Raw genomic sequence first — 236,727 nt, forward strand, 5'->3', positions numbered from 1 at the left:
CCAAAATCGTGGGCTTCTGTGAAACTGAACTGCTGCCATTTGTTTATGGAACCTCTGGTAACTCTGTGTGTCCTTAGATAAAATAGTTTTCTGTTGATGAAAGATGCTGCACACACCCTGCAGTATGTTTAAAATTATCATAATTTGAAAAAAAAAAAAAAGTTGACCAAAGCAGTGCATAGCTTCAGTCTCACCGAGCTTAGGCTAAGAGGGGCCATGGGGCTGTGAGGAGCCATGGGGCTGTGAGGGGCCATAGGGCTGTGAGGGGCCATGGGGCTGTGAGGGGCCATGGGGCTGTGAGAGGCCATGGGGCTGTGAGAGGCCATGGGGCTGTGAGGGGCCATGGGGCTGTGAGGGGCCATGGGGCTGTGAGGGGCCATGGGGGCCATGGGGCTGTGAGGGGCCATGGGGCTGTGAGAGGCCATGGGGCTGTGAGAGGCCATGGGGCTGTGAGAGGCCATGGGGCTGTGAGGGGCCATGGGGCTGTGAGGGGCCATGGGGGCCATGGGGCTGTGAGGGGCCATGGGGCTGTGAGGGGCCATGGGGGCCATGGGGCTGTGAGGGGCCATGGGGCTGTGAGAGGCCATGGGGCTGTGAGGGGCCATGGGGCTGTGAGAGGCCATGGGGCTGTGAGGGGCCATGGGGCTGTGAGGGGCCATGGGGCTGTGAGAGGCCATGGGGCTGTGAGAGGCCATGGGGCTGTGAGGGGCCATGGGGCTGTGAGGGGCCATGGGGGCCATGGGGCTGTGAGGGGCCATGGGGCTGTGAGGGGCCATGGGGCTGTGAGAGGCCATGGGGCTGTGAGAGGCCATGGGGCTGTGAGGGGTGATGGGGCTGTGAGGGGCCATGGGGCTGTGAGGGGCCATGGGGCTGTGAGGAGCCATGGGGCTGTGAGGAGCCATGGGGCTGTGAGAGGCCATGGGGCTGTGAGGGCTGGGCGAGGGAGGACCTGCCCTGGCAGCTGCCAGGCCCACCCAGGCCAGGGAAAGGCTTGTCCTCCATGAAGGTGGATGTGCAGGTTCCCGGGTCAGCCTGTCTGTACCCTGCAGGTCCATGTGCCGCTGACACCCTCCCCTGCTTCCTGCAGCACTATCCACCTTCAGGACCGGTCAGAGTATCCCAATCCTTATTTTTGGTTACTGTTTAAGAGCAGGAATTGCCATCTGATTCCTGAGGTGTTTTCTGTGGTATATGTGGGACTTCACCTGGAATACCAAGTAAATAGAACTAAGCACTTGAGGAAGTAAAAAATCTCACCTCAACACCAAGTTAGGAAGAATTTGAGTTAAGATTTGATATTAACATTGTTAAGTTGAAGATGAGTCATTAGAGACTTCTTCAGTGCAGCCTGCTCTGCCTGATGCACTGCAGGACAGTGGCAGAGTGAACGCTACAACAGGACCTTTTGATTTTTTGGCCTCTCTTTCTATGGGATGCAGTTTTAAGGGAGCGTTAGTTCTCAGAGTCAGTTTCTAGAAAGGCAGAACAAGGCAAACATTGGGTTTCATGTGCAGCCAAGTTCCAACAGGCTGACAGTTCCCTGTCCTGATGATTTAGGCATAACTTTGCTGTAAATGTGAGGTAATTTGAGAGATAAAAGATATTTTTGTTTGCAAAGTGTCAGTCTGTTCAAAATGTCTTGCAATATAGAACTTTCTGTTAAACATCCAGGAACAACTCCTGTCAAGCAACTCTTCTTCCTGTCTTGGCATCCTGTGGTGTCTTGTTGATATGCTAAGACTAGGCAATCATAATTTCCCTATCCAAAAGCAAAATATAAACAAGGGAATTCTCAAATGTCTGGTCATTCTCTGTTAATATATGATAAAAATACTGATTGAAATAAAAATACTTACCTTCTGCTCTTTCCAAGCAGGAAACAATCAGTCCTAAATGTTAACTCTTAATAGGGCCAAGTTGTATTTATTTAGTGAATTTCAATAATTTAATGTGAAGTTGCAGAATGATGACTGTAAGCTGTCCATCTTGAGTTAGTTCCCATCGTAGAATCATGGAATGGTTTGGGATGGAAGGAACCTTAAAGCCCATCCAATTCCACCCCTCTACCATGGGCAGGGACACCTTCCACTAGACTGCGTTGCTCCAAGCCCCGTCCAACCTGGCCTGTTGAGGACAGAAAGAGGTAAATGTGAGCCTGTTTTAAAAAATTCCTTTAGAGTGAGAATTGGGAACTCCAGGGTGAGAAAGCCTAGCTGCTGGATGAACCATTTTGGTGTAAAATATCCTGAAATTTGTACTTGGCACATGACATCTCTGTGGAAAAGGCACAAATGCAGGTGTGTTTGTAGGAATTCAGCAAGCACAGGGAATCCTGAGTGTTGCTGTCAGTGTCGGAACAAATTCACTACAGCATCTAATAGGAATCAAACTGTCACAGCTTATGAGCTAATTTAATTAAATTATCAGCAAGAGAGGAAGCTAAGAGAAAAATAAAGAGAATGTCTATGAAATTACAAAAATGCAAAGTTGGGTATTTTTGTCTAAACTGAACTAGTTGAGCTGACTGGAAAAAAAAGTGGAGTTTGAATTTTTATTCTTGACAAAATGCCTTGTCATAAAGTGCAGTCAGGGTCACCTGGAAGATTTGGACATTGCTCTTCCCCAAGCTGTCCAGGAGCTGCTAGCACTGGAGTTCTGGTGAAGCCTGGCTTTGTGATTTCCGTTGGTTTTTACCACATTGTCAGGTTTAACACACAGCACTTTCTGAATTACTGTTTTGGTTTAGTGGCTCCTACACAGTGGGATTTGCAGCACGTTTCTTAACACTGCTGACTTGTTCCTGAGGTTGGAAGAGACTGAGCACTGCACAGAGGTGGGCTGGCACTTGTTTTTTTTAATCACTTTTTTTCCATGCTTTTATATAACAACCTCATCCCAGAGACAGGAAGATTCCCAAACTTTTCCAGATCAAGAAGTTTCCACTCTGGCTGCTTCAGCAATGGGCTCATCCCTCCTCCACTTCCATTCTCCAGCCCTGTACATCCTCAGGGCAGGACTCGGGTTCACCAGGTATGAAAAGAATTTCTGCACTTGCTTGTCAAAAAGAGAGTTAGAAGTGATACTTTTACATATATTTCTGCAATGCTCTGTTACGTGTATATCTCAAGTGAGAATTGGATAGCAAATGGAAAGTCTAAATGAAAGAGAAACCTTTAAAGCCAAAAGATTCTCTGGTGTTCCTATCTTTCCTCCAGATTTTGTGCATTCCCTGGTGATTTCCAGAAAGTCCCTGCTGAGGTTTAAGAGCAAGGAGAGAAACATTTGTCCACAACTAGTCACTGTTAGGCTAACATTAATATTTTTTTAATTAAGCAAAATTAGGACAATAAAGAACTGATGATGTATTAAAAAGGTCTCGGTCTCATGTTTTCCCAGGTTATGTTTTTAAAGGCAAAGATTAGTCAAAAATATTGTGTAGAACAGTTCATGCTGCTCATATTTCTTTTTCTTGTCTAACTTCTTTATGCTATATTTCTGTATGCACTGAAGAGCAGAAAGTACAAAAATCATAACTTCTTCCTTTCATCCAAAATGATTGTGCTAAAATTTTATGTCTCACTGAAATATTTTTATTCTTCAAAAGAGAATCTGAAGCAAGTTACTAAAAAAAAAACTCTTCCCTGTGAGGGTGGGGGGGGGGCCTGGCACAGGGTGCCCAGAGCAGCTGTGGCTGCCCCTGGATCCCTGGCAGTGCCCAAGGCTGGGTTGAACCAGAATTGGGGCACCCTGGGACAGTGGAAGGTGTCCCTGCCATGGCAGGGGGTGACACTGGATGGGCTTTAAAGTCCCTTCTGACCCAAACCATTCTTTAATTCTGTGATTTTGTGTATCCCTTAATCTCTCCACTCTCCTTCCTTCTCTAGAGTGTTACATTCAGAATGCTGAAAGCTTATTAATTCTTGTGTTCACATAAAAACATTCTCTTCATCTTAAGGGCACAGCACCAAGATTAGCTTATTTGCAAAGTGATACTTCAAATATGTATTTCCTAAGTGAGGGGACCAAAGAATATATTTTCAATCTTATTATTGACTCTTGTCATGTCACTGTTGAAGTCTCAGTAAATTAATTCAAAGTAGAACTTTGTCAAAAGGTTTCTTTTTATGTGTATTCAAACTTCTTTGTGGACTTCAGCAACAAAATTTCTCTGGGTTTTTGGTTTTTTTTTTACTGTGAGAGCAGTAAAAGAAAAGATGCCCACCTGGGTCTTTTAGACCATAATTATTTGAAGGGTTTAATTCTGTTTGCTTTCTCCTATTGGCAAAACCTTTGCTTGAGGTAGGGCTGGATCAGAGAAATGCGGTGAAGCTTTATTATCAGAGAATAACGAAAAATCAGTCAAGGAGGCTGTGTGAGAAGTGGGAGTTATTGGTGCCACCTGACCTTGCAAGTCCAGTCATGCCTTCAAAATGCATCAGTGGCCGAGGGTTCTTTTGCCCATGATCACCTTTATGGCAAGTGGTAACCTCAGAGCAGTCGTGGCTCTCTGAGTGATACACCCCCGTTCAAATAAATAATTGTCTTTGTATGAAGGGCTTAAAATTCCATGGCCAAAAGGGGATTCTTAAAATAAAGAGCAGCTGAAAACATCTGTTTTAACACAGCGTGAAAAGCACCACATTTTCCCTTGAGAAAAGCAGAATAGTTGCATTAGTAATGCACTTGCAAAACTCGTTGTAGGATTCATCTTGCCTAAGATTTATCTGAATGTGTAATAGTCAGTTGGATGTGCCTGGGCTTGCACAGAGATTGCACAGAGAGTCAGTGGAGAGAAACAGGCACCTCCCAGAGCTTGAATCACTCCAACTTTCTTAGATGGATGCCTTTAGAAGACAATTAATTTCTTTCTGATGAGCCTGTTAATTCATCAAGTGTGCAGGGAGTTGACAGCTGCCAGACTTCTGGAACTGTGGCAGGAAGGCATTAATCCCACCTGGCTGTTGAAGAGCAGACAACACTGTCTCTCCCATTTTCCCTTCTTGAAGACACTTTCTTCATTTCAGTGAAGACATCATTTTCATTTTCATCAATCCTTTGGTTGGTATAGGACCATAGCTTGCAGATTTTGTATCCAGACCCATTCCAAGTGTTCATTGATCAGGCAGGAACAGGCACAGCTGCATTCCCTAATTTCCTGCACAGCTTTGAGTTCTGTTGACCTCAGATGAGTAACTACCTCCCCTTAAGCATAACTTTTGGGCCTGACTTTATAAGTTCCCAGTGAAAGGATTGTCTTAAGTTGCTTCCTTGGTATTTCCCGTGTAGTGTGTGCTGAAGTGGGATGGGAGATGCTGGAGACTGTCAGTCTTGTGTCATTTGGCCCAGCTGAGCTGGTGATAATCCCTTTTGATGCCTATTCCTACCCACAATGCCTGGAAATGGTCAGGACATTCCTTCAGTTTCCAACAGATCTTTAGAGAAATTATGTAACATGTGCTATTTCGAGCTTGGAACACATCTGATGCTGGTCATATTGGATTTGCATTTATTTCATAGAACCATAACAACATGGAATGAGTTGATTTGGGAGGGACCTTAAAGCTAATCCCATTCCACCCCTGTCATGGGCAGTGACACCTTCAAATACCCCAGGGTGCTCCAAGTCCTGTCCAGCCTGGCCTTGGACACCTCCAGGGCTGGGGCACCCATAGCTTCTCTGAGCAACCTGTGCCAGGGCCTCCCCGCCCCCACATCCAAGAATTTCTTCCCAAAATCTCATCTATCTCTGCCCTGCTCAAACGGTCCAAGTCCTTGCTGTGCTGGAACCCCAAGGCTGGATTTCTGGGCTTTCCCATTTCCTGAGCCTGCAGGTAGCCCTGGGACCTGTGAAAAGCCCTCAGTACAATGTGGGCCCCTCCTGAGTGCAGACCCCACCAGGAAAAGTGCCTGGGGGTCTTGCTCAGCCACATCACTGAACCATTGGACTGGTGAGAGCTTTCCCCAAAAGTGCTTAGTTTGGTGCTTGGCATGGGCCATTCCCATCAGGCTGTTTGGATGTGGCAGTTCTGAAATGGAAGAGTAAGAGATTTTCCCAGTATAAACAGCCTCTGTGCCAAAGAGTAGAACTGGATACAGTCGCTGGTAAAGCTGCAGCCTTTGTGCCCTCAGCTAAAGTGATGATTGGTTTGTTCTTTACTGTAACACTGAGAGACACAAAATAATATGGTCTCAAGAGGAAGGTGTCTGAAAGAATGTGGTGTTAGTGTTATCACTCCTCCAGCTAGATTTCACATGCTTATTTCTACCCAACTAATCCACTTTTTTCCAGTTTTGAGAAAGCAAGATTTAGTGAATGTCTGAATAATTCTCTAATGAACAAACACTGGCCTTGGTCAACCAAACTCCTATCCCAAAGCTCTGTCTCTTTGGACAGAAATGCCCGAGGAAGAGGCAGGAGGACAGCAAGCAGGACCTGATGCATTCCCAAAATATTTCCAACAGAGTCTATTTCCTCACTGACAGGGGGGTCAGGCACTGGAAGAGGCTGCCTAGGGAGGTTTGGAGTTCCCGTCCTGGAGGTGCCTAAGGAAGACCTGGACATGGCATTCAGCCCTCTAGGCTGGGGACAAGGTGGGGATTGGTTACAGCTTTGACTCCATGGACTGGGAGGGCTTTCCCACTCCAAATGATCCTGTGATTCCTTGTGAGATGAGGGAATTAATAAACCATAAGTTGTATTTAATAGCCCTAGGTGTATTAAGTTTCCATGAATTTGTTTGTCCCAGTTGATGCAGACAGTGGCACATTCATAACTGTGCCAAGGGCTTCACCATGGGGCTGCTGTGCCCAGAACCACCTTGCCCTGTCTCTTTTGAGCCTCCTGCATTCAATCTCCACTTGGCTTTGGTGTCATCGGGTCTCCATCCATGTCTCTCTCATGGCCCATGATTTTAAACGCTCTGTCTCAGTTCCCTCAGTTGCAATTTCTCTGGAGTGGAGAGTCCTGCCCTACTTTGCTGTTCTTCAGGACAGTGTTGTGTCCACCATCCATGTGCCTTCCCTGGTATGTTCTTGCCGAAATGCAGGGTCCATCCAGAGCTTTTGTGGGCCCAAGTACATCTCCTTTCTCACCCAAACCAAATTTGTTTTAAGGATGATCTGTCTTGTTTGGAAGAAGGAAGGGACTGAAGTTTTTTTGTAATTTATCAGTAATTATTGATTTATTCCATAAAATGCCATTCATCCCTGTTTCCATAGTACTCAAAGGAGATTGTTATTCCCTGTCAGCTATTTCATAACAGCTGGTGAGAGAATGGGCTGTAGCTGGTAATTTCTCCTGGGTAAGACTTGATCAGCCATAAACTCTTGGACAAAAGAGCTTAGAAATGTCTCTCAAATTATCAGGGCAGGATGAGAGCGTGTGAGTGAAGTCTCCTGGGTCTGTCTGTTGACTCTTGCTTCAATCTTGAAGTCTTAGAAATGAATCGCCACCTTCCCCTTTGATATCTCTGCCCTCAGCAAACACCTCCTTCAGTGGTTTGACTTTTTACTTATAGGTTTTAATAGCATATGATCTGGATTTGATGTCTAACACTCATCTCCTACTCCACAAACACTTTTTACCTTCAGGTCTTTCCTTTTCTTTTCTTAGAAGATTGGGTTTTTCTATAGTATCTCTTTGTTTTCCCTTGGAATCATTCCAACGAGCTACAAAAAATTTCTCCTTTGCTATTGCTGGCTCATTTTTGTCTTCACTTGAGCCCTTCAAAGGCTGCTTTTGTTGGTTTCCCAGGTTTGCAAACACACTTTGGAGCTTGCAGTGAGAGATTCAGATATCATTTGGGGACTTTGGCAGTATCCAGAATTGTGTTCTGTTCACAGGTCACAGAATGTTCTCAAAGATGCCCAGATTTCATCATAAAGCTGCTCAGAATTAGCTTCTGGGTAATGTGAGTCATTCCCACATCTGCTGCTTTGGAATGATGGCCACCAGCTCTTTCTGTGTTGTTCAGCTCTCCGTTTTGTTCTGCAAACACAAAAATACAGCAGCATCCTATTAAAAAGGGCAATAGGCAGAGATATTAAAAACTTTCTTGGTTATCGTAGCAATGATCTCATGCAAAATCCCATGTAAGTGCCTGGCATTGCAAGTTTATTATCTGAGCTGTTTGCCATCTCAAGTTATACCTGTTACATTTACTGATTATCTACATTGGACTAAATTTGATTTCATCAAGGATTTCTCTCTTGCTCAGAACAATTGCAGATTATAAAGACTGTCTGTCCTGCAAATAATGCCTTTGCTTTTAAATTATCTCTGACTATCACCAAGTAACACCTGCAGAAAACTGTCTCATCTACGAAGTTGATTTTTAGAACAAAATCAGTGTTTAATTTTACTGTGAAATACACATTCCTATTTAAATCCACTTTCTGTGGCTTGCTGTGATGATAAAGTCAAGCATCTAAATCAAAAGGCTGATAGTAAAACACTAATATTGTAGTTATGGAGTTTCTACGTGTGTGTAGATCAATTTTCCAATGTATGCTTTTAATATTTATTAGAATATATATAAAATAAATAATATATATATTTATATACAAGAAATAGAATATATAACATATATTACAATAAATGTTTTTGAAGACAAAGAAATTAGTCTTCAAATCATTTGGGTAAGAATAGATTTCTGGAATTTATTTACTTTTGAAATGTTAAATCAAAGCAAGCCATAACACTCTGCAAACTGAGCACAGATGCTAGGAGTCTGGTGGCTGTGTTCAGATCCTCGAGCCCCACCATGGGCTTGTTCTGCAGCTCCCCTGCCACGGCAGCAGCACTTCCAGGGGAGCCCAGGGAGCAGGGGAGCCTGCAGCAGAGAGCTGGAGGCTTCTGGACTTCTGGAGTGAGGGCTATAAATTTGAAAATGGATCCACTTGAGAAAAAGGAAAGCATTGTGGGTTACAAATATCTATTTCAAAGAAGCCCTGAACATGAAACAGCAGTTCTGTAATTCAAATGAAGTTCCAGAGCAGCAGCATAGTGGGTGTCCTCATCAGTGCAGTGGTTTGTTCTTCAAGTTTTTTGCTTGACTTCACCAGAATTTATCTTAGTTAACGAGTCTGTGGGTCTCAGATTCAGTCAAAGAAAGAAACAGAGTTTCTATCCAGGCAAAAGCCTGGGAAAGAGCTGGAAAAGAATGTAAATAATTCTTTATCTCTCTTGTTTTTCACATTGTTTATAGTTAAGTTCTATCACTGTGCGTCAAGCACTTTGCACCAATGCTATGCGTTGTTTTCACTTCAGAATCAATCGATTTGGTCCTTAAGCTCTGTATAAAAGAGCAGTGTATTTTGAATAAATCAGAGTTTTACTCTCAGCAGCCTTCTGAGTCACAGTCTTCTCATTCCCATCCTGCCTCGACAGCGACACGAGTCCATGTTTATCTTTGAAGAATGTCCTTGCCCGGACAAAAAGAGATTTTTTATTATTATGAAAAGACTGGGAAATAGCTCCACTTTTTTTCCCAGACAGCTTTTTGCAGCCCTGAGTTTCACTTGATGAATGAGAAAGGCTATAGTGACTTTTGGAATCAGCCCCACCTCCAAGGTGCCTTATTAAAGAGAACTACAGGACTTACTCTAAATGCTTTATATCATTCCAGTGTAAAGTGCTCCTTATTTGAAGGACCTGGCTTATCAGATATCAAAAGATCTGAAGTAAAAATGCAAGGGCTTCCTTTTCTACTACAGCATAATGCTTATCCTTTTATTTTTAACCCTCACAAAAGACAAGCAAAGCTAGTTATGCTTATGTGTGTTGAAAAAGGCTTGACCTACCCAAGCTTGATCATCCAGTTTCCTGTCTTGCAAATATCGACTTTTGTCTTTTATTCATGATTTCTTTTTAAAATATAAGCTTATCCAACCATATCCAACTTGGCCAGGCTATGGCTAGGATAATGTGTTGGTGTAAGGATGGGAATAGCCAGAAGCCAGTCAAGACATTGATATTCCAATATTTATTTTTCACCCAGTCCACCTTTGTCCTCTCACTTTCATAATGAGCTTCTTTTTCATCCAGGACTTAAGGATCAGAGTGGTGGGAGTCACAATCACAAAACTTATCTCAGAATTGATGTTTGGGATAGAAAATTATTCCAAAGCTTTTGGTTAGTCATGGCAGTCCCTGAAAAGGGTTGGTTGTCAATGAAACTCCCATCTTCCCTTTCACCACTTTGGCTAAATTTGACCATTTTTACTCTTGAGCTCAAGTGACTAGCAAACCATCAGTCTTTTGAGTCCTGACTTTTGAGTCTTGACTTCTCCATCTTTTGTCCCTTTTCACTGTTTTACTGCTGCCCCTGTCCCATCCTTGTCTGTCCTAGCTAGAGAAACTGAAAGAATTTAAATTGCACTTTGAGCATTTTGTCCAGTTTGAACTGCAGGTGATAAAATATCCTGTATTTTATCCTAGAAGATGACCTGTGTTACCACAGGTGCAAGCTGAGCTCCCTGAGAAGAGGCAGAAGTTGCAGTGTGGAGGGGTTTGGTTTCGGCAGGATGAGCTCATCCATCCCTGGACAGTTGAATTGGAAACCAGGATCTTACCTCAAATCCTGTCTGCTTCAGACAATAATCAACCAATGGAGCAAAAAAGAAACACCTTGTTCATGGTTTAAAAAATACAGCTGAATAAAAATTAAATGAAAGGAACCACATTTAAACCCAGACCACAAAAATATAAAAGTGGCTTGCCTTTAATGGAAGGACTTTGCTTAACTTCACCTCTAAACTTCTCCAATTCCAGCTTTTCTCTTCCCCTCCCTTCCACCCTGCTCCACAGGTGATGGCTGTCTGCAGGCTGGTGCATCTGCATGAGTCACAGCAGGACTTGACTCCCCTTGTAGATGATCCTGTGGCTTCCTGTTTTCATTAATTAATCCATGGAATTAGCTTTTTATTAACCATTACTTCAGCTAGAAAGTTTGAGGATAATCAGACAGTAAAGACTAATCCTTCATACCTAAATCTCTTCCAAAATAAACCTGCATTTTAATGATACCTGATTTTCTCTTCATCATATTTATATGACTCATCTTTGTCAAAGGAAATTATCTTTCCAATGTCCTTTAACTCTGATTTATCCCTAGAAGAAGCAGGAGGATGGTTTTGAAATTTCTCCTTGTCTTCTTTCTGCTTTGAAGGTTGTTGATCTATATGAATTCTACTAAAGAAAAGGCCATTGGAGGTGGCTGTGCCCTGTCAGCTTGTGATCACAGCAGAACATTCAAGCAGCTTTCAGACCTACTCTGTAATGGCAAAAGCATCCTTGGGAGTCATCCCCCTGTAGGCCTGGACAAACTCTTGAAGAGGAAGAAAATGTTGTTAGCAGATAACTGAGTGCAGGTGAATTCATGGTGATGAAGTGGAAGCTTTTAAAACTTGTATTAATCTTACACAGATGCGTATTTTGAGATTTGCCACTGAAGGCAAAAATTTTCATTGACAATTTATATAAATGGTCAGTTTGTTTCTGATAAACAGATATTAAGTTTCTGTTTCCTGTGAAAATTATAATTTAATAACATTTGATTGCTATAAAGCATCCTCACAGGCTTATATTTGGTGATGCCTGACAAGTGCAATTGCACTGTGTGTACCTGTGCCTGTTGTTCCTGTACACGAGGTTTGGAGTGCCCTGTGCAGTGAGGCAGTGCTGGATGTCCCTGAACGGCACCAAACACAAGCTCCAGGAGAGTGCTCATCCCTGTGCTGTGCTGGAGCTGGGGGGTCTCCCCCAGCACCCCTTCCCTGCGTGTAGTGCTGGCCAGCCCCAAACACTGCCAGCTCTGACAGCTCCTGAGCTGCAGCTGCAGAACCACATCACAGAATCATGGAATGGTTTGAGCTGGAGGGACCCCTAAAGCTCATCTCATCCCACCCCTGCCATGGCAGGGACACCTCCCACTGTCCCAGGCTGCTCCCAGCCCTGTCCAGCCTGGCCTTGGGCACTGCCAGGGATCCAGGGGCAGCCACAGCTGCTCTGGGCACCTGTGCCAGGGCCTGCCCACCCTCCCAGGGAACAATTCCTAATTCCCAATACCCCATCCATCCCTGCCCTCTGGCAGTGGGAGCCATTCCCCCTAATCCTGGCCATCCATCCCTCATCAATACTCTCACTCCATCTTTCCTGTTGGCTTCTTTAGATACTGGGCATTTTTTCCATTGCTGAAGGTGTTTGGAGTTTGGGGCTCAAATTTCCTTGCTGGGAACTGAAGGATCAGGTGTGTGAGCCCCCTGTTTCAGGGAGAGATTGTTTGACGCCCCATGTCTTGGTAACTGGTGAGAAGGCTGATAGTGGTCCTGGACATGAGCTGGCTCAATGTCTGGGGCTTATTCTCTGTTGAAGAGCAATTCAGGGACTATCAACCCTTTTGTTTGACAGATTCTCTCTTCTTTTTTTTCAGAAATACCCTTTCTCTAACTCTTCTTTTCCCAAACTGGAATATTCAGTTACTATATTTGCACAGGTTTTTAGGAATATTGTTATATAACACTCTCAAATAATGCAAATGTAATTCTATTAATATGATACACATATTATATATATATATATATATATATATATATACATATATATATATATACATATATATATATATATATATATATATATATATATATATATATATATATATATATATATATATTTAACACTGAGCATACTCACAGAATTACCAAATTAGTAAAGTTGGTAGGAACTTGGAACACTGGTTTCATCGGGTGGGACTTACGACTGGGACATATCTGGTGCCACCTCCTGCTGAGGCAGGGCCACCCCAGAGCACAGGGCAGAGCATTGTGCTGCGGTGGCCCTGCCTGGGCAGGGAGGTGGCACCAGTGATCCTCTGTTGTTCCTTTCAGCCTTACACATTCTGGGATTCTGGCTTATTTCTTCTGGCCAGTTTGATGGCTGAGGACAGAGTTCAGACTGTGAGGACATGTACTCTAACTTTTTGAATTCTACTTTCTTTACTTTGTGTTTTGCTTGATTTTGTAAATTCAGTCTGGGACCCTCAATCCTGAGTTACTAATGTATTATGTAGCATATCCAGGTAGTGTTCACCTCAGCTTAGACGCCCTTTTGGGGTGGAGAAGAATAGTCATTATTTTATACTGAAGTGATTACAGGAAAATATGGAGTGATGTTTGGCCTGCCTTCCTTCCTTCCTTCCTTCCTTCCTTCCTTCCTTCCTTCCTTCCTTCCTTCCTTCCTTCCTTCCCTCCCTCCCTCCCTCCCTCTCCTCTCTCTCCTCTCTCTCCTTTCCCTCCTTCCTTTTTTTTTTTTTTTTTTCCTTTGGAGACTAATCAGATATTCAGGAACTTGGCACCTGACTGAATCTCTAGAAGCAACAGATTCAGCTGGAAAACCTAGTGGAAACAATTTCCTCTCCATTGGTAAAAAAGAGATTCGACTTTTTTAAGAGATTGCCAAGAAAACCACTTTGAAACTTTTAAAGAAAGGGGAGATAGGAACAGTTTAGTTATTGGTGGCAGCATGAATCCTCAAATATAACAGTTAAAAAATTACGCTTGTATAGCCTCTTAGTGATCTTACCAACACACTTCTGCAGAGATGCTTACACTAATTCCTCTTCCATGAAAAAGGTATTAATTAAATTAGTAATTAAAACCTGAAGTTCTGGGAGTTGCAGAAACCTGGATGTCACAATTTGGAGCTGATGTCCACAGACGTGTTTGCTGAAGGCAACAGTGCTCTAAAGGAAACGCTGAGTAATGAGATGACTGGAAGTAACTGGGAAAAAACCCACCAAACTGATGAAGATGATGTAGAAGTCCAAATATTTCATCTCAAATCACAAAATAAATGTTGTAACAACCTCCTGATATCTATGCTGAAGTACATGAGAAAAAACAGGAGCAGAACATCTGAGGGCAACACAATCCTCTAATCTAGCAATGAAAAGAGAAACCTAAATGTCCAAAGATTAGTGAGACATAAGAGGACACCAGGAGCCCTCTGGATACGTTTTAGAGCCAAAGTTGGTGCCACCTTCAGCCTTGTAGGAAGCTCTTTGCCTCCCAGCTGTGCATCCAGGAGCTGGTGGTGGAGTTGGAAGAGCTGTTGCTCACTTCAAAGGGGAGTTTGTAGATTCCAGATAATGGTGTTAGTTAAAAATTCAGCTCATAATACCCATCCATTTGAAACATTTAAGGAAGAATGAAGTATCTTTGTCAGTACAGAGAAAGAACAAGGGCTGCAGTTCTTTGCCTCAGATGTGAATGTCTCTGCTGAGAGATTAAAGCTCTCCTGAGTGTCATTCCCAGGGCTGCTCTGGGGACTTAAGGACGTGTGTTCACTTTCTTAACCAGACATTGGAAATATCTTTATATTGCCTCAAATTAGGATAATTTACCAAAAAAAAAAATAAAAAAAAGAGCCTCTTGTTTGTGCCATCTGCCGCACCTCGAATTTTTTGCATGATCTTGGCACCAGCCTTGGCAACACTGAAGCAGTCAAACCCTTCATGATGGGGGAAGGTGTGTGTATCACACATGGGACATTCCTGCAGGTCCTGCCAGCCTTTGGATTATTTAATAGTAGGCAGCTAGTATACATGGAAGGGAAGGCAAAGATCTTGGAGCATGGGAAGACTTTGCTGATAATTTGTTTTGTTGTTGTTTTATATTTAAAGCTTGAAGAACTAGAAGGATTCCTTTACTTTGAATTGCAGGCCTCAAATTCCCAAGTTGGAGCTGTATTTTTTAGTCCCTGATAGGAGCATACCCGCCATGTGTGTGCCAGAGGACACACACAAGGCCCCAGATTTAGTCAGCATTCCCGTTTCTTCCTAGATCTCCATCTGCTGGCAGATGTGCCTTTCAAGTGGGGTGCTTTGGAAAGGAAGGAACAAGAGAGAGCAGTGAAAATGTGCAGCAGCTGCCAGCTGGGCTCCCTATGTATATAGTTATATTTATATGTATGCACAGCTATATTTATATACATGTATGTAGCTATAGTTATATATATGCCTATAGTTATAGGATAGTTATATTTTTATATATAACATATACATATATGGGTTATGTCTAATATATATGTATATAATACATATATGTTGTGTACATATATGTTATGGTTATGTATAGCTATATGTATACAGTTAGATTTACATATATAGTTATATGTACATAGTTGTAGGTATATTGACATTTCATAGGTGTGTTGATATTTAGATGAGTAGATAGCTATTTAAATAGATAACTTGACATACTGAATCTGAGGTTTTTAATAGAAATGGGTGTTGATTTACACTTTTCCTGTGTTTTAAATTGCAGATGATTGAGTGCTGTAGTTGAAAACATGCTTCGTGTTTCAGGAGTTGTGGCTGTCACGACAAATAACCCTCAGCACAGCGACAAGTTTACAAAAGAGGGGACCGACTCCTCGTTGGCATCACTTGCTCATTTCCGTGAGTGACTCAAGGGGTGTCATAACCCCGCTTGCTGACCAGTTCGCTTTCCTGGGGCCCCTTTTCCCGGAGCAGGGGGCGCGACCCCCGGCGCGGTTCGGGTCCCGGGTGGGTTCCCCGGTGCCCTCCCGCATCCCCGCTCCGGCCCGAGCCCGCGGCTCCGGCCCGCAGCATCCTCCACCTCCCCGCGGAGCCCGCGCGGCGGAAATCCAGACCTCTGACATCAGCCCGACCTGGAACCTCCCCGAGCCCGAGCCGAGCGCGGGGGCGATGGGCAGCGCCCCGCGGGGCAGCGCGGCCGGCCCGGAGCCGCGGCGGGCCGGGCCCGGCCGGGTGTCCCCCGCCCCCGCGGGCCGGGCGCTGCAGGCGGGCGGCGGGGCAGGAGGGGGAGCCCGCGGCCCGGCCGGGGGCGGCGGCTCGGCTGCTCCACCCGCCCGTGTCCGCAGGTACGAGCGCCCGGCCGGCCCGGGGCTCCGCCGCCCGCCCGCCCGCCCGCCGGGACCTTCCGCCGCCGCCGGAGCCGCGCTGCGCCGCCCGCCGCCGGCAGCGGCTCCGCCGCCGGGGCGCTGCCCATGTCCCAGCTCTGCCCGCCGTCCGCGCTCGCTGCCGGTGCCCGCCTCCGCTGCGGGGACGCCGCGCCTTGGAAGCCTTCCCGGGGGTGCTGGCGCAGGTCGGGCGATTACATGCGGACACTTCACTTTCAGCCATGCCTGCCTCGGGAGCTCTCTGTCTGCTGTAATTTTCTTCCTTTGATCTCCCTGGATCCTTCTCGGGCTGCGGAGCTCCGCTTGCACCTACCTGCCTGCTGCGTGTGTGCGACAGTTTTTCTCTTTTTTTAAATACTTGTTTTGGTTAGAAATTCCAATTCTATTTTTTTTAAGACCGAACCCAAACATCACCAGAGCCACATGGTTTTGTTAAGCTACTGGAAATAACCTTTGCCTGGGATTTACAGGAGGATTCACTCTCGGCCCGGCCCTTGCGGACTCCAGCAGGCTCACTCCCTAACAGGTTTGCAAAGTTTTTTTTTTTTTCTTGTATATCCCCTTTTCTCTACAGAGCCATGCGATCACTGTAATTTCAGTTTAATCGAAAGCACTTTCTGTCTCAATTCTCCCAGTTATGAAGACTCGTCGATGCGTTTCATGTGACCTTTGGGTAGACCGTGGAGCTTTCTATTTTATTTTGTGGGGCCTGGAGTCGGGGTCTTCTTAACGTGTGCTTGGAAGTGCTTATACCGGAACTCGGGCGCGCACAGAAATAGTGCGAGAGAAACCAGATACACCGTAACTTTTTGCCCGATACCTGTTGGGCTTCATGTCTAAACTTTGGCAGTGTGTGTGGGCTTTTTTGTTTCTTGGGAGCTTCCAGCCATGAAGAGGAGCTCTGTGTTCTATTAATTATCTTTGAGAACTCTATCCGGAGTCAGACTGTGAGCATGGATTTCTAAGGGGAAAATAAAGCTGATCTCCAGACTTGAATGAAGCACTTCTGGCATGAGGAAGATGGAAGGGATCATTTCCATTTGGAAGGGAACAGTACTAGAGCAAGCCTTCTTGTCACCATAAATTCAAGGAATACCGCCTGCCTAATTTCTGGGAAAGATACCAATCGGTGCAGATAACATTCAAGGTTGTGCTTCTGCTGTGGGAAATGCTAGCAAGAAGGTGAGGTGTCTCTCGAGGGTATTTGGGATGGATGTTTTGAACCTGTGGGTCTTCATAACCCTCGGCCAGGAGACAGGAGGCCTCCACATCCGCGGGGAGACCTCGCCGTGCCTCACCTCCATGGGACCGGGGAGTTGCTAACGCTCCCTGTGCACCCAGACTGACTTCTCGCTTGCAACCTGTTCCACCCCGATCCTTCTGGATTTATCTGCCGGAGGAGAGACTCGCGACTTAGGATTTTTATTTTTCAGTTTGTTTGTTTAAAATATGCCTCTGAGCTCCCGGCGGCCTCTGAGCACGTGGCACGGGGCGAGAGGAGCGGCGATGGCGAGAGCCGGCGTCGCCGGGGAGCCGCGCTGGCGGTGACCGAGCCCCGCTCTGCGGCCCCTGGTGTGTCCGCAGCCGGCTCGGAGCCCCGGAGCGGTGCCGCCGGCCGGGCCCGCCGCGGTGAGGACGCGTTCCCGAGCGGTATGAGCGGCCGGAGCCCGCTGCTGGTAGCATGAGTGCTGGCCCCCAGGTGCAGCTGGCTGTCCTCTGGCCTTGGCTGCTCATGGCGACCCTGCAGGCAGGACTGGGCCACACCGGGCTGGCGCTGGCGGCGGCCGTGGAGTCGGAGCGGGCGGCGGCGCAGAAAGCCATCATCAGGGTGATCCCGCTCAAAGTGGAGCCCATCATCCTGGAAGGGGAGTTCGCCAGCGTCGCCGAGGTGACTCCGGCCGAAGGGAAACTGCTCCAGGTAAGAGCAGCGGTGCCTCGCCGCGGCCCGCCCCAGCCCGTTCCCTTTCCCTCCCGGGTGCCTCGGCTCCCGTGTCCCGGCGTGGTGTCGGGCTCCGTGCGCTGTCCCGCGGGCTCGGTCACGGCTCCCGTGTCCCGGCGTGGTGTCGGGCTCCGTGCGCTGTCCCGCGGGCTCGGTCACGGCTCCCGTGTCCCGGCGTGGTGTCGGGCTCCGTGCGCTGTCCCGCGGGCTCGGTCACCGGGGCCGCGGGGACGGCATCGCGCTAAGGGCTGAGCCTTCCTTCGGGGCCGAGCTGTGGCTGCGCCTGATTGCTGCTGAGTTGTGGATGTGGTCGGCTGATTCCGTAGAGATTATTTCGTATCTTAATTGAAGTTATAAAGCTGAGTGTGTCAAGTCACATGTCGGGATGTGGAACATCTGACAGAAGACAGGATTAGTATTTTTTTCCTCTGAAATTCATGAGGTTTTCCACACACTGCCGAAGTCGGGATTGTGTTTCGGTCCTGAAACCCATCCTCGCTGTGCCCACCACAATCCCTGGCCCTGTTTGTTGTTGCCTGTACCTAAAGGGTGAATGTTACCTACACAGGAGCTCCGGTGGTGTCACCACCAGGTATTTTTATAGATAAATTAATGTTCTGTTAATGTTCTGCTGGTCTCTGACCTTTACTAAGGGTAATCTATTCAGGGCACAGATATCTCCACACCTGGGCAGGAGGTGCACATGCTGCACAGCCAGAACTGAGCCATTCACTGATCAGACCCATGTCCTGCACACTCCGAGTTTGGAGCTCAGTTTCCTGAGACCTGGTGTGCATTCTCTCCATTCTGTGGCTCATCTGCTTGGCAGTTGTGTGCTTTATTCTTGAGAACAACAACAACAACAAAAAATTTACAAAATAACCTGCATATTAAGTCTTCAATATTAAGTCTTAATTTTCTCCTGGACTTTTCCAGGACTTTCCAAATGGGCTATGTTGAAATCTTAATTACATTCGTAGTCTGGAAATTTAAATGAAAGTAATACATTTTGTGTACTTTAAGAAGAGAAAGACAGTTGAGCCAGCTTTAGAACATGGTCACCTGTCTGTAAGTGAACATGGACAATTTGTGACATGAATAAAGCCTGCTTTTCCATGCCTTTTGAATTCCTCAGAATGAAATCTCTGCTATAAAATTATATTACCAGGCTAAAAAAAATATCTGAGACAAATGCACTCAAGGTCCTCTTCTGTTGTGAGGCAATGTCCAGGAAAGTCAATATTTATTCCTTACTAAAGCTACACCGGTGTTGCAACCAAGCACAAAGTATAGAGTAGGACCTTTTGGAAATGGGAAGATGATAACCTCTCCTGAGAGATGTTTGAAGGCTTCTAACCAAATGCAGCAATACCAAGTAGGAATTTTGTGCCATCACAGCAGCACCAACCAGGTGTTTGGGATAAAAAGCTGTGAATAGTGTGCAATTTCATCCTTTAAAAGTCACCCTCCAAATGGAGAGGGCTGGGGAAACTCTAATCCAGCCTGTTGAGTTTGGGCACAGCAGACACTGACTTGCCCTGGGTGTGTTTTCAGGCCTTGACTCTGCCACTCTGTGTGCTCAGGTGAGCTCCCACTCCACATCCCACTGGATCCAGTGCAGGAAGTCGTGGTTTTAGCTGGCAGCACTGAGACAGGGGGTCAGGCTGTGCCTCCTGCAGCAGGATGTTTGCCCGGTGCCAGGCACTGTGCTCTGGCAGGGCTTAGCCAAGTGTGCATGTGACCTCTCCTGCAGATCTCCTGCTGTGGTTTCTAATTCTGCTGCTAAATATTGAAACTTGGTCTATAAAAACACGTTTAGAATTGGTTGGGTCCTGATCCTGCAGTGGGTTCTTACCTCTGGAAAGAGAAAACGGGAAATGGGGATGTAACTCTCCAGGTACAAAAGAAGTAAGAAATTAGTGGGATGTATACTTTTTTTAGTGGGATACTAAACAGACCAGAATCGGGCTTTACTGGGACATCTCATTTTGCACATGGTTGTCAACATCCCAGTCTCACCAAAACTTTAGGTCACGTGCTTAACTTCGATGTCACTGGAACTCCTACTTAATAAATAAACTTATGGCTGTGCATGCATACCTGCACAATTGCTTCTTCAAATGTAGTTTAGGGACATAACATGGTACATTTACAGTTATTGAGTCAAGAAGTGGGGTTTTCACAGCATTTTTGGATAGGTCATAGTTACGTCAGACTTCGTAAGGTGCAGTCAACCTGTCCAGGAGAACACAAACTGCAAAACTTAGCTTGGAAGAGAGGCATGGGTGGCCCAGTCCTGTTTCCAAAGCAATGCTCTGTTCTTTCTGAGGTAGAATAGGATTGCCCAGGGATCAGTGGTACAGAGTTGGCCCTGTAGGCAAGTCAGGTTGTCTTTATTATGACTTATAATTATCTTCATAGTGCTCTGGTCAATATATTTTTAGAAATGCATTCTTAATTTAATACAGAAAATCCTGCACACAAGTGATGGAGCCTCACCAAAGGTACGTCTACCAGAATGTTTTCCGGGTTTTGTTTCTCCTTGCCCTATTTTCCAGGATCCTCTACAGAAATGGACTTTGATTGTAGTCTGTTACATCTTAGAAGCCAACTTTAGCAATATCCTCTTTAACTACAATAAAAGAGCCCCGGCGTTCAGTTCCCCCTCACGGCCTTTGCCCTTGTGAGTGGTTTTGTGGGAAATCTCTGTATTTCTCTTGTTGCCCAGTGGGCAAGCAGGAAGATGCCAGGGAGCCGCAAGCCCTGCCAGTGTAACCCCAGCAGTGTTCCTCTGGCACTCCAGTGCTGCTGCTGCAGTGTGATGCAAAGGGAGAGGAATTTCTCAAGCAGGCAGAGCCATTTAAGCCTTTATAGGTCAAAAAACCAACACCTCAGACTTCTTGCAGAAATCATCTCCAGGATTGTGCAGTGCTCCAGCTTGTTCAGGGAGCTCTGAGCATTAACTCTTGCTGGACCTGGAAAGCACCTGGGGAACTCACTGGCAGTTTCCAAACTGGAAATTTGGGGTTGGAAGTTTAAATTGGGAAGGAATTCCTGTGAGGGTGGTGAGGCCCTGACACAAGTTGCCCAGAGCAGCTGTGGTTGCCCCTGGATTCCTGGAAGTACTCAAGGTCAAGGTTGGACAGGGCTTGGAGCACCCTGGGACAGTGGAAGGTGTCCCTGCCCATGGCAGGGGGTGAACTAGATGAGTTTTAAGATCCCTTCCAACCCAAACCATTCTGGGATTCTGTGATCTCTGCTGGGCCACTCTGGGAGCCTGAACTGCTGTTAAAAGTTCCATGGAAGTCAAAACCTGACCTTTATTACAGATGGAGGAACCAAAGCTTTTAGACAAGTAGGTTGGAAGGAACATACTTGGAACTTACTAACAATGGACAATCCATGAGCAGCCTCAGGATTTGATACACCCTTGGAATTGCAATTCCTGTGGCTGCCGATTAACTCCCTTTCACAGGATTGCTATAGAGATTATTCAACTTCTGGTTTTGGTACTTCTGCTGCTCTATTGGCTGACTTTTGAGGAATAAGTCTCAGTTTCCTTCTTGCCCTTGACTCAAGTCTCAATGTGGTACTGGAGCGAGTTGATTTTGGTTTGAAGGTAGATAGGAAAGTAAGAAATGTTTTAGAAAGAAAAGGAGAGAGTCACTGGAGAGAGTTGCAAGAAGATTTTTCTGATTTGAATTACAACATGTGCAAATCTAATTGTGGAAGAGAAAGAATCCTTTTTATTAGAGATATAGTTCATCACTTACACTCTTGTTTAGGACAATTCAAGTATGATCAAGATTCAAGGCTGCATTATTAAAACGAAGTATTAATATCTCTTTGAGTGTGTCTAACCCTCATCTTCTACACAGAGGAAAAGATGATTCCTTTAGTCTGTGCAGAGTGGCAGGGATTGGTACAGCCTCTAGTTCCAGGGTATTTGAGAAAAAGTATTAAAAGTTTGGGAAGAGCCCCTTTTAATGATATTTAAAAAGAGATGGATAACCTCACATTACTACAGGGAGGGCAAAGGGATCAGCATTCCCAGTCTCTTCACATGCTGACACAGAAAATTCCAGTGCATGTGTGCGACAGTGGCACAGTCTCACTGAGCAGGCAGTGTGTAGAACTAGTTTTCCCAACATCCATTATTTCATTGCAAGTCTCACAATACTTTATTAATTTTCTGTACAAACACAGCAGTTTCATAATGAGGGGATTGTAGGAGAAAGTCAGCTTTCACTTACCCATTGTTTTAACTTACCACTGCAGGAAAACACCTGAAGAAAACAAAAACAAAGTTGAAGAAACCTGCAGAAAAAGCTCTCTAAAGGCTCTAAACCCCCAAACCATGGATTATCCTCCTACTTCCTCTCCTCCCTGAAAAATAAATTGTTTAAAAACATTCAAATTGATCTATTTAGGATGTATTGAGTGTAAATTGGAGGAGGAGCCTGAATCACCTTTTTTTTTTAGGTGGCATGTACCATTCAGAAGGAGAAAATCAATCATAAATCCAGTTAGAGGAGGAGTGTGGTGTTCAGAACAGCAGTGATAATCATCCCATGGAGGTGCTGCAGTGAACCCTCTGGGATCACCCTGGACAATGGAGAGTGTTCCCGTGTTGCAAGGTGCATGCAGTTGGAGTTGGAATCACCTCCTTCTGTGCTCACAGAGGTTTACACTCCCAGCCCATCCCAAAGTAAATAACTTAGTATCTTCTCTACTCCCAGCTCCTGCATCAACAAAAGCATGTTGAGTGCATAATGTTGACAGAGAAGTGGGAAAGTTGAACCCAACGATTATAGGGACTTAAATTATGTGAGAATAAAGTGGTCAGATAGCACAATACGAGGCAGTTCAAAGGAGCAGTTTTTGCCACTTGGAACAGCTCGTACTCGTGTACACAGGCTTGACTTAGTGTTAAGTAATGTGCAAGAACTGCCTCAGAAGCAGCAATAATGGAGCCACTTGGCCTGACTGCAGCACAATAAAAATGGGTGCCTAAGTACCAAAAGGTGTTACTCTGACACAAACCGTTAACAGGAAATTTTACATGGCACATAGACACTGCTCAGGAAAGGCTAAGACATTTGGAATTGTTTAGCCTGGAAAAAAGAAGTTCCAGGGTTATCTGATTGTGGCCTTCCAGTACCTGAAGGAGCTGACTAGGAAGATGGAGAGAGACTATTTTACAAGGGCCTGGAGGGACAGGACAAGGGGGAATGAATTCAATCCAAAAGACAGTAGATTTAGATTAGATATTAGGAGAAAATTCTTCCCTGTGAGAGTGGGGACGCCCTGGCACAGGTTGCCCAGGGAAGCTGTGGCTGCTCTGAATCCCTGGAAGTGTCCAAGGCCAGGTTGGACAGGGCTTGGAGCAACCTGGGACAGTGGAAGGTGTCCCTGCAGATGGCAGGGGGTGGAATGAGCTGAGCATCAAAGTCCCTCCCAACCCAAACTATCCTGTGACTCTGTGAAAGTAGAATCTGTCTTGGGGAGCACACAAAGCAGTGACTCAAAAAAGATGTAGTCACCCAACACAGAGGCAGTGGTAGTGTTGAAGAAACCATTTAGCCCAAAGAGATCTCTTAGAAATTGGAAACAGAGTCAGAGTGCAGTGTTGGTAGTGTCCAGCATAACCCACAGTGTGGATTAGTTCAGTGTTGGTGCAGGATTTAAGTGTAACTGGAAGGTGAGCCATTAAAATCCATATGCAGAGTGGGAATCTCAGAGTTGGCTGCTAGAAGAGGTTGATCTCAGAGGCTGTTTCTGAAGCTCCATCCCTCTCTTGAATGCATAAAGAGTCTGAGCTGGAGCTTTCCATGGTGTGTCTTCTCCTTTCCTCACCCAGAAAACATGTGACAGGAAACTGTTCCCTGCTTAAGGAGTTTGTAGGACTTTAAACCTAAACCTCCCAGCTTCCCAGTCCACCATCTGATGCTGGTTGCAGTTACAGTTGAATTATTTGTGATGGTGGGCACAGATCCATCTTGAACTGAAGATTTGCAGTACTAAAAAGGTGACAGTTCTGGAGACTCAGGACTGGAGCAGAGCAGTGATCTCTGGTCAGGAGACCGGACCCGCAGGGCTGGAGTGAGTGACAGTCAATGGAGGACATCTGGCCATGCACAGGCCCTGGAATGCATCCAGGGAACAAGTGGACATTTCCCAAAGATAAGCTGGCAGAGGGGTGAGATTAAAGGAGAAGGAAAGCAGGCCCTGTGATGCTTGCAGGCTGCAGCCTGGCTGAATTTGTGATAGAATGGTTCTGAAACATTAGAGAATTTTTTTTCTGTGCCTCCATCAAGTGGAAACTTTGAAGGGCATTTCTTATTGAGGAAGGCTATTCTGAACCACATGTGAATTTATTATTTTTAAACAAAAACTTTCCGAATTGTCAAAGTAATACAACACCAACTCAGTGTGATCAAAGAGGGCTCTGTTGTATCAGACTGGATTTTGAACAAAAATTGACATGCATTTTTATTTAATATATCTCAGTGGCTTTCCATGCAGTGAAACATGCCAAAAACATACCTAAAAGCCTAAAATGTTCACAACCTTGCCTAAAAGCTTTCTGTGGACTTTGCCCAGAAGTCATAGTGTGAAAAAAAGCAAGTTTTAACCTAAACTGAAAGAAGTAATAAGCAAGTACAATGGGAAATGTGCAGTGTAGGTTTGACCTTCAGGTCTTTGATCTTCAGTATCATCGACAGTCTATGTTGCAGGGATTGCCAAGGGTCAAATAAGTTATTTTGGTTATAAACAAAACAGAAATATAAAATGAATCTCAGTACAGGAGAATATATCACACTTCAGTAATGCACATTCATATCAGTAATGCACATTCATATTTTTTGGTCTTCCCTCCATTCGAGGTCTCGCACTTGGCTGCAGCAGGACAGGTATAAAGATGGTAATGGTGGTCTCTTCTGTCTTTGAGTTCTGTGCTTTATGACTTACTTTTAATATCTGTTTATTTTTCCCCTTATTTCCCTGGCTGTAAAGAACAGGAAGCACTGCACAGCCTTTCATTTGCCCACAACAGTTTGAGGCTGCATTAAGGAATTGTAATCACATCTCATGCTCCGGAGCTTTGGGCCTGCTGCCAGCGCGGCTCAGGCGGGAGCTGGCCAAGAGTTGTCTTGGGACCTTTTCATCTTCGTTTCTAGGAGCATGGAGGATTGGCCTTGCTTCAGAACAAGGCACTTAAACATGTAGGTCAGTGTTCAAAGCTAGTAGAGAGAAGATTGGCTTGAATGTGCTTAGGTTATATGGGTTACTCCTGTGTTGCCAGATTTCTGTGGAAGAGTCTCTTCCCCCCTGCAGCCACCCCATTCAGATTATCTATGGGTGTGTATCCTCTTCCCTGCGTGTTGAGATCTGAATCATCTGCCTAAATCAACGGATGTATTCTCACCTCCTCACTTGCCCATCCCTGAAGGGTCTTGTTAAGGGCGTTAGTGGCCCTTTGATCTCTCTTTTGTTCTCCATCTCAGTAATTTGGTCTCCAGTGATCAAATGGGTTAATCTAATGCTTATTACTGTGCTCAGCATCAGGGTAGTGGCAGAGATGTACTGGATTGTCAAACACAGCAGTTCTGACTGGGGAGTTGAATAAATTCCTCTGGCCATAAACTCTGTGAAACAAATCAAAAGCTTTTGACTGAGTTTGGTTATGACATGTTCTGAATGTAAGTAAAGCGGTTTGGGGATTAAATTTGCTTTGTTTTGGTAAAAGCTATGTGAATTCTAGTTCAAAATTAACTGAAAGGATAGATTTCAGCTTCCTACTTCCAAAGCTCCTCAGCACCTGTGTTTCCATGAGGCGTATGTTGGGCAGGGGCAGCACTGTTGGTGCAGAAGTGTAGGAGGGACATGTCCATTGCAGAAACTCAGGGAGAATGACCCTGGGATCAAGTTGATCCAGATGTAAAAAATGAACAGCACTCCAGTCTTGTTAGAGATGTGAAACAGTTCTCCTTACAAAGGCCAACAAGCCAAAAAACAGAGCAGGGCAGGCACAGTATCTAGAAAGGGTGATGACCACATGGCAGAGCAGAAAAAACAAGTTCTAGGGAGTGAGTGGAGAGCACTGGTTCTTTCAGTAGTTGAATTTTGTGCAGGATCCTGCACCAAAATTTTGCTTTCAGATTGTTTAAATATAGGGAACATCTCTAAGGATATGAAAGTCAAATAAGAGAGTGAATTGTGATAATTCCTGTAGATTCCTGTGTGTCAGTTTGAATCAGACATTGAATCTTGGCAAGTCGGGAGGGCACAACCATCCACTGGAGAGATACATCTCCAGAAACCCAGACTATTTTTTAGAGTAGTAAAAGAGATAGTGTTTGTGTTACTGCTCTAGTCCTGAGTCCTGTTCCTTGCAAAATTATCTGAATAACTTTTTATTTACTAAGATAGTTCTATTCTAAAATAAGTGGAACTTCCCCAGGATCCTGAAGAGGTAAGAGTTCCCCTTCTTCTGCTTGTGACACTGTACCTCTGCTGTTCCTTATTCCCTAAGTGTCCTGTTGGATGTTACTCCTGCAGCTATGCTGTGGGTGCACATTGTTCCTGAGTGTCAGTGCTGGAGACTTCTCTCCAAACATTTCCGTGGGGCCACCAAAATGCCACTGTCCTCCCCATTACCCTGTTTCACCTGGCCTCATTCACATAACATGCCTCAGGCCATATAGTCCCACTCAGGTATTTTTTTTTTCCTCATCTTCTCTCTCAGATGTCTTTTTGTTATCGTCTGTAGTTTTAATCTTGCTTAGAATAATGGCTACTCTCATTGCTTTTCTGGATGTGTTGTTCTTGTTCAGAAGGGTTTAGGCTGTTGTCTGTCAGCATTTGCTGCCAACACTTTGCTCTCCTCAGAGGGATCATCTGGTCTTTCCACTGCTTCCTTAAAAGGACCTCTGACCTCTCTTTTGTCACTCCAGGGGACCAAAAGCTGCTGTTTGTAAACTTTGCCCAACTTCTCCATGAGCGAAGCACGTCAGATTTGAGTGATGGATGAACCCCATGTGCTTGTACAACATGCAGCCCTTATGTTAGAAAAGATCATCAAACAACTTGTGTTGGTTTTTGGTTGAGAAACCACCATTTCATCATTTCTGGCAGTTGCACCTGGTTGTGGCCTGAGTTGGTGGCAGCTCTTTTCTTTGTGCTCCTTCTCTGGCTGCCTCTTTTGTGGTTGCTTTCTCCACAGAGCAAACTGGGGAATGCCATGCTGACCTCCTTGGCCTTTTCCATGCCCTCATTCAAAATCCTACTTCTGAAAAATCATTCTGGGACAGTGACAATCAGGTACTTCATTCCTGCTGAGATGTTAAGAAGACAAAAATCATCCACAGTTGTGTTTTTATTTAGAAAGGAGTGACATGAAAGCAAATAAAGTAATTCGAAAGAATCTGAGAGGGCAACCAGGAGTTACATCCTTTGCACCAAAGACAACAGTAAGAATTAAGATAAAAAGTACCTCTCAAAAAATACTTGAAAAAAGCATATCAGGATACCTAAACGTAAGAGTAAGAAAGTATATAAAAGCATCCTGGAAAAGCAAGAAATTTGGTAAAATTAGAAAAAAGAGGAACAGCCTAAAAATACATGAAGACAGTGAAGAGAGGAGAAATAACTTGAAAATGGTAATGCTAGATTCTCTTCAGTCATGAGCAGAATGCTCACCTGACAATTGGTAGAATCCATAAAAAATTAAAGTCTAAAAGCTGTGTTTAGGGCAGCTAAACTCCCAGCAGAAAAATGAATGCAATTCTCCTTGTGCTTTCATCTGTCTCAGGCTGAAATGTCTGGAGATGAGATGGTGATGGAGATAGACATAATTACCACTATCAGTCACTGGGATCAGGTGGTATTCACCCAAGCACTGGGGAGGATAAAATCATTCAACTATTAACTTGTCTGTGAACTCTTGTTTAAAATCCCTGGAAGGTGGCTGATGGGATTCCAGTTTTTCTCTGAGCTCAAATTCATCCATAAAAGCCTGGAGCAGTGTATTGTAAAATGATAAGCTGATAGAAATTATAACACAGAGTGCTATGAGTGGATGTGAAGGAGTCAACAGTGGCATCAGTCGGGCAGGTCTGGCTGAATTTTCCAAATGCAAAGACTTCCAGGGAAACTAAGATGTGGATTAAAAAGGATACTTCTGGATAAATAATTATTGGAAAGTAAGAAGTAGGTGGAAAGAATAACTGGCAGACTTTCCCTTTGGAAGGAGCCCATGGCCACAGCTGTGTGTGCTGTAGCTGTGCTCTCCCAAGTGTTGATGAGCACGTGGAAACAGGAATGCTTGGTAATGTTCTAGAGCTCTCCAACACATGATCTAATTAGAAGAAATGAAGACAAGGTTAATCTGTGAATCATTACATGACCTTATGAGACCAAATACTTAGGAGAACAGGGAGAATCAGTAATTTCTTCACATTCAGGTGATAGACTCTAATTTGCCCATTGCTACAACTATGTCTTGTGATTTTAACAGACTGGTCTGTGCAAGTGCCAGCTCGGTATGTGGTGGTTGTCATGAAAGACAAAGGGAACATTAGCAATGAGAGTGAGAGAATAAGCCAGACCTCTGATCTCCTGTGGAAATCCAAGGTACATCCAGATGTTGAATCCTGTGTGAAGTTTTATACCCCACAGCTCTAAAAAAGCAGTAGCTGTATAGGAGGATGTTTGGAGAAAAACATAAGGATAAAAGAAAGCATAAGATGTGTTTTATCTAAAGAAAAACAAACTGGACTAACTCTCTTCTGGCTGGAAAAGAGGCAGCCAAAGGGTGATACAGAGAAGATCCACATAGTCATGAATAGGGATTGACTGTTAGTTTCTCTTCATATGGAAATAATGGGGCATCACATGAGGCTACAAAGAGTCAGGTTCAAAGGGAAGTGCTCTTCACTCACTGTGCAATTAACATGTACAATCCCTTGCTGCAGGAACTTCTGTGGATGCTGAAAGTTTACATAGGTTCAAAAACCACTGGAACTAATGAATGGGAGAAGGCTCCATCAATGGCTATGAAATAGCAGGTCCCAGCTTTGCCTCTAGGAGTCTGTAAAATGGTGGAGGCTTGGAGAATGCCTGGGAGAGAAGCCCTACAAGCTTGTCCTGTTCTTACTTCTCCTTCGCCATGTTGGCAACTATGAAGGCAAAGATGCTGGGCTGCATGGACCTTTGATCCAAATCCACCCTTGCATTCTCCTCTCCTGCAGGAACCTTCCAGCCCAAGCCCCACCGCCCTCAGCATCAGCCATTCCAGCCCCCCTCTGCTCTTCTGGGCAAGTCTGGGAGGAAAAATTGCCTAAGTACCTCCTTCATTCTCCATCACTGAGATGAAGTTCAGCTCTTTGTTCACATAGAAAGCACTACAAGGTTCCTTAGGTTCAACTATTGAAAATCACACAGCATGGCTTTCAGTGTCATGGTGCTGTTAATCAGCATTTGTAGCCCTTGGCACTTTGGCCTTCATATCATGGAATCTTGGAACACTCTGGGTCAGAAGAGATCTTAAATATCTTGTTCCACCCCCTGCCATGGACAGAGACAGCTTCCACTAGATCAGGTTGCTCCAAGTCCTATCCAGCTTTACTGAACGTAGAATTTTTATTCTTTGTCACCCTCATCATTCATTATTCCCTCAATGTGTTTCGCTGATGGGATAATTACTCTGTGTATCTCAAGCAGCAAAACCTGGATCTTTAATATCTTCCAGAGAGTTTGGGTACAGCACATGTTCTCAGCAGTTATCTTCTCTTTCTAAGAACTGTATGTCAATAACAGTCAGATATTCCTGCATTTGAAATAAGAGTTTCTCTACTTATTATAGAATATATATTTTTGGAGGTCTGTTGGCATACTCCTCTTTCCTCTTTCTTTGCCTAGGGAAGGAATCGAGGTAACCTGCAAACATCCGGTACTTCATCACCAAGGAAACCAGTTGATGTGGAATCATAGAATCATTTAAGTTGGAAAATATCTTTAAAATCATCAGTTGCAACCATAAACATTTGTCTTGAAACAAATAGGACTGAGACATCATACTACTGGGAAAAAATCCCAGCCATAATCCTACGACTGAATTACTCTACACTGCTAATTTAATGAAGCCCCTAAATTTGCCCTGAATGGCCATAAATACTTCGGGCATTTTAGAAAGGTATATTTTATTCAGAGGTATCAGATAAATCAGATGACTACTTCTGGGACATAAATTCTTACCTCGACTGGGAGGTCAAAAATAAGCTTCAAGCCCTTGCCAACCATACCATTTTAAATTGGATTTTGGGACAAATTTATTCACTGAAACGTGAGTCAGGCACTGGCAGCGGCTGCTCAGGGCAGTGGCAGAGTCCCCACCCCTGGAGGGGTTTAACAGCCCTGCAGGTGTGACACCTGATGAGGACATGGGGCAGTGGTGGCCTTGGCAGTGCTGGGGGATGGTTGGATGTGATGCTCTCAGAGGGCTTTCCCAACCAAAACACTTCTGTGTTTCTATGATTTACGTTTTTATGTCTTCTTGTTCAGCTAATGTCAAAGGAGGTATTTCGAGGTCCTGTAGTTTCTATCTCAAGCCATGGAGCCAGGGAATGCAGCATTCTTGATAGTGCCCAGCACTGGAAATTTTGGCTGTTCCAGGGGCAGAAAGATGCTTCAACTGACAGGCCACAAGTGGGAAATGTGGGATAATGTCCCAAAGGGCAACTTGCAGAAACAAGGGGCTTTGCAAAATCCATTTCTTCAGGTGCCAACAAGTCCTGGCCCTGTTTCCTGCAGGTCAGCCTGTTGCTTGGAATCCTGGTATCACATTCTTGATTTTGCAGCCTGAAGGATTAATTGACATTTGTCTAATCCTTTTCCCCAAAAGCTGAGTTCAAGATAAGGCAAGATGGTGATTCTGCAGGCTTTGGTCTGGCTGGGACAGGCTAAGGGAAATTTAAAGCCAGAGGGACTGGAGCATCTTGCCTGTTCTCCCAGCCTGACTCGAACAGAAGACAAGACATTTGCTCCAGTCCCTCCTCTGAACTCTCCCCTCCAGATTTTGGTGGTTATTAGAAGCATCTTCTCTTTCCTTGACTTCTCATCCCTACTGTGTTTCAGTGGTCCTGGTGGTCCTGTGTTCACTGGGCCTGGTGAGCTGTGATGTACAGACCGCACCAATGCAGACACCTGGGCAACTATTTCTGTCTGTCTGAGGGATTTTCAATTTTAACTCCATGGTCCTAAATTCTGTAGGAAGCTTTGGTAAAAGAGTGTCGACTTCTACCCCAGCATAAGATCTTAAGCATAATCTCACCATCCAGACACCACAGGGCCATGGCAGCTTGTTTGTTATGTTCCTAAATGTGACTTCTCTGGCAGCACAAAGGGTGAGAAGGACCCTCTTCTAAATTTTTGACATCCAGGATCTTTGGTTCCCCTTCTCAGATAAGGTTTCTTACATGTTTTCCTGAGGTCATACTTAAGTTTTGCTGGAGCCAGAAAATAGCTCTTCTTTTCCCCCCAGTGACCCCCAGATGTTCACAGACAGAGATCTTTGTTTCCTCAGACCCTGATGTCAAGCAGAACATCTCCTTCTGTCTGCCCAGGACCAAACCCCTCGGGAGGTCTCTGTCCATTTGTATCATGAGCTGGCAGATAAAGAGGTGCAGTGATGCTGATAATTGCATAACATACTGTATCAGGAGATGTTGTGATACTGCCCAAGTGTTGTGCCTCCAGCCATCAGTAAATTCCATCAAAGGTCAAGTTGTTCAGTGGCCTCTCCAGAGGATGGCTCTGTTCCTAATGTCTGCATGGCTGTGGAGTTCCATGAAGCTCTGTACCATTGCTGATCCTTTCAGGAATGCTACCCATTTAGGCAGACAGTGGCTTGCAGACTGCTCTAGAAGTGCTTGAGATGCCACATCTGTGGAAAGAGAATTAGTGCATGGAGTTGCCTCCTGAATACGTATGTGGGTTGTCATTTAGAAGAGAAAAGGAGATAGTAATTGGGTTGTTTGGAGATGTACAAATCCACATGAACTACTCTTCTTGCTTCCACTGGAGTCTTGTCCTTGGGGTGAATTGTCAGCCCAGAATGGGGAGTCTGTCCCTGCTTCCCATTCTGAACACATACACATGGAAATCTGCATCCCAAAGAACACTGCTTAATGCTGGGAACATTTTCCTTCTTCCATGGCAGGGCTGGGACTTCTGAAGTGAGGGGAAAAAAACGTAGAATGAAACTGGTGGTGTTTGTTTAGGTGGCCATAGTGCTTTAAGCAAACAAGATGAATGCAGGGAGTAAGGCTGATGTTTCCATGAAGACAAAATTCCTTGCGTTTGTTTAATTCTGCTGAGAACTTCAAGAGATTTTTAATACCTTCTAAACTCCAGCTAAGCATCTGTGTGTGGGCTTAAGGAGGTAGGCTGGAGAACTGTGGGTGTTTTGGGAGCATTCCTTTGCTTCCCTGAAAAGTCCTGTGCGACCCAGGTGAAAGCTGCTGAATTTTCTTTTGGATGTGTGTATGTTAGCACAGATTTGAAGGACAATTTTGTATTGAATTGTAGCTTGTCTCTGTCCTGGTGGAGAGGTCGCATTGCCTGGAGAGGTCAGTGATGGTTTGGCTGCCTCGTGGCCACGCTAACCAGTCCACCTTTTGGGTGTTTGTTATGGATTTCCTTTAATCCAGTCTGGCAATTCCTGTGATCTTCGATCTCCTCCATCTGAATTGTACCCAGAGGTTCACATCTGACCTTTTGACCATGATATCAGTCTGGCAGCCTATGTTAATTTGTTATTTCATCATGATATTGTCCTTTCATTGACCTTTGGTTGTTTTCAGAGGTGGTGCTTTCACGAGTGCAAGTCCCTCATCCTCTGTATTTTGGGCTCTTTGTTCCTGGATTATGTTGGTGTCTGAGACTGTGTCTGATCACACTAAAACGTGCATTTCTCATGTGGAAGATGTCAGAGTTGGTGGCAAGCCTTGTTTTTGACATTATTTATGATGGTCCAGGACTTGGTGTTTGTTATCTGCAGTGAGATTGCGATAAAGAAATAATCTAAGTTCCTTCATTTGATTGACTTTTCCAGTTAAATAGGTAGTTATTAAATGATTAAACTTAATTGATTAGAGTAGGGTAAAGAGGACAGAACAATGTATGACCGTCTCAAGTGCATTTCTGATTTATTCTTCACCTGTGGAAATTTCAGTGTGTAGAGTCTTGCCCACAGAAATATTTGAAGCCTGTTACATGTATCTGAATTATTCATTAAGCAAATCTCTGCCAAACTTCCTTCTCTCTCTCCAGTTGAGAAATGAAACATCTTGGGGTAAAAAAATGAGCTGAAACATCCTGTTTATCAAATGTTTCTGTAGAATTTTTTCTCTTACAAAAAGCCCAGTTCAGTGATCACCCAGTGAAGCACTGGTGGAGGGGGAGAGGTCTGAGTTTCAAAGTAATTTCTATTTCGTCCTTGAATTTGGATATTCAGTTGTGTTTTGTAGGAGTTCAGAGTAACGTCAAGAATTGAACTGTCTTTCGGATATGTTTACAGGGATAATGTATCTGCATTTCCACTCAGACTGCACCTGTAAGCTGATATCTTTGGGGTGTCTCTGAGCGTCGCTGGTTTGTTTTGCTTTGTTTCCAGCCATGTTTTAACAAGATAAGCATTTCTCGGTATTTTCCCTTCATTTCAGTAATTGCCTTCTCTAGTGACCCATTTCCTGTGCTCTTCTGTTCAGGTATCAAGACCTCTGTGCACACCCCACGTACCCCAGTGCGTAGAGCCTTCACTTAATCATATTATCATCTCAGGTAATTCATTAAAAGCTTCTCAGAGCAGCAAATGGAACAAAAAAAAAAGCACTTATTTCTCTCAACTCCCTCCCCAAAGACACAACCCTTGTAAACAGAGCTGCTGAGCAGATGCCTGGAAAGTTGAAATCATCAGCCACCAAGGTGGGAATTGAGCTTCTTTCAGGTTTTCAAAGTTCTTTCACTGAAATAATTTAGCCCACCAAAAATTCCATCCAGTTGTTATCAGCTCTGTGTTTGCCACTGTTTGGATGTGCTGCAAAGCAATAAAGAAAAAGACATGAGTTTGAGTATATGTAAGATTCAAACCATAAAGCAATTTGTAACAAAAACATAATAGTTGAGGTTCTACATCAAAGAAATAAGGAAACAACTCTGTCTCTTGAAGCCGGATGTGATGTGTTCTTTTAAAGAAGCTGACCAAGTGTTCAGGTTTATTCTGCATCATCAGAGCTTACATTTGTGATCTTGCTTCATAAAAATCCTGGATAACTGATGCAATCTCCTCAGGAAGCAGGGGGATGGCTGCCTGGCAGAAACATGGGAATGCAATGTACTTTTACCTGTGCTTGACTGGAAGTTCAGGCTCAGATGAGAAATCAAGGTTGTAAATATAGATAACTGAACAAAAGTCAAGTTGATAATGCTTTTTCTTCTTCTTGCCTGGCAATATTGTTTTGGTCTTACTGGGACAGTGCTTGGGTCACTGCTTTCATCGGTGTGATCTCTGCTGCCTTTTTTTTTCCAGCAATAGTAAACCAACAGTAATCAATTGGGATATTTCAGCCAAGAGAAGAGAAGGCTCCAGTGTGATGTAATTGTGGCCTTCCAGCACCTGAAGGGAGCTGACAAGAAAGATGGAGAGGGACTATTTACAAAAACCTGGAGTGACAGGACAAGGGGGAATGGCTGCCCAGTGCCAGAGGGTGGGGCTGGATGAGGTATGGGGAAGGAATTGTCAGGGTGGGCAGGCCCTGGCACAGGTGCCCAGAGCAGCTGTGGTGCCCCTGGAGCCCTGGCAGTGCCCAAGGCCAGGCTGGACACTGGGAGCAGCCTGGGACAGTGGGAGGGGTCCCTGCCCATGGCAGGGGGTTGGAGCTGGATGAGCTTTAAGGTCCCTCCAATCCAAACCATTCTGGGATTCTGTGATTCCATGATAGTAGATAGTGTTGAACCTCTCCCAGCAGTGCTCTGTTGTCCCTGCCTTCCATAAGTTGTTCTGTCCTCATCTCCTTAGGGTCAGGATTTCTGTACAGACAAGAGACTTGCTATTCTGGTTTTAAAATTATAATACTTTTCTTACTTTTAGTGGAGAACATGAAGCCAAAGGTGCCTTTACCTAGAAGTAAGAAAAAGATTTACGTAGAAGTGAAAAATAATATCTGAGGTGGTGCTTCTTTCTTCAGGGAATTCAATCCCTGTTGTTAGACTTAACCTCTCCAAAAGGTTGTTTTCTGTGCAGAGGAGTTTTACCTCTTTGGTGGAAAGTCATTGGAAAAGACTGGGACTTCTTAGGTCAACTGCTTGAACAGTGTGGGTGTCTGTCACAGGGCAGATGAACCATTCAAGGGCCCAGGGAGACTGGGTTTGTCCCTAAAGGGAGATGGGGCAAAGCAGCTCAGCAGGTGTGGGCTGCACATGGGCACAGTGAACACGGCAGGTGCTTGGAGTCAGGAGATAAAGCCCAGTCGGAGAAAAAGATCAAGGTGGGTCCATCATCCCAAAATCCCAGCATCAGGAGCTGTGGGGTCATCCAGGCTGGAAATGACAAGACAGGATACTTGGGTTGTTATCTGGAATGGATCTTGCCCCATGGTTATGTGGATCGTTTATATCTCCACATCATCTGCCAGCAGGGAGTGTCACTCTGAGCCTGTGAAAAGAATTCTTCTTGTTTATTTTACACTTTTTCCTTGGTTTGAGGTGACACCTTCTTCTTTGCATTGTGAAGAATAGTGAATAATTAATCTGTATTTGCATCATTTCCAATGTTCACAACTTTCCATCCTCTTCTGGATGGAGCATTCTGGGCTCCTCTTACCCACAAATTTCCCACCTTTTTGCTACCTGTGCCATTTTTCAGATTTTCCCGTGTTGAGATAGAGTCATCATTACCAAATGGTCTGTTGGGCTGTAAGTGTGCCATGGACAGCAGTTCCCAGTCTTTTTTCCCCATAAATTCCTAACTTTATCTGCTTTATTGGGTAGGGCAGGAATATATGTATATAAAATAGATACAGTGCCCACCAATAATATGATGCTTTCAGAAAGTGTTCCAGCATAATTCCAGTCTCTCTCCTGAGTTTAATGAGCTATTTTAAAGTCTGTATTCCTGTCTTTACAGCTCAAATGATTGTTCCCAGGCACATCCCTTTGTCCTCACTGGTACTAAATTGGCACAGAGCCATTTTTTGCAGCAGTTACACACAGGGCTGATCCCATCTCCTTGCTGAAGAGAACTTGCTCTTCTTTTTCCCTAACTACTGCTTTCCCCTCTCCTACTTCCTGTGCCATAACTCATCCCTCACTTGCTGTGACTCCAGGCCTTGTGAGACCCTTTCCCAAACCTGTCCAACTCATTACAGCTGCAGCAAATGCTCAATTTTACTTACTGGGTTCATTTTCTGATGCTTTCATGAGCGGAATGAGCTCATGGAGGAGTCAAGGATGTGGTGAGAAGTGGGGAATGTGTGGCCAGGAGCATGGGAGGAGGTGGGAGCTGTTGGTCTCGTGTTGCTCAATAAACTGTCCACTGTGTAGTCTGAGATCCCTCACACAAGTCTTCCCAGTCAGTCGGAGATAGGATAATTTGGATTTTGAGATGTGGATAACTTAAAAAGAAACTATTCCATCTGCAAATTTTGTCACCTCATTAATTTATCCTTTCCCAAGAAATTTATGGCCATGCTGAAATGCTCTGCATGGGAACTTCCTGACTTCCTCTGTGGTGCCCTATGATGCAAACAATTCATGTAGGTTTTTTTGCAAATATTTTTTGAGTGCATCTTTCATTCCCTGAGTTACTTGTTGGCCACAGAAACTCATTAATAGACATCCTCCTTCTAATGTGTTGAAAAATACTTTATTGTTTGTATCGGAGCCCCTGTCATGTTTTTCTCTTTTGACCAGTCTCTTTAACTTGCCAGAATTACAGTGTCTGCTGTTCTCATCCTTTGGAGTCAAATTCCACTTGTCAAAGGTTTGCTTTTCTTTCTGGTCTTCTCCTTTCCTTTATTATTTACTGTTGGGGTTTTGGGCTCAATGGTGTAAATTTGCTCCAAGCATCCAGCAGGAAATCTTTCAGTATTTTCTGTGTAACCCAAAAGCATTTTACCTTTTAATTTGCTTTCTAAAATTTTTTTCCAACTACTTTTCTTATTCTTAGACTTCTAGTGTTTGAGATGTTTTATTTCTTTCTTTATTTTTTTTTCTTTTCTAAGAACAAGGAGATTTGAATGTATAATGGGCACTATTAGGGAAATAATCTGTCTTCAGACAACCTCCCTGTGCACTATCCAGGATTGCACCTACTTTGGAGGTTGCTCCAAACTTTTCCATAAAGAATTTGATAAAGATACCAAAATCTGTCTTTTGATCTGACTTCAAGACAACATTTGCCCTGCTGGTATGGAGATGATTGAAGTCGCCCATTAATTATGAGCTGCCCAGGGAGGTTTGGAGTCCCCATCCCTGGAGGTGTCCAAGGAAGGGCTGGATGTGGCATTCAGTGCTCTGGGCTGGGGACAAGGCGGGGGTCAGGCACAGCTTGGACTCAGTGGTCTTGAAGATCTTTTCCAACCCCAGTGATTCTGGGATCCTGTGGTTAATACTGTGCTTTTCTACTTTTGTTACCTCCCTCTCTTGCTTTTGCCTTTCTTGGTTTCTGGGATCACCACAGAGAGATCATCAGTTGGTAGCTTTGGTATTTTTTTTCCATACTGGCATGGAATCTCAACCTATAGATTTTTGAAACTCTTTCATGTAATTAAATATATTTTAGCACAGCCCACTGTTTTATTCCTGTATCTCTGTTATCACAATAACATCTGATTTAACTTCTTTACCTTGAATTTCCCAGGTGTTTATGAAATTAATTTTGTAATTTGAAAGTAGTCAATTTGGTTTACCCATCTTAACTTCAGGCTTGGGGTTTGTGTTTGCAGTACAGGTAAATATTTATATATATTTATACATAGAGATGTATATCTGTATATATGTACACATATAGATATATATACACATGCATATGTACATATACATTTACACATATGTGATACACATTTATTCATCAAACCAGAAAGGTTTGTTTTGGGAGGACCTTGAAGATTACCCAGTTCCAACCCCTGCCATGGGCAGGGACATCTTCCACTAACCAGGTTGCTCCAAGCCCTGGAACTGGAACATTTGCAGGGATTGTTGATACACAGATCATTCTTGCATGTGGTATTAGTGCAATATTCATTTTTTTTTTAGGTGCAGGGATTAAGAGACAAATTTTATCCCCAGATACCAGCTACGAATACATAAAACCTGAGTTGCAAAATGACTTTAGAGACCCAAGGGATCAGCATGGTGTGGAGCAGGGCACTGCGGGAGCTGCGGTGCCTCAGGAAGTGCAGTGGATTGGGAAAGGCTCCCTGGAGTGCTGGTCTGGAGCTGGAACTGGGCACAGAGAGAGGCAGCGATGGAAATTCTGCAGTGCTTGATCTCTGCAAGCGTTCATCAAAGTCTGAGCAGGCAACAAGTTTCCTCTTGTTGTGTCCTGGTTGGATCTCGCTCGCAGACAGCACACCACGATCCTCATCTTCCCTCACCATCCCTCACTCCAGCAGCAGCTTTCCCAAGCCTCAGGCACCACAAGCTCTGACTCATTTACTTAATATTCCTCTGATGAAACTGCCCAGAGCTCTGCACCTATTCTCCTCCAAAACAATCCTTCTCCTCCCTATTTTTCCACACCCTTCACTTTCTTCTCACTCTTGTCACAGTCCTAATAAGACTTTAGCTGAGTTCCCCTGAGCAGATTTTCCTTTCCATTTCCTGTTGGACCACTCACATCCTGACAGCCCAAGGAGGCTGTGAGTGGCAGTGGAGAAGCCAGGTAACGTTTAGAGCAAAGCCAGGAGGTCTGGAATCAAGCAGGAGTTTCTTCAGCTGCAGTGCAGTGAGGAGAGAGAGATAGACATCCTGGTGTCCTCCCCACCCTGGGTTTGGAGCAGGACTCTGGGTAGCTGGAAGCTGCACTGGTTCCAGGACATCCATCACTGTGAAAAGGGAGCTGGGAGAAGCACAGGTGCTTCTTCCAGAAAGGATGGGAATGAAAAATCTCTGCCAGAGCTGTCTGTATTGGTTGGGTGGGCTGGAGAGCATTGGGATGAGCAGAGCCCCAAGCCAGGGGCTGCCACCCAAATCAGCCAGGCAGCAGCTGTGGAAATTCTTGCCCAATCTTGCTGAGACCATATTACCACCGTAATTCAAAGATGACAAGGTGGTAGCATTCCTGGAGTCCTGATCTCTTGATTTCAGGACCTGAAATCCCAGGTGGCAACCCCAGATTGCTCAAGGGAAGCTGGCCAAAATGGTTTTTCTCTTTTTGTGGAATCTGCATCTTCCAGGATCTACCTGAGACATCTCCCAGGCATCTCCTGGAGTCTTTTCATATCTCATGTCTTTTCATAACTCCTCCAGGCAGCTGATATCCCAGGTACCATCTCCTAGTCTTTCCATCTCTGATTTAGGACCTGGATATCCTTAGCAGCAGTCCCAGACTCCTCCAAGGAAGTAATCTGAAATTATTTTTCTCTTTTCATGGAAACCTCATCTTCCAGGATGCACCAGGCATCTCCAGGAGGCTTTTCACAGCTCTTAGGGGCTGAGATCCCAGGCAGCAGCCCCATGCTCCTCCAAGGAAGTACCCAAGGGGCTCTTTCTCTTTTGATGGAGAGTATATGTTCAGGGATCTACCTCAGCTGAGCTCCTTCTCCAGCATTTCCTGAAGTCTTGATATCTGATTTCAGGGACTGAGATCCCAGGTAGCAGCCCCACACCACTCCAGGGAAGCTTCCCAAAAAATTTTTGTTCTTTTGGTAGTAGCTCCAGTTGAAACTCCTCAGATATGTGCAGGGAGGGCAGAGCAGGGCCCAGGCTCTGCTCCGGGGCCCAGCAGTGGCACCAGAGCCACGGGCAGGGCTGAGCCCAGGAGCTGCCCCTGCACAGGAGGCACAACTTCTGCCCTGGGCAGTGCCAGCCCTGCCCAGGCTGCCCAGGGAGGGGCTGGAGTCTCCCTCAGCGGGGATCCTGCCGAGCCTCTGCACACAATGCTGTGCCCTGGGCTCTGGGATGGCCCTGCCTTGTTGGAATCTGTGGTATTGATGATTTTGAGATTGTAAAAAGTCTTTGTCTTTTTGCTTCGTTGCTAAAGAAGAAGTTATAATTTGTCTGTGCTGGTTTTTAAGGTTGTTTATTTTTGCTTATCTATAACATTTTTTGCTGCCCTGCCACAGGTTTGTTTTGCAGGGCAGCGTGTGGGTCTCTGCCTCTTAGTGGGATGTTATAAATATTATATACTAGAAACTACATGTGCTATACTTACTTAATTTATTTTATTTTGTCCCTCTTTAACCTTTAATTTATAATTTTACAATTTTACTTTTGCACCCATGCCACACTTAATTATTACTGATATCAAACCCTCAGAGCTGGTAATTGATCCTGTAAGATTGAAAACTCTTTTCCATGGCCAGAGATCACAGACAGTGTCTCTGGGGGCTCTGTCCAGGGGGGTTCCTGACCCCTGCCAGGGTCCCAGGGCAGCCAGAGGGAAGCTCTGGATTCCCACACTGCCTGAGCAGGGAGGTGGCACCAGGGACCTCTGTGCTCCCTCCCAGCTTGGCCCGCTCCAGGATTTTGTGGGATAAAGGGAACTGCAGCACACATTTGTTGGCAATACTGAGGTCCAGGAATAGGGAGTCTTTGGTCCTCTTGGGAAGCAGATGGGGCTGATCCAGAGCAGGACTGGCTGCCCAAGGCAAGATGTTTCTTCCTAGGGATGGAAAATCTGTGGACATGGCTTCTCAGTCTCAGTGTTGCTAAGCAGAGTCCTTGCTCCTAAGGAACATGTTGTGTCCATCCTCAGGATGTCTTTAAAAAAGTATTGCTATGGCATCTGCAGAATGGCTGCATCCAGGGCAGAGGATTTGCTGGGGTATTGGTAAGTATAAAACAACAGATGGGTGGATGTTCCTGTCAAGTTCTGACATTGTTGCGTGGAAGATTTCTTCCTTCTGAGCAGCTCTGGAGGATGCACGGGGTGGTTCTGAGCAGCAGGAGAGAAGGATTTGGGTTTGGGTGGACGATGGGGGTGCCGAAGGGCACGTGGGGCAGGTGGGTGATGGAGAAGAGGTTTGGCTCTGGAGGAGGGGATTAGTGGAGTGAGGAGGACAGGGTCTGTCCAGGGGTGCTGATGGGAGGAGCGGAGCCATTTCCCGTGCATGAGCTGGAGGCTGGTCCTGAGCAAGGCAAGGCAGGGGCTGGTGAATGTTTTTGGAGCTGCACACACAGAACTCTCCTGCTCCCACAGCCTGTACAGACAGGCCCGTGCTCCTCAAAGGACGGATCAGATTCTTGCCCTCCGGGGGTTTCCAGCCAGCTGCAGTTCAGAGGAGTCCTTTCTTTCTCCTGCTGTTCACGCCCTGCAAAGAATTTTCTATCAACAAAAGAAATTGTTTTGTAATCAACTCGATGTTCATCCCCAATTCTGGCTATGAGAAGAGGGGTTTTGAAGGACTAGGGAAATGGAGCTTGGAGGTTGTGGAAGAAGAGGACAGCAGACAGTGTCACAACCCAGCTGGGATGGGGTAGAGGAATTTTGGGGACACTCCAGAGCCAGTGAAACTCTTGGATGCATCTCTGGGAGTGGGAGCAATTGGACAAAATGCAAAGCAAATGAAAGGAATAATCCTTGGAAAGAAAGTGCTGGGGGATCCCCTGTGTGTGCCATGGTAGGCTGAGAAGACTTCTACTCCTGCAACTTTTCTGGCTGGATTTAAAGTCTGTTGCGTACTCCATGGCATGAAGGACCTTGAAATGTTGGTTGTAGCTCAGGCTGTACCTCAGCCAATACGACCGTGTCAAACTCAGAAGGATTTTCTTTGAGCGTGGTTTGTTACCATTCTAGGGATAAACCAGTCCTGTTAAACCCTACTTGATATTAGCCCTGTTGTGAACCTTCTTAGGTCAGGCTGGGCAGAAGAACTGTTTTGAATTATCTGACCATGCCTCAGGCTTTTGGAAAGCAGCTGTTGTGTCCCTTTGCAGTACAAGTGTCCTTGCCTGGGTCTGCAGTTGTGGAGTCAATATTTTTTGAGAAAGATGGAAACATGGGCTGCCTCAGGATCTGGATTCAGTTACCTGACTGGTTTTCTTGGCTTTCATGAGTGTGTCCAGAAGCCAGTGGGTTTGGAAAGAAATTTTTTTGTGCTTACAAGCGGCAGTTTTTAAATGTCGAAGTTGAAAGTACTTTTTCTTAGTAAAAAAAAAAAATCGCCACCGAACCATCCCAAGCTGGCTTAGCATGAAACTGCCTGTGCAGCTGAGCTGAATCTGTGGCACCTTCTCGAACATTTTTTAGGGCTTTAAAAGGAGCTTCATGTTAGTGTTGTATCTCGCAGGCAGGAGCTCACACTGACCAACACACCACAGCCTTTAAGCTGTTTGTACCCAAATTGTTTGGTTACTTAGTTCTAAACTGACCACATCCCCATCTTCCGAGGAATTGCCACATCATGGTGCTCTGAAAGTGTCCTGTGGCACTTGATTTATAGCGGCTACATAGCAATGGGGTCAGTGGCCAGCTGACCACTGAGCAGGAAGCTGGGTGGCAGCAAGAAAGAAAGCATGGAAGCTGGAGCATCTGATGGCACTGGGAGGTGAGAGGATGGATCAGCCTCCAGCATATTAACCATGGAGATGGCTCTCAGTTTGCTGCCAGTGCTGATAGCCCAGGGAGGAGATGGCACATGGATTCATCTGCCCCAGTGCCCACTGAGCCGATGAGTTTGGCTGGGGATGAGGGAATTTGATACAGTTGTACAGAAGCAGCATCTCTGCAGGTTTCCAAAGCATGAGAAACAGCCGTCCCTGGATAGATCTCTGGGAGAAACAGCAGTGTTTGGGAATTCCTCACTCCCAGTAGCAGAAGTGATTGATGGGAGCTGGGAGATCCTGGGGCTGGTACATGAGCAGTAGTGTTTGGGCTGCCAGGCTGCCCACGCTGTGATGAGCAGTGTTGTCAGAGAGAGGTGAGGGATTGATCATGGAGCTGGGAGAGGGCTCAGGCCGGGAAGAGTGGGAAGGAGAGGCTCTCTATCTGGATTAAATTCAGCAAGGAAGGTCATTTCCAGCCTATTTTTTGGTATTAGAGGAGGATTTGAATGCTCCTGCAGGACAAGTGCCACCCCCACTACCCCACAGCAGTTTGTCCAAGTTGACCTCAGTGGTTTCCTGCCAAAAATACCTGTGAACAATAATGACTTGTTAATGATTTATCCCTGTGTTCTCAAGTGCTGCATTGATTCCGAATACCACAGAAACCATCGGGACTCTTAAGGCTTTGGCTACAATGGCTTTTTGTCCTTCCCCTGTGACAGGGATGCCAGTTGCATGAGGGAACCAAGGGCTCAGTGTACTGGGCAGTGTAAATGCACATTGTGACTTTAGAGAATATTGGTGGGAAAAGCAACTGCATTGGACCAGGGGAGAAGTCAACTGAGCTGTAACACAGGATTGTCCCGTGCAGAGTTGGCAGAGTTGTGAGCAGACACCGGCAGGTTCACCGTGGTGCCAGCAAGGCACAGCTGTACAGAGAGTGTGCTCTCTGCAAAGAGCTGCAAGTCCACGTTGTGTGGACCTGGTGTGGCTCTGGACATGGGATCCAGCACAACAAACTCTCCTCCCCTAAGAGATGGCCACCTGCCATTTTCCCAGGCCATGAGGGCAAGAGGTTTTATGGCATAGAGGGGTGAGGTACCACACCAAAAAGCTCTTCTCTGTGCTTCCAGCACGGCTGTGCAGTAAACCCACTTTGGCCATCTGCCTTGGGAGTGGGAGCACCACAAGATGAAAAGCAGCAGATAAAGAGGGAGAAGCTGTGATTGCAACAACTACCTCCACCCTCCAGAACCAGGAGAAAAGGAGCCCAGGAAGAGAGTCTGCATGAGTGGACTGGGATGTTCGTGGCTCATTTTATACAACAAAGAAGAGTTTCAGTGCTGGGCAGCCAAAGCAAAAGCTTCAGGCAGTGCTTGACTCTCCCAGTGGTCTTTGTCTGGCAGGGCCAGTGCCATTGTTAAGAAAAAAAGCAGAAAACAGTAGAATTGGCAGGTGCCAATGGAGGCTGTTCATCATGTCTCCTCTGCAGGAACCGGGGATGAGAGCAGGAGACCTCCCTCCAGTAACCAGGAGGACTTTCTCCTTTCTGAAATTCTTTAGTCTGATGTACTGTGGCTCCAGATGTCCTCATTATCCCAGCACTCATCCTCCTCTGTCCCCTCTCGCAAAGATCCAGGATGGCAAGGGCTGGATGCTCCAGTGGAGGTAATGTCACAGCTCGCCTCCTTTCACTGCCCCAGACAAATGGGCTGTGAGTGGCTCCCTTCCCATTCTTTGGAGTAAAACAGATGTTATAGCTCATTTCAGAGGAATGTTTGGTCAAATTATTGGAGCCCTTGGATGAAGGCAGTGGGTAGAGCATCTACTGGATGTCACTCTGTTGAGCAGGGAAATTTCACTTCCTGCCCCGTTTGTCCTTCATCCTGTGTTCACTGCTCTGTGCTGCTCTGCACACAGCAACAGAGATGCCTGAAGATGGAAATTTCTCCACATTTTTGGCCTCAGTCTCTTGAGTCCTGGGGCAAGACTTCTGACCCTGAGAACCTCCACATGGAGATTTGCCCTTTCGTGATGAATGCTGGAGGCTCCAAACGGGCTGAAACTAAGGGAGGAGTTTCATTCTTACCTGCTTCAAGCTCATTCCAGTGTGCCAGTTCAGCTCTTTGAATATCTGTGACACCATGGAGCCACCTGGTCTAGTGGAATGTGTCCCTGCCCATGGCAGGGGGTGGAAGGAGATGGTCACCAAGGTCCCTTCCAACCCAAACCATTCTGGGATTCTGTGATCTTCAGTAGCTGGAGTCCCCTGGGATGCAGCCAGGATGGTAACAGAGTTCACTCTTGGAAGTCTCCTATGAAATTATCTTCAGTCCAAGAAAGAGTATTTTATTGACTTCTCTGAAATCCTTTGTTGAGATCAATTGCAGGGAATGTTGTGGAACAAGTATAAACGGGCTAAAAGGAAATAAGGTGTGTTTTTGAAATCCTTAATGCTGTTCACCAGCTGGCTCTGGGTGCAACTCCCAGATTGGTAACTCCAGTAATGCTGGGAAGGTATCCCAAGTGGAACACCAAGTGGAAAACCACTTTTTGAGTGGTCTCTGCTGGTCTGTGATAGTCAGGTCACAGAATCCCAGAATGGTCAGACTGGAAGGGGCCATTGTGGGTTGCCTGCTTCCAGCCCCCTGCTCAGCAGGGTCATCCCAGAGCACAGGGCACAGGATTGTGTCCAGATGGGTCTGGAATATCTCCACCCCCTCCCTGGACAGCCTATTCAGGGCTTGAGCACTGCCCAGGGAAGAAGTTCTGCGTCATATTCAGGTGGAACTTCCTGGGCATCGGTTTCTGCCCAGGTCACAGGCTTATGTCAGTTCTGGGTCTGATCCCTTGGGCCTGTGCTGAAATTCTTGTCTCTGCTCAGCATCTGAAGATGCCACTGAAAGAAATTTTCAAGCAATTTCACTTCTGCCGTTTAAACTGCTGCAGCCCAGTTGTTGTGTGGCCTCGGAAAGAGCAGTGAGTGTAGGCTGGAAGTGAGGCAGGAGTGCAGCCCCAACCTGGGCACCCCACCTTTGGTGCCTCCTGCAGCAGCAGATGAGCTCAGCATCCCCAGGAGCCCGGAGCTGCATTCTCGGCATTCCTGCAGCTCCTTAGATGTCAGTGATGTCACCGATAGCAGCCAGGGAATTGCAGATCCCAGAGGGCCTGAACTCATGTCTTAGCAAGTAAGCGTAGGAGGAACCAATTTCTGTCATGTACTGCACTGTGCCAGTAAGTTTCATTGAATTAAATCACAGCAAATATATTTGCATCTACATTTCTGTCTTCTTGGAATAGGGCAATGTCCAACAAGAGACACTTGTGTCCTCTACCAGCCATTTGCTTATCCATACTATAGAAAACCAGGAGCAATGAACTTGTATACAGAAAACTATATGAGCAATAAAACAGCAGGAAGGCAGTATAGAGTGAGATTGAAAAGCAAATAACTTATTCCTTTAGCTGTTCAATCTTTGTTCTTGTGCCCAGGATCTGCTGATATAAAACATATTTTAAAACACAGAACTGGCATGGAGTGAAGGCATCAGTCCTTCTCTGGAAGGCATTCCTTGGAAACTCTATCTCTTGTCAGACTGTGAAAGAGATAAGTTTGCCTCTTTTTTTTTTTTTTTGGTTTTTTTTTTTTTCAGGACAAAACAGCTTCATTTGGGAACACAGAGGCAAAATTTTAATTGAAGTTTCATAGTTTTATCACCTGGCATTCTGTACCATGAGCTTTGGGATGATGGCAAACCAGTACTGTACAGGCTCTTGGTAGGCACAGGATGCATCAGTTCCTGCTGCTGGTGTAGCTGGGAGTTCAAAACTCTGGGGTAGACTTAAACAGCACTTTTTTTAACAATGGTTTGATGGTATCTTGAAGCCACAATAGCACAGTCTGTGCATGAACGGCATTAAATAGCATTTCACAGGCTAAAGTGTGGTGGTTAGGGAGTCTGATGGGCCATGAGACATGTTTCTGTCTGAAATGGAAATCTTAATTTTTTTTTTCTAGTTGTATTTAGGAAGTTACCTCTGACAGGGCCTTCCAGGGCAGAGCATGGTGCAGAGATTAACTTCTACACTCACTGAGCTTCCCCAGGTGGCTATGGGTGCAGGACATAGGTAGGAGAGTCTCCTCTGTAGCTCCTCTGCAGCTGCAGAATTTCCTGCTCGGAAGTAGAGTTTGCTCTGCGGCCTCAGTGCTGCTTGAATGTGGCTCTGTGTTACTCAGCTGTAATTAGAGCAGCTTGCCAGTTCTTTATTTCATCCCTTCATTTCAATGGGATTTCCAGATCTGGTGCAATTTGCCCCAGAGACCTGGGGTTTGTTTTTGAGCCCAAATCTTGCCAGACCTTATACCTACGCCTGCATTTCTCCATCTACAAATAACAATGGAAGTGATTTTATCTAATCTCCCACCACCTGGCTTGTTCTTGTGCTCACTCTTAGGCATGAGGGTATTGAAAATGCTTTTGGCAGGAGGCGCTTTAAGCTGTGTAACCACCAGCATTAACCCAGCCACCCAGGCTGTGTAAAGAACCAGCTATGGATGGCAGTGACCTCATGCAGGGAGGGGAACCTGGATAGCCGGAGCTTACGGATTGTGTGGTGTCCTCTCTGAAGGGCTGGAAGGCAGCACGGCGAAGCCATGGCTGATGTCTGCAGGAAATGGCCCACCCACGTGTGGCCCTGGGCACAGGGGGCTTCAGGGAGCCCTCAGGCCTTCCCATGCCTCTACGTGACTTGGCACCCAGATCCCAGGACACCTCTCCGGAGCAGATCTGTGACTTTCTAGCTTGAGTTTCATGACGGAGCGCCCAAGGCCCCTCCTCTACGCCGGCATTTCAGCGCTGCGCTTTGGAAGGACTCCAGACCAGCAGTGAAGGGCTCTTTGATAATATCTGACGGGTGGGTAAGAATTTTGGGCAGCAGCCAAGGTACACATTGCCTGTAATCGTTAACTCGGTCTGTAAACAGTTCAAACGGCACTGAAGAGGCCGTCAGTTATTACATTAGAGAGAAGCCTTTCATGTGCCCGCGCAGGAGCCGCGGCCGCGCAGCGCCGGCCCTGCGGAGCGGCTCTGGCTGCAGCGCTGCAGCACGGCCTGGCCGTGCAGCATGGCCGTGCGCCTGACCTTCAAACCCTCGGCGCTGCAGCAATAACCGAATTACTGCTTTCCTTTTGTTCTGCACCTGGCTCGGCGGTGGAGCCCAGCGAGGTGGTGGGGGAAGGGAGCAGGCAACGCTCTCCCCGGCGCCAGCTGGGAAGGTTCAGCAGGGCTGGCTCCTCCACCCAAACCCATCTCCTGCTGGCAGCTTTTCTCTGGGGTGTCTCCTCCACCCCAAACCCATCTCCTGGCTGTGGCTTTTCCCTGGTGAGAACAGCTCCACGTGCAATCCTAACAAATGTTTCACTTGTGAACTGGTAAAGCTTCCCTGGACCATTCCTGGTTTCTCCAGAGATGGCTGCAGTGCTGGTTCAGGGCCATGACGGGTCCTGACATTTCCAGGCAACAATGCTGCTGAGCTTCATCTTCAGGAGAGTTTTAGAGAATTTCCCAGTCCACATCAACCTCTGGAGAGCTCTTTGGTCTCTTTCCAGGAGCACTTCAGCCCTTCTGGAGATGTGTGATGCTTTAGAAGAAGTTGTTGATTAATTTGCCCCAAAACAAATTTTCTTGTCAGTCTTTGCTCTTCTAGATCCACTTTCTCCTTTCTAGAGGATCAAGAATGCTCCTTCTGGCATCAGTTGTCAAGGTTTTAACTTTGAAACCCATTGTAAAACACAAGTGGTTGAGGAAAAGTACCCAGTGGCTGCAGTAAAGTGATCTGGGCTTAGGTGAGTCTCTGCAGTCTCTGTGGGCAATCACTGCAGAGCTGCTTTCAGGGTTAGAGCTGTCTCAGGCGTTTCAGTTATGGGAGTCCTCGTGTGTTTGTGCTACCCCCGAGCTGTTCCCAAGAGACCTCTGTGCTTGGAGAGGTGAGAGAGCTGCCAGCACAGCTTGGGCTTTGCCAGAGCTTTGAGGGCTGCAGAGGGACAAGAGTTGTGTGAGTTCTGTGGGACAGCTTTAACCTCCCAGACACTGCCGGCACAGTACAGAGGGTCGTGTCAAAGAGGGTCTTCAGGGTTGGAGATGGCTCCAGAGTGGGGACAGGTTGGGGTCTCCAAGGTATTTGAGGTGAGCAGGTCAGTGTGGGTTGGATGCTCTCCGTGGGGTTTGGGATCCAGACTGCCTGCAGAGTGCTTGAGGCAGAGGATCATGAGCTGTTCTCCCATGACTTGGACCAGCTTGCCTTTACTTCCATTCAGTGCTGTGAGTCAGGGCTGACCAGACTCCCTTTGCCTTTGATACTCCAACGTGGATGTTGTTTGATACTTCATCATTGTTGCTGTTTGATACTTCAACATGGAGCAGACAGAGACACTTGAACTAGACATTGTTATGGAACTTTGCCAGAGGTTTCCTTGCCTGTACATACAATCCTCACGGTGGCTGGGCCAACAAAAGTGACATTTGCTTCCCTCATCTGGGATTTCTCTGTCCACAGGAGAGCAAAATCCAGCAGAGCTGTCAGTTAGGAACATTTGAGAGTTTTCTCCAGCCCCATGGGAATCATTTGGGTTGGAAAAGCCCTCCAGGACCATCAAGTCAAGCCTGTGCCTGGTCCCCACCTTGTCACCAGCCCAGAGCACTCAGTGCCATATCCAGGCATTCCTTGGGCACCTCCCAAGGATGAGGGATGAGAATCCATCATCTCGCTGGGCAGCCCCTTCTGAGGTCTGACCACCCTTTCCAAGGAGAAATTCTTCCTGGTGTCCATCCTGACCTTCCCCTGGCACAGTTTAAGGCCTTTTCCTCTTGTCCTGTCCCTTGTTTCCTGGGAGCAGAGCCTGACCCTGACCTGGCTCTGAAGTTCTTTCAGGGATTTGCAGAGAGCGACAAAGATCCAGACCTCACCTAAACTGTCTAATCCTGCACGTGTGGTAATCAAACAAACATCCCTCTTGGGCTGAGTCCTGCTTTTCATTGCTCACCAGCTCGGTAATGAAAAGGAGAGGGAAAACCAGTAATTTCTTGATTAGGGACTGATTTGTTGTATCAAACCCTTAGGCCCTGCTGACCCTTGATTCGGGCCAAAGGTTGTGAAGTTCATGAGCATGAGAAAGGGCACAAGCACAGGAATATTGCACTGGCACCTTGTAGGTCGTTTGTCTCCTCTCCCACCTCTGGCCATTCCTTCAGGGGACTCGGATGGTTGTCTGAGCTGTTGGCACATTGAGGTAGGACCTGAGTCTCTCTAAGAATAATGCATCTGTTATCAGTGAATGTGTTTGTCTGTGACTCACATGTGGGTAAGGTGTGTTTGCTGTTATAACAGCTCTTGAAACTTTATGCAGGTAAATTAAAAAAGCCCCATATCCTGATGGCTGAGCTTCATGCCCAGGAGTCATGGAAGTGGCAAGTTTCCCTTGGGCCTCTTGAAATACTCTGCTGTTCTTTTCCAGCCAGCTGTTTCCATCTTCTTCATGGCTAAAATTCACTTCATCTCCCTGCCCCGTCCCTCCTCATCCTCCCATGTCCTTCTAGCAGTGTCCCACAGAACTTTACAGCTCTGCTGTTGCTGTTTCAGTCTCCTGTGCCTGTGGTAGTTTCCTGTCATTCCTGCTGCTGTCTCTGTGAGTAGAGTGGAATAGTCGTGGGGTAAGAGTGGCTTCTGTTCAGCTGGTAAAGCTGAAGATCCTTTCTTACAGCAATAAAGACATTCACACAGTATTAATTCACAGAGTCACAGAATCACGGAGGTTGAAAAAGACCTCAGAGAGCACCAAGTCCAACCTGTGACCAATCCTCACCTTGTCACCCAGCCCAGAGCACTGAGTGCCGTTCTTTGGACATCTCCAAGGATGGGAGCTCCACCACTTCCCTGGGCAGCCCCTTCCACTACCTGACATGAAGAAATTCTTACTAATGTCCAACCTGAACCTCCCTGGACACAACCTGTAGCTGTTTCCTCTTGTCCTGTCACTTGTCTGGGAGAAGAGTCTGATCCCCACCTGGGTGCAGCCTCTTACCGGGTTGAGCTTTGGGGCAGGCTGGGAGAGGGGGATCTGGTGACTGGGTGGTACCAGCAGGGCAGTGTTGCTGTCAGGAGCATTCTGCAGTGACTGAGAAGTGCACATGGCCTGTTCCATCCCAGCTGTGCACAGTCCCTGGAGGTGTCCCTGGTGCCCACAGCTGGGACACTGCTTATGCTGTGATACCTCTGGGAGATGCACTGTGCAGGTGCGGGTCTGGCTTTTAGAGCTGAGACATCTGCCCTGCTCCTTCCCACAGGAATCCTGTCTCAGGTACCCTGTTTCCATCTCCTCATAGACACAGCAGAGGATCTTGCCCAGTAATTCTTACATCCAGGCTAGTGCTGGCAGCAGAGATGGAGAGGGTAGTAGGAGACTGCTTCCACTTGCTTTTTGAAGCCTACAGAGGAATACAAACCTTAGTTAGCTCAGAGGCTCACTGACAGAATTCCAGCAGGGAAGAGGTGTCTTGAGCCAGACATAACCACAGATCCAGGAATATCCATATCCTGCCTCAGAAGCTCATGCTGGGTGATGGTGACATGACAGCTGAATGAAGCCAGCAATGGGCAGTGGGTGTCTCCCATGGATGCATGGACGTGGCGTGACAATGTCCGAGATGCTTTGTGTCACCAAAGGTGCCATTGGGGTGCCCTGGGCCCCTGGCTCATCCCCTCATGCTGCTTGGCTGTGAAGGAGCTTTTCCACAAGGCATTACATCCACTCAAGGCTGTGGCACCAGTGACATGTGGAAAATGGTCTTGGCATGAGATGTAGAATGGTCCTGGCATGAGCTGTGGTAGGGGATGCCTTGCTGTCCTGGACAAAATCCTTGCACCCTTCTCCTGGTCCTGCATGTGTGAGCATTCCCTCAAGGTTGTGCATGGGATTCTACCTGCTGGAATACTGGTGAGAGGAGGGGAAGGAGAACTGGTGCTGGGACACAGCCAGAAGTCACAGTACTGTCCCACAGATAAGGCAGCAGCTAGCTCTGCTGGTGTTCTGGGCACAGATGCTATCCTGGCTCTCTGGCACCACTGACCACAGATCCCAGCTGTATTCTGGAGTTTGGTTCCTAGATGAAATATCTGTGGCAAAAGTCTTCTAGTGGGGAGGTGTGGCCAGCCCATGGTGCTGCCTGGTGAGTGCAGAAACCCATGTGTGCCCCAAAAAATCTCAATGGATACTCCTCTGCAGCCCCCTGACTGCAGCAGGCTGTGCCCACAATCAGTCTGGTGTCCCCACCGTTGTATTTAACAGCTCTTCCTGGTGTTTTGATCTGGGAATTCTTCATATTTTTAATGAGTTTATGTAGCTTTAATATATCCCACCTTTAGTAAGCTGAAGAATTCTTGTTCACTTAATCACTTGTACAGAAATCTCTCTTTGAGATGGAGTGAGCAAGTCTCCTTTTAACAGTCAAAATGTTGACACACTGCAGCTTTATCTAGTGGATTTTCATTTTTCATTTGTTTTTTTACAATAATGCCTGTTTGCTTTTTGACTGCTTTGGGTGATTCAACAATGGTTTCCATAAAACTCCCCGCAGTGACTCCAAGCTCTTTCCTGTTCAGTAACGGTTCACCTAGGGCTCATTCCTGTGTAAAATACCTGGATATATTTTTTCATATTTGTATTTTTTAATATCTTGTATCACTCAGTAGCATGAGATCCTTTGCTGGTCAGTTTTAATGTTTACCAACTTGGATTTTTATGAGTTACTGAAGAGTTTGGTCGTCTCACCATCCTTCCCATTTTTCACGTGGCTTGTGAATATCTGGACAACAGAGCTTGCCTTGGGATTGACCTGGTGAGATCATTGTAAGGCCTGTCCTGCTTTCTTCTCTTTTTAGTCCTGAAGATCATAGAACCATGGAATGCTTTGGATTGGAAAGGATCTTATAGCCCATTTCATCCCACCCCCTGCCATGGGCAGGGACATCCCAGGCTGCTCCCAGTCCTGTCCAGCCTGGCCTTGGGCACTGCCAGGGATCCAGGGGCAGCCACAGCTGCTCTGGGCACCTGTGCCAGGGGCTGCCCACCCTCCCAGGGAACAATTCCTAATTCCCAATATCCCATCCATCCCTGCCCTCTGGCAGTGGGGACCTATTCCCCCTTGTTCTGTTGCTTCAGGCTCATGTCCAAAGTCCTTTTGCCTAGGCAGTACTGCACAATATTCACAATATTCATCTTCCATACCCTTGACCTTGCAGAAGAACAGGAGAGGAGACACTAGAGTCTGGCATTCATGGAACACTTCTAGTCCCACACTCACTAACTGCTTTGAGGAATCCTGTGGCTGTGTGAACCATCCCATTACTTTTCCAAAGCTCTGTTAGTTCTTCCCTTCTTTTCATTAGCCTGTTTTTTTAACCTGGCTTTTTTTTTTTTTTTTTGGCAGGGAAGTCAGCATTATCAATCTGCCATTCCCTACATTGCTCTTGACTCCTTCAAATGCATTTTGGTATTTGCTGCCTGCAGTTTTTCTGGGATTATGATCAATGTAGTGAAGAGTTCAGCCCAGGATTTTTCTCAAGCCCTTTGGTGAACACTCTCCTGTCCTGTTCTCTTTTCCATGTCTTTTCCATGTCAATCCTATGAGTTGGTTATACCATTTCTTCTGCCACTTCATATCAGATCAAATTTTGATTCCTCCTCCATGAAGAAAGCGTGAGAAGTGCTATGAGTTCCCTTACAAAGAAAACTGAGGATTTTCTCTGAGTCCTTTTTCAGCCCTTGTCCCTCAGGACTCCTTGGTGAACAGAAAGGGAAACAGAAATGTTTAAAGGCTCCCTGGGGAAGGGAAAAAAAAAAGCACAAATAATCTCTTTTCCATGGGCATGGTTGATTCAGTGAGAATTAATAGGCTCAGGCTGGTGCAAAACTGGCTCCAGTGAGGCACTGCAATGCACTTTCTGATGTGGACAGAAGGGAGTCCTGGCCTGAGTGAGGAGTCTCCCTTTTTGGAGATCTTGAAAACAGGTTGAGCAAGTGTCTCAGAGGAATGTTTTAGGTCTGGCTAATCCTGCCTTCAGGCAGCAAAGTGGACTAGATGACCTCTCAGAGTCACCTGTTTTCCTCCTGTTTTCTACATGAAGCTTCCAAGTGGGAATTGTGCACCTCTCCATACCTGATTCCCCAGGACCTTTCCACGTATTTCTGCTGCTCATTGCAACCTGTGATGCATGCTAGTGTGAACTTCGGTATTTTAGGAGTGGCACTGTGGACAGAAAAGGTAGAAAATAAAGAGAAGCCATAAGGTAAGGAAACAAGAAACCAAAAAGGTGATATCAAGAAGATAGGGATGAGGAGGAGCTCTGTGTCTGCTCCAAAAGTGTGACAGGAGGGATGTGGTGACAGAGACAGATGGAGGGACAAAGCCAGGTGTCACAGGTTGACAGTGTCTTACCAGGGCCAGAGTGTGGACAGAGCTGCAGGGCTGAATCACCCAAAAGTGGGTCCAGACCCTGTCAGCTGATCCCAGCCCGCTGCTGGGATCCCGGGAGCACAGAGCCAGGCAGGGATTGTCCTGGGAGAAGGATCTGGCAGAACAACAATGTTCTTCCACCAGGGAGCCCTAGCTGGAACAGCATAATAACCCCTGAGGTCCCTCTGCTGATGAGGAGCCCCTGGGAGCGGGCAGTGCTGGCACAGGAGTGTGATGGGATTTAGGCAGCTTGTATGAAACCTCTCTGATTTTGGGTATGAACATGCCCCCTCTCTCAAGCAATGGGATTTTGTTGTCTCCTAGATCATATATGGGGGTAAGGGTCCATAAGGAGCTGTGGCCCCTTGGTGCTGCAGAGGTGCCCAGCGCAGCAGAGAGGGGGATACCCTGCCTGGGAGCCCATCTGCAGCCACAGATCCAGGAAGGGAGCAAAGGATCTTGACTCTGCAGCCACAGCCATGCATGGGGCACGAGTCCTCTGCACTGAGAAGTCTCACAATATTTGTTTTTCCACATCATCCTTAGATTATTTCTCAGGTCTGTACTTGTCCTGTGAGCGCAGTGTGCAGCCAGGATCCCTCACTCGTAATACCAGGGATGGGGCAGTGGGAATGCCAAGAAATGTTGTTGAAGGATGTAGAAAATAAGAGCCATGTCTTGCTGCTGTGCTGCTGCTGGAGGAGTTGCCTGTACAGCAACAAACAGGAGAAGGAGCTGAGAGGAGGAGAGGGAAGAGGTCTCTGGAGCAGAGACAAGTGGAACGTGTGGTTGTGGTGGATGGTGCTTGTGTCCCTGTCCCAGGAATGTCCCGGAGCTGTCCCTGGGCATTGCAGGATGCTGAGAAGGCTTCTGGGCTCAGCCTCCAGCCTGATGCATATCTGTGAGGGACCCAGCAGAGAATAACAAGGGTCCACTACTCTGCCTCAGCTCCATGGACAGCTGCCCACGTGGGAAGGGTCTCAGGTGCAGGTACCAGCAGGCCTTCCCTGGATTTATCATCTGGGTCTTGCTCCAGAGCAGCTGCCATCATTTTCCATTTTCGGAGGTGCAGCAGCTTGGCCCATTGCTCATATTCCTGGTGTTCATCATTAAGCATGGAATGGCCTGGGTTGGAGTAGACCTTAAACCTCATCTTGTTCCACCCCCCTGCCATGGGCAGGGACAACATCCACTGTCCCAGGTTGCTCCAAGCCGCATCCAGCCTGGCCTTGGACACTTCCTGGGATCCAGGGGCAGCCACAGCTTCTCTGAGCACCCTGTGCCATGCCCCCTCACCCTAATGCCGAGATCAGCCCCAGCAATCCTGGTCACAGAGAGGCTGCTCCCAGCTCAGGACTGTCACTGTCCCATGAGTGTCACAGCCAGGCTCGGACACAGCTCCAAGGAGCTCCAGGATCAGTCCGGGGAAGGCTCGGATGGAGTCCCTCTGAGCTGTTGGAGCTATCCTGAGACACACTCTGCATTTCCTGCATTGGTGTTTTTTTGTGGCTGTGACAAGCTCATATTAACCCAAAGCCATGATCACATCTTCACCCCAGCTCCCAGCCAGGCAAGCAGAGCACAAAGCAATGCCATTCCGGGTGAATCCAGCGGGATCACGGGTACTTGGAAGCCATGTTGGTGTTGGTCAAGGCAGCACCTCAGTGCTCCGAGGGAGCAGGGGCTTTTTGGGAGATTCCCTGACTGCTCCAAGCCATAACAGATCCGATTGCTTCCCTGAAAACCTGGATTTCTAGAGTTTGTGGTGCTTGGCTTGGTACAATTGCGCTCTATCTGATGTCCTGTACTCTGAAGTCTAAGTTGTGGCATCCCAGCCAGAATGGTTTGAGTTGGAAGGGGTTGGAAGGGACCTTAAAGGTGATCCAGTTGTCCCCACTGCAATGGGCAGGGACACCTTCCACTATACCAGTGTTTTGACAAAAGGACACAAAATTTACTTTAAAATATTTCAAAATTCAGTGAAATCCTTTGCTTTTGCTTTGGTTTTAAGCAGTTCCAGACATGATTAGGAGTTGGACACAAACTCACAGCCACAGACTTCTGCACTCAGCATGAGAACTCATTGCTATCATCCTAGGATTTGATAATTTTAATTTACTTTCGTGGTTTTGTTAGATCTGTTCTTGTTTTGATACCCAAGACTTGATGCTACCAAAAGCAGCTCTGTGGCTTTGTGGTGCTTCCCAACTCTGCAGTGCTGGGTGCTTGTGGATGTGGGATTGGTGCTGGGTTGTATTACTGCACAGGCAGCAAAAAGCCTCCCTGTGACTGCCAGCAGCTTTCCTGGCACTTTTCTAATGGGTATAACCTGGGATTGAGGGAATTGTCTGCCAGCCAACTTCTTTGGAAGCCCAGTGCCAGAGGGGTCAGTGGGGCGCAGCTGGACCAGAGAACTGTGGTCTCCAGCTCCCGAGTCCAGCCAGGCTCTGGGTGGTGGTTGCAGTGGCAAGGGTGACACTCAGCTTGGGCAGTGGTTGTTCTTTTGTGTCATTCAAAGCCTCACTGGCTCAGGCAGGGCCATGGGATGGAGCAGTGTGATGGTGACACCCAGCAACAGGGGGTCCTACACCTCTGGGCAGGTCCAGAGAGTTTGCAGGGTGGGGTTGAGTCCCTTTTGCAGCGCTGAGCCCCAGGATCTGAGTTTCCCCTTGCTTTTGTCCTGCAGTCCCACCCACTATCCCTGTGCAACACCAGTGAGGATGAACACACGGAATCGGGATTCATCACCATCGTCAAGCTGGAACAGCCGGATCGGGATCCCAACCCCTGCCTGTCCCTGGCCAACAAAGTAAGTGCAGAAATGCCTGCAATGGCATCAGCCTGGGAAGTGAAACCTGTGGTGCAGTAAAGAAAAGGGGAGGAGGAGGCAGCAGGGTAGGAAAAAGCTGTTGGGAAGTAGAGAAAAGGACAAGGACAGAGCAGGATCCTTGGCAGAAGGGGTCCTTTGCAAGAGATGCCATGCCAGCCATCCCAAACACCCATCCCTTGACCTTTTGGACTGCCTGACCTTGTAAAGTGGAGTTCCCCCTTACCTGGCAGCTCTGGGATGTCAGATCTTATCCAACATCCCACACTTTGCTGCCCAGTAGCCTTGTGCCCTCCTGTTTTACAGCCTCACGTTGCTTCCTGGTCTGTGTGATTTGTGTTTCTCTGTGTTCTCTGGCCTGTGGGAAAACATGGACACAGAAAACATCTTCTGTGGCTCTGTTTCCAAAAATAATGCCACAGTACTTCACTGGATGAGGCACGGGAAGAGTCAGTGCTGAGCAGTGAGATAAATGCAGAGCAGCTGAAGTAGTGGGTCATGACTTGTTAACAGTTTGTGCCCTGGGAGATCTCAGAGGTCTTTGAATCAGACACCTCAATGAAACAGCACTTCCTGTGCCAAAAGCTGAGGTCAGTGGTCCAATTCTCTGGTAATAAGGAAGCCAGGTAGGAACAAGGGTCATTTTAAGCCTTAAAATCTTTGTGATTCTGATTAAGTTGCATGGATAAGGATGACATTGACTTTTGCTTTTGATTGTCTCTCTACCAAATGTGGGGCTATTTTCATGCTTGTGCAAGTGTTGTACAAGCATGAAAACCCCCTTGTTCAGCTCTTCTTGGCTTTACCTGGATTGCCTTCAGGTGATTTCACCCTGTTGCCTTCTTCCTGCTGGTGGTGACGTGGTGGGGATGGAGACAGGGTCCTTTTCCGTGTTTCCTGCAGCTCAGATGAAGAAGGCAGGCAAAACTCGCACCCAGTTTTTGCTCCTTCCCAGCAGGATTTTTTCATGGAGGCTGTGGTATCAAAAGTAAGGAAAGGGATGTGATGCCATTGTGGATTTGGCAGCCCAGGGCTGGTTCCCCCTGGCTGCACAGGCATACAGGCAGCCGTACCTATCCCTTCCTGGGTTGCCCAGCCCAAATTTGAGATGCTGCTGCTCTGGAGCTGGTGCCAGATGTTGCCATGAGCCAGTGTGATGGAGTTGTCAATCTGTTGTCAGTTCCCCCACACCTGGAAAATGGCCTGGGCCCACCTGGGCAGCTTGTGACAGACACAAGAAAAAGGGCTGGGCAGGTGCCTCCAGCTCTCCCATGTCCATCCAGACGTGCCCATCACATGACAGTGGTGCCAGGATGCCCCAGGATGTTTGGTTAGTGCAGCTGCTGTGGAGGATCATGAACAGGAGGACAAAGCAGCTGCAAAGGCCCATCTTCCATTTCAGAACGTTAAAAGGTTTCAAAGCTTAGGCCATGTTGGATGGAGCTTGGAGCAGTCTGGTCTAGTGGAAGGTGTCCCTGGCCATAACAGGGGGTGGAATTAAATGAGCTTTAAGGTCCCTTGCAGCCCAAACCATTCTGGGATTCTGTTTCACTAGTTTTGTCCTTCATCTTTGAGACTCTGATCACAGCACTGGCAGTGCCAGTGTGTTACTAAGTCCAAGGATCAGCTGAGGAAGGTTGGCATGGTGGGGACACGACATGGTGAATTGCTGCACTCTGCTCATCCACCTGGATCCTTTCTCCAGGACTCCTAAACCCCCCCAAAGCAAACAAACCCTCAGTTCATCTGGTAGACTGAGTTTGCTGGCCATCAGTCATCACTGCTCTGTTCTTAGAGCCAGATGCAGCACTGGATTTTGACATCCAGCTGTACATGACAGCAGTTGCAATCCTGCAGGTGTTCCTACTCTAAAATCTCACCAATGGAGGCTCACAATCCTTCTCCCATAAACAGGAATAGTTTAGCCATGAAATAGAGCAGATGCTCCTTAAGCTGGTGACATCCCTGGGCCCTGTCTTGTATCATGGATCCTCTGCCCCCTGCAATTCCTCCCTGTCTGCTTCTCCATCCTCCTGAAGCCTCTACCAAGCTCCCTCCCTCTAACATGGTACAGATGAGAGAATCACAAAAGAGGGTTGGGACTGGAAGGGACCTTAAAAGATCATTGCATCCTAAGCCACTGCCATGGGCAGGGATACTGAGGTCTCTTCCTCAAAATCCCATACACTCCTCCTCTGGAGCAGGGGTGTAGCTGTGGGATGTGGCTGGTGCTGACTGGAGCTGGAACCTTGTTTTCCTGGCAAGTGTGTCTTGGTGCAGAGCTTTGCATGTGGAATTGCAGGGCTGTATCAATGATGATAAAAATAGCCATGTGCAGTGTTATCACAACCTCTGCTTCAGCTGTCACCCAGCCAAGCCCTGAACACGGACAGCCCTGGCCAGCCCAGCACGAGAATTCCACCAGCCACCTGAAGCACTACCCTGCTTCCTAAATTCTGTCACCGCTTCAGCTTCCAAAGCTAAAACCAACAGGGAAAGTATTAGAGGAGAGGAAGGCATGGGAAGGACCTCTGGAATCAGTTCAAAGTGATTTATTGTTCTTTCTGATCATAATTTGTAAATTTTTTGAAGCCTTTTTTTTTTTTTTTAAATTTCTGAATGAACCAGTGATTGCAAGTCTGGTTGTCAGATTGCTGAGACCTCCAAAATCATTCTGTAAATACCTATTTGCACCAGAAGTGTTTCAGTCCTAAAACAGGGAGCTCAGCTGTGCCATGTGGCTGAAGAGATATAGTGCAAAGACAGCTAATACTGAGAAAATTACTGTATCAAGCAAATTGTGAAAGGCTTGAACTGGATTACAGAATATCTTGAGTTGGAAAGGAACCCCAAAGATCATCCAGTCCAGCCCCTGCCCTGCACAGACACCCAGCAATCCCACCCTGGGCAACCCTGGCAGTGGTGTCCAAAGGCTCCTGGAGCTGTGGCAGCCTCAGGGCCGTGCCCACTCCCTGGGCAGCCTGGGCAGTGCCAGCACCTCTGGGGGAAGAACCTTTCCCTAAAATCCAACCTAGACCTGCCCTGGCACAGCCATTCCCTGGGCCCTGGCCCTGGTCACCAGAAGTTGTATCCTGTGCAACAGGAGTCAGAAGGATAAAATCATTGTGGAGCTGTTTGTTGTTCATCAAAGCCTATCAAATGGAATTCACTCCCTGAAAGTCATCTTCCCCTGAAAGTGCTGGCAAACACTGGGGTTCCTTCAATCCCAGGCAGAACCCATCTCTCTGATCCTTGCCCTGAGCCTTGATCCAACTTTTCCACCTTCTCTATGAGTGTTAAATCCCATCAGCAGCTCAGAGCCTCCACCTCTGCCCGTTCCTGACCATCTGCAGCTCCATCCCCATCGCTGTACCCAGACCCAGGCCCCCGCTGCTCCTGGCCGAGGTGACCGGAGCAGGGATGGAGCTGGTGCCCCTTGGCCGTGCCAAGGGCAGTGCCCCATGGCCCCTGGCTCTGGCAGTGCTGCTGCTGTTTGCTGGCACTCTGCACGGGCCGATCAAAGGGCCAGCCCAGCCCAGCTCACCTTCCATCTCCCGGGGCTGCCTCTGCCCACCAGGCTCCTTGGAGGAGGTGGGTGACCTGCAGGTCCTGGCTGGTTGCCTCATCAGGGTGGCATGTGTGCTCAGCTGGGTGGGTCTCTGAGCTGTCCCTTCCATTGAACTGCTAATCCTAGAGCAGACCTGCAGCCCTGGCTCCACATGAGCTTCTCCCTAATGAGCAGGGAAAACCAGGGAGAGCAGCGTGAGTGGGAGTCAGGCCCTCTGACAGCCCTGGTGACAGGGGACCTGTGGGGGTTGCTGTTGTCCGTGGAGGTCAGCAGGGCTGATGGGGCTGCACATCCCTCCCCAGCAAATCCAGCTCTGAAACAAGGGAGCAGCTGGCACACGGACAGGTGGGGAATGGTTAGGTTTATGTGTTGCTGTGACTGCAATGCCACCAAGTAGTTCACCTCCACAACTTTAGGAAGAAACCACTTGTGAGCCACAGGGCTCTGGCAAGTGCAGGCTCTGCAGCCCAACACAAGTCAGGAACCGAGGTAGGAACAGTTTCCTCAGTTCAAATGAGTGCTTCTTTCTCCTGGGAAGAGCTCAGAAGGCAGACATGGATCCAATGGCAGGTGTGGACACAGGGTGCAGTACAAAATGTCCACTGAAGCTTCTGTTGTTTTGGACAGGCAAAACTGGCAGGGGAGCGTGGAGCCCGTGCGATCCTTTTTGACATCACCGATGACGAAAGTGCTGCTGATCAGGTACAGACCCCAGTGATACCCTCAGCTAAAACACAGTGATCCTGTCCCATCCAGAAATGTGCTCAGGGCAGGACCCCTCAGCCACCAGTGGGAGGTCCCAGGAGGATGCTGCTGGTGTTGGGTGTTGGCTCTTACCCTGCACAGACACTTTCCATGGCACATCCATGCTCTTAAAAGACATTTTCTGGTCAATCAAACTTTTCTGCGAGGAGCTGGATGCTTCCTCTTGCGAAGTCATAAATTTCCCCGTCCTACATAGTCCAGACAGCCCAGTGTACCTCAGGAAAGGTGATTGCTCAAGTTTCCAAGGCACCCTGCTTCGCTGTTGATGCAGGTTTAACCTTGGTTAGGACACCTCCAAAGGTCCCTTTCCCCAGCACTGTTGTCATCTCTGGAAGGGAATCAATTCCCCATCCAGATAATCAGGGATATGAAAAACATTCAGTTTTAGGTAGAGAGCAGACAGGGGAGCTGGTGCCTGACCTCATCTAAACTCTGGGCTGATTCCTTCCCGGATCCATCCCTCGTGGCTCCCTCATGCACTTGTATCTTAATCTCTGGTGCCAGAGAAACACAGTAGCAAATGCAGGTCCATGAGGTGATGCTGATGTTGCTCAGATCCCCGTGTCTGATCCCTACCCTGAGCCTTGGCTCCCACTTTTCCAGTTTTCCCATTTGGTACACAAAAGCCAAGAACATCAAATCCTATCAATCACTCAGAGCCTTTGGCCTTGCCTCCATGGTCTTCTTGATCATCTGCACCTCCATTCACATCTCCATCCCTGTCCACCGACCTTTGGATTCCCCCAGGGTACGAGAAGGGGTTACTGGGTCTGGTGGCCACCCTGATCCAAGTTAGTCTGGAGGAGAGCAGGCTCGGACACTTGCCGAGCCAGCCTGTGCCATGCTGCCTGGACCACAGTGGAAGACTGCCAGTGTGACAAGCAGAACAAGCAGAATGTCCTTAGGGAGGAGGGGAACTGGATGGGTCCAGAGCAGAGGAAGCATTTCTGTGGTGAAGACAGCACTTGGCAGTGCTGTTGGCACTTTCACAGGGAAGAGGAGGGACCAAGAGCTTTTGCACAGGGGCTTGAAAGGAGCTCAAGAAACACCAAGCAATGCCTGGTTGTGCATGAGGAGTCACCAGCAGGGAAAATTAAGAAATCCATGCTGGAAAAGTGATAAAAGAGAAGCTTCCATCTGATTCATCATAGAGGGATAGTGTAAACTTGAGGGAGCAGTCAGTCTCTGAAGTGTTGCAAGAAGCATCACGAGGAATGGACGTGCCTGGAGGGCTGGGATCATCCTTGTTTCTGACTGTTCTGGATCAGCCATCATTGTGTTTGTTTCTTTGCAGCTGAGGAAGCCCAGAGGCCTGAGCCAGCCTGTGGTCCTAATCAGGGGCCATGATGCTGAGCTCCTCATGGGCGTCGTGAACAAGAACAGAGAGGCCCATGTGAAGATAGAGGTCAAGGAGCCACCAGCTTGGGTGAGAGACACAGGTTTCCCACTGCCTCCTGTATCCTCCCTCCCAGCCTGCTAGGCCTTCCCAGAGAGGCTGAGATTTCCGCCTCAGAGATGGAGATCATGGCCTGTTGCATGAGAGATCATAGCCTGTTGCATGAGTCGTCTTTAGCATTCAGACTTGCTGCAAGTAAAGGCTCAAAAGCACTTTCAGCTTACTTGGGTTTTTTTGCCTTAACATCATGAGTGAGGCAAGGGGATTCTCTGTCTTCAGGTAAGACCAAGCCTTGATTTTCTCATCTTGTGCTGCCTTAGACCATGGTCTCAAGGGAGCTGAGATGCTGCAAGACAGAGATACTCTGTTCTTGTATGGATGTGCAGAAAAGAGCAAACAGTTTTTTCTTTTACCTGTAAAGAACAAAGAGGTGGAGCTTGGCCAAGGATGATGTTTCCCAAGACTGATGGTCCACAAGAGATGGAGATTCCCCTAGCCTCTAACTCCCACCAAGAGTAATTTCCACACAAGAGTAATTTCTGTCCTGTTTTATCCAACAGCCAGACTATGACGTGTGGATTCTTCTCACAGTGGTCAGCACTGTGGTTGTCATCATTTTGATTTTTGTTGTCCGCACAAAGTGCCAGCTGAACAGGACTCAGGTAGGAATCTCATGGAGCAGACATGTCTGAGCAAACAGGAATACAGGAAAAGCACAAACAGACTCATTTTGGGAGGGGAAATGGCAAATAGTGATAAGACAGGGAGAACAGTTTTAAACTAAGAAGAGAGATTTAGATTCGGTGTGGGAAGAAATTCTTCGCTGTGAGGATGGGGAGGCCCTGACACAGGGTGCTTAGAGAAGCTCTGGTTGCCCCTGGATTCCTGGAAGTGTCCAAGGCCCTGCTGGATGGGGCTTGGAGCAACATGGGCTAGTGGAAGATGTCCCTGCCCATGGCAGGGAGTGGAATAAGATGAGCTTTAAGGTCCCTTCTAATCAAAGCCATACCTTAATTCTATGACTGTATGATTTAATATTCATAATAGAAATTAACAAATTAAATAATCATCTTCCCAGCATCAGATTTCCATATTTGAGACTATCTCATTTGTCCTATAGAGAGACAATCCTTTGGGGATCAAAAATTCAGCACTGCTGAGTGATTTGACTGTCTAGGGTCAGATTTCTCCTGCTGTAGACAAAGCCTACTCTGACTGAGTCAGCTTAGACAGAAAGTCACTTCTGCAGATGGGTTATTGTCCCTAGATTTCTGATAATCCCATTTTGAATATGGGAGGGCAGAGTAAGGCTGAGCCTCTCCTCAAGCCCCATCTGTCTCTGCAGGACTCGGTGCAGCAGCAGACCCTGCAGGCCATTGGGCAACTGGCCACACGGCGCTACCAGCCCCGGGCACGGCTGGCCCCGCGCTGGGACTCAGCCAGCAGCTGCAGCTCCACCCCGGTCTGTGCCATCTGCCTCGAGGAGTTCAGCGAGGGCCAGGTAGGCTTTGGGCAGAACTGCTGCACTCACAGCTCTGGCTTCCCAGGTGGGGTGTCAGCAGTGGGAGCTGAACATGGCAAGAGCCTGTGAGAGCTTCCTTCTGAGCTCCCGAGTGCTGGAAAGGGACTGCATCCATGGAGGTGTGCCTGCCCCGGGGCTATAAAGCCTCTGCTGAAGTCATGTCTCCAGGCAGGTCTCCAGCTGTGGCTGTGGGGTAAAATGCCCATGTTGAAATAGGGTAAAATTTAGTTTGCTGCTCCAGAGCACCCAGCCTAAAATCTCCCCATTCCCAAAGGCTTGTGCCACTCTGGATGCTCACAGAGCAGGACTGGAGGCGCTCCACAGCCTCCTCCATGCACAGCTGGGCTGCAGATCCCTGACTGTTAGACATCTGTCTGTCCTTCAAGGCTCACTTCCATCAAGAAGGACCCATCCAGGTCTTGAAACATGGTTCTCCTTGCTCATCCTCCTCCTCTCCACTTCTTTCTAGGAGCTGCGGATCATCTCGTGCGCCCACGAGTTCCATCGGGAATGTGTTGACCCTTGGCTGCAGCAACACCACACATGTCCACTTTGCATGTTCAATATTCTTGGTAGGGCTCAGACACAGCATTTCCTGGTTGAGGACAGGGTTGGGTGCAGGATTGTGCCCAGGAGCTCCAGTTACTCTTGGGAGATGGATCAGCAGGTCCTCGTGTCCCTGTGCACAGAGTGGACAGGGGACTGTGTGCACAGAGCGGAGTCCCTGTGAGCCCACCAGGGTACAGTGAGGTGCTGGGCTGTGGACCTGCACCAAGAGGAGGGATTCCAGTCCTGGCACCTGTGAGGAAGGGAAGGTGGGGGTCGTGGCAGCAGGAAGAGTGTGCAGGACCATCAGGTTGGTTTGGTGGTGGCAGGGAGGAGTTGCAGAGTATGGGTGGGACATGGGGCCATGGTGGGAGGGCAGTGGAGCATCAGTGTTGGGGTTGCTGCAGCTGGGCTGTGGGACATGTGCTGGATACTCCCTTCTTTCTCCACAGCCAGAGACTCGGGGGACCAGGCCATAGCTGCCAGCTCCAGGCTGGTCCCTCAGGAAATGGAGCCTGGGCGCCGACTCCACCTTTTCCGCCAGCATCCAGGACATGCCCTTTACCACCTCCCACAAGCATATCCTCAGAGGAACCTCAGGAGCTTTCCCCCAGAGCCAGCCCACAGCAACCCCTTCTTCCACTCTCCAGAGCTCTCCCAGCTGGATTTTGGCACCATCCACTACATGCCCTACAGACCAGCCACCTCCCTGCTGGCCTGTGGCCACGTGGCACCGCTGGCCCCAGGCCTGCTGGGGCAGCAGCACCCCAACCCCTCTGCATGCGGGCAGGCGCTGGCACCTCACAGGACATGTCCCCTTCAGCCTCAGCCCCCCTCTCTGGCACCCAAGGCAGCCGTTGCACAGAAGCAGCACCGCGTGCCCACCCTGCGCCGAGGGCTTGGCCACGGGCACCAGCACAACAGCAGCGGCTCTGGGGAGAGCTATCTCACGGAGCACAGTGGGTACCTGGCTGACGGGCCAGGCAGTGACTCCAGCTCGGGGCCCTGCCACGGCTCCTCCAGCGACTCCATGTTGAACTGCACGGATGTCAGCCTGCAGGGCATCCATGGCAGCTGCTCCACGTTCCGCAGCTCCCTCAGCAGCGATTACGATCCCTTCGTGTACTGCAGCTCCGAGGGCCCCACCACAGACCATGGCCAGGAGCAGCTGCGGCCGCCCAGGGAGAGGCGGCCCCGGTCCTTGGACCTGATAGTGCCCGGGGGGGCTGCTCCGGCCAAGCCCCAGGTGCTCAGCCACATCCACTACCACCACCACCAGCACCACCACTACAGGCAGGACGCAGAGTGTCCCCCTGGGCAGGGGCCCAGGCAGCACAAATCCCGGTATTCTGGGGCCAAGGTTGCCTTCCACAGTGTCCGGACGCAAAAGAGGACTGAGAAAAGCCATCACTCTCAGCAGCCTCTGGGAAGCAGTGCTGTGCTGCAGGAGGCAGCTCCAGTGGGCCAGCCAGCCTGTCCCCAGGAAGGCCAGGAACCCTCTCATGCCCCTTCCACTTCCCCAAACAGGCTGGACTTTGGTGTAGATGCCAACAGACAATTGGGAGCAGCTGGCACACCACCTGTCCCACTGCCCTCCAGACACAGCTTACAGAGCAGGCACCACCGAAGGAAAAGAAAGTGTCACCTGGAGCCCAACCCTGCTCTCCTGCCCAAGGACTCGGCTGAGTCCGGAGCCTGCGACACTCACCTGCCTCCCGGCCATCCCGCTGGCTACCGCTGCTCTCCCGAAGCCCAGCCCCTGATCCCAAGTGCTCCCCTGGCCAGTGGCTCCCGGCCACTCTGGAAATGTTTAGTGCCACAGTCCAGCTTCGAGCTGAGGAAGCAGGAGGAGGGGTTGTCAGGACAGGAGAGAAACCACTTGGTTCCTGCAGATTTCTCAGGGACGTGCACCCCCAGACACAGTCTGAGTGTCCGTCTTCACTGCCCATCTCAGCAGGGTGGTCAGGGTAAGTCTGGCCTTCACCTCTCCTGGCAGCAAGCAGGTGAATGAGAAGGGAGTTTGCTGAAAGAACTGCAGCTGCCAGGACACCTGGTACCTTCCTGATGGGTTTTCCTGCAGGAGCACTGACTGCAGGAGCAGTCCAGAGCTCACCTGCGAGGGTGGTGGCCTGAATGATGAGCAAGTGTGTTAAAGAGTGCACCAAACCCTGAAATACTACAACTGAGAAATAAGGTGGCTAATTTTAATTAAACATCTCTAGCAGCTGGAATGTCTCCCAAAGGAAGGAGTGGGGCCACGTTTTTCAGTGTCCTTGCACCAGGCTTGGGTGTCTTACTGGCAGAGTTGTTACTTTTGGGCTTTTTGGGCTCCAGTTGTTTTAGCCAAGCCCAGCTAACTGGAAGCAGTGAGAAAGGAAGTGTGTGTGGCCTGGGGTAGTAGAACAGACTAATTGAGTTGCTTGATTTGCACATCCCTCATTTCTCACCTGCCTCTGTTGCGTGGGAGTTGCTTTTTAGAGTCTTTTGGAAATCAGATGTAATTGAAGTTTGGCCCTCTGCCTAACTGCTATGCTCTCTCACAAAGAGAGGGAAAATGCCTTTGAGACGAGTCTTTAAAAGAACCTGAGTTTAGCTCCTAGGTCTTGCTCTCAGGTCCTCTGAAGGCAGCGACCTGCGAGTCAGCAGGGACAGGTGCTGGCTGGGAGCAGAGCCTGGCTCTCTTCCTTGCCCTGCCACTGACTCATTGCAGGTCCTCGGGCAAATCCTTTTGATTTAGGTACCAAACACAGATCTGGCTGTCTGATTTCTGTTAAAACACTGGCCTTAAACTTGTGACTCACTGTGCCTATTGTGCCACAGAGATAATAACTTCCTCCCAGTGCTTGTCTATCCAGTCCCTCCCCACACCCAGGCTCCCGGTGCTGTGGAGGCAGTGGGGCAGGGGAGGCTGGATGGGCATGGTCCTGGCTCCCTGCAGCATTCTGGCCTCCCAGACTCCCAGGAACAGATATTTTTCCCAGGTGCAGAAGTGCCTGACACTGCAGATAGGTGATAGGGAGGTTCTCCCAAGGCCTGGAGGGATGCTGGTGTTTGGAGAGATAAGGAGGCATCAGGGTAGAGGTGTCTTTGGTTGCAGGGAGCTCTGAGTGCTGATGCCCTCCCAGGGCACCCCACATGGAGAGAGCCCTCCTGGATCAGGGCAGGCTGCTCAGGGCTTGCTTTGAGCTGCCAAATGAACCTGTAAGGGCTCCTAGAGCAGGAGTCTGTGCACCTAACACAGGGTGCTAGGCATTGCAGGGTCCATGCTGGGATGCTTCTGCGTCTATAGAAATGGTGCCAGTGGCCCCAGTGTGTGCTCACCTCCCTCACCCCCACCAGAGCCAGTGCCAGCTGCTTTGCCAAGCACACCAAGCTTCGTTCCCCCTTCCCTCCCCATTCCAGCAGGTATAAGGACCAATGTATCTAAAAGTGCTGTGAATCTGTGTCTGTTTACTGCAGTAGCTTCTGTGGATGCTTTTAGGGCCACCCAGAGAGTCAGAATTCCCTTGCAAGATTGACAGACTACACAGATTGAGGATTTAACTTTATTAAGAGTAGAGGACAGAGCACAGAGCTTGTGCAGGGCTTATGCAGAAAAGCCACCAAGTTGAAAACATTGGTTGACATAACACAACCTGTGAATTATAATCACATTGGTTCTTTATCTTGGGGATGGTATAAATCAATAGAGAAGTAAAAAAGAGCAAAGAACAATCTCAGTAGACAGTCCCATGCAAGCAGGACAGAAAACACAGACAAGGAGACCAAGGAAAAATGCATCTGCCTCCAGATAAATGGCATAAGGCTAAAATTATAAGTGGATGAATTAGAAAGCCCAGCTTTATATTAAAGTTTTGACATAAACTTTTCAGAAACCCAGTTTAAAAGAATAGCAAAGAGTGGGACCCTGTAATTCCTAGGTGAAATTACAGAGAGGGAAGCTATGTCTCTTCTGGTGGCAGGGGAGAGACACTGCACTAGGAAGAGTGTGAAGTCCAGTGACGAGTGACATAAAAATCCCCAATGGCCCCCGAGTAGAAGGAGGGTGGCATTAGGTTTATAACACTGTGTCAGGACAGGCTGCAAGGAGGAGCCTACATAGACAGGAGAGTCTTAGGAGAATATTGCTAAAGTAAGCAGTCAGAAGATTTTGTGCTTTTGGGCACAGGGATCATTTACAGCCCCAGAAAAGGGCTGGTCAAGCAGCAGGGCAGAGAGGGCACTTGGAAATTGCTGTTCCAAAGCCAAGGTGTAGCTGGAGAAGGAAATCAGAACAGAGCTGGATGCTGGATGCCAAGTGAAGTACAGAGCCATGGAGAGACAAGCCAGGGAATATTGCTGTGAACAGCTTGTGTAAAGCAGACTATTAATGCAAATGTTTCCAGCTGCATTGGAAGGGACGAGACTGCCTGGGGTTCTTCAGATCTAGGGAGTAACACAAGTCTGAGGGATGCTGAGGGGCTGTAAGTGCAGAGCAGAAGAGCAAACTGCCTTTATTGCATTAGTGATCACCACGGGGGTGCTTAGGGAGGTTCCTACCTGGCACTGCTCCATTCAGGGCAGGGGAGAGCAGAATCCCTCAGGAATCAAATCACCAGTTTGAGCACTTCTGAAATATAGTGGAGAGTAACAAATTGCCAGGGGTACAGATTACCCAGTGGGCATCCTGCAGGGCTCAAGCACACAGCTGATAAATCCTGAATGTGGACTGCAGTCTCTTATCCGTGCCCAGACCGAGGAGGAAGAGCTGAGGGCAATATCAGCTGGAAATAGCTGAAGCCAGAGAACGATGAGCCTGACTTTCCAGCCAAGCAAATTGTTAAAAATTCAAATATAGGGTCCGACTTGTAGGCACATGGCTGAATGTGAAAACCAGGGGAGGAGGCAACTCAGTTTTTGTAGGGAGAGATAACGCCTGGCAGATCTAGATCTGTTAGGGGAAGGAAGCTCTGAAAGGATAAAAGGGAAGCTGCTCCCATAGGTAAATAACTCAGTGAAAAAGGAGACAAGAGTGCAGATCAGACTGATGGAGGAGAATTACTCAGAGAAGGAGAAAAGTGGATTTCTGCAACTGTATGAACCTTCCAGCAAGCTCATAAATATCCTGGACAAGGAGAGGAGATAGCAAAGTGTATAACATATAAAATCCATGAGGATTTCAAGCATTAAAACTGGATACAGAGTGTTACAGGAGGATCTCCTGCTGCTGAGCTGTTGAGCTGTTCAGGGGTGAAATCCCCTGTAAGTAGTACAAAATGCCACACTTGAGCAGAGCCACTTTTAAGTAAAAATCACAATGCTATTGTTATCATTATTGTCGTTATTTATTATCATTATCATTAGCTGGCTTGTTCCACAAGCAGAAAGTGCCTTTATGCAGCTGTGTAAGCCTGTGGTGATCTCACAGCTCCTGATCACCAGAAAGGGTGGAAAAAGAAAGTAAAATAATTTCTGCCCCTCGAAAGAAGGGCAGAAATGTATCTGGTGCAATCCCAGCAATGTTTTTTTCTGAGAAAATAGAAAGAATAGTGAGACTTTCATGTGGGGAAAAATAGTGGTTGGCAGAGGATATGGAAGAGAGGATATGAAATAAAGAGAGCAGAGAAGGCAGACAAGAGAGTACTTAGAACAAAGTAATTGATGGCATCAAATGGGAACCAGAAGCTTTAAAACATCCAAAAGGCAACACGTGGTGTGTAGTGAAACTGGTGCTGGTTGCCCCTGGGATGTAGATGCCAGAAGTAAAATGGTTTTTGAGAGCCCAGATCAAGAGGCAAATGCAGAGATGCAAATCCACCCTCTGGCTCAGGAAGTTCCTAAACCAGGGCTTCCAGAAGCTGCTGGTGCTCCCGTAGGATGCAGCACTTTCCAGGTGTGGTGCTAACCTCACCCAGCTGCCGGTGAAGCTGAATTCTTGGTCCACAGCCCCTGGAGAAATTCCACTTGTGCAGGCAGTGCCATGCACTGGCATTGCAGGGAATAACCTTGTGGATTATCTGAAGGAGTCTTGCATGATCTTGGAGTTTATGCCTCTTCCTTGAGCACCTCTATCAGCTGTTCTTGGCGGCTTTGCATAAAGGTGCATCCCTGACTCTTCCGTTGCCTGGGAGAGACCACACCTGGGAGTTGTGTCCCTGGAGAATCAATCCTGGAGCAATGCTGATGGATCCTCTTAAGGGAAGACAGACAGCTGGCAGTGAATTCCAGCTGGATGTCTTCCTGAACCACCCTGGCACAGCTGGGAAGCGTCCCAGAACAGCCACATTACTCCAGCACAGGCTGATGAAATCTCTTGATTTCTCTCCCTGGGAAAGCTCACCTCTTGCAGTGCTCTCGACATCCTCCCCCTCTCCTTCCTGCTCATCCTGAGTCTCTTTTTCTGACACATCTTTCTTTTAACCTTGCTAGGGAGGGGGAAAGGGATTAGAGGGCAAAAAAAGACCACCCTTAAAACCTAACACCCAAAAGAACATGATTTCTGTGGTGTCATAAAGATGTGCTCCTTTATGCAGGTCATTGCCCTGCCATGGCCAGTCCACCAGCCAAGGTTCTCCCACCTGTCCCAGTTCATTATATTTTCTTAGCACAAGCAGGGGACACTTATGCAGGCACAGCTTTCAGAAAATATTTCAGTAATATATTTGAGACTGAAGGCATGTGAGCACAGAGGGCTTGAAGCTGGACAGTCTCTTTTTGGGTTGCACATAAGCTGGTGACAAAGGAAGCAGTTGGAATCAGCTTATTCCACATACTTGTGACTCAAGTCACAAATGCAAGAGAGCTTAAACTCCATCTTCAGGTACTATGGCCATGCTTGCACACATGTGTACCTGTATAACACCATGTGTGTTCATTTTCCCACATTGATTAGCTATGCTTTTCCAAGCAGAATCTCATTTGTTTGTTTTCTTCCCACATATTTAATTTTCAAGGTTCTGCTCCTACAGCTGGTGATATATAACCAAGAAGAATTTGTTATGACTGTTTTGAAAAGCTGTTTTAAATTGTCCTCGATGAATCTCTTAAGAGGGCATTTCTTCCCTTTCATCTCAGAAACATTCAGGAAAAGGGAGATAGGAAGAATAATGCCTGTATGCCTTTGCTGGGCTATGCTGACCTTGTGTAAGAGTTCTGAGTAGGCTTGAGAGACATCTGGGAAGGGACTGTGATGTGTGTGACAACAGGCAGTGACTTAGAGAGGAGGGGGCTGTCTGGAGCAATGACTTAGGTGCACCTTCCTAGGCAGCCCTTTTGTTAGATGGTTCCAAGTGAACTGCTCAGCACCTGCCTATCAATAATTCTCCAGGCAGAAGGGGCTGGCAAGAGCCTGGGCCTGAGCTGGGCTCAGAAGCAATTTGTGCAACCTCTTGAACACTGTGGAACATGTGTCGCTCCTGTCTTGCATCACTGCTCTCTGCTCTTACTGCCTGGAGTTTCTGTTGTCCCCGGGCTCTGTGAGATATGAATTGGTGTTATTTTCTGTTCCTAATAATTTTTGAATCAGCTGTACAGATTTTCACAAAGAGCAAACATTAAAGAGCCTCAAAAGCAAACACCTAGCAGTGATGTGAAGCCTAGGGTGCCCATAGCCTCTGAAATATATAAGGAGTAGCTTGATGTCTTAAGATTTTATTGTACTTCACCTTAGAGGAATAAGCTGGCTAGGAGGTGGCCAGAAAATTCCCTCTGAAAAACTGAAACTTTCTAGAATCATGCAATATTCTGAATTGGAAGGGACCCAAAAGGATCATCCAGTCCAGTCCCTGGCCCTGCCCAGGACACTACAGCAATCCCAGCCTGTGCATCCCTGAGAGCATTGTTCAAACGCTTCTGGAACTCTGGCAGCCCCGGGGCTGGGACCATTCCCTGGGGAGCCTGTTTCAGTGGCTTAGTGGCTTTTTTAGTAGCTTTCACTTAGTGGTTTTTCCTGCAGTATCTATTCTCTGGATTGCCGGGTCAAGGCCCCAGCCGCTGCAGAGCCTGGGAATGTTCAGCCAGGTGTAGCTGACACTTTTCTTTCTCCTTTTCTTTGAATGCAGGATCTGAAGAGGAGGTCCAGGATGTCCGTGAACACTCAGTTTAATAAAACACTGGCCTGTTTTCTCACTGGGAATTGGAGTGGACACAGATGTTGATGGAGCTTCTCACATCTGGCTCTGCCCAGGCCTGTCCTGCTGAGACACAGACTGGCAAGAGCAACGGGCCATTCGTGGTCTCCTGACACGTCCCCACGCCCTGACAATCACACAGACAGATCCGTGCTCTCCAGGCCTGTCTCCTCTGGAGGCACAGGCAGCCCCTCCTCATCCCATGGCACCGCTCCAAGCTGGGCAGGGCTCCCAGGGAGAGCTCACCGAGTGAGTGCAAGCTGCTATTTTGGCATGTTCATGCCACAGAAGGTTTTTCTAAACACTGCAAAAATAAACAAGCCTTCGAGACCAAAAGCTGCAGAAATTACTTTCTGTGGCCTGGTAGCTCCTGACTTCATTTCCTCACTTAGGTCAAAAGCCAGATTTCTTCAATTAACTTTTCCATGCTTATTTCAGACGCCAGGATCAAGCTGTTCTCCATCTCACCGCTCACAGGGCTGCCCTGCAAGGTGCTGCTTCTGACTTCAGTGGAAACCAAGTGCTCTGATCACTTGGTCACCTCAGTGTCCCTCAGCTGACACCATCTCAGCCACTGACTGACTGTTTGCCAGCAGCAGGAGAGGGGAAGACACAGGGATGTCAGCATTTCTGGGAAGGAGCTGGATCAGACTCTTTCCATTGCAAAGAATCCACCCTCTCATCTGGCAATGCGAACAAAGTTTCTCACTCACCCGCTAACTCCTCCTCCTACCTTTAAATAGCTGTCATGGCCAGCCCTGTTAAGAGCATATTTCAAACATATCTTAGATGTCCCCATCACAGGAGTAATACAAAATCCTGGAGGTCATGTGGTTCCTGCTTCTCTCCTTCCTCTCATTGCCCCAAGACACAGCAAAAATTCCCAGCAAAAGCCTCCATAATAAATGCAGAGCAGAGCCCTATCCATCACCAACCTTAACTTCATATTCTGAGACTCCTGAAATCCTTCAAAAGGATTTTTCTGTCTTTTCCAACATCTTGATGATTCAGGGAGAAAACTTGAGAAGTCATCAGGCTCTATTTTATTACGTTCCCACTCCCCCATTTATGAATATTTTGGGTTTTTCTGAATGCCACTGGTTCTTATTTCCTACATCTCATAATATGCAGACATTCAAGCAAAATAAAACCTGCCAAATTAAAAAAATACAGAACCCATGCAGCTTTCAAACAACAGAGAATTCCCGTCAGGTACACTGCCCTAAATGATCAGTCAGGCCAAAGGATCAGCTAGATTCCCATGTGAAGTGCACGTTTCTGTGGCACCAAGTGCTTCCAAACACAAGCATTGGTGAGGATACAGCACTGGAGCTAAAGACAACTCTTAACAATTTGAAACTTGACGTAGGGACAGACTTTCCCATCTGCTCAGTAAAGCTTCCCGTGTCTTCCTTTGAAGCAGCAGCTTCTCAAGAGAGCACTCTGGTGATGCAATCCCAGTTCAGGATAATCCTCTGCCTTCCTTTGTTGGTGGGAAAGCTTTTTACGGGGTTTGCTGCCCTTAATCCTTGAAAAAGGCATCTTTGTCCCAGCTGCTAATCAGTCCCTGACAGTCAAGTGATCAGCCAATAGCGCTGTTTTAAACCCAACATTATTCCCTTGTAGTGCTCATTCCTTGTCTCCTTGTGACCAGGCCCCTGTGGGACCTTTCAGTCTAGGGAAGAGCTGAATATCTTCCATCAAAGAACCCAGCAGAATTAAATTCAGACCTTTCCAGGCTCTTGTTTGTCCTACAGTGCAAGCAGAAGACACGAGCTCAGAAAGTTTGCTCCTGTGCAGGGAAGTCAGTCTTAAACTAGAGGAAAAATCCAGGAGCGGGTCTGGATTCATCCCATTCAGTTTCTCATGCTCCTGGTCTGTGGCTTGTCTGAACCAGCTCCCTGTGTCCTTGACCATCCTGGAGGGCTCAGAGGCTTAACAGAGGGGGAGGGTCATGAAGTCAGGGTACTTCCACTGCTTTTTTTAGGAGTCGGGAAGGCAGAGAGCCTCCAGGGATGCATTTCACTGCTCAAAGGAACAAGTGCAGCTCTAAAGCCCTCTCTTTGCCTCCTTATCCCTAACAGGAGATTCCTGAATTGGTGAGCCACAAGCTTCTTTGGGAAAGCTGCACCCTCTCCACTCCCCACTGCAGTATTACCAGGCTGCCAGGACAGCACCTGCTTACAGGTGTCTCCCTTCCCCGACCTTATGCTGCTGCTCCTGTTCACGTAGGAAATGCTGGAGTGCAGGTCTGCCTCGGTGGGGGCTCGGTGAGGAGAGGGAGGAACTGTCTGGGAACTTGGGTTTGAAAGATCCTCTTCACTAGATGGATGACTATCCTTGGCTGTCTGGAAGGGAAGAAGCAGTATCTGAGAAAACAGGGAATGGTTCCTCACAGTTCTTTGCCTCTTGCTTCTGGGTGATGCTTTTGAGTGCTTGGTGCCTGTGGGCTCCACAGTGGAATTTCTCCAGCATTCCTGCAGTGATGCAGAGCTCATTTTCCTTCTTTGCATCCCAAGTCACAGCAAAAAACTGATGGAAGCCAGGGCATCCCAAGCTCCCTCTATCCAGACTGAAGGTCCAGTCCTGCTGGGACCCTGCATGTAGTCGGGCTGGCTGCACATCTCCCCTCCTGCACAAATCCTTCAGATCCTTTGGAAATGTGAATATCGGTTCGTTTTGTTGTTGCTTTTTGTTTCGTTTGTTTGGGTTTTTGGTTTTTTGTTTGGTTTTTTTGTGGTTTTGTTTTGTTTGTTTGTTTGTTGGGTTTTTTTGTTGTTTGTTTGGTTGGTTTTTTGGGGTTTTTTTTTTTGCTGAGTCTATCCTGGCACTCGGGATTTGGGAATAAATTATGACCCAGGGGAAAAAAAACACACACACACACACACACACACACACAGAAAAAAAAAAAAAAGAATACGTTTTATATGTATGCAAAACTGTGTATTTATGTCAGATAAACACAAAGATATGTGAATATGCTGATGTGCTCAGAAATATATTTATTTACTAATATATTTATCCATGTACCCGTTTGCTGTCTGCGTTTGTTCTTTGTGCGTGGGGCTGCGCTGGCGGAGGAGCCCCCGGGGACGGAGCCCCCGCCCGCCGCTCCCGCTCGGACCCGGGGAGGATCCAGGGCCGGGGCGGGACCGTGCCCGGGACCGTGCCCGTGCCCGTGCCCGCGGTGGATCCAGGGGCGGGGCCGCTCCCGTTCTCGTTCCCGTTCCCGTTCCCGTTCCCGGGGCGGGGCGGGTCCAGGGGCGGGGCCGTTCCCGTTCCCGGGGCGGGGCGGGTCCAGGGGCGGGGCCGTTCCCGTTCCCGGGGCGGGGCGGGTCCAGGGGCGGGGCCGCTCCCGCTCCTGCTCCCGTTCCCGCTCTCGTTCCCGGCCCGGGGCGGGTCCAGGGGCGGGGCCGTTCCCGTTCCCGGCCCGGGGCGGGTCCAGGGGCGGGGCCGCTCCCGCTCTCGTTCCCGGGGCGGGGCCGCGGCGCGGTCGCGGAATGGCCGCGGGGAGCCGGGGCAGCCATGGCCGCCATCTCGCTGGAGACCGTCCCCAAGGACCTGCGGCACCTGCGCGCCTGCCTGCTCTGCTCCCTCGTCAAGGTGGCACCGGCAAGGGGACGGGGACAGGGGCTCCCGCCGGCTCTGCACCTTCCTCAAGCCCTGCAGCCCCTGCCCGGCCCTTCTCCCGGCCCCGGCACTCCCTGTCCCAGCCCCTCACGGCGGCTCGGGCCTCCCGCTCCGACCCGACCCTTCCCTTCGTGGCTCTGTTTCCTCTCGACCCCGGCCCGAGCCTTTCTGCCCTTCCCGGCCCTTTCCCCGCCGATCGGCCCTGCTTGTCCCGGCCCTCCCCTGCTGGACCTCCCGACCCCGGCCCGGCATCCCCGCTCCTGCCAGGGCCTTTCCTGCCCGGCCTCTCTCCCTGCCCTGCCTCCTGCAGCTCCTGGGCGCTTCCCCGGTCCTGGTAGGAATCCTCCTTCCCGGGGTTCCCTCCCTTTTCCCGGCCTTGTGGCCCCCCGGCTGCTCCCGGCCTCTGACACCTGTGTTCCCTTAGACCATCGACCAGTTCGAGTATGATGGTTGTGACAATTGCGAGACGTATCTGCAGATGAAGGGCAACCGTGAGATGGTCTATGACTGCACCAGCTCCTCCTTTGATGGGTGAGTGGGGCTGGGCCTGGACGCGGTCCCCCAGGAGCCTGGGGACACTGAAGCGGCACTATGGGGTCACCCAGCCAGGAGGCATCCCCTGACTGCCATCCCTCCTGCAGGATCATCACCATGATGAGCCCCGAGGACAGCTGGGTCTCCAAGTGGCAGCGGATCAGTGAGTAATTTGGGAACTGGAGATCCCGTCTCTGCAAACCCTTCTCAGGGGCAGTGGGAACTGTTGGTTGGGCTGTGGAAGGGGTTCTGCCCCCTCAGGGAGGGGACATCTGCACAGGTTGAGGATTCCCACTTGGCCGTTCCATGTGGGATAACTTGGGGTTTTATTTCCTGCAGGTACCTTCAAGCCAGGTGTCTATGCAGTGTCTGTGACTGGCCGCCTGCCCCAAGGTACCTGTGTGATGGAGTCAGGGTTTGGGGCTCTGAACACAGCACAGGGAACATGCCATGTGGGTGATGGGATCAGCAAAGGGGTGATGGGATCAGCAAAGGTGTGATAGGATCAGCAAAGGTGACTGCGGGGAGTCACCTGCTGGACTGGAGAGGGAGTTTCAGGGTTCAGCACTGCACCTGCCAGGAGTTTATACTGTAAACTGCTGACTAAAGCTTGACTATCAGAGGGATAAACTGGGATTAATGAGTGATTCTGGAAAGTGGGCACATCTCAAACCATTCAGGTCCAGGATAACATGGAGTTTTGTTTATAGAAAAGGGTTTTGCAGGATGGGGTGCTGTTGTGGCAATCCCAGTGAGCGCACCCCTCCTCCTGCACTAAGGACTTATGCCATGGTGGATTTGTGTGTTTACAAATGGAGTGGAGGATGCAGAGGATTTGCTTCATCTCTGGAATGCAGAAAGGGCATCATCCATCCAGCTGACTTCCTGCCCAGTATGTAGGCCCAGAGTAGACTCGTAACCCAGGAGTGAATCCCAAATCTCTGTTGTGAAAGCTATGCCTGTATCTGGAATCCCAGGTTTCTTATTTCTGACTGAGCCCTGCATTGGCAAGGAACTGGAAACATCATGAGGCCGGAAGCTGAGGCCTTCTGACACAGCCCAGGCACATCTGAAATACCCAGGGTTAGGGTTGAAATGGGATTATCAGGGAAAGGTTCTTCCCCCAGAGGCTCCCCAGGGGATGGTCACAGCCCTGAGGCTGGCAGAGTTCCAGGAGCGTTTGCACGCTGCTCCCAGGGATTAACAGGGTGGGATTGTTGGGGTGTCTGTGCGGGCCAGGGGCTGGATTGCCATGATTCTTGTGCATCCCTCTCTTCCAACTCAGGATATTCCATGATTCTGTGAAATGAAGATAATTGTCCAGTTCTACATGACAGAATCACCAGATGTTCCTAGGGCTCTTCATTCCAGGAGAAGACTGAAATGTGTTTGTCTTATTGCTGCAGGGATCGTCCGAGAGCTGAAGAGCCGTGGCGTGGCCTACAAGTCTCGGGACACAGCCATAAAAACCTGAAGGGCCCTTGTGCTGCCTGGAGACCCCAGTGCTGTGTGGAAGAGGCAGTGGGCACTGCTCCAAAACCTTTGAGCTTTATCCTGTAGGGAAGTGGGGCTGGACTCAGAGTGTGCTGGCTCAGCTCCCTTTGCTCAGTACCCGCAGACTCCACCACACCACAGACCACAGACATTTATCTGAGCCTTGACGGGGGGGAGGGTGTGAGTAAAGCTGGGAAAGGGTGTTTTACCATGATGCCCAACCATTTTTACAATTGGTGTGGGAAAGAGGGGATTTGGGAAATAGCTGTGGAAGTAGTTCAATAAAACCCACTGCCTGGCCAGGGCTGTCACTGTCACTGTTTTCACCACTGCAGGGTGGTGAGGTGGGGGGGGCTCACACTCACGCCACTGCCTGTGCCACACTGTGGAGCCTGCGACTGTCACTGCTTGTGCCGTGGGCCACATTCCTGCTTTGAGAGCAAGTTCCAAGATGAGCCCGTTGCTGGTTTGGTTGGGAGGCAGCATCAGGTCTTGCACATGGGTGAGGTGGACAAGGATGGGTGGAAGCACCCACCCAGCCTCCCATTCTGCAGATCTGACTGTTAAAAGTGTCAGCTTAGGGTCTGTAACACTTGAACTTGAACTCCTGAGAGATTTGGCATTCTTTTTGAATTACTTTGTTTCAGTTCAGCAGCACACATTGATGAAGAACCCTTTTCTTTTTTTCCCTGAGATAATCCTGGAGCTGGAAAGCTCAAATGTTGTTTTCTGGAGACAAGTAATGGAATACCATTAGAGCCTGAAAATTGCACTTGGTCTGGGATGAGAGCAGTCGCAGCACAGGGAATTCAGGACTGGTTGAGGAGAGTGATACTGCCAGGAGTGCAGAGGTGATGCCCTCTCTGCACTGCTCTGGTTTGTAGAGCTGGCCGTGAGAAATGAGTCCCAGGTCAGACAGAGCACAGCCTCCTGTGGAGATCTGGAGCAGAGATGTGGTGGGAGAAGCCTGGAGCACAGGGAGGCTGGAGGGGATGGTACCTCAAGCCACCTTTTGCATAGGCCCTTGCAGATGTGGTGCTGAAGTAATGAGTATTTGCTCAGTGCAGACCAGGGCCAAGTCAAGTCCTTGCTGGTTTCTGAGCTGCAGCAAACATCTCCAGGTGTAGGTCACCTTTTGTGGAAAGAGCTGAGAGCACATCGACCCCTGGTCTGGGGTTTGGACTCCTCTTGGGTAGAGGGAGCAGCAGGTTCGGTTCGGCAGTCAAAAGCGGGAGTTGACCATGGCTTTCACACATCCCCGGTGAAATCAAAGCCCTTGAGCTGACTGGTGAATCATTCTTCAGGCTTGCTGGATTGCAGGCTGGGCAGAAGATGGACCTTGGGAATTGCCAACAGGCCTGTGGGACAAGAGGTGTGACTGTCCCAGCAGCCCAGGCCCTGCCTCTGCAGGATGCTGAGGTTTAGGCATTCTGGGCATGCACCTCTGGGCCCTGGAGGGCAATTTTGGTCTAGCTGTGCTATGAGTGGCACAAGGTAACCTGGGATCCCCCCACATCCATTCATCCCCTGTGGAATGGTCTGGGAAAGCTGCAGCCAGGGCTGTCTGGGCAGCCTGACATGTTCAGGATGGAAGGGGACAAGGAGGATGAGGCGGGTGGCTCTTTCTTCAGCTGGCTGGAGATGGTTCTGGGGGGAAGGATTTGGCTCCAGCCAGGCTGGGAGGATGCTGGATGACAGATCCACCCCCCTGCCATGCCCAGCCCGGGGAGCCTCGTGCTGGCAGTGCCACGGGGTGGCAGCATGGGCTTGTGCTGGGGCTGGGGAGCTGCTGGAGACCGACTGAGGCACAAGCTCCATTTTCTGCTGTTTCACAGCACCTTGAAATCCAACTGCCTTCCCCTGGCTGCAGGGAATGGGAATGACCATGCTGGAGCTGATTCAAGGCTGGAGCCATATCAGGGTCCAGGACCCTTGTCCTCTGGCCCATAATGCAAAGGAGGGGACAAGAGGGCTCTGCACAGGACCCTGAGCAGGATGAGCTTGTTTGGCTAAGGTTGCTGTGGGGCTGAGACCTGTGGTTCTCATCTCCCTTCCTGGGAAGCTGCAGTCACCACTCAGGGCTGGGAACTTTGCTTAGGAAATTATCCGCAGGGAGCAGTGTGCACTGTGCCTCTCGGGGAAACAGAGGGTTTGGAAACCCTGCAGAGACCTCACCCCTTGCTAGAAGCTCAAGTGCTCCAGGATATGTAGAGTTAAGACTGACCAGAGCTGCGTTGCAGATGCAAAGGAGCTTCCCCAGTGAGGAAAATGAAGGTGGTGGTCCTTGAAAGCTGCACCTCCCGTGCCTGTAGCGCTTCCTAGAACTCAGTGCCTCTTACCAGGCCAGCCCTGAGCCCATTCCCTGCGAGCTCCCTCACTGCCCACACCACACAACCCTGGTGCCCCCCTGCTCCTGCAAGGCTCCCAAAAGCATCCCTCCAGTGAGACTCCAGCCCCAGAGCTGTCTGGGGTTGGTACCAGCAAAAAACAAAATGACGCGGAGATTTATTCACCGCAAAAAGCAGGGCAGGGATCTCTCACGTTGAAGAAACTGGAGGAAAAATGTGCAGCAGCAGCAGCCGGAGTGGCAGTCGGGAGAGAAAAGCATCAACGGGCTGGGAGCTGAGATATGAGTCAGGACCGCTCCTCCCCCTGCACCAAGTGACGCTCACACGTTTCAGCTGGGCCCGAAAATGCTGCAGGTTTGGCACCCGAGCAGCCTGGCAGCTCTAGGCCAGCGGGGCAGGAAACACGAGCCAGTGGATTTTCGTGCGGGTTTTGAGAACCGATACTCCGGCTCTCCCTGCAGACGAGAAAAGCGACTTTCCAAACCGCAGGGCCCTCGGCGCGTCTGCAGAGGCAGCTGCCGGGAAATGCCTGTCCCCACCTGCGCGGGGCCCTCCGGCACTGCCCGGGGACAGGGACCTGCCACAGCCGGGCCAAGGCGACCCTTGGCCTCTCACTTGGGCCACCTGGGCTTCAGGTGATGGAGACCATATGAGAGCACGTTGGACCCTGCCCAGGGCCCAGGCAGGGTGACCTCCCCGTTCTGCCCCAGGGTTGGTTCTGTGCCTGGCACATTGAGGTGTTGCCAGGGCTGGCAGCAGCATCATGGAATCATGGAGTGGTTTGGGCTGGAAGGAACTTTAAAGACCGTCTCATTCCTACCTTGCCATGGGCAGGGATACCTTCCACCATCCCAGGCTGCTCCAAACCCTGTCCTTGGACACTTCCTGGGATCTAGGGGCAGCCACAGCTTGTCTAGGCACCCTGTGCCACAGCCTCAGCACCCCCACAAGTTAGAATTCCTTCCCAATATCCCATCTAACCCAGGCCTTTGTAAATTCTCTCTTCATCTTTCCTGTAATTTCCCTTCAGGTACTGGAAGGCCATAGTTAGGTCACCCTGAAGCTTCTTTTTCCATGCTGAAAAATTCAAATTCTCTCAGCCTTTCCTGATAGGAGAGGCGTTCCTACTCTCTGAGAGTTATTCCTGCTTCACTCTAAATCCACTTTCACCTGCTTCACTGGCTTCCAGTGTGGAGTTGGACTTTCCCAAGTGCCTTTTGGCCACCCTGTGTGCCTGGGGTAACTGGTTACCTCAGGGATGTGGAAACCCTTGGAGACAAGTGGTAGGGGTAGGGGAAAAGCCCCAAACAGATCCCAGCTTAAGACTGTTTTCCTTGGAAACTGGCTGAGGAGACCTTGGCAGGTGGAGGTGATGGGGAAATGACCTCAGTTGTCCTGGTACCTGGAGTGAAATGCTGCTGGTAGTGAGGGATGGCAAAGCCTGGGGCATGCCACGAATGGATGCCCCATCCTGCCTGTCACCTCCATGTCGGGACACATGGGCAGAGGCCCCTGTGTCTGATGTGGTGGGGAGAGGAGATGCCCATGGCCAGATAGCAGCAGCAGCAGGTTTTTTGGGGGGGCCAGGTGGGGAGGGGGCAAGCTACAAGAGCTCTCAAAGCATGGCAGGAACAGGGCCCAGCTGCCACATGCCCATCCCAAGGGATCCCTGGTGCACTGGAATGGAGGCAGGTGGGCAAGGAACTGGGATGTGCTCCCTGCTCAGGGGATCTGTGAGGAAACAGGAAGCTCGGATGCCTGATGGATCCTCTGTGTGCTTTCCCCTCAGAACTGCAGTGGAAGGAGGAGGCTCTGCCTTGTGAAGGGGAGAGACTGGTGGGTTCCTGTCAGAGACCTGCAAAGGGCACCTAGAAGTAGAACATCACCCCTTGTGAGCTCAGGGCTGTCTGCAAAGATCCATAAACTGCTACATGATGGACATCTCCAAACCCACGGGTCTGCCCACAGAGTTGGGGTTCTGGAGTCTGCTGGGGGGTCCCAACCCTTCTCTAGACTGAGCTCTTTCCCCTCCCTAGTCTGTTCCATCATAAGAAGGGAGATGCAGAGGGTTGGGAGAAACAGAGTAGAGAGTCAGTTCGGTAGTGGAGGTGGCTGGGGGTGCTGAGGACACATTTCTGAGGGCACATGGCAAAGTGAGACCACAGATGAAGTCCAAGGAGGGATTTAAGAATCTGATGGTATCTCCCCATCCCCAGCTGTCCCAGACCTCTTGATGCATTCCTGGTGGCACTTGTCCTTCCCTCCTGCTGGCCAGCTGCATGTCACCCAGGCTGATGCTGGACTGGAAGGGGCTTTTCCCCTCCAAGGGAATGGGCCTTCTGTATGGGCAGTTGCAGAAGAACCACCGAGTGCCCAGAGCCCTGGGATTTCTTTTGGGAAAGGACATTGCCCCTCTGGTCCCCAGACAGCCCAGGTGTGTGGTAGAGGGCAACACATTCCAGTGGCTGCAGGATGCATCCCCTTGGCCAGGTGAGGGCTTTGGAACTGTGTAGCTGGCCTGGAAAGGTGCTGGAAAGGTGCCCTCAATGCCAGCTTCAGGGAGATGCTTCTGGGCAACCCTGAGTGCCTGTCCCCCCTCCTCCACGTCTCTCACACTCAGAGATGCTCAGCTATTCCTGCCCCTCATCTTGGAGGGGCAGCAAGGAGTCAGGGTTTGTCACCAGAGAGCTCAGCCCTGCACCTCCTGAGCCCTGTGACATCCACAGCCCAGCCTCGTGGTTCTCATCCCTCCTTTCCAGTATCCCTGCTGGGCTCTGTCCCACAGCATCCTCCATCTCAGGAAGGGGGGTGTGAAAAACGCCAATCACTTGGTTTTTAAAATTTTAAAAGTTTAATAATAATAAAATGGTTATATAAAAAAAATACAATTAGAGTAATAAAGTTTAGAGTTAGGACAATTGCAAGACAATAAAAAGCAAAGAATTTTGGACGTCCGGATGCTCTCGGACACTAAGTCATGAAAAGCATGACTTGTGAACAAAGGAATCACCCTTAAACCAATGCACTTGTTGCATATTCATACATCCTTCATGGTTATGCATATGTTCTATTCTAAACAAGAAACTCTGTTGTATGTCAACTGTTTACTTTAATCCCCTGGCATCTTCGAGTCTGAGAAAGGCCTGAAGAAATTAGCTTCTTCTTATAAGAAGCCATAAATTCCTCTCCTTTGGAAGATTTAGGTGTTCCTCGAAGCCAGTATCTCATTCCTAAAAAGAAAAGTCCCCCCACATACATAGTCTCTATTTTAACATTATGTTGTAACCTAAAACTACACTTAACACAATACATAAGAGAATTAATACAGCATAACTTTCTAACATTACACATATACTATTCATTGTAACATTTGCGAAAAGCCAATCACAAATAGGCATTTTTTCACAGGGGAAGCAGGAGTCGCCACCTGCAGCAGCGGATGCTGCCCGGGGCAGGGCTCCCCTTCCCCCCGGCGCAGCAGGTGCCGCGGAGCCCGGCCCGGCCATTGGCGCGGCCGGGCCGCGATTTTCTCCATATTTGGGCAAACCCAGCGCCGCGGCCCCCGCCCTCCCGCGTCATTTCGCCTTTTTGAGGTTTCCCTCCGCGCTCTCATTTGCCTCCAGCCCGCGGCCGCCCCGGCCCGGCAGTTTCTGGTTGAGTCACTTGTAACGGCCCCGCTCCCGCCCGGCCGCCGGGACCCCGGGGGGAGCGGGCTGGGAGCGCTCGGGGGGCTCCTGAGCATCCCGTGCCCGGTGGGGAAATGGAGCCCGCTACCACAGCCCTTCTTTTGGGTGCAGAGGCGACCTCTCTCAGCCGTGCCACAAATGCTGCATTTCTTCCTTGAAGGTTTGCCAGGATGGTGGCAGACAATGCTCTTCCCATCCAAAAAGCTCAAAAGGGGCAGTGCTTGGCTGATTTTTTGGTGCTGCAGTGATTTATTAAAAAATATGGATGTTGATCTAGTACCGATATCCAATGTGACGGACAAAAACTCTCTAACAGCTTAAAGTTAGAAAGTGTGTGTTTATTCGACGCCAGGCAGCGTGCGGGATAGCTCCCAAATACACAACCCGCCTTCCAGGTGATTACAGAGTCTTTTTATCCATCCAAGTATTGAATACCCAAAATACAAATACATATTCATAATTTTGGTACATCCCATTCCCCACTTCATATGCTAATCACTCCAAAAGCTATTAAGTATGCCTAGTTTGTCCCTTGAAATGGGTCAGTGGTCCCTTTCATGGGGAGGGGTCCCAAAATGAAGAAGTAAATGAAGTCTGCCTCGTTCTGACATTTCTACCTTTTCAATGCAGATATGACAAATGAACTCTTGGTAGAACTCCCATTCCTTGTCTTCAATTGGTTTCAGAACAGAGGAGGCCCACAATTGACTTATGTTCCTAAAGCTATTTGTCAGTTTGTATATTCTTCATTATAAACCCAGCTAACTCAACATTGTGCTGACAAGCAATCAATTATTAGTTAACTACTAACTCCTAACTTCATCAAGGCCTACTCATTTATTATTATTATTTTAATTAACTCTAGTAAGGCTTATTTCTAACTAAAATCTTAGCTCCTCTAAAATCTCTAAATTCCTTAAAGTTTACGTTTCAGCAGATGTCCCAAGCATGTGGTCTCCTGGAGAGAGAGGGCTCAGAGCCCTCTGTCCTGGGGTCTTTTAGGAGGTCACCCTTGGCACTGTCAAGCAGAGAGAGCCGTGCCTCTGTCGTGGTGCCATTAGGCTCCAGTGTGAACAGTGGCCTGACTGAGACACTGCGGCTCCTTTGCAGCCTGGCCAGGAGATCCAGTGGCTCACCTGGCCACTTTCCTGCTGGCCCCAGGGCAGTGGAGGTGGCTCAGGGAGAGTCTGGGTGAGACCATCCTGTTCGTCCTTCTCCTCCTCCTCTTCCTCCATAAGGAGCCAGCTGGATGGAAGCCATGGGGTGCTGTGTGGATGGGAATCACACGAGCGTGGCAGGGCAGCTGCCTGTCCCCACCGCCGAGCAGGGTTCACAGGCCAGGCTGAGGCACCCCAGGAGCTCATCTCCCAGCGCTGGGGCCGAGGGCAGCACTTCCCCTGCCGGCAGCGAGCGCCGCAACCGCAGCGAGGAGGGGAAGTTGCTGCAAGGCCGATAAGAAATATCAGCGCTTTCGCAGGGCCTGGGCTGCACAGCCCGACAAGGGCCCTTCCCCCTGCCCCCGCTGGGCCCAGCGGCGCCGCTGCCCCGAGCTCGGGCTGCCCTGCGCTCCCCGATACTGGAGAGTTACTGGAAAAGGAACAGCCCTGCGCGCAGACGGGACCTCGGCGCTGCAGGGTGGCAGCGAGGCACCCGCGGTGCTCCGTGCACTGGAAATTTTGGGGTGTCTGACCTGCATCCGGGTGCCCTGAGACGAGGACAGGCGAAGGCAGAGTGGGGGAGTGGTGGCTTGGGGGGTCGTGGTTTGTTTCAGGGGTCCAGCAGCAAGCCCCTGGGAAACACTGAGCAGGTGGGCAGAGTATGGAGAGGGGCCTTGGGAATGCTGGGGACCAGATCTTCTCATGAGGTTCCCAGGGGAAGAAACACAGCTGTTTCAGCCTCCCCCGACCCCAGAAAGCTCCTGGAGCTCCTTCAGACTGACATGAGTGGAGCAGGACCAAATGATGCAAAGCCAAGGGCTGGAACAGGAATTCCCACAGCCTTGTTTGCCAGCCAGTAAAACTAACCAATGGCTGGGTAATGTGTTAAGTTCATCATCAGTTGGAGACTTTCAGAGACCTCATCAGAGCCCAAGGAACCAGATCTGCTGATTTCTTCCTTTGTGAGACCGGTGCAGGCAGAAGGAAACCAGCCCAAGACCCAGAATGTCATATCCCCCATCCGTGCTGGGCTGGGGAAAGAGGAAGTGTTGCCTCCCCCCACTTCTCTGCTGGGAAAGCGCCTGTGGCCCCTCTCCAAGGCCCCTCAGCAGCACAGGCAGGTGCTGGGCAGGGCTCTGCTAGGGACCCCATTTTGGGAAGGCACAGCTTCCTCCCTGCTGTCATCCTGCACATCCCCAGCTCTGGCCACGTGCTTCACTCTCCCCTGACATCTTGTCCTTGGGTGCAGTCTCCCCCAGCCGCCTCTGTTGGGAAATATTTTCATCCTGCTTTGCCCCATGGTCAGCCTGAAACTCAGGTTTCTTCACTGGGCCCAACTTCTCCCCCGTCCCCTCCTCCCAGTCCGCAGTATTTACCAGGGACCAGTTTGTCATCAGCCAGAAGCATGGCCTTGACCCTGGGTTGCAGGGCAAAGTTCCTCAGCAGCACCTTTGGGGCTAAATCTCTCTCTGGTTGCTCCCCAAAAGGCTCATTTCTCTGCTGTAACAGTGTAGTTGCCTGTATCATGTACAGTTTTCACCCCTTGTGATGGCACCCACCACTGCTGGGGAGTGTCCCATGGCACCTGAGATGGCTGATGGCACTGGGGGATGTCTCCAGGATGGTCTCTGGTTTGGCAACGAACTGCTCCCAGGCACAGGGTGGGATTGTTGTGGTGAGGAGCAGGATTTTATGATCTTTGTAGATCCTTTGCAAATGTAGATCCTATCCAAATGAGGATATTCTGTCGTTCACACCAAAAATGATTTTTACATGTTTCAGGTCCCCAGGAGGGCCAGTCTGGGAGGCACCCGAAGTCACCTGGCATCAGGAGGCCACCCCATGGACACAGCCTGCACGTGGTGGCCTCTGCCATGGATGAGTGGCTGCCTACCAGAGGCCCCTGGTGAGCCAACACAATGCTCCTGGGCTCAGAGCTGCCAAAAGGGCCTGGGGAGACATCACCAACAGCACTTACATTCTTCGTTGAATTTCTCTCTAGCACAGGGACCACAGTGTCCCCAGCCCCGTGATCATAAGGGATGGAGATGGGCACAGGGCCAGGGAAGGGTGGGAGACAGGGCAGCCCTTGGTGGCCCAAGGCACAGGGTTCTGATTGTTTTTTTCCACTGAAACTTCCACCAGCCTTGGTTTGGAAAGGGCTTCCCAGCCAATTCCATCTCTCCTAAAGCCTCCTTTACCTGCTGCCATCAGCAAACATGCAGCTCAAGTCAAATCACTTCTGCCTGTGCTGCTGCTTGGTTATTTTTGGCTTTGCTCTTCCCCTGCCTCTTGCAAACCTCACCAGTACCGTTTTTTAAATACATTTCTACCCAGATTATCAACGTAGAGAGCGAATTGCATTGGCCTAAAAATAAGCCTTTGACAGAGGCACATGAAAACCAGTGCAGGGACAGACATGGCCCCATTTACAGTCAATTTTGGGGATTTAGTTTGTAGGTTTTGATCTAGTTTAGTAGTAGGCTTACCCTGGCACTGGGATGGGGTGGTGCTAGCTGTGCAAAATCCTCCTGCTTTGTGTCTCAGCACTATCCCGGCGCTGTCACAGGGGCCACTGTGACCTGGATGTGCCAACCTCCAAACCCAGCTTTCGGTTTTCTTCCCGGGGCCTCACATCCCTGTTGGTCTCTACAGCTGCCCGGGGCCAGGGGAAGTTTGGTGCTGCCGGGCCCTGAGGGAGTGAGAGGCTTCAGGAAGCCGCTTGTGCCATGTGTTTCCTAAAGCAAGGCTTAGGGACTGTGACTTGCTGGCACCTGTGTCCCCACTGCTTCACCCCAGTGACCAAGCAGTCCCTGAGTCTTGCAGCCCCTGCCACAGACTGCTGGAACCTCTGTCGGCCCCCATGTGGGTCCCACCACTAGGATGGGGTGAGGGGCCACAGTGCAGCTGAGCAGCCGTGGGAGGCGGATTCAGTTACTGTCACCCTGTGCAAACACCTATTTTTTTTTTTTCCGCCTTTCTTTCTTACTTTCTTTCTTTCTTCTTTTTCTTTTTTTTTTTTTTTTTTTTTGGTGCAAACATGTTTGTCGCAGTCAGCAGCAAAGCCCACAAGAGCGTAACCGGCTGGTGCTTCCTGGCCTGGTGCTGGGCCGGCTGCGGTTGGGCTGCGGGGTGGCGCTGGGTGGGACCGGCACCGTTATCTGCTCTGCAGCGACGGCTCTTCCTGTGGCGGGGCCACGTGGGCAGGATGGGGTTAAAAGCAGCCCCGCGCCCCACGGGGACCCATTGCTCCCGGACAGCACCCCACGCAGCACCCCACCACACCGGCAGCGGCGCCCGGCTCGGGCCAGCAGCACCTGGCGCTCAGCTCCGTGCCCGGCATGGGCCACTCGCACCTGCCTGGGTCTCCCAGAGCCAGCGTGGGCCATGGGCACCCAGTGAGAGCCGCCCGCACCCGGCCCGGTAACGGGGACCCGGCGAGGCTGGGGAGCAGCACGGGGCACCCAGGGGCGCTGCCAGCCGCGGTCCTGGTGCCCCCGCCAGCGGGGCAGTGGGTGCTGGGGGCCGATGGCAGGTAAGGGGGCACGGTGGGGTGGCAGGGAAGGAGGTGCCGTGCTGGCCGGCGGGCAGAGGCGGGAAGTGCCCAAAGCAGAAGTAACACCCAGGGGATTTTTGGCGGCAGCCGGGACGGGACCGGGCGGACGTGGAGGCTGGTGGGGCAGGTGAGGCTCTTGGGGCTGGGTGGTCTCAATCGTGGGGACCTGAGGGTAACCCCGAGGGGCTGTGGGGGCGTCCGAAGGATCTCCGTGTGTGTGGCAGGTGGGGCAAGGGGGGTTCCACGCAGAGCGCTGGGACAGGGAGCTCCTGTGACCTCCAGGCAGGGATGGGGCAAAGGGGCCCTCAGTATAGGAGGGTCCCATGAGGACATTTCAAGAGGGACCCATTGCCATAGGATCTCCACCATGGCACCAAGGCAGTGCAGGGCGTCCCCGTCACACAGATGGTGTTTGCCCTGGGCTCGCCACCACAGGGACAAGGTAAAGGAGCCCTCTGTGGCCAGGATGCCATTTAGGTGGGGTCCCCTCATGGGGACATGGCATGGTGGGCCCTCTGTGATGCAGATGGGATCTGAAGGACAAGGATGGAGTTTGAGGTGGGATCTCACCCTTGGGGTCCATACATGGGCGTCCTCTGAGACTGGGGTGGGATCTGAAGGGCAGCAATGGAGCTCAAGGTGGAATCTCCCCTATGGGGACAAGGCAAGGTGGTCCTTTGGGAATGCCATGGGAGGTGGAGGTGTCCCGAGGAGGTCAAAGCAAATGCATCCTCTGTGCCTAGGATGAAGTTTGAGAGATGGTATTGGGGTTTGCAATATGGACCAGGCATTAAAAGCAGAGACAGGGCATTTGGGTTCTCTGTGACCAAGATGGGATCTGTTGTGGGGTCCTGCCTTTGGGAATGAGTCAAAACTGTCCCCTGTGACCGGGATGAGTGGCCTCCCTGGGGAAAAAGTGAAGGCATCCCCTGTGCCCAGGACAGGGCTTGAAGTGGGACTGTGGGGTATGAGGTTGGGTCTCACCCCTGGGTAAAAGGTGAGGATTGGGGTTTTGGGGGGACAAGGGAGGGCAAGGCAGGATCTCCCCGTGGGATAAGGATATCCCTGATGCTTGGCATGGCTCCCAGGAGTGACACTGCTGTAGGCTCTCTGTCCTGGGGCCAGAGCAGAGCTGCCATTCGTGTCTGTGGCCACACCAAGGCCAGAGGTGCCCCATGGCGGGGCCACGTGGGGTGTGGCAGTGGCCCCATGTGGGGGAAGGAGCTGCACGCCGGAGGAGAGCGGCTGCCGACAGCGACTGAGAGACAGTGCAGTCACCCATAAAGTAGAAAGCACTACTAAACAGCACTGCAGGGTGTAGTGTTTCCTACTTTATGGATGAGTGTACTGTGGGCTACGGAGAAGAGAGCACGGAGAGAAGAGAAGACCCACGAGCCCGTCAGGAGCCGCCGTGGGCCAAGAGTGCCAACGAGCCCTGCCTGGCTCACAGCACCTACCCAGAGCTTCACCACCTTCCTGGGGATGCTCTGCTCGTCTCCATGTGTCTCCCTGGCACCTGGGATGTCCACATGGGCGGGAGGGGCCAGCGCAGTGTCCCATGCGTGCCACTGAAAGGACCCATCCCATTGGAGTGAGCCTCGCACTGAGAGGCCAGGTAGGCAGCAAAGCCTCCCATGTACATTTTCCCCCCATCTTCATTTGCCACATGGTGAAGCCTTGGGAAGAGCTGGGCAGAGGCAGCCACATGGAGCATGGGAGGCAATGTGGAGTTCCTGGTGCTTGGTGGGTTCAGCAGGGTGAGGGACTGTTAAATAAAGCTCTTTTGATACTGACTTGTGGATTTTTTATGCAATTCCTGAGAACTGGGGAAAAGCTCTTTGCTGTGCCCAGGGCCACGTGCAATGGGGTCATTCCATATTTAGAGCCTTGGGGAGCCTGGGGGACACCACAGATGGGGGTGGTGGCTGGCAAATCTCAGTCCATTGGCACAGAACTGTCCCCTTCAGTCCCTCGAGGGTCGCTGCAGAGCTGCTGTGTCCCATGGCAGCCCCGACCATGGTCACAAGGCCATGTGAAACCAAAAAATCCTCCTATGATCCCAGTCTCCCTCCATCCACATGCCCCTGGCCTGTGTTTCCTGGGGGTCTAAAACCAACCCAGCTTCCACAGAGGAGGTTTGGTTCTTGTTCCCAAATGTCAGCTCCCAAAACCCCTTCAGACATCGTCCCTTTGTCTTTGATTCCCCATGTCCTGCCTGTGGAAGAGAGCATCTAAAAATCATAGGAAAAAATATTAAAAATACTTTTTTTTTTCTTAACCCAAATGTCAGTGGAAAGTTTTTACATTTTGTAAAACTTACGCTGGTCTCAGGATCATTCAGGGGGTTTATTGGGTTTGTGGTATTTTTCTTTCACTGAGCTGTCCAGAAAAGACTGGGGTGATTTACTTCTGCTGTCCCAGCTTTCCCATGTTCCCTGGCTTTGTGGCTGTTCAAAGGGGATGTGGAAGGAAAAAAAACATCAAATCAAAACTGTCGTCATGGTCACAAGGAGACAAGTTAGTAAAAACGAAAAAGGGCTAAAAAAAACCCAAGCAGCCACTGTGGACTACCCTGAGAAGCTTTCGGTTTGTGAGCACTGGGAGCAAAAAGCAAATTCACATTTTTAACATGCAAAAGCTTAGAACATTTACCTCCTAATAATGTGCATTCAAGTATTAGGAAGGATAAATATCCACTTTTCATGCCCAAGGTCTATTGTGGTTATAGATACTGTTCAGTGGTCACTGCTGAGAGAGACGGTTGGAAAGGTGGTTCTTGCTGAGAGCAGCAAAACAGAAACTGATATTTTTTCCTGTTTTTGTAAAATAAAACGCTCCATTTTTCAAGCCCTCCCTCCATCCTGAAGGCATTTTAGCAGGTTACTGCAAGGAAATGTGCCCTGTCCCTGTTGGGGTGAGCTCCCACAGGACCTGGGTGTCTTCATCTGTTCCCTGGTGCCACACAGGCTGACCCAGAAATGCCCTGAGCAGGGCAGGATTTGGGGCTGAGACCCCTCTGGGGGCAGTGGGGGGTGCGGGTGTCCACCCCAGAACTCGTAGGATGGCTCTGGAACGGCTGTAGGGACTGAAGTCCAGCCAGGCTCTTGCCAGGCTCTCCCACCCAGCCCCAGTGCCTGAACTGGTGTTGCCACGCCACGCTACACCATGCCATGCCACACTATGGCTGCCAGGGCTGGGGCTTGCTGTGGCCAGCCCATCACATTCCTTTTCTAGGTTATTTTTAACAGGAGATCCATCCCAGTGCTGCTTCAGTATCCATGTGCTGCTGGGGATGGCAGGACCAGTGGGAATGTGGCCATGTGCCTCTCCTCCTTGGAGCTGCTCCAGGACACATCAGACCTCAGGCTCACGAAGTGGGAATGGGAGCTGGAGGGCTCTGCTGGCAGAGCAGGTTCCCACTTGTGTCACTGCACGTCCCTGCAGCCACCAGCGTGGCTCATGAGCAGAGACAGGAGGGATCATGTGCTGGAGCCATTCCCAGGGAGAAAGATGGGAAGGGGTTGGCACCTGCCAACCACCTCAGCCTGGAGATGCCCCTGAGTGCTGATACACATCTCTGTCCCCACACACTGGGGACCTCCCTCAGGGCTGCCTTGGGCACTCATGCTCATTCTTGTCTTCTTTCCCAGCCAAAACCACAGCAGAGCTGACACTGCCCACTCCAGTCCGTGCAGGAACCCCCCAAAACAGGGGAGGACCTCAGGAGGACTCGCCAGGCACTAACTGGACTTAACTGCCCATGGAACCTGCAGGGGCTGGGCCAGGAGTATCAGTGAGGCTCAGCCCTGGTTCTTCAGGCCTGGGCTAGGCTTTTGTAAGTAAAGCTCTGTTTGGTCTGATCTCCTCAGCAGGCCCTGGGTCATCACTATAAGAATCTTGTCTCCAGCCACATGTCCTGGCTGGAGCCCAGACCAACCAGTTTGTCTCTGGCCCTGCACCTGGCTAGATGCACCTTTGCTAGAGCCTTATCTGTAGCCTCAGCTCTGTCCCCTCCTGATCCTGGCTGGTGTCCCTGTCCTGGTTCATCTGATCTTCGCTGGGGCTGTCCAGGGACCCCAGTACCACTGTCCTGCTCAGAAGCTCTGGGATGGTCCCCTGGGGTTTGAGGACGCTGTGTGGTCTGGATCACACTTGGGTTCCCATTTGCTGCTCACAGTGGAACAACCCTTTGGGAATCCAGGGCTTCCCTCTGGCTGCCCTGGAAGGTCTGGGACCCTGGCAGGGGTCAGGAACCCCCCTGGACAGAGCCCCCAGAGACACTGGCTGTGATCTCTGTCCATGGAAAAGAGTTTTCAATCTTACAGGATGAATTACCAGCTCTGAGTGTTTGATATAAGTAATAATTAAGTGTGGCACGGGTGCAAAAGTAAAATTTTAGGATTCTAGATTAGGGGTTCAAAGGGGACAAGATGGAGGAAATTGGGTGTGCCTTGTCCTTTTTCTCCTTCTTCATGCCCTCCATGTCTCACTGTGGTGTTGGCATTTTTCTGTCAGTTCAGGCTGGGGACACACTGTCCAACGTAGGTGACAGGTATTGGCACGTTATTGTAAATCCAGCCCAGGGAGTTTCTGGTATTGAATGTTTGTAACATGCCACTGAGGGCAGAGCCCCACACGCTGCCCTGCAGGACAGAGCTGGGCAAGGCAGCAGAACATGTTAGAGATAAACAGAATAAACAACCTGGAAACCATCACAGACGAGTTATGGCTTCTTCTTTGGCGATGGGGCAGAAAGAGATTTTTTACAATCTTGGGATCATCAATACCTCAGATTCTGACACAACCCAATCCTTGCTGCTCCTGATGGAGAGCACAGGGAGCAGCATGCCCAGGATCCCTGTCCCTGCATCACCAGGTACAGGCCCGACTCCCTGGAGACCTCTGGAGATCAGTGGGAGCTGCTGGAGGGCTCTCCTGGGATCTTCTGTCATCTCCCCACATTTGAGCTGTTGATCTTGAGCTCTCCAGTGTCACTGTTGCTCTTAATTTTCTCTATATCATCACCTCCTTTCCCTAGGCCTGTGGCTTCCCCTATCCTAGGAGAGTTTCAAGGATCTTTCTAGGTCTCCTCTGCAGGGAGCACAGCCCCACAGCAGATCCCTGGGTGACTTGGAGGACCAAGGGGACCTGGAGCACCCAATCCCTGTAGCCCTCAGAGAACTTTGTGACTCAGAGCTCAGGGACCTCATGAGCCACCGAGTCTTCAATAGCCGAGAGAAATTTTTCCTCTATCCTTTTTTAGTAGACATTAAAGAATTTTCCAGCTGTAGGCTGGCCAAGATGTGAGAGATCATCTCCAGCTTCCCGAGCTCAGGGCCTCAGAAGATATCCTCTCCCTAGGAATGGTATGGGGTTAGGGTTAGGGTTAGGGTTTTAGGACACCCTGTCCTTCACCTCACCTAACTGGGGCTTTCACTGAAGGCTGTGGATAATCCAGACTTGAGCCCCTCTTTCTCCAGGGCAGCAGGCCCCAGCTGTGGGTCTGACAAGGGGAACAATGCTCAGGGACAGTGGTGGCAGCAGCATGTCCCATATGAGCCAAGCAGAGCCTGTGAGCAGCCACAGGCCAGTGGAAGCACAAAGCAAGGGGGGGTTCTGAGAAGGCTGACAGCCACACGACATCTTATTCAGGGTGCATTCCTCCTCCCACTGCTGCTGCCTCCTCCTAATGAAACCTGCTTGTTCTGCCTCACTGGGGAGCTGAGCATTGCCTGGGCATTCTTCCACACTGGTTAGGCCCTGTGGAACCTGCCTGTACCTTACCAGGGGGAACAGCCATGGGCAGGAACTGAGGAGATCTGAGCAGTGGGAGATGGTGAGATCCACCCTGACCTGTTCCTGCAGCAGAAGGAGCCATTATAAGCTGATGGTTTGAAGGTACATGAGTACCAGAACACACAGGAAGGTGGGATAAGTTTTCTGCAATCTTGTCTTTGGTCTCTTGGCTGCATTTTCTGCTCATCACAAGCTCGGGGTTTCCTTCCACCACACACAAGCACCCCTTAGGAATGGGCTTGGAGATACGGGGTTCATGTGGGATGGCAGAGTCCTGCACGCTGTGAGAGATGACTTGTTGCCACACCCAGATGTGAGAGAGACTCTGCCAGATCCAGCGATAACTCCCTGCACACAGGAACCATCCAAGTGGCCTTAACCCCTGGCAGTCAGCAGTGAATTTACTGTCTCCATGGTGCCTTGCTTGTGTTGCCTGGGCTCAGGCAGCTGTGACACACAGCTGATGGCGTTGGGTTCAAGAGATGACACATCTGCTCATCTGGATGGGCTGGAAAAGCTGCTCAAAGGAGGAGTCTACAAAGTGGTGTCTGACAGGGGCACTGAAGACACCCCACGGTACCTCCCCTGGAGAAGGTGGCCCCAGGCAGGTTCTCCTGGTGGCTCCACTGCCACAAAGGGAGCAGCACATGTGAGATGCCAAATGCCACCCCCACGCCACAGCAGGGAGGCACCAGCAGTGGGACTAAGAGTTGTTATCACACACAAGGATGTAGGGAGGTAGGACCTGTCAAGGATGCTCAGGGGTTTGGGGATCCTCAATCCCTCTTGGGTTTGGGATCAGCAAACCTTGCTCTGCAGTGGGTCAAGCATGAAGTGGGGCTGGGGAGCAGGGCCAGACAAATGTCCCCCAGGATGGCCCAGTGGTTTTCCCTTCTAGCACAGTGCAGCCTGATGTATGATGTGATTTTCATCAAAGACACAGCACAGCAGGGAGGAGGCAGGGAGAGACAGAGCACATGCCTGCCTGCTCCATGTGCTCGGGGATGGTGGTGCTTGGCTGTAGCGTTATGCTGTGAACTCCTGTCGGCAAGGATCATATCAAGCACCCTCTCTCTCCCTGCCTGCACCACTTCTCCTGGGCATGCTGCAGGCGGGGACCAGCCCTTTTCAAAAGAGGGTTGTTTCCAGCACGGTGTCTCTGGGAGGTACTGAGGTTTAGCTCACACGGAAGGAAGGTGTGCGAGCATGCCTGGGAAAGAACCAGGCATCCTGAGCAGAGCTGAGGGCATCCCAAGGGCCAAGTTGGGCATGTCCGGGGCAGAGATGGGCATCCTTGCAGCAAATCAGGCATCCTGGAGCAGAGCTGAGCATCCTTGGGGCAGAATGGGACATCCTGGGGTAGAGCTGAGCATCCCCGGGACAGAGCTGAGCATCCCAGGGCCAGAGTCGGATATTCAGGGCCAGAGCTGAGCATCTCTGGGGCAGAACGGGACATCCTGGGGTAGAGCTGAGCATCCCGGGGCCAGAGCTGAGCATCCGTGGGGCACAGCTGGGTATCCTGGGGCCAGAGCAGGGTATTCAGGGCCAGAGCTGAGCATCCCTGGGGCAGAGCCGAGCAGGGGGTCGTGTTAGTGCTGTCCCCAGCCCCCATCCCGGCGGCGTGCGGGGCTCCCGAGGTCTGCGGCGCCGGGAGGTGCGGGGGGAATGCGGTGCCTCATCAATAGGCAGCAGACCCCGCTGCCGCAGCGTTGCCGTGGGAACGGGCGGAGCCGCCGCCATTGGCGGCCCGGGCGCGGCGCGGCCCCGCCGGGTGCCCGGCCCGGCTCCGTGCGGAGGAGTCGGCGGCGGCTGCGGCGGGGGCTGCCCGCGGCCGCGGCGAGGGGCTGGCAGCTCCCCCGGCCCCTCCGCTACGTCATGGGGCCGGGGGCGGCGGGGGCCTGAGGGAGCTGCCTCCGCCAGCGGAGCCGCGGATCCGGGCGGGGACGGAGCCAGCCCCGGTGCGGGACGGAGCCAGCCCCGGTGCGGGGATGTTGCTGCTGCGGCCGCCCCCGGCCCCGGTCCTGCCGCGGAGGAGGGCGGCCCGGGCTGCTCCCGCCGCCGCTCGGATGCCTTCGGCTTTCCCTAGCCGGCTCCCGGTGCCTCGGGCAGCCCTGGCCGGTGCGGAGTGAGCCCAGCCCTGCCCCAGCCATGCAAGAGCCGGAGCGCGGCGTGCCCGGCGCGGCCGCGGGGCAGAGCGGGGCCCCCGCCGCCTCCGCCTGCCCGCAGCTGGACACGCGGGAAGGCGCGGGGGGTGACACGGCCGGCTGCCAGCTGTCCCCGGGCTCGGAGCGGGACGGAGCATCCCAGCCCCGGGAAGAGTCCTCGGGATCCCCCCGCGTCCCTCCGCCGGACCCCCAGCGGGTTCACTCCGCACCGGAGCTCGTCAGGCCGCTGCGAGCGATGGACCGGACAGACAGACCCGCCAAGGTAAGGCGGGGGTCGGGCTGCGTTTGCTCATTCTAGGGGAGAGGCAGGAGTATGTCAGCTCGGTACGAGACGGGAACGGGAAATTGGGAGCGCGGGGCTGCGGCTGAGCCATCCACAAAACCATCCCCGTGGGGCCGGCACCTGCCACAGGCGCTGCCACACACCCGCCGACAGAAAGGAGCCTTTGCTGCCCTTCAGCAGGGATTTCCAGCTGCGTCTGCTCTGGAAGACGCTGGAGCTGGTGCGGGGTCTTGCCGGAGCCCTGACGGAGCCAGTACTGGGCAGAGCCCACCTGGAACAGGCACAGCCCTGCACCAGCCAAGGCTGAGCCATCCTTGCGGCATGCCCCCGTTCCGGCAGTTCAATGGCTCTGCAGGTATTGGCAGGGACATGATTCACTGCCACCCTCTTCCAGAGCATCCCCTCTCCTCTCTGGGAGCTCTGGAGGGCTTGGTGCACCTCCAGGTGCAGGAGGAACCAGCCCCTGCAGGCAACACCCAGGCACCTCGGGGCAGAACAATGCCTGGCCCTTGCAGCATCTCCCTAAAAACAGCCCAAAAGGCTTTCTCGGGGTCTCACCGCTTTGATCTAGGTCACAGAAGTTCATCAGCTCCCCCTGTTTAGTACAGCTTGCAGCCCTTTCCCATGGCCATCTTCCTGAAGTCTCCTGGAATGTGGGGAGGCTCTGGGGTGCTTTTAAAATAGGGGAGAAAATGGGTTTTGACCTTTTCTTATTGAGCACAGGGGAGAAGAGCTGACCAGTGCTGGTTGGGGCTTAGCAGGGGTGTTTTGAGCAAGGCTGTGCCATGCTGCTGAGCCCAGCTGGAGAGCAGCCTGCAGGAGAAACAGCACCCCAGAAACCCAGCGAGGGAGAACGTGATTTCATTGCAGCCCAGTTTGTTAAGGGTCTGTTCTGAAGGGCTGTTTGTTGCCATGTTTAGAGAAAGACCACATTGAACCTTGGTTGGACTCTGACTGTGCCAGAAGCGCTGCAGTCAAAATCCGGCACAGCAGAATGGGATGGATTTCTGCTCCCACCCCTCTTTTGTATCCCAGGAGTCCAGTCAGTTGTGCCAGACTTACTGTCCCCAGAGAATCCTGGAATGGTTTGGTTGGAAGGGACCTTACAGATGGTTCCATCTGGTTCCAGCCCAGATGACCAGCTTGCTGCAAGCCCTGCCCAGTGTGTCCTGGAACACTTTCCTTTGGGAAAGGAGAGCAAGTGGGTGCTGTGTCCTGGTGGGAGCCTGAGTGGGAAGGCTGGGATGGAAGGAGGGCAGGTGGCTGTTTGAGAGGGTGTTTGTGGGTGCTCCTGCAGCTGAACTACACCTGTGGGGTGGGTCCCTGCAGTGGGTCCCCCCATTGGTCTCTATGGAGGTGACTGCTGAGCACCTGCCATCCAGTTTGCCTTGGTCCTTGGGCTGCACTGAGGGTTTTCCTGTGATCCTGGAGGCTCCTAGCTAGGTGGGAGCCTTCCCATGGCATGATGGCATCACCATCAGAGCACCCTGGACTGTAGTAGCACTGGTGGTGCTGTGATGTGCTCTGGGGCCAGACTGATGGTATGGGATTGGTGTGACTCTGCTGCATCATGGCAGTGCCACAGTGGCACTGTGATGTCATTGGGGTGGTGCTGGTGGTATCACGCAAGTACCATCTTTAACATTGATGTTGATCCCCAGAAAGGTTACCTTGTGTTTTCCTGGGAAAAAAAAAAAATCCAGCAGCGGAGCCAAATGGCTTTAGCAATGTGAAAGGCTTCAAGTTCAACCCCAGAAGGGAGCTCAGTGCTGCTGTCCCCAGCGCTGGTGCTGCTGGGCTGTGGAGAAACACCCTCCAGCCTGGGGATAAGGTGCTGTGGTAGAGCTGGGCCAAGCCAGGCTTGCACAGCTCCCCTCCAAAGCTTGGCTTCTCCTGGCCAGGCTGGGACACACCTCTGTGTTGTGTTGCCAGAGCTGAGCTTCCTTTAGGATATTTGTCCTTGGGATGTCAGAGCTGCATTATGTGAACAGGACAGCTGCCTCCAGGGAGTCCTCTCCTGGTGTGGGGAAGAGCCTCCTGAGGGCTCATCACTGACAGAGTTGATTAAAGGTGTTGATTTTATGATGAAGCTCTTGCTGTGTGTCCCAGCTTCTGCCACCACTGCTCAGCCGTTCCCTCGGGGACAGGCTGTGGAGAGGCATTAAGACTGTCTGTAGGTCAAATTAATCTTGGTGTCCTTGCCTGCATCTCTCCTGAGTGCAGTGTGGAGAGTGATATTGCCCTTCTCCTATCTGGGAGCTGGCAGAGAAGCTCTGGAGTTAGGGGGGTGGGATGAAGGGACACACCTGAAACCTCCCATCCAGCCTCTGCCCCAAGAAAGCTCCAGAGATGCAAGAGGCTGATCATGTCCTGACCAGGCAAGTGTTGAATATCTCCAGGGACTGGGATCCCACCAGAGAGATGTTCTCCATAGCCTGGTGGGAATTTTCCTTGTTGAGGTTTGTGCTCACAACCCTCTGTCCATTTGTCACATGTCCCTCCATCCTGCAAGGTACTGTAGGCTTTCTGAGCTCCTCAGAAGAGCAGTGTGTCCCACCATGGCCCCACTGTGTAATGCTGTCTGGGGGTTGTCACAAGTGTATCCTTCCTCCTGGGCCTTTGGAATTGCTCTGGTCCTGCTTCCCAAAATTTCTGTGTGGACATGAGCCATAATAAATTACTCTCCTGCTGTGAATCTTCAGGCACTGCAGGGGTGTAGGATCCAAATCCAAATAATGAATAACAGAGAAGGAGAAAAACGTTGTCTGTGTAGGAAGAATGAGGTTAAAGTGGCACAGATACAGTCTGTCTGGAAATTTGAAAGTTCCCAGAATGCTGTCAGATGGATTTTAGAGCACTTCTCACAAGAGCTCACTTGCCTTCATCTCCCAGGGGATGTTGCTCCAGTGGATATGCTTTGGCCCTGGGACATTCAGGGTGGTTTGGGAGTGGGTTCTTGAAAGGAAGGATCCCTCCTGGTGCCCTACACTGGACAAGGGGGAGAGGACCAAGGTTGTTCACTTTCTGCATGTTCCCTGCATCCTTCCCTTCCAGGATTACTCATCTCCCCAAGCTCCCCCAATCACTCATGGAAGGGATGAGCTCAGCAGCTGATCATTCCCTGTTCCCATCCCAGAACCCCACAGGCAAGGGGCACAGTTAGAGTGCTCTGAGTTAATTCTCATGACTTCTTTTCAATCACAAGAGGTTGCTTTGGATTTGAATTTCTTAAAATCCTAGCCTCAGCTTCCCTTGAGGTCATGTGGAGCTGAGAATATTCAATAAATCCATAAACCCAACTAAAAATGCTTAACTCAAGGAGCCCTCCAGTTAGTAGGAATTTAAATAGCCACAGGAAAAAAGGAAAAAAAAAAAAAACCCCACAAAAAAAAAAAAAAACAACCAAACAAACCCCCCCAAAAAACAACCACCCCCCCCCAAAAAAAAAAAAAAAACTCCACCAAAAAAACTGTTGGTCCCAGTGGGGCTTAATAAAACAAAGCAGAGACACAGGAAGAATTATAAAATGCTGGTAAATATCCTCCATACCAAGTGCTCAGTCCAAGCTACATTTAGTGATAAACTCAGTGCCTTTTGCAGGAATTTGTGGACTTTCAAGAGCTTCAGCTGTTCATTTAGTGTCGGAGGGTGTGTAGAACCACACCCTTGACTGGGAAGGGTAGGTCAGTAGGATGAAAGACTGCAGTAGGACAGGGAGACCTTGGGCAGTGGAGCCATTGTTGCCATTACATGCAATCCCAATTAGAAGGTTGTATTCCATTATGCTCTAAATCTGAGTAAATTAATTTTCCTTGGCTTGAGAGTGCACGGCTTCATGCAAATTCCTTAGTGCTGTTTGCTGCAGCACTATGGATGCATGGCCATCTCAGGCAGCTGCCTGCCAGGAAGAGCCAGGGCCTCTCTATTTGTAGGAATGAATGGAAAACTAGGCAAAGTGAGACTAGGAAGGGGAAGGCAATGCTCATTTTAGCTCTTTTTTTGATTAAGCTCATGCCTTCTATGCAAAGACATGTCCAAATGGCTCAGGCAGGTCACTTGTGTGGGATGTGGAGCGTGAGGGACACCAAGCAGTGCCTCCTCACTGTGTCCTTGGCTCCTCTGGGCTGGTGGAGGTAAACTGGGTTTGGCACAGGGCTGTTACACCGTCCTGCTGTTGGCCATTGCCAGCCTGTGAGCAAGATGAGCAAGAGCACTGATCCCAACCTTGAATCACAAAATCCCAAAGTGGTTTGGGTTGCCCCTTAAAGCTTATCCAGTCCCACTCCACTGTCCCAGGCTGCTCCCAGCCCTGTCCAGCCTGGCCTTGGGCACTGCCAGGGATCCAGGGGCAGCCACAGCTGCTCTGGGCACCTGTGCCAGGGCAGGGGACCCTGTTCCCCTCCCAGGGAACAAACAATTCCTTCCTATTGAATCATGCCATAGCCTGGGCAACTAGAGCAGGTTTTTAGCCAATGTGACCCAAAAGAAAATGTGTTCTTGGCCCCTGGGATGCTGACAGTGATTTGGAAAATAGGAAGAAGTGGATGGGAAACTGCAGTGCAGATTTTTGGGCAAAAAGTGACTTGTACATATGAAATCTACCCCTCGATTCCCTGAGGTACTCTGTGAAGTGGAAGAGCAAATAAACTTCTTCAGAGCTGATTATGTTGAGGAATCAAGTATTTGCACTTAATCAAAACATATCTGTGACCAGGATGTTGCTGCTGAGGCTCTGTGATGAGGAGAGTCTGGTATTGACTTTGCAAGCTGTGATCCTCTTAGAGGGCTGTGTCTTCTGTATGGGCAGGAATTTACTGAGGATTTACTGAGCTGCAGCTCAGTGGCTTCCCAGGTGAAGGCAGAAGTCTCATGCCTTTCTTGGGAGTGTTTCTGTTACAGGAAAGATGAGATATCAGAGAACAATCATCCCAACTCAATTGCCTCCAGTTTGGTAATAATTAGCATTAGCTCCATGATTGCAAAAGGCTGATCACTTTCTTTATTATATCATCTTATACTATATTATACTGTAGGTATATTAAGAAACTTAGTAACCCTTATTAAGAAACTTAGTAACCCTTCCAGCTAGTCTGACACAGCTTTGACCTAACCAGTCAATCTATCTAAACACCATCCAGTGTCCAATTATGAAATTACCCTTTGGTAAACAAATCTCCATTACACATTCCACATGTGCACAACAGCAGGTGCAACAAGTGGAGATAAGAATTGTTTCTCATTCTTTCCTCTGATCTGTTCACAGATTTCCCCAGGAAAATTCCTGGGAAAATCTGTGCCTGCACTCTGTGTCCAGAGAGCTGCTGCCACACTACTCCAGCCATCAAATACCAAACCTGGAAAAAACTAAATTTTATCATCTTCACCAGGGGTTTTTTGCATGTTAACAAAATAGAATTATCTGACACGTGGTGTTCAGAAAAAGTCCAGATGCTCCACAAAAACCCCAGGGTGGTCTGAGCCTGAGCCTGTAGTGCTGGGAGCTGCAGACCGACCTCTGCTTAGAGCTAAGCAACAAAAAGCTCCAGAAATGTCTTATGGTAAGCCAGTACCCATGTTTTAGCTCAAATAATTTGCAATGTGTATGAGTACACAGCAGCAGAGGTTGTGAACTCTTTCTGTGTTTGCACTGAAGTTTTTCACACATTACTTCCCACATCTTCTACATTTTGTGTTTTTTTATTATAGTGGAAATAATGCTGCATGAGCTACTTCTCTGCAGATTCAATTATTTGTTCAGCAGCACCCAGAAAATTCTGCAGTGGGGGAAAAAGACAGCTTAGCTGTCTTGGTTTCAGAATGTTACAGCCTGACCAGGTTTTATGGTGCACAGCCTGTCTCCCACACATTCCCCAAGTGGGCAGTGAAATGGCGACGTCCCCTGAGTGCAGTGGGGATGAGCACAGTCCTGCTTTACCAAGAGTGGAGCTTGGCCAAATCATTCTGGATCTGGTAAGAGACAAGGGAGACACATGTACACCAGTGTTCAAAGGGTAGTTGGGAGAACAGGCTTTGTACCTTTTTTTCACCTTACAAAATGCAGATATCTTTCTTACAAGGTGTGCAGGGGGCAAAGACCCTGCAGGGGACACAGGGGTGGCCAGGGGTCACACAGTAGCCCAGGAGCAGGAGGGTGACGTTCCTGTACTTGAGGAGTGTCACACAACCTGGTGCTGCTGCAGGTTATCTGATGCATCAGCCGCAGTTTGTGGCTGCACACAACCTGGGATTGCAAAACACTTTGTGCTTGACATGGAGAGAGCTGGGTCACAGCTGGGAAAGCCTGTCCAGGGCCACACAGACCTTGTGTGCCTCTGCTTCAGGCGGGTCTTGGCCATCTGGAAGCAGGGACACATCTCCATAGCCCACTGGAGAGCAGGGCCAGGAGCAAACTGGTCAAACAGAAGAACTGGCGACACCAGTAGTGTTCAGCCAGATGAGAACCTGCACCCTGAGCAGCACCTGTCCCCTGCCAGAGTTTTCCACGGCTTCTCCAAACCCTACATTCATCACAATTCCCTGCCCTATTTTCTGTCTGATGGTGAAGGATGAAGCATCGTGAAGCATCACATGTGCAGCAGCTCAGGAGCATTTCAGAACCACCTTCCTAGCAGCCATGAGGTATTTCAGTGCCATTTTCTCTTATCTTCTTGCAAATCCTCGTGTCTTTTGGATTTGCTGTCAAACGTGAGGAATTGTGTCACACTGTACCCTGGACCCAGCTGCAGCCTTGGATTTTGGAGAGCTGATCCTCTGCCTTGGGAGTTTATTTTCCACTCACATTCCTCCCTGTCTCAGTTTTGCAGGAACATTAATTTCCCCCTGGTTGGGAGGCTGGAGAAGCTGAGCTCATCAAAGGACAGTGAGCCAGGTCCATCAGGGCTGTTGAGCTGAATATTCTCCTCCTGGAATAGCTCAGTTTGTGTTCCTGGGATTCATAATGGTGCTTCCACAGAGGGTTTTAAGATAGAGAACCTGGTTTTGTGAGACTTCAATTCCAGCTGCATCTCATTTTAAACACCCAGTTAGGAGCATATGAAGAGCTAGCAGTGGTCAGAGGGTGTGCAGGAGGAGATGCCTGGGGAAATGCAGAGAAACAGCAAATGTATAGTGACTGCTCTCCTGAATATTCCCTGAATATCTTCCAATTCATGGCTCCAGAACTCCTCATGCTGGAGGCAGGATTTTTGAAGTTAATAGCCTTGGATGGATTTTTTCTTCCATGAATTTGTTACATGGGGTGACAAAAATCAGATAAATGAGGAAATCACATAACTAAGGGCAAGTAGTAGGCTGGAAGAGGGATAGGCAGCAGGAGAAAATGCTGACTGATGGAAAGGGGAGTTGGCAGCACACAGGGTTCTGGGGAAGTGCCCTAAAGGCAAGGGCACAACAGAGATATTTGTGTCTGAAACCAGGAACGGCGCAAAATGCGAGAAGGAAGCAGAACAAGCACAGTGGGGCACACTGCCTGTCAGAGGAGTGGCAGGAGAATCAAGCTTCATCCCAGGCGTGTCTCTTCCTTCTCCCATTCCTCTGGCAGCACTGTCCCTGTTCCCTGGGTGGGGATGTGCTGGCTGCTCGCTGTGCCGGCAGCGCTGGGGCTGACTGCTCACTGACCCAACAGGAGGTGAGGCTATTTTTGTCTTGCTTTTGACATGCAGTGAGGGCACTGCAAAAGAGCAGCCTATGGAAAATGATTTTGTCCTGTGAGGTGGCTGATTCCCTTGAAACTCTCTGGAAGAGGAGAAAATGGATTGGCAATGACAGGCTTCATTTGCAAGTGAAGAAGACTGAGAAGTTAATAGCTAAAGGGCTTTGACATGGCTTGGGGACAATGATTTCAAATGAAGGAGAGGTGGTAGATTTAATGTATCCAAGATAGCAGGAGAGCTGTGATAGCTTCACCTGGGTCACTCTGCAAGGTGTCTGCAGAGAGGGGTTGTATTCAGAGAAGGCTCCTGCAAAGCAAACCCAGGAACTGGACCCCAGATCAGCTGCATATGGAGAAATCAGGGCATCTTGAAATTGTCAGTAGTTTATACACCTTTAAATTGTGTGTGATTTCTACACCCTCAAATTTGGTATGCTTTCAAATCAGCTGTGTGCCTGCCTATTTCCAAAGGCTACCTGAGACCTGCTCATGGGGCCACCTAGTAAAGACATCTTCCCTGTCTGACTTTCAGCAGGGATTTCAAAGCAAGGCTGGGTTTAGCCTTTGGCTGTTCCCCGGGGCTGGCTGTGGGAGCCCTGTGCTGGTGGGTGCCAGGCCGTGCTGCGGTGCCAGCACTGCCACAGCCGCATTGCAGAGCAGGGCTGCAGGCACTGCCTGCCTGATTTACTGTCCCCCCATGGCCTCCTGCAAGTTTTCTGCAGGACTTTAAGGACTGTGCTGGATGCTGGGTGCTTCAGAGGGATTTTGCCTGCATGACCCATTTAACAGCCTGGCTGAGCATCTCTCCCTTCAAAAGCCACTGCAGCTCTACGGTGCATTTGAAGCTTTAAGGTGAAAAAGCAGCAGTTTTCTGGCAGCTGCCATGCTGAGGCTTTTCTTTCTTTGCTGTTTTCAATGCAACTTGGGGAAACTTTGGGCTTTACTTGCCAAAAGAGATGACAGATGAAACAGAAGCTTCAGAGCCACGTGCCTCCTGCTCTCCTCCCTCAGCATCCCTGCTGTTCTGTTCCTGCCTTCCTCTCATTTTAGAAACTTTCCCTGTGGCAAAAGACCACATCACTTGTGTTAATTTTTAAATTAATTTTTTAGTGGCCAAGGATGCTCCTGATCTGGGGAATGTGGCTGCCTGGAGACCCTCTCTGCTGCCCCATGGTGTCAGCTCTGCCTCGGCTCACAGCAAACCTCCTTGACCAAGGAATGCATTTGGATTCCAGCTCCTGCTGCCACTTCTGTATATCTTCATCGGAATGAGTCACTTTGGAGGGAGCCTCTGTGTCTCTCCTACCAAAGGATTTCTTCCACCTCCCTGTGAAATGCACCATGGGAGCCCTGAGCCATGCAGCGCGGGATCCTTAAGGAGCTGCAGAGCAGTTGATAAATGAAAAGCCATTTCATTATAGGAAATTAATGTTTAATGAGCATGGGATGACGTCTGGATAGCGCTTCGGTTCCAGGCTCTCTGTGGTCTTGCAGGAGGGCTCAGCTGACACAGCCAGCACTGGCTCAGAGCCGACAGGAGGGTTTGGCAAAGCTTTTGTGGCAGTGAGGTCCCCACATGGGACAGACGTCCTGGCACAGCGAGAATCTCCTGCCTTCGTGTCTTCTCGCTGCTGCTGTCCCTTGTGCCTCTCTGGGCAAAGCCCCAAGGAGCTGCGGCCACAGAGGGACATGCTGGCACAGGGGAGACTTGGCCCCGTGCCTGGCCCCAGCCTTGAACACACAGCCACACTCTCCTGCTCCGTGGCACTTTGCCTGGGGAGGCTGCCACATCCACAGAATGTGACGGGGCATGCCAGCCTTTGCCATGTCATGGGCTCTGGAGTCATGACACCAAACCTGGGCTGAGCTGGGGGCAGCCTGGCATGGTGGGGGTGAGGGGTTACGAGCCTTTGCATCTTGCCCTAATGAAATGGTTTATAACTACAGAAATGGGGTTTCAAATGCAAAAATTTGAATGTAGGTCCTCAAAATATCCCCATGCCGTGCTGGAGGTGCTGATTGTCCCCTACTGAAACCCCATGCTGATGTCAGAAGTCCTGACTGGCTGGTGGGGGAGGCAGGAACACATCAGCTCCTCCTCAAAAGCTCTCCTGCTCCCATCCCAGTGCAGAGGCTGCTGGCTCATGGTGCTCGCCCTGTCTCAGGGCAACCACAGACAAGAATTTTGAGGCCTTTTGGCAGTGGCAAGGAGATGGAAATAATGCACTTTGACTTGACTGCGTGGCTGCCTGCTTGACTCTGGGGGTGGCAGCAGAGGACCAGCCTGAGGCACTGCCATGCTCAGCACAGGAGATGATGGTAGGACACCTCTCCATGAACCTGCCCTGTTTCATCCCCTCTTTGTCACCTGCAGTATGGATTCCCAAGCTGAGGAAGTGCTTTGTTGTTCCTGGAGCTGGTGATGGGAGAAATGGTCTCTGGGACACCTCGCTGTACCTGTAAAGATGCAGGGACAGGACTGATACTGCAGGAGCTGGTACCGGGCACAGACCTGTGCACATGGCTCCCAGGGGAGCTTCTTAGCATCCCTGTGATGCTGGGTTCAGGGATTTCCTTTGTTCCTGGGCCTAACCATCCCTGGGATGGTTAAGTTGTTGGAGAGCAGGAGAGGGCACCCGGTGCTGTAATGTGGTGTCCCCAGGAACAGTGGCCTGGAGCGCCTAGGAGGGAAAAAAATAGAGGAAGATGTATTCTTACTTTGCCATGTGTGGGTAGTAGTACAGTTTCCTTCTATGGGGCATTTCAGTAACCCTGGGATTTCTGTGGGGAGGGTGGGCATCTACAAACCACTCTGCCAAAAGTCTGTCAGCTCGTGGCACATCATATCCTGGTGTCTCAAAGAGCTGATGGGACTGGAGATACCACATGAGGCTGATGGGAAGGGCTGGGTGTCATCTTCTGATTTCTTCTTGTTGTTGTTTTCAGCCTCCTTCAGCTGTGTTTTCCCTCCCCGCTTTGTCAAGGCATTTTCATACAGGTGTGAGAGGCTGGGAGAGCCGTGGACATGGCACCATGCTGGGGAATTCAGTGGGAGGGGACTTCGTGGCACTGGCCTCCTGGCCTGGACATGATGGAGAAACCAGAATTGTTCAAAAGTGTCATGAGTTTTAGCCAGTCTCAGACCTCCTAGAGCTGAACTCCTGTCTGAGCTCTTTCTACCCAGAAAGTTCCTAGGCAGCATTCCTTTGGGAGTATTTGATTTATTTATTTATTTATTTATTTTTAATTTTTATTATTTCCCAGTATCTTTGGCTGGAAAACTGCAGGCCAGAGCTGTGCACACCAGGAAGGTCACGGCCGTTCAGCAGAGACTTGTCGGGCTCTTGGAGTGGGTCTTGCAAGACCTGCCTGGCTGCTGGGAAAACGTGTAGCTGGATCTTCCCGAGGCACTGCCACATGGCAGCTGTGAAGCAGCAACTCGGCTCTGAGCTTTGCTAACACCCAGAAATCTTTGCTGGGAGCTGGCTCCAGTCGAGAGCCTGCGGCGAGCTGCTCTGGGCAGGAAGCAGCAACCACAAAAGTCTATGTACAGCTCCTGGCAGAGCTGCTGCTGCTGCTGCTGCTTTTGAGGTGGCAAAATGAAGGTGGTGTTTGCAAAGAATCTTGCATGTCGCCTTCTTTTGGAACCAAGACTGACACAGACAGGATAATCTGGCGTCTGGCTCCTGGGCCAAACATGAGTGCTGGCGTGGGGAAGAGGGCGAGGAAGTCTGGTTGCCTCCAAAGCCATGTGGTGCTGGAGACCACTGCATCCTTTAGCCATGGGGAGAAGCACACATGCATGGGGTGCCAGGGGTTGTATTCTGCCTGCCTGGGTCTTGACTGGCTCTGTCTGTGTTTCACCAGAGTTTGGATGGTGCCGTGGCTCAGGACAAGAGAAGGCTCTGGGCTTTTTTCCTGGGTGGCAGCTGAAAGAATTCTTAAAGCTATGGAGATGGCAGCAGTCACCCTCAGGATGGCCTCAACGGCCAGTTGTCCCCCAGTGGACATGCAGCGCCTTGCCTCCTCTGAATCAGCCCCCACATCCCACCCTTTGCCACCAGCCCCCTGATGCTGCCAGCCCCTGGCACAGCCAGGCCAGGCTCACCACAGGGCTGGGGCTGGTGTGTCCCTGCTGAATCCCTATGGTCCTGCAGGACCTGCAGGCCCAGGCCCAGGCAAGTGAAGCCCTGTGGCCCTGCAGGACGTGCCTCAGGCAGGTGAAGCCCTGCCTTGCCCTCTCCGTGCTGTTTTGCAGAGTGGGGCTGACTACAGCTTCCTTGTGAGCCAGAACACAAAGCTCCTGAGTGCCCTGGAGGACCTGCGGCACCGTTGCTCCAGCCTGGCCGAGGAGAACAGCTTGCTGGTGAGCAGGAGATGCTTTCATGGGATGCTCTGTGGGGAGGGAGTCCTGGACACAGAGAGCTGCTGTCTGCTACCAACTCTAAGAGATCACAGAATCGCAGAACATGCTGAGTGGGAAGGCAACCATAAGAATCATCGAGTCCAGTTCCTGGCCCTGCACAGAACCATCCTCAAGAGTCACACTGTATACAGAACTATTGTCCAAATGCTTCTTGAGCTCATGGGATAATCTAGGCAGGGCCAAAGGACAAAGGAGGTCTGGTGCTATGAGTCCCCTGGGTGCCTTCATGCTGCAGCCATCAGCTGGAACTGGACCCTTCCTTGCAGTGCTGAGTAGGGCTGAGCAGAGGAGGGGAAGTTGCTCTTGTTTCCTCTTTAACTGGAAAAGCAGAAACACTGATTCAACTCAGCCTTGGCTGTGGATGACAGTGCAGCACTGCCCCCTGCTCCCACGAGAGCTCAGAACCAAGATCCTCCCCAGCTGTACCCCAAAGCCAAGCCAGGCTGCCACAGCCTGGGCCATCTGCCTTCTGCCCCTCCCTCATCCCTGACTCCCCAAGTGAGCTAGCCAGGACTCTCAGGAAAGAGGGGATACTTCCCTGCTTCATCCTCCCTGGAGAGCATCACCCCTTACCCAGCCCTGCAGTGTGGGGGTGCAGCCCAGCCATGCTCAGCATTTCAGATTCATATCACCCCATTCAAAACACATATTTTAGATCATTTTCTTACAGTAAAGCATAAATTCAGCATGACCTGCACCCCGAGGGGTTACCCCTTATCAATCATCTGGATTTCAGTGAAGCACAAGCCAGTGTGTCAAATTTTTACTCTTAAAAATCAACCTCAGCCTTCCAGCCCAGGCACTCATGGTGCACTCTCACGGGGGCAGGGAGGGAAATAATTGTCAGGATCAGTCAACCTGACGTTTCTGCTGATGTGAAAAGACAGCATAACACATCTCTGTTTGACCTTGGGAGAAGGAGCCATTGGCAAGAGGCAGCTTATTGGAACAGACAGATAACAAATAAAAGGGGATTTAAGAGCGAAGAGAATCAATAGGAAGAAAAGCGAAATTTGCTTTGCAAATATCATAAAGTCCTTTGTCACCTTCTCCTGCTCATGCTTTGGTGTCAGGATAGAAAGGACACAGATAAGCTTGCTGTGGTGGTGCAGTACAAATCCTCAGGGATGTGTTGAGTCCTGTAATCCTGGGGAAATAAACTGGGAAGACTCTGGAAGAGAAACCCCCAAGGGTGGGTGGCCAAGATACACTGATGCTGGAGGCATATTGAGTCCTAGTAGAGCCTGCAACAGGGGTGTGGATGGAGAGGGACCATGTGGGATGGTCTGGAGTGGGGTGAAGGGCATCTTAGGGGGACCAAGAGGTTACATTAACAAAAATACTAGGAAAACACAGCTTTCAGGGACTGGAGAGGCAACAGAGATTGTTCAATGGTTGGGATAGTTCCAGGAGAACAGTCCAAGCCCTGGCAGGGAAAAGGCCTGTGTGCCCTGCATAGGTCAGGTAGAGGCAGGGATGTTGGCTCCTGAGCAAAGGCTTCATCTCCAACTTCTCCTTCTGCTCTCCAGCGCAGGAGCTGCTTTCCCCAGGCAGAGGAGAAGGTGAAGCACCTGAAGAGGAAGAACGCAGAGCTGGCAGTGATCGCCAAGCGCCTGGAGGAGAGAGCCCGCAAGCTCCAGGAGGCCAACCTCAAAGTGGTGGGTGCTGAGACCTGCCGTGGCTGGGGAACTGGGCTGGGAGAGCACCTCACCACCAGGACCTTTGCTTTTCTGCTTCTATTGAGCTAGAAAGGCCTTTCCTTTCCCTTTTTCTTAAACCTACAGCAAACATGCTTTGCATGTCATAGCAGAGCAGGAATCCCCAACCCCAGCTATCGCCAGTGTCTTTACTCCTCTTGGGGGCTGGTTTGAGGAATTTCTTCCTGCTTGGTTTCTTACTGTAAGGTCATAGTTTAAAGTAATTAACTCAGATTTCTTTGGGCAAGTCATGAAAAGAATTCATCTGATTTCATCAAAAAGAAACAGGAAGGATTTTGAATAAGAAAAGGAGTGCAGTGAAGCAAAACAGGAAGGGGTGAGAGGCTGCTCTGTCCCATCCACACCTCGCTGGAAATGCTGCACAAGCCACAGTGCTTCTGCATTTTCCAACCCAACAGTGGCTTGTTGAGAACCCTGGAGCATGTGACATGGTGCAGCAGCAGTGGGAGGTGGCTGTAGGGTATGGGATCTTGGGCACACCTTCCTGAAGGAAAGCAGGGATTGTGATGGTGAATTCAAGCCGTTTAGGGTAGGAAGGAGGAAGTGAAAGCTGTGCTGGAGAAAAGGTAGGGGGATTTCCTAGTACTGCTGCCTGCTCTGTCCCCAGGCACTGTGTCTGTCATGGGGTTTTGGTACTTGCAGGGCAACAGATGGACTTGTCAGATACTACGTTGAGAGAAACCTTTTGACATACTATACAGACCCTCCAGCACCTATACAAATACTGTTTTATTTCTTTCCCCAGTGAAACTTCGGGGTGGGTACAGTTTAGAGCCTGTGCAAGTCCTGGAGAACTGACTTGCTGGACTCCTGTGCTGGCCCACATATCCTGACAGCAGCAATTTAGGGTGGCTGAGCCTTTTGGAGGGTGGGTTGGAGGTATGACCAGAGAAGGGGCCCTGGGGAGCTGGGGTTTAATTTGGCACCAGGTCCCTCCAGTGCTTGGTACCCAGGTCCTGTGAAGCCATGGCCACACAGATTCTGCACATGCATGAGATGCTTGGGAAGACCTGGGGAAGAAAACTTCACCCAGAAGATTCCGTGTGCCTGATGTGGCAGCAGAGGATCCCCTTCCAAGACTGTCAGGCTTTGTGCAGATGAAAATAGCTGGGCAGAGAGAGGCAGGGTTGGATACACCCAGGGACTGGATGTATCCTCACTGCCCATAGGGCTGGGCTGAACAGAGGGTTTGAGCTGCCCCTTCATCCAAGTCTGTAGTGCTGGTACCCAGTGGGAGAGCCAGCTCCAGGGATTGGGACATCCCAGGGACACTGTGCCAGGCAGCCTCAGCTCCTGCCTGGGCAGAGCCTATACTCAGGCATCTGCCTGTCCCTGCCTGCCCCACTCCCCCTAACCACACTGCCATCCCCACCATATGCTTTCCTCCCTCCCAGGGAGCATGTGAACCTGAACTACTTTTCCTCCAGTCCTGCTTTTCTCCCAGTCCTTCCTGTCTGGGCTCTCCTTAGACTCTGCTTTTCCATCTATCTTCTGCCCATCCATGCAGAAGCTCTTTCCTACTAGAAACCCATGAAATCTGTGTTTCCTTTCCTGGTTTGGCTGCCTCTACCCTTGATCCCATGCTATATTTGGTCCTATGCTCATCTTTCCTGCCATTCTCCCCTCCTCTCTGCTGTCTTCTCTTGTCTTTTTTACCTCGTCTTGTTTTTCCCTCCTTCCCCTCCTCACTTCTGCCTTGCCTGCGGCCCCTGTGCTGGCTGTACCTATTGAGTACCTTTGTCCTTCCCACCTATTCTTTGAGCCACTTTTCCATCCAGCCTTTCCTCTTCTACTTTTCAGTAGGACAGAAAGTTCCTCTGCTCCTTTCTGTTTGTCTGTCCTTTGGGGCCAGGCTGCATTTTTGGGCAGTGCTCCCTGTGCTGGGTGATGAGGTGGTGGTTAAGGAACACGGAAGGGTGATGGGGTGGTGGTTGTTGAACACCAAGAGTTGATGGGGTGGTGGTTATCACACACGAGCACACCTCACTGCTCTCTGGTGTAGGTAACTGCTCCGATGCCTCTGAAGGGCTCCAGCCTGGAACTCTGCAAAAAAGCATTTGCCCGCCAGCGTGCCAAGGACCTGACAGAGCAAGCCAGTGCTCTCCTGGCAAAAGACAAGCAGATTGAAGCTCTGCAGCAGGAATGCCGGGAACTGCAGGCTAAACTCCTGGCAGGGAAGGTGAGACACTTTGTGGGACATCACTCTGGGGCTGGGGACAAGCAGAAACAGCAGTGATGGAAACCAGGCTCTGGGAAGCGGTGTGGGGGGAATTAGTCTCAAGTGGAAAAACAGGGAACGGGATTTGATGTGTGAGCTGGGTGGGGGCATTTGGGGGAGTGTGTGGCAGAAACTGTCCATATCTCTCCAGAAAAATGTCTTGGGGGACACCCTGCTTGTCCTTCCATCAGTTCATGATCTGAGCTGCCATTTCCAGCAGTGACTAAAACTCCTTCCCTGGAAACCCCCAAGAAGCCACAGACACCAGGTGACTTTTCAAAGGTCTGAGCTGCAAGCAAGATGTAGAAGCAGGTCCTCCTTTTAAAGCATTTCTTTGAGAAGCCAGCACATTTCCAAAAAACAAGATCCCAAGCTTCGAGCTGCAGCTTTCTGAGGAGTCACAGCCACCATGAGACTGGGGATAACTCAGTACCTCCTGACATGTTTATAATGGAGACTACAAATCACCAGGCAGGGCGGCGTGTTCATGAAACCATCCGCAGTGCTGGTGTCTGCTCCTGGGCTGCATTCCCCTCAGTACCAGCACAGGCCATGCCAATATAAATGCTTGGATAAAGTGGTAATTCAGCTCATCCTGAGATCTAGGACTGGTCAGATGTGTAGCTCCTGCAAAGCTCTTCCCTGTGATGGTTCTGAAAGGAGTCTCTGCAGACAGCTGGGGCTGGGTGAGATGGTTCCCACTCAAAGCAACCTATTCTGGGCATCTAAGTTCCATCTTTGATTCCCAAACTGGATGCTTGCAGTTTAGGTCAGTTTAAATCTCCAAAGGATCTCAGTAACACTTGGGCCTATGCTGGTTTCCCCGTTTTGCTAATGCGAATGTGGTCAAGTGACACCCTACCTCCCTGCCCCCAGCTGAGCTGAACATTTGCACTTCTACCTGTCCTAATTACGTGGTATTTAGGTGACAAATACTTCCTCACTGAAAATAGCTTTATTTTTGTCCCTGACCTCCCCACACATTCAGTTTGACTACAAGTTTGAAGGTGGGTTCTCAGTCTTTGCCTAATGTAGATCTAGTCAGGGTTAGAACAGTGGGGTGTATTTGGTGTTTGTACAGAGCTGCCCCATTGATCTTTCCTGGCATTCAACCAAAGGACAAACATATCCAGGTCTTTCTGTGCTCTACAGTGTCAGCAAGAATTTTCCTTCCCATTTGTTTGATTTCTCACCTCAAGCCCCCAAGAAAGTGGAACAGACCCTCTCCAAAGCACTCTGATTTCTTACTAGAGTGTGCTGGGCAACCTGAACCTGCTAGGGACAGATATGACAGATTGCAAAGGAATGTGACAGAAGTGGGTGAGCAAGATTCATTCCCGGCCAAGAAAAAAGCACATGGGTGCAATTCCCCAGGCTGACAAATTCAATCACTGCCTTCCTAGGCTGACCTGGGTGACCACCCTGTCCCTGATGGTCCTGTCTGTGGCATCAGCAACTGGGACATTGATGCCTGAGCAAGGAATCCACAGAAAAGAGCGCAGTATAGATCATTCTGTCTGATACTGTTTTTCCCATTTATCTTCCAAGCAAACCGTTCATTAAATTTTAATTTCCAGCTACTTAAAATTCCAAATTCCCCTAATCTGTCTGCAGCATGCAAAATACATTATGCCAATGAAGGGTGGTTTATGCAGAGATATGATGTGCACACTCAGATTTTGTAATCAAATCAATTTTAATCTTGGGTATTTAAATCAGTAGAATTTTTTTGTAACTATGAAGTGGATCCACTCAGTTCGCTGGCAGTAGCAGGACACACAACCTGCACCTTGGGTTGCAGATGCATTGGCCTTGTTTTGCAAAGCCAGGGCTCTTAGGATGGAATAAAAAAATTTCCTGATATCATACTCCAGTGATCTGCTTCCAACCAACCCCCGGCTCCAGCTACATCCAGGCTGCAATTTCTTGCAGCACGGATTCTTGGAAGTGGGGGACTGGGGGAACAGCTGCAGGGGATCAGTATAATAAAAATTGAGGGGAGGGCTCTGATTTTTTTCTATTCCCTTATTCCCCCAGGCTTCAGAGGCTGTCCATTGGGAATAGCTGCCTTTTTGTGGTGGGGGAAGAGAGATTTTATACATAGCCCCAGCCAATTTTGTTTAAAGAACTACTACCCTGATAGCCTGAACATGGGTCTGGCAGAGAGGGGGCCCAGCTGCTCACTTCTTGAATCTATAATCAGTTCCCACTGATGTTGCCTCAGTTTCTCCCTTGCAGCATGAGAGTAACCATAGTTCTCTCCACAAATTGTATTTATAAAGCACACACTATTTTTAGGGCAAAGAAGAAGCAAATAGGGAAGCAATTAAATTTGTCCTGGATACCAGTTATGTCTTGAATTCTCTGGCTTAGGAGCTTTCCAGGGGAATGTCTCCTCCAGCAGCAGATTTTTAAAGACAGGTTTTCGTAACCTGATTTTGTATATATGGACATGCAGGTTTCTTCAGCTTCCTGAAATCTGGAAACCTTTGAAGAATCAAACAAACAGGTGACATATTCTCCCCAGTTTTGTGAGTCTCAGATTGTGCTGGTTTCCTTCAAAAGCTGCTGTGTTTGGGTCATGAATGGATGGGAGCAACACCCTTGTGCTATAGATAGGTGTCCATCACACATACTGTTTTGAGAGGAGAGAAATCAAGAATGTTAGGAAACCAAGTATTATCCTGAGAAAGAACTGACCAAATCCCAGATGTTCTTCATTCCTGCAACCTCTCAAAGCCAAGTGCTTGCCAGCACCCAGACCAAGGAGTCAAGAAAGCAGTGAGAGCTCTGGTTTGGCTGGGCTGTGAAATGATGTTATCCTGCCACGCTCCCTGCTGGCATGTGATGAGATGGCCCATGCTTGGAAAAGCCCTGCACATCATGCTGAGAGAGGTGCAGGAGCATTACAGGCTGGGTTTTATCTTCATGAGGAATAATGTTTTTGCATAAAGGATGTAAAGTGAGCTTTGTGGCCTTGGAGACACAGGAATCAACCACGTGTGTGTGTGCCACACTACCTGGGTTTCCCCAGCCTCTCCTCTTTCGGAGTCTGCATGTTAAATGTGAAATGTCCCAGCTTTTGGAGCTTGTCAGTGCCATGGGGCCATGGTTGGTTTCCCACAGGATGACCCTCGCTGCCTGAACGTCATTGAGTTTGACCGCCTGCTGAGGGAATCCCAGCGAGAGGTGCTGCGGCTCCAGAGGCAGATCGCGCTCAAGAATTTCAAAGAGTGTCTGCGTTCCTCCAAAATGAGCTCAGGCAGTGCCATGCCCAGTGCTGCCACACATCCAGGACCAAGCAATTCCTGCCTCAAAGGTGCACCTCGACCAAAGGAGGCTTTGGGAGACCCAGCGCTCGCAGAGAGAACTCGCAGGGAGGTGAGACAAGTGGGTCAGCGATCGGAAAGTTTGCCTATTTAATTACTCAGTTAATTGCTGTTTTTAGGGAACTTCACTTGGAGAAGGTGAGGGCTGTGGTTCACATCCACTGCAAATAGGTGCAGTGCTGGTTTCCAAAGGGACACATTCCAGCACCAGGTCTCAGGGTAAGGAGGGATGTGGATGCTGCTGGCAGACCACACCAGGGCAGGGATGCTAAGCCATGCCAGGAGCTCAGTCCTGCTCATTTTCCCGAGCACAAGGCTCCCGTGCTGTGTTTTTCCACCCAGGAAAGCAAGTAATGTTTCTTCCTTATATAATCATGGAATGGTTTGGATTGGAGGGATCTTAAAAGTGCATCTCTTTCTACCCCCTGCCACAGGCAGGGACACTTTCCACTATCCCAGGCTGCTCCAAGCCCTGTCCAACCTGGCTGTAGATGCTTTCTGGGATGGGGCAACCAAGGCTTCTCTTAGCAACCTGTGTCAAGGCCTCCCAACCCTACGAGGTGGGAATTTCTTCCCAGTATCTCTGCCTTCTGGCAGTGGGAGCCATTCCCTGAGTCCCATCTCTCCATCCCTTGTCCCCAGTCCCTCTCCAGCTCTCCTGGAGTCCCTTCAGGCCCTGGAAGCGGCTCTGAGCTCTCCCTGGAGCCTTCTCCAAGTGAACACCGCCAGCTCTCCCGGCCTGGCTCCAGAGCAGAGGGGCTCCAGCCCTGGAGCAGCTCCGGGGGTGTCCCCGCAGCCAAGGCCGCGCTCGGCCCGGCGGGCCGGGCCCCTCCGCCCGCAGTGGTTCAGCCCGGCCGATCCGGGGCCGCCTCAGGGCGCCGCCCCCGCCGCGGCCGCGCAGCCGCCAGGTAAGGCCGGGCCGGGCCCCAGCGGGGCTGCGCTGGGCCGGGGGCGCCGCGGGGGTCGGCCGGGGCCGCTCCGCCGCCAGGTAAGGCCGGGCCGCGCCGGGCGGCTCCGGGGCCCCGCCGGGCGGCTCCGGGGCCCCGCCGGGCGGCTCCGGGGCCCCGCCGGGCGGCTCCGGGGCCCCGCCGGGACCCGCTCCGGGGCCCTCCGCGGCGCCGGGGTCAGGGCTGTCCGAGCCGCGGGATGCTGAGGGTGTGGCTCAAGGGGCTCCGCTGGTTTCTTCCCGTGTTTTCTGTGGGATACAACCCCACATCCCCCGGTGGGAGATTGGGCTGCGTATCTTCCCCCCCATCTTCCCGCCAGGTGCTCTCGTTTATTGCCCCCCGGCTCTTACAGCAGATGCATTGAATATTCATTCCTTGTCCGTTTTTTCCAGGTCACTCCTGGGTTTATAAACCCCTCTCCTGTGGGAATCCAGAGCTTCCCTCTGGCTGCCCTGGCAGGCCTGGGACCCTGGCAGGGGTCAGGAACCCCCCTGGACAGAGCCCCCAGAGACACTGGCTGTGATCTCTGTCCATGGAAAAGAGTTTTCAATCTTACAGGATGAATTACAAGCTCTGAGTGTTTGATATCAGTAATAATTAAGTGTGGCACGGGTGCAAAAGTAAAATTTTAGGATTCTAGATTAGGAGTTCAAAGGGGACATGATGGAGAAAATTGGGTGTGTTTTGTCCTTTTTCTCCTTCTTCATGCCCTCCATGTCTCACTGTGGTGTTGGCATTTTTCTGTTGGTCCAGGCTGGGGACACACTGTCCAACGTAGGTGACAGATATTGGCACGTTATTGTAAATCCAGCCCAGGGAATTTCTGGTATTTAATGTTTGTAACATCCCACTGAGGGCAGAGCCCCACACACTGCCCTGCAGGACAGAGCTGCAGCAGGGCAGCAGAACATGTTAGAGATAAATAGAATAAACAACCTTGAAACCAGCACAGATGAATTATGACTTCTTCTTTGGCAGCGGGGCTGACAGAGACTTTCTACAACCTCAGAATCATCAATACCTCAGATTCCGACACTCTCCTTCAGCCGTTTTTATGTTCTTTCTTTCTTTCTTTCTTTCTTTCTTTCTTTCTTTCTTTCTTTCTTTCTTTCTGTCTTTCTTTCTGTCTGTCTTTCTTTCTGTCTTTCTTTCTGTCTTTCTTTCTGTTTTTCTTTCTTTCCAGCCTCTCCCATTATTCAGTGTTCATTATATTTGTCTCCCTCCTTTGTGTGTTTTCTCTCTCAATTTTGTGCTGGGGAAGCAGCATGCAGCAGCATCCCAGACGCTTGTGGCGTTGATTTATATGACAGCATAATGAAGTTTTATCTCCCTTTCCCAGAAGATTTCTTTACATTTTTGTCTAAGCACTCTTTATTAAACCATCCTTAGTCTCTGTAATCACTCAGTGTCACGGGGCCCTCATCACTGTCTCTGTTGCATCAGTACTTGCAGAGCACAGTTCCTGCTCCCTCTTATTCAGCCCTTTCAGTTTTACTGAATATTTAGCCAAGAGAAAACCCTCCCCTCGCCCCGTGGTGAGTCAGTGTCTGCAAACACCTGTTAAAGGACAGCAGCTGGATGTCTTCTGAGTGCCCTACCAGGTTGTTACTGGGCCTCCCTCACCCACTCACTTGCTGACATCTTAAAAAAAAACCCTTTATGCATCCATGAATATGTTTCCCCTTGCCATAGCACAAGTTTGTTTGGGTTTTTTAACGTATTTGTGTTCTATGTAATTTTTATCAGTTTGCCCAGAAATAGCGTCAAATGTACTGGTCTGTCTTACTACAGATGTGTACTGGAATATGCTTAAAACTCTGGAATACTCTTGAAGCATGGCATTTACCATCTTCCAGGTATTTTTTGTTAAGGCAGTGTTGGAGAAGCGACTTGCTGCACGGATTAGAGAATCACAGAATCACAGAATGACGAGGTTGGAAGAGACCTCTAAAATCATCAAGTCTGACCTATGCCCTAACACCACAACTAGACCATAGCACCAAGTGCCAAGTCCAGTCTTTTTTTAAACATATCCAGAGATGGTGATTCCACCACCTCCCTGGGAAGACAATTCCAGTATTTTATTATTCTTTCAGTAATTTTTTTTTTTTCCTTATATCCAACCTAAACCGTCCCTGACGTAGCTTGAGACTGTGTCCTCTTGTTCTGCCAGTTGCTGCCTGGTGTATTGATTCAGTTCCTCTGAACTGAGGGATTCAGTTCATGCCAAAGGGGGTTTTAAACCCTGAGGTGAATACTACATAATCTTGGTGTCTTGTTACTTTTTATTTTCTTAGCTTCCACAGTTCAGTTTCAGAGATGTTCTCAGCCTTGTTCTTCATAGTCTGAGATTTCAGCCCCCATTTCCCCCCCCCCAAACTGTGCTGTGATGAAGAGGGATGCACAGATGTTTTTTTTCCCTCTGCCCTGCCCTCAGGGGGGACCTTGTGGCTCTGCACAGCTCCTGACAGGAGGGGACAGCCGGGGGGTTGGGCTCTGCTCCAGGGAACAGGGACAGGAGGAGAGGGAATGGACTCAGGCTGGGCCAGGGCAGGCTCAGGGTGGACATCAGGAGGAATTTCTGCCTAGAAAGGGTGATCAGGACTTGGCAGGCCTGCTTGGAGAGGTTTGGAGTCCCCATCCTCAGAGAAGTCCAAGGAAACGTTGGAGGTGGCACTGAGTGCTCTGGGCTGGGGACAAGGTGGGGATTGGGCACGGCTTGGACTGGATGGGCCTGGAAGTCTTTTACAAACCTCAGTGATTCTGGGATTCTCTGAAATACCAGTTTGATACTTAGCATGAGAAAGGTGAGTGAAAATCAAAAAAGTCTCAGAAACATTTCCACAGGGCTATTCCACAGTTAAATATGGGTTTCACAGTAGACCTGAAAGCTTCCAAGCACTGTGGCCCTTGAGGTGCCATGGGTTGGGTGGAGGATCCCAGGGTTTCCACATGCTGGTTGATGCTCAGACTGTTGGACTCTGCAGTGAACCTTATTCCATGAATGGTAGGGAACAAGGTTCATGTGGAAGGTGATTTCAGATTTTGTATTTTTATTCTTTTTTTTAGCAAAAAATGAGAACTCCTTGGTAGCCTGAGCTTGAGTGTGAGCTCTTGGAGCTCTCAGGCTTTCAGCATAAGAGCCATGAATATAGATGTAGATAAAACCTGTGTTTTTCAAGCCAAAAATAGATGAAAAATCACATCGTAGGTAAAGTCCTTAGGCACTGCCCTAATGGCTGGCTGTACAGGGAGCTCAGAGCTCATCCCATGGATCCCTCAGCACTGAAGGTGTTCAGAGGGAAATGAGGAATCCCATGTCTAAGGAGAGGTCAGCTGAAGGCTAAGGCTGAGATGGATTCATAAAGTCCTGCTGTTTCCTCACAGTACAGGTTTGCTTTGATAATCATAAAGATCTTTCCCTAAAATCTGTTTATAAAAAATAACTTCACAGTTAATGTTTTAAACCTTATCAAGACCTGTTTTCTTCTGTGTGTCTCAGTTCTTGCCCTGCAGTCAGGGCTATTCTGGGCAGATAATGCAAGGCAAGTATTAGCTGAGAGCAAATATTCAGAGGATTCATGTGTTTGTCTGTGACCCAAATGAAAAGGCATTCTGTTAGAAACTTGTGTACAAATATGTATAGAAAGTGTCTCCTTTCATCTGGTTTGGTGATGCACAAAAGCCATGGCACTGCTGCCATTTAGCCCTTCCCAGCTACCAGCAGAGGGGGATGCTGCATTTGTTGGTAGTGTTTGTTCTTCCCTGCCCTTAGATTCTGACATCTTCACTTATTTCTGCCCTTTGTGGGCTGTGTTCCCCCTTCTCTCTGTGTCGCTTTGGGGAAGGCTGTGAAAGGTGTTGCTGCTGCCTCTCATTGGATCATTAGGTGAGGCACAAATGGGAGCTTGGATCTGAGAACTTCCAGGAGCCCACTGTTCCTCAGAGATGCTTCAGTCAAGCTGGGCTGGTTGGCACTGGGCTCCAGGATTCCCAGCACAGAGATCCCTGGCGAGGTGTCCAGCTTTCTCCATGTCAAGTGGTGCAGCTCAGAGATCAGGAGTTCCCTGTGGAGCACTGCTGTCCTGGGTGGTGCCACCAGGAAAATCCCTCTTCCCTTAGTGTGCTCTACAGTCTCAGGATGTCCCTGAGCTCCCTGGCATCTCTTCTGCTTTCAGGTGGAACCAGCTGTGCAACCACTGGGACCTGCCTCTGAAGGACATGAAAATTTTCCTCCCAAAAATGCAGTAACAAACCAGGAGAGCAGCAAACAGATACAGCAGCTGGTGAGTTGTGAACCTGGTTTGGGGGAAGCAGTGTGCTACTTTCTTATTTTTGTTGGGGGTTTCATATGTGCAGTCCAGGTAGAGATTTTGGGGACTGAAATCTTTTTAGGTGCAGCTGCCCTGCAAAAGTGGACAGCTTGAGGAATTGGTAGAACAACACAGGCATTCTGCATGTAGATTGTTGCTGGGTGGCAGGTCCAGGTGCTGGGCTGGCAGGGGAATATGTCACACTCAGATGAGATGGAAACTTGTAGATTCTGTGCTGTGTTTGGTTTAGACTTATTTGAACTGAGGACAGATGTGAATGAGGAATGTGTCCCTTGTGAATTATTCCAGCAATTAAGACAGTGCACAGGGAGGTTTAGCAGCTCCTGTTGATCTGAGTGGTAGTGAGTAGTTGCAGATCAAGAGGATGTCTGTGCTCTGTTAGGTATCACTGGAATTCAAATAGGAGCTAAAATAGCACAGCTGGTGTTTAAAGATGAAAATTTTATACAGAACATCTGTTGTTTTGCCCCTACACTTTGTCCTCTCTACTGTTCTGTATAAATAGGAACAGTCCATGCATGTGGAAGCAGAATTATTTCTGGATGGAAGGCTCAGGGAAGAGAAGAATAGTTTTGTGGGTTTTTTTTATTTTCCTAACTTTCAGAAAAATCTCCTTTGGTTTCTACATTGTTTAACTTTGTCCCAAAGAGATTTTGATAAGAAAATAAAAATAACTAATGCAGCTCTAGGTCTGAGAGGCTGGGCTTGAATTTCATATACACTGTAAGAGTGTAGATCAGGGCTTTCTGATCTACTTCTGCTTGTTTTATGCAGGAAGTTGAACTCAAGAAGAAGCGCAAAAAATGTGAAAACCTTGAGCATGAAGTGAGAAAAAAGCATAAAAGATGTAAAGAACTAGTAAGTGTTCTTGTTGCCTACTTTACGAGCATAATGGGAGGAGCTAAGTTATTGTGTGCCTCTCTTGGATTCCCTTCAGTTCATCTTAATAAGGAATCACCAGTGTTTCTGTTCGTTTGAACATTTTTTGGAGCTCCAGCCCTTAAGGCTGGAATTGTTAATTTAGTCTCCTGTGGGCTGAATACGGCTACACAAATCAGTGGATGAAATTCTGTGGCCTTTGCTAATTTGGGGAGATACATAACCATTTTTACAGGTACTCCAGACAGGTATTGAAATGGTAATAACATCATCTCACTGTCTTTTCTTGTGCTTTTTGTTGACTGAAATCCTATTTAATTCCAGGGAACTTTTGCAGCTCATAGCAGAACATCTGGATTTCTCCCTTCTGTTTCTGCTTTGCTTTGCTCAAGAGATCAAAGGCTGGTTTGGGTTGGAAGAGACTTTAAAGGTCATCCAGGTCCAATCCCATAGTCGGGTCCTGGGTTCTGTTTGGGCAGTGCTGCTCACTGTTGCTTCCCAGACCTCGAGCAGCATCCCACCAGCATCCTGCACCATCACAAAAAACTGCTCTGCAGGATAATCTGGGGGAGTTATTCAGAGGGCCTTGGTGTAATTCCTGCTCTTTCTGGACAGGAGATCCAGCTGCAGGAGGTGCAGAGTGAAAATGCACGACTGGCTGAAGAGAACTTGCAGCTGAATGAGAAGGCTGGGTGGGCAGGACAGGTAAAAGCAGTGCCTTTGTCAGGTTGGCAGTGTTGGCTTCTGCAAAACTCTGCTGAGAAGAACATGCTGTTCTTAAGTTTCCAGCGCAGTAATGGTCGTGTGCTGATCTGGGCTTCTGTTCCCAGTTTCTTCTCTGGACAAATCTAATGCACTAAAGTTAGAAAGTAATTTGTCAGTCCCATGTGTCAATTTGCCACCATGCATAAGGCTTCCTACTTATTTAATAACTGTTGTAAGTGGAAATGTTTGTCTTTCCTTGCATTGCTGGTAGTTGTCATAGTGCACCCTGGAACCAAAAGTTCCTCGTGGTAAGTGAAGGAGTCAAAGATTATTTTAGCAAGCTACTGAATTTTCTGTCCTGTTCTGTGTTTAATCCTAAAATATGGGATTAAAATTGCTTATAGACCTTGTGCTTGTTTTATTATCTCTCCATTATGTAGCTTGTTCCTATCCCAGTCTCTTCCTCCTTGCAAAAGGGGAGGGGAGATGAATCTAGGGAGAGAAGCAGTGTGCAAATAAATTCTTACACATTGAAGCCTGATACAAAAATGCTCATATGTTTTTTTAAGTGAAAACCTGAGGCAGAGGAGGTGCCTGATTTTGGTATCACTGCCTGCAGAAAGGACAGAAATAAACTGGTCTGTGTTGTTTTTACAAGAAACACCTATGGCTGCTTGTCCTCACTGAAAATCCTTTCTCTCCAGGTTGAATCTGAGAATGCTGACCTGAAACTGCAGGTTGTTTTAGTGACTAAGGAACGGGATTCAGTAATTCAGACAAATCAAGGACTCCAAACCAAGCTGGAGAATCTAGAGCAGGTGCTGAAGGTCAGTAGGATCCACATGGCTGGAAGGACTGTCCAAACACCTACTGATTCCTTTGAATGGCACAGGTTGTCTGTTTGTCTTTTCTGACCATTTTTTTGTCTCTGTGATTCCACTGGGAATTCTGCTTCTGCAGGATCCTGGAACATGGCTTTCCAAAGTGGACAGAGGTACTTTGGAAAGGCTGCTTCAGGGATTTGAGTGGGAGATAAGGTGGCCATCTCCAATTTGAGGGTTTTCTCTGACAATGTTGCTCTGCCTCATGATGGTAATTCCTCACTTTGTGCAATGATGACATGAAATACAGGCCCTGGTTTGGCTTTGTGACCACTGGTAGAACACAGGGCAAGGTTTCAGTGGTGTCACCACTCAGCTATGTGTGCCTTCTCCTGCAGCACATGAGAAATTTGGCTGAGCGGAGGCAGCAGCTGGAAGTGGAGCACAAGGAAGCACTGCTTGTCCTGCAGGAGAAGCAGGAGGAGGTCCGGCAGTTGCAGCAGGTATGTGCTGTGTGACAGGGACATTTTCCCCTCTGAATGGACTCCTGCACCTTGTTTTCTTTGGAGGTGTGCATGGGGGAGGTAGGTGTGAGTTTACAGGCTAAGAGTGTCTGAGTCCAGGTGAGCTCTGGTACCTGAGTAAAGTGAAGGGCTTTGCCTGTGCATGTCAGTTCTGACCTCTCCCTGCTCTATGTCCAGAGCCCAGAGATGTTTCCAGACTGTAGAGTGATTTAAATCATAAAATCATGGAATCATTAAGTTTAGAAAAGCCCTCCAAGATTGAGTACATCTGTTCCCCCAGCACTGGAAGGCAACTACTGACCCATGTCCACAAGAGCCACATCTACACAGCTGTTAAACTGCTCCAGGGATGGCGACTTCACCAGTGCGCTGAGCAGTCTGTGCCAAGGACTGTGAAGAAGTTTTCTCAGTATTCAACCTGACCCTGCCCTGGCACAGCTTGATGCCATTTCCCTTTGTCCTCTCCCTTCCTCCCTGGGAGCAGAGCCCAGCTGCACCCCCCCAGCTGTCCCCTCCTGTCAGGAGTTGTGCAGAGCCAGAATATCTCCCCTGAGCCTCCTTTTGTCCAGACTTAGCCCCTTTCCAGCTGCCTCAGCTGTTCCTCACCAGATTCATGCTCCAGTCTACAATGGACTACTCAAGTAGGATGACAATAGAAGTGAGCTCAGGTTGGCTGCTTTCTGATTTCCTCCCTTATTTTTTCTTAGGCACAGGCAGAGGCAAGAAGGGAACATGAGGGAGCAGTACAGCTTCTAGAGGTAAGACAGAAAGAAATGAGCCACTGGATTAATGGCTCCAGATTTGGTACCTTTTATTTATAATATCAGTTTGAATGCCTGGGGTTTTGTTGGTTCTTCTGCAAAATGCTGTAGTGCCTTGACTGGATGCAACATGTTGCTGCAGTGAAAGTAATATTTGGGTCAAATTTCAGGGAATTATATCCTAACCTGCTCAGTCATTAGATAGGTTACTACATTCAGATCGTGCCCAAAATCTCTTTTGGGGCTGCATTTAGTAACCAAACTCAGATCTGCCTGTTCCATTTTCCAGCATCATGTGAAAGGAGAATACTTGTGTCTGTGGGATTTAAAATTTTTCTTGTGTATGTGTGCTCTATTTGTTTTATTAAGGAAAAATAAGAAAAGTTTATTAGATAAAAGCAGGAAAACCTGAGCATAAGGAGTAGTGAAGCTTGAGGTAGCTCCCTTGTTCCATTTGCTCTGACTTGCACAGAGGGAATGTGCTTTGGCTGGTGGCTGACAGTGTACAGGTGCAGCCTGGCAGATGTGCTAAGCACTGCTTTGGGGTTGATTTCTGTCTGTCAGGGTGACTTTGGAAAAAAACGTTGGATTCCTGGAGCTGCAAAGGCGCAGTGCCAAACCCTGGAACTTGATGTGACAATTTAATGACTGCCAGAGGGTTGGGTTGGGTGTGGTGGCACGGAGAGCATCTTCTGCTCTCTCAGAGGTTTTCTGAGCACTGAAACATCTGAGAGGAGCAGGTTGTCTTGCTGTACCCTCAGACAGTAGGATCTCTTGGGGCTGTGCTCCTGTCTCCAGTGGTGGTGACAAGCAGTCAGGGCTGTCAGAGTGAGCTCCCTGTGCCCACTACTGTGCAGCTCTGTGGTTTTTGGGAGCCCAGAACTGTTAGTGCAGGTGGGAAGTGCCCTTGATGGAGATTGCTCCATGACTGCAAAATAGCACCACCTTTGGATGGGGCCTAGCCAGTAGATCCCAAGAGTGCTGGGCTCCTGCTGAACAGGATTGAAATGTTGCAGGTTGGATGAGTGTTAGGGGATGTGACATTATATCTTGTGCTTTTGCCACACCCTTTTGGGGACCTCTGCATTTGGCTGCAGAGATAGAATCAGCTGATACAGGTGCTGCTCTACATGACCTCATGTTTAGCTGGGTTCTGAGCAGCCTTTTGGGGAATGGAGGATTGCTGTGGTTCTGTGTCAGGGTCATTGGAGCAACTTGGTCTAGTGAAAAATGTCCTTGCCCATAGAATAAAATGAGCTTTAAGGTCACTTCCAGGCTAAACCATTGTGGGATTTGATGATTCTATGATGTTTGTCAAACATTTTCTGAACTAACTCAGTGAAAGGTTGGAGAAGCTACTTAAGTTTAAACCAGACATCTCCCTGTGCAAAGGAAGAAAGAGATAGTCCTCTTATTCTGTGTTTGAAGGTAATGTTCTACTGCAAGGGCCTTACTAGTTAAATATTCTTGCTTTCATGTTACTGGCACAGAGATCACAGAATCATCAAATGGTTTGGGTTGGAAGGGACCTTGAAGTTCATCCAGTTCTACCTCCTGCTGTAGGCAGGGACCTTCCACTAAACCAAGCTTCTCAGAGCCCAATTCAACCTGTCCCTGAATTTTATAAAGTAGGACAAAGAAAGAGAAACTGTCATTAAAAGCCAGTTTAATGCAGAGCAACAGTCATTTAAATCACCTAACTAAAATCATTCCAGAACATCAGTGTATGTCATGATTAGGGGTTTGAGATGCCTTTGCTATGTATTGTTATTTTCACATATGCATGAATTGCTTTTTTATGTGATATACATAAGGAATGAGTGTAGTCCATTTTCCTGCTTGAAGGGTTCTGTCCCATGATTGTCTTAAGTGGAGTCTCTCTCCCTGGAGATGGCCAGAACTGGACAGAGCTCTCAGCAGCCAACCCTGCTCTGAGCTGAGGGCTTGGATCAGGTGATCCCAGTGCTCCAGGTGATCTCCTTCAGCTTTAGGTGTTCTGTAGTTCTGAGAGATAAGGCAGTGACAGGGGTGAGGAGAGTATGCAGTGGGGTATGTGCAGAAATGCCATGGAGAGAAGCATGCTCTCAGCTTAGGAAGAAAAGCTTGAGGGTTATGGTCATGGGAATGAGGGAGTTCAGTGATTCCAAAGTACATAAGACAAGATTTCAACTGCCTTTGGCAATGAATAGATACAAAAGGAGACAGCCTCCTTCCAGGAATCCAGTTTTGTTGGGAAATGAGGGGACCAGAGCTCAACTTTGCTTGCTTTCCCTGACCTAGGAGCAGGATGCAGGACTGAGCAGGCTGTCAGCTGCTTAAGATCCTATCACAGCCAGGCTCTGAGCTGTGCTTTGATTCCCAGAACTCCGTGATCTCAGACCTGGGGAAAGGTCTGGGCACAAAATGTCCATTACATTCGTTTTTGAGTGGGTGCAATGTGCTGGGAAAAGGGGGCTTGAAATTTAGCAGCCACTCCAAGTATATTGTCATTTATCTCAAAGCACACTGGGATTTGGAGGCCCTCAAAAAGTCCCTGGTTATCTTATTCATGCATGTGGTGTGTAGGATTTAGCTTTTGTTTGGCAAGCAGATGCTTCTGGGAATGAGGTGGGAATCTCAGTATGGACCGAGGCAGGCACTGTAATTTGGTGAGAAAACAATTTCATTCAGACTGAGGGTTGGATTGTCTTTGGCAGAGTGTTGTAATGTAACTGCTGATGTGGTTTGATATCTCTTTTTGCTTTTCTTCTTGCTCCCAGAGTACTTTGGATTGCATGCAGGTACTGCTCTAATGCTGTCAAACAGGACATTTTTCCCTCTGCTCTGACTTTGACAGTTGCTTGATATCCTTGTTTTAACTATACTCTGGAAAAGATTGCAAGAGTGTTACTGCTAAGAAACAAGTGTAATTAAAGGAGCTCCCACTGTGACTTTGATGGAGTAGCTGTGTTTCTCTTTAAGTGCCTTGCTTTCTTGACCAGTTAGAATTAGGAGCTTGCTTTTTTTGGCACTTCCAGATTTTTAGAATTGTCCAACCGTGCTCCTTCTCCACTTCTAAGTGTCTTTGCAGTCCAAGAATGAAGTGTTTCCTTCCAACCCCAAAAGCAGTGGTGACAACATTGCAAATGAGTGTCGTGGAGAAGAAGACTGGTCCCGCTGGCTTTGTAATTGGGTGGAAGATGGGAAGCAGAGATTGTGGATAATAGTTTTCCCAGAAGAGGTGGTAACTAACGAAGTTCCAGCTTAGGAGCTGTGCTGGCTGGCCTGTTCACAGGAGGTTTGGAAAGAAGGCTGGTTTAGAAGTGCTAGGGTTTGTAGCTGACAGAAAACTTCTTTAAAACCTTCCAGTGTGGCAGAGATCTCAGGAGGAATGGGGAGATAAGGTGACATTGGCTGTGCAAAGGCACATGGAGGAGAGAGAACAGAGACTAAACATGCCTGGTGGTAGGCTCAGAATTCCCTGCTGGCATAGGAGGTACAGGGTTGGAGGTAGGGGATTTAAAAAAAAAAAGTCAGCCACAATTTGGTCAAAAAAGCAGTAAAGTGGTGGTAACTCTCAGGAAAGGACTTTATTGGGGTGTGCTCCCATCCTGTAGAAGTTCCACCCGCCCTGATGTGGAGTTATGGATGTTCCTTTAATTCCTTTGGCATCAGCCCTGCTTTTAGCAAGAGCTTGGACTACACACCTGTAGAATTCCCTTCCAGCAAAATGGGGATTCTCTGATCTGAAAAGTATATAGCAGAAGATACGGACAAGGGGTGCAAGGGCCATCTGAAAGGAGAACATGAGGTCTAGAAGTGGAACAGACCAGCCATGAATGAGAGTGTTTTAGAGGATGGAGCTGAGGTGGTGGTGGTAGGGTGTGGAGAATCAGTTCCTGAGTTGGTGATTAAACTGACCCCACCAAGCTCTGCTCCTGCTCTTGCAGCCTCTTCTGGAAGTCCAGTCCCTGTTGTGGGAGGCTCCTCTTTCTGCCTATTTTGGGTTGGGCACAGACACAGAATTCTCTGTGTCTGGAGCTTGATTCCTGCTGGTTCCCTGGAACCTCCAAGGCCACGTCCTTGGGCCTCATCTTCCTTATCCTCCTGCCTCCCAGCACTGCCCTGGAAACCCTGCTGCTTCCCAGCTGCCTGTGGTCCCCTGCAAAGTAGCTGCTAGAAGTACACCTTGTGTATGATGTGGCAGTAGTACTTAAGGCATGTTTGTATGTTGTTTGGAGTAACAGATTGAAAAGACACCTGACTAACTGTCTTAGAATTAAACTGTGAATTATCTGAGTTATTAGCTTGGCTGCCAGTGTAAATGGATTTAAACTGTGGTTTATGAATTTACAGGACAAGGTACTATTATGATGGTATTAAACACAATATCCAGATGCATCTGCTGGCTCATGTCTCCAGAGAAGACAGGAAATCCCCCTCTGGTCCTGCAGTCATTCTGTACCTGTCTGTTGTTGTAGGCTGTTGTAGGCTGCAACTGTTGGTACTGTTGAGGGTTTCTTTTCTCTGTTGTGATATAATGTTGTAGGGGAGAAGCCTTTATGTGAAAAATCCAAACTGTAAGTAAATTCAAACACTCATATTGGCAGAGGAATCCTGTGCACCATTACTTAGGAAACAAGGAGTTGACTCTGAGCAAGTGGATAACACAGACACTTCTGGAAGTTAGTCCTGGCATCGGAATTCAGTTCAGAGATAGTTCTTGCCAAACTTGAGAGACTTCACCAGGCGTTTCTTAGAGCATGAGAGCACCTTTGAACTTGTGGAGGGAACAAGTAATAAACTGAAACACCTAAAACAGATATGTCAGTCAAATAGAAATGCATGACCCTCCTAAGTTCTTAGGGAGCAGCTACAAAGGTTTTGTATTACTCTGAGACCACAGAGAGAGCTTTTACCAGGTCAGAAATGTTATTTTTAGAGCTGCTTATAATCTCAGGCTTTCTGTCTCACGTAATATTTGAAGGCATCATTTGTTTTTTGAGTTGGAAGGAGAAAAAACACTTCAAATACATTTGGTAGAATGGAAAATTTTGAAGAGTGCAGTGCAGTCATCTGTTTTGGTGCCTCTTACCTACAAGAAACAGTAAGAGGAGGGAAAGGAGCAGTTGCAGTCACCTGGGAATTGATCTGCCTACAACCTGGGGGAATGTGGAGATGTGTAACAACAGCCAGGAATCAGCAATGTTTTGTAAGGGGAAGTTCTAGAGATAGTAAAATGAGAATATGGGAAGATACAAATGTATCCTTCCCTCTCTAGAGTGTTTCCCAAGGCTTCTTGGCACCTCATCTTGCTGAGGTGTAGCTTTCTTGTCTCCAGCATGCATTTGCCTGGAGTAAATCACCCCCATAGGACCAGGGAGACAGGTGTGTGGGCTTCCCACATCAAGGGAGAGTTCTGCAACATAGGCCCATGTGGTCTCTGCCCTTCCTAGTGCCAAGAGGGACAGTTGGCAGTCCTGCCTGGAATGGTGGGGAGGTCAAATGAAGGTTTTTGGAGCTTGCTGGGGCCTCTGGAGTGGTGGACAACATTGGGAGAGCAGTTCCTTTTGAAGCCATTTGATTTCAATGCTCCAAACACCATGCAAAGCCTTTTGAATCTTTTTAAGGCTTATTTATCATTGACCTATCTCAGAGAGGATATTGAAGTTCAAACCCAGAATTTTAGGGATAAGTCCTTATGGAATTTGTAGTCAGCTTCCTCAGAGATGATGATGAGCCTCAGCTTTTCTAAGATAAGTAGAGGTGTGAGGCTGCCAGTTGCCAATGACTGTTGCTAGACAGGGCATTTAAAAGCATCTTTTAGCTCCTTGGAGTCTGTGAAAAGATGCAGCAAAAGCAAATCCTGTTTTGAGCCTCAGTGTTTCATCAGGGGTTTGTTCCTAACCTTGTTCTCTCCTGGCAGGCCCGGGTGAAGGATCTGGAAGATCAGTGTCGCAGTCAAACAGAGCAATTCAGCCTTCTGTCACAGGAACTCCAACAATTCCGGCTTCAAACAGGAAAAATCGACCTTCTCACCTCCACTCTGGTGACTTCAGAGCTGCCCCTTGCTCTGTGCAGCTCCACCCCGCAGGCCTGTTGGGAGAAGGGTAATTGCTGGATGTGCCTGAGAGGGCTTTGACAAATGGGTTGATATTTATGTCAATGAAAAGGGCTAAAGTGTGGGAATCCAGGGCATCCCTCTGGCTGCCCTGGAAGGTCTGGGACCCTGGCAGGGGGTCAGGAACCCTCATGTACAGTACCCCCAGAGACACTGTCTGTGATCTCTGTCCATGGAAAAAAGTTTTCAATCTTACAAGATGAATTACAAGCTCTGAGTGTTTGATATAAGTAATAATTAAGTGTGGCACGGGTGCAAAAGTAAAATTTTAGGATTCTAGATTAGGGGGTCCAAAGGGGACAAGATGGAGGAAATTGGGTGTGTCTTGTCCTTTTTCTCCTTCTTCATGTCTTCCATGTTTCACTATAGTGTTGGCATTTTTCTATTAGTTTAAGCTAGAGACACACTGTTCAACATAAGTGATAAATATTAGCACATTATTATAAATATAGCACACATAGTTTTTAGTATATAATGTTTGTAACATCCCACTGAGGGCAGAGCCCCACACGCTGCCCTGCAGGACAGAGCTGTGGCAGGGCAGCAGAACATGTTACAAATTAGCAAGAATAAACAACCTTAAAAACCAACACAAACACATTATGACTTCTTCTTTAACAGCAAGACTGACAAAGACTTTCTACAATCTCAGAATCATCTCAATACCACAGATTCCAACACTGAAGGAGTTAATGCAAATGTTTAGTGTAATTTTGGCATCTCTATCCCTCTTGTAAATACTTTTGATTCATTTTGTAAAGAGAAGTTGGCATTTCTGTGGCCAGGGAGCGCTCAGGTGTCCAGTGAGGCAGGTTTGTAGAGACTTGGGCTGCTCCCTGGGATGCTTGTTGCTGATCCTTATCCTGCCTGTGGCTGTAACTAATGGACAGCTGATTTTATTGCAGAGTCTGCTGTTCCTGGGTTACTCCCCCATCAGAGCACAAAGAAGGTTCACAATGAAGGGAGTGACGAGCTGGAACTGTTGCAGCGGGGGCTGGACACAACTGTGGGCTCCCCAGCTGCTCCCAGCAGTGCTCAGAAACAATCCAAGAAAGGGGAATCTCAGTCCAGCTCTTCAAAATCTGAATCCATGCAGAACAGCCCCAAATCCTGCCCAACTCCAGAGGTCAGTATGGGAGTCCCCTCTGCTACTTGTGCTTTCCAGCCAGAAAGGAATAAATGCATTGCTGAGAGCACTAGTAAAGTTGCATTCATTCCCTTCTGACTGCCTGAAGAAAATGGAATAAATGAGAAAAACCATAGGGGAATACTGAAATTACTTCAGATGCCATGTCTTTAATGCTCATTTGAATATTTTGCTGTGTATGAAGGAAACAACTGGGTAGATAATGCCTGGGAGCTTGGAAGAGTGGGATGGGATGTGTGAGATAGCTCTTTCTAAGCTTCCTTGTGGCATCTCAGCTGCCACTAAGACACAGAAAGGCTACAAACGGGAATTTTTAGTGTGGGGAGAAACTGTGTCCAGACTATCTTTTGCCTTGAGCTATGAATGAGGAACTCAAACTTCTTGTGTGGTGTTTTTAGTTACTAAGATATTACTTGGTAAAAAAACCACAAAAACATGAGAATATGCCAAGTTTGTGCTAAGAGGGATGAAGCTAACAGGCTTTGCATGTTTGTGTCACCAAGATCTCATCGATGGTTGTTGCTTCTTCTCCCCAGGAGCCCTTTTATGGTGGTGTGGGATTCACTTGAGCAGGGGCTGATGCAGTTTAGAGCAGAGCAGTGCTGTGAGCAGGGCAGGGTGTGGTAGCCTGAGAGGCACCTTTTGCTCTTTTGGGTTTTCCTGAGCACTAAAGCCACTGAAGTGCTGAGGTGCCTAGGTCAGGACAGCTTCAGTGCCAGGCAGAGCCTCCCACTGTATAAGAGCTCAGGGAAGTGCCATGTTCAGAGGCAAAGTGAAAGTCACACCTGGGGAACAACAGGTATGGAACTGTTAGCAATTCTATAGCAGGAAAAATGCCTACTTTTTAGTTCAAGAAAAAGCTTGGAAGCCATCCTGCCTCCTTGGAGAGATATGTGCCTGCAGAGATCAGTGTGGGACTCTTGGGAAAGAACCAGTGCATGGAGTGTTTGGCTTTCACAGCACATAACTGCGGGACATTCCAAGCTAAGCCCCTTCATTTGGGTGTTTCAGATTTTTGTTCTCCAAGGACATGGGGTAGGATTGCATTACAAGGAGTACCTTGAAAAGAGGCTCTGAACTCTTCCCAAGATTGGCTCTTCATGTATTAAAAAAAATACTTTGTATTCTGGTGCCTGCAATGGGTCTTCATCAAAAATGCATTTGTCTTGAGGTCTGTTTTAAAAAGGCAGTTTGAATTGGTTCATTGGCACAAGTTCAGACAAGCCCCAGGGAGTGCATTGCTTCAAGAATAGTTGCATTACACAACCCATTGCCACTGGATGTAAAATCCCAATATTTCATCAGGATCATAACAGCTGAGAGAAATTTCTCAAAGGTGCTTTGCTAGTAGGCACCATATGCCCTGAACGTGCAGCCTTCAGCTTAGGAAGTGCAGAAGGAGCTGCTGGCTAGAAAGGGAAAGGTTGTAATAGGAATGGGGGCTTCCCGCCCTGACTTTCATTCAGCATGTGTTGTTAGCAGAGCCAGCTAAAACCAAAAGTTCCAATCAAAGCTCTGCCTAACGTACATAGACATCCTACAGAAAATTTACAGGTGTTGGAGAGGACAGAAACAGTTAAAGACCCAACTTCCAACAGAGCTCCTTTGTTCAGGTTGACATTTGTGTTGCATACAGGCACCATACAGCTACCATTTAGGGGTAGCAAGAAATCAACATACTGAGTTATGGATTGTGGGGTGGAAGAGGTTTCCAGAGCCTCTGGTCAAGTCTCCTGCTCCAGGGAGACTGTCACTAGTTCTAGACCAGTGTGGCCATGGCTTTGCTGAGCTCAGGCCACAAGTTCTCCCAAGAATGGAGATCCCCCAGCTCCAGGAACTGTTTCCAAGGCTGTATCACCCACTTGGGCAAGGAGTTTTTGCTGATGTCTGACTGGGAGCCCTGAAGTTCCAACTTGGGGCTGTTGCCTCTTACTACTACTTCCTCACCTACAAAGTCATTCTTAGAGATGGCTCTTAGAGGATATGTTCACTATGTACAAACACACTGAGTGTTTGTTTACTCAGATCCTTATCTTTAATTAGGTGGACACTGCAAGTGAAATGGAAGAACTGGATGCTGACAGCATCTCCCTCATGCCAGAGCCAGGCAGCCAAGGCCCTGCAAAGCTCCAGGTGTTCTTAGCTCGATACAGGTACTGTGTGCTCATTGCTTGTGCTCTTGTGAAGTTACACGTTACCTACTGTGAAGTTCTGAAGTTCCCTACTTCACAATATTCTCTAGGATTCACCACTGTTAGGAGTGGATAATAATGGGGGTAGACCTTTTATCTTATTTCTCAATGGGATTTTCACACTGGGAAAGCTGGGAGTGTCTATCCTGAAAAGAGAAAGCTCTGGGGAGACCTTAGAGCTCTTTCCAGTGCCTAAAGGGGCTCCAGGGGAGCTGGAGAGAGACTGGGGACAAATAACCTGAGTGACAGGACAAGGGAATGGCTTCCCACTGCCAGAGGGCAGGGATGGATGGGATACTGGGAAGGAATTGTTCCCTGTGAGGGTTGTGAGGTCCTGGCACAGGATGCCCAGAGCAGCTGTGGCTGCCCCTGGATCCCTGGCAGTGCCCAAGGCCAGGCTGGACAGGGTTTGGAGCAGCCTGGGACAGTGGGAGGTGTCCCTGCCATGGCAGGGGGTGAAATGAGGTGAGCTTTAGGGTGCCTTCCAACTCAAACCATTCCATGATTGAATGATTTGAGACCTGTTACTTCCTGCACAATCCAGGCTTAGCTCAACAAAATCACATTAAGCTCAGTAGCTGTTCAGTGAACAGCACTGCGTGAAACTTTAAATATTGGTATCTGTTGAAAATTAGTTCGACCCGACATGTACATTGAATTGTCTGTTTTTTTCAGAATAGTGGAAGTTTTCTCCAAGAAATCTTATTCCAACAATTAAGAAAATTTCAGCTTAGAATTCCTGAATTTTTTGGCCAAAATACTTCTGGCTGTAATTTCTAAGGGACAAAAAAAACCCCAAAAAACCAACCAAACAAAAAAAACCAAAACCAAAACAAAAACACAGAATAAACCCAGATGTTTTTGATAACTGTTGCCATCCACTGAGCCATCATAGTCAAGCCCAAGTTGCTAGAGTTCAGTGTATTACCTATTGTCTTGGTTCGACAAGACAGGAGTCTGTGAAAGAGGGCAAAGCCTCCTGTGCAATAGAGAGCGGCAAACCCCCCTCCCTCTGAATTACCAGGATCTTTAAATTAAAAGGCTCTCAGGCAAAGATATGGGAGTGGGAGTAACAATTCTTTACTAGGAGAAAACTAGACAACAATTTAAAAAAGGCAAATGCAATCGGTACAAACAAAACCAGTGAAAGAAAAAAAAGTCCAGAACCTGAGGGATGCCAGTATCAGTTCTGCTGGGACAATTGCTTCCCTTGCAATAGTTGATGAGTTGCAGCTGAAGTGGTGATCTTTAGAAGGGTATAGTTTTCCTCTGAAGATCTGGTGGCAGTGGGGCCGGTCTTCCTCTGCGCCGGGGTTGCCTCTGAGCTCCGCCGCCGTCGGCTCAGCGCGCGCCGGCTGCTTCGCTGTGAGTGCCGCCGAAGAGAGAGAGAGAGAGCTGCGAGCTGCTTCTCCGGGAATCCCGCGAAGAGAAGAGAGAGAGAGAGCTGCTTCTCTCGGAATCCCGCGAAGAGAGGAGAGAGAGAGAGCTGCTTCTCTCGGAATCCCGCGAAGAGAGGGAGAGAGCTGCTTCTCTCCCCAAAAAGCTACCCCTTTAAACAACAATAGAGTGCTTGGCTTCCCCCCTCTGGGTGGGACCCCTCACGGTGTTACATTTACCAGCCCTTCATTGAATCAGTCAATGGTGTATAAACAAACCATTGCCTCTACAGGGCAAACCATTGTCTCTGAGAGAGATAACAAAAACCTGTCCAACCGGTTTTGCCTTCAACAGATGGCAAATGGAATACAAGCTTATCTTACAACCCAGGACATTATCCACCCCTTATTCTATTTCCATCTGCACACCATGAAATCTTACACCCAGTTCTCTCTTAAGACCAAGTTTCCCTGTGGTACACAGCGGGTCTCCCCATCTTCCTGCATTACCCACCAAGTGTAACCAGGTCCTTGAGCAAAGACAATCCCACGAATGGGTTGGTCTTTGCCTGAGGTGGGATTAATCCAAACAGTTTTCCCTAAAATACCTTTCATATGTACTACAGGGACCTTATCTCCATCTACTGCGTGTAAGGGTTCTGACTGAGCAGGGCCAGCTCGATTGACAGACCCCTGGGTGTTGACCATCCAGGTTGCTTTTGCCAGGTTAATTTCCCAGTTTCTAAATGTTCCCCCACCGAGTGCCTTCAGGGTAGTCTTAAGGAGTCCGTTGCACCGTTCAACTTTGCCGGCAGCTGGAGCATGATAGGGAATATGATATATCCATTCGATACCATGTTCTCTGGCCCAGGTGTTGATAAGGCTGTTCTTGAAATGGGTGCCGTTGTCAGACTCAATTCTCTCAGGGGTGCCGTGTCTCCACAGGACTTGCTTTTCCAAGCCTAAGATGGTGTTCCGGGCAGTGGCATGAGGTACAGGGAAAGTCTCCAGCCATCCAGCGGTGGCTTCCACCATGGTCAACACGTAGCGCTTGCCTTGGCGTGTCTGGGGCAGTGTGATGTAGTCAATCTGCCAGGCCTCCCCATACTTGTACTTGGACCACCGCCCACCATACCATAGGGGCTTCACTCTCTTGGCCTGTTTGATGGCAGCACACGTCTCACAGTCATGGATAACCTGGGAAACACTGTCCATGGTTAGATCCACCCCTCGGTCTCGTGCCCACTTGTAGGTGGCATCTCTGCCCTGATGACCTGAGGCATCATGAGCCCATCGAGCCAGGAACAACTCCCCCTTATGGTGCCAATCTAAGTCTATCTTTGACACCTCTATTTTTGCTGCCTGATCTACCTGCTCGTTGTTTCGGTGCTCCTCATTAGCCCGACTTTTGGGGACATGGGCATCTACATGACGGACTTTCACCGTCAGCTTTTCCACCCGAGAGGCAATGTCTTTCCATATATCAGCAGCCCAGATTGGCTTTCCTCTACGTTGCCAGTTGGCCTTCCTCCACCTTCCCAGCCAGCCCCACAGAGCATTGGCTACCATCCATGAATCAGTATAAAGGTAGAGCTTTGGCCACTTCTCCCTTTCAGCAATGTCCAGAGCCAGCTGAACGGCCTTGAGTTCGGCGAGTTGGCTTGATCCACCTTCTCCTTCGGTAGCTTGTGCAACTTGGCGTGTGGGGCTCCATACGGCTGCTTTCCACTTCCGGTTCATCCCTACGATGCGACAGGAACCGTCAGTGAAAAGAGCGTAGCAGGTCTCCTCTGCTGGTAGTTGGTTGTATGGTGGAGCTTCTTCAGCCCTTGCCACTTGTACCTGCTCCTCATCATCAGTGAGACCAAAGTTTTCACCTTCTGGCCAGTTCGTAATTATCTCCAAAATCCCAGGGCGATTCAGGTTTCCAATACGGGCGCGTTGAGTGATGAGGGCAATCCATTTGCTCCATGTGGCGTCAGTGGCATGGTGGGTAGTAGGAACCTTTCCTTTAAACATCCACCCCAGCACCGGTAGTCGGGGTGCCAGGAGGAGTTGTGTTTCTGTGCCAATTACCTCCGAGGCGGCTTGAACTCCTTCAAAGGCAGCCAAGATTTCCTTCTCTGTGGGAGTGTAGTTGGCTTCAGACCCTCTGTAACTTCGGCTCCAGAATCCCAGTGGTCGGCCTCGAGTCTCCCCAGGCACTTTCTGCCAAAGGCTCCAAGACAACCCATGGTTCCCGGCTGCAGAGTAGAGCACATTCTTGACCTCTGGTCCCGTTCTGACTGGGCCAAGGGCTACAGCATGAGCAATCTCCTGCTTGATCTGGGTGAAGGCTTGTTGCTGCTCAGGGCCCCAGTGGAAATCATTCTTCTTTCGGGTAACCAGATAAAGAGGGCTCACAATCTGGCTATACTCAGGAATGTGCATTCTCCAGAAACCTATGGCACCCAGGAAAGCTTGTGTTTCCTTTTTGCTGGTTGGTGGGGACATAGCTGTGATCTTGTTGATGACCTCAGTGGGAATCTGGCGCCGTCCATCTTGCCATTTCACTCCCAGGAACTGGATCTCTCGGGCAGGTCCCTTGACTTTGCTCTTCTTGATGGCAAAGCCAGCTTCTAGTAGTATCTGGATGATCCTCTCACCTTTCTCAAACACTTCTGCCGCTGTGCTCCCCCACACAATGATGTCATCAATGTATTGCAGGTGTTCTGGAGCCTCACCCTTTTCTAGTGCAGCCTGGATCAGTCCATGGCAGATGGTGGGGCTGTGTTTCCACCCCTGGGGCAGTCGGTTCCAGGTGTACTGCACGCCCCTCCAGGTGAAAGCGAACTGAGGCCTGCATTCTGCTGCCAGAGGAATGGAGAAAAACGCATTAGCAATATCAATGGTGGCATACCACTTTGCTGCCTTGGACTCCAGCTCGTACTGGAGTTCCAGCATGTCCGGCACAGCAGCGCTCAGCGGTGGAGTCACTTCATTTAAGCCACGATAGTCCACAGTCAATCTCCATTCTTTGTCAGATTTGCGCACAGGCCAGATGGGGCTGTTGAAGGGTGAGTGGGTTTTGCTGACCACCCCTTGGCTCTCCAGCTCCCGAATCATTTTGTGGATGGGGATCACGGCATCTCGATCCGTCCGATACTGCCGGCGGTGCACTGTCGAGGTCGCAATTGGCACGCGTTGTTCTTCCACCCTTAGGAGTCCTACTGCAGAGGGGTTTTCTGACAGTCCAGGCAAGGTGTTCAATTGCTTAATGTCTTCTGCCTCTACAGCGGCTATTCCAAAAGCCCACCTGAGTCCCTTTGGGTCTTTGTAATATCCGTTCCGGAGGAAGTCTATGCCTAGGATACACGGAGCATCTGGGCCAGTCACTATAGGGTGTTTCTTCCACTCCTTCCCAGTCAGGCTCACCTCAGCTTCCACCAGAGTCAATTGTTGTGATCCCCCTGTCACACCAGCAATGGAAACAGGCTCTGCCCCCACATGTCCCGATGGTATCAGAGTACACTGTGCACCAGTATCAACTAAAGCATCATATTTTTGTGGCTCTGATGTGCCAGGCCATCGGATCTACACTGTCCAGAAGATCCGGTTTTCCCGTGCCTCTCCCTGGCTAGAGACAGGGCCCCTCTAACACTGGTTATCATTCCTTCCCTGGGCATACATACTAGAGGTCCCTTCAAGGGGGTCTGACAGATCGTACCCACAAGCTTGGTCACGGGAGGTTGAGGCTACCTTCACTTTGGTGGAACTCCCCCGGTTAGAGTTTCCCTCCTTGAGTTGACGGACCCGTGCTGCCAGGACAGAAGTGGGTTTCCCATCCCACCTCCCCATGTCTTCCCCATGGTCACGCAGGAAGAACCACAGATTAGCCCTTGGGGTGTACCCTCTCTCTCTAGCTGGGGATTGTTGGGTGCTGATTCTGGGGCCTGTGACTCTCACGGGTGCTGTATTAAGCTTCCTTATCTCCTCCCTCATCTCCTCTTTAAACTCCTTAATCACAGCTGAGATATGAGCCTGCATTGGGCCATTAATCATACTCTCATAATTCCTAAGTTTGTTGGCAACAGAACCTATTGTCTCCCGGTGGGTGTCAGCATTGATTGTTGCAATGAAGGTGGCGTATTGAGATGGCCCAAGATTTGCCAGACTCCACAGCATTTGTCCCGTACACCTGACCTTGTCAGGGTCATCATTGTGTCGTCCATCCCTCCCAAAGAGTACCTCCAATACTGCCACTTCCCTCAGCTGTTGGATCCCTTCCTCGAGGGTCTTCCAGCGCATTCTATGATGGTGCTCTTGCATTCTCTCTCTGTGGACAAACCTCTCCCTGACACTCATTAAGAGCCGCTCCCAGAGAGAAAGGGACCCTGGTTCCCTTACAAAAACCTGATTTATACCCGAGTCCTGGGTCAAGGGTCCCAAGTTCCTTGCCTCACCACCGTCCAGCTGTACGCCTGTACCCATAAGATCCCAAACCCGGAGTAGCCAGGTAGCATAAGCCTCACGCCCTCGTCGCACAATGTCTTTATGCAGATTGCGAAGACTTTCGTACGTCAGGGACTCGGTGATGATAGCAATCTCTGGCTCCCCTGTGGGCTGTGAGGTTCCTCCATTCCTGTCCCTATCTGCAGGGTGCTCTGCTTTCACCTTAGACTTCCTTGTTTCTACCGGGGCCACTGCTGCTGACCGTGACTGCCCTTGTGGTTCAGCTGGAACCTGGACAGTTGTAACATCTGTGGGTTCCACAGCTGTACTATTAGACTGTCCCTCCTCAAGGCAAAGGGCCGGTTTCTCACTAGCTGGGGAAATGCACTCCTTCAGCATCTCTCGTATCTCCTTAACCAGAACCCTCACCCAATCTGGGTGGTTCATTTCTGAGGTGGGCTGTGGGGCAGGGTCAGGCTCTGGAGCAGCAGCATCTCGAGTCTGTGGTGTAGGTGTGAGGGTAGTTATCCAGGTTAATCTTCCCTTATCTCTGAATGCTAAATATAACAGGACTATCAGCAACACCACCCATTGTATGGTATCATTAGCACTTATAAAGGATCTTAACCCTTTGAGAACTGGTGGAGCAGACCCAAAAAGATGGTTAAAAGGTTGAGAGAAAGTTTGCCCAGGTGCTATTTCCTCGCAGTAGGTACCGTTATTAAAGTAACCCCAAAAACATACAGTTAACGTGTGATAGCTATGAATCCATGTACCTGCCTTCCAGAGGAAATTAAAGATCCATGAATTCCTCACCCAATTAACCCAGAAGCCAAACTTGATAACAGACACCGTAGCCTTACTTATAGGACCTATTTTTAGATAAGGGTCTGCAAATGGGAAAAGTATAGCTACGATCACATGCCACCCAAACCAAGGTAAACTAGACCACATGGTGATGATGAAGATGTTTTTACACACAACAAAAAAACCAAATTACTTAAGAACTGTTAATCCTTTTTCCCTCTCAATGCCCTCGAGCCCCACGTTGATGCGCCAAATTCTGTCTCGGTTTGACAAGACAGGAGTCTGTGAAAGAGGGCAAAGCCTCCTGTGCAATAGAGAACGGCAAACCCCCCTCCCTCTGAATTACCAGGATCTTTAAATTAAAAGGCTCTCAGGCAAAGATATGGGAGTGGGAGTAACAATTCTTTACTAGGAGAAAACTAGACAACAATTTAAAAAAAGGCAAATGCAATCGGTACAAACAAAACCAGTGAAAGAAAAAAAAGTCCAGAACCTGAGGGATGCCAGTATCAGTTCTGCTGGGACAATTGCTTCCCTTGCAATAGTTGATGAGTTGCAGCTGAAGTGGTGATCTTTAGAAGGGTATAGTTTTCCTCTGAAGATCTGGTGGCAGTGGGGCCGGTCTTCCTCTGCGCCGGGGTTGCCTCTGAGCTCCGCCGCCGTCGGCTCAGCGCGCGCCGGCTGCTTCGCTGTGAGTGCCGCCGAAGAGAGAGAGAGAGAGCTGCGAGCTGCTTCTCCGGGAATCCCGCGAAGAGAAGAGAGAGAGAGAGCTGCTTCTCTCGGAATCCCGCGAAGAGAGGAGAGAGAGAGAGCTGCTTCTCTCGGAATCCCGCGAAGAGAGGGAGAGAGCTGCTTCTCTCCCCAAAAAGCTACCCCTTTAAACAACAATAGAGTGCTTGGCTTCCCCCCTCTGGGTGGGACCCCTCACGGTGTTACATTTACCAGCCCTTCATTGAATCAGTCAATGGTGTATAAACAAACCATTGCCTCTACAGGGCAAACCATTGTCTCTGAGAGAGATAACAAAAACCTGTCCAACCGGTTTTGCTTTCAACAGATGGCAAATGGAATACAAGCTTATCTTACAACCCAGGACACCTATCCTTCAGCTTTTCCATTGGGAATTGGGAGGAGGAGAACGGGGATGATTCTGTGCTTGTGAGGAGCACATCAGATGTGGTCTGTGTGTTCATGTCAGTCTTGGGACCATAAGGTCTCAGTCAGATTACAGATTACATTGCTTTGGCATGATGAAATCCCTTTTAAGGGGTAAAGAACAGGAATTGGCAGTAGGTGTTTGTAAAGAAAAGTTTTTTTTATGAGGAATATTCCTGTGAAATGAGACCCTCTGATTAGTTTGAGTATCCCTCAGTAGGCAGGTTGGAACTGCCTGGAGTCCAAGCCATGTCACCAATGTACTGTTAATTTTCTTGCTGGTGAAGTTTTCGGAGTGCTGTTTAAAATGTGGGGTTACAGCAGGAGGAGACACCACACCCTCTCTGTGCAGCCTCTTCAGTGTTTGCTCAACCTCAAAGAAGTTTTTCCTCACGTTCTGGTGGAATTTCATGTTTGTTTGTGCCCATTACTCCTTGTCCTGTTGCTGGGCACCGGTGGAAAGCATCTGGCCCCCTCCTCTTGAAACCCACCATAAATATACCTGTGCATTGATAAAATCCCCCTTCTGTTGGCTTTTCTGTAGGCTGAATAGGCCCAGTTCCCTCAGCCTGTTCTCAGAGAAATGCTCCAGTCTCTTCAGCATCTTTTTATCCCAGTTCCTTTGGATGTCACAAGACATCTGTTCTGCTCCTTAGAAGTTATCTGTTACTAAATATTTTTATATGTAAACTACAGTCTTGACCTTTGTCTGTGAAATTTGCTGCTTGCCAAAGTGGATGGATTCCCAGTGAATTGAAAGCTTATCAGCATCACAGCTGTAATGTGTTGCTGGGAAGGTTCCTATGCAAATTAAGTCTTCCAATTATAAATATTTCAGCTACAATCCTTTTGATGGACCTAATGAAAATCCAGAGGCAGAGCTTCCACTGACTGCTGGAGAATATATTTATATCTATGGAGACATGGATGAAGATGGCTTCTTTGAAGGTGTGTTTTAGTAAAATGAAATGTGACTGAACTGCTGTGGAGAGTTGATTTCTCTCCAGAAAATGAGAGAGAAATATAGCAAATCTTGAAACCTCAAGGTAAGGGGTTTCTGCCCAAAGTTAGTTTGTTAGAAGGATGAGCAGATCTTGTTGGAAACAGCTTTATTTATGGTATGAATAAATTAAGTCTAAGCTATGAAATCCTTGTCTAGTGATTTCAGTGGAAATTTTGGCACTACTTTAACCAAGCTCCAGGTTTCATCCCCAATGGTTTCAACTCCCATGTGGTTCCTCCCTCACCATGGAGAGGAAGATGTTCAGCCCCTTCTGCAGATGGGCTATTTCCCTCTTTCCAGTGCCTGTAGTGAGCCAGGAACTGCAGCAGGTGATGGGCTCCATTGCCTCATGCTCTTTTGGCAAAGAGGGGATACAATAATCAACCCAGACTACAGTTGTGACCCTTGCTGGTGTCATACAGTGTTGTTGTTTTGGTCCCTTTTCAAACATGATCCTGGTTGACTAAAAGGTGGATGGAATTGAAACCAAGATTTGTGGGCTGTAAATTTATGCTGAGGTTTTTTTTGTGGAGCCACTTGCTTAAGGGATGATGGTTCCTGATTTCCTGAGGTGCTTTGCAAGAGCTGAGACAAATGCATGTGTGTTGCACTGCTTGCTCTGTGACTGCTCTGCCTCATTTTTCTTTCTTTCTATTCCCAAGCTTATCATTTATTTGTTTGTTTATTGTTTAAAAAGGTTATTCTTTACTAACCTTTTCTGCTTTCCCTGCTTTCAGTTGATTTGCTGTAAGGTAGAGTTTGGAAGTGAGAAGGCAGTGCAGTCCCTGTGTGCTGCTCATCCATGGTTTGATGGGTCTGCACAGACCAAGTGCTGTGTATCTGTTGTCCCCACAAGTCTTATTGGGACACCTTTAGTACAGGAGTTATCTTAAGAAAGAAGGGAGCTAAAAGGAAGGCCAGAGCTAGATGCAGAGCTGGGAAGATGGATTTTCTTGAGGAAGTACTGCAAACCCCAAATCTGTATGGCTGGGAGAAGACATAAAATCACACAGCTGCGTAGTTTGGGAAGGCTAAAAAAGTTAGTGAAAGAGCTGTGATGAGAAAGAATGGGATAATGAAGAAGGAGAGAGCCTTTAGCTAATTACACAACCCAACTTTTTACTTAGTTGGCTCTGAAATACGTGAAGCTGTGAGTTTCCTCACTGTGTCCTTTGGGACCTAACAAGAGAAGCCCTAGGAAATCAGGAAACATTGCCAGGAATAACCTCCCTGAGATATTTTCCACTCCTGACTGCATAGCAGTTTTACTCCGGCATAGATGTTGTGCCATAGTTCTGACAGCTGAGTTGGAAGGCTCAATGGCAGGAGCCGTGGTAACAGGTGTCCTGTTTTTCATTTAGGGGAGCTGATGGATGGCCGGCGAGGGCTGGTCCCCTCCAATTTTGTTGAGCGAGTTTCAGATGATGACCTCATGATGTTTCTGCCTCCGGAGCTGAATGATCTCACCCATAGCTCATACCAGGAGAAAAGTTTGGTCAGTGCAAGCACCAGCAGTGGAGATAAGAGTGAGTTTTCTATTGAAGAGAGTAGCATCAGTCCGTTGGCCAGCAGAACAGAAGGAGACCAGGAGGAACCTGTTAGTCACACAGCAGTGCCTTACCCAAGAAAACTGACTCTTATCAAGCAGCTTGCCAGAAGCATAGTTGTAGGCTGGGAACCACCTCTTTTGCCAGCTGGCTGCCCAGACATCCAAAGCTACAACATCTATGTGGATGAAGAGCTACGTCAGAACGTGAAGAGTGGCCTTCAGACCAAAGCAGTGATAGAAAAGCTGGATTTACACAGCAGGGCTTACCGCGTGTCCGTGCAGACGGTGACGGAGCACGGCAGCTCTGATAAACTGCGCTGCACTTTCTTTGTGGGGCAGGATTTTGGCATGGCACCGACAATGCTGAAAGTCAGAAGCGTCACGGCCACATCAGCAGAGATCACATGGCTTCCCTGCAGCAGCAACTACAGCCACGGGGTGTATCTCAATGGGCAGGAGTGTGATGTGACCAAGCCAGGCGTGTACTGGTACACCTTCCGCAACCTGCAGCCCAGCACCCAGTACGTGGCCAAGCTGGAGGCCCGGCCCATGAAAACTCCTTGGGAAGAGGTGCCCAAGGGGCAGGAGCAGGACTCAGCCATGATACACTTCACTACCCCTCTAGCAGGTACTGCAGACCTCTGCACATGGAGAGGCTGTGCTTAGCTGGCCCTTTGCTGGGAAGCTGTAGGGCAATGGGAAGCAAGGTTGATTAGGTCCCCAAAGCCTGAGATGCTGCACTGTTTTGTCTTAATGTTTTTCTTACTTTATTTTAAAATTTGATTAGCCCTTTTGCTTTCATTTGCTCTGGGATGACGTCCTCTGTGCTGGTTGGAGCAGCTGGTTGGGTAGGGAAGAGTTGGTTTACCATGACTTTGCTCCAAGGGTTGCTGCATCTTCGCCTCAGCTACTTTTGCAAAGTTCTGTTTTCTGTGCATTAAAGCTTTCACAGAACAAGAGCACCTTATTTTCTCTGGTTCTGTTTGACATTTCCCAGTACTGGCCTGGCTGTTGTAGTTCAGTTCTGCAGGGGCAAGTCTGGTTAGGAGTTTGCTCTTTGGTTCTAACTAAGGTTGAGCTTTATGCTGTAACCAGATAAGCAAGAGGAAATTGTGTTTCTTCTCTCACAGGCACGCCTGATGCTCCTTTGGATGTCCAGGTAGAAGCTGGTCCCTCTCCAGGTATCCTGGTTATCAGCTGGTTACCTGTCACCATTGATGCTGAGGGATCTTCCAACGGGGTGCGGGTCACTGGATATGCCGTGTACGCGGATGGACAGAAGGTACTGGCTGTGCAGGGGGCTGGGGCTGCTGCAGAGGGAGCACCAAGTACCACACCTTAAGACATGGAAAGCTAGATCCAGGAAGGTGTCCTGAGGAAGCAGTGATAGTCCCTTGCCTGGAAAGGAGTGACATCAGAGAAGGGACATTGCCTGGGCTGTGTGATGCACACTACAAAAGACATCTGTCTAGATTTTGGAGTTGCTCCTGGAGCAGGACCCTCCAGCAGCGAAACAGCCTCCTCTGCTCAGCCGAGGCACTGGCCTGATCCTTTAGCAAGCACTTAGTCCCCAGGGTGTGGACAGAGCACAAGGACAAGTACACAGCCACAACCTGGGGCTTTCTCTCAAATGTGAGGAGTGAGGTGTAGTGAGCCAGCATAAAGTTGGCATCCCCACAGCGTGGGCAGAAGGGTGGGGGAGAATCTGCCCCTCTGCCAAGCTTAGGTGAGACTCCCACCTGAAGAGCTGTCTCCAGCTCTGGAGCCCCCAACATCAGAGGGCTGTGGAGCTGCTGGAGTGAGTCCAGAGGAGACCATGGAGATGCTTCAAGGGCTGGAGCCCTTCTCTTCTGGAGCCAGGCTGAGAGAGCTGAGGGTGTTCACCTGGAGAAGAGAAGGCTCCATGGGGATCTCAGAGCCTTCCAGGGCCTCATTCCAGAGCCTAAAGGGGCTGCTGGAGAGGGTCTGGGGACAAGGGATGGAGGGACAGGACACAGGGAATGGCTTCCCACTGCCAGAGGGCCCGGTTAGTTGAAGGAATTGTTTGTTCCCTGTGGGGGTAATGAGCCCAGGCACATATTGTTCAGCGAAGCTTTGGCTGCCCCAGCCCTGGCAGTGTCCAAAGGTCAGGTTGGACAGGGCTTGGAGCAACCTGGGGTGCTCCAAGTGGAAGGTGTCCCTGCCCATGGCAGGGTCTGGAGTGAGATGGTTTTTAAGGTCCCTTTCAACCTAAACCATTCTGTGGTTTTAACATACAAACACCCCAGGGTTCAGTGCTGTTATTGATACGAAGATCCAAGGATGTTCTGTATTGAAAATGTCCCGTGTTCTTGTGCACACATGATGTTGTTTGGGGAGCACAATGCAAAACAGAATGATGCTGTTTTGGATAATCGCTCTTTTGTTGTGGAAATACTTTGTCCTCTTCACAGGTGAAAAAAAGAAGGAGTCTGGGAAGTTAGTCAAAAGAGTGGCCTAAAAAAGGGAAAAGCTCTTTAAGGCTTAGTTAAAGGAGAGTTAAATTAGAGAGCCTTAGTTTAAGATTTAGTCAAGGAGAGTTAAAATCTGGAGTAGGAGTGAATATAGTCATACTTTTCAGACTGTTCCATTTCTCAAATTTCTCTTTAATGTTCATTCTTCCTAGATAGTGTGCAGAAGGGTGGAAATTCTGCACAGCTGCTCTCCAGAGAATTGGGTTCTGTCTGAACTTTGGGTTAGGAATTGAGGAGCTGAGCTGTGCACAATAAATAATTCCTTCCTGTTCTGCTTACAGGTGATAGAAGTTACTTCTCCAACAGCTGGGAGTGTTCTGGTGGACTTGTCCCAGCTTCAGATGTTCCAGGTGTGCCGTGAGGTTTCTGTGAGGACAATGTCTCAGTACGGGGAGTCCGTGGATTCAGTTCCAGCCCAGATTTCCTCAGTCCTGCTGCAATCCTCCCACTGCGCTTCTCCTGTGTGCACCACTGTCCCCTCCAGACTGCCCCGAGGGGGCCCCAGGGCTTCACTGCCTACCTACAGCCCACAACACATGCTCCCACTCCAACAGAAAACTCCTGCTGAGAGCTCAGATGCCAAATTGACTGATCCCTCCTCCAGCCCTGTTGGCTCAGCACGGCCTCTGACAGAAAAAGCCTCTTCCCCACCACACCTTCCCTCCCCTAGTGCTTCCTTGGTGCAGGCTCCAGGCACTTCCCCACAGGGATCGGATGCTGAAGGAGACAAGAAATGCCTGAGTGTGCCTCCCCAGCAGGCTGGCACAGTGCTGCCAGGGCAGGGCATGGAGCCTGGGCCTTCCCAGAAAGAGGCAGTGCAGCAGCCGGGTGAAGGGACAGAGGTGCAGGTAAGTGCTTACATCTCCTGCCCAGTGCCAGGTGTGCAGGGAAGGGCAATGGATCCTTTCTGGGGAGTGGGACAAGATGCCACTGAGCACCTTTCTGTGACACAGTGTTGCCTCTGGGCCATCATCCAGCAGTGGCAAACTGTCAGGGAGTTTTGGCTACTGTTGTGTACATGGAAGATGCAGCTCACCTCTTGATTCTGTTTGCTAGCAGATGAGGAACAGAGTGAGGAAAGGAAGAATTTGCAGAGTTAAAAGGTTAAAAGGATGTTCCATGTTAGTCTGGCATCCTGGCATTTCTGTGCTCTCTGACTTGAAGGGACCTTCTCCAGTCTGGTGGGTTTGTATAAGGCAGTGGTAGAGCACCTCAGTGGATGGCAGAGCAAGGCAAACTGGCAAACTGTTCTGACACTGGCTATTTAGAGTTCCCAGTGGGTGAGTGAAATTCCCAGTGATATTCTCAGTAGGGTGGGTGAGTACTTTCAGAGTTCTTTTAGGACAGTAGTGAGGGTGTCTGAGAGCCTTATAATGATGCTTAATGATTGTTCTGTGATGATGGGGAAATGGGCCCTCCTTTGTGGGATGTATTACATAAGGGAAAAGGATCTATTTCCCATTCTGACTTTTGACATCAGAGCTCATAGGAGTGCTTCAAACTGTTAAATTCAGCACAACTTTATTAATCATGGCAGTATGACCTTGTGAATGGTCAGAGTTGGGCTGGGACTTCTGAGAATTGCTGAAGCAATAGCAGCATGGTGGGCCCAAGCCCAAAGGCCAGCTCAATACCCAGAAGAACTGAGATGCTGAGTCCAAAATTTCAGTGATCAGTGCCTGGTCATTTGTAATTCACGATACCTTGGGTCAGCTGCTGGATTAATTTACCCACATTTCATAGAATCTTTCATAGAATCATGGCCCCTCCACGCCTCATCCAACCTGGGCTTGAACACTTCCAGGGAGGAGTGTCATGGTGGATTTGTCCCAGCTTCAGATGTTTGTGGTGTACCAGGAGGTTTCTGTAAGAATGATGTCTCAACTGATGGATTCCATTCCAGACCAGATTTCATTGTTTTTCTGTGAGCCTTTTACCACACTTCACCTGTTTCCAGCATTGTTGCCTCCGGACATTCAGGTGTCTGGTGATGGCTGCACTTGCCGTGGTGCTTTGCCTCCTTTGTAGAGAGCAGTGAAACAAGTGCTCCCAGGATGCAAATCATCCTTCCCACTTAAGGTGTGTCTCTTCACTTAGCTGTGAGCAAAGGGAATCAGGGCAGGAAATCTGAGCTGTGAGATTAGACATGAGATCAGGACCTGCCTGGCTTTTGTCCAGGGGACACTGAGAAGCTTGACACTGCAATGTCTCAGTGTCCCTGGGGTCTGATCCTTCAGTGTTTTCAAAGTGTGCCTGATACATAAGGACAAGGTTTTGCTCCATTGCAAAATGCAGGGAGGTTCCCTTGGTTAGAGTAAGAGAAAGGGGTGGTTGATGAAGGCCCACCTGCCTTACCCTTCTTGTTTCTGGAGCTCCATTCCTCCATCTCCCAGAGGTTTTCTTGGACTGGTTGGAATACAGATGAAGATTTTCTTTTAATTCTCACTAGGTGATCTAATCAGGAGCTTGTTGCACTCTTTGTTTATTATTCTTCATTAATTATCCCTTTCTTCACACCCCAGGAAATCCTGGAGTGATGTCCTTATCTCCAGCTCAGCCCAACGTGCTGGGTGATGTCTAGGCCATTCCTCTGGCAGATGACAGTGGGAAGTGACCTTGTTGTATAGCTTGGACTCTTCTTGCAGCCCTGAAACTTGTTCCTGTCCATACCCATGCGGGCCTTTGCTGAGCTGCAGCACTGGGGTTACCATGTGTCTCCTGGGACCTGAGGACATGGAGGGGTTTGTTCCAGAGCTGGCCAACATTCCCAGCTGCAAGTTGTCTGCCAAAATACTCATATGCCTACAGCAAAGAACACATCAGAGGGTGAAAGTGTTTGGGGTGATAATACTCCATTTTGGTGCATAAGTAGTCTGAGACACCTTCCCTTGATTTCACTGTTGGTTTGTTTCCCAGATGGAGCAACCACGAACCAAAGCACTGGAGCTGGGAAGCCCAATGGACAGCAGGGTGAAGCTCCAAACACAAACCTGCCACATGTGCTCTGTGGAGGAGGCACCCAAAGGTCCCAGTACTGCCATGGAGAAAGAGGCAGAGAAGCACCTGAGCCCAGAGCCTCTGTCCTCCCCCAGCCAGGCTCGGGGGACACAGGACACCTTCCAAGATGGAAACACTAGTGGGAGCAGCTGCCAGGACTTCCTGAGATTGTCTCCTGGCAAGGAGGTGATGAAAGAAATGTCCAGAGTGAAAAGAGAGGTTTGTTTAACCTTGGCTAAATGAGTGTATCCATGGAGAGATGTGAACTGTACTTGACCTCCTGAGTTTTCCAGCCTTAGACAGTGCTGTTCTGCAAGCTGTGAAGTGAGGCTGATGGTTGTGTGTGTCTGTATGTGCCAGTCACTCCCTTGGGTGCTGCCCATTTCTTTCCTACCACACCTGAGCTGTGTGTGTGCTCAGAGAAAGGAAAAATGCTCCTTTGTTGCTGAAATAGAGTCTGGGAGAACTGAGAAAATGTGTTTTGCTTTTCAACAGCAAGAAGAAAAACTGTTGGAAGTGGGCCGCCGACAGTTGACCCTTTTCACTGAGCACAACCGGAGTTCTGACCTTTCAGATATTTTGGAAGAGGAGGAAGAAGATGAGCTGTCTTCAGAAGCTCTGGAAGAGAAGAAATGGGACCAGAGAGAGCCATGTTCCCAGGAGAATGGGGAAAAGGTAACTTGTTCTGAGTGCTGCTTGTGGGGAGCGCCGGTGCAGCCATCCCATGCCATCAGCTCACACGAGGAAGGGGCTGGGCTGAGCCTTTCCCGAGGTTCTGCTGCTCTGCTTTTACTTCCAGTTTTGGCTCAAGGTAGTAAAAACACAAGTTCTTTGGGAGAGGGGGAAAGGTATTTGTTTGTAATAAATGGGTTTAATTAGTTGGAAAAACACACGGTGTGATGTGGTGTTTAAAATCAGTTGGGGGTGATTGAATTCTTAACACAGGCAGTAAACAGGGAACAGTCAACGCTGTCAGGCACAGGATGCAATTGTTGGGGTGTCCTATGCAGGGCCAGGAGTTGGCCTCAATCCTTGTAGTTCCCTTCCAGCTCAGAATATTCCCTGATTCTATGATTATTTGGCTCAGGCCTTGATGCTTTCTGGTTCCAGGGATGGCATGTAGGAGCAGAGTTGTGGCTTTATAGTTCAAATGCTACAAGGGATGAAATCCTGCCTGAGCTGAGCTGTAAATGACCAGCTTAATTCATGCTCAAAGAGTTAAATCTGGTCTGAATGGACCTGTGGGAATGTGATTCCAACTGCATGGCCTGGAACTGGTGTGTAACCATACAGATTACAGCAGTTGGGATGAATGTCCATGAGGGAAAGCACTGAGGGTGAGAGACTGGAAAATTAAAAGTCTTTGCAGGAAGTGTGATATGCCTGGATGGCAAGAAAGCTTTTCACCCTCTCTTTGATTTTTCACATGACCAAAGAACATCTGTAGTTGATGGTGCCCTGTGTGACTGCTGGTCTGCAGGGATGGGGCTGGTAAGCATGAAATGGTAGCAATGTAGTGACTCTGCAGTAAGTTTCCTTTTCTCCTTCTGAAAGATCTTCTGCTTGCCAGGTGAGGGATTGGACCTGCAGTGCAGCACATCAGGAGCCCCAGGAGAGCCTGGTGGCTGGAGGGACTGGGGCTGCCTCTGAAGGTTTTGGAAGGGCTTCCAGTTGTTGGGATTGGACTGGGAAAAAATGGAAGAAAAAAGTTTCCTGGAAAGCAAAAGAATAAAATAAGAGCAATCAAGAACACTCTTCTTTGATTGGTTTTGTTTTTGGTTTTTTTTTTTTTTTTTTTTGCCTTAATGTTTTTATTTGGTTGGGTTTTTTTCCTGAAAACAAACATGAAAACCCTACTCAGGTCCTTTTGAGCTGAACAAAGTGGTGCTTCTTGACTGGATAAAAGTGATTGTTTTCTGTGCTGGCAGTAACAGAGTGAGGGTGACAAGATGCTGATTTGGGAGAGGATGTGAGGGGCAGGAAGCTTTAGGGCATAGACCTCTCATTACTGCCATATGGATTGAAGGGGATGTGACTGGAATAGGGCTGTTTTCTAGGATTCTGCATATTTAATTGAATTTTCTGTTACCTCAAGATTCCTCAGCCAACTTTTTCAGGATCCAGAGGGTGAAAACACAGAGGGGTGGTGCTTTTAAAATATTTATCCTCAAACAAGTTGTTTAATCGCTGAAACCATTTATTATATTAAAACTCAAAAGCAGAAGCCACAACTTTGCAAACAGCTTAAAGAAGTCTTACTGAACTTTTTTTTTTTGTATTATGAATTCTCCATATTCCTAATGGGTGCTAACAAGGCAGGAGCCTTGAGCATGTGTTCTGTAAGGAGAGTTTGAGAAAATTGAGGGGCTTTTGTTCTAGAGGAGTTGAGTGGGAGTTTTTGTAACTGCCTATTTGTGTGATAGTTAAAAGGATGAGAGCTGAGAGCCAAAGTCAACTTGTTTCTGAGAGATGATACATTAAAAGAGGCAGAAATCATGAGCTATTTCTTGAATATGTTTGGGATATTCATTTTGGAGATGCGTTCAAGCCTCTTACTCAAGAGGGCAGTGCAGCCTTGGGACTGGTCCCCAGAGGGTTCAGGATGTCCATTCTTTTTTCAAACCTCATCTAAGCAAAGACATGGATTTATTGTTGGCTGTACTTAGGAGACTGAACTGGAGACTTCTGGAGGCCCCTTCAACCAATTCTAAACATAATTCAAGACCAAGTTTTGTTTGGAAAAAGCTATAGAGGTTGGAACTATCAGTAGGCAGTTTGTAACTGCCTTTGTTTCTCCCCCACTCTGGTTCAGTTTTTAATTATCTCTGCTCATGGCTGTAGCTTAAAACATCAGTAGCGACACATGCTTTGTAAGCTATTTGTAGGTGCTGTCAGAACACATTAATAATATAATTTGTCAGGGACATTGAACAAGAGACCTCTAGAGGTATCTTCCTACCTAAATGACACTGTGCACCTGGGGATGTTGCCTTTTATGTCACTGTTAATGTGATAAGAAATAAACCTGTAAATTATACAGTTGGTCCACAACAAATTTTAAAATTCAGCAGTGTTGTCCGCAAAATTTTCTGTAACCTGGTAGGCTCTCACCCATCTGCAAGTGAAACTCATGTCTGTGTGGCCCTTTGAGGTAAAGGGTTTTCCTTTGTTTCTCTGGGAACTCTGCTCCTGGATGTGCAGACAGGACCTTGCAGTAGGGCTGCACTTTGCTAGGCGATGGGAAGGGCCCAGGCACCTGACATCTCTAAGGGATGTCCTACAGCACAGTGCCATTCCCTGTGCTCCAGAGAGAGGACCCATGGCTCTGTGGGTGATCCCTGTGGACAGAAGAGCCCACTCAGCTCTGCTGTGGAGTGGTGGTGCCTCTCCTGCCCTGTCCCACCCCAAGGGTGCCAAGCTGAGGGCAATCATTCCTGTGGTAGGATGAGAGGTGCTGCAGGTACAGGAGGGGCTGGGAGGGAGCTCTTCCATGCATTTGCCTTCCTCACTTCCTGCCGCATTGCTGGTTCATCTGATTGCTTTTGCCAGAAGATCCATTGTTCCCTTTGCCCCTTCCCCTTGCTTTGCTGCAGCCACAGCTCCATCCTGCTCTGCTGGGAGGGAATCAGTGTCAGTTTGCCTCTTGTTTTAATGTTTATTTCCTCTCTTTTTTCCTTTGCTTGTCCTGGCTGTGGCTTTTCTCGGGGTCTGGGTACAGATGGATCTTTGTGATACTGACAGCGATGAGGAGATTCTGGAGAGGATCCTAGAGCTCCCGCTTCAGAAGAACCACAGCAAGAAGTTGTTCAGCATCCCTGAAGTGACTGAGGATGAAGATGAAGATGAGGATGTTACAGAAGAAAAGACAGACCTTCAAGACTCCTTGGAAACACAAGCCTACCATTCAGGAAGGACAGAGAAACCACCCAACAACAAGGACCCATTTCAAAAGGAAGATGGGAATAACACCTCCATAGGTGTCTCTGCTCAGACTCCGCAGGGGGGGCACGGTGCTAAGGAGAGCAGAGTGCAGGCTGACCATGCAAATCCTTCCTTTGGCCAGCTGTCTTGCAATCAAAAGAAGGCACACTGGAACTGGGGCTATCAGGATAATGATCCAAAGTCTGGGAGTGGGACAAGTCCCTCTTGGAGCAAGAAGAAGGGGAATAATTATCAAGAGAAGATCCGGAGTCGGCCTGAGATAAGTAGGAAGAGACAGAGTGATCTAACTGAGCACTGCAGTCGTCTACTGGGCAACTGCAGCCAGATGGGGAGCGGGTTATACAGAGCTCCCAGTCTCAGGGAGGAGCTGAATGTTGTCAGCAGTGCTGGTGGGAAGGAGGGGTTGGATTTGTACAGCCGGGCCAAACAAGGCACCTTACGGAAAAAAGCCCCAAGAGCAGTGGGATCAGGGGGGGCAGAACCAGCTGTGATAGCAACGCACTGCCCCAGCCCCAGGAGCCTGGAAATAGACATCGAATATGACTCTGAAGATGATCAGGATTCAACCTGTGCATCCTCCCTGGAGAGCAGGCTGTGGCCAGAGAGGTCCCAGAGCTGCCAGGGGGACTGGAGTGATTGCTCCAGTCGGTCTGAGATTGCCCACCTGGGTGGCAGAAGGGACCTGACCAGGCTGGAGGTGATGGAAGAGCAGGGTATGGAGTGGGTCGGGTCTCCGAGCCGGCACCTACGGTTCTTCTGCCGGGAGAAGGAAGCCTCGAGGTGTGAGAGCAGTTCTGAGGAGCAGGGCTGGGAGCTGGACTGTAAGTCACCTGGCTGGAGAAGGAGGCTTGAACATTCTTCGAAGGGGATACGTAGCACCTCCTTGCACAAAAGGGTTGGGTGACTTTTCCTATTCTGACTTTGAAGCAGCTTGCAGTGGTGCTGGCTTCCCTCTGCTTCCCTGGCCTGCCTGTATCTTGCTTTGTTCAGTGTTGTCCAGAGAAAGAACCCTCCTCTAGGATTGTCTGGAAGACTGTCTAAGAGATTCTGTAGTTCTGTGCTGCTCCATGGCTTTTCTTGTAGTAGCTGCTTCTGCTTTTCCTGCTCCCTGACTGAGTGTCACCGATGCAGTATTCCTTTTCACACTGGGTCTTCCTCCCCACGGCAGGAGGCTGTGGGACCCAAGCGAAAATCCCTGGTGCAGTAAGCTGATTGGTGAAAGCTTTGTGTAGATGCTGACTGTAATGTCATTGCCTCCCGTCGAAATGCCCTTTCCTGCATCTTCACCCGCACCAAGGGGATCGTCACTGGTGCCTGGCAGAGTGCCTGCCTGTCCTCAGTTCTCTTTTCCAACTCCCTTGGTCTTTACAGCTGTAGACTGTCCCTGAAGAGGAATGTTGCATTTGGATGCACTGCTCTTTGTGGAGTGCTTTTGGGCTCAGCGCTGTGCAGGGAGTTGGAAGGCAGAGGCTGCTACTAATTCTCTGGTGGTTCATATTGCAGGCATCCAGTCACAAAGATTCCAGGGGCCCGGAGCCACCCGGCACAGCTGCCTGGCAGGCTCCTAGCAGGAGACGGAGCAGGAGCATAAGAAGAAGGCAAATGCAGAAACCTTTGCTCTCGAGTCCAGGTGAGCAGGAATGGGGAGAGAGGTGGGCAGCAGGAGAGATAGAAGCTCCTGGGAGTAGCTGGGGAGAGGCTGCTAGGCAGTGCCTGGGCCATGCAGTGCTGGGGCAGGGCTGACATTCTCTCTATGTTCCCCCTGTGCACAGGCCTTCCAAGCAGCACTGCTCCCGAGAGCTCTGGCAAAGATGATGGCATTCGGATCTTTGTGGCTCTCTTTGATTACGATCCTGTCTCCATGTCCCCTAACCCTGATGCAGCAGAAGAGGAGCTCCCGTTTAAGGAGGGGCAGATCCTGAAAGTAAGAACTTAGTGAACATCTGCTACTCTATGGCTCTGTCTGGTGTTCCAGGGGAGCATAAACCTTAGGAGGTCTGCAGCTTCCTCAGAGGGAAGTAGAGGGGCAGATGCTCATCTCTTCTGGCGGGTGACCTTATGGAATGGCTGGAGCTGTGTCAGGGAGGGTTAGGTTGGCTATCAGGGAAAGGTTCTTCCCCAAGAGGGTGCTGGGTGCTGCCCAGGCTCCCCAGGAAATGGGCAGGGCCCCGAGGGTGCCAGAACGCCAAGAGCCTTTGGACACTGCTCCCAGGAATGCACAGGGTAGGATTGTTGGGTGTCTGTGCAGGGATGGGCTGGACTGGATGGATGATCCTTGTGGGTCCCTTTCAACTCTATTTCCCTTTGCAGGTTTGTGGAGACAAGGATGCTGATGGTTTTTACAGGGGGGAATGTGCTGGAAGGGAGGGATACATTCCATGCAACATGGTGTCAGAAGTCCCTGTGGAGAGTAATGAGCTCAAGCAGCAGCTCTTAAAGCAGGGGTTCCTGCCTGCAGACACAGAGAGCCCAGGTACTGACTGTGTGTGTGTGTGTGTGTGTGTGTGTGTGTGTGTGTGTGTGTGTGTGCCATGCTCCTGTGGCTTTGTGCTGGAATGTTGGAAGCTCAGTTCTGTTATCATGTGTGGCCAGTGCAGCCACCAAACCCATCTGGAGGGCTGTCCCTGGATCTGCAGCCGGGTTTGGTGGCTGCTCCACAGCAGGGGGATCTGGCTGGATGTGGGTGTTTCAAGCTCTCAGTTCATCCCTGACTCCACTGCAGCATTTGCAGCTGCTGCCACTGCTCCTGGGCCCGAGGTGTGTGAATTCAGCACAAAGTGAGGCTGAACCTTGCTAGGGGCAGGGAAACAGAAGTGTTTGATGAGCAGCTGAAGTATGTGAACCAGAGTTTTCACTCTGTTCCCTCCTTTGTTTTGAAAGCCTGTGACTGAACTCTTGGGATGACCCTGCTCTTGGGTGAGGGAATCTGTGACTTGGGAATGGAGGTGTGGAAGGGGGAGGAAAAGTGTGAGACAACAAGGTCAGCAGACAGGAGTGTACAAGGAGCAGACCTGGTAGTTGGGTTCCTCCTTACTTACTCCCTTTGTGCATTGCAGAGGCTTTCCTGTTCCTTCCCACTCATGTACTCAGACAGGAGAGGGAGCAGCTCAGGCTGGGTCAGGCTCAGTGGCTGTGAGCTGCCCCTGCTGTGAATACTGGTCTCCCTTTGCCTGTCCCTCAGGCCTCCCACCTCTCATCCTGCACTCCTCTGTGCACCATCTACTGCCAGTGCCAACTGTTGGGTCTGCTCCACTTGTTAAAACACCAGGATATTCCTGGTTTGGCCAGTCCCTGTTTCCTTGCCAGTTCAACAGTGAAAAATAGCACAAGTGTTGGTTGTGGCAAAGGTAAGGCCTGACATTGCCTGAGCTGGGAATAAAGCGCAAATCAACTTAAAATAAGAAAACTCAAGGAAAAAAAAAAAAAAAAAAAAGAGCAATGCAATTTGTTCCTATTTCTTTGGAGGGAGACCCAGTATCCAGCTCTAACAGACCTTTAAGGTCCCTTCTCACCCAAACTGTTCTATGATTCTGAAGGACTGACACTGCCCAGCTCCTAAATGTTGTTCCCTGGAAAGTTGATCCTGAGGAACACAGGGACTGAAGGAGTCTGATGCTGTCACTGTGTGATTTCTTGAATATGTTTGTAAAGGACAAACATATTTGGCCTCTCCCATGTCTGAGGAGAGGATATTTGAGTAAGGTGTTTTTCACATCCATAGTCTTTCTCTCGTGTGTGTGCCAGAGATGGCAGGATGCCTGTTGGTGGCCTGTGTCCCTCAGTGAATACACAAGGGATACTCTGCCCTGCCCCACTGCACAGTCTTGGAAGAGTAAAGGATTTTAATAGCTCTGAGACTTCTTTAAACATGATGGGTTTGAAAGTTTTGAGGAAGGTGGTGGTAGTCAGTAAGGTGTGTGTGCAGGGAGGGTTTGACACTGATAGGGACACACCTCAGATCCTTGGGGCAGTTTTGGGCCCCTCTTGGTAAGGACACTGAGGGGCTGGAGCATGTCCAGGGAAGGGAGCAGAGAGCTCCCAGGAGCAGCTGAGGGAGCTGGGAAGGGGCTCAGCCAGGAGAAAAGGAGGCTCAGGGTGGACCTTGTGGCTCTGCACAGCTCCTGACAGGAGGAGGCAGAGGGTGCAGTTTGGACCTGATGGTGTTTTTCTAACGGTAGTGATTCTTTGATTCCTAGGCAGTTGGGCTGGCTGTACCTCTGCTGTCTTCCTGCTGTCATAAACCCCTGTCACAGCCTTGTAACTAAGGAAATGCCTTGTAGGGGTTGGTCTGGGCACTCTGCAGGTTCATTTGGGATTTCATCCAGTCCTGACCCTGCTCAGTGCAGAAGGTTTAGCTAGAGACCTGGGATTTTTCAGGCGTTAATGGTACAAGGTTTTATTTTATCCTTGTGGTGCTGCTTCTGAAAACTAAGGAGAAGCAAAGTCTGTCTGCTTTGAGCTGTGGAGTGCCTGAACGGTGTAAGTACAGTGTGGATTTCTCTGTGTATTTGGGATTATTTGGGATGCGGCTTATCTGAGTCCACATATGAGGCCCAGAGGGCTTTGCCCACAGAAATCATGTTGTCAACCTCCCAGGGGAGGCATGTCATCTCCTCTGTCCTCTGTTCACTATTCAGGATGCTTCTCACTTTCCATTCACTGTCTGTTTCTCTTGTCTATTTATTTGCTTTTTTGGTGTTTTTATTAAGGAAATGGCACATTTTCGCCACCTCCACGCCGCCAAACTGTCCCTCCTCCAAAACCCAGACGCTCCAAGAAAGGTCTGTGTCACCCACTGCTTCCTCTTTGGTTTTTGCTATAGAATTACAGACTGCATTGAATTTTTACTACTTGCTTTCAGGACCCTCAGATGTTTGTACGACTGCTAGGAAGTGGAAAGAGAGCCCATCCCTGTGCTGGTGTTAAGTTTTTAAAAACAGTGATGTCTTTTATAGTTTGGAGCTTAACCTCTGCTTCTTGTTACGTTCCTGTGTCCTGGTTACTGGTGTAGACTTCGAGCTGCATGAACAGTTTGCTTTTGTTGTTTGCTGTCTTGGTTCTTTTTACTGTTTATCAGTTGTGTCATGGGGTCACTGTTGGAGATGAGCTCTTACTGATGAGGCATTTTCTTCCCCCAGCAGGGCTGGACAAACAGGAGTACAAGTCTCAGCCAGGTGAGAAGTGCTTTACTGAGGGACAGGTAATGCACAATGGAATTACAGATGTGTTTTATGGTCAAGGGTCAGTGTGACACCTTGTGGTGCTGCTTCGAAGCACTGTAACAAAAGGTGTTAGTTGTTTTCATTTAGTGGTGGATGCAGAATGGTTTGGGTGAGCAGGGGATGCTTGCAGGCTGAGTGCACCAGTTTTGCTGTGGGAAGAGCAAGGCAGTCCCTCACTCATCACATGCTGTAGTCCTTGCAATCTGACAGGGTGCTCCCTCTGCTGATATCCAGAGAGGCCAAGTCTGCCTCTACCTTTGCCAGCCCATGCAGTGCTGACCCAAAGGATGGTTTAAATCCATGAATGTTTATTTTCTGTAGCACCAGACTTGGCTGTAGTAGGCTCAGGGAAGGTCTGTAGGTAATGGGTCTGAGTAGGAAGGAGATTGTGGATTGAGACTTCCCTGTGTGCTGGTCCCTGGCCCTCAGAGGATAGATTTTGTAGCTTAATAGTAGAACATTGTGTAGTGGGAGGAGAAATGTCATTTCAAGACACTATAAAGAGACAGCTGTTCTCTGTATGTGTATGTATATATGTATATATATGTATGTGTGTGAGTTAATAGGAAATGTAAAATAAAACATTCCTGTACATATAAACAAAGGACCAGGATGAGGGGATGGGGGGGATGTCCCCACTTTTGTGCTTATGAGGAGATGAAGAAGATCAGAAAACTGCTTTACCAAATGCCTTTAAAGTCTCTCTCCACTCAGTTCCCCCCCAGTATTTTTTTTGCTCAGACCACTACAAGAACGGTGAAGGAGTTGCTGTTATTTGGGTTTTGTCCTTGTATTTCTATCTAAGAATATTTTATTTTTCTCCTGTAGGGCAGAAACATAAAGATACTGAAGCAGACCTGCTCACTCCTCGCAGGATGGTGGCTGCATTTGACTACAACCCAAAAGAGAGTTCTCCAAACACAGATGTGGAGGTAACCACCAGCTGCTTCCCCCTTTTCAGAGATTTCTTCTTCCTATCTCTTTTTACCTCTGTCTCTCAAGACACTCAGCACTTTGGTCCAACCAGAGTCTTAGTGAAACTGTGTGAGTATTCATTGCATCCTTTAGTGATCAGACAGGACTGAGCAGATCTGGGGCAGGAGGGAGCAGCTCCTACTGGTAGCAACTGATCTAGGAAGCACTCTGGGAAAAGGAAAAACCTGCTTAAGGTTTTGAAAGCACTTTTGACACTTAATTTGAGCATGACTTCTGTGTTAAGTATCTGTGTAGGTCTTTGTTCAAGCAAAACAATTTAGCTCCAGTTTAATGTACTAGTTTGCAAAGTTCTTGTTTTCAAGCAATTCCTATATATAGAACCACAGAGTCATGGAATGGGATGGGTTGGAGGAGGTCTTAAAGCCCATCTCATCCCACCCCCTGCCATGAGCAGGGACACATTCACTAGACCAGGTTGCTCCTTCTGGTCTGGTCTTGGACACTTCCAGGGAAGTGGATATAATCTAAACAATAATTTTGTGGATAAGTCTGTTCCAGGTAGAAAGGTGGCAATGCAGAATCCTTTCTGCAGAAAAAGGTGAGCACATGCTCTGTTCTCTCTTCCTCTAAGCTGTGTTAGCTCTCTGAGCAAACATAAACACGGGGTTTGAATTCACATCCTTTTCCTTCATCCGCAGAGGAATGTCTGGCCAACAGAGGACACAGTTCAGGGAATGGTTGCCTCCCAGGCTGTGTCTCCTGCCCAGAGAGTCACAGCTGAGGACAGAGTGTTCTAGAGATTGTGGAAGAGATTGTGTTCTAGAGATCTGGAAGAGACACAATGTGAACATGTATCTAGCCATGGAACACTTGTCACCAAGGATGTGACTGTGCTTTTTGCAGTTATTTCCTCTTGTTGAACTTTTGTGAACAAGAGCTCAAATTACTGAAACAAGCTGGTGGAGTTCTGTGGGAGATGCTCCACAGGAGCAACCTGCAGCCTCAAGAGATTAAATTGAGGACTAGGGATATATTATGGTAAATATATTGGAAGTAGATCCCTTCCAGCTGACACCTGTGAAGTGCCAGAGTGTCTTGAGTGGAACTCAGCCTGTTTGGAGCCTCCACTGGGCAGTTTTTTTCCCTTAAAAGAGGTTGGTGACACCTTTGTCTTTAGCCTTGTGCCCCATGGGGCATGTGCTGGGGTGCTTGACAGGACAGAGGGTGTGACAACAAAGGGCACTGTGTGCTGTGCTCTTGTTCTGTGTCCAGTTTAAACCACCCTTTTTGTATGCATTCCTGCTAGTGACTAACCCCTAAGTGCTGCATACAGAACAGGCTCATCCAAGGGAGCAGGATTTGTAATTATATTTAAAGAAATTGAAGGTATTTCTGGTGCTTGCTGAGCTTGTCCTCGGTGCACCTTTCCAGAGCAGGTGGTAGGTATTATTTTGAAACCTTGTTAAAATTGGTTTTAAAATGGGCTTTGCTCTTGTCTTAATTTATGAAATGCTTCCCTAGCAGTGAATTCCAGAGTTACCCACTTCAGTTTCCCTCCTGCATCCTGGTCTTGCAAGACCAAACACACTGGGCTCCCTCCCTTGGAGTGAGATTGGGCAAGAAGCTGAGGTGAGCCTGTGTCCTGATGAGAAGTTCAGGCAGGGATTTTCCTGTGACCTCTGTTCTCTACCTCTTTGCAGGCTGAACTGGCCTTCAGTGCTGGGGACGTTATCACTGTCTTTGGGTCCATGGATGATGATGGATTCTACTATGTAAGTGCAGGGCTTGGGAAAGTCCTGTGGTTACCCTGGAAATTGCTGGAGTTCATGGAGCAGCAGGGAAGCAGAAATCAGGAAACAGCATGTCCTGCTTTTGGGACAAACATAAACCCCTCTCTACTTAGTGCAGGGCAGCCTGTTTCTGGTACTCATTTCTCCTGCTGCAAATCCACTATTACAGAGTCTTGGAATGGTCTGGGGAAAGGACCTGAAAGCTCATCCTGTTCCACTCCCTGCCATGGGCAGGAACACTTTCCACTGTCCCAGGCTACTCCAAGCCCTGTCCAACCTGGCCTTGGACACTTCCAGGGATCCAGGGGTAGCAAGAGTTTCTCTGGGCAGCCTGTGCCAGGGCCTCAGCACATCTGCAGTCAGAGATTCCTTCCCAATATCCCATCCATCCCTGCTGTCTGGCAGTAGAAAGCCATTTCCCCCTTGTCCTGTCACTCCACACCCTTGTCCCCAGTCCCTTTCCAGCTCTCCTGGAGCTCTTTTAGGCCTGGAAGGGGCTCTGAGGTTGCCCTTGGAACCTTTTCTCCTCCAGGTGAACCCCAGGGTATCCCAGCTTGGCTCCAGAGCAGAGGGGCTCCAGCCTTGAGGGCATCTCTGTGGTCTTTAAACATCCCAATGGTTCTGAGTGTATTTTTTGGTATCAGCTGCCTGCAGGTTTCCTAAAGCCTTGCATGCCTTTTTTCATGCACACACAGCTGAATTAGCAGCTACTTCAAGCTAACATTTCACCAGGCACTTGGACACTTGGGCTAGAGGCTGGAATAGTGATCCATGTAAGCAGACAGATTCCTGGGGCTGTGCCTGCCCTCCAACGGTGTGCCAAACTTGAGCCTTGGATCATCCACCTTTTCCTGCTTGGGAAACAGTGTGACTTCACACATCTGACTTGAGGTTGAGCTCCAGGTTCAGCCTGAGGACATCACTGGGAATGTTTTGTTTGATCCTTTTATAATGTTGGACAAACAGCATTGCTGGGGTGGGTTTTGTCTCACCCAACCACTTCCTGTTGAACTGGATAAATATTTGTAGGAGTACAATAGTGCAGCTCTGGGCCTCTGTGACCATGGATGCTATACCTACAGGACATTGTACCAGTACTGCCTCATTCTTTAAAGACGTAGTAAATACCATGACAAATCAAAGGCCTCTAGGGCACCTGTGGCACAGTCATATTCCAGTATGATAGAGGAGATTTTGAGTTTGTAGAAACAACTTTGTCACAACTTGCTGTCATCTCTTTTTCCTTTACTGTCTTCTGTGTTTCTGTGCTCTAAATTGTTCCACAACTAAGCAAGGATGTGAGTTATGGAATTTTCTGAGGATCCTCCCTATGTGGGTGTGTTCTGGACTTGTCTCAGCCTGCAACCCAAGCTTCTCTGCAGGGCACTGCACCTCGAGTTGTTACTTATGTCTCCAGGAAAGCTGTTGTGAAAATTGAATGTTGATCTTGCAGGGAGAGCTGAACCAACAGAGAGGGCTTGTCCCATCCAACTTCCTGGAAGCTGTCCCTTTGGATGGCGACACAGCCAAGGAATTCCACTCAAAAGATAAAGAAGCTTCTCCGCTGAGTGCTGAGAGCCAGGTGAGATGTGTGGCTGCATGGCACTGCCATCCAGGCTGGGATGTGTCTGGAGCCTGGGCATTGCATGGCATGCAGCACCCATGGGATCACTGAACTTACTGCATGCAGCCCACTCATCCTAAGGGAGTGCCAGGAGCATTTCCCAAAGACTTCCTTGTAGTGCAGAAAGTGGCACAAAACAACACCTGCTGGGGCCTCAGGTTGGTCAGGTAGGCAAGGAGCTTTCAAATCCCACCAGCAAATTGTTTAGATCCGCTGAAAGGTCAGTGAGAAAATCCTACTGGAAGGAAAGGTTCAAACAGCTCCCCAGGCACATGAAATTCCTTAATTATTATATCCACGTCCAGGAGCCCTGGAATTAGCAACACCCAGACACCGATGGTCTTGCATCCACACCAAGTTGGATATATCTTAATCCAGGCTGAGGTGCTTATGGATAAATTCAAAACACACTGAGGAGTTTCCCAAACAGATCTGGGGGATGGATCCTACGGTTTCAAAAGCATTCCCCATAGTAATGGAATTCAAAGGTTAAATTAACCCCTTGCATTGTGTTGCTGAGATTCTTGGAATAAAGGCTTAACTGGGACACTTGGGGCCGTGTCAGTGTCTGAGGCTAAAAGTGTAGCAGCTCCTTTCTCATTCCTGGAGCCCCTGTGCTGTCTCACTGTGGACTGGGTGGCAGGAGGGACCCAGCTTGATCCCAGCTCACATGGGCTCAACCTTCAGTCCTTCTTGGGAGGTTGTTGGCGCTGTCATGTGGTGCCAGACCCACATGAGTCAGAGCAGGTTGGCTTTGAGCCATCCTGAGGGAAGTAGGTGGCCCTGAATCCCTGAATCCCGTTCTGTTGAACTCCCCATTGGTGCCATCCCTACTTTCTGCTCTCTGCAGCATTTCTTGGCCTTTTTTTCATGCCCAGCTATTCCTGTTCTCTGTATCTATATCTCTATTGTAGGATGCTGCTTGGTCTTCCTTCACCTAAGCCCCATCCCTTGCTTCCAGGCATTCCAGGCTTTGTGGGTACACGATTTGCACTCCAGCCTTGATGCCTTCTCAGGCAGAGCAGCCTGGCTCAGATAATGAAGTTTGTGGGCAGTTTGCTGGATCATCTGCTGACCTCAGCAGCTCTCTGGGGTCCTTGTACTTTCTTGTTGGGAGTACTGGTCCTTGCTGAGGAATTACAGGTTAATCAGCTGTTACTGCCAGGGTTTAAGAGCCCAGAGGTCACCCAAGTCTAACCTCCCAAGGGGTTAACAAGGATGCAGAGTGGGGTTCTTTCTTCAGTTACCCTCTCAAAAATATTTACTCTTACCAAATTACTCATCTGTTGAAATAGAGGGTGCCAAAGGAGATCTCAAGCAGTAAAATAAAGGTGGAATTCTAAGTGTAATTTAATGCAGATGTTCCCCATCTGCATCCCTCAGGCATTAGCTAGCAGCCACAGGGCCTGTTTCAAATTCCCAAGGTTGTTATTCCAGCCCACATCCTCCCAGGGACCAGGGGGATTTCAGGCAACCTTGTCTGCCATGGGCAGGTGTGAAGGGTTTGCAAAGCCAAGCCCACTTTCCTCTCTGTTCTCTGCTGCTGAGTTCAGTGGGTGACTGATGCCTTGGGCAGCATTTTGGCCCACATAGCCCTGCATGCTGAAGGTTGGAAGCTCTTTTCCTATGTTCCATGACATTTTTTAAAAACACAAGCACCTGTCAGGTGTGTTAAAGACAGCCCATATAAAACAGACACAGTTCACATTTCCCTGCCCTTCAAACCTTTCCATTTGTCTCTAGTCCTCTGTGCCTGAGATTCAGGGGAGTCTCCCCTTACACTGGCTCTGACTTTGGGTGCACAGAGCAGGAACCTGTTTGGTTTGATACTTTTGGTACTCTCCTGATCCATGAAGTGCTGCTCTCTGTCTGTATTTGGGGGACTGGAAAATTCAGGTAATGATGATTAAACCAATTTTATTTCAGTGGGAATTAGCTTGAACTCCCTAGACATGACTGTGGCTGCTTCTGCGTCATGCCAGCTTGGCTTCTGTCCTGCTGCCTCCCTGCTTCTCCTGGACCCCTGTCCCAGGGGATTCTGGCTCAGCACCCCCAGCACCCCTCCCGCTTGTGCTTTGCAATCCAGACCTGTCTAAGCAGCTTCCAAACAGGAAGGGCACATTTGCCCCCTGTTAAAAGTGGTATATTTACCCTGCTCAGAGCCAAACTGGTATTAACTAACTGCGTTCAGGGTGTTTAGTGATTCCTGAAGAGACAGAACATGACCCCACAGTGGTTCTGGCTGTCACAGCAATCATAGCATCCCAACCTATGGGCAGAAAACCTCATGGGAAAGGCAGAAGAAAGAAATACCTCCTGTAAAACAGACATATTCCATATTCATCCCTGAGTTGGAATGAACTCTCCCAGTGATACAGTCATGCCTGAGTTTTTCCAAATTCCTGTAGCACTTTCACCCAACAGAGTTAAGGAATACTTGCTTGTTCAACTTGCAAATTCCCAGTCCCAGCTTGAGCCCTGGCACCTCAGGGGGGCTGTGTGTGCACCATGGCAGAGCTTTGGACTCGGTTACAGCTTGTCCCAGTTGCAACAGAAGCTTCTCCATGAGTGATTTTTAAATCCCTTGTAATTTCTTGGATGTGATGTTCTTACCTTATCTGTTCTTCACACTTCCCTTCTTCTTGCTGCCCTACCAAAGGCCTGAGAATAAGGACAATTTATTTTCAAATTGAACTGGGGAAGGTGGATCATTTTTAATTATTTCTGAGTAAATCTTAAAATGCTGGCAACTGAAAAGGTGAAGCAATTGAACTTACAAACTGACAACATTTGGCAATTAGAATAAACAAACAAAAATAGCCTAAAGGGGAAGATCCAAGAAGTTCTGGTCACAGCCGGGGCCCAAAACACTCATGCTTACCAGCTCAGAGCCGCTGCTTTACCACTTTTCCTGTTGCTAGAATATTTTGCCATTAGTAACATGCCATTTCTGTCAAAGACTGATTGTAAAGCACCTTTAGAAAGTGTTTGATTCTAACTGATTTCATGTATTTATTTCTGCCTGTGTTACGCACCCGGGACGTTTCTTTTCTTCAGAGAATGAGGAAGAGAAGAGTCCAGTGATAGATATGAATGATACATAGAGAGAGCAACCATGTAAGTGTGTGAGACCTTCAACCTCCCACCCAGCCCCTCAAGGGCTCCAGTACCTGTAGTTGCCTCCTATTCTTGCTTGTAGTTTGACAGGCTGGCTTGGGGCTGTGGTGGCAAAACCCACCTTCATCTGATGTCAGATTTTTCACTGCCACCTGGGTTCTGTGGTAAAGGCAAACCATTCAGCACATGAAGTGCAGTTGGCTGGAACAATTATCTGGTGGTTTTGGGGACCAGGATGGAACTGTGCTGGATATTCAGGTTTGGGAAGGACCTGCTTTGTGATTCAGCTTAGTCATTCTGTTCACATCGACAGCCAAATCTTTGTTTGGTCTTTGCAGGGTCCTCCTCAGTCTGAGCACACTTCATGTTCAGCCTGGGTTTTTTTCCTTCTGGATTTTACTCCTTCCTGAGAATAGTACTGAAAAACCCCCGCCCACTATCCATTTAAGAAAATAGTAACATTTAGGCCCTAAAACCAACCTTGTGTGGATAATTGTTCTGGGCCTGGGTGGGTGAGACCCCTGGTTTTGGGGACCAGTGGGAGCAGTCTTTTTTTTCCTTAGTTTCAAATGTTTGTTTTTCAGAAGTTGTGTTAATAACACCTGAGAGAGTACTAAAACCACCCCTGAAAACTGACATCTCTCTTGTGTTTATCACTAATAACTTGTATGAGTATTTTGACAGAGCAGTTCTCCTTTGTTTCTCTTAGAGAAGAACCCCCAATTTTCGTATGATTTTTACCACATGAATCTGTGAGCTGGTTCTGTGCTTTCTTGACACATAGAGACCTCTAAAAAGAGGAGAAATTGTTTGTGGGGCCACTTCAGATCTGTCCTGAAACTGTTCCACCCTTACTGAAAAAGTGTTTTCCAATGGTGCCTGGACAGATCTTCCACTGCCCTGGCTGCACAGGGGCCTTTACATCCCTCCTACATCACTCCCTGAGTGTTGGTGAGCCCCTTCTGGTGCTAGCCTTGTGTTTTTGGACATTTTATCCAAGGATTCTTTGTTGCACAAATCATAGTTTTTGGAGCAGGACTTGGGGATTCTTTCTTTTGCTCACAACTAAGAGTGGGCTCCAATTTAGCCCTCACCTGGCTTTCCTTTTTGCCTCCATAAATCTTGCATTTCTGGCTGCAAATAGTTAATCTGGATTTATTTGGATTTACTCCCAGACTCCTCAGACCTAACTAACACTGGGCTTATCAGTACCAAGTGCTGTTCTTTGCACACTGGAGCTGCCAGGATAGACAGAGGTTGCAGCTGTTGCTGCAGCATTGGTTGGAGTGGACCTTGCAGGCAGAGTGCAGTTTTCCCAAGGGCCAGCCTGGGTCATCCATCAGCCTGTGTGACATCCTGCAGCACAGCCTGGGCAGTAGCTGGCCTCAGGGCACAGCACTGCACACTTGGAGTGTTGTAGGAGTGCCTTGGAAAGCAATGTTTTCAGGTGAACAGAGGGTGTGAGCTCACAAATAGTCAGCTGTGGGATTGGTTACTATCATGGAGAGAGGTAGAGAGGAGTTCCAGCTCTGTCCTGTAGTTCAGGCAGAGGAGAGTCTGATGGCACTGGCACAACTCAGTGATTGCTGTGAGGCAGAAGTTCACTCTCAGCTTTGTAGAGTTGGGAGGGGTCACAAATGCACTCCAAGATGGAGCTCCCTGTGCTCCTGCCCACTCAGGACTGACTCCATGGGTATTGTAGGTGCTGAGTCTGACCCAGAGCAGAGGTTTGTGCCTCATCCTGGGCCAGAAGTGCTTCACTCCTGCAGCAGCCTGGACCAGCACAGCTTCCAGCTGTGAGGGGAGGAGAGGTCACAGCCACTGGGTGCTCCTGGTCCCAAAGGAGGTGGGTGCTGAACCAGCAGTAGGTGACAGAGCAGGGTTGCTTTGACTTTTCACCCCAGGAGATTTTAAATTAAGTCCCCACAGGCCATGAGCATGGCTGTGCTGGAGTGAGGCAGCAATAGTCTAGGCTCTGCTACTGCCTTATTTTTCTGCTTGCCCTGGACACAGAGCAGGACCAGGACCAGGCACATCCAGTCCTGCTCAGGGGCTGCTGCTGAGATCTTCACACAGTGGAGTCTGATCTTCAGGAGTGCTTCCACTCAGGCAGAGAGTCCTGCTGGCAGTGTCGCCATCTCACATTCCCTCTGGGGGCTTTGGCTCCAGCAGACTTGTGAGGGACTCAGTGGGGCCCCGCTAGAGGGATGCTGAGGGTGTGATGTTCCAGTGTCAAAGGACTCTTCCCTGGTACAGCTCAGCCACTCTGGCCTTGTGTTGGGTAATGCCAAGACAGGATGTACCGCTGGAGCTTGGCAGCTGCTGGTTTGTGAAAGCTGTGTTGAAGAGAAGGCAGTGAGACAGGTTCTCCTAGGCCACAGAAACCCAGAGCCTCCTCCCTGAGGAACTTGGCAGCCTGTTGGCAAAGCCTGACCTGCCAGATTGTTCATTGTCACTGTGTAGACAGCTGAGTCCAGTGAGATGAGATTGTGGAAAGGAAGGCTGCTGCTAGGAACTGACTTCTCAGTGCTTTGTGAAGAGGAAACTGAGCCTGGGACTCGGGCACATTCTGATTTCTAAAAGCCCTTTCCAAAGGGAACAGCACTGTTTGAGACTGGTGGGTCCCAATTAACCATCTCAAACACTCAGGGTCTCAGGAACATTTCTGTGTGCCACTTGATCCAAGACTTCTCCATCTCCTGCTCCACTGGTGCTACTGCAGAGCACCAGACTTGGCTTTCTGCCCCTCCTGCCTCTGGATCTGCTGGATGCTGAGCAGCCTTGCAGGACCACTAATTCCTCTTCCTACGATGGCCACTGTTGAGAAGCCTCAGGACTTAGCCAGTCTCCTTGATCTTCTGGAGGTCTTGCAGAGCACTTGTTCTTACAAAATTTGGTTTTGTTAATGTCCTGGCTTCTGTCCCAGAGCATGCTGGTAGCCCAGCATGGGCTGAGGTATCCATGGACTCATCAGTACCTGTCCCCATCCATGCTATCAGGAGCTGCTTCACTTACTTAGCTGTGGAGCAGCATCTTTTCACCATGTCTTTAGTGGGTCTTTTGTCCTGTTCTTAGCCCAAAGTTCAGGAATTTCAGGAATTCTTAGCTAAGGAAGGGTCTGGGTTGTAAGTACAAAATTTAAATCCACTGGAAACTTCCTAAGTGGAACTGCATACAGGGGAGAAGGCCAGGTTCTCTGGCTGAGGTTTATGTTGGTGTGATCTCCTTCAGCAGCTCTAACTTGTACTTTTGTCTTTTGTTTTCTCTTTTTCCCACCCAGCTAAATCCAGATGGGTCTGTTGATCAGAGCAACTCCTCTCTGTCTTCTCCTCTGCCAGCACCTTCCTGCCTTGTCCCAGGCCAGCAGAGTCCAGAGCAGGCATCGCTGGCCCTTCTCACCTGCAGTGATGCACCTGGGCAGAATAAAAAGAAGAGAGGCTTCTTCTTCAAAGGGAAAAACCTTTTCAAAAGACTTGGGTCCAATAAGAAAAATTAACAAGGGGTTTGTTTATTCCATCTGGGCTGCCCACACAGCCCCAGAGACTGAGAGTTCAGGAGAAGCCCTCTGCAATAAGCTGATTATTTTCATAGGGAAGAAGTATATGTTGAATAGAGAAAACTCTGGAGGGTGTGGGACCTGAGAGCCCTTGGGGGAAAAGTGTGAGGTGTGAGGGCTCAGCTCCGGGATCCAGCAGCCCTTGGTGCACTGGGTCCCTGTAAATATTTTAATTTAAGGATTATATGCTGGCTGTAAGTTAGCTAACTGGCTTTTCTCAGCAAAGCCCCTTAGGAGAGATCCCTTGTACTCCACACCTTGGTATTTCTCTGCTCCCAAAGGAGGTCGTGTCAACTCCTTCACTTCCTGCAAAGAAAATTTGCACTTTTCCGTTCCTGTGACTTCCCTTCGCTGTCTCTGGGCTGATGAGTGAGTTCTTAATTGTACTGTAACCCTGTAAATATGAAGCTGTGCCTCAGAGCATCCCACACTGCCTCAGTCAGCTTCCAGCACGAGGATCCCCGGGGAGGAAGGAGCGATGCCCTGGCGGGGGTCGATTCTCCAGCGTGGGGGTGGACTGCTGCCAGCTGCTCTTGCCTGGTTCATCTGGGTCACACACTGACTGGGGCCTCCGCCTTATGATTTATTTATCAATTTATTTATCTATTGATTTATTTATCTACCTATTTATTTATTTATTTGTCCATCTGCCTCTGTGTCTGTCAGCTGCTCCAAAGCCAGAGTGCTGGGAGGGCAGGGTGGGGTTGGGCAGCTTGCACTGGCTTTGTAGGAGAGGGTGTGTTCCTGCAGTTGAGACACAGCCCTGTCCAAGCACGGATGGTTTTGTATGCTATGGTTTCTGTCCCTCCCTGTGTTTATTTCTCTGCATGTTCCAGTGGGTCCTTGTTCTGAATAGGGCAGTTCCATGAGCTCCGTGAGTGGTGCCAGCACAGCGACCACGAGTGGTGGTGTTATGGTATGATGTTTTTATTTAATACCAAATTTTATTATAATAAAGTATATTTTCACAAAAATACATTTTCCTTAAAAAAAAAACAGAGATTCAGCGATGCTTCTTCAGGGGGATGGATGGGGAAATGATGCCAACCACATGCACTTTGAGGGTGTTGTGCACCTTCTGTGTCTCCTTCTCAGGGGGACACATGTGGCTGTGGATGCTCCAGGTGTGAGGTGAGGGCAGGGGCTGAGGTGGCAGCCCTGGGGATGCAGGACATCAGGGAGGGCTGTGGGCATGAGGCTGCCCAGAGTGGCTGGGCTGGACCCCTCACTCCCAGCTCCACTGGTGTGTGAGCACTGGGTCAGGGGTGTTGGTTCTGCACCTGGATCCTTTGGAAATCCAGCCAAGGTGCCAGAAGTCACTCTAGGATTTTGGGGGGATTCTGCAGGATTCCCCTGACAGCAATGACTTTTCTGGGAAGCTGCTGCTCCCTAGAGAGAAATATTCCATAAGGATCTTGATACCACAGTAAGGCACAGTGTCCTGTGATGGATGGGAGTCAGGGCAAGGACAGACCAGAGGCTTTGAAAGGATGAAGTGCTGCAACTCTGCTGGAGTTGCCATGGCTTCTGGAGCAGCCTTAGTGATGCAACTCATCAGCAACCCAGGGCTTTATCTGCAGCCTGTCCTCCCATGGTGGAAGTCGTTGCTGTTCTAACTGAATTTACCAACTGGAGTTTCTTAAGTGAGTTGTTGAAGGTCTTTTGAAAGAAACTGTCATTGCTTTTATCAGGTCCTCAGGGGATGAATTGAAGAACAAAACCTTTAGAACCAAAAGCAGCCGCTGGAACGTTCTGGGGTGTGCCCAGAGCCCTATGAAGCCAATGCCTGCCTGGCTCCCTCAATCCTTGTGCTCCCATCCTCCCTGCCCAGCTGAGCCCCTGGGACCACAAGGTGTGTGTTGTATCTCTACCTCCTGTAAATTTCGCTGGGATAGATCCAGACCCATCATTCACTGAAGGCTCCCTAGTTCAGCTGGTTCCCCAACACTAGACAGGCTGTACATCAAAGCTTAGAGAAGTCTCCATGAAAAAGATTGAAGATGAACAGCTTTTAAGCTGTTATAGATAAACATGTAAGGCTAAAAGAAACAAAACAAAACAAAAAAAAAGGTGGGGGGAAATAAAGATATAATCCCGATGTTCTGCTTTGCATCCTCTGCTTCTAATTGCTGTGCCACAGCCCAGGTGTGGATGCACCTCTCTGCTCGGGGGAGCTGCTGGTGGCATCAATATGTTCCTGTTTCCGTTCTCCAGATGAGTAGCATGTGGTCTCATGAGTGCAAGGGTTTGGTGCTTGTGTTGGTGGTCACCAGAAGGCTCAGCCAGGCCCGTGGCCTTTCCCAGTCTCCCTGATCTGGGAGCAGGGCCACAGTCTCCAGGGAAAGTAAACACTCAAGAGACAAAGCATCTCACAACCCCCACTGCCATGGTTTCTGAAGTAGTTGGAGAACAATTTTTTTGAGAGCAGTTTGCTGTGATGTTTCTCAGGGCTTGAGGTAGGAGTTGGTGTGTTTAACATCTTTCCCAGTGACAAAGGCACTCATGGGCACCCCGGGCAGTCTCTGGTGACACCAAGCTGTGTGTTGGGGTCACACACTGGAGGGCAGGGATGGGGCATCCATGAGAAGGACCCGGACTGCCTGGAAAGGTGGAGCTGTGCAAAACTTATGACACTTAACCAGGCCAAGTAAAAGGTCCTACATGGAGTTGAGGCAGTCTCAAGTCCAGTTACAGGCTGGGAAGACGATGATGGATGATGGATGGATGGATGGATGGATGGATGGATGGATGGATGGATGGATGATGGATTGATGGATGGATGATGGATGGATGGATGGATGATGGATGGATGATGGATGGATGGATGATGGATGGATGGGTGGGTGGATGGATGGATGGATGGATGGATGGATGGATGGATGGATGGATAGATGGATGGATGGATGGATGGAAGGAAGGAAGGAAAGCTGCCTTGAGAAGGGTATGGAGGTGCTGGTGGATAAGAAACTTAACACAGAATCATAAAATGTCCAAAGCTGGGAGGGACATTAAGGTCATCTTGTTCCAAACCCCTGCCATGGGTGTGCCCCAGCCATGTGTGTCAGAAATCCCCATTCCCTGGGCTGATGAGGAGGGGGAAACTCTGCCCCTCTGCCTTTCTCAGGTGAGACCCCACCTGCAGAGCTGCCCCAGCTCTGGGGCCAACAGCAGAAGGAGTTGGAGCTGCTGGAACAAGTTCATAGAAGGCCACGGAGCTGCTCCAGAGCTGGAGCCCCTCTGCTCTAGAACCAGGCTTGGAAGAGCTGGGGGTGTTCACCTGGAGAGGAGAAGGCTCCAAGGAGTGCTCAGAGCCCTTCCAGGGCCTGAAGGGGCTCCAGGAGAGCCGGAGAGGGACTGGGGCAAGGTATGGAGGGTCAGGACACAGGGAATGGCTTCCCCTGCCAGAGGGCAGGGATGGATGGGATATTGGGCAGGAATTGTTCCCTGTGAGGAAGAAATGCTTTCCCTGGCACAGAAGCTGTGGCTGCCGGAGCCCTGGCAGTGCCCAAGGCCAGGTTGGACGGGGCATGAAATGCCTGGGACAGTGTAAAGTGTCCCTACCAAAGGCAGGGGGTAAAACAAGATGGTCTGTAAGGTCCATCCCAAGCCAAACCCTTCTGTGATTCTCTGAATTAAGTTCCTCATTGTGAAACACATTTCCCAGCACTGACATGCACTAACTGTCCATAGCCTTTGAAACGCCCTCATCCTCCTCCCTCTATCTGGTGCTGATGCAGCAGGGGAGGGACTCAGAGCTTTGCAAACCCACCAGCTCTGCTCCTTTGCACAAGAGCTGTGCTGTGGTCTCTGTTGTGCAAACTGCTGGTTCTGGAGCTGCTGCTGGGTCTGTTTCTGGTGCTGGTGCTGGAGCTGGAGCTGGGGGTGGTGCTCAAGTTGGGACCTCAGGCAGATGCTCTCATTCTGTCTCACACTGAAAGGGGTGAGCTGGAGACCTCCTGAGTCTCTTGGGTTTGGGTCACCCTGAAGGCCAGGGGAGGTTGCTCAGAGTCTCATTCAAGGAAGCATTATCCCCAGGGATGCAGGCCCCATCTCTGCTCTGGCTCCTGTCCCAGCACTTCCCCACTATCCTGGGTGGTTTTGTACATCTGTTGGGAATGTTCTTGGCAGCACCACATGCCATTGCCTGTTGTCCCATCCCTGGGCACTCTGAACAGCTCTGTCTGCTCTGCAGACCTTCCATGAGACAGTAAAAGTCAAGAGTAAGCCTTCCAGATCCTTTTTCCCTTCAGGCTGACCAAACCCAGTTTTCTCCTGGGCTCCAGGTGGATTCCCTCCAGGTTGTCAAAACCAGTCTGCAAACAGGACCAGCCTTACTGGGCCTCACTGCAAGATTTGTAGTTTGCTCTGCTGATTTTCTTTAAAACATCAAAGGACCAGGACCATCATCAGTTCATGGCTCCACTTACAAGGAGGCAGCTTTGGGCGTGGGGATGGTGGATCCCAGCTTTGGGGATGGACACACCTGTCAGATATTTGTCCATCAGATGCTTTTGCTCTGGGAAAGGGAGAGGGGCTTTGGCCCACGGCAGAGGAGATGCTTTGCTAGCTGAGCTCCTGGTGCAGCAGCACTTTGGGCAGACCAGATGCTCCAGACCAGGAGTTGAAGGGTGATGCCTGTTCAAACCATCATCCCAGTGCCTTCTCCTGCACAGGAAGAAGGAGCAGCTGTTGTGGACCCCCAGGGGATGTGGGGCAGAGCATGTCAGGAGGTGGGATGGGGAGTGCTGGGCACTGCAGGTGTTTCCAGGGGTAGATATCAAAGTGTTGCTTTGACCTTTACAAGCAGCAGAGAATGAAGAGCACCACGGGGGAAGGAACCTTGTCCCTGGAAGACACCCCCCGAGGGGCTCATGACTCTCAAACTACCACAAAGTGGTCACATCTCCACTTTGAGAGATCCTGGGAAAGCTCCAGTGAAGCATCAGGCTGTGGGTGAGGTGAAGTGAGGTGAGGTGAGGTTGTTATGTGTAGTAGATATAATTCATGCCATTTCTAGTATGATATATGTGATATTGAATATTTGGAGTGTACACGTTTGTATTAGGAGTCCTCCCCACCCTCGCAGACGAGACCTGGTGTATGTTGAAACCCGATTTACAGGTAAAAGGAGATGAGCCATGACTGGAGAGATACGGGACCCCAGGTGCTGATCATTGCCTGAACGACCTGAGATGGATCTCATGGAAATCCTCGGGCAGATACATGTGAATGCAGTGTTCCCATAAATTTCTTTAAGGGACTCACCAACTCCTGACACTGAATTTTTCTCCCTCATCACCAAAAAAAAGAAAATCTTATTAACCTATGGGATCTAAATGGAAGAAAAGACTGACTGCTGAAATCTTGGCCTCGGGCGGAATTTTCCCTATAAAAACCGCTTGTGCCAGGATGGAGGTGTGTGGGCACAGAGGGAAACCTCTGCTGAGGCTGACTCCTTGTGGTACACCCAGGGCCGACCCTGGGCTCGGCTCTGTCCTTTCCTTGTGGCTGGCTAGATAGAATTTGATTGCAAATAAATATTTTATTTTTCATTTTCATTTGGCTGGACAAATTTTCATTTCTAACAAGATGGGCTCTGGCCCGGACCGCCCGCCCCCTCCAGAGCAGTCCCGGCCCGGGGCAGCCCCCGCTGATAACGCCGGGCAGATAAAAGCGGGCGCGGAGGGGCCGCGGGCAGGGAAGGGGCGGCGGATCGCAGGTGAGAGCCTGGCACAGCCGCTTTTCTCTCGTGGAGGGTTTCTTTCTCTGCCGGGGGTGGCCCTGGGGAGCTGGGGCTGATTTGGGGCTGCGCTCTGCGGTTCCCGCTGCTGCCACCCCCGCCCGGCGCCGGGCGCGGCTGGAGCGCAGCAAGAAGCGCCTGGAGCGCGGTGATGCTGCCGCCAGGGTCTCCTCCAGGGACGGGGCTTAGCCGGGCATTTTTGGGTGCCTTTGAGGCAGCTTCGCGGTGGGGTGCTCAGCCCACAGCTCTGGGAGCATTTTGGGAGCTGATTGCTTGGAGCAGCCTTGGGAGGTGAGTGGTCAGCTTTGGGAGAAACATCCCAAACATCTATTAAATGGCTATTAAATACTTTCCACTCCTTCTGCAGCCCGTGTTAAAGGAACAGCTAAGCAATAACTTAATAAATTACCATTAAAACACAAATATGAATGAAGTATTTTATATAATTATGGGGATAGAGTGATACCCAGTTCATGGTTGACTTCACTCTACTGAGGAACTGAAACAGTTCACTCATAGTGATTTTTGTAGCAACATTCTAAATATTGAAGTATTTCCTCCAAATTTTTTGTGTCAGTTTTAATCTGAATATCCTCAATCCCAGGAAAATAAAAAGAATACAGTCCTTATTTGTTTTTTGTGACATCTCATGTGACATGACTACTTGCAAGGAGAACTCTTGGAATTTAAAGGCAGAGAAACAGAGGTGTAGAGGACCTGCCGTGCTATTCTGGCTCTTCTCTCTTTCCCACCAGCTCTCCCTTGCACGCTCTGTGTGCTGTGCTGGCAGCAGATTCTGGTCCCTTTGTGTTGCCCCCGAAGTCCCAAGCAGCACCTTCCCACCTGGCAGTGCTGGCAGTCCCTGGGAGGGGAGGCTGCTCCTTTTCCACTTGGCACTGGCAGCACCTCCCTTCTGGAAGCAGTGTCCTCCCTTCTGGAAGCTTTGCATTGGGCAGGGGATGCTCCATGAGCTCCCTTGGCTCGTGCCTTCCTCCACCTTGGCACGGACCTTCCTAATGCATCCATATGTTCTTGGCCATCTTCATGTGCATTTCTTTGCAGGGATGAAGGCAGAAACCTTCCTGGGGTCACTGGTGATCCTCAGCCTGTTCCAGGCATCTGAATCCTCTTCCTACGGTATTGTCCTTTCCTCAGGCTTTGCAGATCAGGGGGTTTTCTGAGTGGGAAAGATCAAGCTATGTCTTCCAGGTAAAAACCTGGAAGAGCCTGTCATTCACCAGCACAGCCCTGAAAAGGTGCCAGAAGGGGCACAGTTTGTACTTCCTGTGGCACCAGTCTTGGCTCTTCCAGGTTTTTGCCAGTTCACATTCTGCCCAATTCCTTAAAATCAAATAAAGGAGCTCAGTTCCCAGCACTGGTCCATGCCCATGCAACCAGAGTCTCCCTCCCTCTGCCAGCACCTGAGAGAGCTGCCAGGGTCTGCGGAGTTTAGGGATGGGGCAGTCACTCCCCATCTTCCAGCCCTAAATCACTGCTCCAAAACATAGAGACCTCGATGTGCTAATTTACAATGTCAAATCCTTACAAAAAGCACATGCCTGGCTTTCCATTTATCTTAAATGGTTGTCCAGGCAATAATTTTTCTCATCAGGATTGTCCAAGAGCTGAGCTGAGGGTTGATCTGGGAAGATATTTAAAAGAAACTGGGGAGATTTGGGAGATATGTATCTCTTTGTGCTATTTTCTGAAGTTTTCCTCTTTCCCAGAAATTGCACTGCTGTCACTCAGAGAAGCCCTCATGGCCTATCCCCTTCCTTTCTGTGACCCACAGCCAGCAGATGACGGAGATGAAGTTCATCTTTCTCCCCCCAGGGCAGAGAGAGGAGCAGTGAAAATGGCAGGAGATGGCAGGAGGGACTGGGGAAATCGGGCTGCTCATAGAATCAGAGAATCCTAGAACGGTTTGGGTTGGAAGGAAGCTTAGAGTCCATCCCATCCCACCCCCTGCCATGGGCAGGGACACTTTTCACCATTCCAACTTGCTCCAAGCCCTGTCTAGCCTGGCCTTGGGCACTTCCAGGGATGGGACAGCCACAGCTTCTCTGGACAACCTGTTCAAATGCTCTGCTGTCAAAGGGCAGGACAGATGATGCCTACACCTCTCACTGGGGCTGTTCGAAGCCTCCACTGATAGAGGGATTCTCTTCGTGCCCAGGAGAGACTCTCAAACCTCCCTGAGGAATATATTGATATGCAGATTTCTGGAGAGTGAGAAGAACTTTCCTCCAGCACTGCTGTGTCCAATTCCTGGGCAGAGGAAGCGCAGGGATGCTCCCTGCCGGCACCCTCACCTCTGCCCTTCCGTTCCCTGCCCAGATGTGCCGCTCGAGCTGTCGGACACGTCCCTGCTGAGCAGCGTGGCCGAGGCCCGGCAGCTGGTGGATGCCGCCTACAAGCGCACACAGGAGCGGTGAGAGACGGGCTGGCTGTGCCGTGTCCCTGTCCCTTTCCCTGTCCCTGTCCCTGTCCCTGTCCCTGTCCCTGTCCCTGTCTGCTGTCCTGTGTCCCCTGTCCCTGGCTCTGTCCCCTGTCCCTTTCCCTGTCCCTGTCCCTGTCCCTGTCCTTGTCCCTGTCCCCTGTGCCTGTCCGCTGTCCCCTGTCCCTGACCCTGTCCCTGTCCCTTTCCCTGTCCCTGTCCCTGTCCCTGTCCCTGTCTGCTGTCCTGTGTCCCCTGTCCCTGTCCCTGTCCCTGTCCCCTGACGCTCTCCCTGTCCCTGTCCCTTTCCCTGTCCTTGTCCCGTGTCCCCTGTCCCGTGTCCCCTGTCCCGTGTCCCCTGTCCCTGTCCCTGTCCCTGTCCCTGTCCCTGTCCCTGTCCCCTGATGCTGTCCCTGTCCCTTTCCCTGTCCTTGTCCCTGTCCCTGTCCCGTGTCCCCTGTCCCGTGTCCCCTGTCCCGTGTCCCTGTCCCTGTCCCGTGTCCCCTGTCCCTTTCCCTGTCCCTGTCCCCTGTCCCTGTCCCTGTCCCTGTCCCTGTCCCTGTCCCTGTCCCGTGTCCCCTGTCCCTTTCCCTGTCCCTGTCCCGTGTCCTGTGTCCCCTGCCCTGTCCCTGTCCCTGACCCTGTCCCTGTCACTGTGCTCTCCTCCTCCCCACAGAGTAGGAGCAGCTGGGTGGGGAGCTCTGGGAGCACAGCAAGCTGTGATCCAGCTTTTGTCTGCTCACCCTGATTTTACACCAGTTGTTGGGTAACCGAGAGCTGTGACCTCTTCCAGCTCAGTTTTCAAAGAATCACAGCACCTTGGACTGCTTTGGGTTGGAAGGGATCTTAAAGCTCATCTCTGCCATGGGCTGGGACACCTTTCACTATCTCAGGGTACTCCAGGCCCCATCCAGCCTGGCCTTGGACATTTCCAGCTCCTCTTGGCACCTCATGTCAGGGCCTCCCACCTTCACAGCTGCACCTGATGCTATTGCTGGGCTCTGTTGAGCAGGAGCCCTGAGTTGAGGCCAGCACAGGCTCCTGCTTATTTCCAGTGGTTCCCACCCCACTGATGCAGCAAACAGCTGGATGCTGTAGTGAGGACATTTTGTGGGACTCCCAGCCCTGCTTTGGGAGTGTCCAGCTTCCTACCAGCCCATACCTGTCCTCTGCCAGCAGCCACACTCTGAATCCCCTCCCTGGCTGAGGGACTCCTCCAGCTGAGGAGAGGAGGCTCCAGCAGCTTAGGACATGGTGGCCTGGAGGCATTTGAGACCTCTGGACAGTGAGAGATATTGATGATGTGGATAACAGCTGAGTGAGGTTTGGTGCCCCATGGATGTATTTGGGCAGTTTCAGGGATTGCCTTCCTGCAAGTCTCTCTGCTGCTCTGTGGAGGGTGCCAGGAGCAGCCCTGGCCTCTCCCAGACTCTCTCCAGCAGTTCAGATTTAGGACACGCCGTGCCTGATGCTCACGTGTGCAACTGCAGCATCCCTGCCCCTGCTCCATTTCAGATTTTGGTTTCCTGTCCCTTGCAGCATAAAGGAGAACCTGCAGAACAATGCCTTGACCCCAGCAGAGCTCCTGAGATATTTCAAGCAGCCAGTGGGGGGGACACGAATGGCTGCCCAGGCAGCGGATTATCTGCAGACCACCCTAAGCCTGCTCAGAGACAGGCTGAGATGGGCTGTGAGGGGGGACTTCAACGTCACAGGTAGGATCCCCCTCTGCTGGGAGGAAGGCAGAGGAGAAAGACACAAGTCTTGGTCACTGGGGCTTGGGAGGAAGGAAGGAAAGGGTGTTATGATGGGCTGTGACAAATCTTTCCCGTGTGGCTGCGGTGAAACAAAGCTGAGTTGTTTTTCTGTGCTCTTTTTCCATCTTAAATATTATTTGGGAGTTTCTCAGTCAGTGAAAGTGTTTTTGCACTTCCCTGGTTCTTTCTACTGTATGGAGGTTCATGTTCCAGTGGGTCAAATCTTGGAAGGCTTTGGTAGATATTCTTGAGTAGGGAATGAGCAAAGCCAGAGATGACTCCCAGCAGCTTGGCCCCAGGGAGGGCAGTTCTGCAGCCAGACCTCAGACAGCACTGAAGTCACCTCACAGACATAACACTGTCCAAACAGGGAATGGGAAGATGTGAGAGGACATTTCAGTGCATGTCTGGAGGAACAACATCCTCTGTGAGATGGAGCCAGGAAAGGCCAGGCTGCTGAGAGGAGGCAAATCAGGGCCAGTGAAAGGGACACACAGGGAGGACTCCTGCCATATACATAGGAACTCATAGGGATCATGGAATGGTTTGGGTAAGAAGGGACCTAAAAGCCCATCCAGTTCCACCCCTGCCATGGGCAGGGACACCTTCTACTGTCCCAGGCTGCTCCAAGCCTTATCTAGCCTGGCCTCAAACACTTTACCAACACTACAGTGAAGCACTGGCAGGATAAGGTACATCATGGGGTGCTCTGGTTTTGCTCTGGGACAGGATGAGCTGGAAGGTGATGGCAGAACTGGTTGTGCAGAGCTCCAGCCTCTCCAATCCAGGACTGATGCTCCAGTACCACTACAGAGCCCTCCCAGGGCCATCTGGCTGCTGTCTCTCATCCACTTGCCCAGTGGCTTTTTAAACCATGCTGTGACCCAGACTGCTGGTGGCAGCAGTGACCAGCAAACCTCAGAGGGCTGGGACGTGGAGTGAGCAGCAAGAACCAAGAAAGAGCATCTTCCCTATGGAGACAGACTGGAGAGATGGGGGTCAGCCTGGAGAAGAGAAAGCTCTGGAGAGACATTTCAGCCCCTTCCAGTGCCTATAAAAAAAGAGGGAGAGACTTTTTACATGGATAAATAGTGACAGAAAAAGAGGGAATGGTTTTAAACTAAAAGAGGAGAGATTTGGATTATATGTTAGGAAGAAATTGCTGGCTGGGAGTGTGCTGAGGCCTTGGCACAGAGAAGTTGTGGCTGCCCCTTGGAAGAGTCCAAGGCCAGGCTGGAGCAACTTGGGAAGGTGTCCCTACCGTTGGCAGGCGGGTTGGAGCAAGATGGTCTTTAAGGTCGCTCCAACCTGAACCATTCCATGATTCTGTGATTCTGTAAGACTTTTCTTGTTAAACTCTGCCACTTAGCTTCCCTACAAAGGGAAATGTGCACAGAAAAACACAAGTGCCCTCGGTGTGCCCAGCCACAGGATGGTTGTTTTACATGCAGCTTTGAGCAGGGGTGACACACACTGGGAGCTGCTTCCAAGGGGGAAAAACTTGTAACATCCCCTAGGATGTCTGTGGCTGCATTTTACGGTGGAGATAAAAAGTGAGAGGCGAGGAAATGCCAATACTAGAAAACCATTCTGCTGCTGCATGTGCCTAACATATGATTATAAATAAGATCTGACCATAGCTTTGCTGGGTTTGATGCTTTCTAAACCAGCAAAAGTATCTGCTGCTCAAAGAGCAGGAAGAGTTAAAGGACAGCACACTGTTAAATGACAGTGGTTGTGCAGATGATGCTGGGTTCTAGGTACTAGGTACAGCAAACCCAGCAGGGCCAGTATGGTCCTGCATGTTTTTTTTCTCCCTTATTCCCTGCCAGACTTGCTGACTCCAGCTCAGGTGGAGGTGATTTTCAAGGCCACTGGATGTGACCAGCAGGATAAGAAAATAAATTGTGCATCTTCTGCCTACAGAACCATTACTGGCGAGTGCAACAACAGGTGAGGGGCTGTGTCAGCCAGAGGATGGATGATGGATGGATAGATGGATGATGGATGGATGGATTATGGATGGATGACGGATGGATGGATGGATGGATGGATGGATGGATGGATGGATGGATGGATGGATGAGGGATGGATGATGGATGGATGATGGATGGATGGATGGATGGATGGATGGATGGATGGATGGCACAGGAGGAGGGGAAATGGCCTCAAGTTGCACCAGGGGAGGTTCAGGTTGGACATCAAGAGGAATTTCTTCCTGGAAAGGGTGGTCAGGTATTGGAATTGCTCAGGCAGCTGGTGGGGTCCCTATTCCTGGAGGTGTCGAAGGAAGGACTGGATGTGGCACTCAGTGATCTGAGCTGGTGGTGAACCTAAATTATTCTATGGGTGGCTGTTGAGCAGCCTCCATAAGCAGAACAAGACCCGCTTCCCCAGGGATGATCCACACAGGCACCTTGTTTTAGGGTTTCACACTCCACAGTATTTCCTAGTAATGTGTGGAGCTGTTAATTCCAGTCCTCTTTGGAAGGTTCCCTGTGCTGTACCTGAACGAACTCTTCACCAAAACAGGAGGAGCTCCATGTGAGGGATAGACTCTTTGTCTGGCCCTGCCACCTGGCAGGGCCTCCAAGGGTTTCCTGACCTAAATCCATGATCTAGCCATCCCCTTGCCCCACACTGTGTAGGAGGAAATCTGGGCATATGGGCTGGGAGAGCACCTCCTGCACCTCCCATGACTGGAATGGGGAATGTGGGAGACATGAGAAATTGCTGAGCATGGGGTGTTTTATAGGGACAGTTCAGAAACATTCCCTGTAAAAACAGAGCTGTGAAGCTCCTGGGATCAGCTGAGGCAGAGGAAAGACCTTAGCCAGCTCTTCTGCCCCTGCTTTAACCTTCAGGGGATTGTATAAGAGCTAAGGAGAGACCTTCCTGCCTCCTTCCACTTCCAGGGGGGATGTGGGCTCTGGAATAAGGGCTGGTCCATGTCCTCTGATCCAGAGCTGAGGCCCTGGGGAAGGTGAACTCAGCTGTGCTCTGTTTCTCCACTGCCTGGGGCAGTGCTACACCCCCTTGGGTGAGAGACCACCACAGAACACATTTTGGACATGCACTCCAACAAAAGTATGTTAGTACTCTAATTAAGGTTTTCATGGTGTATTTGTCCTGGTTTAGGGAAAATTTGAGAGAGTACCTCTGGAGAGTTCCTCTAGAAAGCAGATTTAAGCTGCCACTCCCCCAACCGGTTCGGGAAAATATTTCCTTGGAGAAAAGTGGAAAAAACTTTATTCAATAGACAAAGCATTCACCAGCACAAAAAATGAACAATATTAAACAATAGAACTTCTTGCTGCTCTGAAGAGGTTACAAACTCAGCAAGTCCCTCCGTGGGCTGCAGCTCAGCTCACTCAGTCTCTCATCAGACCCTCCGTTGCTGGAAATGCCAGCCTGGGTCTGGCCCACTGCAAGGTGCTGGTGCTCTTCCGGCTGTTCAGTCCAGAGCAATTTTAAATAGATCTAAAGAAAAAGAACTATAGTCCAGAGAACTTCTCTGCCTCAGCTAATTAAAAACAAACTAAAAAGCAAAGGACAGCTCCATCTTGCTGTCTCTCCGTGCAGCAAACATCACAGTCCAGGAGCAGGAATGTGGAGGAACGAGTGCAGTTTGTTTTCAAGACCATAGGTAATTCCATTCCAGGGTTCTTCCCCTTTTCCATGGTGTTCAGCTTCCAACTTTGTATTCCAGCCACAGTCTGAGCCTTTCTTCAGGCTAGATGACATCAGGAGCACCTGAGTTCTTGCCTGGGAGAAGCTGAGAGTTGGGGTGGATTATTAAATCTCTTTTCCAACCTAAACAATTCTATGATTATTGTTGTTATGGTTATTAATCCTGAGGTTTACTGATAGCACCAAACCTGCAGCAGTTCCCCAACCATGGTACGCTTCCATTCCAAGGTCCATGTTTCTCCATATCCACAAGCTCTTGGCTCCAACTGTTTGCTCTTTTTCTATTGCCTCTGACAGGAAGAACCCATCCCTAGGAGCTTCCAACAGAGCCCTGGCCAGGTGGCTACCAGCAGAATACGAGGATGGCGTGTCCGTGCCCCGTGGGTGGACGGAAGGAAAGCGTTTCTCTGGATTCCCCCTTCCACTGGTAAAGATAACAACAGCAACAGAGCACAGCGTCAGGCCTAGGGATTGTCAGTTCTAGGACAGATTGCAGTCATCAAAGGGCTCATCCACTAGTTGGATTTGTGGATCAGGTTGGAGGGGCTTAAATTCACCAGCTGCAGGGTGATGGTCTGAGAATATCCAGGGGGATCTATTAGGAATGCTTTCTAAGTCCTATGCGTTTAGGAAAAGCAAAGGTAAATTAATCTGACTGCTTCAAAATCTCAGGAGAAATACAGAATTACACAATATGTTCTTTTAAATTGAGTGCATTTAAACAAAATTATTTTATTTACATTTTTTTTATTTGGTGTGTGGCAGTTGATTCCTGAAAAGCAATTATGCCAGAGGATAAACTGAGCCAGGGAATCCCCAGAACAAAAAATGTACAACCAGAAATGCTATATGGGGGTCCCTGGGTGGGTGAAGTGCAGGGGTTGTGGCTCTCATGGCACCTGGATGTGAGCAGGAACACTGTGAGGTGGCTTCTGGTCACTAGAGCTTGGTGCAACAGCAGCTCTGATGAGGAGCTGGTGGTGTGTTCATGGATTTGTTGTACTTCCTAATCTTCCTCCATGGCACAGTGCCCACCTCTTCTGTAGTAATACATGGAGGTGGGGGAACTGTGATGGATGAGAAGGGATGAAAATGTCAAGATAATTTTCAGAAATTTTCAGAAATTTTTTCTACACTTCTATTCAAAAAAAGCTCTTTTAAAATTTGTTTTGTCTCCCTTTCCCAAGCTTACTTTTAGGAGCTATTTCTCTAAGGCCATCAAGGTACAGTCTTGGCCTGGAGGCTCAGAATCCTGCCTAGAGCCAGACCATCACTGTGCTCAGTGAAGGGCATTTGGTGATGGTGACACCTTCCTGCACAGCCAGATTTGGGGATTTTTGTCTGCAAAGCACCAGAAGTGCCCTGGGAATTTTTGCTGATGACCCTGAAGCTGGGTGAACCCATTCACACACGTCCTTTCCCATCAATGTGTTCTGCTCCCAACCCTGCAGGTCCGACAAGTGTCCAACAGGATTGTCCGCTTCCCCCCAGAGCAGCTGCGGATGGACCAGCAGAGATCCCTCATGTTCATGCAGTGGGGCCAGTTTATTGACCATGACCTGGACTTCAGCCCAGAAACCCCAGCCAGAGTCCCCTTTGGTGGTGAGACAGACTGTGACACCAGCTGTGCCAAGGAGCCTCCTTGCTTTCCCATCCAGGTACAGGCAGCCTCCTTCTTCCAGAGAAAGAAGAGAGAGGGCATCTGGTTTCCAACCAGGAGATGCTGGTGGCTCTCATGGTCCTTGGCATGGAGGAACATCCTCCCAGAACAGGACAAGGAGGTCAGAGCACTCTGTGTGGAGGCAGTGCTGTGTTCCAGAGGTGCTCTCTGGGTTCAGGCACAGGCACAGACTTTGCCAGGCTTCCAGACCTTTGGCCATCTCCCTCAGTAATGTGTTTTTTCTTTGGATCTGTTGTGCAAAGGTAGCACGGGCCTGGAAAACAGGAAGGGTCACAGACAGGTACTTGGGAGTGTCAACACCTCAGAAAACCCACAGGACTTAAGTGCTCTTTGCACAGTAGAAGGGAGTGCTGAGATCTCCCTGCAGTGCCTGCAGCATTGTCAGGAGGCACATCCTGGTCCCTGCTCCATAAGATCACAGAATCATTTGGGTTGGAAAAGCCCTCTAGGATCATCCAGTCCAAGCTGTGCCCAATCCCCCACCTTGTCCCCAGCCCAGAGCACTGAATGCCACATCCATTCATTCCTTGGACACTTCCAAGGATGGGAAATCCAAACCTCCCTGGGCAGCCCCTGCCAAGGCCTGAGCACCTTTCCATGGGGAAATTCCAGCTGATGTCTACCCTGAGCCTCCCCTGGCCCAGCCTGAGGCCATTCCCTCTCCTCCTGTCCCTGTTCCCTGGAGCAGAGCCCGACCCCCCAGCTGTCCCCTCCTGTCAGGAGCTGTGCAGAGCCACAAGGTCCCCCTGAGCCTCCTTTTCTCCAAATCATGTCCATGTCCCTCCTGCAGCCCTGCTCTCCCAGCTTTGAAGTTCTGCTGCAACCCTGACTCCCACATGTCCTCCCAATTCCTCTCAAGGAAAACTATGATGGGATTGAACATTGCTGAATGTTTCCCTGACATACATTTGAGAGTGCTGGAAGGAAGGGTCACAAGTGACAAATCTCTGTGGTGAAGATAGGGAGATAAGAAAACTGAGCATTAAAGATGCAATCCAATATATTTATTTTCAGAGGAAATACTTTAATGATCTATAGGACTTTGGGCTCTTAAAGCAGCGTCTCTGCTGTCAGTCTGACCCTCCATCTTAAGATTTATGCTGGAGGCTTATGCCCTGTGAGAGGCCTCCTGCCTGGTTCCATCTCCCGAGCCGCGGATGAATTTTCCTTTCCTCTACCTGCAGATCCCACCCAACGACCCCCGAATCACCAACAGGAGGGATTGCCTCCCTTTCTTCCGCTCAGCCGCTGCGTGCACGCGGGGCAGGGCACCGCGGGAGCAGATCAACGCGCTGACCTCGTTCCTGGACGGCAGCATGGTGTACGGCAGCGAGGCAGCCCTGGCCCGGCGGCTGCGCGACCGCCGTGGCCAGAGGGGCCTCCTGGCTGTGAACCACAACTTCACGGACAGGGGCAGGGCCTACATGCCTTTCGGCCCCATGAGGAAGGAGCCCTGCCTCAAGGCCAGCGGGGCAGCTCGAATCCCTTGTTTTCTTGCAGGTGAGTTGGGTGCTTGCAGCCCAAACCTGGAATCTGGAGCAGACGATTCCACTGGCTCCAGTTCACGTCTTTCGTTGTTTGTTTTTCTTATTGTTGGAATCTGTGCTATTGATGATTCTGAGATTGTACAAAGTCTCTGTCTCTCTGCCTTGTTGCCAAAGCAGAATCCATAATTGGTCTGTGATGGTTCCAAGGTTGTTTATTCTGTTTATCTCTAACATGTTCTGCTGCCCTGCCCAGCTCTGTCCAGCAGGGCAGCGTGTGGGGCTCTGCCCTCAGTGAGATGTTACAAACATTAAATACCAGAAACTCCCTGTGCTGGATTTGCAATAACGTGCCAATATCTGTCACCTATCTAAACTTTTGTGGCTTCTTGTTCTTCCTGCAAGGTTGGTAAATTGTTCCATGGTTCAAATCCAAAATCACAGCTGTTTGCAGCTGCCTGCCAGGGTCTCAAATGCTTCTGACCTGGACTTGGAACATCCAAAAATGTCTGAGGGACATTTTGAGTTCCAACACGTAGGAGGAAGGTCTTCACCCTCTCCAAGTCTTGTTTGTGAGGATAAACCTGGAGTGAAGGTGTCTAATCCATGCTCAGCAGCTCTGGTGTAGGGCCCAGAGTGACCTAGGAACCAGTGTCATGATGGAGTCAAGCAGGCACAGCAATGGCAGCCTGACCTGGAGGCAGTGGCTGGTCTGTACTTGTACTTCCATGGCTGTCTCCATCTCAGCAGGATGGGAACAGATGTTTAACTACTGAGCTGGGTCACAGCAGGAAGCATTTGCATTTCCCTGCTGCACTGTGAGAGGAGCTTGGATCCCAGCTGGAGTGAGGATGAGGTCAATACCAGAACAAGGTGGCCTTTTAAGGTGTGTTCCCACCACTGTGACAGCTGAGGGAGTACTGGGAGTACTTTCCACAAACCTGTGGGACCCCAGAGAGGGATGCTTCTGATATACCTCCTGAATTAGTGTCTCCCTGTGTTAGCATTCAGGAACACACATAATTACAGGATATGATTATATGCAGGTGCTTCTATTAAGAGCTCTGGGAGTCAGGGTACAGACCCAAATCTGACTCCAACATGGCTTTCGAGCTGAACGTATTTTATATTCTATCATTACATAACTCACATATTAATTATTAAATTTATATTGTTCTATTATATACATTGACATGAGGTTCTTGTGATTTTTCTTAGGTCCCTGACCAGAGTTTCTCATGATTATTCTTACAATTAAACAGTAATTATATTTAATTACTAAACAATCATCACATCTAACAATTATATCATTTATCATGTACGAGCTACACAGGTGCAGCTCTAGCAAGTACAAGTTCTTCATGTGCTTAGGTTAATTATTTTTCCAGGGCCTACTAAGCTTATTTTTCCTGTTAACCCTAAATCCCCATGATTTTAAAACCCTTTTACTATCACCTGGACTATTTCTTTTGCAGATCAGGACTTCCCAGCTGGCTCCTGCTGGCTCTGGGCACACCAAGCTGCTTGTGGCAGTGCTGGAGAGAGTTTCAGGGCACAACAGATCTCATCAGCAGTGGAGCTGCTTTCTATTCCCTTGGCCCCTTTCATATCTGGCTGAAGTTCCTCTGAACATCCCCACGGCCTTGGAATCCATCAGCTCTCTCCTTTAAAGCTCATGGAGCCCTCCAGGCTCTCTCCTTTAAAGCTCATGGTGTTTCATGGTCCCTCCAGGCTCCCACAGCATTCCACCTGTCCCATGTGCTGTTCCATGCGTTCACCTGCTCCCCCAGCTCTGTGCAGGTCTCTCCTTGGTGGGGACCATGCAGGACCTGTGGCCAAAGGCAGGTGCCCAGTGAGAAGCAAAGTGGGCAGGAGTATCAGATACTTCCTAGGAGGGGCCCCTGTGGTCTCTCAGAAAGGAGTGATTTCTGTTCCATGGCTGGAACAGACCCATCAATTCTTTTATAGTCATCAGTTCAGGCTGCTTTAGAAGTGCCTTTGAAAATTCAGTGTCTTATTTGTGACTTTTCCGGTCCCTGCAAACCGGGGGAGTTTGACATGTGCAGTTGCCTCACAGGGCTCAGCATTTCCTCCCAGAGCTCTGGGACTTGGAAGAGTTGGAAGCTCTGTCTGGATGCATTCTCCTCATGGAAACCTCACAGTGCTGCTTTTGTTTCTCCTTCCGCAATCCCTCACAGACAGCCTTTGAGAGCAGATGAAAAGGGCCCTGTGCCAAGTGCAGGAGCAAATCCCTCCATTTGCTGTGGGACAAGGGGTCTAAATATGACAATTACGTTTCTCTGAGTGCTTGTCTATGCTCCCATCACCTGCTTGTTCTTGCATTTCCTGCCCCAGATGTTTGAAGAAGGATTTGATATTTTATTGCAATGCTGTTTGTTATTTATTCATCCAAGCTGACTAATTTTGATTTTCCTTTTACTCCCCAAAGAGCCTGTTTGTGACTGTCACCTTGCTTTGGCCACAGTTTCAGCTGGCTTGAATGAGACGTTCTGAGTTTCAGAGGTTCCTTGGCCATCTTGACTTCCTTTTGCCCATTTGCATTTCTCTCTTGAGCTGTGAGACCAAACATCTCTGATATGGGAGCCTGGAGAACACCTACTTGTATTTAACTTTTTAAGTTAATTCTCCCAGCCCTTCACTGAAACTTTCTCCACCTCTCTGTGACTCTCAGCACAGCCAGGACAGCACCTGGCTATTGTTGCCTCAACAGAAATTCAGCTTTTGCATGGTGCTGTCCAATCCTTGATTTTCCTCTCCTCCTCCTTCTACTCCGTGTTTCTTACCTATTTTCTTCACAACACAAATATTGAGACATTTATAAATTCCTCTGTGTATGCTTCCCAATGTGACTTTTCCCCTCCAGTGTTGTGTGTGCCTCTCCCAGGTGACACCCGTGCCAGTGAGATGCTGGAGCTGGCCTGCATGCACACGCTCTTTGTGCGAGAGCACAACCGCCTGGCTGGAAAGCTACGGAGCCTCAATCCCCACTGGAATGATGACAGGCTCTACCAGGAGGCACGAAAGATTCTGGGAGCCATGATCCAGGTACCAGCCATCATTCCAATTGTCCTGGCTCTGCCTGCAGTCTCACAGGGTTCACGCATTAGGTTGTGCTAGTGCAGGGTGGCCAAAGGGTGCAGGACTTTGGGGTGAAAGGACCAAATTCTTTCCTCCAGCCCCTTTTGACCAAAGCAAAATCACACAGAGATACCTGAAATGACAAACATAGAGGGATCCCCCTGAATCTTTGATGTCCCTCTACTGATAAATTTACAAAGTGCTTGATGAGGTTTTTAATAGTACATTTTTGTTTGATAAAAATGGTACAGGAAATTTGGATTAAAATTCCTCGAGTTGTGAATCCCCTCTTCTCAACAATTCCCTGCACATGGCAGGGGTTTGGAATTAAATGATCTTGAAGGTCCCTTCCAACCCAAAACTATTCTGGGATTGTGTGAAGAAGCCCCATGTTCTGATGGGTGCAGCCAGTCATGGTGTCTCCTTGGGATGGGGCTGCACCCTTTGACCATCCCACACAAGCTTGACTAGCTTGACACACTACCCTAGACTTGACACACTACCCTAGACTTGACGCTGAATGGGATCCTCTGTGCTTGGGAGGGACCTCCCAAAATCTCTTCTCCAGCCTCCAGTTTGGAGCAGGAGTGGCCTCAAAGCTAGATGAGGTTTTACAGCTGGCAGGAAAGCCTGGGTCCTGTGAGAGGAAGGGACATGGGGTTTCCAAAAGCACTACACATCATTTGAAGCCTGTCTTCTGAGCTGGTTTAACAAAAAATAAAAAGCGGGAATATCAAAATGTTTATGGTTTTATGCTGTCAATTTAAATATTATTGTATGTTGAAAAAACATGTTGGGCAAGGCAAAGGATTGTCCAAAAGGCATAATCTCCATCATTGTGTTTACATCAATGGTTTCATCTTCATGCAGTATTCAGACAATTTATCAATTTTCTCCTACTGACACAGAATTTGATTTTTCTTTTTTAAATCCTATTGTGCTGCAGCCTCAATATCCCGGAGAGCCATGAGAGCAGGACTGGAAATCTCTGCTGTGGGAGGACTCTGGGAGCTGCCCATGGGTGGTGCTACAACACACCCCCTCCCCACCATTATCTGCTCTAAGGCATGAAGGGTGCAGTTCTGCCTGCCTGATGGGACTGGTACCGTGACAAGGAGCCAGCATTTGGGAGGATTTGGCAGGCTTTTATCTTCACAGAATCACAGAACCAATTAGATTAGAAAAGACTTCTGAGATCATCGAGTCCAACCTATTATTATGTTGCTCTGACCTGCCAGAGTGTTGTGGCAGAGAGAACATGAAAATCAACTTTGCTTCCACAGAAATTGATGGCCAAGACGTTAACAGTTCGCCCTTTCCTTGTTTCCCCTTAGATCATAACATACAGGGACTACCTGCCTCTCCTGTTGGGATGCAGCTTCCACAGGCTCATTCCTCGCTACCAGGGCTACAACGAGTCTGTGGATCCTCGGATATCCAATGTCTTCACCTTGGCTTTTCGCTTTGCTCATGCTTCCATCCCTTCAACTGTTGGCCGCTTAGACGAATATTACAGACCCATAACTCCTGAAATTCAGCTCAGAACCTCCTTCTTTGCTGTATGGAGAATCATTCAAGAAGGTAAATCCTTTTCTGCAGTGTGGGTTTATTTCATTCATCCTTCCTGTCCTCTCTGGATGAACTCCTGGCTTCAGCCAAATTTAAAAGCGTTTTCTATTATATGGCCTTTACTACCAGTCAGGGCTGTCCCTGTAGATGAGGGTAGCCCATCATGTTCTAAAATGGTCTGATTGTTTCATTGCTGTGGCCTCCAAGAACATTATTCAAAGTATTTTCTTCTTAATTCTTTAAGGGAAATTCATTCTTGCATAGTAAAAGCTTATAATTAAACATGAGCTGTGCTCACATCTCTGGGGCCTCTTAGCCGCACACTGTCCTCCATGCACTGGTGACATGTCCCTGCTTCAGGTAGAATTGATCCCAGTTTCCCTGTGCCACCTCTGCAGGTGGGATTGATCCTTACCTCCGGAGCCTCATGGCCAGCCAGGCCAAGCTGATGACACAGCAGCAGATGGTGGTGGGCGAGCTCCGGGACCGGCTCTTCGAGCAGGTTGAAAGGATTGGGTTTGATTTGGCTGCACTCAACATGCAGCGCAGCCGAGACCATGGCCTTCCAGGTGAGTCAGCTGTGGGAGCAGAGCTTATGAAGGAAAACAAGTGGAAATTAGGCATTTTTGTGAGTAAACATTGAGAAACTTCTCCAGCCCATGCTTGCCTGAAATCACTCAGGAGTTGGATTCAATGATCCTTATGCATCTCTCGCAATGCAGGATATTCATTGATTCTATGGTGCTCTTTCCCAAACCTTTTCCTTGTTTCTGAACAACCACAGGTGAGTGGGTGGAGATCGAGCACTGAAGACAAAGCCTGGCTGAAGCTGCATGAGACATGTAGAGGCAGAAGAACATGGGGCATTGCACAGACCAGAGCTTGGTGTTCAGTGACTGACTCCTTTCTATTGTCCAAGTGAAAAAAAAAAATGGTAAAATAGTTCAGCAACAAGTTTGCAGAAGTGGAATTAGGGCTTTAAGTCTCCTGTGATTTCTCTGCAACCATCTGTAGTGGTCCAGCCCGGACACAAGAGCAGATTCCAATATATAAAGAAAATCTCATCATAATTTATCTGTTAAATCTGTGTCCCAGAGAAAAAAAGCAACCAAGCATGTCAGAACCACTCTCAGGGCTTTGCAAGGTGCAAAACCAGTGTAATAGCATTGCAAGATGGTCTTGAGAAATAGATTGTTGATAGCACTTCAGAGCTGGCTCCTGGGTGGGTCCTTGCCTAACAGTGAGGTAAGAGCCCAGAGCTGCTGTGTTAGCAACATCCTGAGAGATGCAGCAGGGGTCCTGTTTGAAACTGGGATGAAAACTGAGCAGGACCCATGGATTTTAAGCCCAGTCAGAGGCTTTGCAGTACATCCAGTGGCATCATCAGCTCACAGGATTGCTCTGCCTTGGTCACAACATAAGGTGATTTTTCCATGCTTTATTGAGGAACACCGTCATGCAGACCTGATCAGAACCCCAAATCCTGGGTTTCCAGACCTGACGTGGTGAGAGTGACATGTAGTGAATTTGGGTTTAGCTTTAGGTCTCAACCCACCTATGTGTGCTGTACTCCCTTATATTAGACATCCACAAAGGTGGTCATGGCACAGCAAGGTCAAAAACCCTCCCTAATTATTTTATCATGAAGTAAATTCTTGGTGTCCTGGAATTGTTTGATAGTGCTGTCATCTAGGCACCATATGCTGTGTTTTTTGCTCCCAATGCTCCCTGTTTTTTAGACATAAGACAGTAGGATTGGAATGTATATCAGGAAAAAAAAAAATTCCTGTGAGATTGGTGAGGCCCTGGCACAGATTGCCCACAGAAACTGTGGCTGCTCCATCGCTGCAAGTGCTCAGGGCCAGGCTGTACAGGGCTTGGAGTACCCTGTGATAATGGAAGGTGTTTGTCCTCATGGCAGTGGGTGGAACAAGATGAACTTTATTCTCCCTTCCAGTCCAAATTGTTCCATGATTTCATGACATCCAGCAGAGGTGTTTGCTGCAGCATCATCTCATCCCCTCCACCAAGATGCAGAATTATGCACCAGTTGTAACACAGTGGATTTTTTGGCTGTTTACAGTCCAGAAAAATTAGTCCAGCTGGCAAAGTCTGGTTGCTGAAGTAACTTGGGCTGTGTGGAGTGAGTAGCTTGTCCCCATGACTGGACAGGGACCAGCTGTGGAGAACTGCTTGGTCATTCTCCTGTTGTACAGAGAGAGGGGCCATCAACATCTTGTCCAGGTTCACTTTCAGTGAAGGCAACATCAGTTGCATCCCTGCTGAGTGGTGGTACAACTCCAGCCTGCAAAGACATGGCTCTCCAAAAAACAGGTAGGGGGAGCTGGCTGTGGAGGAGTGGGAAGGCAGTAGCATTAACAGAAATACAGAAAAAATGTCTTAAACATTTTGGTGCCCTACTGGTGTCCCAGCTTTGGGAAGGAGAGGGAAAAATCTTTCCAGGAGAGGGTAGCACATCACTGCTCTATCTGCTCTGACATCCAACTACTTGCAGGTTACAACTCCTGGAGAAAATTCTGTGGGCTCTCACAACCCTCTGGAGTGAAGTCACTCGGGCGTGTGTTGAGGAATCGGAACCTGGCAAGGAAATTCCTGAATCTCTATGGGACACCAAAGAACATTGACATCTGGATCGGGGCCCTTGCAGAGCCCTTTGTGGAAGGAGGCCGAGTGGGGCCTCTCATGGCTTGTCTCATTGGCACCCAGTTCAGGAACATTCGTGATGGAGACAGGTGAGAAGGGAGCTGGGCATCCCAGAGTACAGGGAGGTTGGAGTTTGTGCAGATTTCTTCACGCAGATCTGAAAGCTACTCCAGTTGTTTGTTGCTTTTTTTTTTTCAGTACTCCTTCAAAAGTTTCATTCTCTTTGTAGTCATATTCTTATTCCCTGTGTGATGGTTGAGATCCTGGGCTGAGATCCCTTCCCAGCAAAGTGATATCTCACCAGTTCTTCTTCCCTCCCCCAGTTCTGAACTGGAATCCTCTTCTCTGATACATGGCAGGGTTTGATCTTTGGTTGTGATGGATGTGGTGGGTTGGGGTTTTATTGTTAGCCAAAATCACTTCAGTAGTGCTGAGCTTTCAACACACCTGAATTCCTCCTCCTCCTTCTTGAGGTTGCTATGGGGCTTTAAGTACATCAGTGAGTTACATTCCCCATTTTAAGCTGGATTTCTGAAGCAAGATCCCTGTACCTGCCAGCAATATTGCCTGAAAATGGGATCCCAACCCATGTTTCTGGGAAACAGTTCTACTGAAAAAGTCTTAACGAGTTTAAATCCCAGGATGAGGAGCTTAGGGTCAAACAGGCTGTTGCATATCTAGGAATCCTGTTCTTACTGCAGAAAACAAACCCTTTTCTAAAAAATTGAGTAATTACAGGGCTTGTTCCAACATGGCACTCATTTGGCTGTTACACAGCTTGTGCATAATCTGTGCAGCCTTTCCTATTTGAAAGAGGGTACCTGTGCCTCATCTGACGACAATTAATTCAATTGCAGCTTTGTTACCTGTCCACGGCCAAAAGAAAAGCAAGGTAATTATCCAATTGTTGAGTCAGGGCTCTTGATTTAAATAACAGAAATTCAAATTTGTTCTTGGCAGAAGAAATTAGTGTTAATGGCAATTAATATGGTGGAAGTCATCAATGTGAAGAAGGCAGAAAGCAAAAATCTGTTGTGTCTTCTTTTTCTTCAGGTTTTGGTGGCAGAACCCTGGGGTTTTCACTCCTCGCCAGCGCTGTTCACTAGCCAAAATCTCCTTGCCACGAATAATATGTGACAATACCCACATCACTAAAGTATCAAGGAATATCTTCCAGGCTAACAGATACCCCCGTGGCTTTGTGAGCTGCAGTCAGATCCCAAAGCTGGACCTCACACCCTGGAAGTCAAAGACCACCGAGGAGCAAGGTATGATCTGCAAACCACAGCAGGTCCTGCCTGCAGACCCCTGAGAAAGCCAGAGCCTGGGGTTTAAAACTGAGCTGCCTAACAGGGGCCTGGACCTGTGTACCACGTACAGCTTTAGATGTATCAGTTCACTAGGTGTGCCTAGAGTGGCCAAAAGCAACTCAGCATTTGAAAATTAATTCCCATGGACCCCTTCCTATGGAAGGGTTTCTGGTTTTGATCTCTGCTTGTACAGTTGCCAACTATTTTTACACTATTTCTCTCACCTGCCTTCAAGATTCATGAAATTCTTGAGGTCTAATTCCTTCCAAAATGCTCCTTGAAATCCCTGGGAAGTGGATGTAGGGAAGAGTGGCTCTCACCGGAGAAGGGCAAGCTGTTCTAGTGTCTTTTAAAAACAAAACATCCTTCCTTTCCTCTGACAATCAGGTCCTGCCACACTTTCATAATACCAGGTTTTGATCCCTCCTTTCTAGCCTAACCTGTGGAAACAAATCACGTAAGGTATCAGGGAGATATGGCAGGTTCTTTTCTGTTAACACAATGCTTTTTATTTCCTCTAGAAAAAGATTCTGGTGACTTTAAATGCTGAATGTTGAGGATTTTCCATACATCCAGACTTGGGAAGCTGCTGAGGTGGATTATTCATTTTTACTGTGTTTATGCTTTCACTGCCTGCAATGTTTGGGCATGGTTCTGTCATTTGCTCAGCTTGATTTGCATGAAGCCTTTACAGTGGGATGCAGCCCAAGAATAAAATAAGTTAATGAAAAGATATGCCAGATCTGTGAAATCACTCAGTATCACAAAGCCAAGTGAAATTAATTGTCCAGAGGCTGAACCCAAAGAACACCAACTGCTGGCTTAGGCCATGGAACCACACAATACTTCACCAAGACTTACTGTCAAGCACATGTTTTGGACCTTCCTTTTAAAATTTTCAACCCCCAGAGAACGATCAAGCTGTTGGAATGAAAGTTGATTTTTGTTCTTGGATTTTTTTTTTGTTTGAAAGAAATAAATCCATCAGTTTCCAGAGAAAATGTACTTATGACAGAATGCCTCTGAGAGAAGATTAAATAGTTGTCCTGTACCCCAAACACGCTGTCCTAAAATGCACTGTGTCAGGTTTTGCTCCAATATGGAAGGAAGAAATTTGCCACATGGATGACAGTTTTTTTTACTATTATTTCCCATAGTCCAGAATGCCCAAAAGATCCTCTGATGTGACAGAAACCTGTGACAAGTTATTCCTGAGGCCTAGCAGGAGCCAGAGTGACTCAGCACTGTCCTGTAGAGATGGTGGGATGTGGCCTGGCAAACATAAAAACAATCTGAACATACAAGAAAGTAAAAACTATTATGGCTTCAATCCAGCTTTTTCCCTTTTCCTGAAAGGGATCAAACCCACTTTCTCCTCCCTCTGTAGCCTGCTATATCCCTGTAATTGATTAATAAATTGCAGTTTTGGGCTGAGGCCAAAATATTCTTTACTTTTAATAAAAGGTGCAGCAACGACATGTGAGTGGAGGATGGTGGTAGGTTTTCTGTGGGAATATTGGGAAAGAGCAATTCCAGAAGCTGTGTGTTGTTAATAAAAGAAGGTATTTCTTGCTGAAGCCTCTGAGCCCAGCTCCTGTGTGATGCAGAACTATGAAAGTCAGTGCTGATGGGTGGGAGGTATTGACTGGGGTGTCCCAGTCTCTCCAGCTTTAGTTTGGCACTCCTGGTTGTCTAATGGTGACACAGCCCATTTGGGACAGAGTTATCAGTCATTACCTGTCTACTTCAGCAGTTCCCCTCTGGGGGAGGATGTGGCTGGCTCAAAATCATGCACAACCCCTCTGTGTGCACTGAGCACAGATGGCCGATTTTTTCTTTTTAGCCAAGCTGAGATTTGGACAATTTGACTTTATCAACTTGATCAAACATATGCAATGCTGGTACAGCAACATGGAGGCTGGCCATGGGGTGCCTGACATGTGCCTGCCTTGGTCAGTGGAGCTCCTGAGGTGGGGGATGCCTCCTGCAGGAGCCAGGATGGGATGGTATGCCCTGATCAGCCTCTGCTGCTGGTTTCAGATGGGCAGCTCTCCCTCCCAGCTCTCTTGAGGCCTCATTCAGTTTCTTTTCCACCAGCTGTTTCTGCTCAGACCTGCATGTCCATCCCGAGTTCATCCTGTCAGGTCGTTGTCCCAGTGCCAAGTACATTTTTCCTCAGTGGATGCCCACCAAGGTGCTCAGTGGGCTGCAGCTCATGGGGTGCAGAGACAGGCTGAGAAAGCTGGATCTGCTCAGTCTGGAGAATGGGAGCAGGAGTGATTTAAGTCTCTCTAAGGAGTAGCTGTGAAGGTGGACTCTTCCTGGCTCACAGGGAGAGGACAAGAGGTAACAGATGCAGATTACAACAAGGGAAGTAACCTTTAGACAAAGACAAACACATTCCCTATGATAGTGGTGTGATGCAGACACAGGGATGAGAGAAATCTTGGGATCTCCAATCTTGACTATTCTCCCAAACTGTCTAGGCCTTGAGCAAGCTCTCTGGATTTTCAGTTAACCCTGCTTTGAGTAGCTGGTTGACCTGCAAACCTCCTGATGTCCTTCTCCACTTCCATTTTCTTGTGATTTATAGTGATAAACTGTTTTACTTCCTAGCCAGAGTTCACCTGGGTGAACTCTAAGATATCCCATGTATGCAAGTCCTGAAGCCCAGGCTGTTCCATGCTGTTGCATTCTTTTCTGTGAGGCCTGTCTTGACACCAAGAAATCTTCACAAGCCAGAACATCTTTTCTTGTAAAACCACTTCTCTTGTCATTACAAGCACTTCTAGCCATGCCTTTGCTCATAAATTGGTCTCTGAAGCAAATCTGTGCCTTGTAGAACTGAGGGTTGTACAGATTCATAATGAAGCTGCAGCCAGAGCACTGTAAACAGTGCTCAGTCGTGAGGACCTTTCTCTAATATATTTACCCTGGAATCCCTCTTGAGGTTTTAGTATCAATGTTAATGCCTCTAAGCGAGGAGATGAATTCCCTTTTGACCTGTTCAGGCTTTGCAGGCTGGTGACTGATGCTGTCCTTGGCCATACCAAACAATGCCCTTTGATAACTTATCACAGAAACATGGAATATCCTGAGTTGGAAAGTCCAACTCCTGGCGCTGCACAGACTGCCCAACAGGCCCACCCTGTGCCTGAGAGCATTGCCCAAACACTCCTGGGGCTCTGGCAGCCTTAGGGCCATGTCCATTCCCCAAGGAGCCTGTTCAGTGCCCCAGCACCCTCTGGAGGAAGAACCTTTCATGATATCCAACTAAACTCCCCAACACAGATCCAGCTGTTCCCTCAGGTCCTGTCCCTGTTTACCAGAGGGAAGAGATTGTTGTCTGCCTCTCTGCTTGTTCCAATCTGTTTCAGAGTAGATATTTATGCCAGAAATTTTCAGTGTGAATCATTCCCATTTCAAAATCCAGACCTCATCTTTTGTGTCTCAACCATTGCTTTGCATTTGGAAATCACTTGCGGTCTTCAGCTTCACCAACTTCTCTCTCTCACACATTGCTGTGCTGACAACAGTCCATCCTCTTCTGAGCCTTCATATGGTGAACAAGACAATTTTCTTGGCCTTTTCCCAACACATTTTCCCACATGGATCACTTCCCCTGCCTCCCCTCTCTCAGAGTCATGAAAATGTGGTGACAATAGCTCACGGTGTGAGCAAGTCCCTCCTCTCCCTATCTCAGATTCACTTAAATTGAGCCAGGTTCTGGAAAAGGTGCAAAGACCTAGGGGCAGAAGGGAGTCAACTGGGGATGCACACACTTGGTCTGGAGACTGGGATCTTCATTAGAGCTGCAGTTTCTGAAAACACCTTGCAGGTCAGGCAAGAGCTGACTGCTTCTCAAATGGGAGCAGGATGGATCCAGGTGCTGGGGTTTCTTGCAGCAGGAGCAAATTAAAGCTGTGGATTTTGGTTATCTGTGGGTTTGGAGCCTGAATGTTGTGTTAGATCTGAGTTGCCTGTCTGTCCATGATGAATTGGGAATGTACTTGGTTTTCTCCAGACTCATCAGACACACTTATCAGCTGTTGGAATCAAAGACCTCCTGCTCCTTTGATGGGCAGTGGTAGAGTGCCCATCCCTAGAGGTGTCCAAGGAAGGATTGGACATGGCACTCAGTGCCCTGAGCTGGTGACAAGGTGGGGGGATCAGTCACAGCTTAGACTGGATGATCCTGGAGGTATTTTCCAACCTCGGTATTTCTGTGAAGTTATTGAAAATTGCTGACAGTGACTTAAAGTAAACCTTTTCAGTGGTTTGTGAACTATTGTGAACTTTCAGACTTCCTTGTATCTGACATCCTGGGTGGGTTTCTATGTGCAGAGTTGTATCAAAGGTTTCTTCTACAGCAGGAGCCAGACAACAGCAGCCTGGTTTGGAAACCACTGCCATTCTTGCAGGACAGCCATTCTACTCCTTTCACTGGTGCTACATTTTAGGAGCCTCTTCCTGGTAGGTCAGGATGAACCAGTTGTGCATCAAATCAACCTCCTCCCAGTTGCAAAAGGCCACAATTTTGTCCAGATAAGATACAGGAAAGGCTGACAGACATAGAAAGGGAAACGTTTGCTGGATCAAACCTTGGAGAAGCAGAAAGAAGCCATGGTTTTTCTCTAAGCACTGGCTCCCCCAGGGACCTGGTTTCTGCAAGCACCAGATCACAGGGTCCCAGTGTGCACACATGGGGCTCTTTTAATGTCCATGTGATGGTGCCAGGACAGTTCAGAGGCTATTGAGAAGTTCTTTGCTTTGTCTGCCTCTCCTGTGGTTGAAGGGAAGCCTTGGGAGAGCTGAGAGGTGAGGCTGAAGTCACCTCTCTTCAGTTTTCCAATGAAAATCAGGAGAAGAAGGGTCTGTGGCTAAGCTGGAGGAGCAGGGAGCACAGGCAGTGCCTTTCTATATTATTGTGTTTCCTCAGTTTCTTTGGGAAATATCACTGAGTCTTGCCCATTGTACTGTTCTCAAGGATTTGACTTTGCTCTTTGGATTTTAGGTAATGGTCATTGTGATTTTATGGGTCTTTGGGCTATTTCCTTTTGATAATCTGCAGCTCTCAGACTTGGCTGGAATTGAGAGTCATTGCTCCTTTGAAGTGCCAGCTGCTAGAGCAAGGCCTGGTGTGCAGATGATGAATCATGAAGATTTGTTTTTCAGCCCAGTCATTCTGGCTATTGCAAAGTTCCTTTTCACACAGTTGTTTTAGGAGATGAAATGCAGTTGGAGCAGTCCCAGGTTATACCTGCATTTTCATGATTTACTCCTTGCTTTTGTAGATGCTGTCTGAACATGCACCTGCCTATTGCCAGGAAAACACAGGGAGTCGCTGCTCTTGCTTTATCTTTTTGTTTAGACTTGTGACACTTTTCCCACTTTTCCCACTGTGCATGCAGAATGTCTCCCTGCTCAGCTTGGTCCCTCTATTGCCTGGATGAGTAGAGCAGGGTCTGACAGCTCAGATTACTGTTTTTCTCTTTTTCCCCTGAAAATACTGATTTCTGATTTCCTGGACATCTTGCAGCCAGCTGGCTTTGTGAAGATCAGTGTTTGCACAAAGTGAGACAGCCTGGGGTCATGGAATCATGAAATGGTTTGGGCTGGAATGGACTTAAATATCATCCACTTCTACCCCTGCCATGGGCAGGGACACCTTCCACTATCCAAGGTTGCTCCAAGCCCCAACCTGGTCTCGAACACTTCCAGAGATGAGGCAGCCACAGCATGTCTGGACAGGGTTTGTGCTGTCCAATACATCCTGCTCTTCCTCACTAAAGATTTTCTTAAAATTCCTCAGGGTTCCTATTCCCAGAGCCTCCTGAAGGGGTTCTCCAAGCACTGCCAGCCCCACAGCCCCTGCACACAGGTGGCTTTGCTGATGTGTTTTTTTCTGTTGCCATCCTGGATCTCTTGCAGTGCCATTGCTAAACCGGCTTCCCACGGTGAGTGCAGCTCCCAGCAGAGAGCACAGCCTGGCTAAAGTCTCACTCCCAAACCTCATTCCAGCTTTACACCACCCACACACAGCTGATGGAGGGAGTCTCACCTCTGCTCTACATCCCCAGCTACTCGTGACTCATTCACTGCTGTGCTCAACACGCTCTGGGCTGGAAGGATGGAGCTTTTCCTCCTTCACTACCCCTTTACCTGTCTTCTCATTGCCTTTCTAGTCCTCTACCAGGTGAAACCTGCATTCAGATTCTTCTGCAAGATGACCTTCTATAAGTTGTGGCTCTTCACCATAAGCATTGGGGCTGCCATCCTGAGTATTCCTCGTGGACGTAACGTGGACAACATGATGTAAGTTGTCTGTGGGTCCTTCCTGCCCTGAGCATTGATGGAGTCTGCTCTATGCAGTGCTTTGATTTGGAGGGTCCTGGGGGTGTAGGGAGATATTTGTTTTATATTGATTTGGGGAGATGACAGATGCTGTAATTCAGAGAAGGGGTGTGGGTTGTAATACTGATTTGGGGTTGATAAAAAGAATAACACATTATGGAAAGAAAGGATGTAAAAGGTGACATAGATTTGCCAAATCAGGTAATACCAACAACCTGGATGTAATACATATTGCTATATTTACTAGAGCTGTTTCATCTAGTTTTTGCAGCTGTATTTCCCTCTTCCCCATGGCTGAGCACTCTTTGACTAAGCTGTGTTGAGAAAGCTACTCCAGGGGCTCTTCCCATTCTCTACTCTGAGCCAGTGCACACCTGAGACATCACCACGGTGCAGTGCTGGCCCCTGCATGGGCACTGGTGTGTCCATCAGCTCAGTGACAGCCTGGTGTCCCAGTTCTGGCTGACCCCCAGCCCATCTCATCCTGCCTCTCCAGATTCCATTCAGACTCTCCTAGACATGGTCTCACCTGGAGGCTGCATGGGCTGTTCAGGGGTGATCAGTGGTGGCAATCAGGAACCCAGTGGGGATGAAAAGATGACTCTGCTACATGGCACCACAGTGCTTGAGCCCTCCTAAAGTGCTGCAGAAGCAGGATTTACTATTCAATTCTATGCTTCAGTGGTAATTCATATTTCCTAACTGAGCAACAGCCTTTTGCTTTGAGAAGTTTTGTTCACCTCTTGACTCTGGTGCCTGATTTTTTTTTCCTGGATGTTATTTTACCAATATCTCTTCAAATAGGACTCCCAGCATTGCAGCCCAATGTCACCTAAAGGCAAATTCCTCTCTTTTTACAGCCAGCAGGGTTAGGCACAGGTTTACTGCAGCCTGTATTCACAACCCAGCAAGGTAGGGAGGAAAGGAGTACAAAGGTGTGCTGTGAATCTGGATATTATCTAATATTTGGCTGATCTGTGGAATTTCTGAAACTGTAGTTGCTGGGTCATTGGTCATGTATGGCTTGAGGGAAACCTTCAAGGTGTATTTGTCTACTGTTAAAAAATAATTAGCTGCAGGGGGACACTAATTGTTCTCCAAGTCTTGGTCAAAGCTGTGTTAGTGAGAAACCAGCAGAAGCAGTGTCAGGTGGGCTGTTTGGATGCAAAGTTTGGTCCCAGATTTCAACATCTCTGGCTAATTTCCACTCCTCTTTTCCAGGTTCTTGCGCACATTGACCATGCCACTCAAATACATCTTTGGCATTCAGATAGTGGTGAAGGGCAAGGAGAACCTCAGGACTAAGAAACCTTTTGTCCTGGTGCTGAACCACCAGACCTCCCTTGACATCCTGGGTATGTGGTGATCCTGCCTCCTGCTTCTGGCAGGCAGAAGGGCATGAGTGGCTGCTACAGAGCCCTTCACCAGCCAGCCCCAAGCCAGGGCTGGTCTCCAGTTTATCAGAGGCATTTTCAAGCTACATCAGCTTCACCCTCTCCAAGGGAATGGGGACAAGGCTCTCAGCTGACCACAGCCCTCTCATAGCTGCTCTCCTTCAGTGCCAGTCCTGAGTGGATAGTCTGGAGACCCCCAAAATTTCCCAGGGAGTCTATGAAGCTTCAGGCATGGCACTCCCTGAAGCAGAGGGCTGTCACCCAGGATCTAGAGAGACCCTGAGTGCAGATGACGATTTGTTCTGCCCTTGCTGTCCCCTTGCAGTGATGATGGAGATACTGCCAAGGCGCTGTGTGCCCATTGCAAAGAAGGAGATCTTGTACATGGGCACATTCGGCCTGGCCTGCTGGCTCGCAGGGGTCATCTTCATCGACCGCAAGAGGAGGGAAGAGTCCATTAGCACCCTGACAGAGGTGGCACACTCCCTGTACAAGGACAACGTGAGTGGGGAGGAGTCCAATGAGGAGCTGCTGGAAAACAGGAATGTGAATCAGAATGTGGGTGGAAAGAGATATTTGTCTCTGGGCTGGGCACTGAGCAGAACAGAGTGAGAGCATCGGTGTGTTCTGTGCCCATGAATGGAGGTCAGGGGTACAGAGATGAGCCCCAGGGTGCCATCCCTCTGCAGTGGTTAGAATTGTACCTGGAGGTCCTCCCGCCCTAATGTCTTCTCCCTCCTGCAGTTGCGTGTCTTGATCTTCCCTGAAGGAACTCGCAACCATGGTGGCTCCATGTTGCCCTTCAAACGTGGGGCCTTCCAGCTGGCTGTGAAAGCCCAGGTGAGACCCACCTTCCTTCTGCCCCTGGAGTGCAATTTGCCTCCTGTGGTCCACCAACAAATCAGGGTACTGGTCCCTGGCTTTCCTAAAGATTGAGTACATTAATACAATAATATATCCAGGAGCCCTCAGGAGTTTGCAGATGGCACAGGAGGGGTCTGTTACAGAAACAGAGAGACAAGTGGAAAACCTTTGTTACAGCTTGGGATAAAAGGGTAGGGGGACCTTGACAAGAGCCCTGGACCTGCATAGGGAAGTTTCTGCTGAGCTAGTCTCTGTAGATAGTAATTTGACAACCCACTGTTGTTGGCCTAAATACAGAGATTGAAAATACAAAATCCAAAGGTGAGGACATGGGGGGATATAGTTAAATGATCTAAATATTAAAATAATCCTCCGAGTGTCTGCTGTGACACTGATGGTGATAATTATCAACAAGGTGCAGAATTCACCTGAAAACATTAGCTGGATTTTGGAGAATGTGCATATTCACTGTAGACTGCCTCCCCTCCAGGTGCCCATTATTCCTGTAGTGTTTTCTTCCTACAACAACTTCTACAACCAGAAGGAGAAGAAATTTACACCAGGTGAGGATGACCTGGGGCAAAGAATGGTTTGGGTGGTGCAAGATTAGTCCTTGGAGCCATGACTAGGGTGGGAAGAGGACCACATGTAATATGGAGATGGCACCCAGAAAACAGCAGTTTCTGTCTTCTTGGGAAGAAATGGGACATTTCAGGCATCACTTTTTCCTCTCCCCTTGGATCCTCACTGCTTGTCCAATACCTGTCCAAAAGAACTTGAAGAAGCAGGTCCTGCCCCTGACCTCCCTACACTACCCTTGGATCTGCAGTGCATGGAGAGCTAGGAAACATTTATGCTAACAAAAATTTCTACTGGCCACTGATAAAATTTTAGGGGGAAAAATAACACAGGTCCTGGACTTCAGAAGGAAAATGCAGAAAAAAATGGTACAAATTCCAATATAGAAAAGTAACCCATCATGCTCCTTCTCTCCCTTAGCTGCCACTCACTTTAAAATGGACTTTTGCCACTTCCCACTCTTTCCCAGGCCAGCCCTGGTTTTCTCTGAGGAGAGGATTTACATCTGAAATTCTCATTCCTCCCATTGTTGTGCCTGGGTGTAGTCATCCCCTTGCAGGCAGACTTCTGGAAAGAGAGAGTGTGCAAATGATAAATATGGAATTGCCTGTTTCCAGTCATCTTTCACCTGCTGGGTTTATCCTCTCCCTGTTCACACGCAAAAGTATTTTGGATCTGGAAGTGTTCCCCCACTTGAGAGTCAATAGGACCATAACTAGGAATTCTGCTAGACTGTTCCCTTCCCTTCTCATCCCTGCTCTGGGAAATCAGAGAATAACCTCCAGGGGAGGGATCTTGGAAGAAGCAGAACATTTTGTTTTAAGCAAGGCCAGGTCTAAAGACAGATGAGTTAGCTTTGTGACCAGTCCAAAAATGTTGTATTAACTCAAGATGGAGATTCCAAGAATTCCCTGAGCTTTTTAAGAAAGCCTTTTTGCAGTTACATTGTACATGCATGTATATTTGCCTATATACAACTTCAGCCACCCTGTGAATTCACGGTTAGCTAGTTTCATGCTAGTTCCATTTTCCAAATGGCTGTTAAACAGGCAGGACCTGCACTGCTGAAGAAAGAACCCTAGTTAGCTTTCCTTGAACTTTGCCATTTTCCCCATCTGGAAGTTTTGCCAGAGCTGATTCTGAAGATGGTGGTCAAGATTCCTGTGCACTGAGCAGTTTGTCAGGACAGCTCCCTCAGGGGTTCTGGGTGTGCTGAGGAGCCTCTCAGAAGCCTGGCTCTGTGCCTGGTGTTGGACACTGTCATTCATGGAACATATACAGTGCTTTCTGGAAGTCTGTTTCCAAGAGACCTGAATTTTCAGCACAGTCTTGTCATCACTCTGCTCTTTCAAGTAGGAGCAAATGAAGTGAGGTACCAGCCTGGCTTTGGGTGTAAGATGTGCAGGCAGGTAACACAGAATCATGGAATCACAGAAGGGTTTGTGTTGGAAGGGACTTGAAGCTCATTTCATTCCACCCCTTACCATGGGCAAGGACATCTTCCACTAGACCAGATTGCTCCAAGCCCCATCCAACATGACAAACCCTTTTCTTGTGTCAAGTTCTTCTCTATGCTTGTTTTGCCTCCTGTCCCACAGCTCTGCTGCTGGCACTGCTAGATCTCAATCCAGGCACACATGTTAAGTCATACAAGATCATTACAACACATCACAGACTCTCCTCAGGTCCCCAGGTTCCTGTCTGTGCAGGCACTGTCTTGTCTCTACTGGGCCAAAACAGGGAACTCTTGAGGCTAGAACAGAGTATGATGGCAGCTCCCCGGTATGTTCTTCCAGTTTACACCAGTCCATTGCTTAGGTGCTTCCCTGGAGAAATCTAACATACCAGGGATTCCTGGCCACAATTTCTCATCCCAAAGTGTGTTTCTGGAAGGAGGGACCGTGCTAAATTTGGTATACACAGACAGAGCACAGCCAGCTTGGATGTGTTGTATTAAACATCTTCTCTTTGCCCGTGACCTAGACAGACCCTGCGACCTTTCCACTGTGAAAACCCATTCTATATGAAACATTGCATTGTGTTGGAGGAGAGATTCACCTCTTTCCATATTTGTCATTCTTATGCTCTCTGTGGATGGGAAAAGCACAGGTTGGGTTTTTGCTGTGCGCATTTGGGATGTGGCTGGACTCCCACACCACTGGTGTGGGAATGAGGGCATTTCCTTGGTTGGCACCAACCCTCCTGCTGTACCACCTCTTCTATACCACTCATGTGGGCTTTTTTTTTTCATTGTCTCACCTTCTTCCAGGAAAGATGATCATCCAGATCTTGCCAGAAGTGGAGACGCTGGGCCTGGGCCCAGATGACGTTCCCAAGTTGACGGAGCAGGTCCGTGACTCCATGCTCTCTGCCTACCAGGGGATATCAGGAATGACGAACGGAGCCTCTCATTAGCGATCCTATCCTCCAGCTCCAGCTGTGTGTGCCATAACTGAGGGGAGGCCGTAACAACCACAGGAAGGTCTGGCAGCAGAAGCAGCTGTGGATTACAACGCTGACAAAACAGAGGCAGGCAAAACATCCACCAAGTGAAGCTTCCAAGGGGAATGTTCTTGTGTTCCTCCTGGAGAACGGTGCCACCCAGCGAGACAGACACACAATGGACAGCTGGACATTTCTGTGTAACCATACTGCTGAGAATGTCCCACCAGCTGGACCCCAGGCAGAGCTGGGCCCTTCCTGTAATCATTGCTGCCTGTTTATAACCACCTTTCCCAGTTCAGATCCAGCAAGGCAGAGGCATTGATCCCAAGCCTGTGACCATGCTGCCAGGGAAGTGGCTGCCTTGGAGTTTGAGGGCTGCCACATTTCCCTGGAATACACTCAGGAGAAGGCGCTGTTTTCTTCCTCTTCCATGAGGAGGATTAGGGAGGTACTTCTTCCATGAGAGACAGAAACTAAGGCAGCTTTGGGAGAGGGGAATTAAAGACCTTACATGTGTCTACAGGGCTTGGTGGTTTCTTTGGCCTTCTGTGGGAGTCCAGGGCATCCCTCTGGCTGCCCTGGAAGGCCTGGGACCCTGGCAGGGGTCAGGAACCCCCCTGGACAGAGCCCCCAGAGACACTGGCTGTGATCTCTGTCCATGGAAAAGAGTTTTCAATCTTACAGCATGAATTACAAGCTCTGAGTGTTTGATATCAGTAATAATTAAGCGTGGCACGGATGCAAAAGTAAAATTTTACGATTCTAGATTAGGGGTTCAAAAGGGGACAAGATGGAGGAAATTGGGTGTGTTTTGTCCTTTTTCTCCTTCTTCATGCCCTCCATGTTTCACTGTGGTGTTGGCATTTTTCTGTTGGTTCAGGCTGGGGACACACTGTCCAACGTAGGTGACAGATATTGGCACGTTATTGTAAATCCAGCCCAGGGAGTTTCTGGTATTTAATGTTTGTAACATCCCACTGAGGACAGAGCCCCACACGCTGCCCTGCAGGACAGAGCTGGGCAGGGCAGCAGAACATGTTAGAGATAAACAGAATAAACAACCTTGGAACCAGCACAGACGAGTTATGGCTTCTTCTTTGGCAACAAGGCAGAGAGACAGAGACTTTCTACAATCTTGGAATCATCAATACCTCAGATTCCGACAGCCTTCCTTTTAACCTGTGAAATATTTTGCTTTCAGGGCTGAACACATCTTCAAAGTGCAAGAGGCACATGGCTGGGGGCTCAGAAACCAGAGGCAAACAGCATGAGTATGCTGCCTAATGTCCTTACTATGACCAGATGGAATCATCATCCCTGGAACTGTTCAAAAGATGTGTGTATCTGGTACTTAGGGACATGGTTTAGTGTTGACTTGGCTGTGCTGGGTTAAAGGACTTTACTATATTGGAGTGCTTTTCCAGCCTTACTGATTCTGCAATTCTGTGATGATTCTATGATAATCTCATGATTTTTAGCACAACCTGTATGTCTTTGAACTCAAATGCACTCTGGGAGCTGCAGCACCTGATTTCTGAGTCCAGCCTTCTGTCTTCTCTGTCAGAGGATGCCCACCAGCCACAATGTGATTTGCTTTTTTGTGCTGGTATGTTTAGCAATGAACCAGAGCCAAAGACTGTTTTGGACACAGGTCTGACTTCCACAGAATCACACACAGATTCACAGGATCATTTAGGTTGGAAAAGCCCTCTAGGGTCATCAAGTCTAACCTGTGACTGATTCTCACCTTCTCAACCATTCCAGAGCACTGAGTGCCACATCCAGTTCTTCCTTGGGCACCTCCAGGGATGAGGATTCTACCACCTCCCTGGGTTTCCAGTGCCTGAGCACCCTTTCCATGGTGAAATTCCTGCTGGTGTCCACCCTGAGCCTCCCCTGGCCCAGCCTGAGGCCATTCCCTCTCCTCCTGTCCCTGTTCCCTGGAGCAGAGCCCGACCCCCCAGCTGTCCCCTCCTGTCAGGAGCTGTGCAGAGCCACAAGGTCCCCCTGAGCCTCCTTTTCTCCAGGCTGACCCCCTTTCCAGGGGGAAAAGGGGAAGGCTCCCACCTCTCCCCCAGCAACATTATCTTCTCTGAACATATTCCAGCTTTTCAATGTCTTTCTTGTGGTGAGAGGCCCAAAACTGAACACAGAATTTGACGTGCGGCCTCAGCAGTACCAGCACAGGGGAACAGGCACTACCCTGGACATGCTGGTCACAGTGAGTCTGGCACAGCCCAGGTGCCATTGGACTCTTACCCACCTGGGCACACTTTGGCTCCTGTTCAGTCACTGTCAACCAGATCCCCCAGGCCCTTTTCTGATGGAAAGATTTCCAACCCCTCTGCCCCCAGCCTGTTATTGATGCCAACTGTGAGTTGCAGTTGTGTTGCTGTGTGTTTTATTACTGTTTTATTTTTATTTATTTATGTTTTATTACTGCCCAGAATACCCAAACCACACAGATTCACTGTAGGATTTAAATAAAACTTGTTTCAAGGCTTCATGATGCAGCTGCCATGCTTCAGTATCTTCAGAGGCTGAAATCTCTCTGCTGATTAGAAGCAGCCTAAACAGCTTCTCTTGCGCAATATCAGGAGATTGGGAAAGTTTTAGTAAAGATTACATGAATGTGCTCATTTCTGAGCAGGTGCAAAGAATAAGGAATTTGATTTTGCAATGCAAGCATGCCAGCCTGCAGGTTTGACACCCCTTCAGGATGGGAAGTAAAAAAACTTGTCATAATTACACTTTTAGAGAGTCAGAAAGCCTTTGATCAATTCTTTAGGGCAACAGAAAATAAAATATCATTGCCCTCTCATCAGAAGACTTACATTACTGGAAGTTTTTTGGAAAAAAATCTACTTTAAAAAATCAAATTACAGGAAATAAAACAGATTACATAGTATTGATCTCCCCTCTGAGAAACCATGTGCTGATGTTCAGTCAGCCGCAGCCAGTGGAGCCTGATGTCCAGGCAGGAGTTTCCCAGGAGCAGCTCAGTGCCACCATTAGGGATTTCCAGTGCTGGTCTGATGAGTAGGATTATAAACTGTCAATAAAGCAGAAAAAGCTGCTGAGAGGCACAAAGTCTCTCCTGAACACACCATTTTTGTCCACCTTTTTCTCATCCCTGTATCTTTTCATATCTGAGACACCATGGTGCTTCCAGCCTTAGAATGAGTGGGTTTGGAGGCTATTTCTTGACATTTCAAAAAGTTAATCTTCTAGCAGCTGCTTTTAGCCCTGGAATGTAACTCTCTCTGGGTTATATGAACACTTTGACTTCCCCCAAGCTTGGTCAGAAAAGAGCCACAGGAAGCTGCTCAGCACATTTTAGTGACCATAAGAATACAATTTAAAAAGAAATGAAAAAACCTCTGTTGTATAGAGAGAAGGTGAGCTGAATTCAGGTCCTAAAAAATGGGGTGAAGCCATAATTTAGCCTTTAAGTGCAAATATCTGTCTTAAACAACAGTGTTTCCCTCAAATAGTTACTCAAACTGCATACAGGAACTGCATGGAGATGCTTTGTGGTATGTGCCTTGCAGAAGCACAGTGTAGGTGATCCCCAGGTATTGTTATCATCTATAAATGGGTTGTCAGAATGAAAAATAATCCAGTCCAGTCCATTCTTCAAGTCTTTGTTCTCCCACATAATTTCAGTTGGGAGAGTCCTAATCAAAAGTGTTTCAGTAGAACACTGAGTGTCCACATCTCTGACAAAGACATTGTTTTACTGTGGCACATCATAACCTTTGATCATGTGTGCTCAGCTACTGGTGTGTGAGTGTCAAAACTACTCCAGATATACCTTAAACTAATTTAAAGCTTTGGGGAAGATGAGGGGAGAGCAGGAACTTGGAGCAGCTCAGTAAGACTTTGGAGCAGGTTGGCTATTCTAGCTGCTTTTTCATCAATACTTTTCCTGTCAGAAAAGACTATGGTTGTCCTAGAATAAGGTCTTTAGAGGACACATTTCCAAGGTCCAGAACAGGCTGGATTTTGAGGGATCTCCCATTTGCTTGAAAGGAAGAGGCAGGGAATAAAGTGAGATGAAAGTGATGCATTGCCTGGAAACCCAGTTAACAGCACCTCAGGCTCCAGTGCAGCAGAGTGTAGCTAAATGGACAGTCATCATCTTTTGGGGGTAGAGTCAAAGTGGAAACTTTAATTCTTTCATTTTCGTAGGCATAGAAAAAAAACTTCATCGTGCACGTATTATTTTTGACAGATCTTAGACCATTGGTACCTTTTGTGGCACTCTCAGGCTTGTCTTTCCAGGATGAGAGGTCAAGCACATCAATCTCTTGGCAATCAGTGAAGTCCTTAGGATAAGTGTTGATCTTGAACACATCCCTGGGTATCTTTTTGATATGAGTATTGTCACAGATCACCCTTGACACTGAGATTTTTCTCAATGCTTGCAACTGTTGTGGAGTGAAAACTCCTGGGTTTTCCCACCAGAATCTGCAATGAAATGTTCAGAAGCAGTTTATAATATCTGGGTATTTGCTGAGATGGGAACCTGACCAAGGTGAGTCTGAATGGTGCTTAGATCCACCTTCCCTAGGAACACTTCTTTAGAAAGAGGTGTGTCTGGTGTGGCTAGATCTGGATTCTGCCAGTGCAGAGAGCCTTCCTCTTCCACACAGCATCAGCAAACTGCTGGGATGCAGGGATTTGTGCCCTGAGAGCAAAAGTCACCTCAGGCAGAGGCCACAGCAGATGCCCCATGATCTGGAGCTGGTACTCCTGAGCCACATGAATCTACAGAAACAGGCTGCAAAATACAGTCCTTTGGCAACTGGGCTGAAATGAAGGGGTGAGCCTTGCTGGGAGCACTCACTGGAGTGCTATAAATGGGTTGGATTCGTGTGTCACAAGAAATGTCAGCATTTTCCCCCTAAAAATGCCACAGGGAATGTATCTCTCACCTGTCCCCATCACGCAGGTTCCTGAACTGGGTGCCAATAATGCAGGACAGGAGGGGCCCAACTCTGCCTTGGGAAACCACAGGCTCTGCAACTGCCCCAATCCAGAGGTCAATGTTGTACGGTGTCCCATACACATTCATTAACTTCTTGGCCAGTTTGGGATTGCCCAGCACTTCCGATAATTCTTCTATAGTCTGGGGTTGGGAAAGCCCACAGAAGCCTCTCCAGGTGTTGTAACCTGCAAAAGCAGGAGCAGCAGATGACCAGGACCCACCACCACGTCTCCACAGCACCTTTCTTGGCCCATGAGCACTGCCTGCTTCTTCTCATGGCATTAAAAGATCTCGAAGGCATCATTGTCCATGCAGTCCCCAACAAATGTCACATTTTAGAAGGTCCTTCCCATATATGTAGACAAAACAAGCAGTTTGGGTTGTCTTTGTTACTATATCTCATCCTGTTGGTAGCTTTCTTTCTGTTGGTATCTTTCAGCAGTATCTTTCTACTGCTGAGGATGAATGCATCAGTCCTTGCAGCTTTGTGAGGCAAAATTTCTAGGATCAAATTCTTAGGAAAGGGGAAATTTGGTTTAGCAAATTTCCAGGAGCACCCATTCTTCTCTAGCACCTGGGGCAGTCCCATCTGTGGGTGCAAGTCACTTCTGCTTAGAACTCTGGCTTGTCTGGGACACAAGACAAGATTGATGGGCAAGGAACAAAGGCCAGGGGATGTGTCCAAGCCCACGTGAAAGCTGAATTTGGTCACTTGTGTCTCTACCTTCTGTACCACACATGCTCTCTCTTTGCAATGCACCACTGTCTCTCACCCACTTTCTTACATTATCCCAAATATCATCTTTGATTTCTAAACCCTTTGTCCTCATCATATGTGTCTCACAAAAATATTTTTATCATACAGAAACTTTTTATTCCCTGAGCTTGACTGTCTGTCCATCCTTCACCCTCAAGTCAAGGTACTGGTTCTTCCCATTAGTATAGAAAAAGCTTAGTTAATTCATGGAATTAACAGCAGAAGAAAAAAAGGTCTTATTCACAGGAAGTGTGGACTTGTGTCTCCTTACCTGGAAGGCCGTGGTCTCTTCCTCGCTGCATGTTCATGGCTCCTAGATCCAAACCCATCACCTCTGTCTGTTCGAAGAGGTGGTTCTGGAGTTCCTCAATGAGCAGCTGGTTCTGTTTCATGAGTTTTGCATGATCTACAACCATGCCCCGGATCAGGGGGTCAATGCCTCCTGCAGCCATTGCAAACCAATGAAAGATTTTTTGTGCCAAGGTGCAGCTTTGATGGTCCCATTCATGCAGCTGAAACAGTCTACTATGGCCTAGGTGGGGTTTTCATCTTCATATTTTCATTTCACCATATGTATATAGAATCATAGAATTATAGAATCCCAGAGTGGTTTGGGTTGGAAACGATCTTAAAGCCCCTCTCATTCCACCCCTGCCATGGGCAGGGACATCTTCCACTGTCCCAGTTTGCTCCAAGCCCCATTCAGCCTGGCCCTGGACACTTCCATGGCTGGGGCAACCACAGCTGCTCTGGGCAATCTGTGCCAGGGCCCCCGCACCCTCACAGTGGTGTCTGGATGAATCTGTACATGTCTGCAGGTGACAGTAAATAAAGCCGCACATAGTAACTAAATTCCTTATCCCCCCCCATCCCTTAGCTTTTCTTTCCACACCCCTAAATCCACTTGTTCCCCACCAGTCCCTTTCCAAGTCTCCCCCATCTGCCTGACAGGCTCCATTATGTCCTGGTGCTTGGGGGTCTGTCCAAAGTTTTAGGTTTTGGAATGGATTTTGTTTATAATTCACTATTAAGTGACAGACATTTATTAAAACATGACATGTAACAGTAGCATTAATTCATATCTGACTGTCCATATCTTTTTCATAACAATTAAGGAGACAGTATGAGCAAAACACAGGGAAATTGGCTGCACATATGTAATAATATTTCTGATAATTACTTAACCCATTTTGGAAGAGATATTTGTCTTCCTCGGAAAGACTTATCTGGAGATCTCAGCTGTGTAATAGCAGGACCCCACAACTCCAGTTAGAGCCAGGAAGAGGGATGGGCACTTCTAGGAAGGAATGATGCTGCTTTAGCTCAGTTAAACTGGATGCATCACCCTCTGTCCATGTCTCCTGATTATAGGGGGATATAAGAGCTTTGATTGACATGTACTTTGGTGTATTGACATTTGGCACAGGAAGTCTCCTGGCTCCTGGAGCAGCAGGAGCAGCTGCACAATCTCTGGACGTGGAACACCCCACTGTCAGGTCTTGCTGAGCTGGGACGTGTCCAGGGAATGACTGGACATGGTGCTCAGTGCTCCGGGCTGGGTGACAAGGTGGGGGTCACAGGTTAGACTTGATGGTCTTGGAAATATTTTCCAACCTAAATGATTCTGGGATTCTGTAATTCCGTGTGCCTGACCAGCTGATCTCCACCCCAGAACCAGACCAGGACAACTGCTCCATGTTCTTACCTTCCATTACAATTCTCCACGGAGCACAAAAGGTCAAATGCAGAGGGACATGGGAGGAGGAACCCAAAGGCTGAAAGCTCTCATTCAAACGGGACACAAAAGGCTGCACCGAAGTGTGGCCAAATCGGAAAGCCAGGGAGAAAACATTTGAGGCCCTTGGATCCACCTTTTCATTGTAACCACTGTACAAAGGGATCCACTTGCTGGTCTCCTCAGCCAGCAGGAGTGGGAGGTAATCTCTGTATGTTATGATCTGAAAAAGTACAAGAACGCAGCAAGTTACCAGCAGCTGCAGCAGAAATGACATCAGAAGTCAAGTGCAGAGAATGATCATGGACCCTCTGTAGCAGAATTCATTAAAATCTTCAGAAAAAAGAGCTGTAGCAATGGATTAAGTTTGGCATCATGGATTTAAATTATTTTAAAATGTGAAATCAATTTATTTAATAATTAATTTATATATTGATATAATAAATAACTGATAAATTAGTAGCATGATGCATAAGAAAGCTCTGGATATCCATGCTGTCTCAGATGGACTATCCTCATTCACAATTTCCAACTCCCACAAATAACTCCACTGATTCAGCAAAACATTTTCCTCCTTTTGCCTAAAGGAAAAACCACTTCTAAATGTGTGGATGATAAACAGTGAACAGTACCTGGTTTATGGCAATCACAATCTTTCGACTCTCCTGGTAAAGCTTTTCCCCATCCCAATGGGGATTTAATTTCCTCAGCTGTGTAGCCAGGCGATTGTGCTCTCGGACAAAGAGAGTGTGCATTGCAGAGAGTCCCAGGTTTTCTGTCACCCTTTTGTCACCTAAAATGAAAATATTTTATGAATTTTTTACATTGCTTTCAATTCCAGAAGCAGGTTTTTGTGTTAGGACAGACAAGTAACAAGTGGTGATGTCCCTGGCAATAATGCTGTGGCTGCCCCATCTCTGGAAATGCACAAGGCCAGGCTGGATGGGTCTTTAAGCAACCTGATCTAGTGGAAGGTGTCTCTGCCCATGACAGGGGATGGAACAGGATGGTCTTCAAGTTCTCTTCCAAGCCAAAACCTTCTGTGATTCTATGAAAACTGGAGGGGACTCAGTGAAGACCCTCTGTGAGATAATGGAAGAAAGCACTGAGCATTTCCCCCCAGCAAGGAGCCCTTCTCACAGGCAGAGAATGAGGAAATAAGAACACTCTGTACTCTTATGATTGACTTTGCAAGCTTCACATTTATAATGTCTTTTTAATGTTATGTCTGTGATGGATCACTTCAAATTTGAGTAAGCTCTGTATTTGTCTTCAGTTAAATTTCATACAAACGTCTAGACTTTTCTCCCCTGTAGGGTGAATTAGTTAATTAATCAATTTACTAGATGTCTTAATAGTGTTTAAATGTTAGTCTTGATTGGGTTGAAAACTGTATCATAGAATCACAGAATGGAAGGGACTTTAAAGCCCATTCCATTTCAACCTTCCACTACTCCAGGTTGTTCCAAGCCCCATTCAGCCTCACCCTGGACACTTCCAGGGATGAGGCAGCCACAAATTCTCTGGGCAACCTTTGCCAGGGTCTCACTAGTCTCACAGGGAAGAATTTCTTCTGTATATCTAATTTAATCTACTGTCTTTCAATGTGAAACCATTCCCCCTTGTCCTCCCACTACAGTTACTAATGCAGTCCATCTCCAGGCTCCCTGTAGTCCCTCCAGATCCTGGAAGGTGCTGTGAGGTCTCCATAAAACCCATTCTTCTCCAGGCTGAATAGTCTCAACTTTCTCAGTCGATGCTGACAAGCTGACAATTGGCATTCAAGTAATGAATGGTGAATTCTAGGCAGAAGAAAAAAAGCTCAAGAAGCTTTAAGCACTGGTGTCTATTCTATTGAAAATTTCTCATGCTTTCAAAAAGAATTTATAAAGGAAGAACAATTTGCTGTGATATTTTGGGGAAGTTAAAATAATTTTTATGTTTATTAATCAATTATTGCTTGATTATTTTTCTTTTCTAACTGGGGGGATGATTCCCTGTCTTTCACCTCATAGTCATGTCTTGAAGTGCCTCATTCAAATATCACAGAATCACAGAATATCCTCTGTTGGAAGAGACCTACAAGGATCCCATACAGAGATATTTGTACCTTTTTGACTTTAAGACTATCCTGGTTCAGGGAAAATTTGGGGAAAGAACCCCCAAAAGGGTTCCTTTAGGAAAGCAGATTCAATTGGCCTCTCCCCTCAACCAGTTCAGGAAAGATACCTCTTTGGAGAAAAGAGGAAAAAACCTGTTTATTAAATAAGCAAACTTAAACAATATTAAACAAGAAAACTTCTTGCCACTCAAAGAGAGAGACAAGCTCAGAAAAATCCTCCTGGGCTGCAGCTCAGCTCACTCAGTCTCTGATCAGTCCCTCCGGTGCTGGAAATGCCACGGCTCAGGCCTGGAGCTACTGTTGCTCTTCTGGTGTTCAGTCCAGAGCAGGTCCAGAGAAAGGGAAAAAACCACAGACCAGGAAACTTCTTGCCTCAGCTAGCTAAAACTAACTAGAAAAGCCAAGGAGAACTCTTTCTCACTGTCTGTCTGTCTGCAGACACTCAGTCCAGGAGCAGGAATGTGGAGGAGGGAGTGCAGTTCTTGAAAACAAACTCGGCACTCTTTCCCCCCACTTCACTCTTGGAACAAGTCTTAAAGGTCTAGAACTTATTATTCAATGTAAACAGGGCAGACAATCGGGGATAAAGGCATCATAGAATCAACCTAGGACAAAGACCCACTGAAAACCCCCCAGCTGCACCTTACCTGCTTTAAAACAGGGGATGTTGGCACTCCTGTTGGTGAGAACACAAATGCTGTGTGTCATGTTCTCAAAGGGCAGCAATTCCAGCCCCGCGTCCAGGAAGTCCTGGTTGACAGCCATCAAGCCCAGCTGGCTGGTGAGGTTCCTCAGGCTCCTCGCCAGGGCGTCGTCGCTGCCGTACACCGTGCTGGCGTCGACGAAGGACGTGGCGGCATTGAGCTGCTCCCGCTGGAAGGTGCCGGGGCTGCACACGGAGGCTGACTGCACAAACGGCATGCAGGTGTCAGGGCTCAGCATCCGCGAGTCGTCAGCGGGGAACTAAAGCAAAGGAGCCAAGTCATGCCTCAGAAAGACCCGTGGTTGTATTTCTGCTGCTGTAAGAGAATGTGGCACAGGTGAGAGTCAGAGTACCTTAATGGGGAAGCAGGGTGGCTTGAAGGCACAGCTGGTGTGGCACTGGAGCTCCAGGCTGGCTCCTTCCCCACTGGCAGGAGCCAAGTCTATGTCATGGTTGACCCACTGGCCCCAGTGCATGAAGACCAGTGAAAGCTGCTGGTCTGCAGTGATGTTCTCGTTGGCCGTGTGAGCAATTTCATTGGATACTTTTCGAACCTGCAGAAAACCAAAATGAAAATGTGACTGTCTGTCCTACAGTGGAGTGGTTGTGTCTCACTTGAACTCCCACTGAGACATCTTGCAATCACAGAATCATGAAGGTCAGAAAAGGCCTCCGAGATCATCAACCTTCCACCGAGTATCCTCACTCCCTCTACACCATATTGAGAATTGCCACGTCTACCTGTTTTTGAACACCTTCAGGGACTGACTCCTCCACTGCCCTGGAAATCCTGCTCCAATGCTTAACCACTATGTCATTGAAGACATTTTTCCTAATATCCTAAACCTCCTCTAGTACAATTTGAAGCTATTTCCTCTTGTCCTGTCACTTGTTACCTTGGAGAAGAGGCCAACCCCCACCTACTCCTTTCAGGTAGTTGTAGACCATGCACAAGATTATCTTAGATAAATTACTGAGAGTTATGGCATTACACAGCTCCATGTCGTTCCTCATATCCATCCAATCAGGTGTAAGAGTAGATTACACAGTCCTTCAGTCAAACCTGACTTCATGGAGAGCCTGTTCCAGCTGAAACTTGTTTGTGAACACCAGAAAGTCAAGAACATGGCTGAGGAACTCCCAAGCCTTGTGGTCTGTACAAACCTCCTGGTGTCCTTGAGCACTGACTGCAGCAATCATTGGGATGTACACTTTGGAAACTGCTTAGGAAAGCATCCACAACCTTTTTCTCATGTCTGTCTCCAACAAAAAATACTAACTTGAGCAATAACTCAGTTCTGGAAAAGCAGCCTGAGATCAAAGATCAAGAAATTTACACTCTAGATGTTGCCACTGCTTCCTTCCTGATGCGTCTATTGAGGGCAGTGTCCTTACTCATAGCTGGGTCGTTAGCATTCAGGAACACACATAATCACAGGATATGATTATATGCAGGTGCTTCTATTAAGAGCTCTGGGAGTCAGGGTACAGACCCAAATCTGACTCCAACACGGCTTTTGAGCTGAACATATTTTATATTCTATCGTTATATAACTTACATATTAATTATTAAACTTATATTGTTCTATTTTATACATTGACATGAGTTTCTCGTGATCTTTCTTAGGTCCCTGACCACAGTTTCTCATTATTATTCTTACAATTAAACAGAAATTATATTTAATTACTAAACAATCATCACATCTAACAATTATCTCATTTACCATGTACTAGCTACACAGGTTCAGTTCTAGCAAGGTACAAGGTCTTCCTGTACTTAAGGTATTTATTTTCTTTTCAGGGCCTACTAAGCTTAATTTTCCTTTTAACCCTAAATCACCATGATTTAAAACCCTTTTACTGTCAGGGTTAGGATAACAACTCTCACCAGTGGGAGTGGGAATCCATTGTAGTGCTTTCCTTCACTTGCTCCTCTGGGAACAGACACTCCATCTTCATATTGGGCTGGGAGCCAGCGTGCGAAGGCGCGGTTAGAGGACCCCAGGTGGGAGTGATTTCTGCAGCATCACCAGAAAAACAACTTCTGTTATTTTTTTGAAACATCAGCAGCCTTGTACAGACCAGCATTTCACAGCCCTTTATTCCATGTCTGAACACTCTGGTAACAGGGATGAGACTAGGAAAACACCAAGAAGCAAATTATCCCAAGGTTATTACGGTGAAGAAAAATCAACTTTTTTTTAAAAAAAGGTGCCTTGTGTCACTCTATTGATTTTATCTGTCAGTTAAACCTACATTAATTTCATCTGGCATTTAAATCTCTCTACCACCTCTGTCTTCACTGTCCTCTCAAAATCAGACTCACTGCAGGGCCATCAGCATGGTGAGGGTGGCCATGTCTTGTCCAGCTGGGGTCTAGAAGCTTCCAAGGATGAAGATTCTCCACCTCTGTGGGGATCTGTGCCAAGGCTGCCACTTGGGAAAATTTTCACACAGACCCTCTCAGCCTGCAGCTGTGGCCATTGCGGTGCTGCCTTGCACTGCTCCAAAAAGTTTGAATTGCTGAAGTCAGCATTTCATTTTCAGAAGAAAAATAATTCTGATTGAGCCAATGATCTGTGGCCCTGTGGGCAGAAAATTCAGACAATATCTATATGATGTGGCACTCAGGGTTCTGGTCTGGTTGATAAGGTGTGGATGAGTCAGAGGTTGGACTTAATGGCCTTGGAGGTCTCTTCCTGTCACCCTTGCACCAAGAATGATACAAGAACAGACAGCGTAAAAAAGGAAGAAAAGAAGGCCTTTATGGAAAGGAAACTTTGTCTTAAATAGACCAATATACATTCTATTTGATTGGTTAGTTAATAAAAACATCTTGCTCACACACTGTCCTTGAGAGGAACAGAAAAGCAAAGTGGAAAAACCCAGCTGCAGATTGTTTAGTTGAACAAGTTATCACGTTCCTACAACTCCCTAAAAATTCTCACAAGCCACTGTGAGAAATGATTGCTGTTTCTCTCTCCCTAACCAGGCTGGCATACACATTTTCCAACTTAAATGATTCTGTGATTCTGCACTGGAAAAGGAGAGGAGTACCCAGTGTTCACAGCAGAGTGTTCAGCACTGTGTGCTGTGAAGTAAGAGCATGTTCTAGGAAAATGACTGTGCCGAAGCCATTCCACCAAATATTAAAGACTCAGAACCAGCAGGGTCTTGTTCTGATTGTTATAACTATCCTTGCAGGCAAACTATTCTCATGGTGTGCACCTCAAGTTGAGCAAGATCCTTGGGAAAATATTAACACCACAGGGATTCCTCAAGCCTCCTCATCTCTCTGACAGCCCAACAAAGCCAAGGACAACCCTACCCTGAACCTCAAATCAGCATGGACACGAAATCCCACAATGGGTCAGGCTGGAAGAGACCACACTGGAGTCACCTGGTCCTATGTCCCTGTTCAGGCAGGGTCATCTCAGACCACATGGCACAGGACTGTGTTCAGATAATTCTGGAACATCCCCAGTGAAAGAGACTCCACACCCTTGTGGGGCTGGAGGCCTTGGAGTCCAGGGGAACAGACTGGAAAGCCCCAGTGAGTGTGAGCACTGTAATCCCCTCCTTCAAGTTTGAAGTCACACTTCCTTGTCACAATAAATTTTGTTCTATCATGTGGAAATCCAGAACAATGAACTGTGACTGGATAAAATTTTACATGTATTACGTTGCAAGGTGTATTCTATGAGCAGAGGGACACTGCTACAGAGCTGTGTTATGTCATCACATCTGGCACATTTGTTTCATGCCAGGTGCATATCAGATGCAAGTCCCACTCAGATTTGGGGTCTGGCACTGACACAGCAGGACAAGCAGCCTTGACTGTCATTGTCAGAGTAGGAATCTGGTCATCTTCTGGTAAAAAAAAATTCAAAAAGTGCAAAAGGATATAAACATTTGATCCCAGTTTTGAACCTGGAGGGAAACTATGTGCAAAAAACACCCAGAGAACTAATTTTCTCAGATAGAGACTGTACAATACACAAAGTTGGAAGAACCAAGAAATAAAGTCTTATTTAATTCCCACCCTTATTGATCACAGAGATATATTAACAGCTGAATATTATCATCGGAATCAGCTGGGGAAATTAGTATTATCCCTATGGAAGAGTGGAGGGATAATTTCCTGTAGCCTCCAGCAAAATAAGAGGCTGGGTCACAGCCTCAAAATTTCCTCAGCTTCTTACCTCCCCCACCCCAAAATCCTTTCCTTCATCCAAAGCAGCACATAAAGGGCAGTGGGTGCAAATCTGAGATTTTTAAGAAATCTGTTTCCTGACAGGCACAAGTAGAAATGAATCCTCTGTTATAGGCTCATTAAACTGAGCATTTCACTCTTCTTGCCCTTTCAAAAGCACTTCCACAAATCATCTACCCTGGGTCAGAGTAAAGAGACTCGCCTTGTCCACATACAAAACCTACCTGTTGTTGCACTCCCCAGTAATGGTCCGGTAAAAGTCCCTCTCTGGGCATTTAATGGAACGAGTCTGATAGTCACAGCCAGTGCCCTTGGAAATCATCTCCTTCTGTCTCCTGCTTAGCAGGTCTGCAAGAGAAACCCTCTAAAGTAACATCTGATCCTACTCTTCTTTTGTTGTTTTAACTTCTCAGTGTTCTAGGTCAACATTTGAGCCAGCTGAATTGGAGCTGTGGACATAAAACATCTGGATTGGAATTGTTAATTTGGTGCCTAAACCCTTTTGTGGACCAGCCTTCCCCTCTGGACTAGGGAAACTGGGTGGGCATAAAGTAATTTTCCAGGGGAATGTGGAGAGCATCATCACCAGGAAGGTTTTACCCCAGCTGGGAACAAAACTATGAGTTTGCAGAGTGGTACAACCCAGGTGTGCGGAGCAGAAGTGGAAGATGGAGGGTTTTCAGTGATTACAGTCTCCAGTGGGCTTTGTCCCAGGTTTGTCACAGGGATTGTTCAACTGTTTTTATAAGGATAGGGGAGATGCACTCTCAAAGATGATAAATAAAACACACGGGAATCTGGTCTGTGTCTGAGAAACCTTCAAATCTATTCCCCTGATGGGGAAGGGTTTTATCCCTGGTTATTTGGGTCATGGCAGAGCTGCTGTCTGCCACCTGCTGTGGCACATTTTCTGCTCTTGGCTCTCCGTAAGATATTTTGGTCTAAATCACATTACCTGTGACATTGAACCTCTGTTCCCCAGAGAGATGAAGCTTCCTTTTGAGGAGTTTCAAAGTAGTTTCCAAGTAATCAGCAGCACGGACTGCAGATCTGGTCCTTCCTATGGGGTCCTTTAGGTGCTTCAGGAAATCCATCGGGTTAACAGTATTTTCCTCCAGTTTTCTCTTTAAGCTGAACATAGAAGAGTTCCATGAAGAGTTCCTTCTCTGAAATAAGAGCTCCTCTGCCATTCTGGGCTGGGTGTAATTGGCTGTGACACCACTGCAGGCCCTGCCCAGTAGGACCAGCTATCTGCACATTAGCAAGTCAGCTCAGATGGGTTTGGCAAACAAAGCACCGTAATCCTCTCCTTCAAGTTTGCAGTCACACTTCCTTGTCACAATAAAATTTGTTCTATCATGTGGAAATCCAGAACAATGAACTGTGACTGGATAAAATTTTACATGTATTATGTTGCAAGGTGTATTCTATGAGCAGAGGGACAGCTTTGCTCCTGTTCCATCTCTTTATGATCTCAAGGCTCTGTCTTGCTACTTCTGTAGGATGAGTGGAGAGAGAATCCCTCCCAAATCATCCCACTGCCTGGAACTGGCCTTTTGGGACAATCACAGAAGATACCTGGGGTTTGACTTCCACTGACACCTATCTGGGACAGGGTGCCAATCTGCACAACACTCCAGTCCTTCTGGAGACAGGCAGAACTCCAGCTGCCAGAAGTGGACTCATGTGTGTCCAGCTTGTCTGAACCATCATGGACCAGTGAAAGGTGCTCATGGTAGTGCAGGTGAGGAAACAATACTTGGAGGTCATGATTGGTGGTTCTGGGACCAGAATCCAGCCAAACCGAGCAAAAGGATCCCTCCAGCCATGACAAAGAGAGTCCTGGCACTAAGGCTTCTCCATAATAAATATGCATTGGAACACAGAAAAAAACACACATATGTTTAATCTTATTGCCTTAAAATATTGGGGCTGTCATGTAGGAAGAACTCACCTTTTACGAGCCTGTAAGTATGAAGTGTCGACCAACTGCCTGGCCTCAGTAATGATGCTCAGGAGAGATGAATCTGACAGCACCTCTGAGACCTCTGCTCAACAAAATAAAATAAGAAAAAGCAGAAATTTAGCCTAATAAATTATACACCAAAGGCTTTTTTCTCAACTAAACCATGTCCCCAAGCTGCCACATACACAGGTTTTTTTAACATTTTCAGGGATGGTGACTCCATCACTGCTGTGGGAAACCTGTTTCAATGCTTCCCAATCCTTTCCGTGAAGAAATTTTCCCCAGTCTAAATCTCTGGCACAATTTGATTCCATTTCCTCTCCTCCTGTCCCTGTTCCCTGGAGCAGAGCCCGACTCCCCTGGCTGTCTTCTCCTGTCAGGAGCTGTGCAGAGCTACAAGGTCACCCCTGAGCCTCCTTTTCTCCAGGCTGAGCCCCTTTCCAGCTGTCTCAGCTGCTCCTGGGGTTCCAGATATTTCCCCAGGGAAAGTGCACAGAAGAAGTCAAAGATACAATCTCTGCCCCAAGATTCCTGTCACAAAAGGATGATTTGCACGGATGGGCTAGTCGTTAAATAGGGAGTTTCCTTAGGCAAATCTCTCAAGTATCAACTGCATTTTTAGTGGATCAATCCACAGAATATTTCAGTTTTTTATTGGAGCTGTGTCTAATTGGGAAGTCCAGCTGAGTTTTGATTCACACCCTGTCCTGTACAGCAGCAGCCAAAGGACAAATAGGAACCTACTATCCCCCGAGAAGCCCATTGCTCCAACGGCGCAGAGAGTGATGATGGATCCCAGGAAAGTCATCCTTGGATTTGTGCCTAGAGACAAATGCAACATAAATCCTCAATGGGCAGGGCTTCACTGAAGGGTCAGAACAGATTGACATGTTTGGTTTCAATATCTCTTTCAGGATCCAGGAATAAAATCGAGCTGCCCTCTGCCAGAGATCGGTCAGTGGGACTCGGGCTGGGGCTGTGGCTCTGGATGTTGGCAGGACACAGGGAGGCCTCCGAGAGGTGGGATGCCAAGGAATATGCAGTCAGGTACAGTCTAGCCTCAGTGGTGGAGGATATTGAGAAGCTGAGTTGGAAGAGGGTGGTGTCCTGGGGTCCTGTCTTTGGCAATGTCCACAAGCAGCTGGTGGAAAGGAGCCTGACCCCACACATCCCTCTCTGCCCCCTCTGTCTTGATGCTGAACAAAGCTGCCACATCTATCATCACTTTCAACTACCCCTTCCAGTTCTCCTGCTGCTCCCTGAAATTCATCTCTGTTCCTGTTTCACATTAACAGCAGAAATGTGTATGATCTGTTGCACCAATATCTCCCACTGTGGCACAGCACCTTCCCCGAATGGAGATTTTTTTAGCCCGAAGGTTGTAACTAGATTTATTTTAAGTAATTTAGTCAACTTTTTAATTATTTAGAACAAGACAGAGACAAAATTTGGGAGAACTAACAGATTTCTCACAGTGGGAGAGGTTATCTTACATTTACAATCCATGAAAATTCTTGGACCATGTTCCTGGGGATTGAAAACTGTTTATTCCTTGCAATCATATATTGCAGGAATTTTCTGCACAAGAATTGAATCAGGATGTCTTTGCTCACTTCTCACAATAAATTAAATATACATCAGGGGAGAAGGAAGAATGGAGCACCACCAGGTCCCAACACTCTGCTCTGCCTCCCATCTCCTTGGGTTCACCCGTGGAATGCACCAATATCCACACCAGAAAAATCAAATGCAGATATAGAATGAGAATGCACTGATCTTACCTGCCATCTCTGCAGCACTGTCAGGGCTGGAAGAGAAGTCAGTTCTTTATACACCTGCCCCAGGGCAGAAATTCACGGTGTTTAAGATGGGTGTGGCCAAGAAACTGGGACCAGATTGAGCCAAGAGGAAATATCTGCTGGTTTGCTTTCCTGGAATGGTCTAGAAAGTGTACACTTCTCCATTCCTTCTGACTTCCTTCTTGAAAAATCAGTTTAGAAAGGAATGAAGATACACATTTCTTTACCACAAGTGAAAGAGGTCAGCTTAACTATGACGGTTAAAAATCATGGTGGAACTTGGCTTCTTTTTCCTTGTTGATTGACATTTGTGAAGATTTGGGAAGCCAGAAATGGATCCTTTTGCCAAAGCATTTGTGGTGCATCCCAAGGTCCACATACAGCATGTGTGAATTTTGGGCCTGCCACTATTTGTGTCCAGGCAAAACAAAATTGTGTCCCATCAGGGATTTGGAAATTCCTATAAAATAATTATTGAGGATGACACAGACTGGACAAGGAATGAGGCAGTAGCACAGAAGAGGGTCAAGCTGTTTCCAGCAAAATCCCATGGACAGATATATGGATAATCCCAAAGTTATAACTCTGCCAGTACTTAGAAAGGAACAAAGCCTTGGGCCAAGTGACATAATTAATTTCAATGTGAATTATGAGAGATAGTTAGGAGGAAATTCTCCCCTGGGGATGGTGGGCAGGCCCTGGCACAGAGTGCCCAGAGCAGCTGTGGCTGCCCCTGGATCCCTGGGAATGTCCAAGGCCAGGTTGGACACTGGGGCTTGGAGCACCCTGGGATAGTGGAAGGTGTCCCTGCCCATAGCAGGGGGCAGAATGGGATTAACTTTAAGGTCCCTTCCAACACAAACCATGCCATGATTTGTAGGAGGGAAAAGGATTGTACTTCAGTGGACCAAGGTAGTAGAAATAATTTAATCCTTTAAACATTGGTGACATTGATAACAAAAGACAATGCCATTAATCAGCCTTTTAAACCTCCCAGGATTATGGAAACAATTCTTCCTACTGTTCAAATATTTTCACAGCTCTTATTAGACCAAAATAAATAAAATAAAAGCATGTATGATAAAGGAAACTGCTACTAAAAAGATGTTATTTTAAAACTGGGGTGGGAGGGGAAGAAAAAAAAAAGAAATATGTGTGAAGGTCAGGTTTTCAGAAACTGAAAATGCAAAGTCAATATTTCTCCCCTAAAAAAAGTTTGAATCCAAAAGCAGGTGGCCCCTAGCTCCAGAGTGACTTTGATCACCCTACCAGGTGCTCCACCTTATCTATCCAGCTTTCCTTGCAAAACGTGCATAAGCAGAAGTCCAGGTACCTGCTGGGTGACTTTGCTACTTTTTTTGTGTTTGTGACAAGTATCTTTGCCATTAGCGACTCTTAAGGAAACTTCCCTGTATGACTATCCATGAGCCACCCTGGCAGTCCCAGTGACACCACCAGAGCTGGAACCAGCGGGGGAACAGGGACCTGTGCACAGCCAGGTGAGGGACGGTCAGAGACATGGCTGGAGCCAATGTCTCCAGACTTTTCTGTGCTTGAACTGGTGGTGTATAAAGCCCAGCGCTTCCTTTGTTTGGATCCCTGCTCAGAGGCACCAACTCAAGCTGTTCTTCTGTTGTTACACCAAGATTAAATTATCTTGAGACATTTGTGACTCTGCTGCGGGAAACCTGGGGTCAAGCTGGTGAGGAGACTTGGTCTCAGTGGGGGAGTGTGAGGGGTGTGGGGACTCAAGTTGGGTCACTGGTGCCACTGCTGGGAAGGGACCTCAGTACCAGCTAAGGTGGTACCAGTGAGACTGCCAGGCTGGAGGCAAGGAATTGCCAAGTCAGACAAGGAATCTTCCTTTACATCTCACTGGCAGGCTGGTGACTCCCACTGCCCTTGGACAGGAGCACTGTCCACCCTCGGGGACATGTGTCCTTGTGGGCAGCTGGCCCCATGCTGCTCCCGTGGCTCCAGTCCTCTGGTAGGCAAAGATTGCACTCACATTATGTGTCATGTCCATTACTAGGGTATAAGTGCAGTTCCCAAGGCTTTCATATGTCAGGCAAGCAGTCTCATGCCACCTCCAGCTGGGATTTGTGGTGTTCCAGTGCAATCTTTGGAGCCTCCAGAAAATCCAGAGCATCCTGCTCACCAAGGCCAATGTACATTCAGCAGTTTACAAGACATCCAGGCAACCAGGGCAATAATTATCCATTATTTATCTGATCGAGCAGCAGCTCTCCTCTAGCTTGAGAAGATGCAGTTTTCTTTCAGGCTCTTGGTATTGCTAGCATTACTTCTTGGTCCTGTTCAGGCTGCAGATCTTCACCCCTAAATCCCAGTATAAACCCAGAGCTGTGTAAACCACTGATGGTGTTTGCTAAAATGCAGCTCTAGGAACAAGGGTTCATTAAACTCCAGCAACACAAACAAAACAAAGAGCTTATTATTGCACTCCTATCATATTGCAATCCTATTGGCAAAAGGCAACATCCTCCCTTTCCTCATTTGACAGCTCTGATATTCCTGAGAGCTCCTTCAGCTTTGAGTTCATAGAAATCATAGAATCACAGAATCCCAGACTGGTTTGGGTTGAAAGGAACCTTAAAGGTCATCTCATTCCACCCCATCCCACATGCAGGTACACTTTCTACTAGACAAGTTTGCTCCAAGCGCCATTTAACCTGGCCTTAAGTGACAGAGACACATTTAAATCCCAGGTTTGAACCATGAGGCCTCAAGTTTAATAATGTTTAAGGACTTAATTTGGGTACAACTTCAAACGTACAAAGTTTCCTCTTCATGGTGTATTTTTCCTGTATGAACTGTGGATTTATTTACAAACTGAGAGCCTATAGGCTGTACAAGCCAATCTGTCCTTGGCCAGGGCACAAGTTTACATAACTGTATCCAGTGCATTTCCTGCTCCAACAGAATGGCAGAGCTTATAAAGGGATGGAGTGAGCAGGATGAAACAGATAAAAGTGAGAAGTAATAGGTTACAGCGCAGAAATTGTAGGGCAACTAGAGGAGGAAAGCTTCCCAGCAGCACAGGGCTGACGTTTGATAAAACCAGATTGTCCAGGTTTAAAGATAGAAAGGCTGCAACACTAAAAGAAAACTTTAATACTTTATGGATAATGTTGGAGTCCAGGAATCCCTCTAGCTGGCCTGGCTGTGTCAAGACCCTAGCAGGGGTCTCGGAGACCCTGGCAAGAAGTCAAAAACGTCTGCGGCTTCAACTTTAGCCCGTGGAAAGCTGTCAACTCTGTATGGGGAATTACAAGTGACAAGGGTTTCAGTAGTGTGATATTTGAACTAACACAGGGTGGAAAAATAGAATTTTGGGATCTTCAAATTGGGGTTCAAGGGTGTACAAGATGGAGGAATCTGGGCATGTCCTAGTCTTTTTCTCCTTCTTCTTCTCCTCCATGTCTTGCTGTGATAGTGACACTTTTCTATTGGTTTAAGGTAGGGACACACTGTCCAACATAAATGTTAGGTATGGTAATAAATGGTAAACATAGTACATGTAACTTTTGATATAAAACTTGAGAGGGCATGCAGAATGTTATGGCCTCCTTGCTAGCCAGAGCTCAGCAGGTCAGAGAGAAAATATTACAGATGAGAAGAAATAAACAACCTTGCAAGCACAACTGGAAGCATTCCAAGATTCCTCATTTAACTGCGTTCGGGCTAGGGATGCAAAGACTCTTTTCAGTTCTCTCTTGGGGTCACCCTGACCCTCAGGAACCCCGAGAGAGAGAAATCCAGAGGATAAGTGGCAGCAGCAACCAGGGATGTTCAAGATGAGGCACCACAGAATTACAGAGGCGTTCAGGGGTGTGTCCAGCTGTGTGATGCCCAGGAGTGACATTATCACCTCTCCTTTAAAGACTCAATACCCAAGGCTAAGAAGCCTCTCTGGTGCATCTCCCCACCTGCCATGGTGATTCTTCATAGCCATGGGAGGTGCTCCAGGTGAGCCCAAGGGACTGGGGAGACACTAGTGAGGACAGGCTGCTTGGTGGCTCCTTCCAGACCTCCCTCAAGCCAGAGGCCCAGTGCTCAGTGCTGGAAAGCCATGAAGAGGCATCTGTGACTTTCCAGCAGAGTGGTAGGATCCACCACACACACCAGGACAAGCTACTGCACATCCAGCCATAGAAAATGCTCCTCTTGCAAGGCCTAAATGGGACTCCAGTCCTGAGCAGCAGCTAGAACACTTCTTCCATAAGAGCAACAATACTTCCCCAGGGGCTGAAGCTTTATTTCCCTTCCCATGGACCAAACTCCCTGAATAAAACTTTCAACTCCCCCTCAGGAACCAAATTTCTTCCTGCCCCATTCTTTAGTAAACCTTCCTTCCATCCCTTCCACTTCTCTTCCAGACTGTGATGCCATGCTCAGGAGGGAAAGGGGGCGATGGCTTCTCTGGAGATGGGGCTGGCAGGAGTAAAGACAGAATGCAGGAGTATGGTTTCTCCATTTTCCATGTATCTTCCTGCTCTGGAATCAGTTCCCATCTTATCTGGAAATATGGGACACAGCAGGAGCAGTTGCCAGGCCCCTGGAAAGCTACTGGGAGCACACAAGGCTTCAAACACTCCAGAGATTTATTTAAGCAAAAAGAGTGGAAGAAGCTTTAGATCCCACTGAAGTTTGCATTGTGCCCCACAGCTGGGAGATATGGGAGTCATCCACAGCCATGGAGGATTTTTCCTGGACTGAAGCTTAAATTCTTAAGAAGAAAAATTCTTAAATATGTGAATAGAAGTAAAAAAGGAACACAGATTTTGTGGCTTGGTTCAGTGCTTAACCATGTGAAGGAATGTCTGTATGGACAGAGCTTGCAGGGGTTCCCTGGTATTCCAAGGCTCCTCTGGATGATCCTATGCCCTCACATTGCAACCAGTGACACGCTGGTTTATGGTGAGACCAGTGTCTTTGACATTGCATCAGCTCATGGGAGGGAACAGCGAATCAAGGAATCACAAAATCATTTAGGTTGGAAAAACCCTTTAAAACAATTTAATCCAACCATTCCTCCGGCACTGCCAAAGCCACCACTAACCCATGTCCCCAAGAGACACGTGTTTTTTGAGCAATTCCAGGGATGGTGATACCACCACTGCCCTGAGAAGCTTGTTCCAGTGCCTGACTACCATTTCAGTGAATATTTTTCCTAATATCCAACCTAAACCTCCCCTGGCACGACTTGAAGCCATTCCCTCTCCTCAGGAATAGTGAGAGCTATGTGCTGGGACCAGCGAAATCGATGCTCAGGCGAGGCTGTCGCTGTTTCCTGAAACTTGGAAGATTAAAGGGTGAAAACGAGAGTCTGAATGTTTCCTTGATTTAGAAGCTCTACCTCATGACACACCTTGTGGTTTTCTCTATTGCATAATACTGTAAATTGTCATTTATTACAAGAGCTGTCAGCTCTCTGTTGAACTCAGACTTTTCTGTAAACACATCCTGTTCTTTTAACCAGGCAAGATTGTTTTGTCTGTAAATATGACAAGAACTGTAGATGAAAATAGCTGTTCACTGCCAACGACACAAGATTAGATAAGGGGAAAAGTCAAGAAGATGAAAGATTCAGAAGAATACTGGGGCAATTCTGACCAGTGCAATGGAAGTGTGAGCCCAGCCAGGTTGCAAAAACAGACGGACAAAATTGTGTCCTCCAGTCTCCTCCAGGATGCTTCTGTTGGAGCTCTCCAGACCACACTTTTCAACCTCATTAACCCCCTCAGACCTCCTTTTTTCAGGTCTAGTCCCCTTCAGCATCCTCTGATAAGGTGCCACTGCTCTCCAGGTCCCTCTGTTCCCACTCTGGTTACCTCCAGGTCCTGCCACTGTGGTCTGGACCCTCCCATCCTTTTGATATCATGGTCGACCACTCCAGACCCCATTTTGGGGTCTGGTAATGTGTAAGTCCCTGCTGATAAATCCCCATGGGAGGGGCATGGAGTGTCAGTGACATAGGAAAGCTCTTGTACAGCCTTTGGACACAACTCCAGGAATCCAGTGGACAGAAGTTTTTATACAGCAACTCAGGAGGAGGGGTGTAGGAAAGTGAACCAATGAGGATGTGGTAAGGGAGGAATATAAGGTGGGACAAATAGCCTATGAGCCTATCAGGGAAAATGAGGGGGGGAATAATGCAAGGTAACGAATGGGGTGTCGAGGGCATCCAGACAGACACAGAACTCTCTGGAGAAAGGGGCAGGGATAGAGAAGATTGACAACTTGGAAGGGAGGAGGTTAGGGAAGGGCTTGGGAAAACTGGCAACTGGGAAAGGGAGTGGATTAGGCAGGAGAACGGGGGCAAACATGGATTCAAAGCAAAACACAGCACAACATCTCCCTGTTTCTTTTTACAAAAGAGAGGAGAGTTCTGGAGTTCAAAACAAATTAATGAATCTATTATGTAACATATCATATATATAATCTATCATATAACAGACTTTAGTATATGACAAATTACTACAGCAACAGAAAAGAATTCAATACTTATCAGGAAAAAATTAATTACTTATGACCATAACACATGGGGTAAGGATCTTCTTAATGTAAGAAACTTAATATAAAATGTACAAAGTTATTATATACGGAATCAGGGTCGGGAGTAGGAATTGCAGCAGAATTATCTTGAAGTAAGACTGGGCTTGAAGCATGAATCACTGAGGAATCTGCAGGTTCTGGCTTTCTGGGGTTTGAAAGTGATTTTGGAGGTCGCTCCTCCTGTAGGATGTGATCAGCGAATGGAGATGTGGTTTTATTCATTTTATTTTATGCAACCGTGGGTATTAACTGGACAGAGTGAATCCTATCTCTCTAATATATGACTTAATAAGCAGATTATTTTAAAGTATCAAGAATATAAAGAACAATTTTTTAGTCAAGAAATTTAGTTGGAAACATGGGAAAATGGTTAAACAAAAATCAACAAAGATCATGTAGTTTAAATAAGTTCTAAAGGTAAATTAATGAACGCTTTTTCCAAAGCGTACTGTGAAAATTTTAAAATAATATGGAAATTAAAAGGAACACTTGGTAGGGTATAATTAAGGAAATGGATGAGGAACTTGGGCAGTCACTCTTAAATAATTTTGTTCTTATATTCATTCAATATCTCCTCTGTGACCACAGTGCACAGATACAATTGTGGGAAGAGGGGATGAAGAAGGCTGGGATATTTCCAGGCTAGAAAATGAGATTGGGGATAGTTGTCCTGGGACAAGTTTCTTGTTGGATATGAGGAGACAAAACAGGACACAGACCTCCCACCATGTCCATCCCCATTCATCTCCACTGATGTTGTGGTCAGTGCCCAGCTCCCATTCCCAGCACTGCTGGGATGCTCTGTGCAGGGCGGCAGCACCAACAGCAGTCCCTGAGCTGGATGTGAAGCAAGGATGGCAGCAGCCATGTCCAGGATGGGACCAGCTCCTGCTGGGCAGGGTTACAGCCAGGGACTCCTGCAGACAAAGCCTGGGCAAGCTTCTGTGGTGGCCAGGTGGTGAAGGTTTCCCTATGCAGGTTCAAGTCTTGCTCACAGCAGGAGTTTTACTGTCAGTCCCCATCGCCCTGGCCCCAGGAGGGACACACAGACACAGGGCAGTCACACTCTCTCAAGGAGAGTGTTTCCATCCTGGCTCTGGCTCTGGCCCTGATCTCCAAGGACCCTTTACCTTTAGGAGGGTGTTCAGAGGAGCAGCCCTGCATCTCTTCTTACCACAGGAAGAAATCCTGCAATAGCATGTCCCCTCCCCATACAGCCTTGTCACCCTGTTCCCTACAGCTGTGGATGTGTCACCCTGCTTTCTGCGTCCTGTCACCCTGTTCCCCACAGAGGTGTCACCCTGCTCCCTACAGAGGTGTCATCTTGCTTTCCATAAATGTATCACCCTGCCTTCTGCAGCCCTTCACCCAGCTCTGTGCACCTGTTTCACCCTGCTCTCAAAAGCTCATCACCCAGCTCCCTACAGCTGTCACTCTGCAGTGATAGTCTGAACTTTATTTAAACTCGTAGAGCCCTGTGATTTATTGTGTCACTGATAGCCAGAGACTAATGCCTCAAATGTTTTAAAGGGAAAAGGGCAGAGGCTGATAAGAAGCAAATCCTGTGGAGGCAGGGTAATGTTTTTATCATGCCAATTCCCTCCCTTCCAACGATTCCTGGCATGACAAAGCATTTGGGAGAAATGGGGCCAAACAGTGGCCAAGGCATTAGAAGGGGACATAAACCATCCCAGTCCCCAGTATTGCATCAGACAGTGTTAACCCCCCCCCACCACCACCCCAGGGGTAAGTATGGGGGCACTGGCTCATGAGCCCCAGCCTCCTCCATCCTGTCCCACCCTGCTCACCCCCACCACAGGGGTATTATCCCCTGGCAGCTTCTGCCTGATGGCAGTGGGAGGACAGGAGGCTGTTACCACCCCCCAAAATTCATCCCACTCTGACCCAGCCCCACACACTGGGAGCTTCTGAACCCTGAGCCCCAGGAGTTGCTCCAGGACAGAGCAGAGCCACTCAGGCAGAATCTGGGGCCTGTGGTGGCTGCAGGAACACCTTCCCTGGCTGGGAATTTAACCCAGGCTGCAGCAGTGAGAGTGCCAAAACCTGACCACTAGACCACCAGAAATGAGTAGTGACCACCAGGGAGGAGTGGTGACCACCAGTGTAGAGTGGCCAACACCTGAATCACCTGCTGGTGGCATCCACCAAGCCCTGAAGGGACAGGGACACTTGCTCCCTGCAGTTCAAGGAGAGGACCAGAGGGGATGGATGCCACAGCCTTTCTGGGGGACTTGGTAGGAATGCCTGTGGCATTAGGAAGCTCTCTGTGCAAGGGGACCCCACCTCTGTAGGCCAGGGAAGCTGGAGATGGTAGTGCCATGACTCTGACCACCACTGAAAGCAGGTTTGGGGAAGGCAGTGATAGCAAATGGTTCAGGAAAAGGTGTAGCATCCTCTGGAGGTTCACCAGGGAGGTTTTACTGCTGCTGCTGGATCATGGCCTCCTTGGGGCTGCTGAGCACTGCCAGGCTCATGTGACATGTGCCACACTGGGCACAGTGTCATGGACACAAAAATATTGACCCCCAGTGCACAGCCTGAGCTTCCCCAGAGTCACCTGGAGAGAAGAACAAAAGTCCAGCTACAGGCTGACTGCCAGCAGAGCCTTTCCTGGGAAAGGGAAACTGATCTGAGCCCTGGTGCTGGACAGAGAGTGTGCCTGGAGCCCCATTCCTGACAGATTTGCAGTAACCTGGTCATCTTGTTTGTCTGTGAGAAAACAGCTGCTAGGGGCGAGCTTCTGGAACCTGACCTGGAGCTGTGAAGAGCAGGTAACCAGCAGGTGATTCCCTTTTACAGAGAGTCCGTAGGGGGAGTGGAGACTTCTGTCTTCCTTTGCCCTACAGAAGGGGAAAAAAAGTGGCTTCCTGATGAGCAGGGAGAGAGAGGCTGGGCCGTGTGATGATCCTAAAGGATTGTGCCAGTCCTTGGGCATGTCTGGGGCAGGGAAGGGGGAGGCTGTACCAAGCTGAGCAGAAGTTACGCTGCGCTGTCAGAGGAATAATCAGATGTCATGGTTTTGGTTGCCCTTAGCAGCTATGACAGAGAGTGAGCTCTGGCTGCCTTGTGGTTGGGGGAGCATCAGAATCTTCCTGTGGTTTCTGAGATCTCGATCTGACCCTGTCACAAATTATGTCACAGGCAGTAACAGATCTTTCATCTGCCAGCAGATCTGGGAACACCAAACAGGTTCATTTGCACGTCCCAAGGCAGGACAGTTCCATCTCTGCCACTCACCACAGGCAGCAGGGAGGTGACACAGCATGGCAGCTGCTTTTTGGAGCCCTTTGTAGGGCCATGTGGCAAGGCAGGTGGGGGACATAAAAACAGGCGTTTTCTACAGACAATGCTCCTTGGAAAGAGAAATCCCAGCCCCAGGATCAGCCTTGGGGCAGAGGGGATGAGGCTCATCATGAAATGCAGTTGTTGTTGTTGTTTTGCTGAGAAGATGAGGGTGAGTCCCACTG

General features: G+C 48.7%; 7 protein-coding genes across 25 annotated transcripts in view; 6 read left to right on the plus strand and 1 right to left on the minus strand.

The window, feature by feature from the left end:
• The first annotated feature begins 16,924 nt into the window (after window positions 1–16,924).
• RNF43 (ring finger protein 43) lies at window positions 16,925–73,228 on the plus strand. Its single transcript, XM_021540387.3, has 9 exons — window positions 16,925–17,861; window positions 56,847–56,969; window positions 61,183–61,257; window positions 62,615–62,746; window positions 63,277–63,378; window positions 64,062–64,217; window positions 64,708–64,810; window positions 65,237–66,751; window positions 72,824–73,228. The coding sequence occupies exons 1-9, from the start codon at window positions 17,625–17,627 to the stop codon at window positions 72,865–72,867; spliced, it is 2,487 nt and encodes an 828-aa protein (XP_021396062.1). The 5' UTR covers window positions 16,925–17,624; the 3' UTR covers window positions 72,868–73,228.
• Window positions 73,229–76,365: 3,137 nt separating this feature from the next.
• Window positions 76,366–78,850, plus strand: SUPT4H1 (SPT4 homolog, DSIF elongation factor subunit). Its single transcript, XM_021540365.4, has 5 exons — window positions 76,366–76,495; window positions 76,947–77,053; window positions 77,164–77,219; window positions 77,396–77,449; window positions 78,463–78,850. Exons 1-5 carry the CDS (start codon window positions 76,418–76,420, stop codon window positions 78,528–78,530), a joined length of 363 nt encoding a protein of 120 aa, XP_021396040.1. The 5' UTR covers window positions 76,366–76,417; the 3' UTR covers window positions 78,531–78,850.
• Window positions 78,851–96,927: 18,077 nt separating this feature from the next.
• Window positions 96,928–172,285, plus strand: TSPOAP1 (TSPO associated protein 1). 15 transcript variants are annotated; one of them, XM_085557646.1, is made up of 32 exons: window positions 96,930–97,520; window positions 109,472–109,579; window positions 111,169–111,297; window positions 113,360–113,536; window positions 116,702–116,956; window positions 122,030–122,137; window positions 122,960–123,043; window positions 123,680–123,769; window positions 124,474–124,596; window positions 124,989–125,093; window positions 125,822–125,872; window positions 131,781–131,964; window positions 132,881–133,101; window positions 135,166–135,275; window positions 143,922–144,031; window positions 145,448–146,263; window positions 146,766–146,917; window positions 148,409–148,975; window positions 151,044–151,343; window positions 151,620–151,799; window positions 154,843–155,961; window positions 156,570–156,696; window positions 156,839–156,990; window positions 157,377–157,539; window positions 159,776–159,847; window positions 159,928–159,987; window positions 160,208–160,240; window positions 161,117–161,220; window positions 162,925–162,996; window positions 164,468–164,596; window positions 167,696–167,755; window positions 171,036–171,177. In XM_085557646.1, the coding sequence occupies exons 1-31, from the start codon at window positions 97,242–97,244 to the stop codon at window positions 167,720–167,722; spliced, it is 6,207 nt and encodes a 2,068-aa protein (XP_085413772.1). In that variant the 5' UTR covers window positions 96,930–97,241; the 3' UTR covers window positions 167,723–167,755; window positions 171,036–171,177. The 15 variants fall into 15 exon arrangements, 14 of the variants coding, with proteins under 14 accessions (XP_085413778.1, XP_085413770.1, XP_077643589.1 ...); XM_085557649.1 differs by lacking the exon at window positions 167,696–167,755 and adding an exon at window positions 106,324–107,532 and having other exon boundaries at window positions 97,383–97,520; window positions 171,036–172,285; XM_085557650.1 differs by lacking the exons at window positions 96,930–97,520; window positions 167,696–167,755 and adding exons at window positions 101,020–105,189; window positions 106,324–107,532 and having other exon boundaries at window positions 171,036–172,285.
• A 4,665-nt stretch (window positions 172,286–176,950) lies between these two features.
• LOC110475908 (eosinophil peroxidase) lies at window positions 176,951–198,228 on the plus strand. 3 transcript variants are annotated; one of them, XM_085557656.1, is made up of 14 exons: window positions 176,951–177,030; window positions 178,114–178,188; window positions 179,389–179,482; window positions 181,028–181,203; window positions 183,078–183,198; window positions 185,233–185,362; window positions 186,387–186,593; window positions 187,801–188,116; window positions 190,985–191,166; window positions 192,534–192,780; window positions 193,167–193,337; window positions 195,284–195,521; window positions 196,486–196,700; window positions 197,264–198,228. In XM_085557656.1, exons 2-14 carry the CDS (start codon window positions 178,116–178,118, stop codon window positions 197,290–197,292), a joined length of 2,199 nt encoding a protein of 732 aa, XP_085413782.1. In that variant the 5' UTR covers window positions 176,951–177,030; window positions 178,114–178,115; the 3' UTR covers window positions 197,293–198,228. The 3 variants fall into 3 exon arrangements, with proteins under 3 accessions (XP_085413782.1, XP_085413783.1, XP_085413784.1); XM_085557657.1 differs by having other exon boundaries at window positions 191,006–191,166; window positions 197,264–198,226; XM_085557658.1 differs by lacking the exon at window positions 176,951–177,030 and adding an exon at window positions 177,154–177,342.
• Window positions 198,229–198,449: 221 nt separating this feature from the next.
• Window positions 198,450–210,884, plus strand: LOC110475907 (1-acyl-sn-glycerol-3-phosphate acyltransferase alpha). Its single transcript, XM_021540399.3, has 6 exons — window positions 198,450–203,057; window positions 204,318–204,451; window positions 204,816–204,991; window positions 205,235–205,330; window positions 205,845–205,917; window positions 208,203–210,884. Exons 1-6 carry the CDS (start codon window positions 202,873–202,875, stop codon window positions 208,346–208,348), a joined length of 810 nt encoding a protein of 269 aa, XP_021396074.3. The 5' UTR covers window positions 198,450–202,872; the 3' UTR covers window positions 208,349–210,884.
• Window positions 210,757–226,725, minus strand: LOC110475906 (myeloperoxidase). Of its 3 annotated transcripts, XM_085557660.1 has the most exons (14): window positions 226,646–226,725; window positions 225,609–225,686; window positions 224,853–224,946; window positions 223,854–224,029; window positions 223,123–223,246; window positions 220,574–220,703; window positions 219,039–219,239; window positions 218,630–218,945; window positions 216,493–216,653; window positions 215,831–216,083; window positions 214,397–214,567; window positions 213,316–213,553; window positions 212,631–212,848; window positions 210,757–211,430 (listed from the first exon to the last, which is right to left on the minus strand). In XM_085557660.1, the coding sequence occupies exons 1-14, from the start codon at window positions 226,650–226,652 to the stop codon at window positions 211,390–211,392; spliced, it is 2,208 nt and encodes a 735-aa protein (XP_085413786.1). In that variant the 5' UTR covers window positions 226,653–226,725; the 3' UTR covers window positions 210,757–211,389. The 3 variants fall into 3 exon arrangements, with proteins under 3 accessions (XP_085413786.1, XP_085413787.1, XP_085413785.1); XM_085557661.1 differs by lacking the exon at window positions 225,609–225,686 and having other exon boundaries at window positions 226,646–226,675; XM_085557659.1 differs by lacking the exon at window positions 226,646–226,725 and having other exon boundaries at window positions 225,609–225,720.
• A 9,034-nt stretch (window positions 226,726–235,759) lies between these two features.
• LOC110475885 (C-C motif chemokine 5) overlaps window positions 235,760–236,727 on the plus strand; it is a 4,279-nt gene continuing 3,311 nt past the window's right edge. Inside the window, exon 1 of the mRNA XM_085557665.1 lies at window positions 235,760–236,031. The gene's annotated coding sequence lies outside the window, so the exon portion shown is untranslated. The remainder of the gene's footprint in view (window positions 236,032–236,727) is intronic.

The sequence above is a fragment of the Lonchura striata genome, chromosome 19, assembly GCF_050655825.1.
Source record: "Lonchura striata isolate lonStrDom1 chromosome 19, ASM5065582v1, whole genome shotgun sequence".
NCBI lineage: Eukaryota > Metazoa > Chordata > Aves > Passeriformes > Estrildidae > Lonchura > Lonchura striata.

What these genes read in the sequence shown, in the direction of transcription:
- LOC110475906 (XM_085557659.1), bottom strand. Translation starts at nt 225,705, where the DNA reads ATGTTGCATTTGTCTCTAGGCACAAATCCAAGGATGACTTTCCTGGGA. An exon ending in ACAGAGGTTCAATGTCACAG is followed by an intron (nt 223,247 to 223,853) that starts GTAATGTGATTT and finishes TTTCTCTTGCAG; the next exon opens with ACCTGCTAAGCAGGAGACAG. An exon ending in GTGGAGAATTGTAATGGAAG is followed by an intron (nt 214,568 to 215,830) that starts GTAAGAACATGG and finishes CAATGGCTGCAG; the next exon opens with GAGGCATTGACCCCCTGATC.
- LOC110475908 (XM_085557656.1), top strand. Translation starts at nt 178,116, where the DNA reads ATGAAGGCAGAAACCTTCCTGGGGTCACTGGTGATCCTCAGCCTGTTC. An exon ending in TACAAGCGCACACAGGAGCG is followed by an intron (nt 179,483 to 181,027) that starts GTGAGAGACGGG and finishes TGTCCCTTGCAG; the next exon opens with CATAAAGGAGAACCTGCAGA. An exon ending in AATCCCTTGTTTTCTTGCAG is followed by an intron (nt 188,117 to 190,984) that starts GTGAGTTGGGTG and finishes TTTCCCCTCCAG; the next exon opens with TGTTGTGTGTGCCTCTCCCA.
- LOC110475907 (XM_021540399.3), top strand. Translation starts at nt 202,873, where the DNA reads ATGGAGCTTTTCCTCCTTCACTACCCCTTTACCTGTCTTCTCATTGCC. An exon ending in GACCTCCCTTGACATCCTGG is followed by an intron (nt 204,452 to 204,815) that starts GTATGTGGTGAT and finishes GTCCCCTTGCAG; the next exon opens with TGATGATGGAGATACTGCCA. An exon ending in AGCTGGCTGTGAAAGCCCAG is followed by an intron (nt 205,331 to 205,844) that starts GTGAGACCCACC and finishes CCTCCCCTCCAG; the next exon opens with GTGCCCATTATTCCTGTAGT.
- RNF43 (XM_021540387.3), top strand. Translation starts at nt 17,625, where the DNA reads ATGAGTGCTGGCCCCCAGGTGCAGCTGGCTGTCCTCTGGCCTTGGCTG. An exon ending in CCGAAGGGAAACTGCTCCAG is followed by an intron (nt 17,862 to 56,846) that starts GTAAGAGCAGCG and finishes TTTGTCCTGCAG; the next exon opens with TCCCACCCACTATCCCTGTG. An exon ending in ATCTCAGCAGGGTGGTCAGG is followed by an intron (nt 66,752 to 72,823) that starts GTAAGTCTGGCC and finishes CTTTGAATGCAG; the next exon opens with GATCTGAAGAGGAGGTCCAG.
- SUPT4H1 (XM_021540365.4), top strand. Translation starts at nt 76,418, where the DNA reads ATGGCCGCCATCTCGCTGGAGACCGTCCCCAAGGACCTGCGGCACCTG. An exon ending in CTCCAAGTGGCAGCGGATCA is followed by an intron (nt 77,220 to 77,395) that starts GTGAGTAATTTG and finishes TATTTCCTGCAG; the next exon opens with GTACCTTCAAGCCAGGTGTC. An exon ending in GACTGGCCGCCTGCCCCAAG is followed by an intron (nt 77,450 to 78,462) that starts GTACCTGTGTGA and finishes TTATTGCTGCAG; the next exon opens with GGATCGTCCGAGAGCTGAAG.
- TSPOAP1 (XM_085557644.1), top strand. Translation starts at nt 97,242, where the DNA reads ATGCAAGAGCCGGAGCGCGGCGTGCCCGGCGCGGCCGCGGGGCAGAGC. An exon ending in CTAAACTCCTGGCAGGGAAG is followed by an intron (nt 113,537 to 116,701) that starts GTGAGACACTTT and finishes GGTTTCCCACAG; the next exon opens with GATGACCCTCGCTGCCTGAA. An exon ending in CTTCACTACCCCTCTAGCAG is followed by an intron (nt 146,264 to 146,765) that starts GTACTGCAGACC and finishes CTTCTCTCACAG; the next exon opens with GCACGCCTGATGCTCCTTTG.